The sequence below is a fragment of the Rosa chinensis genome, chromosome 1 (assembly GCF_002994745.2).
Source record: "Rosa chinensis cultivar Old Blush chromosome 1, RchiOBHm-V2, whole genome shotgun sequence".
NCBI lineage: Eukaryota > Viridiplantae > Streptophyta > Magnoliopsida > Rosales > Rosaceae > Rosa > Rosa chinensis.
In genome coordinates this window covers 57,898,778-58,182,632 of record NC_037088.1, presented here as the reverse complement: position 1 = coordinate 58,182,632, position 283,855 = coordinate 57,898,778, and the positions used below count along the sequence as shown (strand labels likewise).

The 283,855-nt window shown below is 39.6% G+C and overlaps 22 protein-coding genes, 3 long non-coding RNA genes, 3 other non-coding genes and 1 pseudogene across 76 annotated transcripts; 8 read left to right on the top strand and 21 right to left on the bottom strand.

The window, feature by feature from the left end:
- Positions 1–34,985: 34,985 nt before the first annotated feature.
- Positions 34,986–37,987, bottom strand: LOC112178565. 11 transcript variants are annotated; one of them, XR_005805128.1, is made up of 9 exons: positions 37,755–37,987; positions 37,556–37,671; positions 37,412–37,466; positions 37,219–37,297; positions 37,001–37,060; positions 36,458–36,655; positions 35,661–35,744; positions 35,511–35,575; positions 34,986–35,167 (listed from the first exon to the last, which is right to left on the bottom strand). It is a non-coding gene; the product is annotated as an uncharacterized LOC112178565 (long non-coding RNA). The 11 variants fall into 11 exon arrangements; XR_005805129.1 differs by having other exon boundaries at positions 36,926–37,041; XR_002927476.2 differs by having other exon boundaries at positions 37,001–37,041.
- A 47,852-nt stretch (positions 37,988–85,839) lies between these two features.
- LOC112182770 (actin-related protein 5) lies at positions 85,840–90,609 on the top strand. 2 transcript variants are annotated; one of them, XM_024321312.2, is made up of 12 exons: positions 85,840–86,148; positions 86,246–86,316; positions 86,556–86,680; positions 86,825–86,869; positions 87,410–87,512; positions 87,754–87,863; positions 88,114–88,223; positions 88,308–88,398; positions 88,479–88,901; positions 89,213–89,340; positions 89,554–89,893; positions 89,981–90,609. In XM_024321312.2, exons 1-12 carry the CDS (start codon positions 86,048–86,050, stop codon positions 90,485–90,487), a joined length of 2,154 nt encoding a protein of 717 aa, XP_024177080.1. In that variant the 5' UTR covers positions 85,840–86,047; the 3' UTR covers positions 90,488–90,609. The 2 variants fall into 2 exon arrangements, with proteins under 2 accessions (XP_024177080.1, XP_024177082.1); XM_024321314.2 differs by lacking the exons at positions 85,840–86,148; positions 86,246–86,316 and having other exon boundaries at positions 86,592–86,680; positions 87,405–87,512.
- A 531-nt stretch (positions 90,610–91,140) lies between these two features.
- Positions 91,141–94,332, top strand: LOC112182771 (protein FIZZY-RELATED 3). Its single transcript, XM_024321315.2, has 10 exons — positions 91,141–91,804; positions 92,246–92,368; positions 92,496–92,600; positions 92,705–92,884; positions 93,027–93,089; positions 93,200–93,394; positions 93,480–93,581; positions 93,690–93,752; positions 93,856–93,924; positions 94,030–94,332. The coding sequence occupies exons 1-10, from the start codon at positions 91,181–91,183 to the stop codon at positions 94,081–94,083; spliced, it is 1,578 nt and encodes a 525-aa protein (XP_024177083.1). The 5' UTR covers positions 91,141–91,180; the 3' UTR covers positions 94,084–94,332.
- Positions 94,333–94,560: 228 nt separating this feature from the next.
- On the bottom strand, positions 94,561–96,628 carry LOC112182774 (ribosomal RNA large subunit methyltransferase E). Of its 2 annotated transcripts, XM_024321319.2 has the most exons (6): positions 96,200–96,621; positions 96,042–96,128; positions 95,880–95,942; positions 95,679–95,780; positions 95,006–95,261; positions 94,561–94,908 (listed from the first exon to the last, which is right to left on the bottom strand). In XM_024321319.2, the coding sequence occupies exons 1-6, from the start codon at positions 96,275–96,277 to the stop codon at positions 94,784–94,786; spliced, it is 711 nt and encodes a 236-aa protein (XP_024177087.1). In that variant the 5' UTR covers positions 96,278–96,621; the 3' UTR covers positions 94,561–94,783. The 2 variants fall into 2 exon arrangements, with proteins under 2 accessions (XP_024177087.1, XP_024177089.1); XM_024321321.2 differs by lacking the exon at positions 96,042–96,128 and having other exon boundaries at positions 96,200–96,628.
- On the top strand, positions 96,626–96,742 carry LOC112183144. The gene has a single exon (XR_002929741.1). It is a non-coding gene; the product is annotated as a U5 spliceosomal RNA (small nuclear RNA).
- Positions 96,743–97,601: 859 nt separating this feature from the next.
- LOC112183142 lies at positions 97,602–97,753 on the top strand. The gene has a single exon (XR_002929739.1). It is a non-coding gene; the product is annotated as a U4 spliceosomal RNA (small nuclear RNA).
- A 1,833-nt stretch (positions 97,754–99,586) lies between these two features.
- On the bottom strand, positions 99,587–128,412 carry LOC112182776 (putative disease resistance protein RGA3). Of its 10 annotated transcripts, XM_040509367.1 has the most exons (9): positions 125,444–128,412; positions 125,200–125,266; positions 124,964–125,052; positions 124,628–124,694; positions 124,366–124,530; positions 123,704–123,927; positions 123,495–123,607; positions 123,138–123,276; positions 122,700–123,045 (listed from the first exon to the last, which is right to left on the bottom strand). In XM_040509367.1, the coding sequence occupies exon 1, from the start codon at positions 128,285–128,287 to the stop codon at positions 125,468–125,470; it is 2,820 nt and encodes a 939-aa protein (XP_040365301.1). In that variant the 5' UTR covers positions 128,288–128,412; the 3' UTR covers positions 122,700–123,045; positions 123,138–123,276; positions 123,495–123,607; positions 123,704–123,927; positions 124,366–124,530; positions 124,628–124,694; positions 124,964–125,052; positions 125,200–125,266; positions 125,444–125,467. The 10 variants fall into 10 exon arrangements, with proteins under 10 accessions (XP_024163794.1, XP_040365303.1, XP_040365301.1 ...); XM_040509352.1 differs by having other exon boundaries at positions 124,366–124,694; XM_040509343.1 differs by lacking the exon at positions 124,964–125,052 and having other exon boundaries at positions 124,366–124,694.
- Positions 100,098–105,542, bottom strand: LOC112182775 (putative disease resistance protein At3g14460). 20 transcript variants are annotated; one of them, XM_040509398.1, is made up of 12 exons: positions 104,214–105,542; positions 103,810–104,107; positions 103,658–103,736; positions 103,154–103,533; positions 102,728–102,987; positions 102,514–102,595; positions 102,269–102,354; positions 101,439–101,559; positions 101,006–101,180; positions 100,666–100,734; positions 100,343–100,409; positions 100,098–100,270 (listed from the first exon to the last, which is right to left on the bottom strand). In XM_040509398.1, the coding sequence occupies exons 1-2, from the start codon at positions 105,533–105,535 to the stop codon at positions 104,092–104,094; spliced, it is 1,338 nt and encodes a 445-aa protein (XP_040365332.1). In that variant the 5' UTR covers positions 105,536–105,542; the 3' UTR covers positions 100,098–100,270; positions 100,343–100,409; positions 100,666–100,734; positions 101,006–101,180; positions 101,439–101,559; positions 102,269–102,354; positions 102,514–102,595; positions 102,728–102,987; positions 103,154–103,533; positions 103,658–103,736; positions 103,810–104,091. The 20 variants fall into 20 exon arrangements, with proteins under 20 accessions (XP_040365332.1, XP_040365318.1, XP_040365343.1 ...); XM_040509384.1 differs by having other exon boundaries at positions 100,098–100,409; positions 103,154–103,375; positions 103,461–103,533; XM_040509409.1 differs by having other exon boundaries at positions 100,098–100,409; positions 103,277–103,375; positions 103,461–103,533.
- LOC112182773 (putative disease resistance protein RGA3) lies at positions 105,537–107,028 on the bottom strand. Its single transcript, XM_024308041.1, has 3 exons — positions 105,825–107,028; positions 105,622–105,704; positions 105,537–105,557 (listed from the first exon to the last, which is right to left on the bottom strand). The coding sequence occupies exons 1-3, from the start codon at positions 107,026–107,028 to the stop codon at positions 105,537–105,539; spliced, it is 1,308 nt and encodes a 435-aa protein (XP_024163809.1).
- LOC112170710 lies at positions 118,037–120,811 on the top strand. Its single transcript, XM_024308032.1, has 2 exons — positions 118,037–118,274; positions 120,276–120,811. The coding sequence occupies exons 1-2, from the start codon at positions 118,037–118,039 to the stop codon at positions 120,809–120,811; spliced, it is 774 nt and encodes a 257-aa protein (XP_024163800.1).
- Positions 128,413–128,830: 418 nt separating the features above from the next.
- On the bottom strand, positions 128,831–132,540 carry LOC112182769 (scarecrow-like protein 9). 3 transcript variants are annotated; one of them, XR_002929537.2, is made up of 3 exons: positions 132,286–132,540; positions 129,500–131,962; positions 128,831–129,408 (listed from the first exon to the last, which is right to left on the bottom strand). XR_002929537.2 is itself a non-coding variant. In XM_024321311.2 (2 exons), the coding sequence occupies exon 2, from the start codon at positions 131,814–131,816 to the stop codon at positions 129,615–129,617; it is 2,202 nt and encodes a 733-aa protein (XP_024177079.1). In that variant the 5' UTR covers positions 131,817–131,962; positions 132,286–132,539; the 3' UTR covers positions 128,831–129,614. The 3 variants fall into 3 exon arrangements, 1 of the variants encoding a protein (XP_024177079.1); XR_002929536.2 differs by having other exon boundaries at positions 128,831–129,399; positions 132,286–132,539; XM_024321311.2 differs by having other exon boundaries at positions 128,831–131,962; positions 132,286–132,539.
- Positions 132,541–135,768: 3,228 nt separating this feature from the next.
- Positions 135,769–141,228, bottom strand: LOC112182766 (telomere repeat-binding protein 4). Of its 2 annotated transcripts, none has more exons than XM_040509328.1 (10): positions 140,887–141,228; positions 139,585–139,732; positions 138,657–139,491; positions 138,338–138,532; positions 138,168–138,230; positions 137,997–138,076; positions 137,531–137,769; positions 136,724–137,041; positions 136,566–136,629; positions 135,769–136,262 (listed from the first exon to the last, which is right to left on the bottom strand). In XM_040509328.1, exons 2-10 carry the CDS (start codon positions 139,663–139,665, stop codon positions 136,041–136,043), a joined length of 2,097 nt encoding a protein of 698 aa, XP_040365262.1. In that variant the 5' UTR covers positions 139,666–139,732; positions 140,887–141,228; the 3' UTR covers positions 135,769–136,040. The 2 variants fall into 2 exon arrangements, with proteins under 2 accessions (XP_040365262.1, XP_024177075.1); XM_024321307.2 differs by having other exon boundaries at positions 139,585–139,734; positions 140,890–141,228.
- A 7,630-nt stretch (positions 141,229–148,858) lies between these two features.
- On the top strand, positions 148,859–150,556 carry LOC112174185 (expansin-A4). Its single transcript, XM_024311921.2, has 3 exons — positions 148,859–149,031; positions 149,347–149,662; positions 150,109–150,556. Exons 1-3 carry the CDS (start codon positions 148,881–148,883, stop codon positions 150,416–150,418), a joined length of 777 nt encoding a protein of 258 aa, XP_024167689.1. The 5' UTR covers positions 148,859–148,880; the 3' UTR covers positions 150,419–150,556.
- A 1,503-nt stretch (positions 150,557–152,059) lies between these two features.
- LOC112182765 (protein INVOLVED IN DE NOVO 2) lies at positions 152,060–157,769 on the bottom strand. Its single transcript, XM_024321306.2, has 8 exons — positions 157,490–157,769; positions 155,900–156,841; positions 155,428–155,609; positions 154,573–154,662; positions 154,186–154,473; positions 153,387–153,608; positions 152,526–152,764; positions 152,060–152,437 (listed from the first exon to the last, which is right to left on the bottom strand). The coding sequence occupies exons 2-7, from the start codon at positions 156,816–156,818 to the stop codon at positions 152,528–152,530; spliced, it is 1,938 nt and encodes a 645-aa protein (XP_024177074.1). The 5' UTR covers positions 156,819–156,841; positions 157,490–157,769; the 3' UTR covers positions 152,060–152,437; positions 152,526–152,527.
- Positions 157,770–159,111: 1,342 nt separating this feature from the next.
- On the top strand, positions 159,112–165,802 carry LOC112182762 (AP3-complex subunit beta-A). Its single transcript, XM_024321302.2, has 11 exons — positions 159,112–159,410; positions 159,507–159,583; positions 159,679–159,928; positions 160,394–161,014; positions 161,115–161,288; positions 161,943–162,069; positions 162,149–162,258; positions 162,580–162,780; positions 162,993–163,966; positions 164,727–164,996; positions 165,113–165,802. The coding sequence occupies exons 1-11, from the start codon at positions 159,195–159,197 to the stop codon at positions 165,459–165,461; spliced, it is 3,369 nt and encodes a 1,122-aa protein (XP_024177070.1). The 5' UTR covers positions 159,112–159,194; the 3' UTR covers positions 165,462–165,802.
- A 2-nt stretch (positions 165,803–165,804) lies between these two features.
- LOC112182763 lies at positions 165,805–168,460 on the bottom strand. Of its 2 annotated transcripts, none has more exons than XM_024321304.2 (9): positions 168,210–168,459; positions 167,990–168,106; positions 167,593–167,896; positions 167,078–167,498; positions 166,885–166,984; positions 166,734–166,793; positions 166,556–166,639; positions 166,366–166,473; positions 165,805–166,252 (listed from the first exon to the last, which is right to left on the bottom strand). In XM_024321304.2, the coding sequence occupies exons 1-9, from the start codon at positions 168,276–168,278 to the stop codon at positions 165,944–165,946; spliced, it is 1,572 nt and encodes a 523-aa protein (XP_024177072.1). In that variant the 5' UTR covers positions 168,279–168,459; the 3' UTR covers positions 165,805–165,943. The 2 variants fall into 2 exon arrangements, with proteins under 2 accessions (XP_024177072.1, XP_040365253.1); XM_040509319.1 differs by having other exon boundaries at positions 166,113–166,252; positions 166,366–166,424; positions 168,210–168,460.
- A 286-nt stretch (positions 168,461–168,746) lies between these two features.
- On the bottom strand, positions 168,747–168,819 carry TRNAK-UUU. The gene has a single exon. It is a non-coding gene; the product is annotated as a tRNA-Lys (tRNA).
- Positions 168,820–170,647: 1,828 nt separating this feature from the next.
- On the bottom strand, positions 170,648–173,323 carry LOC112164105 (16 kDa phloem protein 1). The gene is made up of 5 exons (XM_024300344.2): positions 172,612–173,323; positions 172,099–172,164; positions 171,403–171,541; positions 171,097–171,232; positions 170,648–171,002 (listed from the first exon to the last, which is right to left on the bottom strand). Exons 1-5 carry the CDS (start codon positions 172,676–172,678, stop codon positions 170,940–170,942), a joined length of 471 nt encoding a protein of 156 aa, XP_024156112.1. The 5' UTR covers positions 172,679–173,323; the 3' UTR covers positions 170,648–170,939.
- A 196-nt stretch (positions 173,324–173,519) lies between these two features.
- On the bottom strand, positions 173,520–176,481 carry LOC112182760 (serine/arginine-rich SC35-like splicing factor SCL30). Of its 2 annotated transcripts, none has more exons than XM_040509451.1 (8): positions 176,324–176,481; positions 175,962–176,117; positions 175,799–175,876; positions 174,732–174,896; positions 174,589–174,632; positions 174,293–174,359; positions 173,975–174,199; positions 173,520–173,804 (listed from the first exon to the last, which is right to left on the bottom strand). In XM_040509451.1, the coding sequence occupies exons 2-8, from the start codon at positions 176,105–176,107 to the stop codon at positions 173,681–173,683; spliced, it is 849 nt and encodes a 282-aa protein (XP_040365385.1). In that variant the 5' UTR covers positions 176,108–176,117; positions 176,324–176,481; the 3' UTR covers positions 173,520–173,680. The 2 variants fall into 2 exon arrangements, with proteins under 2 accessions (XP_040365385.1, XP_024177068.1); XM_024321300.2 differs by having other exon boundaries at positions 175,962–176,114; positions 176,324–176,468.
- Positions 176,482–178,741: 2,260 nt separating this feature from the next.
- On the bottom strand, positions 178,742–182,473 carry LOC112200496 (probable dual-specificity RNA methyltransferase RlmN). Its single transcript, XM_024341565.2, is given in 11 exon segments — positions 178,742–179,380; positions 179,516–179,652; positions 179,754–179,893; positions 180,569–180,672; positions 181,069–181,185; positions 181,401–181,487; positions 181,630–181,731; positions 181,906–182,003; positions 182,076–182,151; positions 182,253–182,398; positions 182,401–182,473. Coding segments are annotated over 11 exon segments (1,248 nt in total). The 5' UTR covers positions 182,459–182,473; the 3' UTR covers positions 178,742–179,197.
- Positions 182,474–183,281: 808 nt separating this feature from the next.
- On the bottom strand, positions 183,282–186,051 carry LOC112177138 (anthranilate N-methyltransferase). Of its 2 annotated transcripts, none has more exons than XM_040512022.1 (4): positions 185,562–186,051; positions 184,136–184,446; positions 183,898–183,962; positions 183,282–183,714 (listed from the first exon to the last, which is right to left on the bottom strand). In XM_040512022.1, exons 1-4 carry the CDS (start codon positions 185,999–186,001, stop codon positions 183,574–183,576), a joined length of 957 nt encoding a protein of 318 aa, XP_040367956.1. In that variant the 5' UTR covers positions 186,002–186,051; the 3' UTR covers positions 183,282–183,573. The 2 variants fall into 2 exon arrangements, with proteins under 2 accessions (XP_040367956.1, XP_024171124.1); XM_024315356.2 differs by having other exon boundaries at positions 183,282–183,773; positions 185,562–186,048.
- A 13,542-nt stretch (positions 186,052–199,593) lies between these two features.
- On the top strand, positions 199,594–200,822 carry LOC121051000. Its single transcript, XR_005804710.1, has 2 exons — positions 199,594–199,769; positions 200,523–200,822. It is a non-coding gene; the product is annotated as an uncharacterized LOC121051000 (long non-coding RNA).
- A 928-nt stretch (positions 200,823–201,750) lies between these two features.
- LOC112170693 lies at positions 201,751–207,082 on the bottom strand (annotated as a pseudogene).
- Positions 207,083–207,220: 138 nt separating this feature from the next.
- Positions 207,221–210,891, bottom strand: LOC112182752 (receptor-like cytoplasmic kinase 176). 3 transcript variants are annotated; one of them, XM_040509290.1, is made up of 8 exons: positions 210,668–210,891; positions 210,203–210,253; positions 209,868–210,014; positions 209,164–209,402; positions 208,704–208,839; positions 208,437–208,579; positions 208,218–208,341; positions 207,221–207,825 (listed from the first exon to the last, which is right to left on the bottom strand). In XM_040509290.1, the coding sequence occupies exons 3-8, from the start codon at positions 210,001–210,003 to the stop codon at positions 207,392–207,394; spliced, it is 1,212 nt and encodes a 403-aa protein (XP_040365224.1). In that variant the 5' UTR covers positions 210,004–210,014; positions 210,203–210,253; positions 210,668–210,891; the 3' UTR covers positions 207,221–207,391. The 3 variants fall into 3 exon arrangements, with proteins under 3 accessions (XP_040365224.1, XP_040365226.1, XP_040365228.1); XM_040509292.1 differs by lacking the exon at positions 210,668–210,891 and adding an exon at positions 210,422–210,440; XM_040509294.1 differs by lacking the exon at positions 210,668–210,891 and adding an exon at positions 210,376–210,393.
- Positions 210,892–211,886: 995 nt separating this feature from the next.
- LOC112182751 (probable serine/threonine-protein kinase PBL10) lies at positions 211,887–240,432 on the bottom strand. The gene is made up of 8 exons (XM_040509300.1): positions 240,161–240,432; positions 239,970–240,048; positions 218,625–218,768; positions 217,903–218,141; positions 217,471–217,606; positions 217,189–217,296; positions 212,209–212,243; positions 211,887–212,118 (listed from the first exon to the last, which is right to left on the bottom strand). Exons 3-8 carry the CDS (start codon positions 218,752–218,754, stop codon positions 211,951–211,953), a joined length of 816 nt encoding a protein of 271 aa, XP_040365234.1. The 5' UTR covers positions 218,755–218,768; positions 239,970–240,048; positions 240,161–240,432; the 3' UTR covers positions 211,887–211,950.
- Positions 213,426–214,677, bottom strand: LOC121050144. Its single transcript, XR_005802108.1, has 3 exons — positions 214,529–214,677; positions 213,812–213,897; positions 213,426–213,458 (listed from the first exon to the last, which is right to left on the bottom strand). It is a non-coding gene; the product is annotated as an uncharacterized LOC121050144 (long non-coding RNA).
- On the bottom strand, positions 215,676–215,942 carry LOC112182750. The gene is made up of 2 exons (XM_024321288.1): positions 215,822–215,942; positions 215,676–215,722 (listed from the first exon to the last, which is right to left on the bottom strand). The coding sequence occupies exons 1-2, from the start codon at positions 215,940–215,942 to the stop codon at positions 215,676–215,678; spliced, it is 168 nt and encodes a 55-aa protein (XP_024177056.1).
- Positions 240,433–242,657: 2,225 nt separating the features above from the next.
- LOC121049750 (probable serine/threonine-protein kinase PBL11) lies at positions 242,658–245,626 on the bottom strand. The gene is made up of 6 exons (XM_040507820.1): positions 245,621–245,626; positions 245,257–245,311; positions 244,531–244,787; positions 244,089–244,213; positions 243,486–243,527; positions 242,658–243,030 (listed from the first exon to the last, which is right to left on the bottom strand). Exons 2-6 carry the CDS (start codon positions 245,306–245,308, stop codon positions 242,658–242,660), a joined length of 849 nt encoding a protein of 282 aa, XP_040363754.1. The 5' UTR covers positions 245,309–245,311; positions 245,621–245,626.
- A 28,577-nt stretch (positions 245,627–274,203) lies between these two features.
- Positions 274,204–275,358, bottom strand: LOC112170674. The gene is made up of 2 exons (XM_024308006.1): positions 274,766–275,358; positions 274,204–274,708 (listed from the first exon to the last, which is right to left on the bottom strand). Exons 1-2 carry the CDS (start codon positions 275,356–275,358, stop codon positions 274,204–274,206), a joined length of 1,098 nt encoding a protein of 365 aa, XP_024163774.1.
- Positions 275,359–283,855: the final 8,497 nt, after the last annotated feature.

Genomic DNA, 283,855 nt, shown 5'->3' with positions numbered 1-283,855 from the left:
CTCACCTATAAAAGGTTCTCTCCTCTCTCCTCATTATTTACGCATTCAATACTCACCTACTGTCACTTTGTCAACATAAATACATTGACTAACTTAGGCATCGGAGAGTTGAAGACCGCCCAGCGCGGTCTCCCTCTGACGCCCGTTGTATTTTACTTGACAGGTAACGGGAACTACAATATTAGCACAAGTATCGATCCGCCCACCGGATCAGCGTTAACTAAGGTCCGGCTACCGCCAGACTTTTAGACATTAACATGCACCAAAATGGATTGTGCAAAGGTAATCTTTTATCCACAAAAGAAGTACATCTAATATTACTTTTTTTCTTTCAACTTGGGTCTTTTGAGGAGGGGCTGGCGTAGCATATATTGAAGATTGGAGGGAACTAAGAGGTTCTCGTCTCACAGATTCCTCCAAAGCTTGGACCATATTTTCAGCCGACTCAGCAAATGATGCCAGCTCTTGCTTCTGTAACCTGCATTTAAAGATGGAATTTTCATTGTCAAAATTAGCAACTTACAACATTGAAACCAACAGTAGCCAAAACAAGGAAAACCAGATCAAACAACAGGAATAAAGGTTTAATGTTTCTCTCTATATAAGATGGTCCTTGCTAGTCGGCATGTGGGTCCCACAAAATGTGCACGTGGCTTATGAGTAAATAGAACCAAACAGACTCAGGAAATGACACGTGGCGGCATACAAAAAGTCTGGCGGCAATAAATAAATTTGTTCCAACTTAATCAGCTGATATTAAGGCGGATCAATTAAATTAAATCAATTGATTCCAAGTCAAATCAAGTATTAAATTTCGTCCGCTGATTAGATGTCAATTTATTAAATTGATAACCAAGATGAAAATCAGCCATCAAATTAATTGGCTAATTCCTTAATAGTAGTGATTAAATCAATTAATTAAAGCTGATTGATTTGATTATACTATTAATGAAATACAATTAAAATCAGCCATCAAATTAATTGGATAATTCCTTAATAATCGTGATTAAATCAGTTAATTAGGGCTGATTGATTTGATTATGTTATTAAGGAAAATACAATTAATTACGTGTCATTAAGGCATTCCAAATGAAGAGAGACGCCGACACTATAAATACTCCCTCTCAACTCGAGAGAAGGACTTCAGCCAAAAATAGAGAAGAAGACACTCTCAAAATTTCTGAAGACTCCCAAGCTTGTGTGAAGAACCATCAAGCTGCCAAATAGCCAGTTCCTCACCAACCTCAAGTTAAAACGTTCGTCACATGTCAACTCTCGTGACCATTGTCCAACTCAAGATCAAGCGTCAAGCCCTTGAGTGAAATTCATCGTCGGAGATCGAATCAGAGGATTACCAAAGATTGTAACCCACACTTAAATTGATAAAATATATTATTTTTTGTACACGTGTGTATATCTTGTTTGTTTTCAGATTTTCGTGTTTACAAATTGGCACGCCTAGTGGGACCTCTTTGCCTCTCATCTCCTTCTCCGTAAGACGATTCCAAACAAATCCGTTAGAGAAATGGCTTCCAAGAACACTCAAGTCATCCCGAAGAACAAGTCCAAGACAACGACCTCAAAATCGAGCAGCAACTCATCGGGTCACATCACTCGAAGCATGGCAAAGGGTCAGCCTACAACATTTGTGGCTTTGCCTTCTAAGCCTCGCCAACCAATCATCACCGTGGAAAGTTTGGGGGCAGCGAAGCATGTCCCTCGAAGTGAAGAGAGACAAGCTCCAAATACAAAATCAAGGGAGCGATCGTTCTCACCTGCCTCTGATGACAATTCAAGCACCGGATCATACCATGGAAGTCCTGATCCTGAAGAAAATAACACTTCTGGGGTGCGATCAAACAGTGCGTCTCACCTCTCAGCAATGCAAGTCATGATGACTGGGGCAACCATGCTCGAAGAGCAGGTAGCTAATCTGATGGAGGCGGTTCAAAAACTCACTAATACCGTCGAGGAAAAAGATATGTAGATTGCTCAACTTTGGAGCAGGCTCGAGAAACAAAATGATGAGGATTCTGCTAGGATTCCATACAAGAATACAAAGAGAAACAATAAGAAACTTCAAAGACAAATGACAAAAACAGTGAAAGTCCACTTGGTCCTTTGTCCGTCCAGCAACTGCAAGACATGATCAACAACTCCATTAGAGCTCAATATAGAGGTACCTTTCGTGATTCTCTCACATATTCCAAGCCATACACAAAAAGAGTGGATAGCTTGAGGATGCCATATGGGTACCAACCGCCCAAGTTTCAACAATTCGAGGGGAAGGGTAATCCAAAACAACATATTGCTCATTTTGTCGAGGCTTGCAACAATGCAGGAACGGAAGGAGATCATCTTGTTAAGCAGTTTGTACGTTCATTAAAAGGCAACGCCTTCGAATGGTACACTGATCTAGAACCTGAGTCAATCGACAGTTGGGATCAGATGGAGCGTGAGTTCCTAAATCGTTTCTATAGCACGAGATGCACGGTGAGCATGATGGAACTTACTGGCGCCAAGAAATGGAACGATGAACGCGCAATTGATTACATCAATAGGTGGCGTTCATTGAGTCTCGATTGCAAGGATCGATTGTCAGAAGTATCTGCAGTGGAAATGTGCATCCAAGGTATGCACTTTGATTTGCTATACATTCTACAGGGAATCAAGCCCCGTACGTTTGAAGAATTGGCTATGCGAGCACACGACATGGAGTTGAGTATAGCTAGCCACAAAGGGAAGAATGAGTCAATTGTTGACCAAAGGAAAGACAAGGTCTTCGGAAGCAAGATTGATAAGGCACCGAAGAAATCTGCAAAAGAATCGATGACCGTCAACATTACCCTAGTCAAAATCTCGACACGAGATAAGGAGGTTAAGAAAGCTGAGCCAACTCGCACCTACGACTGAACAAAGCATTCGTTGAAGGAATGGCAACAAAAGACATATCCTTTCCCAGATTCTGACGTGGCAGGCATGTTGGAAGATCTACTTGAGAAGAAGGTGATAAAGCTCCCAAAATGCAAGCGGCCCGAGGAAATGCATCGTGTTAAGGATCCGAAATACTATAAGTACCATCGGCTCGTTAGTCACCCAATGGAGAAATGCTTTGTTCTGAAAGATTTAATAATGAATCTCGCCAAGCAAGGAAGGATCGAGCTGAATGTTGACGATGTTGCTGAGGTAAACTGCACTACCATCGTGTTTGGTTCATTCGAGCCTGCCCCGTTGCCTCCTCTTCCAATGAAAGCACCATACCAGCTTTCGAGAAAACCATGCAAAAATTCAAAGTTGGAGGAAGTCAAGCCAATCCAGAAAGCAAGTCTCGCACCTATTGCGACTCCTAAAGTTGACTCAGTTGTCAATAACAAGGGATGGATACTTGTCACTCGAAGGAGGGCACGCCAAAGCCCGTCGCCAAGTTTACCTATAACTCAAGCAAAGTGCAAGCAATCACAAGAAAGTCGTTGGTGTCTCGAGAAAGGAGGGACAAGATTTGTCAAAGAAAGGGGCAATCCTTGTGTTCGAAGACCCCATGGTGTGGCTTCGTCAAAAACAACCTTTCCCAAGAAAGGCAACAAACAAGAAAAGGTGAGAGCTGCTCACATGACAACAAGCAATGAATTTGGTTCGAAGGATTCTGCCAAGGGTGAGTCAAGCACGGTCAATACGAACCAAACATCAAAGGAGAACGAGGTGTTGACGCAAGACCTACCACTGCACTTTAGCATCTCTGATCTACTACAATTTCCGAAATCGACAAGATGTGCTTTGGTACAGGTGTTGATCGACATGGGCAAGAACTCCACAGACATTAACAAGGTGAAACCGAAGGAATGCGTCACGTGTGTTGCAGATTGTTATGCCATCCACTTTACGGATGAAGACCTTCAGTTAAGCTCTAAGCCGCATAATAGACCTCTCTTTGTGTCAGGGTATGTGCGAGATCAAAAGATAAACCACATGCTTATAGACGGAGGGTCCGCTGTAAACATCATGCCAAGATCAACTATGAAGCAGCTTGGCATCAACATGGAGGAGTTGTCCCGAACCCGTCTCATGATTCAAGGCTTCAACCAAGGGGGGCAAAGAGCCATCGGCATGATCAAAGTAGATATGACAATTGGAGAAATGAAGTCGAACACTTTGTTCCACGTGATCGATGCAAAGACCTCCTACAATTTGTTGTTTGGACGACCGTGGGTTCACGAAAATGGTGTCGTCCCCTCCACTATTCATCAATGCTTCAAGTTCTACGATGGCAGAGTAAAAACGGTAACAGGTGATACTAAACCATTCACTGAAGCTGAATCTTACTTTGCGGATTCCAAGTTCTACGTGGATGATGAAACAGTAAAGGAAGTTCTCCCAGTTGGAGTACCCTTTACAGGGAAAAGTGCAGAAGTGCATAATAAGGAGGTGGAATCTAGCATGGCAAGAAGTTGCAATGAGGAACCCATTGGAAACAAATGGGGCAGCTTCAAAGAACAAAGTCAATTCCTCTGCTCCAGGCCTTCATTATGTGCCAAAGTCTAGGCGAAAATAAGGGGAATCTTCTTTTGTAGAAGCAAATGAGCAAGAATGTCCGCGAAAGCTAGATGAGAAGGACGTAGAATTGCTAAAAGAAACATCAACCATACCGTTGACGAAGTTGAGCAACGCAACTCCCACCAAGCAGCCGCTAAAGGGGTTTATCAAAACGATTCAAGGCAAGACAGAGCACGGGACACTTCCTGACAAAAGGACAAAGGAAGGATTCGACCCTAACGCTTACAAGCTGCTAGCAAAGGCTGGATATGACTTTGGTTTGTCAAGTAAGGAAGGTGGCCAAGTCATCCCTGCTAAAAAGGTACATGAGCTTAATGAATCTCAAAGGAGGTTGAGAAAGCAAGGATGCACAGCTGACCCAGTTAAAGCAGGTCTTGGTTTTGTACCAGGCAAACCAGTCAAAATATCAGGAAGAAGAAAAGTTGCGAAGGCAACACGCAACACATTAGTGTTGAAGTAATAGAAGAAGAGACTCTGGAATCTAAATCTGCCTCTCGTGTTTCGGCATTTGACCTCATTCATCCTAATTCTCAAGCTTCCAAATAGCTGGTTCCTCACCAACCTCAAGTCAAAACGTTCGTCACTTGTCAACTCTCGTGATTATCGTACCGCTCAAGATCAATCGTCAAGCCCTTGAGTGAAATTCATCGTTGGAGATAGAATCAGAGGATTACCAAAGATTGTAACCCGCACTTAAATTAATAAAATTATTATTTGTTGTACACGTGTCTGCATTTTGTTTGCTTTCAGATTTCTGTATATACAATATAATCTGTAACAAAAATTAAGAAGAACAGACCATCTTATATAGAGAGAAACATTAAACCTTTATTCCTGTTATTTGATATGGTTTTCCTTGTTTTGGCTACCGTTGGTTTCAATGTTGTAAGTTGCTAATTTTGACAATGAAAACTCCATCTCTGAATACAGGTTACCGAAGCAAGAGCTGGCATCATTTGCTGAGTCGGCTGAAAATATGGTCCAAGCTTTGGAGGAGTCTGTGAGACGAGAACCTCTTAGTTCCCTCCAATCTTCAACAGATGCTACGCCAGCCCCTCCTCAAAAGACCCAAGTTGAAAGAAAAAAAGTAGTATTAGATGTACTTCTTTTGTGGATAAAAGATTACCTTTGCACAATCCATTTTGGTGCATGATGTGGATCATAACAATTTCTTCTATATATTGATCAGTTACTGTTAATTTGGTCAATTTCTTCTCATGTTTTCGGCATGTCATGTGAAAGCAAACATATCTTTTTATGTTGTACGTACACAATGTTCACAACAGCCATACAATAAAAACTGTTGTGTGAGAGTAATACAGATCACAGATGTTATCAATGTTTTAGTTGTGTGAATAACAGTCACACAATGGTTATTAGAAAAAAAATGACTTCTGAATCACAATCACACAACGGATGAGTGACGACGGCCGAGTGACGTTCACACGACAGTTAATGATGTCGACAAGCTATCGACAGCCTGTCAACAAGGATGCTAAGTTCTTCAGACGACGGTTCTCTAAATCATATTTCATCAGACGGCAGCGAGATATACGACAGTCAGCTCCGCATTAGACGACAGTTTTTAGCCGTCGTCTGATTCAATTTTTGTACTAGTGATAACAGTTATACAAAGCTATATGTAATCAAAAAGGAAAAACGAAGACATGACAAAGATTGGTATTATAATGAAAAATGAAGACAGCAGCGTCCCGTTGCACGGCGAACCTATCAGTCTATCAATCAACTTCTAGTTTTGATATGAATTAAAAGGCAAGAGGAAAAAACAAAGAATATATAACAAAACAGCAAATGTAGAATTCTTTCATCCTGTTAGTTGCTTTTCTGAACTGTATCAGTAGCATTTACAAACTACATTAGTAACTTTGAATGTACAAATCAGCTAAAACCTGCATTAGTTAACAGAGATAGCTATGAGCAATCAACTTGCACAATAGTTTCATTGTACAATCAACTTTCAACAAAAACACATGATTGATACAATGATGAAATCACAACAGCTACTCATGATTTAACAGCTAATTTAACTATAAGCTACGCATGATTTAGGTTTAGCAAAAAAAAATGAAATCACATTGATGAAATTTGAAATTCAAATCAAGCTAAACAGATTGTAGAGCGAGAAGGCTGAGATTGAATCAAAATAAAAACGAAATTACAGTGATGAAAACCGAAGTAAAAATGAAGCTAAACAGAGTGCAGAGATATGGAATTAAACCTCAATGATCGATTAGAGACTGTTGCGAACTAGAGGGAGAGCTTCATCTTCGTTTGCAAGCTAGAGAGAGATTCATGGTTTGCTACAGAGAGAAAGAATTCATGAGTGAGCTAGAGAGAGAAAGCTTCGTCTTCCTGAGCGAGATAGAGAGAGAGCGCTTCACGGTTTGCTAGAGAGAGAAAGAGTTTTAGAGAGAGAGAGAGACTGAGAGTTACTGAATCTGAAACATAAATTTAAATAATAGATATGTGAGGGTAAAATAGGTATAGCATAAAAAGGAGCTGATGGTTTTGGGCCCTAAAGTGGCCTTATGTGTACAAAACAATTTAGGTGGCCTTATGAGTCATATAAGTCTCAAAGTGACACTTCTTTGTAATTTTCTATAGAAATTAAGGTTGGGCATCACAGTCTTATGAAACAAACACAACCTGAAGGATTATTTCATGTTGCAATCCAAGCTTCAAGTTATTTTTTATGTTAGTATTACACATTTATATGGTTGTTGCCCATGTTGAACTACTTTCATATATACATTTTTTTTTTCCCGGGTAAGCGATGTAATGGCTAGATCATGCCAATCGAATGCCGAAATTTTATTTAAATAATGAAAGAGTAAAAAAGATATCTGAGAGACTAGGTTAGAACCAAACACGAGATATCCGTTTTTTTCTAAGGGTCTTTGACCCAAAGCATCAAAATAAGCCAAAGTTATCCCACTTACCCCAGCAACAAATTTTTGTTCTCATCTACCCAATTTAACACCAAATGACCATTTTGCCCTTAATCTAATTAAGAAATTACATCATCCCATTGTCTATCTCTCTCATTCCATTCGGCAGATCGATCTGTCTCCTCTCTCTCTCTCTCATTCTCATCGAGCTCGTACAGCTTCTGCGAGTCTGCAATGCGAGCCGGCAAGCTCCCCTCAAGTTGTTCTTGTAAAGATTTAGGCCTTCCAGCTCCAGCCGAGTCAACTCGTCGGGAATCAGCCCCGTCAACCGGTTCATGGACGAGTCAAGTAGCCAGAGCTGTTTCAACTTCTCTCTCTCTCTCTCTGCTGTCGCAGTACATCCTGAGCCGCCTCAGCTCCGCCGAGAAGGTCGGGGAGTTTCTCACGGACATCCGGCTCGTGTCGCCGAGTGTGGTGGTGTCCGGAGCTTGAGCGACGTCGTTCAGGAGGAACTTCGGTCCGTGCTCGAGTTCGTCGATAGCGAGGGGCTGGACGCGGTGGTGCCGGGCTCCGAGATGGTGAGGAAGATCGAGCTGTTTCTGTTGAGGCCGAAGATTAGGCCTTGTCTTCTATGTCTCTGTCTCTCTCTTCAGTGGAGTTGTTGATTTAAAAAAGTTTTTTGGTTTTTTGTTTTGTTTTGTTTTTTGTTTTGGTTTGTGTAAAATAGGGGCAGAAGGCCCAGAAAGAAAGAAAAACCAATGAAAAAAGAAAGAAAAAAAAAATTATTGGTGGGCAATACAAGGCTATTGGGGGGGGGGGGGGGGGTGCAATAGAGGTCTGTTAAATGTCTATTTGGAGGCAATGGACATCTATTTGGAGGCAATAAATGTTTTGAATTGATATAATTTTCTCTCTTTTTTACCTTAAATCAAACGTCTATTGGGGGCAATACATGGCTAATAGTCGTCTATTGGGGGGCAATAGACGTCTATTGGGGGCAAAAAAAACATTTCCGGTGAGATTTTCAGCAAATTCCGGTGGCCAATGGCCAGTGACAGGAATCCGGCAACCGGTGACTGGATTCCGGAGAAAGTTGGCAGGATTCCGGCGGCCGGTGACAGGATTCCGGCGGCCGGTGACTGGGCTTCGGCAAAGTCTCTTATGGTTTCTCTCTCTTCCATTTCTCTCTCTCTCTCTCTCTCTCTCTAAATTTCAAAGGCGTGAGGGTAAAATGGTATTAAAAAAAATTAAAAACAACAAAAAAATCTTAATGGGGTATTAGGGAAGACCTCCTTTGAGTGTTTTGGGTAAAAGGAAATTAAAAAAACTTAATGGGGTAAGTGGGAAAAAAATCTCTAAAAATGAGGTAAATAGACAAAAACCCTTTTTCTAATATTGTCTCATCTAAGTCTATCCTAAGGGCTTTAGACAAATCCATCTTCCAAGCAATTATACCACTCATCTATTTTATTTTGATCTAGCATTCGAACTCTTCCATACAAGAACTTGTTGAACAATGAAAATAATGTCCATTATGTGCTTCCCTGAAATAGAGTCAACTTGATTTGGATTCGCAAGCTTGTTCATCAAGGCACATATGCATGTCTTCATGGCCATTATGCCCAATGCACTCAGAAAAAGACCACCCTAGTACCTCGAGTTTTCAATGGGCCAATGCCAAACAGAGCATGTTTTGGTCTTTGGGCTAGATCATACCGCATGTCGTAATTTTGTTTAATAATGAAAAGAGTATAAGAGATATTTGGGAGAAGAAGTAGTGTGAATGGTAGGGACAAGTTTTAAATGTTTAAGCGAAGTTCTTCTGTAATAGTTACAGTTTTGCACGTTCAAAACCCGTCAAAATCTTAAATCAATTTACCTCATTTTGCATTACTTTTATTCATTAAAAATTACTTTCAATGGTATCAATTCTATTCATCAAAAGATATAAACCACGAACTCTAAATATTGGTATAAGTTTCTATATAATCACATCTTTCCTAGTGTACATACGTGTACATTTGCAAGCATAATTAGCTATAATGGGCCATGCTCATTGTACCGCCAAAGGTACTAATTCCAACCAAAGGAATGACATGCGAACACACTGCCAGGCGGGCTACAGCCTCGGCGTCGGACCGCCTCCAGATCGCCACCGACGCGCCGCCACGCGCCGCGCCAAGTTAAGCATCAGAAGCTTCTGAAACTAAGAACTGAAGCATATCAGTCCCACATCGAAAACAAAGACAAGATCAGTCTCTTCCTCACCTATAAAAGGTTCTCTCCTCTCTCCTCATTAAACACGCATTCAATACTTACCTACGGTTATTTTGTCAACATAAATACATTGACTAACTTAGGCATCGGAGAGTTGAAGACCGCCCAGCGCGGTCTCCCTCTGACGCCCGTTGTATTTTACTTGACAGGTAACGGGAATCACAACATAAATACAAGTATCGATCCGCCCACCGGATCAGCGTTAACTAAGGTTTGGCCACCGCTAGACTTTTAGACATTAACATTGGCGCCGTCTGTGGGAATCCTTGAACTAAAGGTCATCCCGCTACAATCATCATGACTAACGACAGCGGGGGAAACGCTGAAGAGCAGGCGGAGCTCCCCGCCATTCCCCAGCCCTCCGACCCCGCGATCGGCGTTAACCGCGCACTATTCACAACCCCGGCCAATCCCGGTGGTGAGGCAAACCCAGGCAGCAGCCGCCCGTCAGGCCAGGATCTCGTCACCATGTACGAGATAGCACTGGCGGATCTTCATAAGGCAAACAGGGAGCGTGAGGAGGAGCGTAGAGAGAAGGCCGAAGCCCAAAAACAGGTGGCTGCGCTCATGACACGTTTTGAGGAACTAAAAAACACTTTGGCGGCCACCGACCGCCCGGCACAGAGCGAACAGTCACGCAGTACCAGGCGTAGTCGACCCAGCGCCGGCACGGCAGCGCCAGGGCCAGTCATACAAACGCACGTACCGCTGAACCCACCAGGGTTGTCAGGAATGGGACCACCGCCCATACCCCAACTAATGTTAGAACAAACGGCGGAATCCCTTCCGCACGCCAACAGCTTGAATGTCAGGGCAAGGACTGAGGATGATCCGCCCATACCTAGGCGCAAGCCAACTCGGCGGGGGAGTCAGGCCGATTCCGCCGGCGATACAACCGCCCAGTTATTGGAAAGGATGCACCAACTGGAGCAGAGGTTAATCCGGGCGGAGACGGGCGTCCCGACATCAACTCGGAACCCGCTGTTCACTTCCAGACCCGGCCCCTTTTCCGCCGCGATCCTGCAGGCCGTCAGGCCAACATATGCAAAGACCCCAAAAATGTCGCCATATGGCGGAATGACCGATCCCTTTGTCCACATGGACACCTTCAAGAAGGTCACCAACAACAAGGGATTCGACGACGCCACCCTGTGCCATCTGTTCAGCGAAACATTGGACGGCGAAGCAATGAACTGGTTTTTTGAATGTCCGCCAGGATCGGTTGGCTCATTCCATGCACTGTCGCATGCTTTCCTCTCCCGCTTCATCCTATTGTCTGCCGGACATCACAACACAAGTCAGCTGTTCAGCGTCAAACAGGGGGAGGACGAGTCACTGAAGGCCTTTGTCACAAGATGGCGAGCGGCAACATCTCAGTGCCGCGACCTGGACAAAACTATGGCGTCGGCAGCCTTCAGGAAGGGACTCCTCAAGGGACCGTTCCTCTATCACCTCAATTACAACCATCCCAATGCAACGTACGACCACGTCATGAGTGAGGCGGTCATTCACGCCCAGGCGGAATTCATCACATATGGAGAAACACCACCACCAGCAACGCCAGCAAAATCAGCACAACCATCTTCCAATCACCAGGAAGCCGCTGATAAACCCCCCTCAGCTCCGCCAGTTGACAAGAAAAGAGAGTGGCAGCAGGGCGGCCACCAAACCAAGCGGCAGAAGGGACAGCATTTTTATAAGGGAAACCGCCCAACTCATGACAACAACAACAAGCAGACAGAGTCCTCACAGCGGTATGCAGTTTTCACGGTCCTAACGGCCTCATATGAAGATATCTATAATCAGTGCAAGGATCAGATCCCACCGCCACCCCCTCCAAAGTACCCAAAAACGGGCAAACCCAGGAACACCGGCAAGTGGTGCAAATACCACGCGGACAGCGGCCACAATACAAACAGCTGTAACGCCCTCAAAACAGCCATTGAGACTTTATACCGTGACGGCAAGTTGGAGCAGTTCAAGGTACGCCAACCACCGCCAGTGATTGCCAACGTAGAAACCTTGGGCCGCATCAACACCATCGATGGCGGTGCTCCAATCACCAGCATGTCTCACAGGGCAAGAAAGCGCTATGCACGCGCTAACCACCCAAAGGAGGTTTGCAACATCCGCTATGAAAGATCCGCTAAACTCCCGAAGTCAGGATGGGAACCTATCACCTTTTCAGAGGAGGAGGAGCGCGGAGTACATTTACCCCATGACGACCCATTCTTAGTCGATGCCATTCTTGGCAAATTCTCGGTGGGGAGAATCTTGGTAGATAGCGGATCCGCTGTCAACGTCATCTTCAGTGGCTGCTACGACCACCTCAAGCGGAACAAGAAACTACTCCAGGATCATGAGCCACTGCTCAGCTTCTCCGGAGACATCACACAACCACTAGGGTCGGATTACATGCGACTAGTTATTGGCACTAGTCCCTGTATGGCGGAGGTGCACACGGAATTCATTATCGTCGACTGTCCCAGTTCGTACAACGCCATCATTGGTCGACCAGCGCTTAATAAGCTCAAGTGCATCATTGCCGGATACATGCTTCTCATGAAGTTCCCCACGCCCAATGGCACAGGCTGTGTGAGGGGAAGCCAACAGCTGGCACGAGAATGCTATTCAACATCTGTAGCGCGGTCAACGCGCCGCCATGAAATCCTGGCAGTGGGTAATGACCCACCACCACCGAATATCTTTGAGGATCCTAGAGATGAAGAGAAGAAATATGTAATGAAGGAGCCGGTCAACCCGGACACGTCACTGAAGGCTGTCTGCATCTCAGACGAGCATCCTGAGAGGACAGTCCGCATAGGCTCCCAGCTAGACCCAGAAGTGGAGGCAGAACTCACTCAGTTCTTACGTGACAACGCCACCGTCTTTGCATGGTCCTATGCAGACATGCCTGGCATCTCCACTGAAATAATCACCCATAAACTGACCATCAAACCCTCTTTCTATCCTATCAAGCAGAAGCGGAGGGCCTTTGATGAGGAAAAATACCGGGCAATCGGACAGGAGGTCGCCAAACTACGGGACATTGGATTCATCCGCCAGGTCATCTACCCCCAATGGATCTCAAATCTGGTAATGGTGAAGAAGCCCAGCGGCAAGTGGCGGATGTGCGTCGACTTCAAAAACCTAAACAAGGCATGCCCAAAAGATAGTTTCCCGCTACCTCGTATCGATCAGCTGGTCGATGCAACCGCCGGACACGAACTCCTCAGCATGATGGATGCTTTCTCTGGATACAATCAGATCAAAATGCACCCCAGCGACCAAGAATGCACCACCTTCACCACCGACAAAGGCCTTTACTGCTACAATGTCATGCCTTTTGGTCTGAAGAACGCCGGTGCAACTTATCAGCGGTTGATGAACGCAATGTTCGCTGAGCATCTGGGAAAAATCATCGAGGTCTATGTGGACGACATGCTAGTCAAGAGCATAAAGGCCAGCGGACATGTGGCAAACCTCAGGATCATAGTAACCATCCTCCTGGCCTATGGTATGCGCCTCAACCCAGAAAAATGTTTCTTTGCAGTCACCGCCAGCAAATTTCTGGGTTACATCGTCAGCGAGCGAGGTATCGAGGCTAACCCAGACAAGGTACAGGCCATCCTTGACCTGTCGGACCCGAAGTATAAAGTAGACGTCCAGTGTCTCCAGGGCAAGTTAACCGCCCTTTCTCGATTCATCTCTCGACTTACTGACAAGTGCGCCCCATTCTTCAAACTCCTCAAAACAACTCACAAGAAGGTCATTGACTGGAACCCAGAATGTCAGGCGGCGTTCCAAGGTCTAAAGGAGTATTTGGCGGCAGTCCCTCTCCTTTCTGTCCCTGTCCAAGGAGAGACACTATTCATATATCTGGCGGTCTCGGCAACGGCAATAAGTTGCGCCATTGTTCGGCGGGAGGGTCAGGATGAACTCCCAGTATTCTACGCCGGCAGAGGTATGAACGGAGCAGAAACAAGGTATCCACCGTTGGAACAGCTGGCGCTTGCACTTATCGTTGCCGCCAGACGCCTTCGGCAGTATTTCCAGGCCCACACGATCCATGTGTTGACCAATCAACCGCTGAGACAGGTGATGCAAAACCCTGAACACTCAGGGCGACTCAGCAAGTGGGCGATTGAGCTCAGCGAATTTGACATCGAGTACAAGCCAAGAACCGCCATGAAGGGCCAGGCAGTAGCAGACTTCATCGCTGAACTTACTGAGCGTCAGCCAGAACCCAGTACTCAAGCACAGCCCGGAACAGAAATGGTAACCGGTACAGGGGTACTTACCCCACAGTCAGGATGGGACCTACATGTGGACGGCTCCGCCTGCGCCAAGGCCAGCGGCGCCGGGGTCATCTTAACCGGACCCGGGGGACTGAAGGCAGAATATGCGTTGAAATTCAACTTCAAAGCTTCAAACAATATGGCGGAGTACGAGGCGCTCATCGCCGGCCTACTCCTCGCCATTGACTCAGGAGCTGACAGCGTCAACATATTCAGCGACTCCCAACTAGTCGTCAACCAGGTCAACGACAGCTTCCAAGCCAAGGACCAGCAGCTAGCGGCGTATCTGGGGTACGTCAAAACGTTGCTAAAAAAGTTCAAGTTTCACACAATCACACAAATCCCCAGGGAAAAGAACGCTAAGGCTGATTCCCTGGCGAGACTGGCAACCGCCCAACCACATCAGAGTCCGGCGGACACAAGGGTGGAGTATCTTAACAAACCAAGCATCACAAAGACTCTGGCGGAAATCTTCAACATTCAGATCGACCCCAGCTGGATGGACGAGATCATCGCATACAAGCGCAGCGGAACATTGCCAGAAGATAAGGTCCAGGCAAGGCAGCTCCAACGAAGAGCAACCCGCTACAACATCCAGCACGGCAAACTCTACCGCCAGGGATTCACCCATCCAAACCTCCGCTGTCTAACCCCAGAGGAGGGAAGGGTTGTCCTGACTGAAATCCATAGCGGAGAATGCGGAAACCACTCGGGCGCCAGATCCCTGGCCAACCGCACAATGCGACAAGGGTACTTCTGGCCCACACTTGGCGATGACGCCCGGCGGATTTCGAGGTCTTGCCACAAATGCCAGCAATTCGCAGATCTCCCACACGCACCAGCAGAGCCACTGTCAATCATCGTGGGCCCATGGATTCATTCTACGTGGGGCCTTGATCTGATGGGCAAATTCCAAACTGCCAAGGGCCAGTTCAAATACATCATTGTTGCCATCGATTACAACAGCAAGTGGATAGAGGCAGAGCCACTGACGGCAATAACTACCGCCAAGGTAATTCACTTCCTTTGGAAGAATATCTATTGCCGCTACGGTGTCCCGCACACAATCATCACAGATAACGGCACACAGTTCAACAATGACGAGCTCATCTCCTTCACCATCAACTTGGGCACCAAGCTGAGGTTTGCATCTGTCGCCCACCCCCAGACCAACGGCCAGGTCGAAGCGGCAAACAAGATAATCAAAAAATTGTTAAAAAAGAAGCTCGACGACGCCAAGGGTTTATGGGCGGAGAAACTCCCAGAAGTCCTGTGGGCCATCCGAACAACTCCAACCTCCGCCACCGGAGAAACTCCTTTTTGTATGATGTTCGGCACAGAGGCTGTCTTACCCATTGAAGTTACCCAACCTACCGCTAGAGTCGAAGGCTACTGCCCAGAGACCAACAGCGCCGGCGTCAATTTGGACAGGGACCTCCTAGAAGAGAGAAGACTCGAGGCCCATTTACACAATCTGCAAAACAAGCAACGGGTATCACGTTTTTACAACGCCAGAGTCAGGGCCCGGAACCTCCAACTGGGGGACTTGGTCATGAAAGAAGTCATTCCGCCACCGACAAAACTCCGCCCAACATGGGAAGGCCCATACAAAATTGTGGAAGTCGTTAGCCCAGGCACCTTCTACTTAATGGACAAGGACGGCGTCACAACGCCCCGCCCTTGGAATACTGAACACCTTCGGTATTATTACAAATAGTCAAACCGCTACCCATGCGCATCTTGACTTAGCTAAATTTTTTTGTTCGAATGTTTAGCTAAGGGAAGCTACCCAACGGGTACTACCCCACTTTTGTACGCTGATCAGTTAGCCATCAATGAAACGAGGAATTATTCAGACCATTGGTACCAAGTCTAGCACCGAGGGCAACTGGCAACGCCAGCAATCGTCGGCGGACTCCGTCCGCTACGCGGTGCACTTGGACCAATCTTAATTCCTTTAATGTTCCATTGATCGACAAAAGAAAATATAACTCAATAGTACTACACACACATCATGGCAAACCAAGTCAGAAATGTACTTCATTTCACAAAATTCGGTACAAGCTAGTATGCCTCAGCGGCTACACAAAAAAAAAATATATAACTTCGGAGATCTCAGATAGGTTCAGCGATTGGCTTCGGCCTCTGCTGCTTCGACGGCTGGCGGCGCGACCGATCGGCTCGCTTGATCGGACCCTCGGGCTGTCGGACTGGGAGTCTCTAGGGTGCCGTCGGCTCGGGTGTGTGCCTCCAGAAACCCGGCACGTGACACCTCCGACGGGGTCTGCTGGGGGGTTTGCTGGGACCCTTCCGTCGGATGCGGGCCACTTTCCCCGCTGCCTGAATGAGTACCTGCAGCTTGGGCAGGCACGACTTCTGGCTCCGCCGGGGCACTCTGGACCAGCGGCACGTCAGGCTGTGACGCCTTTACAAAATCAATGGCACCCTTCCGCTTCAACATGTCTACGTTTGCTCGGGCGCCAGCTTTCGCCGCCTCAGTCATCGCCTTTTTATACTCCGCCGACAGCTTGTACGCTTCAACGGCGGCGGCTGCAGAGGCACTCTGTTCAGCTTTCAGGCGACCAACCTCACCATCCAGCCGCTTCATCTCATCCAGTCTGGCGGCAGACTCCCGCTGCACTATAATAAGCTTCTTGTCCTTGGCGGCTATCTTCTCCTTCAGCAGCCCAATCTCCTGCTCCAACTTGGAGACATCTTCATTCCTCTCCAGATCCCGCCGGATAGCCGCATTCAGTTTGCCACGGGCGTCCGCATAATCGCACTCCGCCTTAACCAATCCCCGCTGGATCTCCGCCACTCTCTCCTTGGCCTCCGCCAACTCCCTCTGGAGACCTTCGATTTCTCCCCTGAGCTCCGCCTCAATCCGGGGCTGCTTAGACGCCGCCACGAACATATCGTGTAACCCCGCCGATACTTGACCAAACGCAGAGCTGAAGGGCGATTGGTCAATTGCCGTCGGGCGCGATATGCCCGCCAGACCCCCGAACCCCAGCCGCTCACACAGATGGAAGAGGAACTCTCGCTCCCCTTCTGTCATGAACGGCGCGTACTCGGCAAAGGAGTCCAGATCACTGACGGGGGGCGCCTCTCCCTCCGCCACTGCAACCTTCGATGCGGTTTGTCGGGCCTTCTTTTGTTGGCGGACCCCGATAACCACCTCTTCTTCCTCTTCCTCGGCGGGGGAGTCAGGCTGCCGGCGCCTCTTCTCCAGCGCCCTTTGTGTGCCAGCAACGGTCCTCGTCACCCGCACTGGCGGCTCACCCCTGGCCTCGGCAGCAGTCTCCGTTGAAGGTACCGCCTTCTTTTGAGGACCGCGCCTGGTGGCAGGCATCCGTTCCCGCTGCCCGGTAGCAACGGTTCCCCTCTCCCCGCCATCCGCCTGAGTCCCCGCCTGCACCGTAGGCAGACCATCTTCGCCAAGGTGAGACTGGTGTGGCATTGCCATCTCCACCGGAACCTCGGAGTGACTCAACGCCAACGTCTCCGGGTTCACCACGGTCTGCTGGGCCGCCAGCCCCTCAGCATACATGGCCTCCAAAAAGTTTTCTATCTCCGCCCGATCCATCGCCTTCTCGAACGCGTCGCGACTTGATTTGTTGCCCGGCGGAGTTTCTATAAAAAAAAGAGAGAAGGGAAAGCCAGCCACCAGTCAGACACAATTCAATTATAAAACGAAACGACAGGGTAGGATCCTCACCAATAGAGCGTGTTAGTCGCAGGTCGACCAATAACTCCCAACCAGTTAGCAAGCGGAAATCAAGCAGGTTTCGGTTCCGCCAGCAACCTCTGATCCTCGCCACCCGGCACTCTTCTGCACGCGTCAGCGTATACCGGAGTCCCGCTGCACAAGACAAACACGTCGTAAGAATACAAGTTCAAGCATGTATGCACGCCAAACATTTTCAGCGGACACAGGCCACCAACCTCGAATAGGTTGGAACTCGGACTTAATCCTAAATGACGGCCCTTCCTCGTTAGACCTAGCGTGGTACTCCCAACCGTCGGTAGCGACGCAAAAGGTCCCCCGCCAATAGGACATGGAGTCCCTCAGATTCTCGATCAGCTTGGGCGCTCCCTGCCGGCGACTCAAATTTACTTGCCCGTGGCAACCTTGGCGCTTCACATATACTAACTCGTAGAAATGGAGCACTTCCGCCACGGTAGGCCCCTCGCACCCCGACAAGCGCCACAAGGAGTTCATCGCCAACATCAACCGCCACATGTTTGGACAGATCTGACCGAAGGCAAGGCCAAACTCACAAACAAGGATTTGAAGATTGGGCACTAGCGGAAATGTCACCCCTTGGCGGAATATGGCCTCGTGCACGGCCGCACACCCCGTCGGGAGAATCGACGCCTTCTCATCAGCCGTCGGTGGTCGCAGCTTCACCGACCCCGGCAAGCGGAACGCCTGCTTCAGTCGAGCGACAGCAGCACCGCTCATCCCCCCTCCCGCCTCGTCAACGGCTGTCCCATCCGGGAGGAACCACGCCGACTCAACATTTTGCTCCGCTGCCTCTTCCTCCCCGGCGGAGCCGCTAGCAGCACTATTGCTTGCCCAGCGTTCGTCGCGCCTAACCTTGGCGGCAGCGGCCTCACCCGCCCTAGAGCTCTCTGAACGCGAACCACGGGCCATAGTTGCTTCCCAGGGGATAGTCTGTAACGGCTCAACTTCTAGCGGTTCTGGCAGTGAGGATCCTGCATGGGCAGACGGACGCAACGAATCAATAAAAACCCCATCCGCCGCGCTGAGCGACACGTCAGACCCGGAATCCTCACTGCTCGAAATCTCTATAACGCTAGCCATCCCAAAACCCTAAAACCCACATCAGTTAGCACAAACATAGATCTAGCCTATTCTCGCATCAGTTATAGCCAAAATAATCAAGAACAAAACCCAGAAAACCCCAAAGTGTAAACAAACACACTCAACCCAGACTCGACTATCCAAATCCTAAAACCAATGAACGCATTGGCCAACCATCATTCAATCCCCCACAAAAAACCCCCATCTCACACCTCAGAGCACACCCAGAAAAGCAAACACTACAAAACCCAGAAACTAGCAGAAACAAATAGCAGAAGACAGAGATCCGAATACCAACCTCAGTGATGCAATCTCCGGCACGGTGGTGCACAGGTACGACCAACGTCTCTGGGAGTAGTTTATCCAAACTTCGGTAGGCTCCTTCTCCGGTTTCGAACAAGCGATGGCTAAGCTTTCAAAATTTTCACAAAGTGTCGAATCCCCCAGAATTTCCCCCCTTTTTATATAGGCCCCAACGCGTCCTCGACCGTCCGCTCCATACCAACATCCCTTGTTAGCCGTACACGTGTCGTACATCTCCACTCACTCTCCGGATTGCCCGAAGCGTCATCTCGGTTACAAAACCCACAGTTACTATCATTAAAGGCTAGAAGACGGACAGGCTTAGCAGACAAGCCTACGCACGCTAACCCGCTATGGGCGCGACACGTATTAACCACCGAAGGGGCAACTTCGAGAAATCCGCCAGCGGAACTTCTCCCTTGTCACCTTCCAAGGAGTGAAGTCTCCGCTGAGCAAATCCGCCAGCGGAACTTCTCCCTTGTCACCTTCCAAGGAGTGAAGTCTCCGCTGAGCAAATCCGCCAGCGGAACTTCTCCCTTGTCACCTTCCAAGGAGTGAAGTCTCCGCTGAGCGAAACCCCGCCAGCGGAACTTCTCCCCTGTCATCCTCCAAGCGACGAAGTCTCCGCTGAGCGAACCCCCGCCAGCGGAACTTCTCCCTTGTCATCCCCCAAGCGACGAAGTCTCCGCTGAGCGAAACCCCGCCAGCGGAACTTCTCCCTTGTCATCCTCCAAGCGACGAAGTCTCCGCTGAGCGAAACCCCGCCAGCGGAACTTCTCCCTTGTCACCTTCCAAGGAGTGAAGTCTCCGCTGAGCAAATCCGCCAGCGGAACTTCTCCCTTGTCACCTTCCAAGGAGTGAAGTCTCCGCTGAGCATATCCGCCAGCGGAACTTCTCCCTTGTCACCTTCCAAGGAGTGAAGTCTCCGCTGAGCGAAACCCCGCCAGCGGAACTTCTCCCCTGTCATCCTCCAAGCGACGAAGTCTCCGCTGAGCGAAACCCCGCCAGCGGAACTTCTCCCTTGTCATCCCCCAAGCGACGAAGTCTCCGCTGAGCGAAACCCCGCCAGCGGAACTTCTCCCTTGTCATCCTCCAAGCGACGAAGTCTCCGCTGAGCGAAACCCCGCCAGCGGAACTTCTCCCTTGTCATCCTCCAAGCGACGAAGTCTCCGCTGAGCGAAACCCCGCCAGCGGAACTTCTCCCTTGTCATCCTCCAAGCGACGAAGTCTCCGCTGAGCGAAACCCCGCCAGCGGAACTTCTCCCTTGCCATCCTGCAAGCGCGATGTCTGTCGCTACACACCTCTGGCGGAACCCCTTTTTTCATCTTGCAAAAACAACCGCCAGGCACGTCTATCAAACGCTGCTTCCTGCTGCATCCAGCGGGGGGATGTCCGTCAAACGGAAAATCCCGAGGCTACGCCTCACTGACAACGACCGCTACGCGGCGTTACCGTCAGACCGTCCCTACGGGACACGGGGACTAGTCACAGTCTACGACTGCCCTGATCAGGCAATTTGACCCCCGTCATTTGGGTGCTAAAACATTGGGCTCGCTACCCAACACCCTCTGCTCCGTGCAGCTCCCCCTCATCAAACAATTCAACGACCATCCGGAGGTCTATCTTCGCCGGGGAGTGGGGGACTCCCTGGGGGCCCAGCAGGGGCCCACCCGAAAGGGTATAAAGCGTTTGCTCAGTAAAACCAACGGTTGACAACGCACTGACGCTAATTATGCTCTTGCAAGTCTAGCGGAGGACAACGCTTCAAACCGCCGAACAACTCCCCAACCAAGATTGCCCTCCTTGACTGGGGACTTGGGGACTTGTACATACGTGTACATTTGCAAGCATAATTAGCTATAATGGGCCATGCTCATTGTACCGCCAAAGGTACTAATTCCAACCAAAGGAATGACATGCGAACACACTGCCAGGCGGGCTACAGCCTCGGCGTCGGACCGCCTCCAGATCGCCACCGACGCGCCGCCACGCGCCGCGCCAAGTTAAGCATCAGAAGCTTCTGAAACTAAGAACTGAAGCATATCAGTCCCACATCGAAAACAAAGACAAGATCAGTCTCTTCCTCACCTATAAAAGGTTCTCTCCTCTCTCCTCATTAAACACGCATTCAATACTTACCTACGGTTATTTTGTCAACATAAATACATTGACTAACTTAGGCATCGGAGAGTTGAAGACCGCCCAGCGCGGTCTCCCTCTGACGCCCGTTGTATTTTACTTGACAGGTAACGGGAATCACAACATAAATACAAGTATCGATCCGCCCACCGGATCAGCGTTAACTAAGGTTTGGCCACCGCTAGACTTTTAGACATTAACACCTAGACATCTCTCCCTAAATGCAGGCTATTTGAAGAGTTTTTGAACGACCTATTAATCGCAAGTATCTTATATGAAGAGTTATTGTTTTATAATAGATGTGACACAAATCATTGTTACACACACAAAATGTCTGTATCTATTTCTAAATATTCATAGAATTAGGGAAATTAAACCCTAATACCCAAAAATCTTTTAACATCGTCCCATATCTCATTTCACTTTTGCGTAGAATTCCAGTTCTAAACGGCTCAATTAATAGAATGTTCTTTCATCTCAATCAAACCATTCCAAATAACCCAGCACATAAACAAAGCTATCAGAAGTCACACAATGGAATGAGAAGGGTCATTTCATTTGCACCCAAGTTCTTCACACTTTGTAACTTCGTAGAGCTAGTGTTAACGTTAGAGTCTGCGGGGGTCTCTGGTTAGCTTTAGAAAAAAAGAGAGAATAAGAGAGAGAGACATACACACACACAAAAAGTACAGTGGTTTGTCTCCCGCCTTAGCGGGAAACTACGTCCACTTGAAAGCTTAACTAGTGTGTTGGGCCTTGCGACCCAAGGGGATTACATGAGATGTAATGGGATGGTGATGTAAGTGGGTGGAGGTCCCTTTTATAGGTAAAGGAACCCCTCCACATTACATTTTCTTCCATGTGGGATGCTAAACCCACTATTCTAGTCTAGAAATCCATATTGTGGAGGCATGTTGGCAAGGCCAGGAAGGTGGCTTCCCGGAGAGGTATTGGCCGTTTCCAACTACTGTGGTGTAGCTTGGACATCGGGCTACTGGATACGTGTCTCGGTTGGGCCCCACCATGGCTTGTGGGCCCCCAAAAAGGGTGTTACTTATACTTGGTGTTGTAACAAAGTAACTTGCTAATAGAGGTATCTACAAGTCCCCGAAGTCCCCAAGTAAGAGGAGCTTCTTGGTTGGGGAGTAATAAACATGATGTCATCAAGCATAAGTAACCGAGGGGCACTGAGCCCCTACAAGTCCCCGAGCTCCGTAAGCAAGAAGGGACTCGTTAACCTACATGACAAAGACAAAAGCACGCACATGGAGAATGCTTGTTGTATTGAGCAATGTATGTGAGTTGCATTGATATGCGGGCATATACGAATGTACGAGGTGCATGATACAAGTTGATGTATACATGTGAATGTCGTCGAGTATGATCGTTTATGACGTATAGGCTCGAGAACGCATATGGTTGTTTGAGCATACTAAGACTGAATATACAGATTGCATATGACAAATTGGGAATGCCGGAAGGTAAGAGCGTGAAAGCTCGGGGGTTGTCGGGAAGCTCATGGGTGCCGCAAAGGCTTGAGGGGAAGCTCGGAGGTGTCACGAAGGTGTGAGCAGGAAGCTCGGGGGTCCGCGAAGGCGTGAGCGGGAAGTTCATGAGCGGAAACTCAGAGGTACCGCGAAGGCGTGAGCGTTAGATCTCGTGGCGCGGAGCTCATGAGTGTTAGAACTCGTGAGTGTGGAGCTCGGGGTGCCGCGAAGGCGTGAGCGTTAGATCTCTTGAGCACGGAGCTCAGGGGTGCCGCGAAGGAGTGAATGTTAGAGCTCGTGGCGGGGAGCTCGTGAGCTCGGAGCTCAGGGGTGCCGCGGAGGAGGTGGCCGTTAGGTAGCGAACCTAATCTTTGATACCTAAGCGTCGAGGTTAACTACCGGATCAATGGCTTCCGTGGGCTGTGTTAACCGGTCCCTTTACTCTTTCCCGAATGAGAAAAGCTTGACTATAATGCCGCATAGCGGTCATCGTCATTATGAGGCGTTGCCTTACCGTTTGGCGGTTAGTCATAGACCATAGACTCGTGGAGTGTAGACTCGTTTAGGTCTATTTCCCTCGGGGAAAGTTTGACAAGATATGGTGGCCAAGAGGCTTAGACAAAATATTTACATAGTGTACATGTAAATCTTGCTAATTGTACGAACAACAAATAAGCGTGGCATAGTTTGTTTAACTAAGCGCTACATGTTTATTTAATTGAGTTGCAATTAAATAGAAGCATGACATGTGTATAGCATGTACTTGTAGTAAAGTTGCTAATAACATTTTGTATTTGTTGTAAGCATGCTTAAGGATCATGAAGACATGTAAATGCATATCAAGTGTGATATATTGTAGGCATGCTTAGAAGTAGTAAAAGCATGGCATTGGCATAGCAATAGTTGTAATTGCAAGAGCCTAAAAGAGAAGATTTAGTTACTTATCTTATGCTGATTTGGAGTGAGTTGGGGTTGGAATTGATATACGTACCCAAATTATGTTGGAGTTGTCCAAGCATGACGCTCCATTGCTCCGGCAAAGTTCCTTAGTAGAGGGCTAATGATCTCGTTGATTGAAACGGTGTTTGTGCCTCGTCAACATAAGATAAGGTAAATGATTAGCACTTTTGCTCATATCATTAAATTGATTAAATATGTGCAATGAAGTGAGGGTATGCTGGGATTGAAGTCTCCGTTAGGATTGCAGCTCCGCTAGGATTGCCGCTGAAATCTGTCATTAGGCTACTAGCGGGTTTTCCGCTGAAGGCTAAGGATTGTCGCTGAAGGTTCCGCTGAAATTTGTCACTGGGTAACTAGCGGGTTTGCCGCTGAAGACCAAGGATTGCTGTAACTGGAGCTGCTGAGTGGCTCGAAGGGGATGACATTTTGGCTGTTGCCCGCTAACATAGGCTAGGCCTGAGACTTAGAATCGGAAAACCTGCGGATCTGCACCGAAAAACCCGGTTCGGTTCGGTTATACAACATATGTGTTGCCAAGATTTTTGGTTCTGTTCTTGGTGATGCCTTCTCGGTTCGGTTCCGGTCCTTGTATTTAAAACTCACTTGGAACCGAAATACAGATGTCATAGTATAAGTGGATAATAGGGCCAAGCTTATTCTAGTAAAATACACCTTTTCTCATGAGATCACACCAACTTAAGGACTATGCGATCATCAATTCTCCATCTCATATCCAATTATCCATTTGACTTTCGATTAAAACCTAACATCTCCTCTCTCAAACAGTCGAACTCTCTCAGTCTCACAAACCCCATCGATCTGCAATCGATCAAAACCCCCTGAAGCCCGAGACAAACTCTCTCAGTCTCTCAAACCCCATCGATCTACAATCGATGAAAACCCCATGAAGCCCCAGACGAACTCTCTCAGTCTCTCAAATCCTATCGATCAAAACCCCATGAAGCCCCATCGATCTGCAATCGATCAAAACCCAAATTAAAGCGCCTGAAGAACTCTCTCAGTCTCTCAAATCCCATTAATCTGCAATCGATCAAAACCCCATGAAGCCCCATCGATCTGCAATCGATCAAAACCCAAATTAAAGCTCCAGTCGCTTCTCTCAAAGTCTTGAACCCAGAAACTGGTAAGCTCGCTATGCTCTCCATCTCTCATCGATCTGCAATTTCACTTTTTCAATTATAACAGGATGATTATCATTAACTCCTCTTCATTTGAACCTAGTTCAGGTGATTTCTTCCCATTTCCGACTCACAAATCTCCAGAGTCCAGCGAAATTGCGGTATGGTTTAATTTGTATGGAGGCTTTGAGCTTATTTGTGGTATGGTTTAATTTGTATGGAGCATTTGATCTTATTTGTGGTATGGTTTAATTTGTATAAATGTCGACATGGATTCAACAGTGGTTGTTGTAAATGGTGGAAGTGGAAGTGGAACTGGAAGTGAAGAATCAGGCGGGTCTCCGAAGAATGCAAAGGAAGTGCCTAGTCCTAAATCAAAGAAGACAAAGTCGGCTCACTCTACTGCAATGAAGAGGAAGAGGAAAAGTAGAGTTGTTATGACAAGAGAAAGGTCCTAGGTCTGGTAGCATTTCACCAAGGAGGATCATCCTATCATCGAAACCGTTGATGGAAAGGAAACTGTTGTCGGGAATAAAAAGAGGGCACAATGTAAGTATTGCCCTACTCTTCTTGCATGTCATTCTACTAACAATGGTACTAGCAGCCTTAGAAAGCACATTGAGCAAGTTTGCACTGGATACCTGGGTAGAACAGATTTAAGTAAGGGTCAGACTCATCTGAACTTCGATGGGTCTGATGATGTTGTTTTAAAATGGAATCAAGATAACTGTGTCATAGCTGCAACTGAAATGATTGTAATTGATGAACTCCCATTTAGTGCCATTGAAAGACCGGGATTTAGAAGGTTTTGCAAGGTAGCAGTCCCTAACTTTGACATTCCATGTAGGAAAACCATATTGAAAACCTTCTTAGGGATGTATGATGCAAAGAAGGCAGAGTTGAAGAATGAGCTAAACAACCATTGTGTGTGTTTGACAACCGATACTTGGACATCAGTTCAAAACATAAACTACGTACATGGTTATTACAGCTCATTTCATAGATAATGGATGGAGAATGCACAAGAGGGTGCTTAACTTCTGTCTAATTCCAAACCATCAGGGAAATACCATAGGTAAGATTCTTGAGTGTTCTTTGCTGCAGTGGGGAATCAAGAGGGTTTTAACCATTAGCGTAGATAATGCCTCAGCCAACAAGGTGGCGATTGATTACATTAGGAAGAAATTGTGCAACCTTGATCAGCAACAAGTATTAGGAGGGCAGTTTCTACATGTGAGGTGCTTGGCTCACATTGTGAACCTGATTGTTAAGTCGGGTTTGCATATTTTGGACAAGTCTATTACTAGCATTAGGAACGCAATTTGCTATGATAGAAGTTCACCATCTAGGCTTGATGATTTTAAGGTTTGTGTCGAGAATGAAAATCTGGACAGCAAAAAAGTTTGTATTTTAGATGTTCCAACAAGGTGGAATTCCACCTACATCATGTTGGATACTGCATTGCAGCTGAAACGGGGGTTTGATAGGACGGCTGAGGAGGAGGATTCGAAGTGGCTGTCGAACCGGAACCGTTCGTATTTATAATGGTAAATTGCAGTTTTGGATGCCTTAACAATCACCAAATTGGCTGAAATTTTGCATAGGTGATCTATACACTAGGACCTAAAAACTGAACGGTTAAGATGTAAAAATGTGGCCAGAAAGTTGTCGAAAACAGGAAATCCATACCGTCCGCTCAGTACGGACGTCCGCACCTGAGACGGACTGTATATATATATATATATATATATATATATATATATATTCGCTATACGTTGAGAAATTGAGAAACTTAATATGTTATTTAACTATACGTTAACATCAATTTGGTACAAGATTGTGTTCTCACTTTTCCTTTGTAATCTATCAATTTACGTCTCCAAATTAAGTCTTAAGTGTGGATTTCTGTTATTCTTGTTCTTTTTGGGCTTATTTGGCACGCCATGCTATCTCCAATGATTGTATTCCAAAATTAATCCTAATCAAGTATATATGATATATATTGAAGTCATGTTTGATTGATTGCTTCCAGTTAAAAGTGTTTCATAGAAGACCACGCTAGGAAAGCAAAATTTTCATTCGACTTTCTTGACCAAACCAATTAATAACGGAAGAGAACGAAGGATGATGGTAAGATAGAGCAATTAAAGCCTAAAGAACAAAACAAAGCAGATGGAAAAGACTATTTGGTGCTGTTTTGGCATTTGATTTTGCAGTAAACAAGTCAATAATGCGAGGGAAATGGTAATGCATATGACTATATTCAAGCTTTGAGTTATTTTTATGTTACCACTTTGCTTGTTGCCCAAGTCACTTTCATCTCATAAGTTGTAATGTGGGGGTTTTCCAAACAATATTGTAAGACCATTTGAAAGCTGGAGATTGTAAGTAGAATTGTCAATGGACCGGATTTTGATCCGGATATGTAGTTATTGAACAGGTTTAGATTAAAAATTTGATATATGTTATCTAGTAATGATCCAGATCAATTAATCTGTTTATTTAACAGATCAAACACGAATTTAGTTTGATCTAATCCAATAATGATTTTGTATACTTCAATTAATTTTTTTATATATAAATATAAGATTTTATTTACTTTAGGGTATTATTGTAAGGAGAATTTTGGTTATTTAATTCAACATTCGGTGATACTCTTCTTTTTATTTTAATGTTTTATTGAAGTTTGTAAAGCATCATGATAAATATATATATATATATATATATATATTATTTGAAATTTAAGAATATTCATTATAATAAAAGAATCGGTTTAGTGGACTGAGTATTCATTAATCCGCTAGATACGTATTTGGATTGAGCTATTAACGATCCACATGGTTATCGGATCAGGTTGGCTTAAATTTTTGTTGTTGCTACACATATCGGGTTCAGATCATTTCACTCCAAATTTGACCTATTTACGGGATTCGTAAAAAAAGCTTGTAATGTGCGTTCTTGTAAACAAGAAGGGCATTGGCCGGTAATGCCAACAATGTGTAATATAGTTTAGGACAAGGCTGCATGGTCATCCACCGCAACACCGTGACAATCCCAGTGTACTCGTTCTGTTAAGACTAGATATAAATGTTTTCAAATGCAATTTTGTGACAGATTTAATCAAACAATATGCCAACAATTCTTGTATATAGTATGTGGTTAGCATAGAAAATGTGTTTTCTATGTATTATATTGATTTCGATTGAAGACAAATTACAGAGATGTAAAGAGATCGAATATAGAATTTCTGCTCAAGGAGCTTCGAAATAGTTAAGATCGATGTTGTGATCATTAAATAGATCTTGATGACCTGAGTTTTTAAGAGACTGTAACTTGTCGTAACTAACTATTTTTATAAGGAATAATTGTTTGTTTCCTGTGACTAAACTTACTGCCCCTTTATCAATTGTAGATGAAGAGCTATGATCTGTATAAGAAGAACATTTACAAAATGATCGTAGGTTGGATACCCACCCCAATTCTTCAATCATTTTTATTCAAATCGTCAATGACACAGGTTGCACTTCATATGAATGAAAAAAGACGTTAACTAATTTTTTAATATTCTCCGATGCAAAATTCTAGTGTACTTGTCGGTATCTCATACCCACATTTACAAAAGTGACAACAAATTTGTTGTCAGAGTGGTAATGTTGAGTCTTATTTTGTGTAATCTTAGTTCTAATAATGGTAATTACACTTCTTACGACATTGTTACAATCTTTTGAACAAATTCGTTGTCAATGTTGTAATTTTTGTTGTAATCTTAGTTCTAATAATGGTAATTAATTACACCTCTTACGACATTGTTACAAGCTTTTGAATAAATTTGTTGTCAATGTTGTAATTTTTGTTTAACTATATGTAAATAGTGTAAATGAATATGGTAACTTTTGTTCTCAATGTTGTAATTTTGGTTCAAATAATTGTAAGTTTTTGTTTAAATAGTTGTAAATGAGTGTATGAGATGCCCACAAGTACCATAGATTGTCTCTTCTCTGATATCTCATTTCACTTATGGTTAGGATTCAGATTACCAATGTTCAGTTAAACAAAAACGTTTTTTCTGATCCGCCAAAAGTAACCTAGATTGGATTCAAGGTTTTATCTTAGGTACCAAAGGAACACAATTGGGATGAGAAGGGTCATTTGATTTGCACCCAAGTTCTTCACACTTTGTAACTTTCGTGGACTTGCAGTGGTTTATAGGTATAGCCAGCATGAATGGTCGACAATGAAGTCACTATATGCATGGTGATGTTTTAGGATTTTGGAGCCTAGTTGACATCCAAAAGCTCACTAACATTTGTAATCATAAAAAACAAAACTGAATTAATAATAAGAGTTAATTACTGTTTACTCTCTATACTTATAGGGTTTCGTCGTTTCAGTCCCTGACCTTCGAATTTCACCTAAAAAATCCATGAACTCCCAATTAGTCTTTGCCATCAACTTTCAATCAAAGACCCCGTTATTTTGCTGGCATGTCATTAATTTCAAGCTAAAATGTCTACTATACCCTTATTTACTCTTTTTTAATTAATTTTTTTCTTCTCTCCTTTTTTTTTTTCTATTTTTTTTCTTTTTACCTCTTCTTCTTCCAGCTCTCTCTCCTCTTCTTTTTATCTCCGCCATCACCCCAATCTGCCATGGCTAAGCAAGCCACCCAAGTCATTTGCATCTAACGAGCACACTTCGTGCTTGTCGCCGCCAATAGAGAATCCAGTATGTGTGTCTGATCGGGGTCGATCAATTTGACCCAATCTTAAGCCACCCAGATCCAAGAATCCTCCCCTCCACCACCATAGCCCCAGAGCCCCCGTCATTGCTCCGATTAAAAACAAATGGCGGTTTCCTCGTTCGGCTTGCTATAGCCCCAATTCCGGTCCAAGGTCAAGTCAATCAGGCTCCGCCGCGACCAAATCGTAGTTGTTCCCGATTCCATGAAACTTCCCTCCTTCTTCTTCAAATTCCTTCTCGAGATTTGAGAAATTCCAGTCGTATTGGTAAATCGACTTCAGCTGATAACGCCGCATTCCATAGATTTTGAAGGTTGTTCTGCTCTTCTACGTATTCTGGTTCCGGTTGAGGCTGCGAGGCCTTGATGCTCTTGGCGAATGTGGAAGTGGCTTTGGGTTTGGTGGCGGCCTCCTCCTTCGCCGCCGGCCGGGCCTTTCTCTTGGCTCATTTCCTCATTGTAAGGTTTGAATTTCAAACAGAGAGAGGCTATGGAGAATTTCGGGTTTGGTGAAGAAGGTGTTTGTTTTGGTTTTGGCCAGACCCGTGGTATGCTATCATGCGGTGGCGCGGCGAGCTCGTGATCTGGGTTTTCAGTTAACGCTAAAGTTCTTGGTTCGATTCAGAGCTTTGGGATATTTTATTTCAATTTATATATTTGAGATGATTGTTGCTTCATTTACTGGTTTGGTTGCGATTAAATTATAAACGTGAGTTCAACTTGTTTTTACTTCTCTTGCAGATGATGGAGGTGGTGGGTGGCGTCGGCATTGGTGAAGGAGGAGAGGAGGAGATAATGGAGAGGAGGTGGTGGTGTTGGCGTTCGTGAAAGAGAGGAGGAAGAGGTAGTGTTTGGTGTTTGGGAGGTGACTAAGGTGGTAGTGTTGCCATTGTCGTTGGTGAAGGAGGAGATGAGGAAGAGGTGGTGTTTGGTGTCTGGTGGTGTTTGGGAGGTGAGAGAGAAGGAAGAGGTGGTGGTGGCGTTGGCGTTGTCGTTGGTGAAGGAGGAGAGGAGGAAGAGGTGGTGGTGGTGCTTGGGATTGAGAGAGTGCGAGAGAATGGAAGAGGAAGTAAAGAGAAAAATAAAAATAAAACATAAATTTTTTTAACTGAGGGTAAAATAGACATTTCGGCATAAAATGGTTGCCACGTCAGCAACTTAACAGAGAAATTGACGGCATGGACGAATTAGGAGGAAATTGAGAGTTCATGGACTTTTTAGGTGAAATTCAAAGGTCGGGGACTGAAACGATGAAACCCTATAAGTATATGGAGTAAACAGTATTTAATCCTAATAATATTTTGGGAAGGGAGAATTCCACAAATGGTCACTCAACTATGACTCATCGACACTTTGGTCACTGAAGTTTCAAATATATCACTTTGGTCACTCAACTATTACACTGTCAATCACTTAAGTCACCCAAAGAGTATTTTTTATAATTTTTTTTAATGAAAAAAATTAACAAAGTGACTTAAGTGGTTAACAGTGTAATAGTTGAGTGACCAAAGTGATATATTTGAAACTTAAGTGATCAAAGTGTCGAATGAGTCATAGTTGAATGACCATTTGTGAAATTTTCCCATTTTAGAAATATATTGTCACTACTTGTCCTTGTTGAACCTATTCAATACAATATAATATTGGATTAATCACTATATAAAGCTCGAGCTGCTCTTGCTCTTATAGCGGGTTTGCTGCGAAGGACTGTTGACTAACATAGCTGATTAGCTGACATAGGCCTAACAGTCGATCAGCCCTCCGCCTCTTAGATAGTCGCATTCTTCTTATTCTATTAACCAACTCATGAACACGATAGAAGACGTATATTTTCGTCGACAACGAGTATCGTTCCAACGTGGAGTATGCACTTCAAATGACTCAGAGTCTCGGACGGAGGAGGCCGGTGCCGAAGTGGGGGCCAAACTGCTAAGGCTATCACTGCACTAATTATAATATATGTGTTAGCGCGCAGTTACAGTGTGTGTGAGGTATTCAGAGACATGTGCGCAGCTTATGAAGATATTAAGAGGGGGTGATGTTCCACAAAGATTGATATTCTGCTTTATGATGAAGATGGCCTTGATTCTTTGTAGTTAAACAACTCACCTATAGTAATTTACTTATTTTATGAAATTGTAGTGTTGATGTTGTTGGCTTGTTGCACTCAAATTATTCTAAGTAACTTCCTAGGTCCAACTTACTATTTCTAATCAAAAAGTAAAGCAGTGTAAGATTTGGAGAAGATTGTGATCTCACTTTTTGTTGTTGGATCTATCCATTTAGTGAGTTTACCTCTTCAAGTCCGGAAATTCTACCATGCTCCGAGGATGGGTTGCTCGGGCACGTCAGCTTATTATGGACCGTTGGATAGCAAGTCTGAAATCTAACGGTTGAAAATGTTGACCGGGTAACCTGTTATTCCATTCTCTTTCTTTCAACACTGTGCTATCATCAGCATCAGTATCAACATCGACACCCAGTGTAGCTGTGCGTGATTATCATCCACAGATTCACTCCCCAAATTCTGAAATTCATAACTAACAAAAACCCAGGGTCCCCAATTCCATTAGATCAAGATCGAGGGCAAGAACTTTCATTCCGGTTCATGGCCCAAATCTACCAAATAGCAGAATTCCAAATCAAAATTTGATCTCACACTATCAATCAAACCGTTTGATTCAAACCCATGCGATGCAGCTGGGACCTTAGAGTCCTCGACCTCATTGTTTAATATACCGCAAACCCAGGGCCAAACCCAACCCAATCCCCGACCACCCTCCTCCACCTCACTTTCAGCTATGACCACACGCAATCTCCACCGCTTCGAAGAGGGTCGTCGCAACCACAGGCAAACGAAGCCGCTACATGTAGTGGCAACTCTTCTATCATCCATCACCGGCAATCGTGCATCAAAACTCACCTAAACCCATCAAATCTCACCAGCACCTGTCTCTGGCAAGACCCAAAGTTGGAAACGAACCAACAAAACTTAGAATAGCTACCATGAGCAGTAAAATTAAAAACCCAACTCGGCGAAGGCCGACTCCCCCCATACACCAACTCGTCCAAAACTACAATAAAATTGAAAACCAAATTCACCAAGATGTAGAGTTCGATGAGAAAGCTAAATTTCATACCCCATGCACTGCGAAAAGTGACCCTACTCGGGTGAAACTTGGAGAAACCGTCGGAGGCTGGGTGCCACCGAAACTTTAGGATTTTGATTGTCCTCCCTCACTCAAAGATTGGACAAATCGAGACTAGAGGCATAACGCGGCGAAGAGACAAATCTAACGGCATCGGGGCGCCGCTGTGAAGTGCCCTGAAGGCGGAGCTCCAAATCAGATCGTCCAATCATGGCCAGATGAGGCCAGCCGCATCTACAGGTTACTGAGATTTGAAGATGTGAACTTGCGATTTGCGAAGAACCCAGAAAAGGAAGGTGGAAGAAGAATCTGATACTAGTTATATTTCAATTGAACCAAAGCGTTGAAATAAGTTTGGTTGGCATAGTGGTGAAGCTACGTAGCTGTTGAGCTGGCTGTGAAGGTTCGAGTCACGTAGGCTGCACCTATTCGGTATTTTTTTTTATTTACAAATTTATTGGTTTTTTTTGACAAAGGTCAAAGGGCAATTTAATTTGTTTAACTTTTTTTAGTTTTTATTTAGTTTGTTATAACAGTGTAAAAAATTATAATAAACGGATTTATTAAATTATACTAAAAGTTTTACTTTTTATAATAAGAAAAAATAAATACTCATTTTAATTTTAATGGTGGAGATAGATATTTTGGATAAAAGAAAATCTTATTTTGATTAAAATAAGTAAGCATTTTAATTTTATTAAGTAATCAATAGATTTGACACTGTCCATGTATTTACTAATGTCAAATTTATAAATTTTCAATAATTTTTTTATCACACAAAATTTTTATATGAGCATATTAGTTTTATGTGACTTTTAGGATTTAGAGTTGACTTAGTAGATCGAGACCCAAACGACAACGAAAATAGTTTAAATTTTGACCACAACCATTTATTATTATTATGATAATATCCAACGGTCAATTTTGATAAAGTCTATTTCCTCCACATTGTTGCTCATTGAAGGTATACTTTTCGAAACAGCTAATAAACTAGTTAGACTACATTAGTAGACATATAAGGATTTTGTGCAGTCCAAATAATCGAAATTAGAAATCGATAAATTTGATATTACCCATCTATTTATATCATATTAGCAGGTATTTTGTAAAAAAATTAACCCGATCTGCCATCATTTCGATATCAAATAAAGCGGTCAACCTTATGTGCACATATACTTCCCTAAGGGGAGCTAAACCACTAGGAGATAAACTTTTCAAAATTTTTACATTATTTGATATACCTCATACCCATGAGAGTATGAGAGCTGACAAATAGAAAAAATAAGTTGCGAATGAGCGGTTATGAGCATCTTAGTTTTATGTGGTATTTAGGGTTTAGGGTTGATCTAGTAGATCAAGACCTAAACAAAGACAAAAATAGCTGAAATTTTGACCATAACTATTTATTCTAATCATGACAGCATCCAACGGTCAATTTTGATAAAATTTATTTCCTCCACGTTGTTGTTCATAGAAGGTATATTTTTCAATACAACTAATAAACAAAGTTAAACCGCATTAGTGGGCATATAAGGATTTCGTGCAATCTAAACAATCGAAACTGAAAATCGATAAATTTGACATTATCCATCTATTTATAGCGTACACTACTAGGATTTTTGCCTTAGACATCGGCCAGAAACCGATGTTAAAAAAAAAACCATCCGATGTCTTAGTGGGTGATGTTAAAGATCACAAATAAAAAGACATCAGTCAAAAACCGATGTCCAGTTCAACAATAGACATCGAATAAGCTTATGGAACCGATGTAAAACCGTTATTACGATGTCATATTAGTGTGTTTAGATATCGTTAAATCTTCATATTTTGGCATTTAATGCTTAATGAAGTATAGGTCCAACATCACAACTATGCATTTTAATATCGTTTCTCAAAACACAAACGATGTCATTTAGTATTCGGCACATCAATTCTCACTATATGGCGATATCCCGTAACTCCTAGGACATCACTTATTCAATCTATATTGATGTCCATTCTTATATAAAACATCGATCTCTAGATTATAATTCAATGTACACTAGCTTTTGGGACATCGGTTCTGTCATAATATTTCATTATCCACTGACTAATGGGACATCAATTTTTTCTTTTAGAATTGATGTATTAGTTCTTATATGACTTCATTTTTTATAGTTATAAACTGACTTGTAACTGTTGCTAGGAAATCTAATGAGAATGCATATCGTAAGTAAATAAATTTTGATTAATATTGATGCTCAAAGTACATAACAACATCCCAAGTATTTCTATGCATAACATGTCGAAATGAAACAAAAATTTAAGTCTAAACGGTACATAATACTAGAAACATAAACGAAAGCAAGTTTCGCCATACTTATATCCCATTTGTTCTTCTGTTTTCACCTGCAAATGAAATGAAATGAACAATTAGCTATAACAAGAAAAATAGAAGGAAAGATTGGAAAGGAGAGGGGAAAGACAAAAAGACATTGAACTTACAAGACATTCCTATCCTAGTATCCATAACACAATCTGTTGGTTAACTTAACAATACCTTTCTGGGATATTTAAGTCCTTAATTATGATTAATCGAGTCAAAGGTCAACAATGTTGAACAAGTTACTATAAAAAAAAACTCTGCAAAGACATATTACATGCATATAATTGCTGTAATACTGTGACCAAACTGGAAAAAATATATAAATAAATAAAAGTATGATAAAGCCTAAAGCTAAAACAGACGTACCAATTGGAATGGATGAAGAGTTCTGTTCGAGCACGAGTCATTGCAACATATAGTAACTTCTTTTGCTGTCCGACAATTGAAGCAATAACGACATCATAAAGAATTTGACAAATGTAAGAGCAGGAATGAAGTTTCAACAGTAGAGTTTACCTCATGTACAAACAGTCTCCACAAAACTGTCCATGAAGCCTGTTGCATCGGCTGCATTCAGTATGATATCCTAGAGTTTTCTATCTGTAACACAGCATTTCAATTCTTGTAAATATATGAAAGTAAACCAAGAAGAAGAAAAAGAAAAACAAGAACATAGTTCCAGAGATCTCTGTCTTTGACATAGCATTTCAATCCTCGTAAATATAAGAAAATAGACCAAGAAAAACAAAAACAAGAACAGTAGCTAGTTGTATGAGAAACGTCCTAAAATGGCAAAAGCTTTTCACCAATTGATCCTAAAATGTCCAATGTACTTGGTTGGAGCAACTCACAAACACCATTGCATATGCATATCTCTATTACAATTCTAGGCAGCTCTCACAACATTGCTAATTACGAATAATCACTTTTCTAAATGTAAACATAGATCTATTTGTAAAAAAGACGTCATAAACTAGACCTCATAGCAAAATATACAAGTCTACAACTCATTTATTAATACTCAGAACCTAGGACCTAAACCTTTACCTGCCCTCCCGACCAACTACCCACAACTCACCATCAGACCCATTAAAATATCCACCAAAGCCTTGATCAACCAAAAGTACCTAAGCAACCAAAATTAATAGAATCTAGTTCAATGTTATCAAATTCAATTTCCTCTATTGAATTATAATAACCTGGTTGAAATCGCTCATCTAGAAATGTAATTATCAGGTGCAAAGTTAGAAGGCTCCGACCACATGCAAAATCACAGCCAAAGAATGTCAAATATGAATACACTGCAAACTCACCCTGCAACAAGCTGAACGAAAAGAGTTTATCTTTGATACTGTTGGATCCATGGATTGCATGTCAACTATGTATCTTATATGTAGATGACTCACTGCTGCTCTTGATTTCTCCAATGCTTCTGAGTTAGTACTACATTTCTTCAGCTTGCTCAGCGAGGCGACCTTCTTTTGGTACTCAAATTTCATGACCTCACCTGCCTACCCAATAATAGTCAATCCCAAATAAGATCGAATACACAGCTAGTTGATATATAGTAAAATAAATAACACGCTAAGCTGAAGTGTCAAACTGATATATCTAGTTCTGCAATCTGAGGTTGCTGTGTGCCTGTGTATGACATTGATTCCAGTATGACAAGAGACCGCAATCAACAATAGCAAACAATTACGAAGACAATTTGACAAGTTAGAGTCATTTAATTATATGAAAGTGCAAATGTATTCCTCTAACCAATTTGACTACCATACCTTCCAAGTTCTGCAACCAACCGATAGAAGGTAAGATAACTAAAAGAAAGTATACACCAAGAGATCTTTCCTCACCTTCTACATATGAATTCTTTGAATTCTTCTCCACAGATGTTCTGCAACCATATCACAAATCTGCATTCTAAATCTCATTCAAGCAGATATCCCCGAATCTCCACCCATTTATAATTCAATTTTCGATCAATTACCAAAAACCCTAAAATTGAAGACCGAAAATTCACATGACCCAAACAGAAAACAAAGAATTTAGTCACAGACTCACAGTGACTCACCATTAACACCATTAACTCAGAAGGAAGCCTGTTGTAAGCATATAAACCAAGATCAGAAACCTTGAAAACCAAGATCAACCTGCCCACCATTCACATGCTCTCAAATCTCAGTCTCTAAGACCCAAAATTGAAATGAATCTAATCTCTGTTGACCAATTCATAATATACAGAGAAACAAATTGAAGTTACTGACCTACTTCAAGCTACAGAAACCTTCATAGGCAGAGAACACAGAATCGAAGTCTCCTCTGCAAAACCCAAAACCTAAAACTCAACAAAAGCCCAAAACCTTCCAAATCAATCACAAAACAATGAGAAGAATCGAGAGAAAGCAAACCAGAGATGGAGAATGCCCAGAAAACTCAGAAGATGAATTGCAATTACATGGTCACAAACCCACCAAGCTCGAACTTGCCCAGAAAGCTCAATGAAGAATGCTTGTTTCTCGCAAACCTTTGGAATTAAATTAAGCAGATCGGTGAATTAAGAACTTGCAAATCCTTTGAAGCCATGAACTGAACAGATTCGTGAATTACCTATGACACAAAAGCTCACAAATCCCTCGAACTTCGATTCCCTTCACCGTCTTCAAGCAGAGGAGCTGGTTCGAGGCAGAGAAGGAAGAGAGGAGGATCGAGTTCTGGTCGGAGGCGGAGAACGAAGAGGATGAGGCTTCTGGTCGGAGGCGGAGAACGAAAGGAAAGGGAGGTTGGGTGCTAGTCAAACGGTTGGGCCTCAGAAGTTTTAGTTGTCCAAAACTCCAAATATGTCCAAGTGTGGGAAACAAATTTTCATGCCCCGCGTTTCTTGAAATTTTTTAAACTTAGCCGCTCAAAGTTTTCACAAAAATTTGAATAAAAGTTTAGTCACCGGCTATTTTAAAAATCGATGTCAGTTATATGCATACGTTTCATAATTTGAGGAATCGATGTTAATGGCATTTTTTTACATCGCGTGAATTCCTCACCGATGTAATTGTCGTGATGTCTAAGAGCAAAATTTTAGTAGTGGTATTAATAGGTATTGTGTAAAAAAATTAACCCGATCCGCCAAATAAAGCGGTCAACCACTTATACACTTCTAACTTCCTAAGGGCAGCTTAACCACAACTATATAAACTTTCTGAAATTTTTACATTAATTGATATAGGTCATAGCCACGAGAGTGTAAGAGCTGACAGATCGAAAAAAGAAGTTGCGAGTGATCGGTTATGAGCATATTAGTTTTATGTGGTATTTAGAGTTTATGGTTGACCTAGTAGATCGAGACCCACACAATTTCGAAAATTGCTGAAATTTTTATCATAATTATATCTTCTTATCATAATGACATCCAACGGTCTATTTTGATAAAGTCTATTTCCTTCATATTGTTCCTCATGGAAGTTATGTTTTTTAATACAACTAATAAACAAGTTAAACTACATTAGTAGGCATATAAGGATTTTGTGCAATCTAAACAGTCGAAACTAGAAATCAATAAATTTGACATTATCCATCTATTTATAACGTATTAATAGGTATTGTGTAAAAAAATTAACCCGATCCGCCATCATTTCGACATTAAATAAACCGGTCAACCCTTTAAACTCTTTTACTTCCCTGAGGGGAGCTGAACCATGAGGAGATAAATTTTCTAAAAAATTTATATTAGTTGATATAGCACATACCCACGAGAGTGTGAGAATTGACAGCTCGAAAATAGAAGTTGTGAATGAGTAGTTGTGTGCATATTAGTTTTAGGGTTTAGGGTTGACCACGTAGATCGAGATCCAAATGAAGACGAAAATAGTTGAAATTTTGACCATAACCATTTCTTGTTGTCATGATGACATCCAACGGTCAAATTTGATAAATTCTATTTCCTCTACCTATTTTTCCTCATAACTAATAAACAAGTTATACTACATCAGTAGGCATGTAAGGATTTTGTGCAATCTATATAATCAAAATTGAAAATTGATAAATTTGAGACCATGTGTTTATATCATATTAATAGGTATTGTGTAAAAAAAAAACCCCATTAGCCATAATTTCGACGTCGAATAAAGCGGTCAATCCTTTATACGCTTGTACTTCCCTACGGGGAATCGAACCACGAGAAAATCAAATTCTTGAAATTCTTATATTAGTTGATATAACACATATCCACGAGAGTGTGAGAGTTGACAGCTCGAAAATAGAAGTTGCGAATGACTGGTTATGTGCATATTAGTTTTAGGGTTTAAGGTTGACCACATAGATTGAGACCTAAATGATGACAAAAATAGTTGAAATTTTGACCTTAACCATTTCTTGTTGTCGTGATGACATCCAACGGTTGAATTTGATAACTTCTATTTCATCTACCTTGTTCGTGATAGAAGGTATATTTTTCCTCATAACTAATAAACAAGTTAAACCATATTAGTAGGCATGTAAGGATTTTGTGCAATCCATATAATCAAAATTGAAAATTGATAAATTTGAGACTACCCATGTGTTTATAGCATATTATTAAGTATTGTGCAAAACTAACCTGATTTGCCATTATTTTCACATCGAATAAACTGGTCAACCCTTTAAACTCTTCTACTTTCCTGAGGGGAGCTTAACCACGAGTAGATAAACTTTCTGAAAATTTTACATTACTTGATATAGGTCATAGCCACGAGAGTATGAGAGCTGACAGATCGAAAAAAGAAGTTGTGAGTGATCGGTTATGACTTATGAGCATATTAGTTTTATATGGTATTTAGGGTTTAAGGTTGACCTAGTAGATCGAGACCCAAACAACTTCGAAAATAGCTGAAATTTTGACCATAATTATATATTCTTATCATAATGACATCCAATGGTCGATTTTGATAAAGTCTATTTCCTCCATATTGTTCCTCATGGAATGTATATATTTTAATACAACTAATAAACAAGTTAAACCGCATTAGTAGACATATAAGGATTTTGTGCGATGTAAAAAATTGAAACTTGAAATCGATAATTTGACATTACCCATATATTTATAGCGTATTAATAGGTACTATGTGAAGAAATTAATCTGATCCGTCGTCGTTTCAACATCAAACAAAGTGGTCAACCCTAAGGGGAGCTGAACCATGAGGAGATAAACTTCTCAAAATTTTTATATTGGTTGATATAGCTCATACACAAGATAGTGTGAGAGCTGACAGATTGAAAAAAGAAGTTGCGAATGAGCGGTTATGAGCATATTAGTTTTAGGGCTGATCTAGTAGATCACAACCCAAATGATAATGAAAACAGCTGAAATTTTGACCATTACCATTTGTTCTTGTTATGATAACATCCAACGGTCAATTTTAATAAATTCAATTTCTTCGACCTTGTTGGTTAGAACAAAAATAATGAACATGTCAACATTTGTTTAAAAAATTAATTAACAATTCATTTTTCAAAATTTTTTATGTCATGTTCTGTTTAAAACAGTAACCAACAAATCTTTTGGGCAACCAACAAAATTTGAGGTAAAAAAAAATGGAACAAAAATTAAATAAATAAATTAACAAAAAAACAAAAGGGAACGAGAAAGCTCGAACTCTGAATAGCCCATGCCTACATTGTGCCTTGGCCACTGCACTAACATTGTCAGTTCTAAATTAGCCTACAAATTTTCCTGTAGAATTTATTGAGCTAAGTTCAAATCATTCAAGAATTATGTTACGATATAAGAAATTAATAAGATGTTCGGAAATATTTTTTGAAACTTTTCACAAGGTGGATTGGTGGAATACTCAATTTAAGGGTCCAATAGTTAAGTACACGACACGATGAGTTCGTGGAAATTTTCGGGGAATTATTTGGATCACCGAGTTATTTATTATGAATTTCCGAAATTTAGGAATTATGGAAATTTATTTTAAATAAAAAGAATTATTGCGGTGCAATCTGAGCCTTTGAAATTAACCACCGCTTCATCAGAGCCGTCAAAATCATTTAAATGAGAACTATACAAAGGCCAGATCAGATCGCACGAAGCAGAACTCTCCCGAAAATCTCAGAACACGCGATCCGTTTTGGCGACCCAAGAAGACGACCCGGCCGGAACTTCTCTGTCCAGCGATGAAACGGCGGAGAACCGGTGCCATTGGGCTCCTCTCTTCATCGTCGACCACCTGGTGGTCTTGGATCATCCATACGTCGGATGAGGAAGAAGAATCGAAGCAGGAAAGCTTCGGGTTCTCCGACGATTCTTCGGCTTTTTTTCGGCGGCTCTGGCGACATATTGAGCTGCATGAGGTAGGAAAAATACTCATCTTGTCATAGTCTACGTCGTGCTATAATTATTTTTCGAATTGGATCAAGTTTGGATCAATCGTGTTTTGGTTGATTTCGGATGCCGACGCGGCTGTTGTAGCCGACGACTTTTCTGGGTTCATATCCGATGATGATCCTCGTCCTAGAACACTAATCGGTGCTTGGTCAAGTTAATTCCACGACTTGGGCAGTGGTATACAACCTGGGCATTATCGAAGAGTAGCAGAGTTTGTTTTTTGGACAAAACAAGAATTAAACTTAATTGTTTCTACTTGGTTTGGAAATGGCAGATATGATGGTGTTTGTATAAAGTAGAATCGTATTGAAGGGGAGCAGTATACCTATAGGTTGGTTGAAGGGATGAACTAACTGGGAGCCTTGGGCCCTTGGCACTCTTGTTCGCACACGCATATGTTTCGCAAGCATTCCGACAACTTCGATTAAGGGAATGGATATCCACAGTTCCTCTCAGCCCCAGATTAACTTCTTATCATCCTTTCTCATAGAAAGTGAAACCGGGAACAGGCTGAGCCTTTCCCATTTCGTTTTCCATTTTAACTAGAGACACGTGAAACTCACGTGAGTGGGCCTAAAGAGTCCGAGCATCTCATGCTCCGAGCATGGAAGACGTTCCCCTTCAAGTCGTTTTGCTTTCCATTTGTTCTTTTAATTCAAGCTCATTAGGCACGCCATGCTAAATTCCAATAATCAGCATCCAAAATTTCCCTAATCAAGTAGATATATTTTGAAATGATGTGTGAATTTATTGCCTCTAATTAAAGTGCTCAAGAAAGACCATGCTAAGAAAGCAAACTTTTATATTTGACTGTATTTAGAGGCAGATGCATTTTGTAACTGAAATCAGTCAATTGTTTTTATAGGTTAATACTTGTTTGTGGAAAGTGATATTATTATCGTTTGATCAATGATAGATGAAGAATTATGATCCTCGATCTATAACAGTCAAAGTTAAAATAAAGGCCGCTTGTTTGAAACCTACTCAAATCAGAAAGTAGTTTCATTTTTCACAAATTTCTACTATTATATGCTCATTTGATGCTCCGCTATTACAGAATAACTTGGCTAGGTATCTGTTTGCAAACAATACATGTTCGGAAAAGTTTCTTGGAAAAAGAAAAGAAAATTGAAATATTTGTTGTACCGGCATGTGATCTGGTTTACATGTATATACACTGTCATAAAATATCAGCTCATCTACTTGATCCAAAATACAGCGTGTCATTTTTTTCCCCTCGTTATACAGAGACTTAAATCAACGTCTACATTTTCAGCAATAAAAAAAAATAAAAAAAGGATTTCTATCACACAAGTGTTCAATTGTTACTTGATGCAAGAGTGTTTGCATAACTAATGACTAGAAACTGCTCACACCAATGGGTGTGGAGAAGTAGGTGGTTACCGGTTTAAAAGTGAGTAGTTAGCTTCTGAAAATAATAAAATTTCTTATTAATTGTTTGTTTAATTTTTTACTTCTTTTTTTTTATCTCATTTGGTTATGGTAAGCAAACCCTCTTCTCTTAAACATAGTATAGATAAGCGTCTCATCTATTGTTAATATAGTAGATTTGATTTTGTGATAGAAGGAGGGATTAACGAATATTATCATCAATGATGCTATTTGTTTTTCTCAAAAAACCAGTGAAAGCAAATCATAATCGCCACAATTTTGTTAATAATATATATCCTCCAATATCTCATTTCATTTTTGGTTAGAAATTCAATTCTAAAAGCTTAGTTAAATACAACTCGTTTATGTGATTTTGTCTCAAATCAACCCTCTTCTTTTTTTTCTTTCTTTTTTTTTGAGAAAATAAGGGACCTTTATTGAACATAACCAAAGATTACATATGGGAATGACCGGTGGTGGACATGAACTCCCCACTCTCCTTCCTAAAAACCGAATCAGTTACGGGTCTGTCATCAAGAATGACTTCCATGAGCCAAAAGAGCCCAACCCCTAACTAACAATGTCGCCCAACCTCACAGGCTACAGATAATCCCAAGAATATCGATAACACCTCATAGCCAAACGCCATAAAAACCAATGCCCTCTTTAACACCGCGTCCCAATAAAGCCAGACCACGTGCAAGGATCGCTAGTCAACGTATTGACCATAAGATAAAACCGAAAATAAAACAACTCGTCCCCAGGAAAGACATTACCTCCATGACACATCAATTTGACCCAACCCTCGCTCAACAGAGGAGGGACCAACAATTGACCAAAAAAACCTAGCCAAACCTAACTAAAAACAAGGCTCTAACCAACCTAACCAAAAACAAGACTCTAAACAATAAAAGAGAAACGTTGCCGCAGTACTCCTCTTCGTTGTCATCAGGAACCCGGCCGGCAGGCCACCACCACAATTCCATATCTTCGAGCACCCCAAGTCGATGATACCATGCGGCAAGCCACACCAATTGTATCACCAAGAAATAGGTGAAAAATTACTGTACTGTGCCACCACCATGCCCACCATCTTGAGAGCCCAAATCCACCACAGCTGCCGCCTCCGTCTAGCGATACACCGTAGATCTAGAGTAGAAATTAGTGTCATACGATCCATGGCGTACCGCTGCCTTGATCTGGCCTCTAGCTCCTTCCTCCACGCTGATCGCCCACCATCAGTCTTCCCCACCAACACTGCCGCCTGATAGAAGCGAAGAGCCATACTCAACCTGAACCAGCAAATCGACTCACATAGCAAGACCCCTGCGATCACAAGATCCCGTCTGGCAACACCCACCTCTCATCGATGAGGCATAGAGCCATGGTCGACGCTGGGGCGCCGCCGGACAGACTGAAGAAATCCCTTTACTTTCTCCAAACCCTAGTTCTCCCCTGTTTTGTCGGATCTCTCTCTCCTGGCTTTGACAGCATTCAAATCAACCCTCTTCTAAATAACCTAGCTATCCAACATGCTAAGTTTTATCCTAGGTGCAAAAGGCACACAATTGTAATGAGATGGGTCATTTCATTTGTACGTACCCAAGTTCATCACGCTTTGTAATTGAAGCATGCAATGGGTCAGGTAGCATACATGGTTAACGAAGTCGTCTCCTTCTCTTCTCTTATTTCTTCTAGTTCATTGACCAAGTTATGGAAGATATCTTCGTTTACCTACAACCTGAAATCCTGAATGACTATAGTGTCGAATTGCACTGCAAATGACTTAACCGGAGAGGAGACTCCTGCTCAAGTGGCGATCAAAAGGCTAGTGCGCGTAGCCGTGTAGTGCCATCGATCACTACATGCATGGTAATTAATATTTAAGTTTTAAAATTTTGATACTTCAGATTTATGAAAATTTGGATCTATTTCAACCAATATTGAAACTTAAAAATTAATTTGAAGTACATTTTAGATACTATTAAATATCGGCAATATCAAATAATGAAAATTTGACGAAAATTTCAGTAATTTCAAATAAATTTAAACCCTTAATATGTTTATGTAAAGTTGACCGATATTAAGGTTTATAATGCAGATGACATAAAAAGCTTGGTTTCTTAGTCAAACAACTCTACATCACGTCCTATAGTTCATATATATTTTTTGTGTGGAAGTGTTGTAATGTTCATTTAGTTGCACTCAAATGATTCTAAGTAACTTTTCTGGGTCCAACTTACCATCTCTAATCATCAAAAGGTAAAGCAGTTTAAGATTCGGAGAAGATTTTCCTTGTTAAATCTATCAATTTACCTCTCCAAAGGCAAATGTGGATGTTTTTGTTTGCTTTCTTCTAATTTCGGCTCATTAGGCACGCCATGCTAAATTCCAATGATTAGCATCCAAAATTCTAATGAAGCATGATATCTTTTGAAATTATTTTTGATTGATTGCCTCTAATTAAAGTGCTCTTGAAAGACCATGCTAGGAAAGCAAATTTTATGTTTGACTATCTTGACAAATAACAGAAAAAATAAGAATAAAGGAAGGAGGTGCTACCAGAGACAGAGCTTGAAAAAAGAGTAAAGAACAAAATAAAGCAAATGAAAAAGACTTTGGTGTTGTGAACGTTGTGGGCATTTGATTTGGCACTAGACAAGTCAAAAAGCGTGAGATATTGCATGACTCATTCCTATGATTAGTACTGAGAAAAAATATTATACACTTGACGAGAAAGAATCAAAAGCATAGATACTCCATTGATACTCCTTCAAGTTTCATATTGCAATTCAGGCTTTTAGTTATCATTATGTGACATTACTTCTGAGATCTGATCATAGTTGTATTGTGGGGATTTCAATTTGAAATTGGATTTTGAGAGCTTGAGATTGGAAGAAAAGCTTGTGATAAGGGTTATCACAAATAAGATTGGTTTTTGTAGTGTTAAAATGTGTCAATACAGTTTACGACATGGTTTTGTTAGTCATATGATGGAAAAATTGAGACATGTAATACTACAATTTACTACCTTCAATTTGTGTCAAAAAAAAATGTATGCCTTTATGATTTAAAAATTCAATCATAAATATAGAGCATGCTTGTCTCACATTAAAAAAAAAAACGTAACTTTATCTCTTATTACACTGATTAACTAGATTTCTTCGATTCAGAAAATTAATATTCGGTTATACTTTATCATGCAAAGTTGCGAGTTTGACATGCATTAATGCATACCATATTGATTGGTATGAGACTATGAGGTAACGAGGGCTCGAAGCTAGTCTTTATACATGTATTATGTACACCAAAACCATGTGTAGCTCTTATGCTGCATTGTCAACCACCTTCTCAACTTGCCAATCCCAGAGTATCCATGTGTTACAGACTAAACTACACTGTTTCGAAAGTGGAATTTCATGCCAGACTTGATCAAACAATGCTTCAGATACTTAACTCGAAGCTTTACTTAATTTAGTCCACCATTTTCAGCTTTTAAAATTTCGAAACCCCCTCCGTCTTCCTCTTCCTTCTTTATTTTAACGAATGGTCAGAGAGATCCATGACGCCACCACCACCGCTGCGAAAAACCCACAGTATAAATTAGGAAGCAAAAACCAGTTGTATATATTTTTTTTTCTGAAAAGGACGAAAATGACCCCACCACATGCATGGTTATCAGGATACCCTCACATGTCCCAGAGCAGCAGTTTAGGAATCTGATGGAGAATTATACGAAAACGATGAAGCAAAGCCAGCAAGGGGAAGGTTCGAGATTGCACCTGTGCCAAGATAAGAGGTCAAAGTGGTCCTAAAATGGTCAAGGGGAGGGCAAATTGGTCAATTTTGAAACAGCGGGGTGGCCAGAAGAAGTTGGAAGCAGAGCCCCTTCCAATTTACTTCTTCTCCAGCTATATCAATAATGCATCAAACAAGGCATCTTTTTAAGCTCTGCATGCCTCTAATTCTGAAAACCCCAATTTTTTTATGTCAAAATCTCTTAACATCCATGAGGGACTCTAAATTATTCAGATTAAAGAATTGGGAAAGAGCTAATAATTATGAATTTAATAGTATGTGTGTGTCAGACAAGCTCACCCAGATCCACAATTCCATCATCTTCTATAGGTTTTGAATGGAATCTCGTCAATTTCTATGCCAAAGAGTAGCTTTGAAACTTTGAACCTTTACCAAATTACCCCAACACTTTCAATTCCATTGACAAAAGCAAGAATAGCAAGAAAAAAACAGAGCCCATTTCTCTAATTTGATTCTGTTTCATTTAACGGAGCAAATAACATCAAGAACTGATCTCATTTCTCTGAGACTCAGAGCCCAAAAGGCCCCAAAAAGAAAAGGAAAAAATTCTGTACAAGTATAAATCTTCCTCAAGAAAAAAGCTACGAGCGGAACTGGGCTTTCTGAGCCAAACCCAGACACCAAAAACTCTCTAATAGTACTAAAGCAAGGATCTTTAGAGAGAGAGAAGAAAAAAGGTCATTGCTTGCTTTCTCTCTCTCTTTCTGGATCCTCTGTTTTCATGAATCAGAGTAATCGTGCCAGCAGATGAGCATAGTGACGCAGCGTCTCACTATGTAGAACCTTGCTCTCTGTTCCTTGACCAATCTAGCACACTTCCTTGAAAACGCACACCTTCTGTTTGAAGACTTGTGGCAATTAGATGAACTAGAGCGGCTTGATCTTGAAGAAGACAAGGACAGAGATGACCCTTCTTTCTTTGACAGCTTCCATTTCTCATCGAAATAGAAATTGGGTGGTGGATGATGATGATGATGACCAGTTGATGCAGTAGCGGTGGCAGAGGTGGTACTAGCAGAAACAGAAGAAGCCATAACTGAAGAATGGTGATGCAAGAACAGTTGCAAGTGCTTTCGTTTTGGATTTTGGAGAAGCATAAAGAGAAAAATGGAATAAGAAGGGGGTTTTGCAAGTAATGAGAGACCCAGTCAGTGGAGGTTTGGTATTTATAAGGAGCTGGGTTTTGCAGATGGGTGTGGCAGTGGGTGTCACCTGGGCCTTCTCTGCCTCGAGAGGTCCACCATAAGTTTAATTTTTTCCTTCAAATTTTACAGAGAGTAAAATGTTAGTGTTAAAGTTAAAATTGTTGGTTGCTTATAATAATGGAGTTTAGTTGTTTATTCAGAAATGGAGTATTTTAAATACGGTGGGTTCCCAAAGCAAGACGTCATGGTCTACTTAGCTCAGTAACTGCAGCAAATCTCATTCTAGCTTTGTGATGACGCTGTGACTCTGTATTTCTAGGGTTTATGGAGCGTCAAAGCTATGTACAGTGATGGCCCTTTTGATAAAGGAAAAGATTTGCAGAGCAGAAGAAGATCGAGTTAGGGATGTCCCTTTTAAAAAGTTTCAAGCTTTATCTGGCAGGGACAGTAAAAAGAAAAACTTGTGGCAAAAGAGAGGCATGGTTTTTTTTACTTTTTCAGTTTTTTACCTCAGGAATAGGCAATGAGTGTTTTACGAGTGGTGAAATGATTATGTGGATCTGACTTTACATAAGACCTAGCAATGCCCTTCTTCTTGTTGGGATTGATCAATCAAAAGGGCTTAGCTTAGATCATGATTTGTATAGTGACATATCATAGATTGATTCACAAGGTGTGATCAAATCAGTAGAGACTAAAGAGTAAGAGGGTGTCCGGAGCTATCTAGAAGGGGGGACACATTACTCAATGGGGTTTGATCATGGATGTGGCAAATTGGTTTGATGGGAAAGTTCATGGGGGGTGTTTGTACCTTCTTTGCTTCAGTGCTAACTACTCTGATAAGTCATAGCGACCTGATTTAGTATCTGCATTACTCCATGTTGTCAAGTGTGATTGGAGTAGAAATGGAAAAAGGAAATTCTATTATGGTGATCTAGACTACTCACTACTCTAGACAGTGATTTTGAAATGGAATTTTGGAGTTTAGGTCTTAGACCAGTTGTCACTTGTTCTGGTTGGGGCATAGGTAAAGGCAAGAGGGTAATTCTTGTACAAAATGTCTAGTACAAAAAATTGAATTATTTGTCATCTAGGTCTCAATTATTTATGATTGTTTTCCGACCATGAAGGCAATAGAAGGGCAAGAATAATAAACTGTCACTTATCTAGTAGTTATGGAAATGAAAACCTTATAAATTTTCAGTTGCTGATTATCATTTTGATTATGTTTTTTTTTTTTTTCTGTCTAAAACTAATCTTAATCTCACCAGCACCGCCACTCTTGCTTCGCTTCAATTGACCATTTATGATCTTCTTCTTTTTTTTCTTTTCTTTTTTCTTCTTTTTACTAATCTTGATCCTGACATATCTGATACAAGTGATTTTAAAGATAATGGTTATAGATTTTCATAAACGCGCATTCTGTCTTTCTATTTCCATTGCCACCGTTGCTTGGATGTTAGAAACATTAGGATTTAGGAAAGGGCAGTGGCATTTGGTAGGGTTGATGTCCTAATCTGATGTATAACAAGTAATTTATACTTCTTCTTTTTTAGTTATATTAAAAGTAGTCGAACCTGATATATTCTAATATGAATCAAATGTATCACTCTCTTTCACCACATACTAATATTAACGTTACTTTTTCGGTTTACAAAGACATCAAAACATGATATTGTTTTAAATTACATCAAGTTTAGGTATAGTTTAATACCTAATTTGTATATACACCCCAGGCCAATATGCCCATACTCTACTAAAAAAAAGCAAAATGGAGATTATGTACTAATTTTGGGAGAAAGGATAGGGTCAGATCACATGCTGCACATGGTACAGCATCGTGAAGTGGGCCCATTCCTTTGACGGTTGATTATGAGTTAAAATGATTTTGCCTTGTCCCTTTGCACACGTGTCGGTTGCCACAACGGAGTCTTTCTGTTCCCAGTCGCTCAGACCAGAAGTCCTTACCGTGCTCTACTTTTTATTGTTCAACGGTCAACATTTTCACCTAGAGAGAATCTGCAGCGTACACGTGTATCTGTAAATCAAAAGGTAATATGGATTGGGGACTTGAAATTTTTTTTTTTTTTACTGGGATGAAAAATGAAATTTGCATAAAGCTATGCAACTTTGGATTCGAATCCTTTCACATTTTAAACCAAATTCTTGCACATTTTGGAGATTCATGTTATCCATTCCAACTAAAAAATTCTGATGCTAAATTTTTACTATATTAGTAGTCTAATGTTATCAAAATGCTTTTTGCTGACATGTGAACTTGTGCTAATTTGATACACTTCGATATTCTCTTAATTATGATCGAGTTACTAACTTAGTAATTAACTTTGTTTTGTTGAACCAGTAGTTGGTGGAATAAGTTACTTGTAAAGTTGTCTCATTAGTATGTATTACCAACTTTTGTTACGAGGAACACTTTTAATCCGAGGGTCTAGGGGAAAAAAAACAAACTAAAGTTATCATATTCAATCGGGCTAGACTTCTATTCGTACCCGATTTTAGCTGAGACAATTTTAAGATAAACATTTGCACTAGTGAACCAAAGTACCAAATATTTTAATGCTCTACTTAGCTACAAAACTCATTTTGTAACACTTTAGTTTAACATAGATGACATTATTCATCGATGCTCCCCTTGATATGGAAGAAGTGAAAACATTTAACAAGTTCTTAAGGATTTTGTCTTAGATGAATTCATGAAAATCAATGTACTAGTTAGTCACAACAAAAGCATGTTCATATTGTCTAGCCTCATTGGTTTTGTTGAATGCATGCATTTAGATGTTCAATATTTCCAATTATATAAAAGCTAGGAAACTCTATTAATAATTCTAAAGCCCCCACTAATAATTGAATTTGCATTCTTGTCTGGAAATCTCATACATCATCTTTCTCATGGATAAACATGATCAACTTCTTGCTCATTACATGTCATAGACAACCAACCATTGGGAAACAACAAAATCTTCAGCTGCTTACAATTGACTAACGCAATGAACAATTCTCCAACCTAATCACTTCATTTCCACTAAAAAATGTGCGTTTTCTCCCAAACAACATAATATTCCAGAACCTGCTAGAAATCAAACACTCGTGATATTCTCACATCCCTACACTCCTCTCAAATGGGAAGTTAATTAGAGTATATACTAATCCAAATTAAGTCCTCTCCCTTTCATGAAGAAAAAGGTCTACTTTGCTTGAAAATTAGGTACTAGTATTTCACTATGATCTTGACCTCTTTTAGTACTGGTTAGCTCTGCACAGAACCTATATGCAAGAAAAATGAGGTGCATAAATATATATATATATATATATATATATATATATATATATGTAGAGCCCTCTTTTTAACATGCAGTGTTCAAGGAATAGGGAACACTTGCTATTTTATATTTCTGGGTTTCTTTTTCTTCCATTCATCCATTGGATTCAATGGGTATCTATCTTTCTGTTGCTTTCCCATTAGCTTGACTGGTAAGAGCTATATATAGTTTTGTTAAATGCAAAATGCATGCAGCCGCTAAAAAAATATTTAGGGTTTAATAATAATGCAGTCATATATATGAGTCATCTCTACCTCATGAGTAAGAGCATCTAGAAGCTAAATGAGGCATCTAGGATCATGGGTAGTAGTCCATTTTTAGAATCAATTAAGCGTAATTAATCAAGCTTTGCTATTTAATTGCTTAGTTAGAGGTTGTTGCCCTTTCCTGTTGTTCTTTTTCAAACTTGAGGTTTAGGACCACTAAGAATAATGATTCTACTAACAGAGACATATGTATAAACATATATACATGTAGCAGCTTATCAGTTTTGCTACTTTGGCCATGGAAATTATTAGAAGAGGTGTTTGATGATATTGCTAGAGAGGTGTACTGAGAAATGAAGGATTAGAATTAGAAAGAGCCCAGAAATCAATGAGTGAAATTTTGACACAGATAACACAGAGCTCTAGCTAGCTGCTGCAAATTTAATATCATGCAGCAGCTACAAAATTATTAAAGGGGTATGTTGATGGGAGGGATGACATTAACCCTCAAAATAAAGTGGGGTCCTTATGGTTACTATTTATGCATAGCTCGTTATTAATTATTTGGGGGTGAAATTTGATGAGTACTTTATGACCGGTCAAGAAAAATTGAAGTCCAGCTGCACACTGAAGAAACAGTTCAATTATGCTAATCAGATACCACATGGAGAGCCCTAAAAGACATTTTAATTTAGAAATATGGAGGAGGAATCTGTGATTTGATTTGATTGAGGGAGTGGTAAACTGCTGCCTCAAAATTAATGCTGCAAAATCAATAAGCTGTCCAACAATATCCCTAGTGCTAGTTGTAGCCATGCAGATACTATATACCTATATTTCATGACCCTTAACCTTCAAAAATTCTATTAGAGCAAGTGCACCCGTAGTCAAGAAAATGTAAAGTCGAGAAGTCAAGAATTCGACCAGTCAAGTTACTATTCACTGCCACTGGACATGGGTTTCCACCCGTTTTTTTTCTTAACCGGTCAAGACTGTTTATTATTATATTTTTTAACTGTTCATTGAAAATAATTTTTTTGGGTGTGAGATGTTAGGAAAAATTTTAGGGGGGTCTCGAAAATCGACTTTTTATACATACATAATTTGGGAAAACTTCCTTCATGAAAGTTATAGAGATCATCGATACGAGTTCGTGCATATGTAGAATGCAAAAATCAGAGTTCGTATGAATTAGTTATAAATTTTTGAAAATTTGAAAATTTTCTATAAATAACAAAAATTTCTTGTCCTTTTTTATAAGGACAGATTTTTCTTCTTTTCTTCACTTTCACCCCTAAAACTCTCTCTTCTCTCTTCTCCGAGTCTCCTCAGACCCATCAGGTCCCGACCGACCCGACCCGAGTTTTCCGAGGCCGTCGTGCGTCCTCCGGCAGCGGACCCGGGCCATACGGGCTCGCCTCGGCCCGCTCGTCCTCCCCACAGTGGTGCCTCACCTCACCACTCAGGCCAGAAGGAGATCGAAGGCCTCCCACAGCCGTGCGACATGACCCGGCCGAAAGTCCAGTTTTCCGGCATCCTCTCGGCGACTGGGCGACAAAATCCTGCTGCAGGTCGGCCACGTGGTGCTTCTGGATTGGTTCGTGTCTTCCACCCTTGGATTTAGCCGCGTCTGTCTCTTCGCAGCTTCCTGATGTCACCCACGTTCTGTGGTTGGCCGAGCTGGCAGCTCCATGACCTTGGGCAAGAAAATAGTCATCGGCTTAAACCTTTTTTTTACCTCAGTCATGCAAAGCCAAAGTTTGGCTGGTCAAACAAAGCCCGGTGGAAGGTTCTTTCTCTCCATTCCCGGTCACCACATCATCATTCCCTCACTTTGCCCGGGCAAAGTCATACCGGTAGACTTGCTCTTAGAGCAAGTGCACCGGTCTTGCTTTGCCCGGGCAAAAGGGGAGAATGATGATGTGGTGACCAGCCATGGAGAAAAAACAACTTCCACTGGTGAAAGTTTGCCCAGCCATAAGTTGGCTTTTGATGACAGAGGGCAGAAAAAAAGGCAAGCTGCTGACTAAATTCTTGACCGGGTAGAGATGCTGCCAGAAAGCAGAACGTGGCTGCACAATAGGAGGCGTCAGATGAACAGTAAAAAGCTGGGTAACGGTCATGCAATCCCAGCCTTCCATTTCAATTAAAGATCTGATGAACAGTGAAAGATGAACAATCTTGACCGGTCAAGAAAAAAAACGCGTGTAAAACCATGTCCAGTGACAGTGAATAGTAACTTGACTGGTCAAATTCTTGACTTCTCGACTTTGACTTTTCTTGACTACAGGTGCACTTGCTCTTATGGACCAAGGTATAGGTGGACCAAAGGCAAAATGGAGGGTAAAATAAAATCCGTTTAAGAAAAGATCCTCTTTCCCAGTTTCAATATCCTGATCCCACTTGATAAAATGATTTAATGGAGGAACTGATAATTCTATTAATGAATTTCATTATTGTTGTAGTAAATAGGTAAAATGTCTATATCATGGAGTATGCACTTAAGAAGTGGAGAATGTGTGGTTTGTATGGAATGCACATTGAGAGGTAGAGAAATTGTGTAGCAAATATACTAATGTATGTAGGGCAAATTTACACTACTTTGTAACCCTATATAAACCCCCTCAATATGAGAAGAAGACTCACCAATTCACTCTTCAGTTTCTCTGAAACACGTTATCAGCACGAAATTGCTCTAGAATTAGAATCGAAATCGATTAGAGTAGTGAAAGTTCATGATCCGAACTTGGTCATTTTACCAACCTTACAAGAAACCCCCAAATCCTATCACATATCAAAGCCCTTGATCCCAGAAGCTCAGAACCGGTTTCAGAACCCCCAGAACCGGCCGGAAACCTGCCGAACCGGCTGCCGGAAGTTCTGAACCGCTGTCAGAGTGCTGCCGAGCCCCTGCCGAGTGCTGCCGAGCCCCTGCCGAAGTGCTGCCGACAGCCCCTGCCTACCCCCTGCAGACCCCCTGCGCAGCAGCTGCCGAGTATCTGCCGAGCCCCTGCCTACCCCCTGCCTACCCCCTGCGCAGCAGCTGCCGAGCATCTGCCGAGGCCCTGCGCAGCAGCTGCCGAGCACCTGCCGAGCCATCTGCCGAGCACCTGCCGAGCAGCCTGCCTAGCACCTGCGCAGCAGCTGCCGAGCTGCTGCCGAGCAGCTGTCGACACATCTGTCGAGCGACTTTCCGGACACTTTTCCGGCGACTTTCGGGACATTTTTCCGGCGACTTTCCGGACATTTTTCCGGCGACTTTTCGGACACTTTTCCGACACTTTTCCGGCGACTTTCGGGACATTTTTCCGGCGACTTTCGGACACTTTTCCGGCGACTTTCGGGACATTTTTCCGGCGACTTTCGGACACTTTTCCGGCGACTTTCCGGACACTTTTTCCGGTCAATTCTTAAGGTAAACTTTTCTAAAAGTTCCCGTTTTTGAAGTTTTTATTACTTTTCTCTTCTTTTCACGGGGACTTCCAACATCCCTTATTCTACCCCCCTTTCTTCTTCATAGGGGAGACCAAAAAAGGCCGAACTGTGGGGGTTCGTGCTCACTCCAAGCTTGGAGCTTGTAGAGTCCTCCAAACTTAGAATTTGTTGAGAAGAAAACAATCGACCACATACATCATTGTTTCGATTTAATCCAAAACCCCTCTTGGAATCAAGATTTTCTTGGAAGCGACTACGCTCAGAAAATCCCTAATTTCTTGAAAGCGATTACGCTCAGAAAGTTTATAGTTTTTCGTGGTAGCCTTTTTCGCTCCGAAACTAACCCTATTTTCTTGTTGTTCTTCAGGATGAGTAACCTGAACAAGTTGAGCTTCAACCCACTAGGGACAACAGGCGCAGGATACCACAGGTGGATCCGTGATATGCGCCAGCATCTTAAGGCTGATGGGATCCTGAGTACGATCCAAGAGCCAAGTCAGGACGTGCTTACTCCTCAACAAGCTCTTGCTTTTGAAGCAAATAGAGCAAAGAGAGAGGCTAATGAAGCAAAAGCCATCATTCTCATGACAAGGCACATGAATGACGCGCTCCAAAATGAGTACCTCAATGAGGAAGACCCAAGAAAGCTATGGGTAGAACTCGAGCAGCGTTTTGGCAACGTCCGTGATTCCCTGCTTCCCGACTTAGAAGAGAGATGGCAAAGCCTCCGCTTCTGTGATTTCAAGACAGTTCTTGACTACAATTCGGAAGCACTTCGTATCAAGTCTATGATGGAATTCTGTGGACATCAAATCACTGATACGATGTTGATCGAGAAAACTCTCTCTACCTTCCCTGTCTCTGCATTAATGATAGCTAAAAACTATCGAATTGATATCAATGCTAGACGCATCACAAGATTTCATGAACTAATTGGTGTCATGAACGTAGCTGAAAAGCACGACAACATACTTGTGAAGAACTATAACTCTAGACCCGTGGGAACCAAGTCAATTCCGGAGTCTAATTATAGTCGCACCTCCAAGGGAGGACGCAAGGAGCGAAACCCTAAAAGAAGGGATAATTATGGACGTTCAGGTCCATATTCTCGCCCTAAAGAGGAAGGAAACCGCCAAGATAGGCGTACACGGAACCGTGGAGGTAAACGTGTGAAGAGAGAGCGAGGCCAAGCCTCCTGTTATGGTGGTAACACCACCAATGGAAACAACCGTTTTCAAAGTGCTCCTAAAGCACCTCGATCAAGGGAACCTGACCATAATGATGCTTGTCTCCGATGTGGACTACCTGGACATTGGGCAAGGGCATGTAAAGCATCCCAGAATGTTGCAAACGCGTACAAAATGTATCGTGAAGCAAGGGAGGCAAATTACATGGAACAAGAAGATCAAGATGGCAATCTCGATCTAAGGGTGGAAGACGACAAAAATCAAAACCCAGAAACTGGCGATTTTGATTAAGTCTTCTCATTTTCCAAGAGATGTAGGCAATCGCCACATTATCCTATAGTAGATGCCAATGGGATTAATCTTTCTTCAAAAGTAGGCGTACTCAATGTGATTGTGATGTCTAGGAAGGTTTTGAGATAATTGGTACTTAAGCGAGCCTTTGCTCCACCAACATCTCTCTACTCACCTGGTCACCTTTGCATTGGAATTACCGAAAGAAGTTAGACAACTACCATTGCTTTGCATTAACTAAGTTTATTGGATTACGCTTTCTTTGATGAAATAAATGATGATGTAATTCCGTTTGGCTTATTAATAAAAGTTGAGTTCTTTCCTTTATGACTCCCTTTTAATTACGAGCTTTTCTCTTAAGGAATGGATGAACTACAATGTCTCGCAGATAGTGCGACTACGCACACCATTCTACGACATAGGCAATTATTCTTGGAGATGTTGCCTACATATTCCACTGTGACTACGATGGCTGGGCCATCAGGTTTAGTTCAAGGACATGGAATGGCCCAATTCCTATTGCCAAATGGCACCTTGATTAAAGTCACTGAAGCTCTCTATGCTCCTAAGGCAAATCGAACCTTATTGAGTTTTAAAGATTTAAGAGCCAACGGATTCCATGCGGAAACGCATACTGAGAACGGAAAAGAGTTCATTTGCATTACCTCTAATGATTGCGGACGAAAGCGCATCTTAGAGAAACTTATGTGTCAATCTAGTGGACTTTATGTCACTACAATTCGACCAATTGAATCCAATAATGTCATAAGAGAAGATCTCTTGGATTCTGACACATATTGGCTTTGGCATGACCGACTAGGGCACCCTGGTCGTGATATGATGCTCCGTATACTAAAGACTTCACACGGACATCCATTCTTCAGAGTGAGAAGAAGCAAGAATCGAGAATTGATTCCTGGACTTAACAAGACCGCAACAATTGCAGCATCTTGTGCTGCAGCCGTCTTGGGGCGCCATAAGGCTGCCCAAGTCCCATGTAATGACACCAACCATGAGCATAACGCCATGATTGTTCCTCCCAATGGCTACAATGCCATAGAAGGAGATGTAGTCACACATTTTGCTTCTAATAGCGCTACAGACGCTCAGGCCCAACCAAAATCCTCATTGGTTGCTTCTAAGGCCCCTCGCTCATTTTGCAAAGCCTGTTCCTTCGGGAAATTAGGACCGAGACCGTCCTACGCAAAGGATCCTAAAATACTCATTCCGTTCTTACAGAGAATCCAAGGGGATATATGTGGACCAATTCAACCATCATGCGGACCTTTCAAATACTTTATGGTATTGGTTGATGCGTCGACACGCTGGTCACATGTCGCGCTGTTGTCCACTCGAAATGCTGCTTATGCTAAACTCCTCGCCCAGATTATCCGTCTACGGGCTCACTACCCTGACCATCCAATTAAGTCAATTCGACTTGATAATGCTGGGGAGTTTACATCGAAAACATTCGATGACTATTGCATGTCACTGGGGATTGATGTAGAACATCCAGTTCCCCATGTTCATACCCAAAATGGTCTCGCAGAAGCTGCTATCAAAAGACTACAAATGATAGCACGGACATTAGTAATGCACACTAATCTTCCTGTTTCTGCTTGGGGATATGCAATATTACATGCAGCGACGCTAATTCGTCTACGACCCACTGCAACCCAATCTTACTCTGCGTTACAGCTAGTGACTGGGTACGAGCCTGATATCTCGCACTTACGCATTTTTGGGTGTACTATTTATGTGCCTATTACGCCGCCACAGCGTACTAAGATGGGTCCACAACGACGAATGAGCATTTATGTTGGATATGAATCTCCAACTATCGTCCGCTACCTTGAACCCTTGACAGGCGATCTCTTTACCGCTAGATTTGCGGATTGTCACTTTGATGAGACAGTCTTCCCATCATTAGGGGGAGATAAGAACACAAATGTTCAACAGGAACGACAGGAATTGTCGTGGTCTGTCCCCACTATGTCTCATCTCGATCCCCATACCGCACAGTCCGAACTTGAAGTGCGAAGAATAATCGAGCTCCAGAACGTAGCAGACACTCTGCCTGATGCGTTTTCTGATGTTGCTAAAGTGACGAGATCACACATACCTGCTGCAAACGTGCCTGCAAGGATTGATGTCCCGAATAATGGACATAACGCCACTCCTATAACGCCAGGAGATGGCACCATTGCTCAACATGGCAATAATGTGGCATCTATGGCTGCAGGTCCCGCAAGGAAGCGCGGTAGACCGATTGGTTCGAAGGATACTCGCCCTAGAAAAAGAGCGAATGAGGCACAAATAAATCCTTTGATCATCGATACTCAAAATCCATCCCATGAGAATGTTCCGGATTATGGTTATGTCCAAGAGACATCATTGGGGGACGCCTCAGTGTCAGAACCTATCCATGAGAACATAGAGATCTCTGTAAATTACACTAGTGTACATGGGACGTGGGAAAGAAACTCCATCATCATTGATGATGTATTCGCGTATTCAGTGGCGCGTGAGATTATTGAGACCGATGACATCGAACCACGCTCCGTTGATGAATGTCAACGTAGAGCTGATTGGCCAAAATGGAAAGATGCGATCCAGGCAGAACTTGATTCTCTAACGAAAAGAAAGGTATTTGGCAAAATTGTACCAATACCACCCAACACCAAACCAGTTGGTCACAAATGGGTATTCGTTAGAAAGCGTAATGAGAAAAACGAGATTGTAAGATACAAAGCTCGTCTCGTGGCGCAAGGCTTCTCACAACGCCCTGGAATCGACTACGAGGAGACCTACTCTCCCGTAATGGACGTTATTACGTTCCGCTACCTTGTCAGTTTGGTAGTTTCCGAAAAACTGAACATGCAGCTTATGGATGTGGTTACTGCATATCTATATGGGGATCTAGATACAGAGATATACATGAATATTCCAGATGGAATTCAACTACCCAAATCAAGTGGCTCTAATCCACGGAGCGCGTTTGCAATTAGATTGAAACGCTCACTATATGGATTAAAACAATCCGGACGGATGTGGTATAACCGTCTAAGTGACTACTTGATTGGTAAGGGATATGTCAATAACGAACTATGCCCATGTGTGTTCATAAAAAGGACAAGTTCCGGATTTTCAATAGTAGCGGTTTATGTCGATGACATGAACATAATTGGCACCCTTAAAGAGTTAAGGGAAACCGCTGAACACTTGAAATCCGAGTTTGAGATGAAAGATCTTTGGAAAACACGGTTTTGTCTCGGTTTAGAACTTGAGCACCGTAGAGATGGTATCCTGATTCATCAATCAGCTTATACCCAAAAGATGCTTAGGCGTTTCAACACTGACAAAATTAAGCCTTCAAGCACCCCAATGGTCGTCCGTAGTCTTGATCCAAAGAAGGATCCATTTCGTCCAAAAGATGACGATGAAGAAGTGCTAGAGGCAGAAGTGCCCTACCTAAGTGCAATAGGTGCATTATTGTACTTAGCACAATGCACGAGACCAGACATCTCATTCGCTGTGAACTTGCTAGCTAGATATAGCTCTGCACCAACACGACGCCATTGGACTGGTGTTAAAGATATCTTTCGATACCTAAGTAGTACGATCGATATGGGCTTGTTCTATCCCTACAGAAAGAAGATGGATTCGGACCCATCAAGTGTCAGGAACGCCACACATGGTGGATTGCGTTCCCTCTCCCCATCCCAAAACGATATAAGTGTTTTGGAAGGTTTTGCTGATGCTGGGTACCTCTCTGACCCACACAAAGGTCGCTCCCAAACTGGTTATGTTTTCACCATGGGAAAAACCGCGATATCTTGGAGGTCTACAAAGCAGACCCTAGTCGCTACCTCTTCAAATCATGCAGAGATTATTGCACTTCACGAAGCAGTTCGTGAATGTATATGGCTTCGATCCATAGTTACGCATGTTCGAAGCAATTGTGGTTTGAAGTCTACCACAGATGAGCCAACGAGCATTTATGAAGATAATGCTGCTTGCATTGAACAAATGAAGCAAGGTTACATCAAAGGCGACAACACCAAGCACATATCGCCCAAATTCTTCTACAATCAGCAACAACAGAAGCTCCTCAAGATCAAGGTGAACCAGGTTCGATCTGAGGACAATGTGGCAGACTTGTTCACTAAGTCATTGCCCAAATCCACGTTCGAGAAACATGTGGCAAGAATTGGCTTGCGGAAATTATCTGAACTCCCATGATCGTTGTCATCAGGGGAGGCACAGACATCAGGGGGAGATGTCTACATGTTCGTCTCAAAAGCGTGAAGGGTGTGTTGTGCTCTTTTCCCTTTCGACCGAGGTTATTTTTATCCCACTGGGTTTTTGTTACTCGGCAAGGTTTTTAATGAGGCAACAAGAGAAGCACCATGTTATCCAGAAACAAAATCCACACTCAACGCGCGTTGTGCTATTTTTCTCCTTCGACCAAGGTTGTTTTTCCCACAGGGTTTTATTACTTGGCAAGGTTTTTAACGAGGCAAATTAGAAGCGCACCTCCAAGACAATACTACTGACATGATATATCCAAGGGGGAGTGTTGTAGTAAATAGGTAAAATGTCTATATCATGGAGTATGCACTTAAGAAGTGGAGAATGTGTGGTTTGTATGGAATGCACATTGAGAGGTAGAGAAATTGTGTAGCAAATATACTAATGTATGTAGGGCAAATTTACACTACTTTGTAACCCTATATAAACCCCCTCAATATGAGAAGAAGACTCACCAATTCACTCTTCAGTTTCTCTGAAACAATTACATATATAATAAAAACTAATTATGTGGTTGTTACCCCCATTGGATATGGTCAAAGGTTAAGAGAAGTGTCTTCTATGGCAAGGTCCACCTGCACTAAGGCAAAAAATAAACTATTTTATCACCCAAATACCCCATTTTACCCTCCATTTTGCCTATGGTCCACCTACACCTTGGCCCATGATAGAATTTTTGCTCTTCTTGCTATCCAAGTATTGATGCACATGGATCAGCAAAAAAATTTGTGAAGGTTTTTGTTGATTGATTTTGTTGTAATGATGATTACGAAGACGATCTGTATAGAGATTCTCTATACCTCCTTGCTAAGATCAAGCATCTTCTCGAAATGGAAAATCAGACTCAATACAGATGATCACTAAGATTTGCCTCATGATCTTCAACATGTCATTAATTTTTGTTGTAAATGAGACTGGACAAAGTAATTGAGGTAACAGTAAAGAAACACCATATGTTTCATTGCATGCAGAACATGCAGAAACATATATTGAACACAAGGCTGATCAGCTTCAAGGCTCAATGCTAATTGTCTTAATTGAATGTTCTAGATCAACGACATAGACTATATATCTGTTTTAATTTCAGTCAAGTTTCAATGAAGCAGCATTTTTTCCATGCATTTCTTCTAGTTGGAAGGTTTAGTAACATGCACGCAATGCTTCCTGAAGCGTATATAACAAAACTGCACAAAACTACTTTTCATGAACCAAAAGTCAGAATCTTAAACAATTCTTAATTTGGCTCCTTTCTTCCATGCACCAGAATCAATCATTATCTCTAAATTAAAAACGAGGAGCAGCTCCGTTAAGTAATGCCCTTTCACCCAAATGAAAGGAGCATCACGTACCCCTAATAAAAGCTCTCTCATTCTAGAAGGTAAGAGTACTAATACACTATGCTATCTGAAGTGTATTGGGAGATCAAAATTCTATATGCACAGTACATCAACTTGAACAACTCAAGCAGCTAAATGAAGATTTGCATTTGAAGTGGGATCTTATTCCAGATTCACTATAATGTACTATCGGTTCTTCCGTTCTTCCACATAAACGTACTGTCGTACGTCTCTTTTATATATCATCTAGTTGAAAGATACTTTAACATGCTTCCATGTGGTTCATGTAGATGGATGATCTGATTTTGATATTTCAAACCACTAGTTTAACAGTATATGTAAGTGGTAGATAATATGGCCAAACTCACGTTAAATCACATAGCAATAGAGAGAGCAAGAGACACATTAAGAGAGTACATGATGATGCATGAAATGAGATACATTCCCCTTTCATTATCTGATTCTCCATTTCTACAAAGTTGTAGGATTATATTAGCTAAATCTTGAGATTGATTGAAACATGAATGTTGTCCTCTTCGGTCCTCTGCTATTTAGAATGATAAAACTCAGTATAATGAAGAGAAAAGTGCTTGAATATGCTTCTGGTACAGAGATTGTATTAGTATATAAAATGTGGCAAACCTTACACTTGTTTTTAGTTAAACAATTATGTATAAACTAGAGGATTAGTTTTTATATATGCTCTAAAGAGTTGATGGTCATTCAAGATTTCGACTACTGAAATCTGATACGCAAGGGCTGGTACTAGTAGCTAGATCCCTGCAAATTTATATAGCTGCTAATTGAGTTAGGATCTCACATGCTTCCATTGGAGGTATGCATGCATGTTCAAAACCCTCAGGGAATAACTACAACAGAAAAAGAGAAAACAAGAACAACCAGGAACCAAATTCATGAGTCAACTTTCTATCACCAGTTTTCAGCGGACATGAAACGTCATTCCCTATATATTTGTTCAGATCATATCTAACATTTCTTATTGATCGGCAGTTTTAAGCAAACTTGAATCAAATGAAAATGAATTATTTGAAATCTTCCCTGATGATTGAAAATAAGGTGTTAATATTTTAGTTTTGGTTCTTATTCTTGGCTGATATTCTTGAACTATTGCTTGATTATGATCATGATTACAGATTTAGAGAGAAGATCCTGTTCCCATGGGTAGTTAGTCAATTTAGAATTAGTTAAGCCCAACTGCACAAGTTTTGGATTTGATTAACGTACTAAACCACTTTTGTCCTGTTCAGTTCTTGTCCTTTCTTTCTTTCTTCTTCTTCTTATTCTTTTTTTTTTTCCTTTTTCGTATCAAGCACAAGGATCTATACCCTTCTCTTCTAAATTATGATGTGCTTACCAAGCTACCAGCCATTTGAATGGTAAAGAGGTGTCTAATTCTTGCATTGCACTACCATATATACATGACCAAATTTAAAACAAAGCTATCAATCAGCAAGCTGCAAATTTAATAATATGCAGCAGTTACAATATAAACTGCAGCCAAGCCACCCACCTTTTAGAATGGCATGTCAATGGGAGAGGGGACATGAACTATAAAAATGTTTATCAACTATTTTTTTTTAAATTTGATTATTTATTCAAGTGGAGCTTATGGAATCTATTATATGCACATGAATACCTCAGGTCCTTACCTCACTATCACCAGTCAAATCTTCTTCTCTCCAGCTGCACACAGAAACGTTTTGACAATTTAATTAAGAACATAAGGAGAGGTGGAATAATCTTTGTTTTAATTGAACCACTGCAAGTGGCCTAGTGGTTCTTGTCTAGTTGGTTGTGCTCCCCAACCTAGGTTTAAACTCTGAAGCTGTCAAAGTGGTCAGACACTGTGCTGCAATGTACAGTTGAAGCATTTCACATGCGCTGAAGGGGTTTATCTTGGGACTAGGAAGCATTTGGGTTCCCCTTGACAAAGTCAAAAAAAAAAAAAAAAATCTTTGTTTTAATTGTGGATTTGCAAGCTGTTGCCTCTTATGAAAAGCTGAAAAATCAATATCGGGTCAATAAGCTTTCTTTTTTGGTCTGAAATTCATCTATTGATAGCCAAGAGGCAAAATTTTGTGTCTTGGCTTCTTTTGTCATAGACATTGGAACTTTTGTTGTTCTATGCTTTTGGTCAATAAGCTTTCAACATTATCCCTTCTGATGTGTTTAGCCATGCAGATAATTTAAATATAAACACAGTGAATGACTTTGGGACACAGAAACAGAGAAAGTCTGCATTTTGAAGCAGCTGCAATTAGACAATCTTTTTAGGTGACTGAACAATTATTTTTCTTCTCCAAATTTGTCTATTTCTTGATTTATTTTGCTGCGAACAATGATGATCTGTATAGAGATTTTATGTAGCTTCTCGATTATGGAAATCATATGCTTAATGCAGATCAACTCCACTCAGATATGTGCCTAATGATTTTCAGCATCAATTCTAATAACTGTATTGTTGTCTGACTAAGATAGGACGAAGAAAATGAACTAATAGTAAGCAACAAAAAACTCCAATGGTTTCAGTGCAGTTTATCACTATACTAGAGAGAAAATCAGAGCAAAAAATGCAGCAAAGTGAAGTGAGCACTTTCTTTTGGGGGAACGCAACTTAGTAGGTCTCTGAATCTCTGAGCCTCAAGTGTCAAATTCTTCATCCTAATTCAATGTACTGGATCAAACAAGAACACGTTGTCTCTCTTAAGGCCACTTGCACATTGACTACTTGAATGTTTCTCAGTCTGGCTTTTCAGTGAAGCAGGAAACTTGCCTTGCTTCCCTCCAAGTGGCTATAATCCCACATGCACCTAATCCTGAACAGAGATTTCCTCCACTCATTGAATACAGAAGTACAGAGAAATTGACGATTCTCTGCATATATTGTATAAACAAACATTTATCTTCTTTTCCGGCATTGCTTTCTGCTTATTACGAACCTGCATATGTATGCATAGACGACTTTCGATGAACTAAAAGTACTTGGATTCATGTAAATCATAAACAATTAAATCTTTTGTGCACCAGAATCAATCATTAGCTCTAATTGAGAAAAGGAGGAGCAGCTCCCTTAAGTCATGCCATGTTACTTGGATGAGGGAACATCCACCCTTAATTTAAAAAACTTCATTCTATATATATGATTTTATATATGCTTGCTATCTATATTTAGGGTGTCTTTCTTTCACTTGTGATTCACGCTCATGATTAACAGGTCAAAGTTCTTATCCTACTGCAGTACAGTATCAACATGAAAAAACTCAAATAGCTTGCTAAATCAAGATTTGCATATATATTGCGGACGGATCTTATTCTACTGCAGTACAACATCAACATGAAAAAACTCTGAGTAGCTTGCTAAATCAAGATTTGCATATATATTGCGGTGGGTTCTTATTCCCAGATTCACTATGTGTTCTGTTCTTTCAGTACTGAACTGAAAGATACTATCACATGGTTCCATGTGATTTGACCACCTAGATAAATGATCTGAATAGGATTACACCAGTAAATAGCTGTATATGTACATGTTAACATGGTGAAAATCATAATTCACATAACACCAAAGTGATCACCGCTAAGAAAACATGATCATTAGATACATTCGCCATATATATCTTTAATGAAAATATTCTCTGGTTGGTTTAATTGGCAGGATTCCGAGCTAATTAGTATCAGAATCGTAATCTAATTTCCACTTCCACAAAGCAATTGTGTAACTAAATCATTTGCTTGATTGAAACATGAATGTTGTCCTATCCTATCGTTGTCCTATTAAGTTGGCTATTCAGAATAGTAGTAAAAATCAATAAGGAAAAGGTCCGTGAATGCTTCTGGTATAGGACTAATATATCTAATTTAAAAGTATAAAGAATATAATATATAAGAAAATGAAAATTGTGGTATCTAAAATAGTTTATGGTCATTCAACTTCTGCAGAGGCAAATGAGGCCAATTAGCTAGCAGAAGAAGATTTTATTCCTGATGATCAGGTCTAGTTTAATTGGTTCCATGATTAATTAATTGGCTGTTTCGTCAAGTTGAATGACTAATCAACACATGCCTCCATGTGAGCTATATACAACTTTCAAACTCCCAGGGAATAAACATAGCTCATATGACCACTACCCACATAACAATAAAAATAAGAAACAAAGGAAAACAAAACAAGAAGAACAACTACCAACCAAAAACTCAGTCAACTCTCTACCTAGCACCAGTTTTAAGGGGACATGAGACATCCTTCCCCATAATTTTGTTCAATTCTAATCAAACGAGAATAAATTAGAGCGACAGCGACAAGAAATCGTAAGATGATATTGATTGAATGTGTGCTCTAATATTTCTTAGCTAACGTATTAGAGAAGATCTAGCTAGCTTGTTCCCCTTCCCAGTTTAATCATCTTCTCCTAAGATATCATGAATATTATAGCTAGGGGTGTATAAAAGTTCTAATATTCCTCCTAATATTTGGGAATCAGATCGATCTTTGTGTTTGTGAACAGATTAAGAAGGGGATACTGCAAGATTATATGTTCACTACTTGGGTCATCATCAGAGTCCAAGGAAAAGGCCCATCTTTAAAATTCATTCATCAAAACCATGAAGCAGACTTATCTGCGTGTAGTTGTTGTTTCATGGATTGGATTTTACTTAAGGATATATGCAATTAACACAGCTGTGCTATTTAGTATTTTGATCCAATTTCTTTTCTCTTTAAGAGGTGGAATAGAATAACCTTGTCGAAGCATAATGATCATACACTGCTACTTCAGTTTAGCTCAGAAACTGAACCTTGAATTGGGTGGTTCAATTAATGTGTATACCAACTTATATATGGAACAAGTTACTGAGATCATCAACAACGAAAGTATCTTTCTCCTTTTTAGTATATAAATCAAGTATCTTCCTTTGAATCGCATGTTTATACAAGTATCCATCAGACTAAGGATGCGATTTTAAATGACCAGACTACCAAAACTAGCTAGCTAGTTTGGGGAAAAACAAAGTTTTTTTTTTTACTAAAATATTTCATTTATTTCATAAACTCGAAGCTAAAATGAGAAAGGACATAATTAAACATACAAAATAAAATAAAATACATTTTAAAACTTTATTATGTATGACCTAAAAAGAACACGATTTAAAAGCTGTTATATATGGGTGTTTGACAAACTCATTTTCTACAATAGGATAACATAAAAAAAAATATAAAAAAACTTCGTTTAGTAATAATGCTTAGGTTACTCTCTCTGAGAGGTAGGTGGAGGCCGTGGTCTTATGGCGGCGGCTCTGCAAATTGGGTTGGAGGAGATGGAATTTCCCTCTCGTCTGGTCACTGGGAGACTGAGGGTTGCGGAGTTCCTCGTAGTCGGCATCTCAAATTTAGGGGTGGTGGTGAGTTTTTGTTGCGAGGAGTTTCTCGCGGCGGATATGAGGGATATGGGTCATTCGGGATTGAGGATGGCTGGACAGGAATGGATCCGGTTAGTGGTGCTGGTTGAGAGGTCGCGCAGTGGAGAGCCGAGTGGCGATCTTCCTCGTGTGTTCGTGTTGTGCTGAGTGGCTGGGTGCTGTCAGCGAATGGTGACATAGATGATGATTGCAGCGCTGGGCTAGCAATGGCTCCACCGATCTGTGTCGGAGTAAAGATGGCTGCTGTTGGGAGCGGCGACGATGGCGGTGGGCGGTGGTGGAAGTCTTCCTCGGCTAGGGTGGCCTTAGCAAGTCTAGTTGGGCTTTGACTTCTGGGCCTAGTGCTAGGGTTTCCCTGTCTTTTGGGTCTCTGTCTGGCATATGGAGTAGTTGAGCTGCTGGGCTAGTTTATTTTAATTTTAATTACTTTTATGTAAGAATTCATTCTCCTATGGAGAATGAAGTTGTAGCTTCTCTCTAAGTTTTGTCACAAAAAATAACCAGGATGTCTTGGCCTTTTGATTCTCTAGGATGTTCGAGGTTAGATTTTGACAGGGCTTCATGATTTTTTAAAATGTTGAATTACTTAGGTAGTGACTCTTTTGACAGTCCCACAGGGATGTGTCATTATGTGTAATTTCGTTGATCAATGCAATGAGTTGACAATTCTCTAAAAAATAAAAATAAAAACAATAGGATAACATAGAGATTCTGATAAAAATAAAAAAGGAGAAATGAAATCCACACTTCCTTTTTTTTCTTTAATTGAAATCTTATAAAAAGACAAAACTAAGTTACTAAAGACAAAAATTCAAGTTACTAAAAAAGAAAACATGAAATATGATTATGAAATGGAGAATGTGAATTTCACTCTCTTATAAAAAGTTACACCCTGACAATATATAGTATCTCCAAATTGAATAAACGAAAAGTAAAAATGAAGAGGCAGATTTTCAGTTATTAAAGATTGAAGCACTGCCTCTTCAAATGCACAGGATGTATCCTGGCTCTTCATCTATCCTAGCAAACCCTTCAAATGCACAGGATGATTCAAGATACGTGCTTTAACTTGAGATTCAACAAGAGGCAATGTATTAAACATTACAACAAAAAAATAAGGAAATTCTGATCCATTCAAGCTTACATGCATGCATATATGTATGGAGAAACCAAGGAATCTATGCTCAGTTCAATCTCATAGCTACAGATCGATCTATAATGCATGGAGAAATCAAGTCCTCATGGAATGAAAGTGCAAGTAATATTCCAAAAGAGAAGTGTGAGAGATCCTTTTAAAGTTATTGGAGTAATATTCCAAAAGAGTAGTGTGAGAGATCCTTTTAAATTTATTGGAGTATATTATATATGCACATGCATATAGTAGGTTAAAATTTGCTTCTGATGCACAAGGTTTGCCTTGACATGTATTTCATTTTGGGATATATTTGCAAAATTGTTGCACATAAATACACAATCACTGCAATCAAGATCATCAATGTTTTCCAATGATATACAGCACATTAAGAGCATTAAGCTGTTGTGAAATGACACAGCTACTGATCGAAGTAGTTGTAAATCAACAGCGAGATAGACAAATCACTCGCACTATGTTACTCACAGGAGTGAATTAAGGCAAAACAGACACACATACATATAAAAACTTTGATGAAATGAAATCTAAAGCGTTTCCTTTGGATCATAATGTTAAGAAAATCATCATATATAGTGAACTGCTACATTAATTGATGTGTGGAGTTACACTAATCGAAACCCTAAAATGGTACTCAGCATCATCTATATATAAAAGCAGTAAAAATCACCCCATTTTCACAACTGCTATTATTAGATAAAAGCATTCTCTTGTGAATACAGACCCAGTAAAAAGTAAAGGGTAGATTTCAGTTTAGTACGGCCTCCTCGCCATGGAAAATACATTATTGGGGGTATGACTTGTTCCATATTCCAAACAAAATCATGTCTCAAAAGAAAAAGATTGTGACCAATCTGGCGAAAGCTAGCTGCAGGAATATAAGACATGAAATATCTTACAGGGCTCAAAATGATCGGCGAAATCAATATGGGGTACACATTTTAGCCCAGAAGACATTCCTGAAATCCCCAGTTCTGCAAACTCAGAAAAATTATTACCCAACATCCCCAGAGATATTACTCCAATAACTTAACAGAATTTCTTAGCTACAATAACCACTGAGATCAAGGATCGTCCTGGCCGGTCCCCACAACTCGGGCTATGTCTCAATATGGACAGCTAGCTAGAACCATTGTAATTGTAAAAATCGAAATGGGGCAAGTGGAATTGGAAGAAAAGCTAACCGACACAAACCCCAAACCATGTTGAGTACTTAAACAAAGCAACCGGCCAATAGAATCATAAGCATGACTGTCGAGATTGAATTTAAAGTACATGATTAAAACTAAAAGATAACAATATATGTCCTTGTTCTTGTTCTCGTATGGTTAATAAATCCTTAAGCATCACTATCCATCTCAAAAATTATAAATAAAAGAATTAAAAAATATTTACCATGATTTTGAAGTTCATCATCCTGGTAATGGATCCATGTAGAGCTAGGTCACTGCAAGTGTGTAAAATAGTCATTTATTTGCCGCTGCAGCATCATCAAGATTCCCATATCTAACTTAAGGGGCTGGCTTTATCAACAAAGTTAAGCCTAAGACGCCCCTTATAGATTGTGAATCTTGAAGATGCTCCACCCGCAAATACTGACTGGATTTTCTTTCAGATCAGATCAGATCATCTTCGTCGTTCATCGACTCATCCAAATCGGATTAGAGGGCTGCGGAGGACTGGAGGAAACCCTAATTCTCTAACCCTAGATCTGATGATATATACCAAGAATAGAAAAAGCAAAGTGGGGGGCTAGTAAGGGTTTAGGGCGACCTTATATACTGAAGGAACGAGTCGAACTACACAAATATGAAAGACCAACAAAAATAGTTAAAATAAAAGAGACCCACTTCCACTAGGTAGAAGAGAAGACTGACTCTGCTTAAATAAACCATGAAGGGAAGAAAATGGTTGAAGAGGGTTGAGGAACTGAAGAGGGCTTGGGGGTATAAATATATGAAGCTTCACCGGACCAATAGGTGAAAGGGAAGAGAGTTGGGGAAGTCATGAGAGAGAGAGAGAGAGAGAGAGAATAGGTAATTGGTTGGTGATGAGAGAGAGAGAGAGAGAGAGAGTAGCTAGGCACAAAGAGTGAACAGTTATCAATCGTAATCGTTGGTACCAAAAAATGACCAAGAGCTTTAAACCCACTCTGACCCAGTCTGTGTACCAACAGATGTCAACAGAATAATATTAATGCCTTAAGACCTCACTCTCACTCACTGACTCTGCAAAGTTGAGTAATTAAGGAAAAGACTAACACAGATGAGCAGGATTGGAAAAAATTGGAAACTCAACCACAAAAAGAAACCACAACGTTCAATTGGGGAAGGTGGCGTTTAGGTTTGGAGAAACTGTTGCGTCCTCCACAAGCATTTCTTCAAGAAAAAGGGTTTGGGGGCGGATTTGACACCCTGACCCTGACCCTGACCCTGACCCGTTCATAAATCAAGGGTCCTAAACTTGGGGTTTAAGGTTCCTTGTGTTGATCCCTCATTTCCCATTGTTGGTTTCCTTTAAGAGTAACTCTCACAAGTTAATACTCTATTAGTGGGTCTATCATCTATGTTGGGATTTCGATTTTCATATCTATTTTACCCTATTCTCTAGCTCTTATTTGCCCCTCTCTTCTTAATTCACCTATCACATCCATATACACGGTGGTCAGATCTAGTTAATTAATTGGATTTTACTGAAAGAATGCAGTCAACTTTTGGTTTAGGATTTTCAATTTTGCTCCAATAACATTTCACTTGATATGTGGAGCATTTATAACTAGTCAATTTATGGCATTTGCACATAGTAATGAGGCTCTTTCTATTTTCTTCTTCTTCTCATTCTTCTTCATCCCCACACCCTATTCCACTTCTGTAAGGTTATTGTTGAATTTTCTTTACTATAGTACTGAATGTCTGGATTGATATTAACCCCACAAGTAGTCATGTGAATTATTATTGTGACCTGTAAGCCCTTCATTATTTTGAATTGGCCATTTCCACCACTGAAAAGATCAATTTAATATGCCGGTCATTTTCTCAACTGAAAGATCATTTCCCACTATAAAGATTAACATGCATGAGCTGCCCAATCTCTCTCTTTTCTTTTTCTTTTAAATTTGGACTATTTCTCAATTTATATGCGATATTCTCTCATTTAGACGCATTTCGTACAAATTTTCATCAACTTTTACTTTGTGTTATGCTTTTGTACTATTATTTTTTGTGTCCTCCTTATGTCGGTTTTCGCATAACAACATATTGTTTGAAAGTCTAAATTTAAATTTCTTGAAAAAAAATAAAAAGAAAAAAGTAAGCTCTAGGGTTTCTTATAACCTTTTCTTTTCCAACAAAATGAGCATTTGAATTAACATAACATTATAGGTCAAATCACTTTAAATTGGATTATCCCTACAACAGTCATTACACATAAGATTATTATTGAAGTCTAAGAAAGCTGAGATGATTCCGATATCTTAAGATAAGATTACACGACTCCTTACTAAAAACAATTGTATCTAACCTTATAATTACTTGCATATATACAGGACAAGCGCAATATACCAGCAAAACGTACGATTCCTTGGAGATCGTTTCCCACCAAGAAAACAAATTCATCAGAAGCTGGGCTAGTTGATCGTAATTATGGCGTTCAAGAAAAGTCTCTTATTTGTAGCGAGAAAAAAATGGAAATTGTGAGAGAGATAGAGTGAGTTGATGAATTGATGTGACAACATCGAAGTCCCGGCGTGAAGGATGCAGATTGTACGGACGGTGGGAAAATATATGGTTAGGTGGAGATCGAGGAATCAAACATTTAGATCGAACAACGTTAGGCAAGCTTTGTAGCTCGTTAATTTACTTAACCTCCACCTCGTACGAGTACACTATGTTGGTCACTGTGCGAAAATAGTGTAATACACCCTCCAATGGTGGACCATTATAACTCATAGTGATTAATTAATAGAGCAATTAACTAGTACTTAATAACCGAAATAAGCCTATTTCAACAAAAATAACTGAAATAAGCTACGTTGAAACGCGCATAATGGTATAGTATGAGACAATTGCCGACTAATTAAAATGGGCTCCCGCGATAGCCTCCACCGTAAGAGTCACATTCACCACCCGCGGATCGATCATGATAAGTGATTGATCGGTAGCATTATAGGTGTTCGTGGATGTAATTTTATGTATTATTTCAGGAAATTCTAGTAGATTTCAGCTGTTGATATTTATAGACAATATTTTTTTTAATAAAAAAATTATTAAAAAAATATATTTAATGTTATCCAACTGTTAATTTCTAGTGGTGCAAGTGCACATCGGTGCAATGAATATTTTCCTTGCTTCAATTTTATATCGACTTGTTTGACTAAATGGAGTAGAAGCTCAATACACCTCGTGTTATATACGTTGTGGTTGATCCTTTTAGCATTTTTAAATTAAAGTCATTTATATCTTGTTAAACTTTTCTATTACTTACATAAATTAATTTAATCGTGATATAAACAAAGTTACAAAAAAAAATCATAATATTTCTCTATATTATGAAGTGAAAGGGGAATGACCAACTTAATTTTTCATCTAATTAATACTAATCGATTATGTCCGCATTATATGTAATTGATATTGATCAATATGGATTGATCGATTTTTATTCTTGTTTAGATTATGGATCTATATTCGTGTTCGTGTAAAAAAATAACCAATCCAGCTAAACTTGTTGACTTCGTGTTATGTTTGAATGGTGTTATGGTACAGTATCAAGAATTGTCGTATATTGATACTAGCTAATCAGCTAACCTATTTCTTTTTGCTTCTAAAAAGGAATCTGAGGCCGGTATTATGAGAAATTGAAAACCAGAAGTCTGCTGATTCATTGAAGATAGAGAGAGAGAGACTCATAACCTCTTGTAAATGAGGTTGATAACTTGATATGATGGATGTTCATATATATATGCATGGTGGCTCTTTTCCACTTGAACTATCAAAGTCTTAATCATATATGCATTATAGTATTATACAAATATAATTTTTCAATGTATTTCATCATCATCGTCTGAAAATGTAGATGATGAGTGACTTGGTCAATAGATACGCAAGCAATTATTATATGTATGTATGTATGGCTTCAATACACAATCACACGAGTCCTATCTGTCATGTGTCTATCATATGAAAATATTTCATTGCTTTTTGAATATTTCATAATTAAAAATAAACAAAAATTGCAAAAACCAAAAGGATCGTTGGTATGTGACTTGGATAGTTGGGTCATCGTCACATTCTTGCCACAGCTCATTGCAAGAGTGAATATCACTCACTCTCTGTCTCTCTCTCTCTCTCTCTCTCTCTCTCTCTCACGTTCAGCCAAGCTCATGAGTCATATTAAACCAGTGGGGACTATGATCTTTTCCTTGGCTTGTGCCCTCCAATCTCGATAATTGTCCTCTTTTGTGGCGAATTAAAGTTGCCATTTATACCTAGTAATAAGCACTAGACCTCCAAGGCTCCAAGCAAAGCAAGAAATATATCTTCCTTCCATTCCATTTTCCCTTCCTTTTACGACCTGTGGTCCAACAACAGGAAGGGTTAAATGTTAATGTAGTCAAGTAGTTGTTTAATTAATTAATATTAAGACCATACTAAGGAGCTAGAGCATCATTAATTTATGGCCCCATAAGTAATTATGTAGGTAAATGCAAGAGCTTATATTAATAGCTAGCACGAACACAAGATAACACTACGACAACAAAACTTTTGATAAAATATATATCCAGGTGTTCGGCTCTGGTAATAGCTAGATGAGTCTTTGTTCAAAGAAAAAAAATAAAAGCTATATGTCGTAATTTTTTTAGACATTTCGTCAAATACGTTATCATCCTCCTTTTAAGACACAATTCAAGAAAAATATATTAGGGCACATCTATTTTCAAGAGGAGGGTTGGCGATCTTCCTAGTAAGTTGTATGTAAATTAAATTACACTTTAATTATAATGAACGTGATCAATTTATTGACTAATAACGACTTCATAATAGTTTACTTTGACAATGAAGCTTGACAGAATTGACGAGTAATGCAGGAATATTTTCATCTTTTTCGTTCCAGGAACCAATAAACCCTAACCTAGCTAGCTAGCCAGCTACTATATGAATGTACTTGATTGATTATGCGGTGCACCAAAACTAGTTTGTGATCGAAATGATGAGATATGTCAAGGAAAGCCCTGAAATCTCGCTTAGAAGTACTGGGATGGAGGTGCATACTGCACTGCCATATGTACAACCCTATAGAAATTAAGTACTATAGCTTATTAGGTTACCCCAATTTGGAAACTATAATGTCCTCGCCCTGCACATTGCACACAAAGCCTAATTTCAGCTGTCCTTCTTCTTCGATATATAGAATTATAGATATCCATCTGTACACGCTAGCTATCTATCTCGTTTTCAGCTTTGGTGTATGTGTTAAAAAAAAAAAAAAAAAAAATTCAAGAAGCTTGGTTACCATGTCATGTCCCTAGATTTTAGCTACAGCAATATCAAATCTTTGTTCTTGAAGCATCCAAAAACCCTATGTACCTATTCCTTCTACCTGTGGATCATTGCTTTAAAATTTACCGAGGAATTTTTAGGTAGTCGTGTATAGAGATCGACAAAGATTTATATCACATCAAATGCACTGATCAGTTCAGAAGAAATTAAAGCTAAGGGGAATCTGAGTCATGAACTCATGATCGAGTACTACTGGACTCTCACACACAGAAGCTTACTGTGCTATGCGGGTCTCTTGCTCGTTAGGTTACGACTTTCACATTTGGGTAGGTCCTTTCTTTGACACAGTTCTTGAAGGTGCCCTTCTCGATCATACTCTCTTTCTTTCATGTTTTTAGTTTAGTGGAAAACAGAGTCGAGCAGAGTCAGCAGAGCGATGAATAGATTGATTTGAGTTCTGAGATATCAGAGGGTAAAAGTAAACACGTACGTACGTACGTAGAGAAGAGTAAAATTTCATAATGATGCCATGCAATAGGCTAAGCTAGCTTACCTAACCAGGCTTTGAGAGGACTTTATTTCTCTGGTGATTTTGCTTTTGGTTTCAAGGAGAGAGATCGACTTGATGATGATATGACGCCATAGTTGAGCTCATGGATTGCATGCAGTAGTTCACATATATCCAAGAAATTGTCTACTCTTTAGGCTTGTCGATCATGATCAGCTGGTTGAGAGTTTCTTTTTCTTGGCTGCTGCTACAACTTGCCTAGCTAGTTGGTACTAAAGTGATGGTGATGGTGATCGTGTTCTTCACTTCTTTGGGATTTTACCCACCTGTTAAAAGAGAGCAACGTACACTTATTCTTATTGATCTCCAGAGGGCAAAATTATTTCAAAGCCTCTTTTCTTGTGTCTTGAATTCAAATACCCGTTTGGGAAGTTGTTGTTATTCATCCAAGGGTCCTAAGTCCTAACTACTACTTAGGACTAACTAATATTTCTAGGTCATCTAAAAGAAACCATTAAGGCAAAATCGGAAAGGAAAAAAAAACCCTAGGAGAGCAACCCTCTCATCCCTAACGATACTCTAGATCGGCCGGCGGCTGGAACTCACCTTCCCCGGTCTTATGCAGCGATTCAAAGTTCTGGCTTGGAATTGTAGGGGCCTCAACAACACATATTGTTCGACAACAAAACCCTAGTCTTATCTTTCTCTCCGAAACATTGGCTTCTCCAGATCTGTTGACAGCAGTTCAACACCGAATAGACTTTAATGGTTTCGTTTGTGCCCCTAAGGAGGATGATTGTCGTGGCTTGGCTCTCTTCTGGCGCAATGAGCTCTCGATCCGTTTCAGAACCTCTTCAGCCAACCATATTGATGTTGAGGTTGGTGTTGTAGGTTCTGCAGGAGTCTTTCGATTCACTGGTATTTATGGAGTGGCTACTACAGCGAATAGGGACATCACATGGAATCTCCTCCGGTTGTTAGCTTCTCAGTCCCATCTGCCTTGGTTGGTTGTCGGAGATTTCAATGAGATACTATGTCATGCAGATAAGTCAGGAGGTCCTCCTAGGCCTGTAGCACAAATACACAGATTTAGACAAGCACTGGTTGATAGTGATTTGATCGATATGGGGTTTGTTGGATCATGTTTTACGTGGTCTAATCGTTTTACTAAGGAGAGACTTGATCGGGCCTGCCAAACAGTGCAATGGAGAGACCTCTATCCTTTCTCCCGAGCTATCACCCTTCCTCTCAGTCAATCTAATCACTGCCCTATCTTAATTGAGGTGAATCCTGAACCAGCCTTATCAAATCGAAACCCAAAGGCTTTTCGTTTTGAGGAGATGTTGTTGGCTCATGCAGATTGTACTAACATTGTTGAACAGGGTTGGATGCTCCCCACTATTGGGGATCCCATGCTCCAAGTTGGCAGGAAGATCAAGCACATGGGACAACTATTCATGAAATGGCATTATGGAGTCTACCAACAGAGACAAACATATATGCGATTGATTCAAGGCAAGTTAGATGACTTGATGAGGAAGAATTATGAGTCGAGTCATTTTGACCAGCAAAGAGCTCTCCAATTCAGGTTGAATGAGTTATTTACTGCTAATGAAACTTATTGGAGACAACATTCCAGGATTCAATGGTTAAAGGAAGGGGACCGTAATACTGGTTTTTTTCATCTACGGGCTTCGAATCGCAGATGCAGAAACTGTATTAAGGGTCTCACTAATGCATCGGGGCAATGGACTTCTACATCAGGAGAGGTCACGGAGATATTGCTCCGCTATTATAACTCTATATTTAGGGCAGATACCTCAGAATTGGAAGCACTTAACATTGTGTTGGATTGCTTGCAACCCAAAGTATCAGAAGAGATGAACTCTAGTCTTATAGCCCCATACTCTGATGATGAGATCAAGAAGGCTTTGTTTCAAATGCATCCCTCAAAATCACCAGGTCCTGACTGGATGTCCCCATGTTTCTTCCATAAATTTTGGAACGTGATGAGACATGACGTCTGTTGTGCAGTTAGGGAAGTGTTGACTACATGTAATATCTCCCAGGAATCAAACTTTACACATCTTACTCTTATACCGAAGATCAAGGAACCGAAACTTCCTTCTGATTTGAGACCGATTGCGTTATGTAATGTGGTGTACAAGATAGATTCCAAGGTCTTGGCCAATAGACTCAAGACAATTCTGCCTCACATTATTTCCCCATTACATAGTGTTTTTGTTCCAGGTAGATTAATTTCGGATAATACTTTGGTTGCTACGGAGATTGCTCACTTTATGAAAAAGCTTCGTAGGCAGGCTAAATGTTTTTTTTTTTTTCTCTAAAACTTGACATTTCAAAAGCATATGATCGTTTAGAATGGCAGTATCTTAAAGCTTCCCTTCTCAGGTTGGGTTTTTGTAGAAGTTGGGTATCTATTGTATTAGCCACTGTGTAATCTGTCAGTTACTCTATTTTAATAAATTGTGCTCCCACGGGTTTTATATTGCCCACCAGGGGTATCCGACAAGGAGACCCCTTATCTCCATACTTGTTTATTTTGTGCGTAGAAGGACTCTCAGCCTTGATTTCATCTTCTTTTCAGAATGACACTAATAGAGGCTTAACCATGGCCCCTAGTGCTCCCACCATTCATCATCTACTTTTTACAGATGATTGTTTTCTCTTTGAGGAAGCCTCAATCCGGGAATGTCAAGCTTTTAAAAAGATACTCTCAGTGTATGCTCGAGCCTCTGGACAACATATTAATTTGCAGAAATCTAGTGTGGTGTTTAGTGGTAATGTTAGTTTGCAAAACAGGGATAATCTTGCAGCTATTCTTGGGGTGCAGTGTGTTAAAGAACATGGTTTATACCTTGGCTTGCCTATCCATATTGGGCACAACAAGAAAGCTATCTTTGCTTATCTAAAAGAGAGACTGTCAAAGAAGCTCATTAGTTGGTGATCCAAGATTCTGAGTTCTGGAGGTAAGGAATTGTTGATTAAGGCAGTTGCTCAAAATTTGCCTAATTATGTCATGAACTGTTATGCTCTGCCTAAGTCTATGTGAGATGAGCTACAACAACTGTGTTGCCAATTCTTTTGGGGTAGTACAGAGGAGAAAAAAAGAATACATTGGAGATCATGGGAAAGAATGTGCCTACCTAAAACTCAGGGAGGCATGAGATTCAAACATCTACATGCTCATAACTTGGCCATGCTTTCAAAACAGGGTTGGAGGATGCTCTCTAAACTTGAGTCACTTGTGGCCAGAGTGTTTAAAGCAGTTTACTATCCATTTGGATCCTTTCTCACAGCAGATATGGATGAGCGCCCTTCATATTCATGGAGGAGTTTAATGGAGGCTAGACCGATTTTACAAGCAGGGTTGTCTTAGAGGGTTGGTGATGGGCAACTAGTTAACATTTGGGACGATGAGTGGATCCCAAATGTCTCTCATCATTCTTTATCTCGACCGGAAAACTGTGTTTTTGATAGAGTTTCTGATTTGATTAATGGTGATTCCTTGACTTGGGACCATGTAGCTGTCCATGCTTACTTTGAGCCTCAGGTGGTAGACCAAGTTCTTTCTATTCCATTGAGTCATCATTTTGGCAACGATCGACTGTCGTGGAAGCTTGAGAAAAGAGGGAACTTCTCTGTCAAGTCCGCTTATAGGGTTGCTTGTGATTTCTCTATTGGCAATATCTATGCTTCTACATCTACTGGGGACTCATATGGTCCCATTTGGAAAACCTTATGGGGGGGCTAAAGTCCCTAGTAAAGTGGCGATCTTTGGGTGGAGAGTTGTTCACAATCTCCTCCCAACTCGAGCTGCTTTAACCTCCAAAGGATATTCCGGTCCACTGCAGTGTGTGTTTTGCTCTAGAGGTGTGGAAACCTTAGAACATCTATTTTGTGAGTGCAGCTTTGCGGGAGAGATTGTTGGAGCTCCTCCGTTCTCTATTCCTACGTATACTCTATGTTGGAAAGAATGGCTACTAGCTCAGGTAACTTCTTTGGCACATACATCTTTTGACCAACTCTTGATCCTCCTCTGGAGTATGTGGAAGCACAGGAACGGCATATTATGGAGAGAGCATAATAGGACTAGTGCCAATCTAGTGGCCACTGCTATGGCATGGCATGATGAGTATATGCAAGCTAACCGATCTACTCTCATGGTCAGTTTATTGCTGGCTTCTCATGTAGAATGGAGTTTGTTATTAGCTCCCCGCTCCACGTCGAGTTACTTGCCTTGAAGAATGGATTGGAGTTGCTACAGGCTATGCAGATCACACGAGCTGTCGTGGAGAGTGACTGTTTGTTTGCAGTGCAGGCTATAAGCTCGCTAGTTGTGGACCTCTCTCCTTTGAGTCCTTGATTATAGACCTCAAGTCTCTACTAGCTGCAAGTACAGAGTTTAAGCTATGTTTTGTCCCCAGACAGGCTAATATTGTCGCACATAGACTCGCTAGTTTTAGTTATGAGACCAATGTCCACGTTGATTAGTTTGTTAATGCTCCAGAGTTCATCTCGGATGCCCTCATGTACGATTCTATTCGTATCTAGTAATAAAATTCCCTCCTTTCTTAAAAAAAAAAAAAAAATTTCTAGTCATCTGATATTCTTGCATCATACTGGTAATCCTGTTTAATTTTCTTAGCCGATAGTGCTTTGTGTGTCGATACTTTCTTTCTCGACCTTGGTACAAAAAGAATCGACCCTCACGAATCAACCGATACAAATTCTACTATATTGTTTGGTCACTTTGGTGTGACATGCATGCATATATATATATATATATATATGTATGTATATGTATGTATATATATATATATATATATATATATATATATATATATATATATGTCTAATGTGATGGTATGTAATGACCATCAAAAGCAATACTGTAAAACAAAAACTAATATTCCATGATGTATTAATTGAGGGTCTAAATGTGTTTGACATCCTTCCATCATAATCAAACATAAAGTCATCAATCTTCCTTAACAAGAAATGAATCGATTGCTAGATCAGTTTCAAAGGGGATACCTACAGGCCGGCCACCTAACACTTAACCTAATCGATAGTTCTCGTATGCAATACTGATGGAACCCTAAAAAATCTAAATCCACCTGAAGATGGAGTGGTATCCAATGCTGCAATGCACAATGATTCAATACCCAGCTAGGAGACACTAACAGAGAGCATTTGTACTCCAAATGCTAGTACAAATGCTCTCTTTAATGAGTGAGATGTATATGCTTCTGGGCTCTCTGGCAAATCACAATTTGATTCAATAGTACAATAATTCAATCCAGATCGACCAAAAGGGACGACCCCCTCACCTGCACCACTCCATAGTTTTCAAACCTTTTATCACTGCTTTTCAAAATTTGTCCTTCCTTTCCCTTCCATCACCATGTGAACTTCTCAACTCTATTATTTTCAAGTTTTTTTCTTTCATGTCTATATATTTAGAGCTGTCATTTGGTGTGGTTTGACAATTATCGAATCAATCGAATACCAATCAATATTTTTGCTTTAATTAATAAACTGATTTTTTGGTAACTGAAACCAATAACAAAATCGAAAATTACTGAAAAGCTGATAATTGGTGGCTAACTTCAATTTTGAAGTGTAATGCATATAACCGATTCTAGCTGAAAATGACAGTGCTAATTATATGTATACTTAAGTAAATGTTTTCTTCCACCCAAAAAAGACTAAAAAATTTAAGTACTCTTCACACAGACCTTTTTTTTGATAGAATTCACATAAAGACCTTGCAGGAGGGAACTTTCATCTAATGCATATAACCGATTCTAGCTGACCGAGTGATAGTCCTAATTATACTTAATTAAGTGTTCTCTTCCACTGGAAAAATACTCAAAAGATTAAGTACTATTGACACGAAGACCTTTTTTTGATAGAATTCACACAAAATTGATGAGGATATATGTTAATGATATATGTTAATCGGCGAAAACAAAATTGATGAGGATAATTAACCATAAAAACCAGGTGCAAGGTCAGAACAAAATTGCCTCTAATTAATCATATATTGTTATGATATATGTTAACCGGCGAAAACAAAATTGATGAGGATAATTAACTATAAATATAAAGTGATCTATATTGTATCTTTATATTGTTGGGAGATTAGGAATGAGAACAAACTAGCTAGACAGAGTAACAATCATTCATTTGAGTTAATTTCTTTTAGAAGATACTTGAGTATTGAAGAAACAACGAGTTATTGTCTTGTTTTGTGTTTAGACTGCTTTAATTTTGTTTTTTGTTTTTATATTTTGTACATGCTAGGAAATCTGTAAGTCATTCATAATAAACTATATAAATTTTCATGAATCAATAAAAGTCTGTTGCTAAAATCAATGGTTTTAAAAAATCAATATTAGTCCATCAAATTTTTAAAGAGTTTGTGAACTTTTTATAAAGTCTGTCATTTAAAAAAAGTATACATAAATCCAAATACAATACACTCCCCATTTGTTGTTTTCATGGAATTATGAGTTTTTTGAAGATCAAAACTTTCCTAAGTCTCTTAGTCTTGACCAATAGAGCAAGAGAGAAGACATGAGAGAGGATTTCAAATGAGTCGTCAGAAGACAGCTGTTGCAGTACTATTGATACGCTCTCTAATGGCAGATTGCTTCTTCTTCACATGTAAATTAGTAAATATGTCAAAAAGTTTAGGGTTTGTAATTTTTTCTTCCACAATTTGTATACAAAATCTTTTCTCAATTGTGTTTTTAATTAAATTAACAAATCCATGTTATTGAAATTCCTTAATGATATATTGATGAGCTGGTGTGTGTCACATCATTTGGTAATTGAACTTGGTATATATAAACATTTGGGATCTCTAGAATTACTCATAAATTATACATAAACATCAAATTTCCATCATGACGAGTTGACGACCATGACTAGATAATATAGCAGAAGGTTTAATGAAACACTAACGATGAAAAGAGGATGAAGAACAGAAACATGTGATATATAGTAAGAAAATTTGATCATAAGTATAGGAAACAAATATACTTAAAAAGTTAACACTTACAAAGTTAGAATGTTAGAATCGTTTCTCTTTGACTAAGAGCATACTTCCAGAAGACATTAGTCTCTTTGAGTCTCAGGCACATATGCTATACTTGGGAGTTTTGTGACGGTATTGCACACTGTTGACACCCAAAATTCCATAAATCAATTTTCTGAGCCACACAGAAGAGATGAGTCATTAAACACACAATCTTGTTGAGCCTTCAAACAAGCCTACTGAAGTCCAAAAGAAACACTCTAGTTAACTATAAATAATGCAAGCCCAAATGATCAAGCAATTAACATGCATCTTCAAGATTTCGTTACTCCAAATTACCATGAAATACACGTAGACCCAGTTATGTTTATACACTTGGGGCTTATATAAAGGGATGTGGTGTGGAAGGTAACGGATCCTGTTAGGCCTATCATTAAGATAAAGTTCGTCAATAATTTTGGACTTGGGAACCAAAATTCATGCTTGACGAACCAAAATTTTAATGTGGGCTAGTGAGAGGGATGCAAAGCAGGCCCAACAAAACCTAAAGCCTACTAGAGTCATTTCACCCAAAGTTCATTAGATTAGTCTCTAGCCCAAAGTCTATTGGAGTCATTTTCTTTCCCGAACCAGAAACATTATTCTATCAAAATTGCTGCTAGGATTGGTGTTCCACCATTTCTGGTAAGAGCCCATAATTTATGGAGAAGCCACCCAATTCATATCCTCATAATCCTGCTTCAATTTCCAAGAACCCTTAAACTCTATGATCACGATTCACAATAGTAGAAATTAGAGGATTAGAATCCTCCAAAGATCACAGCAACACGAATTATGGGAATGACTACCGTCCTAAACATATGCCACCGCCCTTCAATCTCATAGCCTGAACAAATTTCCATAGCCCCTTTCACTATTTAGTTTCATGGAGAAAACCAAGCTTGAAAGCATATGAACCATCTCCCCAAAATTGAGAATGCTCTATCAAGCTCTTCTCCTCCCACTTTCACTATAAAAAGCATGTTCATTACTGTTGGAAGGGACGCCAGAACGACCCAAAAACTTCAAGCAAGAGATCAAGCTTCATCTTTAAAAACCTTGCCATCAATACACAAATAACCTTATCCCACAACCCAAAACCATGCCACTGCTGGAATTTCCTCCTCACTAAACTCACAGGCATAAAGCTCCCACACCATATCCATTTATAAGCTCCATCTTCTGGAATCAGTCCTAATTGTTGTTGTTACCATCCAATTAGTCACAACTGTTCTTGGGTCACACTTTTGATCGATTTTGGGCTCGGTCTTCACTCTATCAAGAGGGCTAATATTGCTAATGGAAATCCAAAACACAAACTTGCCCTTATACTCACTAAACAGAAGTTCAAAACTCAATGGGCGACAATTCGACATTTTTCTTCTTTTATGGACTATTCTCTTGTTTCATGGCAAAAAATCGTCAAGACTTTCTTGTCAGTGGCAGAGGCGGGGACGTTGGTTGTGGAATCTAACTATTGACATTTTTTGGTGTCTTGTATCCATCTTCTTCTTCAGTCGTCTCGCCAACCTTGTCTTCTTCCGTATGACCAACCTGGTTGTCCATGGTATGGCTATACGTACCAATGGACTATGATTTGGTGCAACACTTTTAGTTTGATATTTCTATCTATGTTTGATGTGTGCATACATATATGCGTTCTTTGCCATGAGTGTTTGAATTGATATCAACTCAAATTGTATTTATATTTAATTTGTTTGCAAGAATCCGTCTGTAATAAGTATTTTAAAGAAACCTAACTTGATGTGAGAACGTATTATCATACATCTAAAAGAAAAAAAAAGTATTATCCCAATCTACTTAGTACATGTAGACATATGACTAACTTACATAGTGTAATTTTCACTTTCCAACTTTTTCATTCTCTCATGGAGAAACCCTAAGGTCGCGGTTTCGCCATTTTGTTAAAAAATCAGTCTCGTCCAGCGCCCCCAGGGCGTCGGGATGGCCTCCGGCCTCACTGTCGTCTTGGGATGTGCTGCCGGACGGGAGATCGATAGCTACTGCCCTTGGGACTCTGTCGGAGAGGTTTGTTATTGGCTTTGTTAGTTTTGGTTTGGCTGGGCTGGAGGCGGCAGCGTTGGGTTATGTCATTACAGGCTGGTTGTCAATCCCTGGGGAGGTCTTCTTGGACCGACGGCGCTGACGGGGTTTTCGCTCCATGGCTGTGCGGGGTTGTGAGGAACCGGATCGGGGTCTGTGTTTGCTTGGTGGTGATGCAGGTCGGCGATGTACTCGGGGCGATTTAGATTGCTGCCATGGTGGTGTGGATCGCGACGAGGTGTGTTGGCGGCAGGGATCTGACCAAACTTGGCCAGAATTTGACACATGATGAGGGATGGGAGCAGATGGAGGACTGGGCCCAAACCGGGTTGATGGGCTGTGGGTGATCTTCTTGGCAAACTACCATATTGGGCTTCAGTTTTTGTAGGGCTCGGGTTTCTACCCTAGTCCAGTAGCTTCTAATTTTGGGCTAGGGTTTAGGCCTTTGGCCCAACCCTATGTTTTTAGCTTTTTGTCTAATTACACTATGTTCCCTGTTTTTAGGAACCAAACGAGTGTTTGTTTTGGCTTGTCTATTTGCTATGTTTGTCCATAGCTTATAGGCTCGTTTTTTTGCGAGCGATAAGTTCAAATATAGTTGGTCTATCCTATGTATCACTGTGGCTCCTCCACGAAGTCTTGTCTTGCCATTGTTATGTGTCAGCGGATGGGTATGTAATGACCTTCTTAGCATGCGCTATTATCAATGGAATTCCATTATTCAAAAAAAAAAAAACTTACATAGTGTAATAATTGGATTGATCTGACTAATTAACCAATTAAGTGATATCACAAAAGAAACTGGCAATCAAAAATATCCCTTCTAACAATTGTTCATGTGGCATTGTATCACTGCCTAATTAGACCAATTTCAAAAATATGACAACTTCACTCAAGACTGACTCATACATATTCGTACAATATAACGCGAATACAGACACATAAGACTTTACTAACTTAAAACTACACTATATGTGTAATTCTTAAGTCTTTATAACTGGAACCAAACGTGTTAAGTTTATGTGATGAAATCTGATAATTTGATATATATATATATATATATGGATTAATTCCAACCAAAATTATAAATTTTCCTCAGTTTCTAAATCAAAAGGCCAAAAAAAAAAAAAAAAAAAATTAGCGGCAAATTCCATGAAAAGAGAAGAAAATCCTTTAGCGGCAACCCGGTTCGAGTTGAAGACCAGTGGGCTTAACCGGCCCACTTTCTGCTAGTCTTCTCCGTCTGCCATCGATGAACCTCAACAGAAGCTGAGAGCAAAAACCCAGGTCTTGGTTTCAGTAGCCATACACAAATCCAATGCCTTTCATATCCAAAATTCAGCGCCAGACCGATTACCGGCGCTTTCCTTCCTCCACCCCCATCGTCATCGACAATGGCGCCTCCTATTTCCGCATCGGGTATAAACCCCAATTCTCCCAAAACCCTAATTCAACCCCACGCTGCATTTCTATTTGGAATTTTTACTAATTTTACGTCATTTGGGAAAAATTTCAGATGGGCTGGAGAGCCAGAGCCTCGTGTTATCTTCCGCAACATTGTTCAGAGACCCCGCCACAAAGTCACTGGTACACACAATTACGAGCTCCTTTTTCATATTCAGTATTGAATTCAACTTGGGTTTTTGTTTTTTTAGAAAAAGATTTATCCTTTTAGAACCCCATATGGAATATATGTTATAGATTTTGCATTGTGTTGCATGGTGTTTAAAGCTTAGTTCAACTAGTCTCCAGGAGCTTATTGATGTGTAATTTGTATTACTGTTGAGTCCAGTGTGTTTGATTTTGAGAGAAATGTGTGTGCCCAGGTGAAACTGTCACCATAGTTGGTGATCATGATGTTGCTTTGTTGAGATACTTCGATTGCACGCGCTCGGGACCTCGGTCGGCTTTTGATAACAATGTGGTTTACCAGTTTGAAATAATGGAATATGTAAGCTTTTGGTCTGGTCTTCTTGTTTACTATGGATTTGATTATCTGGCTATGTGATGGGTTTTCATGGTTGAAGTATGCTGTGTATAATTCATTTATGCAGTAATCCAATTGTAGCCTCACTGGTATTTCTTGCGTCTGTAGATTCTTGACTTTGCTTTTGATCGACTGGGGGCTGATGGATCAAAGGTATGATTAAAAATGGACACCTCGTCACTTCATTTTCATTAGACTTGTTGATGCTCTGGACTTCCATTGTAAAAGTTCATTTTCTAATGTGATCTTTTAGAAATTTCGATTCTGTCATGATTTTTTATATTTTATGTTGAGGCTATTGTTTATTTGCTAGTTTGCTACCACATCTTGCACCATGCCGTCAATGGATTATGGTGTGGAGAACACTATATATTAATGTTCTGTGTTTTGGTTGGTAACTTGATAAAATCTCTGGTGTGCTTTTATGGTGTAGATCTTTAGGGGGTTCCTGTTCTCAGGTCCAAAATTAGATATCTGTGCCATTTGGACACCATATGAGAATGACATATAAGACTAGTACATGATACTCATATTAGTTTTGCATGAATGATGCAGTAATATACTATTGTCTTTCTCCATTTTCATGCATATACATAATCAAAATGCTTTGTTTCTGTTATTGAAGGTCTCAGATCAGCTTATATATTAGTAAGACCTTTTCCTTAACTTTGTGCTCATTTGATGACAGAACAGATTGATCATCCTATCCTGATTACAGAATGCGTATGCAACCCATTTCAGTCTCGTAGTAAGATGGCGGAACTACTATTTGACACATATGGAGTCCCATCGATAGGTAAAGTTTAACCTGATCCAGATAATTAAAAGGTTATTCATGTCTCCAGATAATCAACCCTGTGTGTTAAGGGTTATCATTATGGGATTGTGATTTATTTCCTCTCATCTTTTGACATTCTTTGTTGTTCCTCACCTTCAGACATGCTTCCACACTGGTTTTTGGTCATGAGTAATTTTGGCTCGCTTATTTTGTCTATTTATCCTCCTGATTATTTACTTTTCCATTTCCATGCCTACAGCATATGGTGTTGATGCTGCATTCAGCTACAAGTATAATCAACATCATGGGGTTTGTAATAAAGATGGTCTTGCTATCTGTCCTGGATTTATGACTACTCATGTTATTCCGGTATGCTTTTTTGGTCTTGGTTCCTATTATACTTAAGTAATGATATAGAGTAAATATACATCCAGGACTGAAGTCTATGTGGTAAATTGTATGTATATTAGCATGTATTACATCTTTGCAAGATTCTAAGTAATACAGTTCAATCTATATATTTTCATAATAGATAAGAACTTGATTGGATGATAAATGCATCCAAGTCCCACTCTCTTGATTGTTACATGTTGACCATGATTTTGTGCTTGGTTCCCAGTTTATTGATGGTGAGCCTGAGTATAAAGGATGCTGTCGGACTAACATTGGTGGGTACCACATCACTGACTATCTGAAGCAACTTCTTTCACTTAAATACCCCCATCACATGTGAGTAGAATTTGGTTGCTTTCTGCTTCAATTGAGTAGGGACCAGTCAGGTAAATTTTCTGATTATAAATGTTAATGACACAGGGCTAGGTTTACATGGGAGAAGGTCGAAGACTTGAAGATGGAGCACTGTTATATTGCTCTAGATTATATGTCAGAAGCTCGACTATTTCAGGTATGGTGAATTGTTGTTTCCCGTCCATTGTTCTTTCCAAGCTTGTGACTTAACAGTTGCGCGTCTTTATTTATTTGCAGAATGGAACCAAGGAAGCTGAAGATAAAACAAGGTCGTGGCAGCTCCCATGGGTTCCACCACCTACTGAGGAGCCTCCTTCTGAAGAAGAGATTGCAAGAAAGGCAGCCATAAAAGAGAAACAAGGTCAACGGTTGCGAGAAATGGCTGAAGCGAAAAGATCTTCTAGGATAAATGAACTAGAAAATGAATCGCATGGTTTGGAATTTCTGTTAAAGCAGCTTGAACAGGTGGAAGAGCATGATATACGATCTTTCTTGTCAGCGACTGGATATGTCTCCAGGAAGGAAGTAGAATCTGCCCTTTTGAAGGTAACACAATCTCTACAAAAAGCAAAGGGTGAACAAGCTGAGTTTGAGGAGAAACCAGATGCAGAAAGGTTTCATCTTTTAAATAAACCTGACCACGAGTGCACGCCAGAAGAGGTATGCTTTTATGCCAAGTATCTTTCACATTCTCCATCATTTTGGAGTTGCTGTTTCTTGCACTTGAGAAGATGTCTGTATAATCTGCACTCTCATTGTCCTGAGCACCCAGTTTATACGTCCTTAAGACTTCCTCTTGGGTCTTGGAATTGACTTTTATGCATTATTCTGATGTTTATAGCTGAGGATGTCTGATTTTTGTGTTCGAGCTTCTCTAAATATGAAACTGTCATCCAAAGATATTATTGTTAATCCTATAGCCTTTTTTCCCTAGTATTTCATATTTAAAATTTCTTACTTTCTCTTGACAGCTCAAGATGAAAAAGAGACAGGTGTTTCTAAAATCCACATCTGAAGGCCGTCAGCGAGCTAAACAGAAACGCCATGAAGAAGAACTGGAGCGAGAAAGGAGAAACCAACAAGATGAGCAGAGACGTTCGTATGTTCTTGACCCCATCGTGTTTTATGTTAATTCAATATATTGGGTTAGGTTTAAGGAGAGAAGGGTAATTCTTATAGTTGGAAATAAAGATTTTGTCATTAAAACTGAGTTGGGGTATAAGCATCTAGCATTCTATGTGAGCTTGCACATCATCAATATGGTAGTTTCCTCTTAAAGATTAATTTTCTTCTCTCTTTCTGGTTATTGTAGAAAGAACCCCGAGCTTTATAAAGAGCAGTTACTTGCTAAATATAAAGATCTTTCTGAGAAAGTGGAACAGCGAAAACGACTCAAGACAAATGGGGGTCAGACAAATGGGAATAATATTTCTGGAAATGTTGGCCGTGGCGAGAGATTAAATGCTGCACAGAGGGAAAGGATGCGCCTTTTGACCACAGCAGCTTTTGATCGCGGCAAGGGTGAGGATACTTTTGGTGCAAGAGATGAAGATTGGCAACTATACAAGCTAATGAGCAAAGATAATGACGATGACGATGAGGGACCGGATGCGGATGAAGCAGAGTTGGCACGTCTAACTTCTAGGCTTCGGGTCTGTTAATTTGGTTCACTTAAATGCTTTATGTGATTCCCGTTTCACTCTAATCCTAGTATTTAATGTGGATCATTACTGTGGCAGGAAGTAGACCCGACATTTGTTCCCAGATCAGAAAATGGAAACTCGCAATCACTTGAAACACCACGGACTCGTCCTCTTACTGAGGAAGATTTTCGGATAGATCTTGGTGTTGAAAGGTTCCGCTGCCCTGAAATTTTATTTCGTCCCAACTGGGTTGGGATCGATCAGGCAGGCTTAGATGAGATGGCTGGGGTCTCGCTAAGGAGGCTGCCATCTAAGAGCATAGAGCTGGAGGAGAGGCTAACCAGTTCGATTTTTTTAACTGGTGGGAGTAGTCTATTTCCTGGAATGAGTGAGCGCTTGGAAGCTGGAATCCGGATGATTACGCCATGTGGTTCACCTATAAGGGTCGTCAAAGCATTGAATCCAACGCTCGATGCATGGCGTGGTGCTTCTGCTTACGCTGCTTCCCCCCAGTTCCCAGCACAAACTTTCAGTAAGCAGGAATATTATGAGAAGGGTGAAGACGTAGTCCGCAGATACCAATTTCGATACCATGTCTTGTAGTATTGTTCACATATGGCATTAGATTCACGGCTTATTGCATGTCCACTGGATGGCAATCTAAAATCACAATTTTTCATAACCAACACATGGAATTATTGATACTGTTAGCATCATTGGGCTGATCTTCTTGTGTCATTCAATTTCCAAATGAAAGTAACATAGTAGAGTAATGCAAGGTGATCAACCTTTTGGTGTGCCACAATCTGTGATAACAGATGTGGCATTGTCACTGTACTAATTATGACGAATTAGAGACTTTCATTCATCTTATCATCTAATGATGTTGCATTTTCAATCTTGTCACAATCATCTAGCATTATTTTTAATTAACTCAAATACTTCCCCGTAGTCACATCCTTGTCGACTCTAATTCAACTGTGATAAATGATTAGTGAAACCGACGAATCCTTAATGATTACTAAAACCGTCTACCTATTCCTTTGATGTCAGATTCGATGGATGTTTATGTTCTGACCTCGAATATAGAAGTTAAAGATTCGTTAATCAGAACTAAAACCGAAAGATGAGATTAAAAATCAATGGCAAGATGGAACCTTTAGCAAACTAAACCTTCCCAACCCAAAAAGGAAAAAAGAACGGAATATATAGCAACTAGTGCCAGCCTTGCACGAGATCGATAAATGGAAATGACCGTTGGAGCATTAGGTACGCCCCAACACCCGGCTCCAATATATGACCGTTAGAGCACCCAAGTCTTCGTCTTCCTCCTCACTCCAAACCCCCAAAGCCCTCCTTGCTCCCACACAACGAGGCCTTTTCCGATCTTGGGTTTCTTCCTCCTCCATCAATTTTCCAAACCCAGAAATGGATTCACCGCAAACTCCCCGGAAAACCGGGCTCAACCTCCCAACCGGGATGTCCGAGTCGACTCTGCGGCTCGACTCGCTCTCCAGCTCGTTCCGGGGGATCTCGAGCCTCTCGTCGTCGTCGCCGTCGAAGACCTCGACGTGCAGCGACAGGTTCATTCCGTGCCGGTCGTCGTCGAGGCTCCACCAGTTTGGGCTGAACGACAAGGCGTCGCCGGTGAAGGACGGCGGGAACGAGGCCTACCAGAGGCTGTTGAGATCGGAGCTTTTCGGGTCTGATTTCGATTCTTTTTCTTCTCCTGCAGGTGGAGGAGGACAGGCGGCGTCGTCGCCGATTAGTCCCAGCAAGAACATGTTGCGGTTCAAGACGGAGCATTCCGGGCCAAACTCGCCGTATTCGCCGTCGATTTTGAGGCATGATAGTGGGTTTTCGAATGAGAGCTGTACTCCTCCCAAGCCTCCCAGAAAGGTCCCCAAGACCCCCCATAAGGTACTTGTTATCCCAGATCTTTTACCTTTTTACTTTCGTGTTATGAATCTGTGCATGAATTTGTGGAGATAACCCCATTAGGATTTACTGGGAATGCAATTAAGTCAACTTTTTTGTGTGTATATGATGATCAAAGCAGCTGAATCTGAGGATCAAGTTTGTTCCTTTTGCACATTTTGATGGAGGAAACCCATTGGGATTCAGTAGGAATGAAAATAGGTTATTCTGTTTGTGTCAATGTGTTGAACCAACTAGCTGGTCTAGCTGAATTTGAGGCTATAATAATGCCATTTTAGATGTAGTTCTTAGTTAATTGTTCATGACTGTGAATTAGAGCTGCTAGAATCAGTTAAAGAATTGGTTTATACTTTATATGACTCAAGAACTAGTTTAAATGGGAAATGCAATGGTTGATCTTACAAGAATAATACATGGTTGCAGGTTCTGGATGCTCCATCACTTCAAGATGACTTTTACTTGAATCTGGTGGACTGGTCCTCGCAAAATGTCCTTGCAGTTGGATTGGGAACCTCAGTTTATTTATGGAATGCATCAAACAGCAAGGTGAGTTTCATACTACTAGCCTAGGCTTAAACTTTTTCATTGCGAAAGTTGTCTCTTTGGAAGTGTGCCCTTTAATCTATACTACCAAAACAACAACTTGATGAATGTGATCTATTGGTTTTCTTAGGTGACAAGACTGTGTGACTTGGGGCCTAATGATGGCGTCTGCTCTGTTCAATGGACCAAGGAGGGTTCATATTTATCAATTGGTACAAACGGTGGCCAAGTTCAGGTAGCTAATTGTTGCTTACCCTTTGAATTTATTCTTAGACTAGTGTAGTTTTTCTTTCATGAAGATACAGTTTCAGATGATCATAATTCATGCATTTGTTATAGGTTTGGGATGGGACTCAATGCAAGAAGGTCCGAACAATGAGTGGACATCAAACAAGAACTGGTGTTTTGGCATGGAACTCAAGGATACTAGCTTCAGGAAGCCGAGACCGGAACATCCTTCAACATGATATGCGAGTCTCAAATGACTGCATCAACAAGCTTGTTGGCCACAAGTCTGAGGTGAAGATTTTAATACTTAATCCTTCTTTTGAAACTGAAACCTTACACATCCCAACTCTTTCTTATATCACCTACAATCAAATAGCATTTGCAAATAAAGCAATAATGCAATATTAACAGTTCTTAAATTTCAATTCTTCAGGTATGCGGGCTGAAATGGTCCAACGATGACAGGGAACTTGCTTCTGGTGGCAATGATAATCAGGTATCCAATACTAGCTAGTTAATTTCTTCTTTTCCGTTGTCTTGCTCTCTTCTACATTTCACTTGGCTGTATTTCTAGTCAATTGCTAACAATGTCATATTGATGACCAGCTCTTGGTGTGGAACCAGCACTCTCAGCAACCTGCGTTGAGACTAACAGAGCACACAGCTGCAGTAAAGGCCATTGCTTGGTCACCCCACCAGAGCGGCCTTCTTGCTTCTGGAGGTGGAACTGCTGACAGATGTATACGCTTCTGGAACACTGCAAATGGCCACCAGTTGAACAGCGTTGACACGGGAAGCCAGGTTATTATTTTACACCTTTTATGTGTACCAACATACTTATCGCACTCTGACCATATCTCACAAGTGTTGCTACCTTGACTTTCAGGTTTGCAATCTCGCATGGAGTAAGAATGTGAATGAGATAGTTAGCACTCATGGATACTCCCAAAACCAAATTATGGTCTGGAAGTATCCATCCATGTCAAAGGTTCAGCTTCTTAGCGTTTTTAAACTCTCTATACCCTCATTTCAGTCGACCAGAATTGTGGAGTTACTTGTATGTTTCTTTCTAACTCGTGTTGCAATACACTTATAGGTTGCCACTCTAACTGGCCATAGCATGCGAGTTCTATACCTTGCAATGTCACCAGATGGTCAGGTATTGCATCTCTCTTTTCACAGCTCCAGCATTCATTAACACTCAAATTTCATGTTACATCGAAATTATGTAATAAACTCAACTGAAATTGCTTTTACTGCAGACAATAGTCACTGGTGCTGGGGATGAAACTCTCAGATTCTGGAATGTGTTTCCTTCGGTAAAAACTCCGGTAAGTATATTACTGATCCAATTACTTTATACTTAAATTTTAAGCTGCTCAGAAATCTCTGCAACCTCTGAGATCTTAACCTAGAATTTCCTTCTTCAATTTCAGACACCATGCAAAGAAACAGGTCTTTGGTCACTGGGACGAACTCAAATCCGATGAGACTCTCTAGCATCATGCAAAGTTACAGAGCTTTTCGGTCAGTAGGATGAACTCAGATTCGAGGAGACTGTGTTGAACATATGAAGTAGTCTATAATGTAAATGTGAGGATACAGTGATACATAAGTAGCAAGAGGCATAAATTAAGTTGTTTTTTTTTTTTACTTCAGGATGTTTCTAATTTTGTAGTGTTTCCTATTCTAGAACACTTAACACTGAAGAGATTTGAATATACAAACTACATTTTCCAGTTGTGCTTCTGCCCTTCCCTTGTACAATTTCAATAAGTTATTCATGTTTCAGGAAGCATGTGCAACATGTGCTGTTGGAATATAAATCTCTTGAATAATCCTGATTCTATTCCAAAAGTGCTCAGTTCAGTAAAGATCAAAGAGAGCCGAAGTCTTTGCATAGCTAAAGGGAATAAACCTGTATATATCCAAAAAAAAAAAAAATTAAAGGGAATAAACTGGTAACCTTAGTCAAAACCATAATGGCCATGCATTCTTGAGTAACATATCTAATTTGGGTAAAAACTTTACAAGAATAGCTGAAGTTGACCAGCTTAATGAACAAACAAACCATGATTTGAGACTCAAGACTACAATTTGTGAAATAAATGATTGCAGATAACTGAAATTTCCTGCTACATCGATCTGGTTCAATCTGTTGCCACTTGCAATTGGGGTACATTCTCGCTCCTATGTTCTTGCTTGTGACTGCAGACCTTGACATATCAAATAAATCTCTCTTGATGATGATCTTGTAGCTTTAGGCCTCAACAATGATGCCTTTCTAAACAGTGGTTTGCAAATGCGGTTGAAATCTACAGAACACATGGCAAGAAAGCAGTTAACAACATATCCAAACAGAGGTGCAATGAGATACCTGTTTTTTAAAAAAGGGTTTAGGACAAGCTAAACCTTGCACATCTTCACTCTCTAAAAGCTTTATGACAAGATGACCACCCCTTTTCAATACACCATTAACATCTGAACTCGTAGTTGCTCCAACAAGACTTTCTTCCACTTGAGTGACATTGTTGGGATTAGCTAATGCTGCTTCACCTACAGCCAAATCCAGTGCTTGCATGCCTAACTCGAGGGATAAAGCTGCATCTTTACTTGCTATCCCAGAAACGAGGGGACACATATCTGAGAGTATTACAGAAAACCCCTTCTGCACAAACACAATGACAAAAACATAAATCCTTGTGTTCCTACACATAAAAAATCCTAAAAATGGTTTGCCTTAAGAAAAACTATCGTTGATTTTGAAGTTGGAATGTTTCACTGTTGAAAAATTTGCAAGCAACTGAAAGACATAACAAGTGGCAGTAGAACAAGGTTGCTGGCTAAAATAATCAGTAGAATAGCGAGCATATGGAAAAGGGTTGACATAAATCTTGGAATAACAAATTCCTGCCTAAAACTACAGGAAGGCCATGCAGCATGGTTAACCAAGTTATCGAAAAGGGTTAACACAATTCTTGGAATACCAAGTCCCTACGGAGATTGAATACCAAGTCAGGGACATGAATCACGGCAAGCATTTTGAACTCATAAACCACAACTCTTAATTCAACGAAAAAGTTACCTGTGGAGAAAGTTCCCTGACTGAGGTTTTAGGGAGCTTCATAACATCAGCACACAGAGTTTGAACCCTTGAATCACAATGCATAGCTGGAACCTTCACCTTCTGTTCTGCACATTCGCAAACCCAGTTATGTAATCAACTGTACTGAAAACCAGACACAAAAGCTCGTAAAACTAAACTAAGAGTAAAAGAGTATGAGACCTTGAGATCAATCCCAACAACAAGACCACCATTTTTGATAGGACCCAAGCTCTGACAAGCCACCTACCAATAACAAGCAAAACCCATCAATGGTATCAAATCATACAGGTATGCAGTTACAATTGTGAACATAAAGTTTACATCTTTGAAATGAAAAAGGACCTGAAGCCAAGCACCAGGAGCACAACCAAGGTCCAGAACAGAGGAGCCTGGTATTATGAGCTTGTACTGCTTCTGTATCTGAAGCAGCTGTTCAAAGACGGATGATTTAGTAAATTAAACCAACTTTTGGGTCGAATAAGTAAATTAGTCAATACTACCTTGAAGGCGGAGCGAGCTACATAACCCAGGCGCTGAGCTTCTCTGTAGAAAAAGTCCGGCTTTCCTGCCCCACTCATCTTCTTCGCAATGAACCCTAAACCCTGTGAAGTCTTTTATTTGTTTTCTGGGACTGGAACAGATTGATGGGTTAGAAGTTGTGGGTTATGTGAAAAGTGAATAAAGTTTTACGGATAGGTAGAGTTGTTGGGAAAAGAATAAGAGAGTATGAAGCTGTTAGTCTGTGCTTGGAAGAAGAGGAAGAATGGCCTCTTAATTCTTGAGGTGAAGTTTGTGCAAGTTGGACTGTTACAACTAAAACTATGAGGAATGAAAGATAACCAGCAGTCCCACATTGGAAACGAGTAGTACAGCCTATAGTTTTACTAGTATAAAAAAAAGGCTGCTTCGGCTGGATTAAAGCACGGAGCCATGCGTTGAGTACAGAGCGAACTATTCTTTCGCCTTTTACTAAAGAATACCGTGTGCGCGGCGCTTTAAATGGCATACGCCTATTTTTGGAAGGGCGCACCTCTGTGGGTGCCCCTCAAACTGAAATGTAAACTTCACCACATGGTGATAGAATTAGGAGTTTGTTTAGGGCCTGTGTCCGATTGATGCTTGCCTATGTAGTAAAATCCGGAAGTGACAAAATCTAAAACTTGGAAGCTAAAGCCTCAATGTCTCGTCCAATCATGACTTTTGAAATTGAAACCAGTCCGAGTTGGAAGTCATCGGAACCAACCACATTCGATTTGAATAGATCTCGAGTTGTTTTGAGTGAATTAAAATTGAAGTTTGAACACATTGAATGCCGGCTTTGTTTGCATCCCTCTAATATCATCCTGAATTCTTCTCAATAGTGTTGAGGCATATAATACTTACCCAATACTAGGAATTCAGTTCTTACAAGTATATATAATAGCTACTGTTTGTAGCTAGCTTCGTAGTTATCCTTTATCCCTCGAGAGAATATTTTGATTCTTTTTCCAGAGTACTGAACTACTGATGATCTACTTGTAACTGATATGGTCTAGCCTTCAACTTTGAAAGACATTATTTCCGTTCTACATTCCTCTGTTGGTCAAGTAGGGAAGCTTTGATATACATGTACTTTTATGGAGAGGAAACTCAAACCTTCGGGTGTGTGTGTTTGGTGGGGTGGTAAGGCTTTGGTCTCATATATAAGAGGTCAAGAGTTTGAGCCCCATCAAGGGTGGGAATGGGGTGGGGGTTTTAAAAAAAAAAAAAAAAAAAAAAAAAAAAAACTCAAACCTTCAACAAAGTTGAGGGATAGAGACCAAAGAGCAGTTGGGTGAGATGGTTTAGTCCCACATTGGGAATTCGAAATACGCAGAGCAGTTGGGGGAGTATAAAAACAGAGACATGGGCTCTGTATAAAGCATCTTTGCGCTTGGGGCAATGACGCAGTTAATGAGGTTCTAACCGAGACGCGTCTATTGCTGGTTGAAAACTATTTCCAAACCCCCTCCTGGGCCTGGGTTAAGCTCAGTGCCCTCGAGAATTTCTGGAAGGGCTCCCCTCGGGGTAAAGCCCTACAAATCCAAGTTCTAAAGTTGATTGGTGGAAGGGTTCAACCTAATCATCCTTGTTTGGCAAAACGTCTGGCGTGAAACCAAAATTAGTTGTATTTAAAATCCAAGCACATAATGATGATTGAGGCAGTTAATCAATGTAGATTATTGATCCGAACTTAATTCAAATCCAAGAAATCAATTCAAATCCAGTACACGCATGTATTGGGTAGATCGATTCAAAACCAATACACGCATCAAGGGCTGGATTCGGTACTAAACCGATCCATTTTTCCTCAAACCGTTGCCGAACCGACCTCCGTCGGTATCAGAATTTTCAAACCGCCGCCGAACCAACATAGTCGGTATACCGACTGTCGGCAAGCCGAATTCTCGGTTGGTATCGTTCGGTTTTGCTGCCGGAAATCAGAGGAGGACCAATTTGTCGCGGGTGTCTGAATGACGGAGTTTGTTGAGGTAGAAGCATATCACATCAAAGCAGCCATCGAAGATTCAGATCTCATCTGGAGTTTCACTTGGAAATGACTAGATGAGGACGAAGTGATGATACTGAAAATGGAGAAAAGTAGGAGATGAAGGAAATAGAGGAAGAGGAAGATGAAAGAACCAGAAGAAAACAAAAGCAATGGGACAAGAAACTTTCTGGAAGAAACTGATGGAGATTCTGGAAAAAAAAAACTGAAGAAGATGAAAGATGAGGATGAATAGGAAGAAGAAAGTGATGGATATGATGAAAGAATGAAAGATGAATGCTTTCTGATTTTTGGGATTGATGGACCCGATGAGGTCTTTTTGTTTTTTTCTTTTAATTGTATTAGATTAAGAAGGAATAAATATAATAATTGTACCACATATAATAAAAGCAACGTGTGCTCTAGTGGTTGAGAGCTGAGTTGCGGAGTGAAGGGATGAGGGTTCGACTCCTGCCTCCAACCAAATTCTTGTTATTTTGTGTTTTAATTTGATAGTAGGAACTAAGAGACAATAAATATAAAATTTGTGCTTATAGTAGTAAGAGAACGAGCTGCTCTAGTGGTTGGGAGCAAACGTGGTGTGTTAGAGGTCCAAGGTTCGAACCTTGCCTCTAATCAAAGTGTATAACCATTTTGGTGTATACATATTATTCGGTATGAGGTATTGTATACGGTCAGTACACCCCCGAGCCGAAGGGAGCCATACGGTACGGCGCAGCCGAGCCGAAAGTCGGTAAGCCGAATTTTCGGCCCAAATCGGTTCGGGCCGGTTCGAAAATCGGCTGGTTCGGTTGCTTCGGCCCATTTTGCCAGCCCTACGCATGTATGGATCCATAAGAAATGTGTCGTCGCATGTATAATATTTTCACTTCCAAACATACTCGGGCAATTTGGTTTTATAAAAAGAAGATATCAATGAACTTAGCTTCAACCAAAGGTACACTCAAATGACCAAAACTTTTGGTCATTTAAAAACTCTGTAATACTCCACCATGATGATTGTAAAGAATACGAATACTAACAAGCTGCTCTGTCTAGAAATTGGCAAATAATGATGACAAAAAGGATGTAGTCATGAAAATGTGAATCTACATCAGAAAAAACAGCCGCTCGCAGTTGCAGTTAACTCACAGTCACATGCATTCAGTTCCACTCCCATCCATGCCTTCCAACTCCAGTGCCATTCTCAATACTTCGAGCTTCAATGTCAGCTGTCCATGTATATTGAGGTGATTTTTTCTGCAATGGATACATAAAGGACTTTGACTATCTACATAAACATAAAGGTTTTGTTCTACTGCGTACCTAAAGATCTCTTCAAATTACATATCTGGAAATTTGCACACAGAATAAAGAGTACCTAAGGGTAATCATCTTGTGTTCGGGAGTCTAGATAGAAAGGTCTGTTTAAGAAGTCACAGAAGGATGTGGGTCATAACTCATAAGGATGTAATCATGCAAGAGCATCTCCTAAAGTGCAGTCTGAATAGGACAATCGCTTCATGTACAATGACATATTTTGACATTTGCCAATAGACATAGACTTTTAACAGGCTGATGAATAATGTAATGTACAAATACTTATTAATGTATTAATACTTACTAAATGCTGAATAGTAATTATGTTTAGCAGATGCATATTATCTTGCATATGAAATTGGCTTAAAAGTTCTATATGAAGGTTCTTCATATCTTCCTGTCAAAACTTCTGAAAGTAATGAACAGTTCCATGTGAAGAAGTCTTCCTGTCCATTAATTTTTTTTTTTTTTTCAATTGGAATGACACACTATCAAGAAGACATTTTTCAGTGTGACAAAGTGGGATCCAGAAGGTGCAAGATCAATGTAATGAATAAATTTGTTATTCGTACCTTCATTCCTGGAACAGTCACTGGTTCTGTGGCAGTTGATGTTCTTCACTCAAGCCAGTCAACAGTTCTTCACTCATTTCAGCTCGTACTCTTTGTTTGGCGGACAAACTACATGGAAGATTCTGTTGATGAAGGAAGATATAGTGCTTATCCTCTCTGCATAAGTAGAGAATCTATAAGGCAGGTTAGATGTTGGTGATTCGATGTTAGTCTATCACTCTGTCGCATTAATAGGGAAGTGAGACCTGTTTGGAAGTTGATCAAACTAGGATTACAATCAAATATTGGCATATCATTATTACCATCCTCCACCTAGGTACAACCAAACAACCAAAAAAAGTAAAAAAGCAATCTCTGATGCTCGATTTAGTACTCATAATCTAACAGAACAATCTTCAAAGTCAAAAATACATAGACAAAACAAATGCTCTCTAGTAATTGTATCAAATAAAAAGCAAGTAGACATTTCTCAGAAAATACAGCTGCATGCAGTTACAACTTAAGTCACAAGTAAGAGCAGTTCCATGCCGCAAGGCACCAGTTATGATATAGAGATATAATAGCTTACCAAAGTACAATTCAATCAGGCTTTCAACTCCAAGGCGATTCTAAATGCTTCTCAAGAGCACTTAGCAACCTGAATCAAAAGAAAATAATATAGATATATATTAGCTCTAAATGCTAATATGTCTGAATCAAGAGGTGATTCTAAATGATATAGATATATATCAGCTCTACATGTATCTTGGTACGATTTTTTTCTACATTAGATACAAAATCAGAGGATTTAGTAACCTGAATCAAAAGAAAATAATAAATTCTACACAACTTGCGTCAGAGGATGCAGAATATTATTAACAATATATGAAGATATAAGTTAAAATCAGCAGAACAGACAAAGGCACGACCTAGGTAGACCAAAGAAACAATCCCAAGTTGAACAATCTTCTATGATGGCTCATAGTCACACCTTACAACCATGCATAGCTTCCTAATGAAGTCGAGACACTCGAAGAGATGACTCAGCTGCTTGGCTAGGCACCATCCTTAATACATCGGATCAACCAAAAGGTTAAAAGCAATCTGTGATACCGAACCCGATAGCTAATCCGTTGAACACATAAATCTAAGTGGAACAACATTGTTGCAGCAATGGGCTAAATGCTAATCTCAGTCTTCAATACATGGCAGAAGTGAATTTTCAATAAATGGACCTCATGGTCATGTCCACTCTTGCCTTCCATACCTTGAATATCTTAAGCCAATAACACTACTATTTCATGCCATGGGATCAGTCTACTTTGTATCATAGGCTTACTTAAGATGGTTATGAAAAATTACCTAGTTTATGTAAGATAGCCTCATCCATCAGTCGAATGGGTGACACAAAATAACTTTGTAATTGCATGTTGTAATGTCGTTGCTTGACATTCTCCTGCAAGGAATGGTTGTTTGACTGCACCTACAGTATATCAATTGGATTGCGGTAAGAAACTTGTTTAAAATAATGTGAAAATGAAGACATGTCTTAAATAGTAAAAGATGATTTTGAAAGAAACAGACATGAATTAAATAAAGCTGGTTGCAAAAATTTCAAGCCAATGCCACAAACACTCAAAACTCAATAACTTCAAGTAAGTATATACAGGCATGTAGCTGTTTTGATAGTGATGTTACTTATAACAGGCTTTTGATACCGTAAATAATTAGTACTAGAAAGTCCACAAATATTTTTTGATATCAGTAAACTGTAAAAGTTTTGAGAGTCATGTTACTGTACAGATTTCTAAAGGAAGTTTCTCTGCTCATCACTGTTTTATAGTTGGAATGACAGCTTATAATGAAGAGTAATATACAGCATCATAACAATCTCGCACCCTATAATTTTCTATCAATATATTTTCCTTAAAATCAACTTATCTAAATGCAAAATAATAATAAAATCTGTTCCTCATAGCTTGATTATGCTCTCTGCACAAGTAGAGATCAGCATAAAGGAAATTGGTATCAGCAAAAAGGAATAGAGAACCGAGACTTTGGCTGGGCTCCCAATCAAGTATTGGATGCATGAGTACTTGCCCAATCCTCTGCAAAAAGGAATTAATCTCCTAGTGACGAGTGGCCGGAAACAAAAGTAAATGAAGCAAGCTTCGTGTCTACAAGCCAATTACCCTTCTTTGATCTGTCATGGCCAGCCCACAGCTTGCCAAATGTAGGTGTGATTGGTGCCTCAGATGCATTGCTTCAACAGTCCAACCTAGGTACACCCAAATAACCAAAAAATTTAAAGCAATCTGTTATCCTTAACTCAGTCTCACAGTCACACTCTTATAGAGCTAAATATGTGCCACAAACACACATGAACTGAGAACTTCACATGAACTGAGAACTTCAGGTTATGACACAGATAGCTTACCATATTAGCATCCCATTAGCTTTACAACTTTAAGGCCATTCTAAATGAAGCCTCAGTACACGTATGTTGGTGCGATTTTCTTCTGCAACAGATACATTAGTCAGACTTGACTATATCTTGAATCAAAAGAAAATATGTAAAATAAGGTTTTGTTCCTCTACCTAAAGATTTCTTTTGAATTATTCTGGAAATTTCCAAACAACATGACGAGTACCTGAGGGTAGGAGTCTGACCAGCAGAAGTTTGAAGCCTAAACTCCCAATTCCGTAGACAGAAGGGTGCTTGCAATCTTTCTGAAATTTACTTGATAGGGACTCAAGTTCCAGCATCAGAGGAAGAAGAGTATCATGACCAGCCAGGAAGGTCTTCGAACTGGCAGCCTTCAGTATCCTCATGCCTTCTTTCAATGCTTTAAGAACATGTCTCTAACTGGTGCTGTTTGTGACCTCTTAAGCTCCTGACAGTCATGATCACCTATATAACACTGAAGCATTAATCTCTCAAGAAAACCATCGGATGCGTCATGCTCATGTCGATATAATGCATCATTATTATCACTTCTTTTTCCTTGCTAATAACTGATAAACACCAAATATACTAAATCATGCAAATCTAGAATTCTATGGCAGGAGTGATGTACCTGTATAATCAATGAAGATATAAGTTAGATGAGCAGAAGGACATACACGAGATAGCACAACCTAGTTAGACCAAAGGAACAATCCCGAGTTTAACTTCTCCAATGACATCTCATTGTCACAACCTTGCATAGCTTTCCAGTAAGTATAATAAAGTCCAGACAATTGAAGAGATGTTCTTGACTAAGCTCCATCCTCGGTTTAAGTAACTAACCAAAGATTTTCTGTGACTTAGCTAATCAGTCCAACTTGAAAACCAAGACCTTCAAGTTATAATATAATCTACAAATTGGTACGAATGCAGCGTACCAAATTCTGATGCCATTCTGAACGCATGTAGCTTCAATACGAGCAGTTCCAAGTAGCCTGGTGCAATTCACACCTACAATAGAATACATAATTAGAGGACCTATATTTACAACTTAATTTACATAAGAAGATCAATAAACTACAAGCTATCAAAAGAAATCTCCCATTTGGAATGTCAGCACAAAAGAAAAACAAACCTGAGGGGGTGAGGATCATCTTGCGTTGGGAAGTCCAGCAATCGATTCAGCCATTCACATGGCCGTGAATCATCATTTTCTGTATATAAGCGACTTAGCTTCTCTAATAAGAGGTTCAAAGACTTGGCATAAAAACAGAACAGTGAAATTACCTGTATCTTGAAGAAATTCAAGCCGAAGAAGTAAAGATGGCTAAAACTGATAAGGAGTTGAGCATATGTATGAGGAAGCACATATATAAACAGCAACCATTAAGATCTTCGAGTCTTTGACCTCTTCAGCATCCTCATAGGTTTGGTCAGTGCAATAACTTTGCCAGATCATGCTCAACTAATCGCTAATGTATCTGAAGAAGACAATGCCTAATGCTTCTCGATCAGTTGATGTTTCGTTCTGCCCTCCAATAGTGACATCAATCTTGAAGACATGCGTCCCTAGAATAGACCACGCCTGGAAAAAGAAATGATTCAGTTATAAATTTGAAAATACATATATATATATAACAGTCCCATATATGTGATACCAATAATAACAGGTACGAAGATGTCAAGCTCACCGGCCGGGTTGAAAATCCGATCCGTCTTCAATCTTGATGGTTGGGATGTGAGAAATCTTGGCCCACTCCTCACCTAGTCCTTGTCTGTAAAGGTCTCGGAGAATTGGAGATCTCAAGATGTGCAATTTCTGTAGTGGTGTCTTCCACAGGAAGTCCGGCAGTGCTTTTAGCTTCCAGCAGTCCTCAATTGTCAACTGAGAGAGGCATGGCATGATTGTAATATTATTATTTTCCACTCCTACCCACTCTTTCCATGACAACATGCAGCGGAAGGTGAGTTGTTTAAGCTTGGGGAATGATATGAAAATGGAAGACGACGACGACGAGGTTTGCCCATCATCTATTCCCAAAAACTCAATTCCTACCTTTGAGACTCCCGGGAGCATCGCAATATCCAATGATTCAAGGGACGCCAGTTTCCCTAAAGGAGGCAAAAACCCACAGTTGAAGCAATTACTAAGGGTGAGCACTCTCAAGCTGTTTGAAGACGACAACCAATGGGAGAAGGCGCCGCCTCTATAGCTAGAGATGAATAAAGATTCCAAACTTGGATGCGGCTCTAAGCCATTCATAATCTCTCTATCCTTTACTTCATCACCCGTCAAGAAATATAGGTGCAATTGCAGGAGGTGAACCTTATTTGCTGCCATATTTGGATTTCCTCGAATATAAATATCAAGACTCCCTTGAAGCTGGTTCAAGTCTTTCAGATCTTCCAACTTGTTTCCTTCATCACCATCTGGGACACGAAACCAATCTAGCCTTTGCAGATCTGTTAATTTCTCAATCCCTTTAATTAGATTTAGACAAGGACAGCGTTCAACATAAAGATGCCTCAAGTTAATCAGCCCTCGCACATCTACTTTTTTGAGACTAGAGCAGCCAACAAGTCGCAAGGTTTGCAGGTTGTATAAGCTGCCCAGGGCGCTGGGTAATTCTTCCAACCCTTCATTACCGGATAAATCAAGATACCTCAAATGTATCAATCCACCTATCGTCTCGGGAATTTCTTTGAGACAATCCTCCCCCCGCCAATCACTCAAGTTTAATGTTCTAAGGCATTTCAATTGTACTACCGACTCAAATATTGGGCCAATGGAATTTTTGGATGATTCTATAGCTATCAAGGTACGTAATTTTTTATAATTAGGGAGAAAAGATTTCAAAGAATCACCCTCGGTTGCATGCACTAAGGTCAAATGATGAACTTTATCCTTTGCCACATCCCTTCTCTCACTAGCATCCAACTCAAAATCCAAAATCAAACATTCATTTTTGGTCAAATATTGTAGAAAGTCATGTACAATATCATAATTTTGCATGTCATGTTTTCATTTTCAACATCTGCATCAATATCTTGAAAGAATGATCGCATTGCCAAGTCATTAAAATAATTTTGACCAACTACTATCTTGTCTTTACTTTCTTTGGCATTCAAATAATCTTGTGACATCCACAACTCAATCAAACGATTCATATTGTACACATAATCTTTTGGAAATATAACACAATACAAAAGACAACGTTGAGTTGCTGGAGTCAAATCATGATAACTTAATAGTAGTGGTCGAAAAACATCTTGTTGAATCTCTTTCAATTCCCATGTCTTACTCTTTAAAACAGCTTGCCATTCATGAATCTTTTTCTTATGGCGCATGAGGCTTCCTAACGTCTTTGCAGCAAGAGGCAACCCATTACACCTTCTAGCAATACTTAAACCAATGCCGTGAAACTCTTTAGGCACATTATTCTCATCCATGTTTGCACCGTAATAGAACAATGACAAACAAAATGCATCACTCAATGCCTTCAAAGAGATCATTTGAGTTGTTGCTTTCATTAAATCAGCAACCTCCTCCTTTCGAGTGGTCACCAATATTCTACTACCAAGAGCACCATTACGTAAAGGTTTGATCAATTCTTCCCATTGATCAGAGTTTGGGCTCCAAACATCATCTAAAACAAGGAGGAACTGTTTACCCTCAATCAATTTATATATACATTGCGTCAGGGTTTGCAACACATTTGAGCTTTTTGAACTATTATCTTTATCTATTTCTTCAATGATAGCTTGAGCAATCTTGATCTCTTCAAAAGGGTCCGAGACACAGACCCATATTCTCTTGTCAAAATGAGATTTGACATTTTCATCATTATACACAAGTTGAGCAAGAGTTGTTTTCCCCATTCCCCCCATCCCTACAATAGGAATGATAAGAGGAACCTCATTTCCTTCACTACTCTCACTTAGCAGCTTGCTAACTATGAGTTTTTTTTCATTATCTCGACCAAATGTTTTAACATTGGGAAGAGAAGTAGTTTTTTGTCGTTGAGGTAGTTCGGGGACCCTAGCGGTGTTTTGAAAGCCAAAACTTTGTTTTCTTTCATCAATTGAAGCTAATCTTTCATTTAATTCTTCTATCTTCGCAGCAATTTCGCGACGATGAATAAACCGCCTGACCTTGCTACCAGAAACGAAAGAGGAGGCAGAGGAACGTACCTTCTTAGCAATAGCAAGAGCATGTTTTTCTTCTTTCTCCATCTGTCTCTTTCGAACTTGAGTGATCCACTCATCCAAAACGTCATCTATCTCGTAGGAAACTTCAGTCAGTTCACTCAGCCAACGTTTCACGGTTGCCTCCGTCACTTGCCTCTGCTCTGCATCCTCCAGCACAGCTTGAATAGCTTCCAGATTGCGGGAGAGGCTGTTGACTTCTTCCTCAACCCCAGAGACCAGTTTGAACTCTCCTCGAACCTTGTCATGGGCGACCGTAGCCAAACGCTCAAGGAGAACGTTAACAAGTGCTTCAGCCATGTTCTTACTTGAAGGTCTGATCGGGAACGAAAGAGGAAGAGAGGAGAAATACGGTGCAGCAACTATAGAAATGGCGTGCTATCCCAACTTCATATCACATTAATCGTCTCAGCCTAATGTCATAATGTGTGGCCTGATATTTTCATTTGGGTCGCGTGACTTGCTAGTGCAATGATTGCAATTAGCAATATCACACCACCGACAATCAATTTCTTTTATCAAAGTGTGATTCACATTTCTTATATGGGATCGTCTACAGTACATTAATGTACCGATACATCAAGTAGACTAGGTTCAATACAGAGGTAGACTAGCTCAGTACATGGGTAGACATGTATGGAGTTAGTCTACCCTTGTACCGAGCTAGTCTACATCTGTATTGAATCTAGTCTACTTGATGTATCGGTACATTAATGTACTGAAGTATTTTCTTTTTATATAACTTTCACTTTTGAACATTTCGCATCTTGTATCTATCGAAAGGAAGATCCTAGTAAAGACTAAAGACCATGTTGCTTTCGGCTTCCACATAGTGGTGAGAAAATTTGTTGTCATGCAGACTGGTAGTTGGCCCTTTGTGGCATCATCGTTTCTGTGCTGGATTAGATTTGATGTTGATTTTGCTCTGTCATGGACCAAAATGAATTATTGAAGAGAGAAAAAGAGGTCTCTACTTTTTCAATACATCCTCCGAGTGAGATGAATCATACACTGGAAACAAAAGAGAAGACGATCTTAAGCATCGATCTTTGTGGGGATAAAGGGAAAAGATTGCCTAATTGGTTTTGGCACTTTGGTCATGTCAATAGGCATAATTTAGAGTATGATTGATTGAAATGAGGAGCTAAATATGAAATGAATTAAGGGCCCGTTTGGATAGGGTGATTTGGACTTGAGGATTTGGATTTCGGAGGCCCAAATACAAATAAGCTCGTTTGACACAAATTTTTCATTAGGGATTTAGATTTGATGAAATCAGTGGGCTGATTTCATTTAACAGAAGGGGCCGATTTCAAATAACTAGGATACCCTAGTTATTTGAAATCTCTTCCTCTCTCGCTTCTGAAACGCCACGGCTCGATTTCAACACCGGCGGAGCTCGCTCTCTCTTAACTCGTGTTCTCTACGAATCGCAGAGGCTGGGCTAGAGTTGATTTGAGATTTGGTGAAGGTGGTCTCTCTTTCTTCTCTTAATTTGATTGTTCATCTCCTAATTTGATTGTTCATAGTGATACTGAAGGTTGGGCTAAATGATGCGCAGCTTGATTTCGTAGTATATGTAAAATTTAACCAAAGAATGTTTGAGGTTGATTTGTAATTTGCTTGATTGAGTTTGATTCGTAATAGAAGCTATTTGCTCAAATATCTGCAGTCTAGTAACTTTCAGCAGCTTGATTTGGTGTTTACTTGTACATATTTGTGATATATGATTCATAATCCATGATATATATATATATATATATATATTTGCTTTCTACATATTGAAGGTTGAAGGTTGGGCTAAATGATGCGCAGCTTGATTTCGTAGTATATGTAAAATTTAACCAAAGAATGTTTGAGGTTGATTTGTAATTTGCTTGATTGAGTTTGATTCGTAATAGAAGCTATTTCCTCAAATATCTGCAGTCTGGTAACTTTCAGCAGCTTGATTTGGTGTTTACTTGTACATATTTGTGATATATGATTCATAATCCATGGTGTATATATATATATATATATATATATATATATATATATATATTTCCTTTCTACATATTGAAGGTTGGGTACGTAGAACCAAATAGTGGTACACTACTAATCATAACAGCACAGCTACGTTTGGTAATTAGAAAAGGTTTGATTCAATGCTTTGAATGTTGTATTGAGTAGTGTATGGTTTTCGTAATATAACTTGATCAACTTGGTGATTGATGAAAGAGGATTCATGGAATTGGTAGTAGAGTCCAGGAATTATGGTGTAGATTATGTCACGCCCCTGATTTTTAACACAAATAAAAATCAATATATAATCTCATAATTACACATGCGTGAACGTTCAGCCATCAATACAAAATACCTAGAAACTTTTTTTCATTTTAACTCAAGTACATATTGATGCCCTGAACCCACTATGTCAATATTGACCGCTCCACAAAGTCATATATTACATAAGCTTACGAATTAAATTGTCAACAACAAAATAAAAAGTAATTGCTCCTCAGAGTTTACTACATAGCGGAAGTCATAACAATGGCAAAGCCAATCAAAATTGCTTCCTACCCGTTCTGCTGCCAACAAGCTACCTCAGCTTCAGCCACGATTACCCTGACCTGTAGGATTAACCCTTACACAGTCTGAATAGTGCACCGAGTTGTCACACAACAAACCAGGTAAGCTTTTGCAAGCCCGTATGAGTAACTCAAAACAACTCACACAAAAACCACGGGATAAACCCCGCATGTTTCAATCAAGAAGCCAAATCACGCTTTGATCCTTAAAAACACGAAATAAAGGAGAACAACTCACACTTTAATTTCCTTTCAAATCGAAATAAAAGAAAGCAACTCACACCTTGATTTCTTTTAAAACGAAACATAGAAAACAACTCACACCTTGAATTCTATCAAATGTACCATAATCGTACCATAGAAAGCAACTCACACATTGATTTATATCAATAAAACATAGAAAACAACTCACACCTTGAATTCTATCAAATGTACCATAATAGTACCATAGAAAGCAACTCACACCTTGATTTCTATCAATAAAACATAGAAAACAACTCACACCTTGAATTCTATCAAATATACCATAATCGTACCATAGAAAGCAACTCACACCTTGATTTCTATCAAATCGTTAATAAGGAAAACAACTTGCACCTTGTTACCTTAAAAACCACGTAATGTCATGAGTTATCAATAACCAGTTCCCGTTACCCCATGAATTACCTATATGGCAGACAGATTAGAGCTCTAACCGAAAACGTAACCACTCGTCCGGCCAAAGACGTGATCACCTGATATTCTGCTCAAGGTCATAGACCTTCATTCTGCACAGTCCCTTGAAGCAAAACATTAAAGGAGTCACACTGGACCCAAAATGTTACACAAATCTCAACGCTTTTGAAAATAATCGAAATCAACATTTCCATAATCATTATTTTCCGAAAAGCCATAACCCAAAACAATAAAGAGCATCAATTCATGCATATTGTTTTCATACCCAAATCTCAACGCTTTTCAAAACAAATCGAAATCAATCATTTCCACAATAATTTGTTTTCCAAAAACCACAACCCAAAACAATAAAAAGCATCATTCCATGCATATTGTTTTCATAAATCCACAAACCACCAATATATATATATATATATATATATTTCACGTAAATATATATATATATATATATGTAGTCATCAACTCAGGAATGCCTACTAATACCAACTATAGTTTGCAGTTAAATCAATAACTCTCAAAACGATAAAGGTAAGCCCGTTTGTGAATGAACTTCGTGAGATTACTCACCTCGAAACTCCCGCTGCGTCTTCTATATAGAATTGAACTAACACTCTCACCAACAACTTGTCCAATTCACCTTTTAGAAGCACCTAATCACCAATGATCTCAAATCAGTAACGATTCACAAATAAAAAATGTCTGAAACCCCTGTTTTGAACTAAAATCCCCAAAGTGACGCCAATCGAGGCGAAACCACATCCGAGACCACCCAATGTCTCCGGAATACTTCTACGATCGATATGTCCAAACCACAAGTCGATCGAATGCTCGGATCCTCACGGATCGAATAAATCAACCGGTATGAAACGGTAAAAATCATAACAAATTCATACAAACTCCAAAATTTGCATTTATATATCGAAACGCTCGTATCAACGAGTAGAACATATATAATACCAGAAACAATCCCTTACATGGCCGGAACGCCTCTATAGGCGGTGGCGCACCTCCGCCGGCCAAAACTCAATATTTCCCAAAACTCCCAACACCAAAAAGTTTCATCTAAGCATGCTTGTGAATTTCCATAACTAGCTCGAAGTCAGAAAACAAGCATAAATGATCGAAAACTACCTCACAAGCTTTAAATTTTTGCTCAATCTGAGTTGAACCTATTTTCACGTAAATCGATCCAAACAAACACCAAGGATCGATCAAGGAGGCTCCCACGAACCCAAAGATGGAAGCTTGCAGCCGTGCCGTCGCCGGAGCTAGGATTTCCGGTAGGGTCCGAAATCACCTAACTTTGTCGACTTTCAGTGCTGCCGTGGAGGAGGATCGTTGCTAGAGAACACCACAGAGACAACCAGATGGCAACGACGAACCGATCTGGAAAGTTTCATCGCAGGAATTCGTCGGAAAAGCCGGGTCGGGTCGGCCAGGTTCGGGTCGGGTCAGTCGAAAAACTTTGATACTAAAGGTGTCGACCGAGAGAGAAGAGAGAGAAAAAGGGCCTTCCGGAAATGGAAATGGAAATTATGAAAATATTTCCGGAAAACCTCTATTTATACTAAAATGGAAACTTCTTTCAATGGCCATAACTTCCTCATACGAACTCCGATTGATGCATTCCACATGTCCACGAACTCGTATCGACGCGCTCTACAACTTTCGTGAAGGAAGTTTTTGGAAAATCCCAACGAATAAAAAGTCAACATTTGGCAACCCCCCTAAAACCATATTCTTCAAATAATTATTCTCCCGAAACACTTTTGCTCCATCCACGAGCCACGAAATAGTCAAATAACCACAATTTAAATTCTGAAAAATAAATACAAATTTCCGGGGCATCACAGATTACCTGCTCTGTAAATCATGACTTGTAGATCTCACTTTTCACAGGTTAAATAATCTAGTACTCAATAGAACACAAGTACACAACCCCAAAATGTGAAATCCATATTCATTTAAACCTATATAACATGATGAAGAGCAAGGATTCAATTGAAAATACCTTCAATGGTTTCAGGGGAATCGCCGTCCTTGAACTTAATCTGGTTACAAGGATTCAATTGCCTCAGTCTGTATCGTGGACAGTCATGAAGAATCATTAAGAAAGAACCTCGCTTTTGGTTATACGTAGAGCACGCATCCTTATGTACAACTAGACCTGTAAATGGATCGGATTTTGATCCGGACCCGCTCCAAAACCGTGACTATTGGACTAGTTAGGATAAAAAAAATTGATCCGTTGATCCGAATCCGTTAACCCGTTTATTTAACGGATCAAATACGGATTTAGGTCGATCCGATCCGTCAATAATCCGGCCCGTTTTTATAATAATAAAATATTATTATTTATTAATATATTATTATTATTTTTAAATATAAAATATGAATAATTTCTAATACAAATTTTTTTGCAGAAATCTAAGGGGCAGTCCATCACTCAAGATTCTAATAAGCATTAAGAATTTTGATAATGTAATTCTACTTTTGGTGATACTTTCCATGTTGTTTTAATATTTTACCAGCTTTCCTCCACACATGTAAATGTATTTTTTTTTTCTTTAGAAAATAAAAAAGAAAAGATAATGGAAGAAAACAGTTATTGCATAGAGAAATTGGTGAGAGAGAAGAGTGGGTTGTGAGATTTATTTTGTTTATAAAAATACAATTTGTAATTGTCATAATGACCCTTGTGATTTAATTAATTTTTATAGAATTTAAATCTTTTAGGGTCATTTCTCTCAAAATTCTTTATTTTGACTAACAAAGCATGTTCTCTTAATAATAATAACAAAGCATCTTCTCTTAATAATAATATAGATTAATATCTTATGAGGTATCATGATATAAATTTAATAATACTATTTAAAATTTTAAAATATTTGAAATTATAAACGGGTCAGATTAGCGGATCGGGTATCCGTTAATCCGGCGGATACGGATTTGGATCGAGCTATCAATGATCCGCGGGTTAACGGAGCGGGTTTGGATCGAATTTTTTGTTTAAGTAAACGGATTTGGATTTAGATTTATCCGATCCAAATCCAGTCCATTTACAGGTCTATGTACAACTGGAAATAAGTTCATCATCATCCTTGGTTATTTTGCTGATGGATCCAAACATTACCCAATAGCATGGCATTATTGTAATAGCATTCTCAGAGCAATCCTCTGCTAGTACATACTCCTTCCTTCCCACTCATTCCACCACCATATGATATCGAAAGTCAGTTGTTTCAATTTCGGAAATGCTTTTTGATCTTCATCATCATCATCTGTTCTCGATATCTCAACCTCTACCTTTCCCACACCAAATTTCCTTATAACAATGATTCAAGGGAGGGCAGTTTCCCCAGAGAGACACGCACTGAATGCAACGTTCTAGCCTTCTATGGGAGCTGTGAAAGCGCAAAGGGTAACAGTGGAGGAAGATTTGAGGATTGGGCCTGGGCATCAGTTTGGCATTGGACTTGGGTTGCACCTTGAGGCCTGGTCATGGGATTGGGCCTGGTGGAAGCACCTCCTGTTTTTTTTTTCCCCGTCTTTTCCTTGTGTTTGCTTTTAGACCATCTCCAATGGAGTGGTCATTTGCCAGGTGGACAATAGAACGGTAAAAAATGACTGATGACATCTTTTCCAACCCACAAGTCAAATCCACGTGGATAACAATTCTGAAATTTTCTGTCAAATTTGACAGACCAAACTCAACCAGTCTTTTTTTTTTTTTTTATCATTATTTCTCTTTCTTCCTACTCTCTCTCTCTCTTTCTCACCCCCCCCCCCCCCCAAACAGAGGTTCTCTCTTTCTTTTTCTGGTGTTGCATCTTCTCAGGCAATAGATGGTGATCGATCTCCATCAATTGAACTGGAATATTAATGCCCTAGCAAATGGAATGATTTATCATATCCCATCTCCAAACCCAGAACTCAAGTCTAGAAAAATGTTAGATTCTCCCCTTTTTCTGTTCATTCTCTCTATTTTGTTGACCACTTGGTTTGTATTAGAGAGTAGTCAGTTGTATTTACTGTTCCAGAATACACTCTGACCTTGCTCCTTTATATTCTGTATTTGCTACCAGCTTTGGATAGAAATGAATTATGCAGTTTAATTAAGCTTTCCTTGTTATTTTCTTCTTCCCTGCCAAGTTGACTCTATCAACTGGTATCAGAGCATGGCTCGGACCGTGCAAGCTTCTGCTCCCTCCTCCACCCCAATCTCCACCACCTTTGTCCAACCACCACCCTCTCCGCCACCATTCACAAACCTCGCATCTTCCTCTTATCCACCAACTGATGCATCTGAACCTTTACAAAGAGCGGAATTTCATCATTCACTAGCTCTTCTTCAGGAAGAGTTCCATCAATCCATAGATTCCATGAACCACACTCATACAGCTTTCCAAAATCATATCACCGTACAAATGGCAGCTTTACAAAGCACCATAGTGCAAGCTCTCACCAGACAACATCAACCCATACACTCCACAGTCCCATCCACACCATCACCACCTCCATCGTTTACTATTCCACCACCACCCCTCACACCGGCCAATTTGCCACCCATCACTTTTGGGTCTATACCACCACCAGCCATCGAAGGTACTACTTTTCCTTCCCTCACTACCCAATTCGCTACACATCCAGGCTCTTCCCCACACACACCTCCAACCTACTCGTCTGAACCTCTGAATTACTCCACTATTACTTCCTTCCCTCATCACACACTTCTTCCAAACTCCAACAACCCCACAACCCAAACCCATATGACTTTACCCGAATTCCATGTTCCATTTTCGACCACCAACACCTTTCCCAGATATCAAATCCATCAACCGTACCTTGAACCCCCATTCTTCAGACCACCAAAAATTGACTTACTTCGCTTTAACGGCGAAGACCCCGTATGATGGATTGCTCTAGCAGAGCGATATTTGAGAACTCATAGGATTCCACCATCGGAACAGGTCTCTATTGCAGCTTTACACTTCGGAACCGACGCATGTGTATGGATGACTTCGTTTGAACAACGAAATCCATGTATCACTTGGGAGCAATTCGTACCAGCCTTCCTTGCTCATTTCGATGCGGGCTCGAATTACGACTTCAAGACAGCGCTCTCTCACCTGCAACAAACCTCCACAGTCGATGCCTTCATCACAGCTTTCACTAAATTAGCCTGTCGCGCACCAGAATGGACAGATGACCACCTCCTCCCCATCTTCTTGGGCGGTCTGAAACCCGCAGTCCGGCATGACTTCGTCGCTCTTAATCCTACCACCGTGACGGAGGCAAAACGCCTAGCAAGGTGTTATGAGGCCAAAGTGTCAGACAACCACTCCTACACTGAATTCCGCACAAACCAGGTTTCACGCCCAAGCAATTGGTCACAGCCATCTCGATTCCACAGTGTTCAGCCATACTCCACCACTCTTTCACTCCCTTACCATCCCCACAACAACTCCGATCCCCACCAACCAACCACACACAAACCACTCCACCACAAAACCCTCAACCAATCCGAAACACTAACCACCGCCCCACTCGCATTCTGACAACATCAGAACAACGTGAACGCAGGTCCAAGGGACTGTGCTTCAACTGTGATGAACAATACACCCCCACCCACATTTGTAAACGCCCATTCTTAGCCATCCTCGAAGCTTCCCCACCCACTCCCAATGATGAGACCTCGGACACCCCCGAGTTCCATGACTGCAACCCCATCTTAGAGGACCCACAACCACTCACAGAAGAACCATACCCATTACATGCCATTACCACAAGCACTGTTGGAGAAGTCATGAAAATTGAAGGTACCATTAACACTGTACCTATTACGGTATTCATAGATTGCGGTGCAGCTTCAAATTTCTTAAGTCCCCAAATGGCTTAGTCTTTGGGTCTTTCCACCGAAGCACCGACCGGACTCCAATTCACTTCGGCCTCCAGCGAGTCTCTCTCTCCATCAGGCACAGCCCCGAATGTCACTGTCTGGATTCAAGGATATTCTTTCACCAGCCCTTTCCTCCTTCTTCCGGTAGCAGGATGCGACATGGTGTTGGGAGCACCATGGCTTAATACTCTTGGCTTGATCGGGTGGCAGTTCTAGGAGAAGATCATGGCCTTTTTCACTGATGGCCGATATCACATTCTCAAAGGGAAAACCAATCGCACCCATCCTCCTGGTCAACCCGACTTATTGGCTTTACTTACAACTGATCAGTGGGCTCCTTTAGCCCAATCCCCCTAGCCCAATAACCACACAACCCGTAGTCCACCACCCACTCATTCAAACCCTTTTGTCCACATATCAACCCATTTTTGCTCCACCAGTCGACTTACCACCTCCAAGGCCCATTGATCACAAAATTCCACTGCTACCCAATACAAGTCTCGTCAATGTAAGGCCCTATCGATACCCACACTCCCAAAAAGCCGAGTTAAAGGCTCAAGTTGCAGATATGTTATCTCAAGGGTTGATCTGTCCTAGTTGTAGCCCGTTTTCATCACTCGTCCTATTAGTGAAGAAAAAGGAGGGTACATGGCGTTTTTGCGTTGACTACCGCTCTTTGAATGAAGCAACGGTCAAGGATCGCTTTCCCATCCCGGTTGTGGATGAGTTATTGGATGAACTTCATGGTGCCACTTATTTTTCCAAATTGGACTTGCGATCGGGATATCATCAAATTCACATGAATGAAGAAGATATTGCCAAAACGGCTTTTAGGACCCATGAAGGCCATTTTGAATTCGTCGTCATGCCCTTTGGCCTCACCAATGCTCCTTCCACCTTTCAAGCTCTAATGAACCAAGTGTTCAAACCATTGTTACGAAAGAGTGTTTTGGTATTCTTCGATGACATCTTGGTCTATAGCCGTGACTTAACTTCACAAATTCTTCATCTTGAAGAGGTGTTCAAGATATTGTGGGCCAATCACTTACACGTCAAATTGTCCAAGTGCTCATTTGGTCAAGACAAGGTAGATTACTTGGGCCATGTCATATCTGCTGCAGGTGTATCAGTGGACATAACAAAGATTCAAGCTATAGTTGACTGGCCCAAACCCACAAACACCAAAGCCTTACGTGGCTTTCTCGGACTCACTGGCTACTACCGTCGTTTTATACTACACTATGGCATCAAGGCAAAGCCTCTCACCGAACTCCTCAAAATTGACGGCTTCCAATGGAACCCAGCAGCCGAGCAAGCTTTCATGGAGCTGAAAGTCGCCCTCACCTCAGCCCCAGTATTGCAATTGCCGGATTTCACCCAACCCTTCATGGTGGAGACCGACACCTGTGGTATAGGTATCGGCGCAGTTCTCTCTCAGCACCGGCATCCAATCGCCTTCCTCAGCAAGCCCTTATCTCCTCGCAACCAACTGCTTTCGGTTTACGACAAGGAGATGCTTGCAATCCTTGATGCCGTGGAAAAATGGAGGCCATATCTTCTGGGCAATCAGTTCACCATCCTTACCGATCATCAAATCCTCAAGCACATGCCTAATCAACGGATATCTACTCCTTCGCAGCAAAAATGGCTTGCTAAATTGATGGGTTACAACTACACCATCAAATACCGTCCGGGCTCCATGAACAAGGTACCAGATTTGCTGTCCCGCAAACACGAAATGTGCACCCTTCAGGCACTATCGACTCCGGTGTTCGACTCCCTTCATCAAATCGATCAGGTTTGTCTAAAGGACCCTAAAGCTCAGTCCATTATTGCTAATTTACAACAGGGCATTGAATCCAAGAAGGGTTTTAGTTGGGTCAACAATCGTCTGATGTATAAAGTTAGAGTCTTTGTTCCGGCCTCTTCTGATTGGCGTACAAGGGTACTCCACGAATTCCATTCTTCATTGCAAGCTGGTCACTCCGGGTACTTGCATTCCTATTTACGCCTCTCTCGCAATTTTGCGTGGCCGAGAATGCGCAAGGATCTCAAATCCTTCATTGCTGACTGTGACCAATGTCAAAGGTAGACTTCTGAGACTATTCGACCGCCGAGATTGCTTCAGCCACTTCTGATCCCGGACAATATCTGGTTCGATATTTCGATGGATTTTATGGATGGATTGCCCCCTTCGGATGGAAAAAATGCTATCTTGGTTGTGGTAGATAGACTCTCCAAGTATGGTCACTTCATTCCCATTTCCCATCCCTACACTGCCACTCATATTGCTGAAGTGTTTATGAAGGAGGTATTCCGCCTCCATGGCATGCCAAAGTCCATTTTCAGTGACCGTGACCCAGTATTCCTCAGCCATTTCTGGACGGCATTCTTCAAACTGCAAGGTACTAATCTCTGCCATAGCTCCGCTTATCATCCTCAATCGGATGGACAAACGGAGGTGGTTAACCGCTCTTTGGAACATTATCTGCGATGTTTTGTGCTTGACAAACCGGCATCATGGTCTGACTTAATCCACTAGGCCGAATGGTGGTATAACTCTACTTACCATTCCACCATTCGCATGACACCATTTCAAGTGGTATATGGCACACCACCTCCCTCTATTTCCATGTATGTGATGTGCCTGAAAGCAAGCGCATAATTTAACCCTGAAATATCGTTAGTAGTATAAGCAAATAGGGATCGTTCTATCCGGGGATTGAGGGTACACTTGTAATTGTGAAACAAATAAAGAAAAGTATTATTTACAAAAATAAAATAAAGAATATAAATATATACAATTGTATAAACAAATAAAGAATTAAAATAATAAAGTATTATTTACAAAAATAAAATAAAGAATAGAAATATATACAAGTAACAAAATAAAAAGGGGGGTTTAAGAATTATAGAATTGAAAATTAAGATAAATAAAATAAAGAAAATGTAAAAACATATATACAAGGGTGGAACGCAAGGAACAAAGATCAAAATCAATTCCATGTAATCAAATTCGATTCAAACCCTATAATTGTTCTTCCAAGTCATGAGAGAGGAGTTGATCATGTGAAACATTCGAAAGCAAATGATTTCCCATATTTTACTTTTCAATGCTAATTAACCTAAGCGAAAGCACCTAGATTAATCCTATCAAACATGCAATCAAGCCCTAGAAAGCTAGTCAATCATGACATGTTCAACGCATTAGACATAGAGAAAGGCTATCAACTCAAGTGTACAACTTAGTTATGGAAAAGTCCACCTAATTGCAATCCTCTTCAATTAAATTCGATTCTTGTCCAGAACCTTTACTACTTTTGATTCAAGTTACACAAAATGAAAAGTCGATTTCATGTTCTTAAACCTAGCACCAATTACATGCAAATCCTATAAGTGTCGACCTAAATAAGATAAACATATAAAAGTTTTCTGTAAAGCAAATTTAATCGAACAAACTCACATAAGCAACTTAGAATCACAATTATGGAATTCGAAAACTTTATTTAAACATAGAAGTTGGGTTTAAACTTTACTCTAAACATTATTGTTAACTAGAAACAAGTTCATATGAATTCAAACAAGGAAAACAAAAGATCATTACAAGGAAAAAGAATGAATTACACCGTGAGGGGAGATGGAGATGGAGAGCTTGAACGTTGGAATCTTGAATCTTGGAAGCAAGTCTTCAAGGTGGATGATGGAGGCTATGTCCTCACGGCTTCTTCTTCTTCTCTTTACTTGAAAATGCAAAACTAAGAACTAGAGAATGGAAAAGGAAAATGGAAAGGAAATGGAGAGACAAAGAAGATGAGATGGATGAAGGAATTCGTGTGGGAAAATGGAAAGGAAATGGAGAGACAAGGAGATGAAATGGATGAAGGAATTGGTATTTTGAGAGTGAGAGGAGAAGTGTATTTATAGCCCAAAAAATGATGAATGGAGGGTGGAGATGAACATAAATGAAGGGCTAGATATGTTAGACAAATTTGTAAAAAATATCTTCCCACTTGTTTATCACTTGTTCAACTTGAATTGATTTTCCTCCTCAAGATTTTCCACTTGGTTGCAACTTTGATTTTCCTCCTCAAGATTTTCCACTTGCTTGCAACTTTGATTTTCCTCCTCAAGATTTTCCACTTGCTTGGAGGTCCTAAAAATAGAAACTAATAAGAAAAATAGAAACTTTCCTAAAATGAAAAATGGCAACTTACTAAAAATGATAAATAGAAACTACAAAAATATAAACTTTCTACAAATAGGAACTTTCCCAATCAAAGAATGGAAACTTTCCTAAACAGGATTTTAATAAGGAAATAACGTAAGAAATGTAGGGAAATGCAGTTAAAACGTCGCATTAAAATGCTCCTATCAGTATGTACCTGGTTCTACTTCGGTACAAGCAGCGGACCATGCTCTTCAAGATCGTAATGTCCTGCTCCAACTACTCAAGGATCACATGGTGGCTGCCCAAAATAGGATGAAGACCCAGGCTGATCTTCACAGGACAGAAAGGGAATTCAATGTTGGTGATTGGGTTTTTCTCAAGTTACAACCATATCGTCAGCGTTCCCTAGTTAAGCGACCCTACCACAAGCTCTCTCCTCGATATTACAGTCCTTTCTTGATCAAGAGTCGGATTGGTAAGGTAGCATACACACTTGACCTGCCAGCTCCCTGCCGCATTCATCCAATCTTTCATGTCTCGCTCCTCAAAAAGCGTATAGGTGATGGCACGCCACTCACTACTTCATTGCCAGACTTTGATGATCAAGGGGAATTGTTATGGCATCCGGACCGGATCCTCGACATGGCTATAGTGCGCAAAAAGAAGAGGAATGTCACACACTGGCTTGTCCAATGGGCTGGTCTTCCTGCTGAGGATGCCACTTGGGAGGAAGCTCATACCATCAAGCAACGTTTTCCTTCCTTTTGTGCCTGAGGACAGCCCACATCTCAAGGGGGAGGGACTTGTTAGGTTCTCCCCTTTTTCTGTTCATTCTCTCTATTTTGTTGACCACTTGGTTTGTATTAGAGAGTAGTCAGTTGTATTTACTGTTCCAGAATACACTCTGACCTTGCTCCTTTATATTCTGTATTTGCTACCAGCTTTGGATAGAAATGAATTATGCAGTTTAATTAAGCTTTCCTTGTTATTTTCTTCTTCCCTGCCAAGTTGACTCTATCAAAAAACTGAGCTAAAAACCTCCCACCCAATTGAGATCAAGCACAATGAACTAAACCCAAGTCTCAATTCCCACAAAACGAAATCCCTCATATATGTGGAATAGTCATAGCATGTGTTGATTTGGCTTCTGCCTTTAGATGAACAGAATAGATGACTATGAGTCTACGATGAGTGAAGAACTTGAAGATCTCCAATTCCAACTCTAGCCCCCAAATCTGAATTACTGAACAATAAATAAGCAGATAGTCCATAAAATTCGCAACAGATCCACAATTCCAACAACATCCTCTTCCTAATTTTTTGGTTTTCCAAGAACAACAAGAAAAACAGTTCTGAACAAGATTGAAGACAACTGAACCACGAACAAGAAGAGAGAAAAGAAGAGAAGTAGAAAGAGAATAGCTCTTTTTTTTTTTTTGTTATAAAATATTCTGAAAAATATTAAAATAATGTTCAAATTTAACATATCCACTGGAGTGGAAATTTGTCAAAAATAACAATTAACACATTAGCCTTCAAATTTGAATTTGACACAAGCATTTTGCATACTCCATTGGAGATGCTCTTATGTTTCCTCGGTGATAAGTTCCTGTCAATCTCGGTAATCATTTTAGTAAGCTTCAATATAAAAACACCGCTGATGAGTGATGTTTGAGTTCCTCTAAAACGTATTCACTCAGCAGTAGGCAGAGTTGAGTCGAGCACATGTACATCCTTCACGGATTCAAAGTCATTGCCGACGCTATTCTACTGACAGAGACATTTTCAAATTTAGAGTCTCCATGGTGGGCACGACCTTTTTTCGAGTCTCATGGTGTATAGGGCATATCTCTTCATTTTAGAGTTGAAAACGTTGGGCTGTGGGGGCATCTATATATATGATGGATCATCTATATGTGCTAGTATAATTATGCTTATAGGAGTTATAGCAAAGAGTCAGTGGGTATATAAGCCCCCGGTTGTCCTTAATTGGGTCCGCCAACGGGTGTACTGGCGAGTACGTTACTTCTTTATTATCCTTCCAGACATTAGGAATATAGGATCAGGTCCAATAGTCTAGCATTATGAGTAAATCCATCAGTGACTCCTAATTATATTGTTCATTATAATTGTAACATTTTCTTCAGCAGCTTCGTATGAATGAATTCCCCTTATTTGATTAAAAAAAAAAATCTGCTTAAGATCTTTCATGGACAGAAAAAAAAAAAACCTTTTATTTTGTGCTTTTGGAATGCAAAATCTTTTAAATGAATTAATGGAGAGAAAGAAGGGTCGACTCTGCTCTTTTAATACTGTTTTTTGAGTACCTGACCTGTACCATACACCAGAAAAGAAAGGAGATGACAAGGGGAAAAATTCCCGGAAAATGCCAGGGAATTATGGATATGGACAAATCAGATCAGGTAAGAAATTATTAATCTATGGAAATGAATAAAATGACTTGTATTACTGTTGTAATGGCTTCCACATTATGATTAATAACCTCATAAGTACCGTCAAGGCTTCCACATACTATAATGAGATGAGTGAAAACGAGATCAACAAGTGGCAGAACTCATTTATAAGTAGAATAAATAGTATAATGATACCGTAGGCACCTGAAAAGAGAGATCGAATGCGAGCTTGCATAAAAAGACAGTTCTTCGTATTTGATTAAAAGGATTTCATTAACACTTGAAAACACAATTCCACATGTAAATGAGTGCTAATGAGTGGCCTCATTAAAACCTTGTCCGGTTAAAACCCAGTGGGACAAAAATCCCGGACGAAGGGGAAAAGAGTACCACACACCCCTACTGAAGTAGAGAAAAAAAAACAAAAGATGGCAGATGATAGCTATAGTTCTTGTGATTGTAAAAATTAAATAACACTCAGATCCCAAACCAGAAAACTTATTAACGCTAATGCTGGAGCTGCTGGTCTTCTTTCCGGAGAGATTTAAGGTTTTTCATCAGCTTTGCCAGGTTTTCCAGAACTATCAGCATCACCTTTGACATGATTCCAAAAAATGAATGAGGAAATAACCAAAAACGAAAAAAAATGAGGAGGAAGCAGCAAGAGAAATAGCAGATGAGCATACCTCTAGCAGATGAAATTGTCTTGAAATTTCTATACTAAGGTTCCTCATATCTCCACCATTGTTGAAAAATCTGAAATGCAAAGGAATTTCCTAGTTGTGCATCGTGTTGAGGGGCATCTTGGAGATGTGAGGTTCCTCCCTGTAAAAATTATTAATGTCATTGCAAAACAAAGATGGCATAATAAATATCTGTGATAGATTCCTAGTGAATTCCATCACTCTTTCTCAACTAGAATCACAGCACAAGAAGTGAAATCATGTAAGACAACACTCTTGTGATTCAATAGCACTACAACAATTAATTATTCAAAAGAACTTATTTTTATGCAATATAATGAATACATTTGTTCTTCGCACCTTTATTACTGGAAGAAACCCAGATTCTGTGCCAGTGAGCATTTAACTTTGATAATCTCTACAAAAGGGAACCTCCTACTGGACGAATGGAAAGAAAACTATCCTTCTTTGATCTGCAAGTCATGATCAGACCAAGAATGTCAGGATGTGGGTGTACTTAATAAGGAGTCGAGTTCAAGCATCAGAGGAAAGAGAATATCACAATTAACCAGGAAGATCTTCGATCCTGCTTCAAGAACATGTCTCTGCCTGGTGCTGTTTGTGACCTCCAATGATAGACTTGATATTAATCTTTTAAGAAAATCATCTCATGCAATGCATCATAATGGTTGTATGCAGTCCAAAGCAGCAAATGACCTCGATGTGGCGTATCCTCTGCAGTAGATACATGGTGTGCTTGATGAAACAAATACTGCCCTAGATAGAGAAAGGTCTGTTGAAGAAGTCACAGAAGGAAGTAGGTCATAAGGATGGAATTGTGCAAGAGCATCTCCTAAAAGTGCAGTCTGAATAGGACAATCGATTCATGTACAATAACAGTTTTTGACATTTGCCAATAAACTTTTAACAGGCTGATGAATAATGTAATGTATAAGTACTTATTATGTCTAAATGCTGACTAGTAATTATGTATAGCAGATGCATATCATCTTGCATATGAAGTTGTCTTAAAAGTTCTATATGAAGATTCTTCATATCTTCCTGTCAAGACTTCTGAAAGTAATCAACAGTTCCATGAAGTTTCCCTGCCGTCCGTCATTATTCTTTTTTCAATTAAAATGACACACTATTAAGAAGACATTTTTCAGTGTGACAAAGTTCGATCCAGAAGGTGCAAGATCAATGTAATGAATATATTTGTTATTCGTACCTTCATTCCTGGAATAGTAACTGGTTCCGTGACAGTTAATGTATCTGTCTTCGACAACAAGCCAGTCAACAGTTATTCACACATTTCAGCTCGTGCTGTCTTTGTTTGGCGGACAAATTACAAGGAAGATTCTGTTGATGAAGGAAGATGTAGTGCTTATCCTCTCTGCATAAGTAGAGAATCGATCTCTAAGGTAGGTTCACAGATGTTGGTGATTCGATGTTTAGCCTATCACTCTGTCACATTAATGGGGAAGTGAGACCTGTTTGGAAGTTGATCGAGCTGGGATTACAATCAAATATTGGCAGATCATTATTCCCATCCTCCACCTAGGTCAACCAAACAACCAATAAAAGTTAAAAGCAATCTCTGATGCTCGATTTAGTGCGCTACTCATAATCTAACAGAACAATGTTCAAAGTCAATAATACATAGACAAAACAAATGCTCTCTAGTAATTGAATACAAATAAAAAGAGAGTAGACATTTCTCAGAAAATACAGCTGCATGAAGTTGCAACTTAGGTCACAAGTAACAGCAGTTCCACTACATCCATGCCGCAAGGCACCAGTTATGATATAGAGGTATATTAGCTTACTAATGTAAAATTCGATCAGGCTTTCAACTCCAAGGCGATTCTAAATCCGATATATATTAGCTCTACATGTATCTTGGTATGATTTTCTTCTACATTAGATACAAAATCAGAGGACTTAGTAACCTGAATAAAAAGAAAATAATAAATTTTACACAGCTTGCGTCAGAGGAAGCAGATCATTATTAACAATATATGAAGATATAAGTTAAATTCAGCAGAAAAGATACAGGCACAACCTAGGTAGAACCAAAGAAACAATCCCAAGTTGAACAATCTTCTATGATGGCTCATAGTCCGGCAGTGCTATGAAATGTCCAATAAAATTAATTAAGCATGAGCTGAAATATCCAATAAAATTAATGAAGCAAGGAAATCCATCATTATATGGAATATCCAAAAAATTATGAAGCAACAATGACTATGAAATGTTTAAGTAAACATACATTTTCAATCACAAGGCGCGAGGAAGCTGTAGGTTACCTGGCAATGCAAGTCACCACCAATTCATCCTAATTTGATGTTTGGGATGTGAGAAATCTCGGCCCTTTTTTTTCTTCTTCTGTAAAGTTCTTGGAGGATTGGAGATGCCTTGATGTGCAATTTCTGTAGTGGTGTCTTCCACAGGAAGTCTGGCAGTGCTTTTATGTTCCAGCACAAAGAAATTGTCAACTGAGAGAGGCATGGCATAATTGTAATATTATTATTCTCAGAATTCTCCTCTTCCCGCCTCCAACCCTCCACTCCTTCCCACACTTTCCATAACAGCATGTCTTCGATGGTGAGTTTTTTCAGCTTCGGGAAAGATATGAAAATGGAGGACGAGGTTTGCCCATCTATTCCCAAAAACTTAGCTCCTACCTTCTCAACTCCATCGAGTCTCTCAATATGCAATGATTCAAGAGACGCCATTTTCCCTAAAGGAGGCAAAGACCGACAATTGTTGCACTCCTTGAGGGTGAGGACTCTCAAGCTGTGTAAAGACAACAACCAACGGGAGAAGGCGCCGCCTTCATAATAAGAGATCGATAAAGATTCCAAACGTGGATGCAGCTCTAAGCCATTCATAATTTCTCTTTGCCGCTCTGCATAATAACTCAATTGGAAGTCTAGTTTCAATTGCAGGAGGTGAGCCTTATTCACCATAATTGCTTTCTCCGCCATATTTGGATTTCCCTTAGTCTCAATAGTAAGACCCCCTTGAAGCTGGTTTAAGTCTTTCAGATCTTCGAACTTGTTTTCTTCATCACAATCTCCGACACGAAACCTATCTAGCCTTTGCAGATCTGTTAATTTCTCAATTCCTTGTATTATGCTTAGGGAACCACAGCCATCAACATAAAGATGCCTCAAGTTAATCAGCCTTCGCACATCTACTTTTCGGAGACTGTCACAACCAACAAGTCGCAAGGTTTGCAAGTTGTATAAGCTACCCATGGCGCTGGGCAATTCTTTTAACTTTTCATTACCAGATAAATCAAGATACCTCAAATGTATCAATTCACCTATCATTTCGGGAATTTCTACAAGACCATTGTTCCTAGGATGCAAGATTACTGTCCTAAGGCATTTCAATTGTACTGTCAACTCAAATATTGGGTTAGTGGAATTATTGGATGAATCTATAGCTGTCAAGGTACGTAACTTTTTATAACTAAGGAGAAAAGATACCAAAGAATCACTCTCGGTTGCATGCAATAAGGTCAAATGATGAACTTTATCATTTGGCACCTCCGTTCTTTCACTAGCACCCAACTCAAAATCTTGAATCAAACATTCATTCTTGTTGGTCAAATATTGTAGAAAGTCATGTACAATATCATGAATTTTGCACGTTATGTTTTCATTCTTAGCATCTACCACAACATCTTGAAAGAATGACCGCATTACTAAGTCATCAAAATGATTTTGACCAATAGTTATCTTTTCTTTACTTCCTTTGGCATCCAGATAATCTTGTGACATCCACAACTCAATCAAATTATTTTTATTATATACATAATTTTTGGGAAATATAACACAGTACAAAAGACAACGTTTGGTTGCGGGAGTCAAATCATGATAACTTAGTAATAGTGGTCGAAAAACATCTTGTTGAATCTCTTTCAACTCCCATGTCTTACTTCTTAAAATAGCTTGCCATTCATGAATCTTTTTCTTATTGCGCATGAGGCTTCCTAATGTCTTTGCAGCAAGAGGCAACCCATTGCACCTTTTCACAATCTCTAACCCAATATCTTGTAACTCTTTAGACACACTACTCTCATTCATGTCTGCATTGTAATAGAACAATGACAAACAAAATGTTTGAGCCAACTCCTCCAAAAGGATCAATTGAGTAGTTGCTTTCATTAAAGTAGCAACCTCCTTCTTTCGAGTGGTCACCAATACTCTACTGCCAATAGCACCATTACATAAAGATTTAATCAATTCTTCCCATTGAGTAAGTTTTGGGCTCCACACATCGTCTAAGACAAGGATAAATTTTTTACCCTCAAGCAATTCATATATGCATTCCACAAGAATTTGCAACTGATTTGAATTTTTTGAGGTATTATCTCTATCTAGACATTCAATGATAGCTTGAGCAATCTTGATCTCTTCAAAAGGGTCCGAGACACAAACCCATATTCTCTTGTCAAAATAAGATTTCACATTTTCATCATTGTAAACAAGTTGAGCAAGAGTTGTTTTCCCCATTCCTCCCATCCCTACAATAGGAATGATAAGAGGAGACTCATTTCCTTCACTACTCTCACTTAGCAGCTTGCTAACTATGAGGTTTTTTTCATTATCTCGACCAAATGTTTTAACATTGGGAAGAGAAGTAGTTTTTTGCCGCACAAGTAGTTCAGGGTCTCTTGTGGTGTTTTGAAAATTAAAACTTTGTTTTTCCTTATCAATCAAAGCTAATCTTTCATTTAGCTCTTTAATCCTCCCAGCCATTTCGCGACGATGAATAAACCGCCTGACCTTGCTACCAGAAACGAAAGAGGAGGCAGAGGAACGTACCTTCTTAGCAATAGCAAGAGCATGTTTTTCTTCTTTCTCCATCTGTCTCTTTCGAACTTGAGTGACCCACTCATCCAAAACGTCATCTATCTCGTAAGAAACTTCAGTCAGTTCACTCAGCCAACGTCTCACGGTTGCCTCCGTCACTTGCCTCTGCTCTGCATCCTCCAGCACAGCTTGAATAGCTTCCAGATTGCGGGAGAGGCTGTTGACTTCTTCCTCAACCCCAGAGACCAATTTGAACTCTCCTCGAACCTTGTCAAGGGCGACCGTAGCCAAACGCTCAAGGAGAACGTTAACAAGTGCTTCAGCCATGTTCTTACTTGAAGGTCAGATCGGGAACGAAAGTGGAAAAGAGGAGAAATACGGAGTAGCAACTATAGAAATGGCGTGCTATCCCAACTTTATGTGTGGCGACGACTTTTTTTAGCAATCAGTATCCTAACTTGTCACGGCATTGTTAGCTTCACTTGCGTGGAAGAGTAGTTGGAAATCAACACTCATTTTCTATTGTAGATTATGGCATGACATGTATAGGTATAGGCGATAGCATATTCAATTTTATATAAAGTAATATGAAGTTCACATCTAAAATTAATTGACAATAAATAAAGTGACTCAAACCCTTATAACTCCATAAGAAATGTTATATTTTTCTAATGTGGGAGTTATATTTTTCACATTCTCAACAGATCAAACCCAAACAAAAAATGGACAAGAGAATCTCAACTGATTATGTCAGAGGACAAGCATAAAGACAATGGGGACGCTCGATCTCCAGTCTCCACTACAATTTAATCTAGTATGCTCTTGTTAATGTATGAAATTGAAATAAAACATATATCACAAATCTGAATCTGAGGTCAATATAAACCATGCATTCAAATACCGAGTAAAAAGTTTGTTTACTTGGAAGAAAAACTGTAAGCATATAGAGTAGTGGCGAAAACCTTGAATTCCCACATCAAAGAACCTAAATATAACAATGCTCAAGTCTTTTACAGATGAAAAGTTGGTACAAAATAGATTAAAGGTTGATTGGTCATCTTCGCGACTTCACTAAGGTCATGGCCTGTGTGGGGTACGGCTTTGAAGTACTATGAATTCTCCCATATTGTAGACACCAAAATCATAGGGTCATTCAGGTCCCAGAGATAAACTTGTATAATCTCAGTCATGGTTGTAGCATATGCAATCTGGCTTTTTCGATCGAGCTTTTTCTTGTCGGTCTGGATTTCAGTCATGGATTGCAGCGGTCCTGTTCCATTGTTGTGTCAAAGCCTCACAGAATCTTGCCCTTGGCCCAAGTCCATCAACGGAAAGAAAATCATCATTTGGGAGCCCTTTTTCTACTGAACCGGTAGGAAATACTAGAGTCCCAAGTTCAAAGAGAAATAATGCCCACCAAAATTCTGATTCCATTTTACCTGGCGCAGCTAAATAGTGTATAATTGGCAAGTATGATAACCCACATATAGTTAAATGACAGTGAGGTAATCTTGAATTTTGATCAAAACAGTTAAATACCTTAGCTTCATATATCAAAAGGCCATGACATAGTCATGTGGTTCAAGCTACACAAGAAGCCCTCCAACAAGCCATAACACAAACATGCTGCTTTCTGATGAAATAGGACAATCTACTAAGCAGCCCTCCAAGAAGAGAGCGCATAGACAATGCGTCCTTTCCATCCCTGCAAGAGCCACCGGCCATCTTCATCAATTACAAAATCCTTGTGGTAGTAAGCATGCAATCTGTCCTTTGCTATGCTCATGATCTCCTGGTTCAAAGGAAGTTGTGTAAGACCAGCCCTCCGATTCCTCACCTGCCACTGCTTGTATGTTTCTGGTCTTTCAATCCTCTCTGAACCCTCACACGCAATGACATTCATTGCCTCCCGGCCAAATATCTCCCTCTCAATCAACATCCGCTCTGGAATATCACGGGGCACACACATGTCAAGCATGTCAAACAATGTAGAGAAGTGGAAGAGAGCCTCACGAAATCTTGAAAGAAAGAAAGGGGCACTGTAGGCTCCATTTACAACTCCAAGTATGTAGACATCTGGATTCATCTTCCTTATCAGGTTCAGGACAATATCTCTTGGACTCTCTACCACCACAGTCTCATCAAGTAGGTTTCTAAGTCTGTAAATAGAATTCACAACAAGCACCTCATCACGATCGAGTTTAAGATCCTCAATTTGAATGGTGTCCCACTTTTGTGCTATGGCGTTGAACTCAAATGGAACTTTAAAAGTTTCTGCATAGTTTGCTAAGCGTCGTCCTGTCTCCTCAACCCTTTCCGCTGGTCGGAAACCTGGATTTGGAAAATCGATCCCAGTAATTCGGAGCTTTGGAGGGCCACCAGGCCTAGATGAGAGACGTTGTATGAGGCAAGGCCATTGAAAACCATACATAATACCGAAATCAATAATGTGGAGCCTTGTTGCTTTCTCGGATACATTCATTATTGTCTTATTTGAGAAGAAATTTGAGAGCTTCTTGAATGGACAAGCGGCGAGAAATAGATGGTAAGCCTTCAAGACATCTGCAGCTGATGTTGGCTTGGTTATAAGGGCTCTGTAAATCTGAGTACCAGATCCAGCCAATCGTGCCTCAAGACCATCAGCAAAACAGCAAGCCATTCTTTGCATCCCATCTCCCACCGGAGAAGCATGCTGTCTGATCCGCTTAAGTAAGTCGTTGCCAGTTCTCTCATCACCAGCTGCAATAGCTTGTGCACAGACCGTCAAAAGAGTTCTCAAATCCACCACGTCCTTTTTACCTCCCTGCTTCTTCCCACGGGATTTTCCACCACTCAGCCCCTTTGACTGACCATTTTGTGGTTTGTTCTTTTTTGTTCCATTCTGCAAAGCTTCGCGAAGAGCAGATTCACCCTGTCCACAGTTTAGCAAAACCATGTCAAACATTTCCGGACTCACAGCTGATTCGGTAGAAACTGATGATTGCTTGTTACTCCTTTCCCCTTCTAAAAGCACATCGTCATGATAAGAATGCTTCTTTCTCCTTGACCCAGCAGAAGAGTACTCACTGTCATTCTTCTGGTCTACCTTCACTAGCATATCTGTTGCGTCTGCCTTCAGCTCTTTAAGCAACAGTGTGTTACTCTCCAAATCAACAATTAGACTATTACCATTTGGAAGAAACTTACTCGCTTCCTCGAACCCTTTCTTAAACTGCATAATTGAATCAGTCTCATTGAAAAAGTCAGGAACCCTAAGAGTGCTCACAGGAGAATCCACAAACCCATCTACAATGTTACTGGTTCCATGTGATGAAGCATGGGATGACTGAGAAGCAACATTGAGAGACTTAAACTCACGCAAATCACAATCCCTAATGCTACTACTAGTACTGGTAGAGGTAGTGCTACAACAGCTGGAATGTAAAGAATGACTTTCATCTGGGCTTTCATGGTTCTGATCAGCAGCCAGAGTCAAATCACGCGGCAGAGGATGCTTCTCCCCAATAAGCTCATAAAAAGATTGCTCTGCAGCATGAAGTGCTGCAGACTCCTGATACATGCAAGTTTTTTCTTCCATATCTTCTTCCATAAGCATCTGGCTAATGTACTTGAGAACCACATCACTAAAATCACAATCTTCCTGTGAATCCCCATCTGAATTCATGCTCAAATGCGGCGCTAAATCACTAGGAATTTGAGTAGGAGGCACTCGGACCGTAGTAGCATACTTATGTCCAAGTACCTTACTTGAACCACTACCGTTCCCGATTCCACTATCTAGTTTCTTATACATCGAGTCCGAAAGAGCTTGATCCCTGAATTCCAACAACTCACTCAAGGCTTGATCCATGACCATTGAGCCCGCAACTACAACTCCCAACACCAAAACCCAAAAGCTTCTGAGCAATATGCTTCAATATTATCTATACCTCCAACTTTCTCCAGATTAATACCTTTACAGCATCACCCTTCTTCAAGCATCAAAACCCAGAAAAATTAAACCTATACCACATGAATACACACAAGATTCAACCTTTAAACTCAGTAATCAAAAGGGTACCATAAAGTTTATATCTTTCAGAGATTAAAAGCATCAGAACATATCAGGGAATAACCAAATGAATCAAAAACCCACTATCCTCACCAAACAATACCACAATCCAATCAAAGCTACAACTTTTCTTATTTATTCTTTATATTATATAAAATACATACATATAAGAAAAATAAACCACAATCCAATTCTTTCTTGCACAAATGATTAGAAAATTCAAAGAGATCAATAATAAGAATCTTAAGTAACTGGGGAGAAAAAAAGTAGATACCTTTCAGCTGTCCAGGTTTTCAGGACTCCACTGTGAAAAAAAAGGAGTGCTTGGCATGAAAAGGGCTAGGCTAGCCTTGAAGGGTGAAGGTGATGAGGATTTGGATTTATGCCCTTTATGGTAGGGACGTGAAATCTCAGCCGTTAAATCTCGTCTGCTACGCAGAGTCCGTATATTCCGGCGCGAATCTTTTACAGTGGTCTATGCTTCTTTTTGAACCCACACCGATCGAGGAGGAGGGTATGAAAAGAAATTGGCTTTAGTACTTTTCATAGTTTTGGTATAGTACGAGAACTACCGTATAAATGTCAGCGTAGTCATATAGTACAAATTACCATATATAGATGTCAACATAATCAACGGTGCACATCAAGTTTGTAAAATTTTAGAATTAATATCACAAATGGTAATTGAATTTTGTCGAGAGGTATTAAAGTGATGCGTAAAATTTGAAATTGATCAATGGAATATATAAAGTATTGAAAAAGAATTACAGCTTCATTATGTATTTTTCTTTAGATTATTCGTACATATGTTTGACTGTTTGACGAATATGGTGATGAAAATTATTGTATTGGATCTTTTTAAGAGAATAGATCCCAAATATTAGCTATCATTTGAACAAAGATCATTTTGGGAAGTATACCTATCAAATTCATTGCATGACTTCAAATGTCAGAATAATTTAGGATCCACAATTAGTGAAACATTAATGAGAAGGTAACTAATAAATTGCTCATCTCACCAATTATGGTAAACTGAAATTTGTTGCCGAAACATGAAGGGATCTCCATAAATAAGAGAAATAAAGAGAGAAAATACCAATTAATACCAAAACCATGAGAGGGTTTCCAATTGTTCATAATCTCAGGCCCCGTTTGGTTAGCAAGAATGTCGAAATATGAAAATGATTTTTTTTTTTTTCCAAACCGATACGGAATGGAAAATCATGTGGATTTACTGGAAATTAAATTATGGAATTAATTTTCCATTCCTATTGTAGTGTTTGGTAAGTCATCAATCAGGTTTACTCGTTTTCAGCATTTTAGCATCACTTTATAGAATTGGACAAAAGCAATGGCCACAATTAGGATATTGTATGCGGACCAATATATGAATAATATTGTATAATTGGGTGTGTTTTTGTCGCTTAATTGCTTTTTTAGTGAGGCTTATCTAATACTTCCATAAACTCCCAAGCTGAAGTCACAACAATAATGTCTAAATTTAACCTTAAACACTGATCACTCATTCTCAAAATGTCATATTCATCCATGGTCCATTAAGCATCTTCAAGTGTTCTAGAAGTTTATGAAAAGGTCACATTATCACATTCATAACTTTTTCCTCATTAAAATTTGCAGTCCTCCCAATTAATTATTGAAATGGAACACTAACCTCTTGGCACATGTGATTACAGTTGGCCAAATTAGATATAAGAGTTTTAAAAATACGTCGGAGAGTTTGAGCGAACATTTTATGGTGTTATGAAGTATTGAAATTTCAAAACCGAAATATGAGCACTTAATGAGTTATTTCAAAGACTCCAAAATACTATATAGAACATCCCAGAGATGAGATGGGGTGATCATTTATTATTGATCAATAGGATGAGAGGCGGTAATCATCTAGGGTGTATAGGCTCAGCCCCATTGACATTAATCACATTATTGTGCACATGCACAGATAGTTGACTGCTTAACTACTTGTGCAGTTGTGCTATATCATTCACTATCATTGGGGTCGTCATATATAGAATTGAGTACTTAAGTTTATTGACATGATAGCTACATGACCTTAGGGCCCAAAGCCTCAAAAAAAACCATTGACCCTAAAAATATTTCTATAACTCATCAAACGCTCCATTTTTTTTTTTTGAATCGAGCCGATGGGGCGAATATATATTCATCAAAAATCAGAATATGTCATTACATACCCTTTCGCTGCCATCTATAGACAGACAAGAAGATAGTGGTAGTACCTACAATGGTACATAGAAAATAAACCAACTCATTGTACAATCAATACGTAGACTAGTGGAAATCCCCTTTTGGTACTACACCGGAGGCGTTAGAAATATCCGGCCCTCCCAACCTAACTCTTTAACCAATAAACCTAGCTGCCTAGATATCTCAATTGGTGTACACCTAGATCCACTGAGAATTAAGTTGACAGGACCAGACCAAATGCACAAAGGTGCCTAGACTGTCCCTGAAAATGGAACCTTATTGTAAATAGACAAAACAAAAAAATAGAAAAGGCTTAGGGCTAAAACAACCCTAGCCTAAATAAAAGCCCAATGGGCAGCCCAACAGAGAAGGGCCCAACTCAAGGTCCAGCAAGCCAGGTTGACCCAAGCCCAGTCACCCTTCCACCACTCCTGCAGCCTCCTCTGCAACCCGCCACGAGCCAACCTTGCCACGATCCCCGCCGTGAACCAGCCCCGCCATGAGCCGCTCCGTCAAGCTCCGTTACAAGCCAACACCGCCTCGAGCGCCAAGCCATTACAGATCCAGCACCCAGCCCTGATCGCCTCAAGCAGCGCCGTCGCTGGATCGCCATCCCTACACAGAAGAACTACCACAAAAGCCCAAAAAGTGTGCCCACGTTTGCTGTCAAAACCAGGCCGCCAAACCACAAGCCATAGCCACCTCCTCTCCCGACCTCAGACCAGGGCATTGAAGTGCCCGTCAGGCAGCCAGCAAACGACGATGTGGTCGAAGCTGGCGCCATCGACGGCCGCTGCCGGACAGGGAACAATCTAGTGGGTTTGGTGCTCTCTCGCGGTGCTAGAGAGAGAGTTCTCGAGTTTTAGCACGATCAAATACGCTCCACTAAATGGTCAAATTGTGTAAATAGTCAATATCCCTTAATTCTATTAAATATTATCTCAAACTCTCAAAGCGCTATGGGTAGTTTAAAAGCAATGCCGGGAAAGACCATAAACCTTAGTTAAGCCTAAGAGTATGGAATCCTTAAAGGAAGTTGTATCGGAATCATTTGAAAATGGATTCAACTCATACTTACCCCGGACCAGTCTGGTTTCAGAGTATGCCCTTTCGGGGGTGTTGTTAAAGACAACTTTAGACATTAGCTTCCTTGTGATGCTTATCAATACAAAATACGTATGTTATTGGATAAAAGAAGTTGAGTAATACACCACGAACTGTAGATTACTCAACTGAATTTATTTGTTGGCCATTTATATATCTATGGTGGATCTTAATATACTCTCTCCAACAGAAAGGTGTATCGCATAAAAAAAAAAAAAAAAGAGAAGAAAGGTGTATACCGTACGTAACCAATACTGCAGCCATCTTTGAAACAAAGCCTTTGACTGACTTCGAATGCAAGTTACTCCTGTCACGTGCTACATGTAGTAAAGAAATGCTTCACCAACACGCCTCGAATTGACCCAGAATAAAGCTTTAATATAACTAGTAGATAATATCAACAAGGATAAGCAAGATCTGAGCAACAAAGGAAAACAACTGAAGAACTTTATTTCCTGCTGATGTTCATTCACATTTCTACAACATTTATGATGAAATTAAATCAATTGAATTCAAATGACTGTAGCTGTTAGACTGACTGATCTTATTTCGAGGGGACATTTACATATGCCAACATCTTCAGACAGAGATGTCAGCAAATAAATCATAGTATGGGGTGTGAGAATAATACACAAATTTAGGAGGGTCATTTGTACATTTGTCTTCTTTCTCTGTTTCTGTCAACTTTTGCTGTTTTCTACATCATACAATGGCTGAGTACCTTTCAGCTCCATGTCTATCAGTCGAGCTAGTGTCTGTGATCCTCGGGACGCAAACCTGGTGCTTGCCATGTTGCTTAGCCTGGTGTTGGCACCAGTAAGAATGGGCAGCCAATACTCTGTCCAAAAGCTCCTGGGGAACAGGCTCTCCCCTTCTTTGCTGAGGAGAGATTTGTGCTGTGTGAACCAAGGTTTTCCATTTGTCCTGCAGACAATGCGAAAACTATAATGTAACTTATGCATTTCCAGAAAAGTACTCCATGAGCGACAATGTAAAGCTGTCCTCTACTAACTCATATGAATCATAAGTACTAAAATGAATTGTCTAACAATATATGTGAGTAAATGTAAGACATAATTGGTCGATTCAAACTCATGGTAAGTTTTTCATTTGGATCAAATAAAATATAGGTATATGGGGAACAGTAGTTACGTAAAATTCTCTCAGATATGTATTCAAAACTTGTGATAAACATTTTACTAATATGATATCAAAATATATTATTACCTTCAAGTCCACATAAGTTCGATGATCTGCATTCTCAAATGCACACAATTTAACATCACGCCACCTGCAGAATGAGAAATGTGGTTAAATCCCTATATATCCTTCAACCCTTGTATAACCTTCAAGTTACGCAGTTTAGACAGTAAAGAGTATCGCACCTTCCAGTCCCAAGCTCCTCAACAGCCTGCACCAATGCTTCTACTTCTGACACTGAGAATGGCCTCCTGGTTCGACGCTGTACAAGCTCAGATCGCTTAGATTTCTGGTTCACAGGAACCGCAGCTAGTGGCTCCATGTTCACGTCAGGAAGAGCAACTATTGCCTGGCATTCTGGCATGGCTTTGTTTGTTAATGGATCAATAAGAGAGGAAACCGATTCATGGTTACTTTCAGCAAGACTGCCTGAATTGGTCAGAGGAGGGGGATCAGATATCGCATCAGAAATCCCTGAATCCAGTAAAGGTGTGCTTGGGGACCTGAAACAGCACAGAGATATTAGCTACAGAACTGACAGTGCACACTTGAATAGTCGTACGATGAATAGAGAAAACCATAATCCAAAATCTAGTCACATCCATTGTAACTAAAGTTTGAACATCATTTTCACACCATATCAGTCATAAAATAATGACCACAGAATCAATTCAAAATTAGGAGAGATCAGCAAAATTGAATCAGGCTTTGGTATTAGAAACAAATAAGGCCTATAAATTCTAATCTCTGGGAGAAAGACATCCACCATTTATCACTAAGCAAACCATACAATTTTTGGTACAAGTGATTATAGACTCGAAAAAATACCTAAAAGAAAAAAGTCATATATTTCATTTACAAAAACACCATTTCCGCATCCCTTCTACTTGTCAGTGATTGTGAAAGAAAACAAAGTTGACCTTTTTGGGATCCAAAAATAGTAAAACAGCCTATCAAAGTATAGAAACTTCACACAGCGCATCAAAATTTACCTGGGCAACGGTACCGATGCCTCGCATGACAATGGAGGAAGATCAACAGGACACAAAGATGGAGGAGCTTGCACAGGACTAGGCTCCAATGTAAAACCCAGAGAATCCAGATTGTCTTTACAAGAAATTCCAGTCTGCAGCAGAGTTCTGTTGTCATCTCTAACCTTTTTACCTTGAACAAGCACCCCAACACTTAAGCCACCATTAAGTATGGCATTTACTGCCTCCATGACTGTCCTCTGCAACACATCATAACACAAACATATATTCAGTACTAGAAGTGACAAAAGTCAGCATCAACCTACCAAAATAGAACCCATTCTGAGACTAATAAACAAGCATGTTCCCAAGTCACTAAAGAAAATGTACTTCATGAGAACAAAAAGACTCAGGCTACTAAGAAGAACCCGAGTTTTTGGCTACAGCAAGTGTGAAAAGAATTAAAGAAATAGTGGCTCAGTTATACCTTCAAGGAACCGACAGTTTCAGTTTCTGGCACCTCAATAAAAAGCTCCGGTACCCTAAAGGATTTTATTCTGAATTTCACTGTACAAAAAGATATCCACCATGATAACCTGTTAAACACAATCCAACATAGTGTCTTTGCAAACCAAACCCCATCAGAAGCTTTAATTACCATGAGATTCCTTGGAGTGGAGAGAAGCTTGAGGGCCTATGACTGAAGAAGACACCCCATTTGCTGCAGAGAAGAAAAACTCTTAAGCAATTTATTGGTACAAGCCTTAAATTTACAAAGGTAAAGGAACAATGATAATGTAAATAGATAACTAAACCGATGCAACATACCAGCTGGAACACTTTTGTCTCCATTCATGCCCTTCTCAGGTGAATAAGAAACACTTTCACCGCTGAACCCTCCATCAGAAGTCACTACTGAGCTTCGTTCAACCATTTTCCTCCTCTTACAAAGAGTGTCACGTTGAGATCGTTCGCGATTGTAAAAGATTTTCCTCTTGTGATAAGTAGGTTTTACTCCTCCATCTAGAGAAATTAAAAGCATAAAACACTATAAAGATTATTCACATAAATTTATGACTCATAGATAAGCACATTTGGGAAAAAAAAATAGGGCTGAAATAGTGAAAAGCAATAATGAGCTGCTTACCATATCTGAGGTTATCACATTCACTCAGTTTTGGAGCCACCTTCCAATACTTGGATGTCAGTAACTTCCTTAATCTTCGGTCTCCAATACGTGATGGAGGCCTAAAGACCTTTACCTTAGTGCTGAGTTTATTGCACCTAGAAAAGTTTTCGTCATCATCTCTAATACCTAATTCAGTATCATTCCTATGCCTGGAAAAAGAAGCATTAGGAATAAGATCCCTGTACAATGACAATTTGTCATTATTGTCTCCATTGACAGTTGCAGGATACTCTGCATGCAATTCCATTGGATCCTTGGAACTGCATGTGTTAGCCCTATTACAACCTCCAGTTTCTAATCCCTCACTGTCTTTTGGAATTCCTAAATTACCATAAGAGGACTCCCCAATACCTGGGGAACCTCTCCCTAATTTACCAGAATAATTGTGAAGTGTGGGCTTGCTACTGCGAATTACAGACTTCGTCTGACAAGCAACTTTATCTGAGCTGCCGGAATTTGTAATAATTGAAGCATGTTCCAAAGCCGTATCACTCTCAGCATGCAGAAATTCTTTTGGAGTACACTTCTGATCAATGCTTTTTGAGGTCAGCTCTAGAGAAACACTCTCTTCAGAGCAGCCATGATCTAGACATTCATCTTTAGGAGGTTTGTGTTCATCTTGTATTTCCTGCTTAACATCTTTACCAAAGGCAGGCTGAGAATTTCCTGGAGAAGCATGACTAGAGGCGGATGAACTTTCACTCTCCTGCAATAGCTTGCCAGCTATAGAAGCCAGTAATTCAAACGCACAGATTTGTCCATCCTCAACTAACTTCTTTTGTGGGCCCCTCCTCTGGAACGAGTAGCCAAGATTCGTGGAGTCAATACATTGCAAGTCATCAAAAAAGGCAACTAAATAAAAGAGAGAATTTAAGTGAATGCTTACTCTAGCTGATCTGGGAGCTCTAGGTATGGTGGGGACCTGGAATCCATTAAATCCAAAATCTAGCCTCTTCTTCAACACCATATCTCAGGCATACATGGCAATAAGAACTCATCAAACAGAAAGAAGCATCACCTCCACATTCTGCTCACTGTCCTCAGAAAAGGAAATGAAACACACGTGTCAGATTCAACTTAACCGAAAATTGTGGTTCCATACTGATTAATGCAATCTAATTGATCATGTAACAGTCAATAAGAATCAATGCACAACAATTCTGACGTTTGTCACACACAATTATGATAAAAATCCAGAAAGCCAGTAAAATATGTTAAGCGTTACTTTTTTCTGAACTACCTATGTTAACCGAAATAAGAGCATATAGTACGAATTCCTACACTGCCTAAATGATCAATAACGTGAAACAACCATGAGTGGCCACCAACCCTCTGTATGCAAATACCTATTCTTTCCAAAATTTCTTAGAAATCCAACAGATCACAGATATTGATTGAGGAGTTATGCTACATTCCAGAATGGTAGTGTTTATAACCCTCGATCGAATTTATCCCAAATTAAAAATTTCAAAACAAAAGCAGAGTAAAAAGAAAACGAAAACTGTTTCAACAACCGCAATTATTATATCAATGTCCAGAACTCCAGATCTTAAAACCCTGATCAGAGCTCTTTGGAAATAAAAATCCAGGTAATAAGACAAAGACTAGATCAACCATAAATCGGAACCAAATTTGGAAGTCAAGGCCTCAATCACATCCCAACTAAGTTGCTACAGATAGCAAAAAGTGCAAAAAACATTAAAGAAATGTAAATTGCAATTAAGTTCATAAACCCAAAACCCAGAAAACCGAATCCAATGGTGATCATATTCAATACGCCATTCCAAGAATACCCAAATCAAAGCAAAAGAAACACAATTCCGATCATTCCTTGTACAAATATGGCTTTTTACGTAGCGATGAACTCAAAGCTAACAACTAAAATCTCATAAACCTCAGATCAACCAAAAAAGTACGCCATGCAAAAACAAAACCAATAATTCTGATCATCCACAAAAGTCTCAATCAAATCCAATTCAGCAAGACCCATGATCAGATCCCGATCTCAATCAGAATTCAAAGCTTGCATGCAGGTATCGGAAACCCAATTGCTCAAAAATTCAAAACGAACCAAAACCCATCAATCATTGATCCAAAACGAAGCGGAATTCCCAAACAATTCAAACCCAAATTGCATCACAACACAGAAACAAAAACCCATAATTCTTTTAAGTGCAAAACCACTCACCCCCCGGCGCAATGATCTTCTTCTTGTGGGCTTGAACTAAAAACCAATCAATCTATCTACAATTTTTCACAATTGGGGAGAATGTGCAAAGAGATCTGCGAGAATTAGAATTCAGAATAATAATTCACACTCTGTTTTTTTTTTTTTTTTTTTGAAGAATATGATCTTGAAGAAGAAGAAGAAAAACCCAGTTTTGTGAGAATGAATTGAATTGATGTATATACACAAAAACAAAAACCATGCAAAACAGTGGCTTAAACCCCTTCTTATAAATTTATGGTTTTCTGACCACAAAACCGGGCCAGCCAGTAAAAGGGCATTGTTGTCCGGAAATACAATTTGCACTTTTGCCCAAAACCTCTTCTCTCTCTCTCTCTCTCTCTCTCTCTCTCTCTCTCTCCTTCTGGGTTGGACTTGGACCAGTTCTTCGCTTCTACTACTTCTCTTCTCTTTTTGATCCCTGCCACGTGGATCTCCCTCTCCTTATACGAAACCATTTCGGACTTTTTTTTCTTTTTATGGATAAGGAAAATGAATTTTAGAAATTGTTTTGTAATTAATATTGGAGGGGAAGAGGACGAAAGAGTTTGAGGATAAACGATTGTGCTGGTTTGATTGGTCCAGTTGGGAAATGGGTTTAATGGAAATTTGTTTAAGCAATGCACGACCTCCATTATGGGACCCATGAACTGAAAAATGGGATATTCTTTTTTCTTATAGGGAATATATTATTCTTTCTTCATTTCTTTTTTGAGTATTTTCTACCCATCCATATATCCATAATCAAGCCAAATTGAACAAAACCTCTTCATCTTTGAGCTTAGTTTTTGAATTTAACTAAACTATAAATCGATTCTTTTACGATTCTAAGTTTAGGAAAAGAAAAAAAAACAACAACAACAGAACGGTATATATCACCTGAGGTGAATTTGTCAATCATTTGTATTGAGAAGTATTGTAATATGCTATTCCAACACCAATCAGCTAAAGAGTTGTATTGGATTGAAACAATGAGATTTAATTGATATGTGATGAAACATGCTATTGTTGATGAGTATCGAATCAAATCAGTATCTGGGTGTTGTTTCTCAATTTGTTATTATGAAAAATTGTATATCATCCAAGAGATTGGGAAAAAAATCTAAATTAACATAAATTATTACAAGTGACAGTGTTATATTTGTTATTCAATAGTTTAGCCCATGTTTTTGCATTCATGACGATCATTCCATAATTTAAGTCATATCTCACTTTTGAAACACCTCGTTTCACCTCTTTTATTGGAAATCCGTTCAGATCAATTACATCGCATCACAATAATTAATGTTAAAAACAACGGCCAAAAGAACCAAATAGACTTTTTATTGCCAAAATTATAATTATTTCATAACATTTTAGATTGAAACTCATTCAATTTGATATCGATCCCTGGTATAAGTCTCTTAACACCATTTCAATACTCTCTGATTCCTTTACTGCGGATGACTCACACCATAAGTCGATCAGTCTTCGATTCTAAATTCATATTTTCAAATTTCATCATCTCTTGCAACAATATAACTTGATTTGATAAACACAATATATTTTTTGATAATATTATTGACATTGTCATAAAGGCTGTAAGACTACGTCATGTTTTTTGGGAAAGGGATGAAAAGAATCTATGTTGACACACTCGTGATTGATCTAAGCAGAAATATTATGAAATCAAAATGCCACAATATTAGGATATTCAAAGGAAAGAAGCATGTGATCAGAAAGAAAGTGAGTATAAGCTTAAAATATCACATGGAATCACTCCAATAATGGTGTAGTTTTCTAATCCAACTAATAAAAGTAAATAACCAAATTACGAAAATGCACGTTGAAGTGTTGTTGAAACAATGAAGATCCATTAATTCATATAAATAGTCGTTAATCAAAGCATATAAAAACAGATCCAACCGATCATGGGGTCTCCATTGTGATACAGTAATCTTGCTTACCCTACATCTTTCTTAAACAATATCTTAATGGTCTGAACTTTATTTACTACGTACTAAAGGATGTGAGTTTTATATTATTTTGTTAGAGTTTAATCGTGTACTTAAAAGTGATAAACAGTGTCTAAACTTTCATATAATTAAGAAGAGTAATGCTTATAGTGAACAATATTTTTGGATATTCCCTACATCTTATATTATGTGGCAAATGAAGTAGCGTAAACTCAATTTATCGAAATATTTCATTAATGATGTGGTTTTGCTAAATTAATTGCTACATAAGGTGAGATGCATGTGATATTTAAAAGGTCATTTGATCACGTGGCATTATTCAATTCGAAAAAAGATTACCATGCACTCGAGTGTAAGTGAGCTGAATATAATGTCGTATATTCAGAATCCAGTTATGTTCATTTACTCAATAGATTTTATACTCACTTATGCTCTACTACTGTTCTACCATTTGATCTATATCCAACGATGAAGAATAATGAGATGGTTAGAATTGCTTTATTCGTCTCATTATTATTTACATTTGGATTTAGATCCAACAACAATGAAATACAGCTGATTATGAGTGAATTGAGTAGGTGAACATGACTTGTTTAAAACTTATACCATAACGAACACTGAGAGAGTCTTTAATGATGTATTTATCATGACATTCAAATCAACTGCTGAATAAATGTTTCAAATTTAGAATTCAAAATACGTTATGGAACCTTTAGTTTTAGAGTCGTTATCGGCTCCTAACCTCATTAGACCAACCTAGCTTAAGCTTTTAAGCTTGTGGGTAAATTGAGTTTTTCACTTTTGGGTAATTGGTATGCGTGTGGTGGCAAATAATGGCCTAGAAGATACCGAAACGGGTGGCCAAATCCCTTTTTGCGGTTATCCCCGTCGAAAACTCTCTCAGCATTATCGTCGCTCCTTTATCTACTCTGTGTGTCTTACACGCTTTCGACCACCAAATGTCAGGTACCCGGTCACCCGCTTCCTTTTTGAACACGTGTCAGTTGTCAGCTTGGGGTTTGGTGGCTGCGACTGGATTGGGTTTTGTTTAACTAGAATTGTTTGGGCTTCACCGCCCACCTACTTCATTTCTCGGGCTTCACCTACTTACTTCAACGTTCCCTGTGACGTAATCCAGTCCCATCAACTTGCTGTTCATCAATCATAATTGTACTTCATTATCTTTAATGACTTGTTGAAGATAATCCTGTTCAACTTACACCGGTTAACTTGCGGACTTTAGTTTACTTTGCATTGTAAAAAAAAAAAAACAAATTACTAGTATTAGTAATTACCAATAGAGAAAACCAATTGAGATGATAACATAATAAGAAAATGAAACTAATTAAAAATGAATGTCATGCATAATTTGGTCGAACAATGAAAGTTGAAAACTCCTACGTGAATGCAACGTTTGCCAAAGCCAACTGGGGTTGTTTACACTTTACAATTAGGTGACATGTGAAGAAATTAAAAGAATGAATATTTCTGTAACAAAAACCATATAATTAAAAATTGAATGTGCATGACAATTAATTAAGAATATGGAAGCATGTGATTGCTTGTGATCAAACAGAAGAGCATTGTGTATTGTCTATGTTACCACCGCCAACCTACCTACCTAGCTGTCCCATGATAGTTGTATATTATCCTAGTCCACCATTATTCATTTATTCTAGGAGGGAAACAAAATGTAGAGCAAAACTGCAAAAGATTAATAAGGGGGTATTATGTATGATGTATAGGGATCAAACATACTTAACTACCATTTGTGAAGCAACTCAAGGAGCTAATCGATGCTGCATTTTCTGGTCCTGGTTAAAATGGTGTAAACACAATCGAAAGATTTAACAAAATATTTTTGATCATTAGAGCTACATACAGATTATCTCATCATAAGTCATTCAGAGCATTAACATTTTGGGACGTCCCAACCTCTTTGATGGAAGGCCAATCATCCAGCTTCTTCCAACTTCCATAAATAAGCTTGTCCACAGCATCAGATCGATGGAAGGCCAATCATCTGGAATGTCCTCCCCACGTACGTTAGCTAGTTTTGTGAGAAGTTTCAACGAGCGCATGATCGGAACAAGAAGGATTCATTCGTCAGCTGCAAAGAGCCCAAGAATGTTGAGTCCGTTTCGGCTTAAATCAAAGCCCACTTGGCTTGGATTGGCTATCAGAAACCAATAGGTCCTTTACTGAGATCCACTTGACCAATCCAGGGATTGTATTTGCATGTGGCCCACTGCATTATCCAATCATGGTTTATTTGTATAACTCTATTACTGATTCACTCAAACGGCCTTGGAATTCAATTTAATTACCAACAATGGAGGCTGGGAAATCAAGGCCAGGAGGCAGGAGTCCAGGACAGTAAATGTAATGTTAACCTGTTAGGATGACAGTGGCTCTTCTTCCATGGAAGCATTGGTCATAGCTAGTTGGGAGGCTTAGTGTGTTGGTCTAGTAGTGCAAGTTATTGTAGGCATTGTTACCTGTATAAACGCCCCATCCTCCTTTTCGTAGATGTCGACAGCTTCTCCATTGTAGAGAAACGTCCCACCGATTATAAGAAAACGGAACGTCGCAAAACCCCTTTGTTGCCACCAAGCTCACCGTCACAGAAGAGTTCGGCGGCACAACAATGGTGTGCGTCAGTACGTGGTATCAACTTTGGTTTTGGCTGTGCGAGTCTCCCCCTACTTGTAATCTCCGGCGAACTCATGAGAAGCCATTACCTAGCCGGCTAATCCGATTTTCGGGATGCCAAAGATGAAGCCGGCGTGGTGCTCAGTGCTCACCGTCAATGCAGGACTGGCACGCAGCCCGTTTGCTGCTTTGGCTCTCTTTGTATAAGAAAACCTAATCTCTACGGTGCTCGATCTCTTCTAAGCCTCTGTTGACGCTGTTTGCGGTGGCGAAAGTGATTGGGGTGTGACCCTAGACGATGGCTTGATCAAGGTCGAAATCAAACGGCGTCTTAAGTATTTCTTAAGACAGCAAGCCCTTCCCAACACCTGAGGTGAAGGTTGAGCAGGCTGCGCGTTGAGACAGATCTTCAGCCCATCGTTGCGGTCTAGTCTGAAAGATGATTGTTCAAATGCATGTTCTCGTAAAATTGATCCTTACTCTTCAAATAAAACAATTCGTGTTTATCATGTTTGAATTTTGTGCTCAAATTGTGTAAGGGTGGTCTAGAATTTGGGGCGTTCATTTCAAACTCCTTGATTTAATTCCTTCGTGTCTGTCAATTTAACGTAGTCGACAGTATCTAGCTAGATCAACTGAACGTAGAATGCAAATAGGGAATAAGGATGTACTCAAGTATACCCAATAGAAATTAGATCTATACTGTTTAGTGGTTACTCAAGAAACTATATATAATATATATACACACTAATAATTCGATCATTTCTCCTTAAGCCAGAAGCTATAAGTATATATCCAATGACACTGATATCCTTCCTGCTTGAAGTGAAGGATTAATTCTCTCTGGGCCTTCGGCAGTCCTATATGCATATAGTATTATATTAATATTAATTTTGAAGGAATTACATGAATGGTTATGTATTCCTGATGAAGCTCCATCGTACTAAATAGATGCATTATGTTCCACCAGTGCATTATATATGGAGTATTAATGTCCATCCCATCCTATTCTTTAATGGTTTAATATACTGGAATAGATTTCACTTGAAATTTCTTTTGTATATTGATAGTTACGTAAGGCCTTGCGTAAAACTCAATAGCCTAAATAACCATCGATGAGGCAAGTCCAAACAATGCATGATGACGTAAGTAATAATAAGCACTGTAAATTTACAACCACCACATCATGTTCGTTGCTCTAGCTATAGCCTTTGCTCAAAGCTCAAGTCAGGTAAGCAATAATGTTGCCTCATAGATATGTCAACTATACATCAGCTTTGCTTAAAGCCAAAAGTCAGAGGTCTTCCTTGACTTGACTAGGAGAGAAAGCTAGTTAGCACGAGTGAAAGAGCTAGCTAGCTATAGCTAACAAGAACAAATGTGTTCGTGTTAGTCTTGTACAGAAAGAAGTTGAATAATTGGGGTTGTGTCTAATACTTTAATTTGGGGTGGCAATTTCACATGTTGGTAGTGAGATGCTACTCTATAACTCTAATCTTCATGCAACTATGGAAGTGAATGTGAATTCAAAGGGCGATGAGGTTTGGTGTGGTGTTGTAGTTGAACAACATAGCTCCAATAATATGGGATACTCGATGACGTGGTGGATCTCATAGATTTTGTTGATGAGTGAATTAATGAAACTCTCGTCAAACCTTGATGCAAAGGCATAAAGCGTATACCTTCCTAACCGTCCTTGTGTCTTTTTTTCTTCCATCTACCCCTTTCTTAATTTGCTACATCCTTCTTCCTCATGAGGTTTATAGTTCAAATGGACAAGAGTACCCACTTGAGTTTGAAATTTGACTTTCGCATTTTTAAACTATTAGTGTGACTTGTGCAACAACTAACCAAAAAGACTAAGAATGTTAACAACGTCATTCTCCTTTTCCTAGTACGTACATGTAAAAAAATCTATAGCAAGTCCACGTAATTAAATGCCAATATAGTACCCTTCTATTGGGTAAAAATACAGATTGTAATGTTTCTCATATTACACTTTACTGCTTCATAGGACTCAAAGTATCATGAGAATGATATATTTAATTTAGTAACCAATTGTATTATACTACATATATATGTATGTCACGTCTGAGAAAAATAAGCTATGCCTATCATATAATTAAAACTCTGCTTTCACATTTACAATCTACTCTCTATAGTGTTTATTTTCTTGGGTTTTGCAGCAAAATGAAACGATAATTTTGTGAAAATTCAGTCTCATGTGTACTACTACTACCTTATCTGTTGCATCATTGGTATGCTGTTTGTAACTACAATGTAATGCGGATTGATATAGATAACGTTTCATATTTGTAAATGGGAATTGGGATGAACAATCAATGATCAAATATATCAGCTAAGAACTGAAACGGGTATTCTCATATTTGGTTTTGGATCAGGTTGGTGACAGAGTGACGTAGGCCACACTCTATCCATTCATATGCCATCCGTACGACATTTACATGCACGGCGTAATAGTAGGACCGAAGAATGCGGAGGCCCCGTTCATGACGAACCCCAATCTTCTACCGTTGAAGTTTGACATTTTTTGGCATGTGATTTCTTAGCGACGTTAAGGATATCGGAGTTTTAATCTTTGTTATCCCTTAATTGGGTATCTCCATAAATCTCAATTTTCTCTATCAAATCTCAATTGGAGGGCTTTAATCGCCTCATTTTCGTTTTACACTCCCGCATTATTTTTATGAACACATGAATTTTGTATTTAACAATAGAATGTATTATATATCGAGTAAACAATAATTACTTGTGATTGTTATAATTCTGCGCTTCACTTATATCTTTAATTATATTTGAATTGTATATCTTCTGATCATGCCTTGATTTTCCCATTAACCTCAATTTTCTCTATCAAATCTCCGTCGGTTTACACTTGATTAGTTTTTCTTTTTTTTCCTTCTTTTTTCCTTTTCCGGTCAATTAAGAACAAACCAACAAAAGTTCCTCAACAATTTTATCCGTACCATTTCGTACTCATAAGCGAGTCCTCCCTCCATTCGAGTCCACCATAGACTGTCCAGAAAGTCAAAAAAATGAAAACTAGGGAAACAAACTCCATATCTGGAGGGTTAAATGGCACAGCTAGCTTGCAGATGAAGCAAACCGGTTCTTTCATATGATCACATCAGCCCCCAAAGGGTAGAAGAAAATAAGAAGCTATCTAGAATGGCATTACCGCCAAAAAAGAGGCCATTAATTATGGCTGATTATTGACAATTGCTTCTTCCGTTTCTCTAGCTCCTCAGCTTCCTCCTTAAATAGCTATCCACCCTCTGCCTTCTTCTCACACCCAAACCCTCTGTTTCTTCAGTCTTCCACACAGTCATGGCTTTCATGTCTGTGCTCTGCATTGTTTCCCTCATTGCATTCTCAACAGTTTTCGTTGACGCATATGTTCCCGGTGTTTACTCCGGCGGACAATGGAAGAAGGCCCATGCTACTTTCTATGGTGGCGGTGATGCCGCCGGAACCATGCGTAGGTCTTATTGCAGAAAATCTAGGAGTTGATACTAAGATTACTAGATTAGAGACGTAAAATTCATTCGTTTTCTGGATTTTGTACCTCCCATAACTACATTTTTATATCAAATTCAGAAGCTCTGTCATTTTTTGCATCACTAATGTATAAGGTTCTTCCTTTTTAAGGTTTTTGGACTACCCAAATCCCGTTTTTCCCACCAATTTCAAAAACCACGTCCAAGCTTCAATTATTTAAGTTTTAGTGTTTTACAGCGGAAAAAGAACAAACTTGTATATACTTTCACTAATTTATGTTGGCTCTGTTTTACAGAAGGGGCATGTGGGTACGGAAATCTGTACAGCGACGGCTACGGCATCAACACTGCGGCGCTGAGCACTGCCCTCTTCAACAACGGTTTGACCTGTGGAGCTTGTTTTGAAATTAAGTGTGTAAACACCAAATGGTGTCACTCTGGTCGTCCCTCGATCTTTGTCACCGCCACCAATTTTTGCCCCCCAAATTGGGCTCTGGCCAATGACAATGGCGGCTGGTGCAACCCTCCTCGCACTCATTTCGATCTCTCTCAGCCCATCTTTCTCAAGATCGCCGAGTACCGCGCCGGCATTGTCCCTGTTGCATATCGCCGGTTAGCCTCTGACTCACTCTGTTTTCTCCTTTTCTTTTGGGTTAATTCACAAAAATATACCTGTAGCCCCCTAAATGTTTCTTCTAAAACAATTACATTCCAAAAGAAAAATGTCACGTAGAATTGAAGGTACATCCGTCCATGTTTTGTTAAGAGTGGACATGTAACATGCACATAAACCCCACTCGGTGAGTTAAATCCAAATCATATATCATTATGCTTGATCAAAATGTTACCTAAAAACTATTTTCCCCCTCCAAAATGGTACATTAGATAAAAAGTTATTGTGCATCGGCTGTTTAACTTTGTCGGAAGGTAACGATAGGTAACAATATGTACACCGGCAGACCATTTTTATTTTTGATTCACTGTAGTACTAATATCAATTTGGAGAATCTTTTTGTTTGTTTCGGAAGATGACTTGACTGCCTTGTTTGTTTGTGTAGGGTGCCATGCCGGAAGCGAGGTGGGATCAGGTTCAAGATCAATGGCAACCCCCACTTCAACTTGGTTCTGATCACCAACGTCGCCGGTGCTGGAGACGTTGTGGGGGTGAGCATCAAAGGGTCCAAAACCGGATGGATGCCAATGACCCGTAACTGGGGGCAGAACTGGCAGTCAGGCACCGTCTTAGTCGGACAGTCGCTCTCCTTCAGTGTCAAAACCAGTGACGGTCGCTACACTACTTCTTGGAACGTTGTCCCTTCCAATTGGCAGTTTGGTCAATCTTTCTCCGGAAAAAACTTCAGAGTCTGATCATGGATTGGTTGAAGAACATTTGATTATTATTTATATTTCATATTTATTTTTGTTTATGGTATAAGAGAGGTACAGTATTTTGGATAAGAGAGGTATAGTATTTAAGGGTCATTCGCGCAGAGGCCTGAACAGATATATGCTGTTATGAATTAAAGTTCTTTCATCTGCTGTGTATATTTTCATGTCCCATTTAGCAGAAATTCAGGGTTCAGGGTTTAAGGCTAATACTCCGAATCATTGTGCTCTGCTCATACATGAACATCAATCACTAACAATGGGAAAAGATAGATAAACCCCATAACATTTTAACATGCCAACAAAAAATTAAAAAACAGAATTTAAGAGTAAGAAAAATCACTAAAAGTTTCTGTACCCCAAAAAAAAAAAAATCAGTGAAATTTAAGAAATGTGAGATGGAACCAGTAGACAAAACGGGACAAATAACCCGTCGTCTGTGGATGCCCATCTCTACGGTTGTCTGGCCGCTGCCCAATTCACACCGAATCAACGGTGTAAATCAGACGTTCAATGTAAGCACTGTTAGTCCAAATGAGAAAGCGAATCGAAAATCGCTTCCTCTAAAAACCCAACGAGTGCATAAACCCAAAATCAAATCGAACTAACAAAAAGGGGCTCATATCAAGTGTATAGAATAGAAAGACCTCTCATTGTGGGCCCAAAAACCCTAATTCGAATTGAAAGAAAAAGAAGACAAAGATTCTCCCCAGGCGCCGAGAGCCAGCCTTGAAGAAAGGGGCGGCGAATCTTCTGGGGTTTCTTTGCCGTCTTTCTTCTTCCAGTCGAATTAGGGTTTTCCAAAATCGTGGAGCAGTCCCACTCAAGCCTCTCTCTTTATAATCACAGCCCCAATTTTACAGATGGGAGATTGCTCTAGGTAGGCGGAGGAAGAACAGAGATCTAAGATTATGAAGAATTTGGGTAGAAGAACGCCATTATATATAGCCTAGGGTTACAAGGAAACTTCTTAAACGCGGTCGTTTTCGGGAGCCTCCCAATTAGTCTCAACGGCGTCGTTTTGCGACTTCTATTGTTTTCTAATTTGCCGTGGAAAATTTGGAAAAAAAAAATGGAGCAATCGGAACAGTTTGACAAAATCTTCAAATGCATTGTTTTCGGTATATTAATGTATTAATATTTTTAACGATAAATGATGGTAGACCAATTTCTTATACTATTAGATTATAGAGAGTTGGTCTACTACCGCTACCATTTGCAACGGTAACTGATATACTGGGGTACGTCAGGTACTTGAGAATTTTTATTCTTGCCAAACATTGATAATTTTTGTAATTTTAAAAGTTTAAACAGATTACTTGATTACCGTGAAGCAAATGGTGTAACAGATAGACTGGCTCATCTTGCTAGTAATTGTGCTCTTGATGATGTTTGGTTAGGGGAGACTCCTGTTATTATTCAGGATATTCTCTACGAAGATTGTCCCCCCCCCCCGTTGCAAAATTCTACTTTTAATATAATAAATGAAACCGGGCGTGGGGCTGAGTCTCCCAGCTAGGCTAGGTTCCAAACCCTAACTGCAGAGCTGACAAGAAGGCCTTAACAGATATTCCAGATTCTGATATAATCATGAGATGTAGTAACAGATAGGAAACTGCGAAAGCTTGCAAAACAATTATTCATTAGCACACATACTGATACTGATACAAGCGAAATCAAATGTGAATAACTCAGAAACCAAACTTTATACATGTGAAAATGAATGGTTTCCAATTCCACGGAGACAAAGTTTGAATTAGAGGTTGGGAACCACTATACTGCTCATATGGACGCGGCACTCTAATTCCCAAATTCTATTAAAAGTACAGATACGTTCATCAACTAAACAAATGAATACATCTTATTGAAAAAGAAAGACCACAGCTGAAGATCAACGATTGATACAAGGAGACCCCAGGAGTCCAGGACTGTGCATAAGGCCGGAAGAGTTTATTCAAATCATATGCGTCAGAAAAATCCATCTTGCTCATCATATTCAGCCTGCAGAAAAGGAAATAAATACTTAAATCAAGGGCATGTCACGCCTGCCTACTACGTATTTTGAATATGCTACAGTTTGAATACCAACCTTTAGTCAATATCCAATCGCTGTTTCTTTTGTTTCAATTCCTTCAGAATAAATGCAGCTCCCTCTTTCAGCGTAGCCTTTCGTCCCACACCATAGTGCCACAATTCTGAAGTTATATACCTCCCGCTAGGGTTGTATTGATTTATCTCCATTAAAGCTGATGTTACAGCATTATACGCTTCATCACCCAATTCCTTCTTCAAACGTTTTAGTTTCTCATCATCTTCATTTATAACTTCCTGAGCCAGTTGCATTGATAATACGTAAACCATACAAATCAAAAAGTAAGAATATAAGGGGCAACTGCCAAGAATCTCACAAGAAAAAGCACAGAGAGAAATTTTAAATTTAGTATGATTAAAACTTAAAAAATAAATGCTTCAACTACATCACATTACTTACAAAAAAAAAAAAAAAAAGAGAGGAAGAAGCAAGAGAAAAACTTAAAAGTTCATTTTTTAATCGTATGTGTATTTGCTGTTGAAGCACATTAACCGATCAAAGTAATATCTGGACATATGATATATTTGGCATTTAGACCATGTGCATTTCTAACCAGGAACAATGAAGGACAGTAGATCACAACCAAACAAGCATCCGAGTGAGGGCATCAGATGCGGCAGTAGGAAAGGACTTTGCCATCAGAATTACAATTATATAAGCAATTTAATAGCTCATAACTCACAAGGGTAACCAAACTATTCCAACCGAAGATTTAACAGAACATGCAGCTCATGGAAAAATATTAGAGCTTTTTCCCACATATCTGATCTCTTCTTTTTATCAGATGCTTTCTACTGCTAGTGATAACAGATAATAAAACCAAATTTAACGAGATATTGAGATTGACAGAAAGTATACCTTATGGCCCTCTTTTACCGGAACAACATTGAAAGGATGCCAGTCTGGATCCTTCAAGTACTCCTCCCATAGAGAGCACAACTCGGAGGCCTTCTCTTCAGCTTCTTCCACATTATACTTATACTTTCTCCTCATTGCTTCTTGGAATGGCTTATTGTCAAGCTCTCCCATTCTTTTAATACCAATTTGAGCACGACTGGACATTTCCATGTCTTTCAAGCCCTGCAGAATAAGTATATTAGCATTTTATGACACAGTAGAGGAATTTCTTAAGAGCAGAAAAAACTTATGGAACAAAGGCACATTGCAGTATTGAAGTGCACAAATTGAATGTCCACCTCACAATTTACCAGTCAGGTATCAATCAAAATCTGATATGAAAAACACTGCTACATTATCTTATGAGGCACTTGATCACCTCAAAACATTTTTTTTTTTCCAGAAAATCACGTTAAAAGATCCTATGCTCAACTACCCGACAAATAATATATTGTTAAAAATCGTAATTCACCATCATCTACACCATGTTCTGCTAACTATAATAATAAAAAAATATTGTAAACCATTCCATTCAAAATCTCTCAATTAGTTTTCATTATCAATCGTTATAGGAATGGTTTGGCACAAGCAGAAGACTGTAACATAAACCAAGAATCACAGCCCTAAACTACAAACATAACTCGTAATGTTACTTTCCAACTCTTGTAGAACCACCTGAAGCCAGATGCCTGCCTTTTATTAAAAAGAAGCTACCAATCAGGCAGAACATAAGTCGAAAAATAAAATATAAACTACTTACATTAATCAGTTCCTTACGAGCTTCCTGCAGCTCATCATTGCTCTTTCGCTCCTTTACAATTAGAGTTTGATTTAAAGCTTCTAGATCTTCAAGTTCATTTTCCTTTTCACTCAAACCTTTCAGCATTCCTTCCACCTTTTCCAGCACTTCAGCATCACCGTCATCTCCCATGCGCCTTACAACATTTAAGTTTCCTTTTAGTTGCTCAATTTGTAATTCAAGAGCTTGCTTTTCATCAAAGTCCTTCTCCAGTTTAATTATTTTATTATGGAGCTCCTCCTTCTCCCTCTGGATGAAATTGGTGACAACATGCATCAATGATCTTATCTGAAATCTATAAAATAATGTTCTGTTCATTTTTAAGTACTTAAAAAAGAACCAACAAACCTTCTGATCTTCTGCCAGTTTCAATAACTTTTCATTAGCTCTCACTTGCTCTGCAGCAGCCATTTGGAGAGAACTATTTTTCACGGAATTCTATAAGAACAGAATAAGCATTAATGAAGTCTTCATAAACACAGAGCTTGGTATGAAAATCTCATATTTCTGGTATGTGGGATAGCGGTGCTTTTGACTCATGCAACACATTCAAAATACAGGAAGGATATCACTGAATCTGAGCCATGCTTATTAATGAAGTCTTCATAAACACAGAGCTTGGTAAGAAAATCTCATATTTCTGGTATGTGGGATAGCGGTGCTTTTGCCTCATGCAACACATTCAAAATACAGGAAGGATATCACTGAATCTGAGCCATAATTTTCACTTCATCTGAACACACACACACACACACATCAGGATACAGAATCTACTTAGTTGCATATCAGATGTCATCCAATCAGTTAACATAAGGATATCACTGAATCTGACACATAATTTTCATTTCAAGTGAATGTTCACAGAACAGCAAATGAACCAAGGAAGATAAAGGTAAAGTCCATGTAGCAAATTGCAGTCTACAGCTATCAGTTGTCATATTCAGTATTCCTTTTCATGTTAAGTTTGCAATCAGTGTGAATGCGAGAAGAATCAGTTTTTATTTTTTTAGCGATTTTCTTTCAGTAAGAATTTTGAAAGTAAAATACACATGACATGACTTGGGTGAGACTCAAACAGCATGCTTGTGTTCTGTAACCTTTTGAACAATTGGTTTTCACCAGTCAGCATTCATATATTGTCACAGGTATGTTAATAATAAAATCAAAGACGAACGTGCAACAATGAAGCACAAAGTAGCATACCTTTTCAATCTCCTCAGCAAGCTTTCTACTTTCACTTTCGTTATCCAGAGCACGCTTCTCCATTTCTTCTATATGCGACTCAAGCTCTTTCTTTTGGGACTCCAACTGCTCCTTGAGTTTTTCGTGGTCACTAAAAATCCTCTTAAAGTGATCCTGTGCACTTACTTGTATCTTTTTTATCTCTGTCACCCCAAACAAGCATGCCATGAGTGAATGTCTCTTCAGCATTGTAATACTAGAAAACGATAATGAAATATACCAAACCAGAATGGTAAGAATAAATGTCTTTACCAAACTAAGGTACCGTACAGCTGCAGAAAGGAAATATGCATGAAGCTCTTTAACAACAAAATGTAAGAGCAAAGACACAGTTCTGGTTAAAGGATCAGAGAAACTGGCCAAAGAAGAAATTCAATGTTGCTTTTGATAGTAGCATTCTTCCATTTCTTCATTAAGTAGAACCGAAACATACCTTCATTGTAAGCCTGTACGAGCTTATCTTTCTCTGTGATTACGTTCTTAATGGCGTTTGTAGTTTCATTACATTTCAGCTCCATCTCTTCCAAATCCTTGTTCTTGACCTCAATAATACTTGTCAGATTAGATACTAGGCTATTCTGCTTCCTGGCTTCTTCCTCCATAATTTCAGAGATAGATTTAAGGTCCCCAATCTTACGGAGGTGTTCTCCAACAATATTGTTTGCTTTATAGTCGTCAGTGCGGGCAACCCAAGCATAAAGACCAGATTTTTGGTCACCATCAGCAAACCAATCCTTTTTTCCATGACGATCTGCCTCATAAGCCCTCTCAAAAGCCATAGCATTAACATAGCCAGGCCAATCTTTCTTAAATTCCACAACAGCACTTCCTGAGTGACCCCTATAATTCCACAGAGGATGAACTCTAGAGGGATTGAACCCTTGTCTTATATACTCATCTCTCAGCTTGGATCCACTTTCTCCTACGAATCGCCCATCATTTGCTCGTCTGGTTGGGATATTAGCCACTACCCCTATCCAAGGCCACACAAATTTTTCATCATGGTCACAATCGACTGGGGGTTCTTCCTCAGCCACAGGTTTTGATGAACCACCTTCAGCTACATTTTCCAAATATTTTGTCAAAGCCATGTGTTTCACCTTCTCTTCCATGCTTCTCTTGTCTGAATTACTCTTTCCCACCCCAGAGGCATGTTGGAGCAGGTCCTTTAAATTAAAATCCCGCTTTCTCTTCTTCTGACAGAAGGGGCACATAAATACCCCATCCGCACCTTTCACCTTGTGTTTTCCATTCTTCAGCTCTTCGAGATATTGTTCTACCTCCTCATCCAATTCTGAGTCACTCAGATCTGTATCCTCGTCAGAGCTATGATCCATTTCCAAACTCCCCATTTCCACTGTAGTTAAAAAGGGACCTGAGCATCAAAATTTCCAAAATCACTTGTCAAATTGCTGTTGAAATCAATGATGTCGAATAGCTCATTACGAAGTTCAACATTTGTAAGCACATTCAAAGCAAGCAGAAATTAGACTCGACTCACTTGAGTGAGTCTGCATAACAGTATCAGGTGTCCAAACACTGTAAATCTAATTTTTCACAATTTGACAAACATGGGTCTGTTTCTTCTTTTTATTTTTATTTTTACTTTCTATTTTCTCCCTGAAAATTAGATGATAAATTCAACCCAGAAAAATGAAGAAGAGAAACAAAACAAGGCTTCACATTTCACAAATTCAGCTCATGTACATCAGCAAACTAGCTCAACAAGTCTATATATACTTACTCAGTTCATCTTCAACATAATTCCTTCATTTCTCTCTTCTGTGAAGTCAAACACTACCCAATTCCAACAACAAAGAACTACACTTCACAAAAATACCCATGCAACCCCACTCACAAAATCCAAAATTCACAAAAATTACAACTCTAATCACAAAAAATCACACTCAAGCTCCAAACTTGAAGTCTCGGACAAATTCAAAACCCTAAAACGGCAATGCATGCCGTGCAAAATGTACATGCAAGCAGCGAATCGGAAATTAGAGAGCGCGAGTGACGTCACCTGAGAGAGAATCGGAGCTCCAGAGGCCGCTGAGAGAGACGGAGAAGAAGAAGAGGGAGTCAGAGTCACTCTCTGACTTGGAGACAAGGACCACTGGGTTTTAACCAGGGGAGAATTTGGGTTTGGTTGGTTTGGTGGTCAGTGAAATCCCACAAGGCATTTATATGGGGGCATTTGGTAATACCGTGCAGTGTGAAGGAAGGCGACAATTGTGTAGCAATTCGAGAGCTTCAACGGTTGTGAGGACCGATTAGGGAAATTTAATAAGGGAAGTTGAAAGTTGCCTCCAAAATCTGGTCATTCTGGAAAATCCAATATAGGGAAATTTTTGTTTCCAATATTTGGGGTGTACCTAGTTGGTCTTGTATTCCATCTAGGGTATTGAACATGCAACGTATGATGGGTTTCATTGATGTAACAAGTTACGTTCTTGAGATGTATGTGTTACAGGTTTAGAATGTATGTGTTACGGTTTAAGGATAGAGTTTATTGATCTCGTGAGTTACGTTTTTAGGATGTATGTGTTTTTGTAGTCGTGTTTCTGCCTTTGAACACCGTTTATTTGAATATTACTTTTTAAAGTGTTTAGTGGTTTAAGAAGTTATGTCTTGTAGGATATATGTGGTTTTATAATCGTGTTTCCGCCTTAAACAATTTATTTTGGATCTTCTTATTTCAAATGATCAATGATTTAAAAAGTTACGTCTTTAAAATGTGTGCGTTTTTTATAATTGTGTTTCAACTTTTGAACAATGTTTACTTTTATTTGAATTTTTCTATTTGAAATGTGTGAGATGGATTAGCATGCAGTAATTACTAGGGGAGTTACTGGCATTTTCAGTATCGAGGCGAGACTCATCATGCTTAGCTAGAGTGATACACGTTGGATGAGAAGAAAACTCACACGGATGGCATGCAAGCGCTCTAGGGTGTCAGTTGACATTTGGAGTTATGAGCTGAGTCCACTGATGAATCATTCATGCATATTTAATGATAAACGTATGGTAAGAAAGAAATTTCACATGAAGCGCGTAGTGATATAAGATTAAATTAAATGAGCGTCCACAAAAATATGACTCCTAAAATCGAGAGTCCAAAAGGACCAAAACATTTGCCTCACTTTTATTTCGTTAAGGAAGAAGACTAATCTTAATACAGTACCAAGCACAAGTTTTTTGTTGTAGCAAAGGGGGGTTGAATCCATCAATGGATTATTTCATGATTTGTTTCCCAAATTCTCCAATCCTGTAATAGAAAATCTATTTTAATTTCTCATACCTATAAAAAAAATTAAAGAAATTAATTTTCATTTCGCAAACCCAACGATACCTTAATGTCACGACGCCAACTTAAATTGATTATTTTCGGCAACCAAATGACACCATATTTCCATATTTCCATTTTTCCAACCACATACCACTTACCTCCTGCCAGGATATAATGACGCAAATTTGGACAAATAAATTCCGACATTGATTGGCAAATACCCAAACACATAAATTTGGATTCGCATTCGGATTCGCATTCAACCAAATCCGACCCGAATTGGATCCGGTGACAAGTCCGCTCCTTATCCACGTCCAATTTCGCTTGGGCCTGTTTAGGCCCAAACACCCAGTCATCTCCTACCTCCAGTCCCTCCCACTCTATCAAACAGACAGAACCAGCTTTCAGAGTCGTCAAAACCAAAACCACCATCGGAAAGATGTTCCCTCAATTCGGGGCAACCGCCGATACTCTAAGCAAGGCGTCGACAATGGTGTTCCGGATCGGCACCGACGCCCACCTCTACGACGACCCCGAAGACGTCAGCATCGCTCCTCTCCTCGACAGCAAGTTCGACTCCGAGAAGTGCGAAGCTCTCAAACGCCTCCTCGCTCTCATCGCCCAGGGCTTCGACGTCTCCAATTTCTTCCCTCAGGTTCGAAAAATCTAATCCCTAAGGCTCTGTTTGGCTGCAAATTTTGATCTGAGCAAATCGTATATATTAGCTGAAGCTCCTGAATCGGAATTGTAGGTTGTTAAGAACGTAGCGACTCAGTCACTGGAAGTGAAGAAGCTAGTTTACTTGTACCTGCTGCATTATGCTCAGAAGTATGTTAATCTGAATCACTGACTACTTGATAAGCTTTTCGGATTCGTTTGTGAGCTGGAATTTGAATTATTGTGTGTGAAATTTCATGTTGCAGGCGTCCGAATGAGGCTTTGCTATCGATTAATTGCTTCCAGAAGGATCTAGGGGATCCGAACCCGTTGGTGAGGGCGTGGGCGCTGCGAGCCATGGCTGGGATCCGGCTGCATGTTATTGCACCTTTGGTTGTGGTTGCTGTGGGGAAATGTGCTAGAGATCCGTCTGTGTATGTTCGAAAATGTGCTGCCAATGCACTTCCTAAGCTGAATGATTTGCGCCTTGATGAGTATACTGCCGGTATTGAAGAGGTCTGATTCATTTATATGTTCAATAGTTGTAGACTTGTAGATGTTGTTCTTTTCGTTAAGATCTTGATCTTATTTGGTGGAGAAATGGAGGAAACAGTCTGTATTCACTACAGCGGTATCATATCATTGTCATGTTGCTTGTGCACTAGACATATAGCTGCTGTTGATTCTGTCGTATAAGCTAGATGCCTAGTTCAATCAAACTGGTTTATTTGTGTTATGAATTATCTCCTACGTGCATGAAAGTGTTCAAACAATCTATTACTAGACATGTTTCCAAAATCTACATGCCTTGGGTGAAGTTTATATTATGTACTGAAAGTTTTGTGATGTGCGTGTGGTTCATCACAGCCCTTTGTAGATGCAATGCTGTATTTGTATATGTGGGATATCTCATATCATTACACAACCTGAAAGGATGATACCAATGTTCTTAACATCCATATGATATTCTACACTATGCAGATTATTGGAATTCTGTTGAATGACAATTCCCCTTGTGTTGTTGGAGCTGCTGCTGCTGCCTTCTCTTCAATTTGTCCAACTAATTTGTCTCTGATTGGAAGAAACTATAGAAGGTTATGCGAGATTCTTCCTGACATTGAAGAATGGGGTCAAATAGTTTTGATTGGGATCCTTTTGCGCTATGTAATTGCAAGGCATGGGTTTGTGCAGGAATCCATTATGGCTTCTTTGCATCATACAGAGAATTCTAAATCTCAGAACGATTTCTGCGACACCAATTCCGTATTAGAAGACAGCAGTGACATGAGTGGTCTTCATGAGTCTGAATTAGCAAATGCTGTCTTTCGATGTTATATAGAAGGGCCAGATGAATATTTATCACGAGTGGGTTTTATGAATAAAGATTTCTCTGAATTCAATCCACATTTTACATCTGGAAACAATAATGAGGATGTGAAGTTCCTGCTGCGATGTACCTCACCATTGTTATGGAGTAATAATAGTGCAGTTGTACTAGCAGCTGCTGGTGTACACTGGATTATGTCACCAATGGAGGAAGTAAAAAGAATTGTTAAACCACTCTTGTTTGTCCAAAGATCATCTACTGCCTCAAAATATGTGGTAGTTAACATTTCCTTGTGATTGAATCCTTGTGTACTTAATAATGATTCGTTTACAGTTGGTAAAATGGTGAGGATTGTTTTCTTATTGACCAGTGCAGGTTTTGTGCAACATTCAACTGTTTGCTAAAGCAATTCCTTCGCTCTTCTCTCCATATTTTGAAGACTTCTTCATATGCTCATCAGATTCATATCAAATTAAAGCCTTGAAACTTGATATACTGGCTCACATAGCTACAGATTCATCAATTCCATTTGTTCTCAAAGAGTTTCAGGTATTTTGTCTTCCTTTTAAATTTGGTTGGACCTTTCCTTTCAAGGCCGATAGGCGCCTCACTTTTGCTAGGAAGTTTTATATTGGATACCTTTATGCAAACATTAACATATGATAAGACAAAATATATATATATATATATATATATATATATATATATATATATATATATATACAGTCCGTCTTAGGTGCGGACGTCCGTACCGAGCGGACGGTGCGGATTTCCTGTTTTTGACCACTTTCCGGCCACATTTTTACATCTTAACCGTTCAGTTTTTAGGTCCTAGTGTATAGATCACCGCTGCAAAATTTCAGCCAATTTGGTGATCGTTAAGGTATCCAAAACTGCAATTTACCATTATAAATACGAACGGTTCCGGTTCGACAGATTCGGTCCGTTCGTGTAAAATGCAGTTTTGGATGCCTTAACGATCACCAAATTGGCTGAAATTTTGTAGAGGTGATCTATACACTAGGACCTAAAACCTGAACGGTTGAGATGTAAAAATGTGGCCGGAAAGTGGTCGAAAACAGGAAATCCGTACCGAAAATTCAGTTTCGGTACGGACGTCCGCACCTGAGAAAATTCCTATATATATATATATATATCATCAAAGACATTTATCCTTTGCTTATTGCTCTCATGTGTTTCTAGGATTATATTAGAGATCCAGACAGGAGGTTTGCTGCTGATACTGTTGCTGCAATTGGTATCTGTGCGCAACGACTTCCAAAAATGGCAAACACATGCTTGGAATTTCTATTGGCTTTGACCAGACAGCGTCAGTGACCATCTACTTCTATTGTTGTAGATCGTAAAAAAGTTTTGTGTGTTTTCTGAAGTACTGTCTATTCTTGCAGAAGTTATGACTGGGGAATTTGGGTCTGTGGAGGGAGAAGCAAATATTTTGATTCAAGCAATAATGTCTATTAAATCAATCGTTCAGCGAGATCCACCCAGTCATGAAAAGGTAGTCTTAGTTTTTCTGCTTAGCCGTTGGCATGTATATTTTCCTTTTCTACCCTGCTAGTAACTTTGATACTAATTCCAAGTCTTCAGATAAGATGTAAATGAAGGAAGATTTGATTGTGCATTAAGTCTTTTGGAGGAAAATTTTCTGCTCCTTACATGCTTCATTTAGATAACAAATTTGGGTTCATTTGCCTCATTATTGGGTTGGGGTTTGTAGATGATTTTACTAGTACAATGTGGTACTTTTAGACCTTTTATATCTTCTCTATGTGGTTTTTCTTTTCGGGCCTTTGCTAACTAAATTTGATACATTTTGAAGGTTATTATTCAGTTGGTTCGTAGTTTAAATTCGGTAAAGGTGCCTGCAGCTCGTGCAATAATTGTTTGGATGGTGGGGGAGTATAACTCTTTAGGCGATATAATTCCAAGGATGTTAACAACAGTACTCAAGTATCTTGCGAGGTGCTTTACTTCAGAAGAGTTGGAGACAAAGCTTCAAATTTGTAATACTACAGTTAAGGTACTATGGGAAACCATTGTTTGTTGTATAATGTCTTCTATTGTCTGCATGTCTTTATAAGGAAGTTGTTTTAAATTCCTCTAGCACCTGTATATTTTTATATAAAAATATACAGGAACCAATTTCTATTTGTACTTCTGATGAAGTTTCTTCTCCAAGTAAATATGTCAATGGACCTCTGTGTCTAAATGTTGGAGCGATCTGTTTTCTAGGTTTTATTGCGTGCTGAAGGAAATGATCGGTCAACAATCCAGAAAGTTTTGAGCTATGTGCTGGAACTGGCCAAATGTGACTTAAGCTATGATGTTCGTGACCGTGCTTATTTCCTAAAGAATCTTTTGTCATCTTATCTGGATTCTCAAGGTCTGAAGGAGGAAAACATTATTCTGTCACAAAATAAAGATATTCCATGTGTCCTTGCAAAATACTTGTTTGGAGGAAAAACAAAATCAAATTCATCTGAGCCCATTGATCACAGGTTTTATCTTCCTGGCTCTTTATCACAGATAGTACTTCATGCTGCTCCAGGGTATGAACCTCTTCCGAAGCCCTGTACTATGCTCTCTGATGGCCTCGAAATAAATGGATTTGGGGAGGGAGTCACTAACAGTGACACATATGTTACAGATGATCAAAATTCAGTCTCTGAGTCTTTGGATGAGGAGAATTCTTCTAGTTATAGTTCACAACATTCTAATGGCAGTGGCAGTGAAGGGGATGGTTCAGCAAGTGAAGATGATGACAATTCTAACCCGTTGATTCAATTAACTGATGTTGGCAATGCCCATGAAGTGAAAAATGGAGCTTCTCAATCTGCTTCGGATTTCGGGGAATTGTTGTCAAATAGAGCTTTGGAATCATGGTTGGACGAACAGCCTGGTTTTTCGAGCTCGCATAATCCAGAACAAAGTCAAGTCCATAGATCTTCAGCAAGAATCTCCATTGGGGATTTTGGAGGGCAAGTTAAACCTAAAATCTATGCACTTTTGGACCCTGTGAATGGAAATGGCTTAAAGGTTGACTACTCATTTTCATCTGAGATTTCAGACATCTCTCCTCTTTTTATATGTATAGAAGTTTCCTTCAAGAATTGTTCAAATGAGATCATGTGTGATATATATTTGGTTGACGAGGAATCTGACAAAGGCACAGATTCTGGAGACCAGACTTCGGTTACGCATGAAAGGTAATTTAGATATATTTGTCTGATACAGTTCTAATCTAAGAAAATGTTAATTAGACTACTTAAATATGCATTTTGTTCAGAAAATAAAGATGCTCCTCTTCCTTGTGTTTTGATAACGGCAGTTATCATATACATCAGTCTGTGACATTAACTTATGATCCAAGTGCTTATTTAGTGGACAGTTAATTATTGTGCCTGAGAAATACAGAAATTGGCTATCTCTATTTCCTGGGATAGCCTTAGTTATCATGAAAAAAAAAGAAAAGAAAAAAAGAAATCAAGAAAAAAGAAGAAGAAACCATCTGTATTGCACTTGAGCTTTAGTAAACCAAGTTGAGTTGTTCTTATGCTGGATTTGTAAAAAGGATGAGGTCAAACATATTTTCCTGGAGCTTTTACATATTTCTTAAAGTTTGCCCCCCTTGTAATGTAGGGTCTATTATCAACTTTTCTTACCATTGTTAATTTTGTTCCCTTTTTTACATAAATGGTCTTTGTTTTGGTGGGTATCAATTGTAAAATGAAGTATAAACTTTTATGGTTGTTTTTTCCCTCAATGGTTGAGATAGATGCATATAGTTTAGTTGGTGTTTGACAGACTCTGGTCCGCGCTTAGATGCTTTGGAGAACTACTGTTCAGCACGATCCTTTTTGTTCTTAGGCTAGCCATACAGTATTAGGATTATGCTTATTTCTCCTCCTGGCATCTTTTATTTTCATGAGGGCTAATCTTTTGTCATGATTTATCTTAATACTGCAGCTCCATGATATCTCAAAATAATGCGTCAAATCTAGCTTCTGTAGAAGAGATCGCTTCTCTGGAATCTGGTCAAACTGTGACAAGAATCATCCAAGTTCGCTTCCATCACCACCTCTTGCCTCTCAAACTCACCTTATATTGTAATGGCAAGAAGCTTCCTGTTAAGTTGAGGCCTGACATTGGATACTTTGTAAGAGCTCTTCCTTTGGATGTTGATGCCTTCACAATTAAGGAGTCTCATCTGCGAGGAATGTTTGAATGCACAAGAAGGTAGAGTGATTCATTTTTCTGAAGTCATATAAAATTGTTAATTATGGATTTCAAAATCTTCTTCTAGTTAGGTCTTTGTTGGCAATGTAGATTGAATGTCATGTTTTGTAAAACAGGTGCAATTTCATTGATCACATTGAGGATCTAGACAAGAACAAGGGAGACAAGTCTTTGGTTGAAGACAAATTTCTTGTAATCTGCCGAAGTCTTGCGTTGAAGATGCTTAGCAATGCGAATCTGTATCTTGTGTCTGTTGACATGCCGGTAGCAGCAAAACTTGACGATGCAACAGGTTTGTGCTTACGTTTCAGCAGCAAGCTCTTGAGCACCTCAGTCCCCTGCTTAATTACCATTACTGTAGAAGGTAGATGTTCTGAACCACTGGAACTGACGGTCAAAGTGAACTGTGAAGAAACTGTCTTCGGGTTAAATCTGTTGAACAGAATTGTGAATTTTCTTGGTTGAGCCCTCTCAGGCCCATGTATGATTGGTAGGGATGCCGAAAACGAATATTCAGAATTCAAGAGAAAATAGGAAATACACTGTGTACTACAGTTTTCTAAACGTGTTGTATCTGTTTGTGCAGTTTTTGTACAGTAGGCAAAAGCATTGCGATCATACCTTTTTAGGAAAATGACTCGACTCTCGAGTATGTTCATTCTTTTCGCTAGAAAGTGGGGTTTTTTTTAATTCCTGATTGTATCAGCTGCTTCTTGGTTGTTGTACAGTGGTTATACTTCGGATGCATACAAGTTTGTCAGTTTTCTGAATAGGGCTGGAGCTCGTTCAGAAATGCTTTAACTCGATGGAACACAAATGTTTACGTAGTAACATGCTTTATAATGTTGAACTTGTGGTACAATGAATAATTAACTACACATATCGAAATCCTTTACATGCTGAGCAGTGTTATACAGGACAGTTGCATTTTGATTCTCGTCATTTGCTCACAATGGCAGTAGATAGCGGAACTCAGATTCATGAGGTTGGACTTCTACCATTTTGTTTATCGGTGACTTTGTTTCACCATTCAAGCACTCCATTATCAATCTTTTCAGCGACCCAGATCGTGGCAATTGGCTATAAATCCATTCTAGCAGTGAGTCCATATCATCTGCAAAATCGCGCATATGCCATTGTAGAAGCTTTGGCACCACAATTCTCTTCTTGCTAGTAACTCCCACCGAAGCTTCCAAGTACTCTACTTTGGCTCTCTCTAACTCATTTACAATCTCCTCTGAGGTATAGACCCTTAACTGCACAACAGATCGGGTGTACGTTTAAATTATGGAGGTTGGAGAAATACAATACGGAATAGATGGAGAAAATGCCTTTCTGAAATGATATAGGAGAGCAATGATACACTTACTGCTGGTGAGGACCAACTTCCTCTGCAAAGAGCAAAGGTCACATTTGGTTCAGGGTATCCTAAACCATAGGCATGTCTTAGTAGCATTTCTTTCTCATAAGCAGGTCCCTACTAATTGAGATGTAAATTGATCAGATAAAATAGAGGAAGGTTCAACAAGTATTATTTGGGTGGATATGGTTTCACTTACTTGTTTTGTTTCTGATGGATGTCGGAGTATGAAATGCTCAATAGCTAGAGCATTGAGCACTATGCCGCCAACATTCAGTGCAGCCTAGTTGAAAATGGCACTGTTTATCAATTGAATTTCTAGAGTGATTTATGTGATGAATACTTTAGAATTGAGAATCAATCAGGCACTGGTGTACCTTGTTCATAAGTAAAAGTAGCTTTTCTTGTGTGGAAGGCAACCCATGATCGAGAAATGCCTGAAAATTGATAAGAACAGAAGCTCACATCAGATATCTCACTTGATCTTTCTGTCTTTCTTGTTTTGTTACTTAAGATGTCTTACAGTACATGCATGATGCAGGCATTGTAGATATTGATCCAAAATGCTAGCTTCTGCTTGTATGTCAAGCAAGTCAAGTCCACATCACACAATTGACGCATCAATTTCCTGAACAGAATAGAAGACTTCATTGAAATAATAGTTTGGAATATGTCACAAATTAAAAATGATATATCATTGCTGACGAGACCTGCAAGTCACCTCAATTTTTCAATTCCATTTGAACAATCTGATAAGCGTCTGATGTCTAACGAGCTTCTTGTGATTTGGATGAAGTTCTTATATGGGCCAACGTCCCGGACAGCACCATCTATATCTGGCAAAATGCAATAAGGGTCAACATGTGATGTATTGTAGTTGAAGAGCGCTGATGATTTGCAGTTGAATGAGGTTTTCGGCATGAACCCTTTTGAGTTCATACAAGAGAGAGTAAGCTTTGGCACAACAGATGATGACCCCTCTTTTTCCAATGAGGTCTGTTTTAGTTCAAGAAATATGCCTATAAGGCACTTGAGCAACTGTTCCGAGAGTTCATTTGGTTTCTGAATGCCACTTTCATTGTTCATAATGCTTTGAATTCTGCTTCTTCTGCTTAGTCTCCTTGACATTTCAGCAATCTCTCCTGCCAAAGAAACACAAGAAACAAAACAAACACTATGAGTTTAATGCCGAAAGTGCAACCTCGTTGCTCACTTACATATTAGCAAGCAGTTTACCATCAGTTTTTGTGAAATTCCACCTTTGCATATCAGAAGCAGAACCAACAGAGGCTCTTCTATCCCTTACTCTCCTTTTTTCTTTTCTCAATGCTTCGTAGTTCTGCGATCTCGATCCCTCAATCAGTGACTGATTTCCAGCTCTGAAGAATGACTGATTCTGTTCCCACTGCCTCCTATGCATTTCCCACTCTCTTGTTTGAGCTCTCTCTTTGTACAACATCAGTTTCAGCTCTTCGACTTTTCTTTCAAGCCCACTGATCTCGTCTTCCACCATTTCCAGCTCTGAAAATAGTTCCTGAACCTGCACAGTGTAAAACCCTCTTCTTAAAATTCAGTTCCACTTAAAGTAGATGTATATTTAAGTAGCTAGCCCTACATACAATGATATATTTACCTGAGGTGGAAGCAATGAGAGAAGACATGGATGTGATAGAGCAGGTCCATGAAGTGCGCAGTGAAGAACCCTATTAAGTGTTTGCTCCCCATCCAACTCTTCTTGCAATTTCAGAACCTGTAGAAGAACAAAACACACGTATTTGGTTACTGTCAACTACTTTTAAGTAACAAAATTATTAATATAACATGCTACCAAATTTCATGTAGGGTTTTGTCACCTCTTCCTCAAGAACAAGTCTCTTCTGCTTGTCCTCGCTTCGTTGCATTAGAAAGTCTTCGAGTTTCATTCTTTACACAGACAAAAACCAGTTGAGATTCCGAGAACATTGAGTTCCGGGAGCAGAAGAAGTAATGGAAGTTATTGAGGCGTGATGCAAAGAGAGATTATTGAGGTGCCATGTCGTGGGTGCCATTAAGGTAAAAGTAGGTAAGAAAACAAGAGGGGGATGACATAGGAGAAGAGGGAAGTAATGAACAGATTGGGAAAACTGAAATGCATGAACGAGAAGGTGCGGTGGGAGAATCTGTGTGTGTGAGATTGGGAAGTTGGTGTGTTATTTTTTTTTCTTTTTTGAAATATAAGTTGGTATGTTATTATTGCTATAGGTGTGTAGTACATGACCATCCCATGAAGCTAACTCTCTCTTTTTGGTCCAAGTTGCTTATTCCTTATGGCATTGAATTTAATTTCAACAGTAAGAGTGGTGAGGACGTGAACCCCATGACAAAACTGCAAAAAAAAAAAAAACAAGCTTCGCCGTCTGTGGGAATCGAACCCACGACCACACGGTTAAAAGCCGTGCGCTCTACCGGCTGAGCTAAGACGGCAGATGCAAAGAAATACTATCAGCAACTTAAACTATCTAACTTTTGCCATTTTGAGTTTTTGACACTAACGTACGTACTTATGTCTCAATTTTACTTTGTTCATTCCATTTATTTATTTTCTACTTGAAAATTTTCACATGATTGAAGAAAATCATTACTCATTGCATAATATTATTAACTAATTATTGTCACCGGCCTCTTCAAAGTTTCAGAAAGTGATGGAACAAGCTTTCCTTGCAAATGGAATAACCCTTGAGCTTTTCTTACAAATTATCAAAATTAGAAGGCGGCTGGAATAGCCCTCAAGGTAGACCAAGAAATTCACTGTTCTTCTTGCCTTCTTAATTTTTACCTGATCGATTTATCATCAAGTACATATATGCTCATTTTCTTTGTCGTTAACAGCGACCTCAAATTTTATTATTTGTAATTTCTCTTATATAGCTTCTGTGTATTGCATCACTTCAAAGGTCAAACTCTTTTATATAAGCCTAATACAGGGTCCAAGAAGGAACAAAGGCACTAGACCTGGTAAAGTAAAAGTGGGTTTGGTCTAACATTCAGTTGTTGCAGTTGTTTGCACCTGTTGAGAGCCGGCCTTGATTTCTATACAGAAAGGCAGCTGACGATATATATATATATATATATATATATATATATATATATATATATATATAGGCACAAAATGAGGAACCCGATATAAAATATGGTTGAATTAACATGATTAATTCGAATCGGGCAACGATGTTTGCTGGTCACACTGAAAACCACTTGGAAATGAAATGAAAAAGCAGCATACATGAATGAAGAAAATACAATGATTCAATGATGGCCATACATATTGAATCGTCTAGACTCTAGCCACCATCTTTCAGCTAGTTGGCTGATGAACATGGAATGGCAATAGCTTTAAGAAAACCTAAGGTCAAGGGGGTCATTTGACCCTCCTCGATCCTGAATAGCTACACCCTTGCTTAAAGTAGTAACAAGTGCATGTCACATAATCAAATTTAATGATGAAGATGATAGAAGTACTAAAAGGTCAAACAGAGCAGTATGTCAGGTACCAAATGATCATCATCTTTTGTAAACCAAGTATCAAATTGTCTATTTAGCCATACCTCAGGTATCATAGAAGAAATTTACCCCAATGAATATAGATAATAAAGAGGTTTCGTTGATTGTTTGTTGTTGCACGTATAGGGCATAACTTAAGCAATTATTTCGCTCATAAATATTGTAATTTTGAGTATTTTGCGATTCAGATTCTAAGAAATTTTTTTTATCTTAAGATTTAAACATTTGAGAGTATGAATATAAATGGTTACACGCCTGCCAAAGTTACAAGTAAGTGTTCAAAACATGTGTCTCTCCACCCAAACACAATGCATGAAGCCTTTCATTCCATTGCAAATAAATATATAAGTCGGATAATCACACAATTTCTTATAAGATTAAGCTTTGCATGAATGACATAGATATTTTTAGGAACAAATGCTACACTAGGGTTTAAGAAATAGACTATCCGATACTGAGATTGCCTTGTAATATAAAACTAAAGTGATGTAAAAAAGGTAGGAAAAAAAAAATTTAACAGGCTAAAATCTATCTATCTATTTATTTGTCGATACCATATTATAAAGTCAAGTGAAAAACTTCCCCAAAAAATCATTTAAAATAGTTATCATGGTAAAAAAACAGACAAAATATGAAAATCTGAAGAAATTAGTGAAAAAGTAACTTCCACGTTTTTTTTCCCCCATCAATGGCACGTGCATTGCATGGGTACGAGACTAATTCATATAAATCATGAGGGGCTTGAGTTACATTTTGAAAATTTAATATGGAACATCATTTTATGTACACTAGTTGATCACATAATTCAGGTTTTAAAGGAGGGAGGGAGGGAATCGATCACATCATTTCGTTTCGCCATCTGAATTTCAAATGTTAAAAGGTAAACAATTAAGATAATTAAGATAGAAAAGATTAACCAACTACATTGAGGTTCAATGCCCAGCAGGTCCCAACGTAACTACAACAAAACATTGGCCTAGCAATAGCAGCCCATTTCTCTTAATAGCCCAGATTCAAGCCCATCCGCAGTAGTGTTTCTTTCCCTATGAATATGATTCACTATGCTTCCATCCTCCAAATTCTTGTCCTCCATATTCCTGTTCTGCCTATAAAATGCAGCAACAACCGTACATCAATCAAACAAGACTACAAGTTTGGTATCAAGTCAAAATGGAAGTAAAAAAGAGAAAAATTGAATACCTTCTTGGTGAAAGTTACACCAACTTGAATTTCTCCACGGAAACTTTTATCTGCAGCAACCACACTATATTTCTTAGGATGTAATTCAGCTGATCCATTCTCCACACCCAGTTCCAATAACTCCTTAACATAGATCCTGCACGTTAATTAACGGCCAATTATGAGTCAGGACTTGGGCAAGTAAGGAATACATATCATTATATCTATGCCAGATGAACATTAGTTAAGAAATGAGGCATAGATTATCTGACAGGACAGAACACTGTTCATTTTCCTCACATTATATATTTATATGGAACTACTTACGTTGCTTCGCCTATGGTGTCATCAGCAGTGAAGGTGTCCTTATCCATTATTTTAAGGGTGAGCTTATACTGCTCGCCGGACCCTGGATACTCTACCCTGAATATTAATCTCTCATTCCACACCGGATTGCCACCTTGTCCTGCACAGGCATTTCGAATTAGTACATGTAGTCCTGTATAGTTTACCAGATAAACTAAGACAGCAGATAATAAAGAATTAGTAATAATGTGACTGATTTTTATATCATAACTAGGACTCTAATAATATGGTCTCATTTGATTATTTCCTATTGTATGAAGGCCTTTTCTTGGCCATGACTTTTAAGTACTTCAACTTCTACAAGGCAATTAACTTCGATACACCGTTTTAGTACAAATTTAAAGGAAGGAAGCATCATATTAACAAACTATGCCCACTTGCTTAAGCTGCTGTCAATAGAAGAATGCATAGCATAGAAGGGTCACCATCCAATGCCAATTTATTCACAACTATTGCTAGGAAAAGTTTACCATAGTTCCACACATTACAAAAGATATCAATTGATGTTTGCTAATGGTTAATGATCCTACTAAATGTGCTTGTAATATACCAATGGACTGTTCTCATTTCATTCTTCTGCTTTGTCAAAGCTCAAAATGGACATTTTAATCGAAGCATTTTCTTCAAGTAATTGATACAACCAAGGTTAAAACTCACCTCTGGCCACGCTGGTCCTGCGCTCTTGGCTTTTGTATTTCACCGCAACATAAGGATCCATACGACCTAATCAAATCATACATTATATGGGTAAAGAAATAACTAGAATCAATTTATGTCCAAACCAGACTCAAAAACAGATGTAAATCTCTAAATGGGACACCAAAACCACCCCTTGGGCTAAACAAGGACCTGTAAATTAAGTCTAATCCAGTAAAAGTGCTGGCTTTCTTCAAAGAAAACCAGAGAAACTTTAGTAGCAAAGTACTGGCAAGCTGAAGTTTATATGAACATGGAGAGGAACACAGTTGACTAAGTTTGAAGGCAGAAAACAAAGAAAGCATCAAAATTTGAAGAAACCCATCAACCAGTTTGGACTTTGGAGGATCATGGATCCTTTCAAGCTCAAACTTGCTTTACACCATTATCAATGAACTATAATTACAAAAAACCACAAAGACATACACATACGAACTCCAAGAAACAAAGGAAACAAAGATAAATTATACATACCAACGAAATCTGTGTCCCCAAGTCCTCTTGCATTCACAAGCAGCACTTCCATCAACCCAACTGCCATCTTCTCTTTCTCTCTGTCTCTCTCTGGAAAATTTCAATTTCTAAAAGAAGATTCTAATGGTTTTATAAAGGTGTAATGTAATGACCTTGAGGTTAGCTTGGTTTATAACGAAAATGGGTACTTGATCAAATGACGGGAGGTCAAATTCAGAAGTGAACAACGGGTTGTTACAGCCACCTCAGCCTGTATCAGGTCTTTGCCGTCTTGGTCTTCTTAAGTTAACCATAGCGAGTGGTACACGTTTTATGGGGAGGATAACAAAATATCTATGTACGTATTAAAGCCACCAGAGAAGAAAACAGAGGACTGGTCATTGGTTAGACTCAGTTCCCAATGGAACAGTTGACTTTAACAAAAACTCTACAAATATTTAGTTCGACGTGCAAAGGCGAAGGTGGGGTAATGTTGTCTTAGGGGTCATCGTCATAAAGATCCATATTCCTGTGATTTTCTTTCCTAACCTACAGAAGCAAAAAAGAACCCGAGCGATACCTTTGTCCATGATATCCAAAGGGATTTCAGGCAGCTTGAGCGGAAGAGCAAATAGGAGATACGCATTTTGCCGATCGTTTTCCAAAACTTTTAAGCCAAAAAGGGGCAATTCGATGCTGACTTACAAACTGAATGAGAGAGGAGATTTCAGATCCAGAAATGAGTAAAAGACATGGTGCCTCACAAAATACGTCCTAGGTAAGAACTGTGCATTTTGTAAACAAAGGATATCCTGCTTGGATCTCCAATATAAGAATTTAAGGTAGTATAAAAATGTGGGACTTTCTTCTTTTCTTTGAGGCAGACGAAATGAAACCATACTAGCATAGTACTTTCATTGGTCCAAAAGCAAGCAAACCAGGGTCTAATTGTTCATTGGTCCAAACGCAAGCAAACAACGGTCTAATTGTTCCAAATGTTTGAGACAAAACGCAACTCCGGCTTAAATTACTAATATTACACCATGAAGATTAAAAAATCTTCCAAATATGACTTCAGATTGCCTTGTCCTTATCTGCTGCGCCTAGGTGATAACTCAGCAGATCTGGACCTAGAACCAGATGGTGATCTTGATGCTTTATCAGGAGATCTCCAATTGCCTCGTGGTTCAATCTCCTCATCATACCTCGATTTCCTACAACATATTGGAAGGATCAGGATGACACCCTTATATATCAGACACAAGCAAACAACGCTAATTGTACAGTTTATCTCATTAAATTCAGCTAAATGCTCATGAATCAACCACTTCATCTAAATTATAGCTAGAAAAGTACTAAGAAACATATAGAGCCTTCAACTTACTTGTCATACCCTTCTCCATTTTCAGCTTGCCCAGCACCATTGTCATAACCTGGAGAATATGGCCTTCGATCATGATCACCACCTCTCTCAAGGGGAGAATCCCTTGATGACCTTGGGTGGTCAAGTGGTGAACGTGGATGGTCACGAGGTGACCTTGGGTGGTCACCACGCCTTCTAACTGGCGAAACAGATTCACCTCGTCGTCTTGGAGCAGGAGAATAAGACCTGGGAAAGAAGTTAATTTGTCAAATGTGTTCACTTGCTTTGCTAGCCATTAGATAAAAGATTATGGCAACATGTAAAACCTTCAAAACATACCTTGAGCGGTACCGACTTCTTGAACCTGATGGATAGTGTGGAGAGCGTGAACGAGAACGAGAACGTCCTGTGGCAATATCAGTTATAGAATAAAGATTAGTGTAATAGGTATCACTTCACATATTACATATAAGTGATATAACAAAATACATCTCATCATTCACTTCAGCAGTAGATGAGAAATATGAATATCCCACAGGTATCACTTTACATATTACAGAGTCAATATAATCCACATTGAGGGTCACACTGTAATATCAGAATTGATATAGTATAAAAGGAAAAACAAGGTATACCATAATGAGATGATCTTCTGTCCCCATAGCCTGATGATGGCCCTCTGCAGAGATTAAAATAGACAATTGTTATTTCAAACATACAAAGTCACGTCAATAAGTTTTGTTTTTGAGAGATAGAGAGGCTGCGTAGCAGAACCTACCTGACCCTAGTTCTTTGGCGCATCTCCTCTGGTCTTTTCCTTGTCTCTGCAGCAAGAACCACAGATATCTCCCTCCCAGCAAAAATTTTCCCATTCATATGATACTGAGCCTCTGCAGCTTCATAAGAATCCACAAATTGCACGAATGCAAATCCCCGAGGTTCCCTACACCAAAGATCAGAAAAACTTATGACAAGATCTGAAACATTAAGTGTGAATGAAACCGACTGAAAATTCCTAGAAGGACAATGACTTAAAAAAATTATCTTAGTACATTACCACCAAAGAATTACTCATTCTAACTCCCTTTACAAATCTAACACATCACCTCTGGAGCACTTCCACCTAAGTGGATGCTGAATTCACGTAAAGCAGGTAAAAATCGAAGCTTAGTGGCTAACCTTCGCTTCATAGTCAAGTATGAAAGGCAACTTCAAAACATGCAAGTAACTTGGAAATTCTTCACATTCTTTATAAGCACTTGAAATCAACGTTGCCCCAAATTCTTCAAATTCTTGTGACATTATAAGCACTTGAAATCAACGGTGTCTTCACCCAACTTCTATACATTGGTGTAATTATATAATTTCTCTTCAAACATTACTCTTAACACGATCGGAATACCACTATGTTAGGCAATGATAAACAGTAGGCCTTCATCAAAAGTGGGGCTTGGTCTTGTTTTAACTTCAAAGTTCAAACCAACACACCCCCTGACAAACCAGTTCAAAAATTCACTATGAAAATGAAAAATAAAACCTCCAAAAATAGTTCACGAATCCAAACACATGTATTTTAAGCCCTACTCACATACTCTAACGAATGATGCCAACAACGTGGGTAGCATGGGATCTGAAACAACTAGATATTCACATGATATTCTTATTGATCTATTCATTCGCATTAACTAACTATAAGCACGATAAACAAAAGACACATGCACCTTTTTTAAAACACCGCCTGAGGATTACATACATTGTTAAGCTGTCAAACTTATCCATTAGTCCATTACAGCAAGTTTCGACTAATTCTCAAGCAACATCACCACTAGCAAAAGTAAAGCTCACCCAGTATAGTAATCCTTGGGGATGTAGACATCCCGAACAAGCCCAAATCTCTCAAAGGGAACCCTCAGCTCTTCCGGCCTGCAAAATCACACAAATTCAGATCAAATATCCTAAACAAACACAAAAAGCCGAAAACCGAAACTCGATTCAAAGAATTGAGGACCTGCAATCCAGAGGAATGTTCCGGACCAAAAGGCTTCCGTTATTCTGCTCCCTGCGCTTCCTCGGCGGGCTTCTTCCCCGGCCACCACCGCCGCCGCCGTAGCCTCTCCTCGGAGGACTGTAGTACTCTGGGCTGTACCTCCTCATATTCACACTGCTACAAAAAAAAAAAAAAAAAAAAAACTATCAAAGATTGAATCGTAAAAAAATAGAAAGATCGCAAAAATAGAAAATCAAAGCTGTGATTATATGAAACCAAACAAACAAAGCCTGCTTTGAGATTAGGGTTTCAGGATTCAAAATCGACTGGTATATTGAAGAGTGAAGAGAAGCGAAGATGTGGTGTAGGTGGATTAGATTTACCTTGATTCTGCGGATTGCGAACCCTAAAGACGAGAGCTCCGGAAAGGTTTTAACTCTCAGATCTGAATTTGTGAAAGACTGGGGGAAACAACACCAATGGAATATGGAACCCTGGATTTTAAAGAAGCTTTGTACCAGTTCGGTTCAAGTCAAGTCTTCTTTCGGGTGGGCCCGTTTGTTTTACTGGATTTTTTCTGTGTAACTTCTATTTTTCTTTATTATTATTTAGGGGCTGTGACCACTTACCCAATTTTTGGCTAAAAATTGCCCACTTACTCCACCAAGAGTTTTTTAACCCCATTTACCCAATCTAACAATGTTTGACAGTATTACCCTTATTTTAATTAACAAATTAAATTTATATCTCTCTCTCCTCACACTTATCGATTTCACTCTCTCTCTTCCTCTCTCTTTCTCTAACCTCGTCTCAGGCTCTCTTTCTCTCTCTCTCTCTCTCTGAGCCACCACGCCCACCACTCCACCGTCGATGTCGACCTCCACCATCGCCGCTCCGTCCCACCGTCGGACCACCAGAGGATGACGCCATCTAACTCCACGATCCCAACCCCTCTGGGCTTCGTCGGTTTTGTTCGTCAGATGTCCGGGAAGCTCTCCACGCCGGAATCGGGTCTGGGCTTCCCTTGCAGGTCTCAGACGACGTCAAAACTGTGGTCTATTGGGGGGTAATAGACAGATTATTGCCCCCCACTAATTTCTTAACTGTGGTTAATTAATCACAGAAATTAGAGTTTTGATAAGTCTTATGTTGTTTTGAGTTTATTAAAGTACAATAATCTGTCAATGATAGTTAAGTGAAGGGTTCTGACTTAAAACGAAGACATTATTTGGGGGCAGTAATGTGTCTACTGCCCCCCACTAAACCATTAAAACTTGCACCAGTTAAGTGAAGGGTTCTGACTTCGTATGAAGACATTATTTGGGGGCAGTAATGTGTCTACTGCCCCCCACTAAACCATTAAAACTTGCACCAGATTCAAGGATTCACAGTGTATTGCACTTTATCACAAACAAATCAACAAGAGATGATTACTGTCTCCTAAGAAAGACATTATTGGGTGGCACTAATGTGTCTACTGCCCCCCAATAGACCATCAAACATTACACCGCTTCCTATGTTTCACAGATTATAGAAGTTATTCACACTCAAAACAACAGATAATGTCTAAAAACCCACATTTTGAGGGTCAATATTATGTCTACTGCCCCCCACTAGACTGACACAAACCAAACAACTTTTTTCATTTATCGACTACTGCAATTTAACACTACATTTACTTTGGAATAGCAGTTTTCAGTCCGTCAATAAATACAGCAGTCATCATTGGTCCCTAATACAAAGTCTACTGGGGGGCACTAATGTAACAAATTTTATGGTTATGACTGCACAATAGCATATAGCAGTTTTCAGTCCCATATAACAGACTTCAGTCCGTCGTTGATTCCTTCAGAAGGCCAACCCCGGCCTCGCCGAGCTTCTAAGCGACGAGGACCGTTGGCTTGGCGTCGAGCCTGGCCGCGGAGAGCACGACGACGAGTTTCGGCGCCGCGATGGCGAGAGCAGGCGTCGTGGGCGATCTGCTGGAGGGATGGAGGGAGGGAGAGAGAAATCCGACGTCGTCTGGAGAGAGAGAGAGAGAGAGAGAGAGAGAGATCGGTGAAGGGGGAGGAGAGAGAAATCAGTGAGGGGGGAGAGGGCAAAAAAGTCCCCAAAATAAATAAAAAGAAGAAAAAAAGAATTAATTGGGTAAAGGGAAAATAATCCCTTAGAGTGTTTTGGGTAAACGGGGTTAAAAAACAGTTAGTGGAGCAAGTGGGCAAATTTTAAGCTAAAATTGGGTAAATGAGCATTTTCCCTATTATTTATTTATAAAAGAGAATTTTTCCAATAAGAAAAAAAAAGATTTTATTTTTTATTTATTTTTTGTTACAAGATTTTTGAATATTTACATGTACAATAATTAGGTTCAAATTAAAAACAAATTTTGGGTGGATTTTTGTTTCTAAGACATTTGAAACATGTTTGTTTTTTTTAGCTATAAGAAAAGAAAAAACTACAATAAAAAATTACGAACACAATTCCCACCACTAAATGAAATGTTGGAAATACATAGACATTTGAAACATGTTCCATACCGCTAAAGTACTAGTTTTAACTTTTAAGCTACAAGACTCCCAAAACAGCAGAAACTAGTCATATTAGGCAAACCAATTCATACTTTAGCGGGAATAAAAATAAATACATTATATATGTTTTAAAAAAAAATTGCTTCTCGGGAAAAATTATTGTGATTTTCAGACAAAACCCTCGAAAACCCTCCTTAATTTTAAGCGGTTTGTAGGGAATCACTCAACTAATGAAAATTTCATCTCACACCTGTGTTGATCTAGACAAATAAGTAGTTTACAAAGGCCTCTAGAAGTCTTAAAATTAGACTACAGTGTAGTTAACAACAAAGGATGACCCATTCTAAGAACTAGTATAATTGTTTTCCATCTTTACTAGTAGAGAAATTCTTAGGTACGGGTTTCCTACCACGTGGCTTTAGGGCAAGCCAATCAGAAGAAATAAACCTAGTAAACTCATGATGAGAAGTTTCTCTTGTGTCTTCCAAGCCATCGATAATCAGCACTCTCCCAAAACTCGATCATGTACTGGAGAAACTAACTTTCTGCAGCCAACACAATATCATATATACTGCAAATATCACTCCTAGATGGTGCTAGTCATCTTCAACTTTAAACACCACTTCCATTGAGCTTCTTACTGCTGAAAGGTACAAGAACATGGAAACTTGTGGTGTACAACTGTGTGTAGGCCTGTAGGGGAGCAAGGACCCCAGAAGAACTGTGCCACTAACATGCAACTGCAACATCTGCTTCAGGTTCAGGTTGCAAGTTGTCAGACTCGGAGACCAAAGGACTCTTCTGGAACTTGTTTCTTAGCTGGCCACAAGCTGCATCTGCATCAAGGCCCCTTGTTTGACGTGTGCTAACAGTTATTTTACCGGACTCCAGAGCAGCAGCAAATGCCTGGACCTGTTAAATGAATTTTCCAAATGAAAAACAGCAACTAAAGAAGTAAACAAAAGCATAAATAAATAAACAGCAAGTAATGCGGTGCCTTAGATTAAAAATCAAAGGGAAAGTGGAACAACACAAATAAGTACGTACAGCTCTCTTGGATGGACGCTTATACTCAGAACCTTCTATTGGATTAAAAGGTATCAAGTTCACATGATAACCTCGTCCCCACTGATGAAGTAGCTCTGCAAGTTCACGTGCGTGCTCTACTGCATCATTGACTCCAGCTGCTCAAAAAAATATCAGAGATGACATAACATCAATTCAGGTGTTAAAGCATACAATGGATGTGAAAGGGAACAAACAAAAATATAATAACTTTCAGTACCTAAAAGCGCATACTCAAAGGAAACGCGCCTATTTGTTTCATTGAAATAGTCGCTGCAATCCTTCATAAGTGCACTTAGAGGATATGCTTTCGCACTTGGTACAATTGTTTCCCTAAGTTTCTGGTTAGGAGCATGCAGGCTGATGCAACAAGAAGATGAGAACTGTATTAGGGAAAATCATACAGACTTGCTCAAACTGAAGTGAAAAGTATGAAACTTCTTCTCTACTTTACATTTGACAAAAATTAAATGATAAACCAAAAGTAAATCCATAGGGATTGCAGAAAGGAGGAAGCAGACTAAGAGAGGTGATACTTGATGGCCAGTGCTCATCACTCATAACATTCTCCTTTTATATATTTCCAAAGAATAGAAGGGATATCCATTTTCTTATGATTTAATAAACTGAGATCTACTTTGCTAATTAATTCATGTCAAAAGGACAACATGACTGATGCACAAGAAAATCCCGCATATTAATAATCGATTATCGAATGAAACTAATGGTTTTGGGGTTGCCAAATTCCATCATATGAGGTAAGGTTGTGGTACTGGTACTGGTCTGAAACTAGAGATTCAGGATTGCACAATGTCTTTAAAAAGTTGGCAAAAGAAGGCAATGCTTACATGCTTCTCACTCCTGACACGAAAGCTTTATTATTGCAGCATCAAGATAAAATCAAACAAAGGAAATGGGTTTAAAACACCTATAGTGATTGTGGCCATAAGTATTTAATGTTGAGCTGAATTCAATAACTAACACCCGAGCAGTTCAATAACTACTTTTCCATCTTTCTTATTGAAATTAATATACCTGACAGCCAATGTTGACTGAAGCTTGTGAGATGCCAGCCTTTTAATTGTATTTGGAACCCCCACAGTAGAAATTGTCATCATTCTTTGCCCAATTTGCACATCCTTAACAATCAAAACAAACCATACATGAGTTTTCACTTAGACTGCCATACTAACATCGTTACAACACGATAAACATTATAGGTCAATCATACTAAAGAGCCCTCCAGCATAAATTAGTTTCATATGACTTAGGGTCACAATCAGATAAGCCTATTGGAAGGTTATTTGAGAACTTTTGGAATTGAAATAAAGCACAAAACAAAATTTATTTCCTGAAAGCTTCTATTCATATCTAATTCATCCAAATTGAACCATTGTCCCAATCTGTTGCTCGGTAAACATATGGGGATTGGTTGGAGCTTAATGCTATGAAGTGCTGTGTTTACTTCCATGATTCTATGACACATATATAGAGAAGCAGCTAGTCTTTTATTGCCCAAAGTAGTTGGAATGCACCTTATTCAAGCACTGGTGTGCTTCAAGTACAGACTTGAGGTTCATCATTGGTTCACCCATTCCCATGAACACTACATTAGTCACCCTATGCTGGAATATCTCCTCAATAGCCAAAACCTGTGAATATAAATGTATTACAATCACATTTATGCTAAACAAAGTCAAGCTAGTTTATGTGACCGGATAAAACAGCAACAACTGTACTTGTAAAGACGTCTTTTAAGAAAATTTCAACTCATGCAAGTTCACATATTAGGTAAACAAGGGAACAGACAAACAGCTCCCACTCAATATGGATTTTGAAGAGGAAGAATGGAAAAGACAACTGATACCTGCTCAACAATTTCATGCCTCTTAAGGTTCCTTGAAAACCCTCCTTTTCCTGTTGCGCAAAAAGAGCAACGCAGAGGGCATCCCACCTGTTCACCATTTCACCCATTCAAGTAAGCCAAACATGAAAATACTATCGTGCACCGTACAGTGGACCTCCAAGGGTAACATTAAATATAATATATAGTGCGGAAAATTTATTAATGACTGAATCCTATCCTGGAAAATCACCTGTGATGAGACACATGCTGTAAGGCGCATCAAACCCTTCTCGTCTTGAACCGGTATGCCAACAGTTTCAATCAATCGGTTATCCTCCAACTTTATCAATAACTGCAAGATTAATTAACCAACAGAAGCTAACAATCATCACTTTGCTGAATTCTGAGCATCAAAGTTATATAAAGAAAGTGCCATATTCTCAATTCAACATCAGTTCGGCGCCTAAATTGCTCGGGAAAAAAAAAAAAGAAACAAATATATGTATGAGCAAGAAATCTAAATTACCTTAACAGTGCCATCAGCAGCAGTAACAGTATTGTAAATAGGTGACCTCCCAACCTTCCATCCAGCTTCCTCAAGCTCATTCCTGAATGCCAGAGGCACTGCAACATAAACAACACTAATATACCATAATCCACCCAAAAAAAAAAAAAAATTAAAAAAAAATTGCTTACCTTGACTGAAATCCTGAATGTCTTTAATCTTTCTTTTGTAAATGAGATGATGAAGCTGCTTGCCTCTGTAGCCTTGCTACACACACATTGTAAAACACAGAGAGATAAGCCCATGGAATTTGAAGAAATGGTTTCGATTTTGAGCAAGTAAAATAGAGGCATTGAAGACTTCTTTACCTGACTGAAGTCAAGGGCGAGCTGCTGGAGTTCCGGTTCGGACAAGCCGAGCAGGACGCGCGAGTCGGCCGGGGTGGCGCGTGGAGTGGGAGTGGTGGAGAGGTTCATGGTGGTGGTGTTGGTGGCCAAGGCGCGAGTACGGACGGCACGCGCGAGGGGACGGAGCACACGCGCTGGATTAGCGCCGTTGATGTCGCTGTCATCATTATGGGGAGTGGTTTTTGCTTTTGCTCTGGCCAAGTGAAGAAGCGAAGATGATGGAGTAGGAGGAGGAGGAGGAGGAGCAAGACGATAGTGCTAAAACCTCAGTTTGTGGTTTTGTGGTGTTGGGCTGTAATGGGCTATAGGCCCAAGTAGGCTAAAGCCCCTACTGTGCGAAGTGGCGAAGATATCGGGTAACCCATATAACAAGCTAAAAAACCAAAGGCCCAGCATATATCGATGGTGGCGACCCTCACAAGGCGGTAGATATCACTGGTTAAAGGCTCCTTCTCTTGTGACTTTGCAACTTCGAGTCGTTGGTTAAATTGCTTATATAGGATCTCACAAATGAATTTCAAATCTTCACACATATTTATAGAATGAAATAAGGTAGCAGATGCTCTAGCAGTCTAGCTAATCATAAAACATCTTTGTCAGAGCAAGTATGGTGGGATATGCCTCCTCCATTTCTCTTGTCGTTCTATGAGAGTGATATTTTGGGTCTTCCACAGTTTTGATTTCGTTGACTTGTTTGTTTTACTTGTTTATTCTGGAGGTTTTGGTTAGGCCCCCCTCCATTGTCATTCGTATTTTTTTTGGCTTAATAAATTGGAGTGTTAGAGAGATTGTTCCTCTCCTATCACTCATTGCTAAAAAAAAAAAAAAAAAAAAAAATTTACCTTGTTAGACACTCATCAATAAGTCAATACTAAACTTATAACTTATATAACACCGCTTAAGACATAGCTAACTTGCAGTTAAGTTAGCACTTCGCAGACTATATACTCTTGCGTTTTGTTACCAAATCAACGTTGTAATCAGCAATCATGACCAACAAGACCGATCAATTCATAAGTTTATTCATATTTGTGCACCATGTTGTTTCACTTGTATCAGTTGTATGTGTTCGATACATAAAAAGAAAAGACTTGGATGAGCCATAACAGGACGGAGCTAAAAAGCGGAATCTTAGATGAGGCTTGAGTATCTTTGTTATTCATCAGAGCTTCTAAGCTTGCCTATCTACTTAAAGAACTCCATAACCCAAAAATTACAGACAAAACATTCATATCTGATGCCGCGAAACCCAGCAGCAATTGCCAAGGCTAGGAATTCTTGTTCACTTCGCTCTTTCCCTCTCGGGCAATGTGTCATCATAAGCACATCCATTTGCGAGGTGCTCTTCACACCAGTGCTGGTCTCTGGCACAACTGGAAGAAGTTCTTCCACAACAATTACTTTTCCATTGTCTGGTATAGCACTGTAACAATTTTTCAGGATCGTCAAGCAGCGCTCATCACTCCAGTTATGAAGTATCCACTACAATTTAGCAAAACATGGCAACATCAAATTGCCCATTCTTTACAAAACGAATTCTAAATGGATAAGCTTCACAAGTTCACAAAACAAAAACACAATGGTTAAGAAATTGAAAAATAATCACCTTCATAAAAATGGCATCCCCACTTGGAACACTTGCGAACATGTCTCCTCCTACATGGTCCACTCCTACAAAGTAATTTAACCCCCAAATTAGACAAAAGAAAGTGATGACTGTGAACGGGCAGTTTCAAACATACTATAATATCTATAACCACTAAACCAGCCTGGAGAAATTAAGTTGTTAAAAAAAAAAAGACCAATAATGTATACATTACAGTACAATACTTGGTCATATATACCAGTGTAAGAAGGGGCATCTTTGATGACATGAGGCAAGTCAAAGTTGATGCCCTTAATATCAGGATATCTAGAAGTGATTAGGCTAAGAGTCACTCCAAGGCCACCCCCAACATCAACAAGTTGCTTAAGGTGCTCAAAACCCTTGTAGAGATCAAGAATTTTCTTGATAACAATAGTGGTGTGGTCGAACATTGCTGTGTTGAACAATTGGTTAAACCTGGCGTCCAAACCTGGATACTCAAAGAGATGTGTGCCATAGACCCTGTTAAATGGGATTCCTCCTTCCATAACAGCACCTTTCAACTGGAACCTATATTTCAATGTGTTCCAAATTAGAGTTAGGAACTGAAATCAAATGTGCAAGTTTAAAGATCTTAATGTTTTTTGTTTTCTGGACTCGTGAAATAATGATGCCCTTTCTTTAATTATTGATCAATTATTTCTGGTACGTACTTGTGTACTGAAATGGAGATATTGAGTGATTTCTCCACTCACTCCGCTAATATACAGAAAAGAAGACAATTAAGTTATACTACATACCTTGTTCTCGTGCGAGTTAATCTATACTATGATTTAAGAAAATGAACTTTATTAATATCCATATTTCATCTATAGTTTATACTAATTAAACTTGAAATTCTTTAGGCCTCGTTTGGTCACGGAAAGGAAAGTAATTCTTTTGACTTTCTCAAGAACTTTCTATTCGGATGTTTGGTAACATTAGGAAAGTTATTGAAAAGTTTATAATTAATAGAATAAAATAATGTGTTGTGAGTAATAAATGCAAGGAAAGAAGGAATGAGGGAAGTGATTCATTTGGTGTTTGGAATGAACCACTTTCCCTCTTATTTTCCTTTCCTTTCCTTTTGTATCCCAAATGCAAGAAAGGAACAAGGTGTTACACTCCTTAGTTTACAATCTACATTATTTTTTTTTTCTCTTTTTGGTTGAAGTTTTTATAAAAAGATAAAACTCAAGTCACTTAAAAAAAACTAGAACAAAACACACCCGATGGGTGTGGATAATTATTAATTAAATAGATGTGGAAAAGCTTTTTTCAAAATAAGTGGGGAGTTATTACAAATAGTGGGAAGTATTGTCTTACATGAAATGCACATAGTGGGTAAGTGGGAAGTTATCTGCAGATAAGTAAATTATTGTTTTCTTATTTTTTTTCAATTTTGATTTTGTTATTTACCTTCTTATCCCTTAATTATTAAATATAATTTCAAATTAATATATGATGTAAGGATTCATATGTAATTTCATATGCATTTTGGCTAACAAAACCTCTTTTCTTAATAATAGTATAGATATATATACTAAAAAATGAAACTTGGAGTGTGAATTGTAAAATGTGAATTTCACTTCCATTCTTTTAAAAGAAACAAGGAAAAGAGAACTAATTAACAAGTAAATACAAACCAGCTGTCCAAGAAGACCTTGTCTTGATTCAAAGCCATCAGGGCGCCTAGAGAAACACCATTTTCATCACTCTTCACAAAGTACTTGGACACATGAGCAAGACTATAAACCCTATGAAAATTAGGCCTATCACTATGATCATCATCATTAGTATTAATCACAGTGCAATTGAGCACAGAGTGGCTTGCTAGTAGCCTGAGGATCCGATCCAACATCATGGGTGCCTCGGGGTTCTCGGTGCCTATCTGAGCTGCAATCTGGGATGAGGAGAGACCAACACCCCCACCAGCTTTGGCTATGATGTCGAAAACTCCAAGCTCAACTGCTAATTTCATGGACATGGATAACACAACTGAAGTCACCAGCTGCATCGCATAGCAGAAGTTTTCTTCTTCTTCTTTTGTGGACGCCATTACAGGCATAGAACTGTCTATGCTCATTCTGAACTCAAAGGAAACCCGTTTTATTTATAGGGTGCAAAGCATACAATATAACAGTTACTTGGTGAATGATTTTCTTTATTAGGCAATGAATTATTGAAGTGATGAAGGGAGAGGGAATTATTGAAGTGGAGGACCCAATGTCATTAATTCATCATAAAAGACATGTTTCATATATGTGTATTAATTGAAGTGATGAAGGGAGAGGGAATTATTGATTTATTGTAGTGGAGGACCCAATGCTTTACAGAGTGAAACGTGTGGCCGGCAGAACCAGAATTTAAACATTGGGGGGTTGAGACATAAATTAAAAAAAAAATCTATTCTGAAAAGAAATAAAAAATTATATTCAATATATTCCATAAGTAAACACAGTTCCGCCATGTCCGATCAAGGATAAGTCAAAGCACAAAAATATTTTTATGTATCCATATATCTATCTATTATCACTAACATGGCTTTTATCACCAGCTGGTCCATCCTTTGCCAACCCAAAATCAGAGAGTTTGGCATTATAGGTCTGGTTATTTTGAATGAAAAAAGAATGAAGCCTCAGTAAGTCTACCAGAAATCTTCGAAAAGCAATAAGATTCAACAGTTAAATGTTTCACTTACTGAATCCAGCAGGATATTAGAGGTTTTAACGTCCCGATGGATCACGTTTCCCTCAGTACCGTGAAGAAATGCTAGAACCTTAGCAGCACCAAGGGCAATCTTCATCCGCAGGGTCCACGAAAGTGGCTGAAGGTAAGAAATAAGAATCCCCTGTTCCCACAACATTTCAGTTCAGATACTATATTTCGTATCAGAAATGTTTGATCCCCTTTTTAAGTATATTGCTTCATTTAAAGAGTGAATATAGTACTTCATAACTCACTTCCATATAGATGAATCTCCAACCTTCTACGAGGCATAAATTCATAAACCAGAAGCCGGTGGTCATCCTCAAAGCAATAACCCAACAATTTCACATATTTGGATGACGCAGCCTTCCTAGGTAGTCAATTTCTGTCTACAGTTCAAGAGACACTAATAAATATCAGCGCAAACATTACATGTAAATTTTTTTTATCTATAACAACTATTAGGGAAGATTCATTGAGATTGTTTCATGAAACCGAACAATGTCCACTTTGACAGCTGGTAATTAACCATTTTAATCTCCTCTTTTAGCATTGGACATCAATTATTCTCCAATGTGCACCACTATGCCATACATCTTATATAATTAAGCCAATTCTTGAAGGAATGGTTAAATTTTTGAACTATCATATATGCCCTCACATAATATAGATATTAATATATAAATTATTTATATGTGAGGATAAGTCCGATAAGATAGTCAATTGACTATATCATATTTCAAAATATTGCAAATACCTCCCATGAAAAATAGAGAAACTTCCTCAAAATCAGGAGAGAAACTGTTGTAACTTTTTTTAATTTAAAAAAATAAAGATAAAAACCAATTGACATGTGCTCCGCTAGTAAGTAGTAACTAATAATATTAAAATACACTAGGTCCAAGACACCAACAACCAAAAACGAATCAACAAGACATTGTGAAAGTGCATGCAAACAGATGAAGGATATAAGTGAAACAAGTGAAATTTGTTGAGTGTATAGATCTCACATGGAAAAAAAAGGACCTTACATATCAATTGAATTGAAGCCCTTATAATAAGGACCACTAAAATGAGGACTAGTTTAGAACTTTGTATTAAACCTATTTTTCGATCACATTTCCACTAAAAAAAGGATATGTCTCATGATATGAAGACATAGCTAACATATAAGTTAGCATTCAGCAGCAAGGTTTTAAATATCTGTATCTTCATATGTATCGGTACTTTGAAAAAAGGAGATATCAGAAATATCGGAGATATATCAGGGATACAGGGTAACAAAATGTCGTTTTTGAAAAAAGTCAATTTATTAGAAATTTAGAACTACATATAAATACATATGAATGTCAACTTCATCTACATCCAAAAAGAGATTCTAGGAGGTTGAAAAGCCGCTCGCTGGTTTACGAAAATGCAATAATCAGACCAAGACATATGACCCATATATGGCTTTATTTGCAATGTCATCCATATATGGTTCCTTGACTTCCTTCTGCAATGTCATTTGGCCTCATTTGAATAATTGAACCTTTATGGCTTTATCTTTTTTCTATTATTCAACTACAGAGTTACAAACTACATACAGAGTTACAGACATAGTCGCAGACTACATAGTACCAAATCTGCATTTAGACTTTTAGAGAATTACTTCTCACCCAAAATCAAGGATTCAATTTCGGTTTCGGTACTTCAAATTTAAGGAAATTTCGGAGAAAGTTTCGATTTCGGTGGAAATTTCAGTTAAAATAAAGAAATCACATTAATTGCATTTATAAAATGATATTTTTGAATGAAACTTTTACATAGACTAAACTAATCTATAATAAACCTATTTACAATGTAACCTCTGTAAAATTATACATTAATTATAATAATATTGTAATATTTAGTATGGACGAATAATTAACTAGTATTGTAGTATGTTGCTAAACTAGTGTTTTTATCTATGTGTAAGTATAAAAGTGTTGTATATTGATAATGTGAATGTGATTTTTTATTTTTATTTTTTTTTTATGGTTGGAATCTACTCAATCTAGTGAGAGGCATGGTTATCAAAACTACTACAATGTGATTCAATTTAGCTGGTTGAACTGTTTCCATTTAGTATCATTCAATAATGCTCCCAAATTTGGACTTGATTTTTCTTTAAGTCTCAGGATCTAACTTAATTGTTCAAAAAATTATTTATTTTCTTTTTTATTTAATATTTTATTTTACTATTTACCATACTGCCACTCAATTATTAAAAATTAACATAAGATCTAAGACTTTTACTATCTTTTCACAATCAAAGTGGGTTCTCTTAAATATAAATATAGAGATATAGATAAGTATTGGTTGGTTCACTAGGTTGGTTGTTGTTACGTCTAAATTAAAAATGAGTATGATGTTTTAATCAACTAGTCAAAATGGGTTCTCTTAAATATAATATAGATGAGTGTTGGTTTGTTGTTGTTACATCTACATTAAATCGGAGTATGATGTTTTAATCATAGTTAATAATTTTTCATATTATACGCGAATAAAACATGTTTTTATGTTTTTTTTTATAATATTAAGTAATTCAGCGAACTAATTGATAAAATATCTTAATAATACAAGTACGTATTTTTCGTATACTATAAACTTCTTGTTTATTACTAACTATGGTTTTAATCAACCATATCATGTATCTAATCGAAAAACTATATCATGTATATAATTGAAAAAATCATATTAGTAATGTATTCAAATATCTTAATCTGTAGACTATTTCAAAGAAAATGAGTGAAGCCTATTATTTTTAAGGAAGTCCATTGAAAGAAAATTCCCACACAATAGTCCACCATCTTAATTTGGACGTAAATAATTGGGGCAATTGTAGAACAAATCCTCCACAAGATATTGATTAATTCATGGTTAGAAAATGCTGATTGAGACACTTGGCAATAATACAATTTTTATTTTTACAATTAAGCTTCTTAACACACTCTCGTTCCACCATTTTTTCTGCATACCTTCCTCAGCAAGTGGGTGATGTCACTTTTGGGAAGCGACCAATTTAACCCTGAAATATCGTTAGTAGTATAAGCAAATAGGGATCGTTCTATTCCGGGGATTGAGGGTACACCTGTCATTATCAAACAATTAAACAATTAAAATTAAAACAAAGTATAATATTTACAAAAATATAACAAAATATATACATATTTACGAAAAGGGGGGATTTTTGTTTTTGGTTTTCTATTTTCGAAAATAAAAGCTAAGCTAACAAAATAATTAAAATGCAAAAACATAAAAATACAAATGGAATGCAAGAACAAAGATCAAACCGAAATATATGATTAAAATCAATTCAAGTTCATCATTGTTCATCATAGTCATGCAAGAGGAGTTGATCATGTGAAACGTTCAAAAGCAAACAATTTCCCATATTTTACTTTTCAATGCTAATTAACCTAAGCGAAAGCACCTAGATTAATCCTATCAAACATGCAATCAAACCCTAGAAAGCTAGTCAATCATGTCATGTTTAACGCATTAAGCACCTAGAAAGGCTATCAACTCAAATGTGCAACTTAGTATGAAAAAGTCCACCTAATTGCAATCTTCTTTGATTAAATTCGGTTTTTGCACAAAACCTTTACCACTTATTGATTTAAGAACACAAAACCAAAAAGTTGATTCATGTTCTCAAATTCATAGCAACATTCATATAAAAACCCTAAATGTTTCGAACCATCCAAGATTATCATACAAAAGATTTCTATCATGCAAATTTAATCAAACACTCACACAAAAGCAACCATAAATTGCAATATATGAATCTGAAAATTAACAATTAATCATAAAATTCCAGAATTTAACAATTGTTCAAACATATGTGTCAACTAAAGCAAAACCAACGAAAATACAAAGCAAAGGTTACAAGGAGAATCGGATTACACCGTGGATGAAGATGAGATGAATGAAGTGATGAAGTGGTCTCTTGAATTTCGAAAGCAATCTTCAAGGATGGTGATGGATGATGTGCACGGCTTGTCCTCTTCTTCCTTGGCCTTGCTTGCACTTCGTGGTTGCCCTAGAGGATGGAGAAGAGCACGGCTAGGCTAGAGGTTTTTCTGATTTTTTTCAAAGTGTAAACGTAAAGGAGGGGGGATCCAAAACGTTGAGAAGAGGGGAGATTATATAGGGGACGGCCCCTAGGTTTCCAAGCCGTGTAAACCTCATGGAATTAATCTGAAAATTCCACATAATTTCCTCCAATAATATCTTGCCAAATAAGCCCTATGAGGTGGTTCAACCAATCACAAAATTCCATTTAATTCCCTAATAATCTTGGCCGAAATTCCCTTGATAATATTCTGATTTTATACTTTAAATTCGGCCAAAATTCCTTTAGGGAATATAGGAATGTATCTAGACTTCTTTTGAGCTTTTCTTGGTCTCCACCTTTTTCTCTTTCCTTTTATTTCTCCCTTGAATTTCTCTTGGCGTCAATCACCCTAGGGTTTCTTGATTTTCACGTTGATTACCTCTTTATCTCTCTCCCTTTGCACGGCAAACACATAAAATTACTCCTCCAAGAATATTTTCTTTCCATAAAAATAGCCCTAGAAAATCTCCACCGAAATCTTCTTTTAATTTCTGATTTTCACGCCAACTTCCTTGTTTATCTCTTAGGATTTTACAGCAACAACTCCCTAGGGTTTACTCTTTGCGTCACAAACCCTAATTCCATGGGCTTTTATGGACCTTTAATCCAATTGCCGAAAATCCACTTCATTCTTGAGAGTTTTTGGGCCTCCATGCGCTACCTTTATGCCATGTCATCATCTAGGGTCTTCAAGAAGCTTCTCTCATGCCATGTCACTTCATTAATTCGATCTCCATTCTTGGTTGGCTTAAGAGTCTTGTTTTGGCAAGCTTTCCTTTTCTGGACAGGGTTTCCTAGTTGGACCAGGAAAGCTTCATTTCTTCATTTCTGCTTATTTGTGCTTCCTTTTGTACTTCATCTTGTCTCCCTCCAACGTTGGCTAGCTTCTCTCTCCATTTGTGAGCTCATTTTAGCTTATTTATGACAAGGACCTGAAAATAGAAACTAGTAAGAAAAATAGAAACTTTCCTAAAATGAAAAATGACAACTTTCCTAAACTGAAAATGGGAAACTTTCTAAAAATGAAAAATAGAAACTACAAAAAAATGGAAACTTCTACAAATAGGAACTTTCCCAATCAAAGAATGGAAACTTTCCTAAACAGGGTTTTATCAAGGAAATAGCGCAGAAAATGTAGGGAAATGCAGTTAAAATGTCGCATTAAAATGCTCCTATCAAATTCCCCCACACTTAGCTTTTGCTAGTCCCTTAGCAAAATCACACTAAGACTCAACAGAAATGAAAGACTCTTCAAAAACAATGACTCTATTGCCCTTTAACTTTTTGTCTTAGCAATCTCTTACTTTCACAACACCAAGATTAGCACTTCACCAAGAATAAATGTTTAGGCATTCGAGAGTTAATTGAAACACATAATTTACACATACACAAGTAGGACTTGGTTGTAACAATGGTGGTGGGTTCTGTTAAACATGTTTTAGACAAGTATGATTCATATCCTCACAAGGTATATCCACTCTTTCTTCTCTCAGAAATCAAGGCAATGCTTAAAAGCTTATAATCACTCATGTATATGTGAGAGAACATATTTAAAGGCATTCAAATAGCTCACATATATAAGAAACGAAAAGCACTTTGTGAATATAATTTTTTCAAAAGATCTCATGAATGATACTAACTACTTGCACAGATGGACCCAAGCCATAGGTTCAACTCTTGTAACTCATCTCCACATCAAGGGCTGTCCCATCTTAAGGATCAAGAAGGTCTTCTCAAGGGTTGTAATGGGGCCATGGCTCAAGGTTTAAAGAAACGAAGGGTAAGGATTTATCAAAGTGTCCTAAAAACCTAGTAGAGCTCATGTAGATGTAGAAACCTCAAGAAATCCACCAAGGCATTGCAAAAACGTCACTTTCCCTAGAGGTAACATAAAAGGGGCCTAATGTCTTCATGTTGGGCCCAATCTTCATTGTAAATTTCCCTTGAACTATAGTGGAATGGACAAAGGCCAAATTTTTCGGTAGTGGGCCTTCAGTTCAAAGTAAACTCCAAAATCACTAAGTATGGGGGACTAAAATCCATAAACTTTTCTTTTCTTTTCTAGCCGTACATATTTTCTTTTCTTTCATTTTTTCACGGCTTTCACATATATTTTTTTTCTTTATGGATAAGTCTACCCCCACACTTGAACTTTCACCTCTTCTCAATTTTTATCCTTAGCACCAAACCCATGTAGTATGTCTCAAAATATAGCTCCACTAAGTTCTTAGAACAAAGGGTAAGGTTGTAACTATACTAAGCTTCATGGTTAAGGGTTTTAAGGGTGATGAATGAAAAGGCTTAATGTAGGCTCAAAGGGGCTTATCTAGAGGGGTCCCACGACGGGCACAAATAGGGACACAAGTTTATATGGCTATGGTGGTAGTTCCTAGGTTGCCTCTATCCCTTCCAGAATCAGGGCCATGTATTGATATAACGTCTCAACAAGCACAAGAGTGAATTCTAGCATTCTCTAGTCCATCAAACTTAATCTATGGCAAGCAATCAATCAAAATGAAAGAATAATGAGATCATCAAAACATCGCCAAGAAATTAAGAATATATTTTTCAATTATCACTCCAAGAAAAAGGGACATGGCTCAAATATCTCACATGGGTTTACATGAATCAAAACTCATCTTAACATGCTCATATTCTGTACCAAGGTCACGAAATCCATATCCACTACACATGCATACATTTTCATATATCTCAATTAACCAAACAATACCATTTTAAAAATCATCTCAATCTTGTGATCCTCTTTTAGCCATAATTTCAGAGATATAGAATCATCCTAGACAGTTGAAAGGGCATCCTAAGACTCAAAACAAAAACAAAAACAACGAAAATTTTTAAATTTTTGACATTTTTCAATTTTTTTGTATTTTTCAATATATATGACTCAAGACAAAAGTATAAATCCCTTCCCCCACACTTAAATATTGCATTGTCCTCAATGTAATCAATCATAAGCATGGAATGAAACAAGTAAGCATACAGGGTAGAAATTTACGAAAAGACCAAATAAATTCAAAAAGAAAACATGAACATAAAGAGAAATAGGGAAGGAGAAATCAAATCTGCATGTGTAGACTCCTTCACAGCTACTTCTGAATTGGGTTGCCTCCCAAGCAGCGCTTGAATTTAACGTCTTTCAGCCAGACGGACCTCCACTAAATAAAGTTAGTGACTATACAATAAAAGAAATACAAATTAATGATCTCTACAAAAACGTCACTATTCACTATTCACTTTTTTTTTTTTTAAATTTTTTTTTTAATTTTAGACAAGTATAATGTACATAATTTTGCACAGAGACACAAGTACAAAATGTCACTACTCACGATTACTATTCACGAATTTACAAGTATAAAGAGAAGTATAAATTACAAAATATCTACATTCTTCACAAATAAACCACGTAAGAAGTTTATACAAGTATAAAATGTACAAAACAACACAATTTACAAGTGGAGGTTATGTTCAAGTGTATTATTATCTTTACAAATATAGTTAATATCTCAATTGATTACAAGTTGTAAGTCGAGCCCAATAGAAACCACTACTATTGGTGAGATACGATCTAGGGATAGTCGCCTAGACATAAGTCGCTTTCCTTTGTTTCAGAAGGCTAGATGGCCAGATTAAGAGGTAAGTGAGAGGGAGGACTCATTTTGGTGACACTACGGAGGCTACTCCCTCATTGAGGTTTAGGCCCCTATTGGCTACTCCCACATTGTGGTTTACGCACGGTCTATAGTATCTCTGAGATCCAATTGAACCCATCACCCAGGGTCTCAACCTAAGACACCACCTATATGCCCCTTACTCAGCTTGGAAAGAACCCATGTGTTAGACAGTTCTCCAAATGCTAATAAAAGCCGCCCTCAACCTCATAAGACCTTAGAAAGGCACTAATGAAGGGTTAAGGCCAATATTAACAAAAGGGCCCTTATCTACTCATACGATTTTACACACTTATAACAATCAAGAATTTAACGATATTCACAATTAATTCTTTTCTTTTCTTTTGTTTAACAAGATTAGACACATTTTATACAAAATCTTTCAAACAATACTATAAACAAAAACATCACATTTTGTATACAATTTTTTTTTTTTTATTTACGAAAATACTTACAAATATTTCTATTCTTTCCTTTTCTGTACAATTATTTTCAACACTTAGGTACGGGAACAGGGAGTCTCGATGTGCAAAAATAGGGGGGATTTTGTTTTTGGTTTTCTATTTTCGAAAATAAAAGCTAAGCTAACAAAATAATTAAAATGCAAAAACATAAAAATTCAAATGGAATGCAAGAACAAAGATCAAACCGAAATATATGATTAAAATCAATTCAAGTTCATCATTGTTCATCATAGTCATGCAAGAGGAGTTGATCATGTGAAACGTTCAAAAGCAAACAATTTCCCATATTTTACTTTTCAATGCTAATTAACCTAAGCGAAAGCACCTAGATTAATCCTATCAAACATGCAATCAAACCCTAGAAAGCTAGTCAATCATGTCATGTTTAACGCATTAAGCACCTAGAAAGGCTATCAACTCAAATGTGCAACTTAGTATGAAAAAGTCCACCTAATTGCAATCTTCTTTGATTAAATTCGGTTTTTGCACAAAACCTTTACCACTTATTGATTTAAGAACACAAAACCAAAAAGTTGATTCATGTTCTCAAATTCATAGCAACATTCATATAAAAACCCTAAATGTTTCGAACCATCCAAGATTATCATACAAAAGATTTCTATCATGCAAATTTAATCAAACACTCACACAAAAGCAACCATAAATTGCAATATATGAATCTGAAAATTAACAATTAATCATAAAATTCCAGAATTTAACAATTGTTCAAACATATGTGTCAACTAAAGCAAAACCAACGAAAATACAAAGCAAAGGTTACAAGGAGAATCGGATTACACCGTGGATGAAGATGAGATGAATGAAGTGATGAAGTGGTCTCTTGAATTTCGAAAGCAATCTTCAAGGATGGTGATGGATGATGTGCACGGCTTGTCCTCTTCTTCCTTGGCCTTGCTTGCACTTCGTGGTTGCCCTAGAGGATGGAGAAGAGCACGGCTAGGCTAGAGGTTTTTCTGATTTTTTTCAAAGTGTAAACGTAAAGGAGGGGGGATCCAAAACGTTGAGAAGAGGGGAGATTATATAGGGGACGGCCCCTAGGTTTCCAAGCCGTGTAAACCTCATGGAATTAATCTGAAAATTCCACATAATTTCCTCCAATAATATCTTGCCAAATAAGCCCTATGAGGTGGTTCAACCAATCACAAAATTCCATTTAATTCCCTAATAATCTTGGCCGAAATTCCCTTGATAATATTCTGATTTTATACTTTAAATTCGGCCAAAATTCCTTTAGGGAATATAGGAATGTATCTAGACTTCTTTTGAGCTTTTCTTGGTCTCCACCTTTTTCTCTTTCCTTTTATTTCTCCCTTGAATTTCTCTTGGCGTCAATCACCCTAGGGTTTCTTGATTTTCACGTTGATTACCTCTTTATCTCTCTCCCTTTGCACGGCAAACACATAAAATTACTCCTCCAAGAATATTTTCTTTCCATAAAAATAGCCCTAGAAAATCTCCACCGAAATCTTCTTTTAATTTCTGATTTTCACGCCAACTTCCTTGTTTATCTCTTAGGATTTTACAGCAACAACTCCCTAGGGTTTACTCTTTGCGTCACAAACCCTAATTCCATGGGCTTTTATGGACCTTTAATCCAATTGCCGAAAATCCACTTCATTCTTGAGAGTTTTTGGGCCTCCATGCGCTACCTTTATGCCATGTCATCATCTAGGGTCTTCAAGAAGCTTCTCTCATGCCATGTCACTTCATTAATTCGATCTCCATTCTTGGTTGGCTTAAGAGTCTTGTTTTGGCAAGCTTTCCTTTTCTGGACAGGGTTTCCTAGTTGGACCAGGAAAGCTTCATTTCTTCATTTCTGCTTATTTGTGCTTCCTTTTGTACTTCATCTTGTCTCCCTCCAACGTTGGCTAGCTTCTCTCTCCATTTGTGAGCTCATTTTAGCTTATTTATGACAAGGACCTGAAAATAGAAACTAGTAAGAAAAATAGAAACTTTCCTAAAATGAAAAATGACAACTTTCCTAAACTGAAAATGGGAAACTTTCTAAAAATGAAAAATAGAAACTACAAAAAAATGGAAACTTCTACAAATAGGAACTTTCCCAATCAAAGAATGGAAACTTTCCTAAACAGGGTTTTATCAAGGAAATAGCGCAGAAAATGTAGGGAAATGCAGTTAAAATGTCGCATTAAAATGCTCCTATCAGTGGGGGACCGTTTTGGCTCTTATAAATGCAGCCGAGAGGCTTTATAGTCTTCACAAGCATTTCAAGTTCTTTCATTATTCTCAACTGTGCTGAAAGGTGAGTACTCCAATTTTCTCCAAATTTGGTTGGAGATAAATGATATAGATAAGTGTTGGTTGGTTGCTGTTATGTCTACATTAAACAGGAGTATGACGTAATACCAAAACCCCATAAACGAAAATGAACAAGTACAACAAAAAGAATGTCATAAAAAAAAAGTACAACAAAAAGAACGTAAAAGCTAGTACAATGTGGTTCGATTTAGCTGGTTGAACTGTTTCTATTTAGTATCATACAATACTGCCCCCAAATACATGAATTTTGAAAATGATTTTAGTACTTCATCACATGGGTATTGTATGTATATTGATCTCTTTCCACATGCAATCCATATATCGGATATTGTGAAATTATTCAATATGGTGTTTCATTTTATGAAGCATACGACATTTGAGACAAAGCAAAAAAAGGAATTATGTTGTTGTTGAAGCATTCAACTTTGTAGCAGATAAAAGCAAAAAGGTGTTTTTGTTATAATCAATTTTTTTTTTGTACGTTTTGTATTCAACTTGATTGCAAAAAAAAAAAAAAAAATCAAAATCAAAATTTCATATTTCTTCATGAAAGTATGAAGTAAAAAAAATCATTGTTGGTGATATACAAATTTCACAAAAATTTAAGAGAAATTTTGACAAATTTTAAGTGTAAATTTTTAAATATATTTTTTATGTGTAGATATTTTGGAAATTAAGAATTTAGAGGAAATGTACGGAGAATTTCAGAAAATTTCGGAAAACTCTTAACGGAAATGATATAGCATATAGATTTCATTTCGGTACTTCAAAATTACGGAAATTTCGATGGAAATTTTGATAGTTTCGGAGAAATTTGAAACCTTGCCCAAAATCGCCTTGAGGATATTTCTCCTAAGCTAGATTCGCCTTGAGGGGATTTTTTTCCTCACCTAGATTTGCCTTGAGGGGATTTTCTACTCACCTAGATTCACCTTGAGGGGATTTCTCCTCACTCAGATTTGTCTTTAGGAGATCTCTCTTCACACAGATTTTCATTTAGAGAATTACTGAGTTTTTTTTTAAATATTTTTACCTCAAATTTTACAGATATTTCTTCACTTTATCGGAGATATATCGCAAATATCTAATATATCGGAGATATTTGACGATGTCGGAGAAATTTCTTAGAAATGGTAAAAGATAAGATATTTACCCCCTAGATATATCGGTCCGTCGAAAAAAGGAGATATCAGGGGAGATATCGCAGACATTTAAAACCTTGCTCAGCAGGTTACACACTCTTGCACTTTGCTTTGTAATCTGCAATCATGACCACAAGACCGCTCAATCCACATACTATGAAATCTTTAATTCATTGTGCCTAATTATGCACCATCCTTCTCAGACTAAACAGAGTGGAAGGATGATTCTGAGAGGGTAAAACTAAAACCCTCTTCTCTGCGTTGTCTCTCCGTGCGAGGCCGCAGGTTTAAAGGCTGGCTTACAGAACAAGCAGAATGATTGAGCTGCTTAAATAGTAGTGGCTACATGTTACAAAATTTGAAGTAATCCAAGAAATACACACAAGATATATGGGAGAAGAAGATGTACGGTGTATGCACACTAAGCTTAGGCATCCATGAATGCCTCAAGAACCAACTGCCTCTGCCATATTTAACAAATTTTTTCTTGAACCGGAAAGGCGCTCTCTGCAGAAACGTAGGCACACTACTACAAATTTCCCCATTAGCACCCTTTTTTTAGCCACTAAAAAGTCATCAGTCCCAAAATGAATAGTTTAACACTGATATAAAAGATTGGTGAGTATTTTTTCCCTCTTACTGATCATTAGTGTGTATTATGAACAGTATATCAAACATATTAATTGTTTACTCTGAATGACACTGTTAACAGTGTCAACAGAAATGGAATAGTTTTATTTTGTGATTTTGGGAGCAACCAATCAAAAGATCAGTGTGAATTTGTTTCATCACACTGATGATCAGTGCCCAGGGATAATTGAGGTTGGGCCAAGAGACTGTATCGGTGCCCAAGGTTAACAGGTGTCCATCAACTTGGGGGTTTCTCTGTTTTTGATATTCAGTGGTAACCGTTGGATCAGTGGAGGTCTTAACGAACGGGAGATACAAAATGCCCCCTATCTCCCGATCAGATCTCTTTCAAAGTTCTTCTAGATCTACATCTGCTCTCACACTTCTCACTAACACTCTCTCTCTTTCTTTTCCTCTCGACCCCTTCTCTCTCCTCACTCAGTTCGAATCTCAGATCTCTCCATCTCTATTGCACCACGATCTCTAGCAGCTCTCTCAATCCTTAGTATCTCAGTTAGCCATAGCTCGCTCTCTCTCTCTCTCTCTCTCAAAAACCCAGACCCAAAGGTTTAGAGCATCTAGAGCATCCAAAGCACACCGAACACTCAAATCGAAAATCCTCATCTAGAGCAGATCTCTCCTTACTACTCCTTTTGTCTCACACCTTCAAATACCCCCTCCAACTTTTCTTCAACATATACCCAGAAACCCTAATCCCAAAATTTGCCCTATTCGCTGTAGAAAATTGAGAATTCGTTTCAAAGCCGAAGGATATAAATGGGTAAGTTTCTGTACAAAAATAGGTAAGTCGCTCTCCGAATTGATTTGCTCTGATTCTCAATCACCCATCGCGCATCACTGACTTCGATCTATAGCTTTTCTTCCTTGAATAGCCTTCTTCTGTTGTTCTCAAGTGCTTATGAAAAATAGGCTGCTTCTTATTCGATTATGCTTATATATCTCTACTCTAAAGGTACCAACTTTGCTATTTTTTTCTCAAATAATTTCTTCGAGTTTGTTTGTAGGATGTTTATTTTTGACATTTATATTGATGATTCTGAAGTGGGTATTTTAAATTCATAGTTTATTTCATATTTCTTGAGCTCAATTTTGAAATGGGTTTCTGTGCTTCGCTTCTGAATTAGAGTAATCATGTTAAAGATTAGATTTTGTCAAAATTGGTTTGTCTTCTCTGTTCTTCCCAGCAAGTCTTAGACTTTAATTTATGTAATTGTTTATGTCTGCCATGTATACCTGGAAGCAACTTGAATAAGGTGTGTTTACTTGATTTCCCTGACTGCATAACCTTAGTAATATGAAGTTCTTAGTTGATTTACACACAAATACGGTTTCTTAGTTGATTTACACACAAATACGGTTTCTTAGATATATATATATAATACAAAGTGTGTCATTGAATACACTTCCTTACTATTATGTTTGGTTTATTTTATGTTTCCCCCTGTAATACTTGGTGGTTTTAATTTTAAGTTGGTCAATTTTAACTTATTATATGTTCAATGGAGGGTCGCAGAAATAATCAAGAGAAGTAGTACATGGTGGAGAGATGGGTTCAGCCTTGGTAACAGAGGGATCAAATGAATATAATTCAAGGTAAGAAGGCAGTGAGTGATGGAAGTCTCAGTCATGCATCATTTTATGAATATTGTTTTTGAGCACAAGGTTCTTAGAATTGCAATTAGTAAATGCATTGTCATTTATGCAACTCATTTGGAGTTCGACTTTAATTTAAATAGAGTAAGGATCTTTGTCATTCAATTTGAGGACAGTTGTAACCAATCTCATCTCTCAATATTGCATTAAGTTTAGGGGCTGAGTTGTTAGTTTGTTGCATTAGTGTAGTATAATTCTTTCTATTATTAGTTTCTTATTTCCCCAATTTTCTTGTTTCTTCTCGTGCAACTTGTAAGTTGGGACTTTGGTCCTTGTAGTCTTTTGTTGATGGTTGGTTAGTCCATTTTAGATGTTAATGCTTAATATTAATTAATTTTTTTGTGTTGGCATGTGATTTTGATATAGATCAGCTATTGCTTCCAATGATGAAGTGAAATCATAGGAAAGGTACTTAAGTTCACTATTATTCAATTTTTCTTTTCTTTTCTAGTTCTGTTTGAGAGTGTTCACTCATCTGATATCATTTTTTTTTCTGTTTTTTTCTAGTTATGGATGAGGTATTTTTCTACACATTATTTTGTAAATGTCATGTTTGGATTTCTTACAGAATTGAATGCATAGGTTGCTACTTGCTAGATAATACTTCACAGTGCAAAATTTAATTCTTCTTTTCTAGAACTTCAGGTACTGTGAGCATGTTGCCATTTGCTTTGAAAGAGTTTGTCCATATCAAAGAAGGGTTGCAGTTTTGGAGAAGAAATTTTGTTGTCTCTGGATGTAATGAATTATTTTTAGTTTGCGAATTTGTTGTATGATGCATTTTTTAATATAGTATACGGTACATGAAATGTAGAGGTGCCAAATACTAGTATTTGCTAGTATTTGGCACCTATTTTTTTGTTCCAGTTTAATGATTTTGCCAATGATATCAGTGGAATTCCGAAACCATTGATATTTGGATCAGTTGCTTTGGAACTGATTTGGATGCAATTTTGCTTTGGTTAAATGCATCACACTGATAATTTAACAGTGTGCTTAGTCCCATTAGCACTTTCAATAGAGGGGACTGATTTCCCATTAGTGGCTGCATAGTGGCTAATGGCATTAGCCACCCTTATCAGTATGCTTTGTCCCAATAGGGACTAATTCAAATCAGTGGGGTTTGGGGAAATTTGTAGTAGTGGCATCGCTGTTGCAGTCCGATACTCCGATGGACGCGAGGAAGTCCCCCTCTTCGGTAATTCATTTGGATAAAGCCGCGGAATTGGAGGCTGAGGAACAGAGCAGATGCCTTGAAGCATTTGGACAACCTTGGTCATTGGTGGCCTCAAAGTCACGTCTAACTGTATACACCACAATGCTACCATAACCGCAGTAGAAACCCTCTCGTCAACGTCATCTATCCTCATCTTGGGGTCGAAGATGTCCTGGAGTTTCCCTTCTTCAAACATTTTGGAGGCATACGATGGAAGATAACGTTCATCATCTAGGTCCAAGTTCTTTCTTCCGCTAATGATCTCCAGCAGCAGTATTATATTCCATAGCTGTACACATCAATTTTCTCCGAAATACCACCGTTTGTGAACCACTATGGGGCAATGTACCCACTAGTTCCTCGAATTACTGTAAAGACACTGCTCTGCTCCCTGGCCATCAGCACTGCCAAACCAAAATCTGAGACTTTGGCATGGTAATTGTCGTCAAGGAGCACATTATGAGGCTTTATGTCACAGTGAATAATGTTCAAATCACAATCTTCATGGAGATAAGCTAGTCCTTTGGCAATACCCACTGCTATGGTGAATCTTGTCTCCGAATCCAATACGAACTCTTCATTTTTTTTCCTGAAAATCCATTTGTCCAGGGATCCATTTGCCATGTACTCATAGGCAAGAAGTCGATTGCTTCCCTTTGCACAGAAGCCCCGGAGCCTGGCCAAGTGCAGATGATGGATACTGCCACTGATGGTAACTTCAGCTTGAAACTCCTTTTTCCAATCAATATTGGCTTCCGTCTTCTTCACAGCAAGTCGAGTTCCATCTGGGAGAACCCCTAAGTAAACTGAGCCAAAACCTCCTTGCCCAATCTTATTTGAGAAGTTCTTAGTTGCAGTTTTAAGATCCTTGTAACTGTAACGGATTGGCATCCCAATTAGCTTTTCCAGGAAATTATTATCTTCTGAAGTATCTTCAGGAGATTGTGGTGCATTTCTCTTCCTCTGGTAGTGTCGGTATCCTGCAAATAGTAGGCCACAGATGATAACTATTGTCAAAACAGCAATGATCACAATATAAGGGAAGTGATTCTTGCTTCCGCTGCCCCCACTACCTCCATCACTCAATAATTGTGCTACTTATTATAGTAACTCTGTTGTACTGCTATTTTTGGTTCTTTACATGAAGAAGAATAACCAAGCTAGTTGATATACCCTCTATGGTGTGGTGGTAGTTACAATTAAAGGGTGCAATGAAGACCGACTTTTTAATGAAAATCCAAATTAGGGTCAATAATTCATCTAAACGGCTGTGGTTTAAAAAGCTCGTAAAATTTTTATATCCCCACATATATATGTATCAACAGAGAAAGAAGCAACTTCAGCATCTACGAACTTTGAACATAATGCAACAGAAAATAATGGATGAACTGCCAAAGTACCTTGGTGAGGCGGACTCTCAGCGCTTCGAGTTCCATGTGAAGCCAAGTTCTGCAGGTCCATGAACACAATTAATTACGAGAAGATTAAAGTTCTGCTGCAAATTTCAAGACTTGCATACACAAGTGATATACTGAAAGCTCTTTAACTAAAAATTGGAGAACAACACCTCAGTGATCGAAACAATTGCCAAGTTGGAATATTATAGGAAGTCTCTTTATGAAGTATACTATAGGATGCAGATGTAAACACACTTCCAAAAGAAACTTCTTTGTATTCTCCTCCAAAGCTATGAAAGGGTATAACCTTTTGAGTTGACCTTGTGGACATATTTCTTGCCTAATAGATCTGCGAAATCAACTAAATTTTGTATCCTTTTATCTTGCAGAAAAGAAGCAGGGAAAAAAGAGAGAGAGAGAGAGAGAGAGAGACGCTGAGAGTTCTGCAGAACCTCCCGGATGGAATGAAGGTATACAGGATGCACTGTTACGTATAACAGCCAATTTTGGCAAGTACGTTGCGTTGAAAGCTCTCAAACTAATTAACTAATTGTCTGAAATTGTAGTTCAATATTAGCACAATGTTTGAGGAAGCTGTCCATTAAGTGAAGTTTTCTTACAGCTCCAAATTTTGGTAATGGCACAAGGGATCCTATCCTCGTACACAATTTATTTTGGAGCCAGAATTCAGTATATGATTGAATTTGACTACAACGAGAACCAATTGCTTCTTAATTAAGCATCAACCATGTTGGTCGAGCTGCCTAGTCTGGAACCCCCAGGTCTAGAGTTCGAATCCCAGCTCCATCCCATGGCCAGCAGATTTGAGGGACCTGGGTTAGTTAAAACACCCAATGGTTCGTGCGTCTGCGGTGCAGTGATTAGTCTGGCTATGCTGGGATACACTGCATGGGTGTGTGTGTTGGTTCTATTGATGTCTTCCACTCAAAAAAAAAAAAAACACATCAACCACGTTGTTTATTACTTGTTCCTATCTAATAAACCTATCTGATAATAGATTTACTGACAGGGGAAATGGTCATTTACCCAATTTTACGCACCAAATTGCGCACTTGCTCCACTAACATTTTTTTAACTCAATTTACCCAAAACACTCTAAGGGATTATTTCTCTAATACCCAATTAATTCTTTTTTTTTATTTTTATTTTTTGGGACTTTTTTCCCTCTCCTTCTTTCTCACTTAGAGAGAGAAGCTCCAGACGACGTCGGATCTCTCTCTCCCTCCCTCCATCCCTCTAGCAGGTCACCCACGACGCCGGCTCTCGCCATCTCCGAGCTGAAACTCGTCGTTGTGCTCTCCGCGGCCAGGCTTGACGCCAAGCCGACGGTCCTCGTCTCTGAGAAGCTCGGCGAGGCCGGGTTGGACCTTCTGAAGGAATCAATGACCGCCAGTAGAATTGGGTACGTCTTTGATTTGCTTCTGTCTCTCTCGTCGGCGACTGATCATCACGGAAATCACAACTTGATTGTATCTCTGGTCCCGGGCTGCAAACGGAGTCGTTGCAATCGGAGTCAAATCAGTGTGAAGGCAAATGGTCAACCAGAATTGTTGCAAAACGACTGGAATTGTGGGCAAAATCGTCAACCGGAGTCGAGATTATTGGGGGGCAATAATCTTCCTATTGGGGGCAATAATGTGTCTTAATTGTTATAAAGTCTCTATAATTGTGTTCAGTGATATTTTCCTTTGTGTTAAAGACTGCTTCTAATGTGTTTTGGTATTTCTGATATATTATTGGGCGGCAATAATCTGTTTATTGCGGGGCAATAAAATATTTGTTTTGTTATTTTTTGCATGAATATGAGTGATCCTTTTGTTGTTAGGTGCATTTATTTTTGTTAAGAGGCCACCTGGGAGGCCTAGGGTGAAGCGGTTCAAGTGAAGTGGAGAGTGTGAAAAAAAGCCAATTCGTTGTGGACTTAAATTCACCAAGTATTGAATTTGAATAGCTGTACTTTTGTAAACTAATTTAAAACCAAACTGAGTTACTTCTGACCATCTATAAAAAAATTATTGGGGGGCAATAAACTTTTTATGACCCCCCAATAAACCTAATTATGTTGGTTAATGAATCTAGCAGCATTTTGTTGAAATGACCTGTAATAAATGAACCACAGTTAAGACATTATTGCAGGGCAATAATCTGTCTATTGCCTCCCAATAGACCCACCCCAAAAATCACCAGTTTCTATCATTGACAGATTATTGTACTTTAATAAACTCAAAACAACATAAGAATTATCAAAACTCTAATTTCAGTGATTAATTAACCACAGTTAAGAAATTATTGGGGGGCAATAATCTGTCTATTGCCCCCTAATAGACCACAGTTTTAATGTCGTCCGAGACCTGCAAGCGAAGCCCAGACTCGATTCCGGCTTGGAGCTTCGGAGCTTTCGGGACATTTGACAAACAAAACTGGCGAAGCCCAGACTTGATTCCGGCGTGGAGAGTTTCCCGGACATCTGACGAACAAAACTGGCAAAGCCCAGAGGGGTTGGGATCGTGGAGTTGGACGGCGTCATCCTCTGGTGGTTCGAAGGTGGGACAGAGCGGTGGCCGTGGAGGCCGACATCAACGGTGGAGTGGTGGGCGTGGTGGCTTAGAGAGAGAGAGAGAGAGAGAGAAAGAGAGTCTGAGATGTGGTTACAGAAAGAGAGAGAGAGAGAGAGAGAGAGAGAGAGAGGGAGAGGGAGAAATCGATGAGGGGGAGGAGAGAGAGATATGAGTGTAATTTGTTAATTAAAATGAGGGCAATACTGTCAAACACTGTTAGATTAGGTAAATGAGGTTCAAAAACTCTTGGTGGAGTAAGTGGGCAATTTTTGGGCTAAAATTGGGTAAGTGGTCACGGCCCCTTCAGCAGACTCATTCACTGTTACTGACTTTCAATCTGTTTTGGCTTGCCTGCTCTCTTGTCATTAATCTACTACAAAATCAAGGATAGCTGGAACATGGCATAGACATACATGTAAAATGGATAAAACTGATTTGATTTGAGTACCCTGCAGTAGAGCTCCTGGGAAGCAAGGAATGTTACCATCACAGATACTGAGACCATATTTAGTTGAATCCATTGTCGTCTCCTCAACTGGATCTTGGGCCGTGGTGACATTGCTGTTGATGGTCACATTTTCTTGCACTGGGGCTCATTGAGCATTAAGGTACCCCTTCACGCTTGTGCGAATTCCCCCACTCATAGTCTTAGCTAAGAAACAATATCATTAACCACCAAACCAAATCCATCAGAAAATTGAAGTAATGACAGTACCCAGTAGGCAATAAACAGTATTAGAAGATTGTAATAAAGGCTACATAGAGCTGTTAACCAACTAAATCTCAGGACTCATCTACTTCAAAAACTATGCACTCAATTCAATCATACCCCCATAAACCCATTAAATTTGACCCAGTGTTACCATCTAAATTACCGGGGCATACGTACCACGAGAAGAGAATTTACCAAGTTACTACTTCTGATCTGAGCAACCAGCTTAATACTGAAGCTCCAATTCTTCAAGTAACCTGGAAATGAAGACAAAAAAGAATTCTGCAGTTAGGGAGATTAAATCAAGGATGAGATGATATAATAAATTAAACGTAAAGGGAGTAAAAGTCTGATGAGTGGAAAGAAGTCTCACAAAGGATGATTCCTATGTAGGATATTCACAACTCACAAGAAGTAAACTATAAAGCCACAAAAGAGAGAGCTGGTGAGCGAAGGACAAAGAGGTGAAGACTTTGACCAAAGAAATGTCACAAGTATTTCTACTAAATGTTAAAGACTAAAAGCTGGGAGCCTGGGATAGCTGTACAAGCACGACCAAGTCTTCAATATGTGACATCTGATGACTAATTTGTAATTAGAATTGTCTGAAACTCCATATTTTATGTTCTTCAGGCTCAAGTAAACGCTTCAGACTCAAGTAACACAACTTCTCTGTAGTAATCAACTGTCTCAGAACATATTACAACATACAGTTTTGAAGAATGATATATCTCCCTTGCTTACAGTTTTTTCCCTCCCCCTGAATCCCATTTTCCTTTAAATCAATGAAATTAATGATAAAGCATGCATGATCATCCTATATTCTTATGTATAGCTGCGGGAAGCACATGGCCTGAAGCTGATCCAGCTTGTGCTTCTCCTGCGAATGCTTGAATTGGCACAAGGAGTTTGGCGAGGCTCATTTTGGGAGACTCCCGAACCCTCCATGTCACCAGATTCCTGAAGCTGCTCTGATGCTGTGACCACCTCATTCATGTTTGGCCTAAACTCGGGTTCTGCTGATATGCATCGATTTGCAAGGTTAGCTGCTTTAAGAGCTCCTGCCAGAGAGTACTGGCCTTCAGTACGAGCATCAAAAATTTTGAGAGCTCTGCTTTTGCTGGCAAGGTAAGGTTTGGCCCATTCAACTAAATTGTGTTCCCTGGGTGGACGGTTATTATCTAGAACTCGTCTTCCAGACAACATTTCAAGCATAACTACTCCAAAACCATATACATCACTCTTGCAGGATAAATGACCTTCAACATATAAAAAAATAATAAAAAAGTTTAAAAAATGAAACAATAATCAGAAGGAAGCAGGCATAATAATTTGTTTCTACATTCTAGTAAACCAAGTCAGTAGCAGTTTGCATGTAGTAGGAAATTACTATACTTTGTTTTTACTTGAATATAAACTGTGTACAATGACTTGAAAAAGACAAAATGGAACAAAAATGACTGGGAAATATATGATTTTTCCAGAACATATTTTATCACCTAGACATTGGAAGTGAAGTTAGAATGCTAAATTTATTCCAATTTCAGGAATAAAAATTATAGCATAAAAATTCACATGATGTCAGGAACAAGAATATGGTAAACAGCCAGGTCTGGGATAAAAGCAAAGGATTAAAAAAAAAAAAAGAAACCTGCAGAAATATACTCAGGAGCTCCATACCCATGTGTCCCCACCACCCTTGTTAAGACATGGCTTTCATCACCAGCTGGTACATCCTTCGCCAAACCAAAATCAGAGAGTTTGGCATTGTAGGTCTAATTATTTTGAATGAGAAAAGAATGAAGCCTCAGTAAGTTTACCAGAAATTTTCTAAAAGCAATAAGGTTCAACAGTTAAATGATTCACTTACTGAATCGAGCAGAATATTAGAAGTTTTAACGTCCCGATGGATCACTTTTCCCTCAGTACCATGAAGAAATGCAAGAACCTTGGCAACACCAAGGGCAATCTTCATACGCAGGGTCCATGAAAGTGGTTCAAGGTAAGAATCCCCTGTTCCAAAAACATTTCAGTCCAGATCCTATATTTCATATAGAAATGTTTGATCTCCTTGTTAAGGATATTGCTTCAGCTAAAAGGTCAAATTGCTAAAGAATGAATATAGTTCAGAACTCACTTCCATATAGATGAATCTCCAAGCTTCCATGAGGCATAAATTCATAAACCAGGAGCCGGTGGTTGTCCTCAAAGCAATAACCCAATAACTTCACAAGATTTGGATGTCGCAACCTTCCTAGATAGTAAATTTCTGTCTATATTTCAAGAGACACTACGGAGTGAATAATTTCTGTGAAAAACATTACAAGTGAAATCATTTTATCTATAACAACTATTAGGGACTGAGATCCATTAAGATTGTTTCATAAAGTGATAAAACTGAACAATGTCCTTTTTGACAGCTGTAATTAAACATTTCAATCTCCTCTTTAGCATTGGACACCAATGTGTATTAGATTCTCCAATTTGTGCCATACATAACTAATATGAACAACCGCTAGGTTCAAGATACCAAAAATAAATTAATAAGATATTGTGAAGGTGCAGGTAAGCAGATCAAGGATACAAGTAAAACTCACCAACCATTCCTCTTGGCCCTGGAAACCTTCTTGGTCAATCGTCTTCACAGCAATTAACATGCCACTACCAGTCTTGGCAGCTGTTGATGAATTACCATCAACCCACCCCTTAAAAACATAACCAAAACCACCTACACCCACCATATTATCAGGATGAAAGTTCCAGGTTGCTATTTTCAGTTCATTGAAGAGAAATCTTTTCAACAAGATTTCACCCTCTGTCTGAGGAGTTGAAGGCACTGCGACAGATGACAACTTTGCTATTAGAATTCCATCCTAGACATGCAAAGAAAATTCTTTAAACCTTGTAATAGTGGGCAACACCTAAAATCGAAATGTAGCAACTTACAGATTGAACCTTCAATTAAACAACAAATGGAGTTTAATTAAGATAATTTGTAATAAATCAATGCAGGAAGATTATGTTTGTTTCATGCTGTTTCATACTTCATACATAATAAGTAAAAGTTCGATCATTTTGATATTAATTGACTTGCAAGGACTAACAAACTAACGAGTCCAGTAGGTAAGAAACATAAAGATCCTTTGAGCCAATAGTATTTGTTTATCAGAGTCTCAGAATCGCATAAAGTATATCATTGCGTTCCAATAGATAGAGGCTGTAATTCAAAAAGGTTTGGTTATCTCGGTAGGACAAAGATTGAAACATAACAACACATAAAACAGTATGAATCGCAACGTACCATTGTGAGCTTGGAGTGCAGTGAAATTTGTATTGATGATCTCATTCATCTCATGCACTGTATCTATCTCCCCAGTCAGACTGAGACGTTTCGCAATAAGGTACCCCTTCACGCTTGTTCGAATCCCACCACTCATAGTAACAGTCCCTAAGATATTATTACATGGTTAACAATTGAAACCAACCCATCAGATTGAAGCTCATGTAATTAGTATCAGTAAAAAATAGACTCATCAACCCCAAAACCATCCAAGTACGAATTAATTCCTTAAATTTGACCTGATGTTTGAATCTAAATGACCAGGGTATATGTACCAAAAAAGGAAAGACAATTACCAAGTTACTGCTTCTGATCGCAACTGAGAGCACTGTAGCTCATTCAGTAAGCTGGAAATGAAGAAAACAGCCAATACATCCGCTAGGGAACTTTGTAAAGTAAAGGATTAAAGACTAGAGATTTATTTATATGATATATAAGCAAGCTCAGAAGCGTTGTTTCAGACGTCAACCAAAGAGAGGCAAGAGCTCTTGTAAAGCAGAGGAGAAAGAGCAAACCCATTTTGACCAAATCAAGATCGACGCTTTGATTAAAAGAATGACAATTACGTCTGATAAAGCTAGCATAGAGTCACAACCAATTCTGAACACACACAAAAAAAAAAAAAATTGGGTGTACTGAAAAACTGGGTGTCTCAATGGATTGGTTGTGATAAAGATATGATCAAATTTGATTGGAGGCACACATACATATTTCAAATTTGAGCAGACAAAAGCAGAGCAACTAAAGTTAGTTTCTTTTACCTAACTATAGTCGGGGGCGAACTGCTGCAAGTTCCGGTTTGTACGACGTGAGTGGTGGAAAGGTTCATGGTTGGAGCGATAATGGTGTTGGCTGCCACGCGCGAGAGAGCACACGCGCCGAATTAGCGTCGATATTTTGGCCGTCATCATCGTCATGGTGATTGGTTTTGGCGCCTCTTCAAATGAAGAATTGAAGAAGAAGAAGAAGAGCAGCGAGGGAATGGCTGCAACGTCGACATGTGGAATTGTAATGTTGGACTTTATGGGCCTAGGCCCCAATTCTCTCAAGCCGATAACAGATTGTGAGATATGTTGGTTAAATTGTGGCAGAAAAGAAAGAAAGAAAAATGCAGCACTACAGAAAGCCAAATACAGTAAGTTTTGTTATTAAATTGTAATCTCCTCAAAATGGCTGGAACTCTTTTTAGTACAGCATGATCGAAACAAGAATAATTCCTGTGAACTAAACGACGTACTATCTTATGTAGCTGCGAGAAGCAGATGACCTGAAGCTGATCCAACTTCTCCCGCTTGATTTGACGCTGCTTGAATTGGAATAAGGAGATTGGCAAGGCTCGTTATGAGAGATTCCTGCGCCCTCAATGTCACCTGATTCCTGGAGCTGCATGCTCTAATTCTTTTACCACCTCATTCATTTTTGGCCTCAACTCGGGTTCTGCTGATAAGCATTGATTTGCAAGGTTAGCCGCTTTACGAGCTGCAGCCACAGAATACTGGCCTTTAATACGAGCATCAAAAATTTTAAGAACTCCACGTTTGCTGGCAAGGTATGGTTTGGCCCATTCAACTAGATCTTGTTCCCTGGTTGGCCGGCTAGTGTCAAGAACTGGTTTTCCTGTCAACAATTCGAGCATAACAACTCCAAAACCATACACATCATTTTGCTGGTTAAATGACCTTCAAAACACAGAAAAAATGAAAATGAAAGAATTATCAAAAGGGAGCATAATGATTTGTGACTTTCTGGTACAGAAATCAAACAGCATTTTACATGGTTAAGCAAATAGTTGGGAAGTTTATAGGTTCTTAGAGAGTTGGTTCAAAATATTGGAAGGGGGCTTACTTGTACATAACGTATCCAAATAGCAGGTTTGAGAGACATATTAGAGAATTTAGCTTATTGTATTAAGAGGCCAAATTGGATTAAACTGAAGAATGATAGATGAACATTATGATGAAAGATAAAATTCTTCTGCTAGAAATAGACAAAAAGTGGTATTCAATAGACACATATTCTTCCTTTGCCAGGATCTCTTGCTTGTTTATGTGGAAAAGTAAAGAAAAAAATCCTGTAAAATTAATTCACCTGTAGCAACATACTCTGGAGCTGCATATCCATATGTCCCCATCACCCTTGTCGAGACATGGCTACTACCACCTGCTGGTCCGTCCTCAGCAAAACCAAAATCAGCGAGTTTGGCATTGTAGTTCTGTCATTTTGAATGAAAAATATGAAGTATGAGCAAGTTAACAGCATTCTTCTAGAAGCCATAAGATTCACTAATGAATGTTTCACTTACTGAATCCAGTAGGATATTAGAACTTTTGAAGTCCCCACTACTACAAAAACTGCATCACACAACGGTGGAAATCTGTTGTGTGATGTGGACCATGTCTGTCGTCTATCTCGATGTTGTGTGATGAGCACAATCACACAACGGTGAAACACCGTTATGTAAATATCATAGACACAACGCACTGCTTATAACCGTTGCACCAATTCTGCGCATGCCAATGCCAGAAATTGGATGTGCCGCATTTTCGATGGTGATCAGACAACATAAGTAAGACACGCTGTTGTTGGTTAACTTCTCACACAACAGAAAAATAACACTCAGACAACAGAAGCAAGTGCACGCTGTTGTTGGTTATATTATCATACAACAGAAAAATATGGCGACTGTTGTTGGTTGTTCCTTCACACAACAGGTATCATAAGTAACCGTTGTATGTGTGAGGCTCAGTGTTGAATTCTTCACAAGTCATACAACATCTTATTTCTATACCGTTGTGTGATTTAACATTGGACAACTGATATGTATTCGTTCTGTTGTGTGAGTTTTAATGAGACAACTAAATTTAGTTGGTACCGTTGTGTGATTAAAATGATTTGTTGTGTGATTAACGTAATGTAATTCACTATTGTATGTTTATTATCAATGTTTTACCTGAAATATTTGCACAAATATAATATTCAAAATATATTATGTACTGAAGTTCTCTAATTCAAGCATTTAATGTACCAAAAGAGCTAGCATTTGTCAATCATCCATACATTCAAGTATCTATACAATGAAACAAAAAAAGAAGAAAGCAGCTTGATGACTGCTGCATTTTAACTAACAATGATAAACAACAAAAGTAGATACAATACAATAGATACTTGTTCCAAAAATATGCACATATGCAGCTGCTACATATATGGCTCCTACATAAATCAGTCACTGCTTTCCAATTGCTCAGTCCACTCCTACATATATGGCTCCTGCACGGAAACAAGAGCAAGCTCTTCAATTAAATGACCTGCCTCGTTTACTTCTCATAATCTTGTGCAGTGACATGAAAGACAAACTCAAAACATACTCTATTGTGCTTTCAATAAAATGTTAATGTAGGAGTATAAATGCTAAATCAATTACTTTTCCCTGTTTCAAAAATCTACCTCATCCATCTTGTACTAAAATCCCATCCAATCTCGGCAGTTGAAGCCATTTTGCGGTAAAATGTTGTTTCTCGGAACACTCTCGATCATAGAAGCAAGTTCCTTGTCCTAACAAGCATAATATGTTAACAAGATTAGTCAGTCACTCTGTTTCCCCAACCATTGATTGATTGAAAAAAAAAAAAAAGTAATGATCATTAAGCTGCAGAGGACACACAGTGGTTGAAGAATCAGGCCTGGGTTGGTTTCACATTGCATAATATCTACTTAAAGTGTGATTACAAATCCTGAATAACTATCATATGAGTAACTACATAACATAACAACGGCGGAAACTAGCAACATTCAAAACCAAATACAGATAATAAACTAAAGCAGGATAGATATGCATTACTGTAAACACCAAATGAATGAAAACAAGAGAATGTGAAACTTCCAAAGTATAAAGTTTCTGTCAATACCTGAATTCCAGAATTCGTGTTCTTTGATCATACAGGCAGAGCTTTTCTAGCGAACTCCAAATCTCCTATCATACATTTTTTACTTCCTAGCAATCCCCAGCAACATAAAATTAAAGAGCCAGTTCATATATTTTTGTACAAGGAACAAAATCCCTTCAATTCCTAAATTCTGAGCATTAATTCCTAGTATTGCCTATCCCCTACCCAGCCAGAAGAGACAAAAACCACCATGCATATGTAGATTGAATCATTATACGGTAAGCCACAACTTAAATACATATGAGAATCCTAAAAATGAAAACCTAACAAAACTGCAATTTATTATTAAATAAAGTGATTGACTGTAATTGGAAACTAAAGGTTTATTCCTCAAGCACTATGCCACTACACAAGATAAATAATAATCAATAGCCTAACTAAATGGGAATTCTGGGAATTCCAAACCTAAGTTAACAAACTTGTGAAAACCCAATATCATCGCTAACGAGAATATCATATTGCAAAAACTTGCACAATTTATTGAAATGATAATTGAAAGTGTAGAGATAGAGACATGAAACTACAACAGAATGACTACTTGACTATACAAGGGAAAATCTATCCTCAATTCAATTTTTATTTCTTCAATAGAAGGCTGTTTACATTGTCCCCATCTATGGAATAACATTTGTATAGGACATTAAACAGTAAAACTCCCCCTCCGGCAGTAGTATGTACCTGCTTATTGTCAAAAATAAGGAGAACTGCAACTTTAAACTCTTTCTCCTGCCAAAGGGTCAAGAACAGTAAGTTCAACAACACATAAATTTGCATAGATAAAACAAACAAAATAAAGATGTAAAATCTCAAGTACATGAAAGACAACAAATCGGGAATGCATGTAATGTTAAATAAAAGCAAAAGCATAAGGACATGAAAAGAGGTCAACTCAACCTTTAAGCTTAAAGAATATTCAATTTGGAAAACAAGATGCTGTAAAAAATGTGAGTTGAGAGAGAGAGAGAGAGAGAGAGAGAATCCAATCAAGAATGTGATCGACAACAACTCATATTACAAAGAATTTATTATCACGATTATCCGAAGTCCCAATAGACCTATTTCTCTCTCCAACATAATATCCCTCGCATCAAATTTCATTAAGAATGTTGCAGGCAACATCTCATATTACAATGTTGCAGGCTAGATATATATCAGTCAGATGCAAACCACAATAACAAATACAGATTTGTTACCATAGGGTTATAATAAGAAAGCTATTAAAAATTCATGGTCATAACGCAATATAAGGATGTCTCAAAACTACGTAAAGTGTTGTGGACACTACTTATCCACAGGAAATACAAACAAATAATGAAAGAACAGTAAGGATTCAACTTCAAGATTGTCATTTCCTCACATGGGATTGGCATGTTACCTAAAACATGATGGAAAACAATGAATTCGCAATGGATAGCAGGGACAATTTATGAACAAAGAATGAAAGAACAGTAAGGTTCCAAGCATGATTACAATGCCCCATTCTTTTCTTACTTCCTCTGGAATTAAAAACTTTATAGATAGATATCTTGCATTACCTTATATAGAGCAAACCGTGATTTATCCTCATTTAGGTATATGTGAGAGAGTCTTGTCACCAGGCCCATGAGTCTGAAGCCATTCTGCTGCAATTACATCGTTTCCTAGAGCATCTTTGGCAACTTGACCACTACTTCCTACACCAGAGCTATAATTGTTCTCCAATTAAGGGTAAAATAAATATGTCAAAGAGATAATGATTTCTAATTCGCTTCCGTCTAAGTATAATTTTAGCCAAAGGACTTGTTGTATGCAAAAATTTATAATAGATTGGGGTTGTTTGAGAGACCTACTTCTTGTGCCTCTGTACAAAAGGCGAGTTCTTCGCATCCTCCTTTGCAAAATTAGAACCCCGAAACAAATCAAATCAAAACCCTGGCTCACTGAAAGGGACTCATATTCACAGAATGAGAAAGAGAAATGGAGTGGAGTACCCAGTGAGACAGAGAGAGAACTTGGTGATGAGAATCCCGGTGATAGCGAAGCCGACGAGGAAAGGCCAATTCCAATTCCACTCACGCTTGAAGAACACAAGCCAAGCATTGAACTTTCTCATCTTCGATGACTTCTTCTTCTTCCTTTCTTACCAACCATCTCAAAAAGAGGAAGTCTCAGCTAAGAGAATGACTTGAAATTGGGGCCAAGGTAAAAAAAGATGGGCGAATTTGGAGGATAAGAGAGTGAAACCTTACCAGAGAACCTTGCCGCAGTTATGGCGCCGGAGGGGTCGAGATTGGCCTTCTGGTTGGTATCGAACAGGAGAGATCTAACCCAGCATTGGTGGACAACGTAGCCACTGGCGGAGGAGGCTAGGTTTTGGGCCACGAAATCGGAAAACCCTAGGGTGACGCAGATCCCCACAAGAGAAAATTGAAATAGGAAGGTGAAGATTTGGTGCTGTGCGGTCTCAGAGACAAAGAAAGACGACCTAGAAAAGGCTAACAGCAGCCAAGGAATGCCATTTTGGTTGCAAAATACGGTGAACTGGAGATGGTAGAGTTGAATTGAAGTTTGGGATTCAAATCGGGGAAGCAATTGAATGAGATGAAGATAAGGAGATTTGGAATTTGAGGGTTTTGGATGAGGTGATTAAGAGATAGCTCTGAGCTTTTGGCTCAGAGGAGAGAGGTTTCGTGTTTTGTGAGAAAAGAGAGAGATAATAGGTTTTGTGAGGATGAAGGTTTCGACACATTCAACAAGGGCTGGCAAGTTTTTTTTTTTTTTTTTTTTTTTAAGTCTGACACACAACAGATAGATAAAATTATGTTGTATGAATGTATACATACAAAAATTATAGGGAGGGAGTTTTTGCCGCCTGACTAGGTCTGGTGGGAGAGGTCAAATAAATTTGAGCCAAAATGAAAATTTTGCCGCCTATGCTCCTCGTTCAGACAACAGAATGATTACAATCTGTTGTACAATTTCTGCAGCATGCACTAGGTGTATCAAGTAGAAGACATTCAAGCGAGCTTCCTCAAAATCTGGCACCCAGTTTTTAATCATACAACGGAAATAGCTAAACCGTTGTACCTAGTAACCAAAATTTTAGTGTTTCAAGAGGCAACCAAGACTCAAGAGTGGAGGGAAATCTGCCGCTAAATTTTTTAAGACTCAGACAACGGACATTGCTTAATTGTGTTGTGCAATGTAGTTCTGAGAAAAAAGTTATCACTTTATTGACATTCACACAACAGAACATCACTAATACTGTTGTACAATAGAGTTCACTTAAACACACAACAGTCAATTTCTGTTCCGTTATCTGATTGGTGTTGTGTGATTAACTTTTTGTAGTAGTGCCCGATGGATCACTTTTCCCTCGCTATTATGAATAAATGCTAGAGACTTGGCAGCACCAAGGGCAATCTTCATACGCAGGATCCACGAAAGTGGTTGAAGGGAAGAAAACCCTATTTCAACTACATTTAAGTACCAAAGTTATGTTACAAATAGAAATATTTCATCACCTTGTGAACAGATGAATATAGCCTCTATTCAAATCACCTGTTCAAAAGGTGATCAACAGGGTATTGTTTAATTTAAAAGGTCAAATGGCTAAATATAGTTCATAATTCATAACTCACATCTAAATAGATGAAACTCCAAGCTTCCTTTAGCCATGAATTCATAAACCAGAAGCCGGTGGTCATCCTCGAAGCAATAACCCAACAATTTCACAACATTTGGATGATGCAGCCTTCCTAGGTAGTAAATTTCTGTCTATAGTTCAAGGGCACTAGTAAGTTTCGCTGAAGACATTACATATGTAATTGCTTATCTACCAAGATCCATTAATGTTTCATGAAACCAAACAATGTCCTCTTGGACAACTGGTAATTAACCACTTTAATCTCCTCTTTCAGGAATTGAACATCAATGTGTATTAGATTCTCAACTGTGAGCCGTACTCAACTGATTTGAACAGAGGCTAGGTTCAGGATACCAAAAATAAATCAGCAAGACAGATTGAAACTTTGAAAGTGTATGTAAGCAGACAAAGTATGAGTTACACTTACCAACCATTCCTTGTTACCCTGTAAACCTCCTCGGTTAATTGTCTTCACAGCAATTACCATGCCAGTACCAGGCTTGGCAGCTGTTGATGTATTGTCATCAACCCACCCCTTAAAAACAGGACCAAAACTACCTTCACCCAGCTTATTATGAGGATGAAAGTTCCAGGTCGCTGTTTTCAGTTCATTATAGAAGAATCTTCTTGGCAAGATCTCATTCTGTGTCCGAGGAATTGAAGGCACTGTGACAGAGTGCAACTTTGCTATTAGAATTCAATCCTAGACATGAGTCGCATGACACGAAAATCTGTAAGAGCAAAAGGAGTTTAACTAACAAATGGAGTTCAAAAGATTTGTAAGAAAAAGAAGTTGAAGGCACTGTGACAGATGACAACCTTGCTATTAGAATTCAATCCTAGACATGAGTCACATGACAGGAAAATCTGTAAGAGCAAAAACAGTTTAACTAACACATGGAGTTCAAAAGATTTGTTAGAAAAAGAAGTTGAAGGCACTTAGACAGATGTCAACTGTACACATTGAACCTTCAATTACACAACAAAAGGAGTTTGAATAAGCAAGTTGTAACATCTTGGTGCGCATGAGACTATGTTTAAATTGGTTATACATATTAAAAAAATATATATATAAAAATATAAAAATAAAAAATAAAAAAACAATGCCTAAACAAAGCTTTGGGGCAGAGCTGAACAGTGGAAAGCTACCATCATAGATACTGAGGCCATATGAAGTTGAAGCAATGCTCTTCTCTTGTGCTTTCTTCTCATCCACAGAATCAGCAGCAGCTTGGAGTACGTGCACTGAAATTGCGAGTGATGGTCTCATTCGTCTCATGCACTGTATCTATTCACTATGCCAGAAAAGCAATCAGACGACAGAGGAGATCTGTCGTCTGATTAAAAAAATTTCTGTTGTCTAGTACGGTGCCGTCTCTTGGGGCATCAGACGACAGATTTCCTCTGTCGTCTTATTTATCAGACGACAGAAATTTGTTAGGTCTTCTGTTGTCTGATGAAATCGAGACATGAGGCTAGTGAATTCAAACGACAGATAAATGTGGTGTGAACTAGAAACAAATAACAGTTCCTTATAATTTCTGTGGTCTGAATGGACTTATAATAACAGTTAAGTGTTGTTTTATTCCAGTTCAATAACAGTTAACTGTCATTCGTATTCAGTTTAGAATACAATTATCTATCGTCTTTAGTCACCTAAGATAACACTTGTATGTTGTTTTATATGCATTATAGTCACAGATAAGTGTACATTGAACTTAGTTAATACTATATTTATTTACCGTTTGAGTTTAGTCACAGATGACAGTTAAATGACGTTTAAAGGGAATACAAATAACAGTTGTCTGTGGTTTTTATTAACTTATAGTAATAGTTATCTGTTGTGGCATATAACTTGGAATTACAATTAAGTGTGGTTTAAAAGTTGTTAAGGTTACATTTATCTATTGTTGTGGTTTATACTGTACAACAGTTAAATAAAGGTTGAAGAGCACATACAGGACAATTATTTGTTGCTTGAAGCTAATTTGAGCAACAGTTAAATGTTGTTTCATTTTGTTTAAGTGTCCAAATATGAACACATTTTTTCTTGTTTCTGTTGTTCTTTGATGCGTCCAACAACATCATTTTGTTGTTGCTTTCTATTCCAGATGTTATACACGTATCCCTGTTGTGCCATAATCATGTAAATCTGGGAACAACACAATGCATTCATCAAATATGAAATCCATTCACAAAAATACCAATATTTGATCAATCTGTTCCTGCAGCTATATATACATACATCCATCATGGAGCTAAACTTAATAAACATCAGTTCAATAACTCATAGCAGTTGGCATGATCAACAAATGTAACCCAAAAACCACTGATATCTCATACTAGCTACTGATCATAATTAAACTGTACTTGCAGACCAAAAATAGATACTTAGACCAACTGCATAACTAGTTAATATGGGTTATAGATGATGCATGTCCAAAATTAGAATCTTCTCGACACACTAGCTTTGTTGAAATTGGCTGACATACTTTGCCCACTCGGCCCGGACCTGATCAATGTCTTTTTGTGTGTAGAAGTGATTTGCTTTCATTTCCCACTGCAAGTATAAAAAAAAATACAAGTTAATGTGAATGGATATGTTTCACAACATTAATCAGAATTGGAAGGAGTTGATATATATATATATATATATATATATATATATATATATATACCTACCTTAGCACTCCACTGTTGATTTTTGTCCACCCACTATAGGAGAAAATGAATCAGACAACGGGCTAAAGCCTGTTGTCTGATTGAAAATGAGAATGTTGTCTAGTAGCCTGTCGTCTGATTGCATTCAATCAGACGACAGGCTTTTTATGTCGTCTGCTTACTCATTCATACAACACGTATATGTAAATATGTGTTGTCTGAATTTTCGCAATTTTTATTATTTTGGTTAAACTGTTGTAGAGTATAGAATCACACAACAGTTTATTACTCAAGTGTTGTGTGAAATTATTTTAGCACAACAATGTTTCCTTGGGTCTGTTGTCTGTGATTAATCTCCAACAACAAGTGTTAGGTGCATGTGTTGTCTTGAATGAACCTCATACTACACTTACTATTTCTTCATGTTGTCTGAATTGCATTTAAGATAACAATTCAGTGGATGTATATGTTGTCTGAATTGCATTTAAGACAACAATTTACTGGATATATATGTTGTCTGAAATGCATTTAAGATGACAAGTGATGGATGCAGGTGTTGTTTTGAATGAACCTCATACCACACTTGCTATTTCTTTCTGTTGTCTGAATTGCATTTAAGACAACAATTTGCTGGATATATATGTTGTCTGAAATGCATTTAAGATGACAAGTGATGGATGCAGGTGTTGTTTTGAATGAACCTCATACCACACTTGCTATTTATTTCTGTTGTCTGAATTGCATTTAAGATAACAATTTACTTTTCCTATATGTTGTCTGAATTGAATTGACACAATTGCTTTTTGGAAATAGGCAAATATGAAAAATGTTGATACAAATAAGTTCTAAATGTCAATTAGTAGCACATCATTCCCGTAGATTGCCAAAACATAAAAAAAAAAACTACAAAGAGGTCTCCTACTACAATGTACTGCTTACATATCAGTTCAAAGTACAATTCATGTCCAACCAAATTTTAACCACAAGAGTGAGCAATATTGTGCCGAGACCCCAGTTGTTAGCCATTTTTTGGTTGAGAATCCCAGTAACTCCATAAACAACAACACTGCAGCAACCACACTGCAGAATAAACAGCTTGCCAGCAACATTGAAACTCATCTGCCCAAGCAAAAAACAACTACTGTCTAAAAAGAAATAATTACATGGTTATAGTAATTACATAACAAACAGATAGTAACTAACTAACTATAACAAATAGGCTGACTTCATTAAAATCATGAATCACTGTGCTAACCTTGGGGCAAAATCCTTAAAACTCTCAAACCCTTGCCTGTAGGAGTTTAAAAACCTGGACTTTCCAACTTCTTGAATATATGCAACTTTGAAGCACCAACCACAGAAAGAACAACAAATCAAATCAAAAGACGAAATCAGCAACACATCCCAAAAATAAACAAAAAAAAAAGCAGCAACAGAGTAGTACCTACTCTGAGATTCTAACAACTTTTGCCAGACTGAAACTCCTTTACCTGTATTGGACACTATATAGTATATATGAGGGATGTAAATAAATAATAAAATCAGTAAGTGCAGAAAGCAGTAGGTTATACAAACCAAACAACACGAAGAAGAGGATGGAACACTTTTAGGTGCCAGGAAAAAAGATTTCCAATGATCATAATCGAACAATTCATACCATGAACAGAGCAGAAAAGGATAAGAGGTAATAAGTTTCACATAACATACAGAAAAGGAAGAACAAAACTCAATATTTTTGTAAGAGAAAATGGAAGTGAAGCTTCACGAAAATGTAAGAACAAAACCCCAATGACGACCTTCTTGGCCCTGGCGATCTTGCCTTCTCTGCAACCGCAGCTGTTAGTGCCGGCTCTCGCTGCTTTAATTGTTAACAAGAGAAGCATTTCGTGAATCTCCCTCCATTGTGTCTCTATAAAACATCCAAATATCAGAAAAGTCACGAATATATAGATCAACACAATGATGCTAACTACATAGTACATAGTTGGAGTGGAATTACTCCCTTTCAGCCTTGTTAATTGCTAGATTGGAAAGCTGCAGAGACATACATAAGGAGATTATACCCCCAAAACAAGAGAAGAAGGATGAGACGAAACAAAAGGAGAAGAGTTCCTCAAAACCCCCAGAGAAAAAGGAGGAAAAGAAAGAGAAGGAGAAGGAGAGTGGTAAATCAACTGAAATAGATACCAAGGTTGTAGACGTTAAGGAAGAGATAAAGGTGGTGGAGGTTAAGACAAAAGAGGGGAGTGCTCCTTATTTCATTCACTATGTCTATGCTCCACAAATATTTAGTGATGAAAATCCAAATGCTTGCTCTATAATGTAACTATCAGAATCTGTAAGCAGGTATATTATGCTTTTGAGGTTCAGTTTGGGGTTAGTTTTTTTTTTTTTTTTCCTTCATATTTGAATCCTTCAAATAAAGTAATGTAGTACTATTATAAGCTATATTTTTGTTGGACAACACTATTATACTCTAGCTAATTAAGTAATTCACACTAACTATAGCTAGGGTATATATTCAGGCGTAGATTGAGGAATTCCTCTCTATATGGGAACAAGACTATGACCTAAGAGGCCGAGTGCATCGAAACGTAGTTGCATTTATAATAGCAGCACTTAATTTTTGTCCATTCTGTAGCCTCTAGCTTTGAGACTTTTCCACAAACCCTTTACCGTTGTAACCTTGATGAACACATATAGCTATTTCATGGGCTCTGGTGAAACTAATGGTGAATACAGCAAGGTTACAAGGGTAAAGGTTTTTTGAATGCATATAGCAACACTTAATTTTTACCCTTACACATATAGCTATAACCCTTGTAACCTTGCTGTATTCACCATTGGTTTAACTTGGTAAGGAAAATTTTCACACTCACCACCTGATCGATCGTCCTATTGCAATCTGATTTTTAAAATACAAGTGTAAATTCTAACACAATTGAACCATCACATGATCATGAGGATGATAAAGAACTAATACTACTCTTTTTAGTACGATCGATTGAGTTGCTATTATCATCCACTTGACTGTATTATCTTCTAAATAAAAGCTGTTTATGATATGGAATCAAGAGGATTCTCTCCTCGTATTCTAATTTGGTCTTGACATTGTACTTACCAATTGAGCGACCTGTACTCAATGATCTGGTGTACCAAGACTATGCTAACAGCCTAAGACCCAGTCTTCTCTTATCTGTCAGGCATAATAGTATTTTATGAAGAAGACCAAAGGATTTAGGCACTTATTCCTACCCCCACCCCCAACAAAAACTAATATAAAGACCTCTCATAATAGGATTTGGAGCTGCTAGATAGTAGGGGAAGTATGTCCAATTTAACAGAGGAGAGGTCATCCTTAATTCTAATTATTATATAATTTCATTTACTTTCGTTTTTTCATTTTTCTGGGAGTAGAGATCGATCTAATGAGAAACTGATACTCATATATATCCCAGGTACTTAAAAACTAAGCTAGAAAGAAGCCATATATGACATAGATTAATGAGTCAAAGTAATAATAAATAATCTGAGACGACACTTAGAACTAATCCAGGGTACTTTGTGCCAAATAGCAAAACCAAACCTAGCTAGGCTACTAGCGGTATTGATGATTATATAATAGAGATATATGTCATACATATCATGTTTCTAAGATCTATCTGCATATACAGAGTAACAGAGAGGAGGGGAGAGAGAGAGAGAGAGACCGACCTGGATGGGAAGCATTAGGTGATTTGAAGAGCTGTGTCCTGCAGGGATGGACAATAAAACGGGTTCAATGGATTTCCAGTGGGACAAGCCCAAAAGGTTGATCATTTCTATGTCAACGAATCCAATAGGTACTAACTTGTACCAGTAACCAATCTCAACTACATTGGACTTCCGACAATACGCAGATATACTCTTTGGTAAGCATGAAATCGATTGAAAAGTAATCCTTTTCAATGATACACAACCGTCGGTAAACAGTTCTCTGCTCACTCTTGGTAACCCTACAAGTGATTTGAGATATACACACCGCGAAAATCCAAGGTAATCTAGCCCTCCAAGGCCTCTGATACAATCAGGTAAGCTACAAATTGGATTCTCACATAGATACAGTTTCTTCAGTGAGGATAAGTTACCAAAATCCCTAGGAAAAGCATCAACAGAAAGTTTGCAGTCTGCAAGTGTTGAAACCGAAAAAAAAAATTCAAGAGCCCATAGAAAAATTTCCGTAAAGGAAAAAGTGTAAAAGAAGCACGTTGCTTCTAGAAGTTTATTTTAACTTTATCTACTATTGGGTTACTCTAGCTCTGTTCAAATTCTACAAAGGAGAGAAAGTAGAGCAATACAACAATTAATGAAGTTGAAGGGTACACGTTCAGCAGATAAAGGTAGAGTTATTGAAGCCAAATTAATCACAAACTCTCAGCCTTGATATGTTTGAGTCCAACTCCATCACTATCACGTCATCTTGGCAAACCCAAGTTGCCTATATATAAAGAGCGACTCTACAGCCAAAAAAAAGGAGGAACGGGAGGAGAAAAGCAGCGTGAGGAGGAGCGTGAAGAGGCAGAGTTACAGCAGCCAAGGAGAGGAAGAAAGCAAGAAAGAGGAGGTGAGCCTTTCACCAATCTGCACCTTTTCCTTTGCTGTCCTCAAATGATGCAGGCCTCCAACGAAGTGATACCGTAGGGTATCAATATCATGCTCCGACACGGCGTGCCTTAGGGTGCCGATATTGTCGTCGAGCTCCAGCACGGCGTGCCTTCGGGTGGCGTATCATCCTCAAGCTCCGACATGGTGTGCCTTTGGGTGCCGATATTGTCGTCGAGCTCCATCACGGCGTGCCTTAGGGTGCCGTATCATCCTCAAGCTTCGACATGGTGTACATTAGGATGCCGTATTGTCGTCAAACCCCGACGATATCGCTGGGCACCATTTTTGCCCTCAAAATCCGGGTGACGGCCGTTGGTTCGTAAAATCCCAGCAGCAGCCCCCTGGCTCTCCCATGTTCCAGTAGCAAGCGCTGCTCTCAAGTTCCAGCGGTGCCACAAAGCATTGATTGAAACCTGCAACAATCTGCAAGCAGGAATGTCAAAAGAAGAAGAAAAGAAAGAGATGAACTCATCACTTTTATCCTCACTGACATCAGAAAAAAAGCAAGCAAAAAGCTTCCCTGTCAGACTATCTTAACAAAAACATCTGAGCAAGGAGAGTCCTTGAAACTCCGGCTCTTCTGCTCTTAAAACCAAAGTGAGCTCGGTGGTTTCTCTAAAAAAAAAGTCAAAGAAGAAACCCAGAAGAGTTACAAGAATGCAGTTCATAAAAAAATAATAAATAGAAAATGGGATGTGTGGCCTATCGTTCTCCATCAGTGAATATGGCAGAGCCACCTCTTGGAAAGTCACTTAGTGGAGCATATAATCACATGGTCAAGTTTTCTCCAACACACCAAGGACAAAACCCAAATATAGATAAGAGCAAAGTTTGACGGTGGTCTTCCATAATCAAGAGGAATGCTTATTTAAACATGTCTTCTTGTTATACAAAGCTGGAACATGATGGCACCACCATGAAGTAAGGACAAAAGAAGCAAACCTAATTAAAGCAAGTTTTGTTTCTTTGCAAATAAAAAACAAGCTTCCAAAGACCAGTTCGTAAGCACCAAATTGAAAACCATACTGGAGTTCCAAGGCAATGATTAACAGGCCATGATAGGAGGTGCAAGTAAGACATGTTCTTCTTCAAATTAAAGCCTGCAATAAAGCTAACATGCATGAAGCTACAAAGAAGGATAATTGATTTTGCTGCTGAAGATTGATACCACAAAGCACTTGTTCGATAAAATGCAGAAGTCAAATCGAACATCAAAAGGTGAAGAAGCAAACTCCTGAGTGGTGGATACCCTGTCAAAATGTCAGCACCTGAGTCTTTGAATTACAAAGCTAGAAGCAAAAAAAAAACAAAATGGAGAGGGCCCTCACCCAATTTTTCTCACTAAGAAGCGATAAAGCCAATTGCAAGCTTCCATGGTTGAGAAATTCTGTTTTGACAAAGACCCAGGCTCGTCTCCATCTCCAAGTCATGTTGCGTCTCCAAATCCATCTCAAAGTCCTTCATCGATTGGCAAAGGTATGCCTTGTTTGAGGTCGTCTGGGTTTGGCTAAGAGAAGAAAGAAAGAAAGGGAGCAAAAAAATGGAACAGCATCTTCCTTGTTGGCGTGAAGTCCTAGCAGCTGGGCCTCCGTTTCACTTTGGGCCTCCAAGAAGCTTCCAGTAGCTGCCCATAATAAATCTGGGTGTCCCAAAGAAATACATTTGACGGGTTCAAAAAATATACACACATCCGTTGGATAAAAGTTGGTACAAAACCGAAATACCGATTCCTGATGAACTACAGTGGTTTGATCCCTTCACAGGGTATGTAGGCAGTCTAGCGACCCACTAGATACAACCGCAACTCCAAACAGAATCTCTGACTCCACCAGTCAAATTCAACCAATCCCAAATGAATCACTGACTCCAGTCAAATTCTCCTAACACCACAAAAATCAAATCCATTCCAAATGACACAAATAAAGTCCAAACCAAATTCAAGGGCTTGAAACCCTTCCCCAAACACAAATTCAAAATAAATGGGTCATCTACCCATTTAAATCTCAAAAGCTGGAACTACATGTGGTTTGATCCCGCAAAGGGTATGTAGGCAATCTAGAACCAAATTTATCTAGATGCAACCGCGTCCTAAACACCAAATCGAATCCCTGGTCCACTCAAACCAAATTCGTCCCAAACACTACTCTCATTCCAAAATCAAAGCCCTCCAATGAGTCATTCACTCATTAGAACTCTTGAACTACGAGTGGCTTGATCCCTTCCCGGGTACGTAGGCAACCCATTCCAAAATTCGGGTGCAGCCGCAAAAACAAACAAACACACACTGGTTTCTTTATAAATGGAATCAAAGGGTGTTCTCTTGTAACAAGAGATTGTAATTAAGAGACACATTCTGTCTTGAATGGGTCGAACCCGAAATAATTAAAACTCTATTCTGTTAATGAATATGAGTGAAATTACGTTGGGTGACATTTTCACTTTGTGCAATTTTTAACTCAACATAATTTTTGGCACGCCCGGTGGGATCCATTTTCCTTTTCATCTCCATTCAGTAAGAGACTAATCGATTTTGTTACTTGTTTGTCTCAGGAAATAAAATGGTACCACAAGTAACAATCCACTTCCATGAGCTCAAGGGTACTCAATCAAAGGATGGATGTGCAAGACAAGCTGGTCATCGCAAATCATTCATCCTTGATCAAGCTTCAATTTCAAGCAATTTATCGAAGCCCAACCATGATGTCAAAGTGTACAAGACTTCTTTGACGATTGACAAGACCCAATTGAAGAAAGCACCTTCAAAGAATGCCCTCAGAAATGCAAGGAAGAGGGTTGCAAGAGCTCTAAGGAGAAACGCCACTAAGGCCCAATCAGAGGAAGCTATTGAAGCAGTCCAATCAACAGTAGCTACTCAAAATACATCAACAACTTTGGAAGTCATACAGGCTTCAACAGTTGAGACATATCATGCCCCCGTCATCACTCAAATTATGATTGGCACAATTCCAATCAATTTGATCACTACAACATCAACATATGTGGCTACTCAAATCAACACATTTGCCACAGAAAATGCAATGGTGGAATCCACCAAGAAAGAAGATGAGGTTCTAACAAGGCCCGAAGCCCAAAGCCTCAAGTCCTCACAACAAGCATCAACAGTCAATACAACTTCCAAACGATCACAAACTGTTAAGTTCATTTTGACCTCTGACAGTTTGTCCAAAGGAAGAAATGTCGCAATGCCACAAAGAGCATGCCAAGCTCGAAAAATGGTGGGGGCATTTCAAGCTAATATATCACAGGGGGCATTTTCCGAGTTCCAAGTCAAAATAAGACCTCATACTCGATCAACAGAGACCTCTAAATGGTCCAAGAAAAATACAGACACAAAGTCTGAGACTGTGTCAGTTATGATGACTAATGCAACAACACTTGAGGAGCAAATGCAACAATTGCAATCAGGACTAGCTCAAGTTGAAGCAGAGGTAGCTCAAAGGCAAGCTGACAAAGAAGTGGAAGCCAAGAAGTGTGCTGAAGTTGAGGCTGAAATAGTCAAACAACTAGCCGCTAAAGATGCTGAAATTGCTGACCTAGTGGCAAAGTGTTCTCTCCTTATGAATGAAAAGGACAAAAAGAAAAAGAACCACGAGAAGTCTGGTCATTCTGATTCAAATGTGTTCACGCTACAAGATGTCAAGACTATGATAGCTGAAGGGATCAGAGAATTCCAGTTGTCTCTAAATCCCCCAGTTTCTGGGTATCTGAAACCATATCCTGCCCATTATGATGCATTACCATTTCCCAAAGGGTATCAGAGGCCAACTTTCGACAAGTTCGACGGAGTAAATAGTTCTCCTCATGAACATTTGGCTCATTTCTACTCAGCTTGTGGGGAAACATCACAGGTTGATGCATTATTAATCAGGCAATTTGTCCAATCTCTTAAAGGAGCAGCTTTCACCTGGTACACTCAACTACAACCTGGTTCTATAGTCACATGGGATGACATGCAAAAAGCCTTCCTAGCACAATTTGTCTCCTCAGGGAAGAAAGTCTCAATAATTGATTTAGCTTATACTAAACAAAGGCCTGATGAAGGCGTCAATGCGTTCATTTCTAGATGGAGGAGCGTAAATCTCCAATGTCCGGAGAAACTGACAGAACAATCTGCAGTACAAATGTGTTCAAACAATCTCCTCCCAGAAATAGCAACTTTTGTTAGCACCGCAGAGCCTCAAACATTCGATGCACTTGTCTCAAAGGCTAGTAATGTCGAAAGACAGATTGCTCGTAAGAAAACTGACAATACAAGGGACTCACTAGCTACCTTTGTCAAAAATGACGAAAAGTCAAATGCGTGCAAAGGAAAAGAAAAGTCAAGAAAACTCACTCTCAGTGAAAGAAAAGAAGTCAAATACTCTTTTGACGATGATGACGTCGAACAAATATTCAGTGAGCTCTACAAAGCAAAAGCAATTGAGCTTCCTGAACCAAAACGACCGAGTGATGTCAACAAGATCAAGAATCGCGAATTTTGTCGATACCATCGTATTGTCAGTCATCCAACAAGCAATTGTTTCATTTTGAAGAACATAATTCAGGAAATGATCAACAACAAAGAAATAGAGGTGGAGACATCGTCACCAAAGTGAAGCTCAAATTGCGGGCGATGAACTCAAACGGTGCTACAAAAAAAAAAAAAAAAAAATTAGAGCAAAAAAAAAATGATGAAATGAATGAAAAATGAAAAAGCCTGTTGAACGAAAAACCCACAAAGGGTAGTTCAAGCAAAAGTTAAGGCTTTAAAAAAAAAAAAAAAAAAAAAAAAAAAAAAAAAGCACCCAGAACTACGGCGGCTTGATCCCTCAAAAGGGGTACGTAGGCAGTCTAGTGTTAAAACTAGATGCAGCCACCCAAAAAAAAAATTTCCTGAATCAATCAGGTGAACTACGTTTGGCTTGATTCCTTCACAGGATACGTAGGCAGTCTAGCAAATAAACTAGATTCAGCCATATTTTCAAAGCAATCTCTTTGTTTCCTAACATATTTCATATGAGATTAAACAGGGAAGCAGAGATTGATTTATCAAGTTGCTGCTACATGAGCATCATCAGTTAATCGTTGGAATCTTCTTTAAAATATGAATCAAACTCCGACAACCAGCAGGGAGCATTTGGTTTATCAAAACATGAGAAGAATCATACAACTGGTAATTGCAAGATAGCTCAAGAGTTTCCCAAATCCATAATCATGAGGATGCAGCTTGTCATCAAAGCTCTTGGAAGGAATACAAGTCAAGGAAACTCTTCGAGAAGAAATCTTCTCGAGGGAGATCGAGTAAGAAGAAATCTTCTCCAGGTTGATCCAAGTGAGGGGAAATCTTCTTGAGGAAAATCTCCTCGAAACAAATCTAAGTGAGGAGAAATCTTCTCGAGAAAGGTCTCCTCGAAATAAATCCAAGTGAGGAGAAATCTTCTCGAGGTTGATTTAAGTAAGAAGGAATCTCCTCAATGAAGGTCCAGGTGAGTGGAGATCTCCTGGAGCTTGATCCCCACGAGCTTGATGTAAGTAAGGAGGAAGCTCTTCGAGAAAGATTCGAGTGAGAGGAAACTTCCTCAAGGAAAATCCTGGTGAGGTGTAATCTCTTCAAGGCTGATCCAGGTGGAAAGGAAAAATCTCTTCCAAAACACATTTACTCACCGACGGATTGTGATCAAGTGCTACAAAGCTACACAATTCTCAAGAACTCCTAGCATGTATGAGTATAAACTACAAAGCACAAATGTTGTCAAGCCTCGCACGCACAAAGCTGTTCCACGCACGACGCTTGAGGGGGCAACTGTTGAAACCGAAAAAAAAAATTCAAGAGCCCATAGAAAAATTTCCGTAAAGGAAAAAGTGTAAAAGAAGCACGTTGCTTCTAGAAGTTTATTTTAACTTTATCTACTATTGGGTTACTCTAGCTCTGTTCAAATTCTACAAAGGAGAGAAAGTAGAGCAATACAACAATTAATGAAGTTGAAGGGTACACGTTCAGCAGATAAAGGTAGAGTTATTGAAGCCAAATTAATCACAAACTCTCAGCCTTGATATGTTTGAGTCCAACTCCATCACTATCACGTCATCTTGGCAAACCCAAGTTGCCTATATATAAAGAGCGACTCTACAGCCAAAAAAAAGGAGGAACGGGAGGAGAAAAGCAGCGTGAGGAGGAGCGTGAAGAGGCAGAGTTACAGCAGCCAAGGAGAGGAAGAAAGCAAGAAAGAGGAGGTGAGCCTTTCACCAATCTGCACCTTTTCCTTTGCTGTCCTCAAATGATGCAGGCCTCCAACGAAGTGATACCGTAGGGTATCAATATCATGCTCCGACACGGCGTGCCTTAGGGTGCCGATATTGTCGTCGAGCTCCAGCACGGCGTGCCTTCGGGTGGCGTATCATCCTCAAGCTCCGACATGGTGTGCCTTTGGGTGCCGATATTGTCGTCGAGCTCCATCACGGCGTGCCTTAGGGTGCCGTATCATCCTCAAGCTTCGACATGGTGTACATTAGGATGCCGTATTGTCGTCAAACCCCGACGATATCGCTGGGCACCATTTTTGCCCTCAAAATCCGGGTGACGGCCGTTGGTTCGTAAAATCCCAGCAGCAGCCCCCTGGCTCTCCCATGTTCCAGTAGCAAGCGCTGCTCTCAAGTTCCAGCGGTGCCACAAAGCATTGATTGAAACCTGCAACAATCTGCAAGCAGGAATGTCAAAAGAAGAAGAAAAGAAAGAGATGAACTCATCACTTTTATCCTCACTGACATCAGAAAAAAAAGCAAGCAAAAAGCTTCCCTGTCAGACTATCTTAACAAAAACATCTGAGCAAGGAGAGTCCTTGAAACTCCGGCTCTTCTGCTCTTAAAACCAAAGTGAGCTCGGTGGTTTCTCTAAAAAAAAAGTCAAAGAAGAAACCCAGAAGAGTTACAAGAATGCAGTTCATAAAAAAATAATAAATAGAAAATGGGATGTGTGGCCTATCGTTCTCCATCAGTGAATATGGCAGAGCCACCTCTTGGAAAGTCACTTAGTGGAGCATATAATCACATGGTCAAGTTTTCTCCAACACACCAAGGACAAAACCCAAATATAGATAAGAGCAAAGTTTGACGGTGGTCTTCCATAATCAAGAGGAATGCTTATTTAAACATGTCTTCTTGTTATACAAAGCTGGAACATGATGGCACCACCATGAAGTAAGGACAAAAGAAGCAAACCTAATTAAAGCAAGTTTTGTTTCTTTGCAAATAAAAAACAAGCTTCCAAAGACCAGTTCGTAAGCACCAAATTGAAAACCATACTGGAGTTCCAAGGCAATGATTAACAGGCCATGATAGGAGGTGCAAGTAAGACATGTTCTTCTTCAAATTAAAGCCTGCAATAAAGCTAACATGCATGAAGCTACAAAGAAGGATAATTGATTTTGCTGCTGAAGATTGATACCACAAAGCACTTGTTCGATAAAATGCAGAAGTCAAATCGAACATCAAAAGGTGAAGAAGCAAACTCCTGAGTGGTGGATACCCTGTCAAAATGTCAGCACCTGAGTCTTTGAATTACAAAGCTAGAAGCAAAAAAAAAACAAAATGGAGAGGGCCCTCACCCAATTTTTCTCACTAAGAAGCGATAAAGCCAATTGCAAGCTTCCATGGTTGAGAAATTCTGTTTTGACAAAGACCCAGGCTCGTCTCCATCTCCAAGTCATGTTGCGTCTCCAAATCCATCTCAAAGTCCTTCATCGATTGGCAAAGGTATGCCTTGTTTGAGGTCGTCTGGGTTTGGCTAAGAGAAGAAAGAAAGAAAGGGAGCAAAAAAATGGAACAGCATCTTCCTTGTTGGCGTGAAGTCCTAGCAGCTGGGCCTCCGTTTCACTTTGGGCCTCCAAGAAGCTTCCAGTAGCTGCCCATAATAAATCTGGGTGTCCCAAAGAAATACATTTGACGGGTTCAAAAAATATACACACATCCGTTGGATAAAAGTTGGTACAAAACCGAAATACCGATTCCTGATGAACTACAGTGGTTTGATCCCTTCACAGGGTATGTAGGCAGTCTAGCGACCCACTAGATACAACCGCAACTCCAAACAGAATCTCTGACTCCACCAGTCAAATTCAACCAATCCCAAATGAATCACTGACTCCAGTCAAATTCTCCTAACACCACAAAAATCAAATCCATTCCAAATGACACAAATAAAGTCCAAACCAAATTCAAGGGCTTGAAACCCTTCCCCAAACACAAATTCAAAATAAATGGGTCATCTACCCATTTAAATCTCAAAAGCTGGAACTACATGTGGTTTGATCCCGCAAAGGGTATGTAGGCAATCTAGAACCAAATTTATCTAGATGCAACCGCGTCCTAAACACCAAATCGAATCCCTGGTCCACTCAAACCAAATTCGTCCCAAACACTACTCTCATTCCAAAATCAAAGCCCTCCAATGAGTCATTCACTCATTAGAACTCTTGAACTACGAGTGGCTTGATCCCTTCCCGGGTACGTAGGCAACCCATTCCAAAATTCGGGTGCAGCCGCAAAAACAAACAAACACACACTGGTTTCTTTATAAATGGAATCAAAGGGTGTTCTCTTGTAACAAGAGATTGTAATTAAGAGACACATTCTGTCTTGAATGGGTCGAACCCGAAATAATTAAAACTCTATTCTGTTAATGAATATGAGTGAAATTACGTTGGGTGACATTTTCACTTTGTGCAATTTTTAACTCAACAGCAAGACTTAACTCAACTAAAGTGCAGGGAAAAGAAGCCCAAAAATTATCAATACGTTTATCTATTGGTGGCCATGACTTGAGCTCCCCAGCGAGTATTCGATTTATTGGAACTTCATCGGCTTCAAGAACTTTCAGAGATATCATATTCCTCATTTCCATTGGAAACTCATAAAGATTTGAGCAACCGGACAAAGTAAGTGTTTCAAGTGATTTCAAATTAGCAACATTAAATGGAAATCAAATTATCAAACCATTTCTAACTACCCAATCAGTATCATTACCTTAATTAAAATCAACATCAAGTGATCAAGATCGAAAATTCAAAAGGAAATTGAACCCATTTGAAATTGAACCCGTTTCTAACTACCCAATCACTCAATCAGTATCATTACCTTAATTAAAATCAAGATCAAGATCAAAAGATAATCAAAGCCATTTGAAATTGAACCCATCAGAAACTTAGAAGAGAAGAAGAGGAGGACTGGAGGAGGCGAGGAGCCGAGGAGAAGAAGAAGATGGAGAGGGAGAGAGAGATAGTGAGATACCTGGAGGCGGAGCTCGGAGACCGGACAGGAGGAGACGGGTTGCTGGTTGCTGGTTATAGCCTTGCTCGTTGTGTTCCGTGTTCGGGACTCGGGAGTGCTCCAAGTCTTCAACCCCGAGTTCGGCAGTGGCCGGTGGGGCTTGAAAGGCTGGAGGCGGAGCTCGGAGACCGGAGATGGGTTGCTGGTTACAGCCTAGCAGGTTGCTGTGTTCTGTCTGTTAAATGGACCGGAGATGGATTAAATCGAAAATGGAGAGAGAGAGAGAAAGAGGGTTGCGGTAAAGAACAAAGAATGAGGGAATTGGGTTAGGAGATGGAGAGAGAGAGATGGAGGCTGAAGAGTGAAGAGAGTCACCACTGAGGGAGAGAGAGAGAGAGAGAGAGAGAGAGAGGGAGGGAGGCGGTAATCGACCGAAGAGAAGCGGGTGAGAGAGGCTGAGTCAAACACGCAGGGGAAGAAAAGGGCCAATTTTTTTTAGCGAAGGGAGGGAACCCTAAACTAGATAGATTTCGAGGTTTTTTTTTTTTTTTTTTGATACAAAAAGTTTTCCAGGATTTTCAACCCACCAAATTAATTAAATTTTTCTTTTTTGGGTTTCTCAGACAACATATGTCATTGCAAGTGTTGTCCCAAATTTGCAAATTTCAGTTTATGACTGTGTGTTGGCTGAGGGGAAGAGAAACGACAAGATTAACACATATGTCGTCTGACGTACTCAGACGACATATAAATTCAATATGTCGTCTGTTATGTGTCGTCTGATTCACTTTCTCCTATAGTGACCGTCAACATCCAATGACAACTAACATTAAAATGTTCAACTCAATACCCAAATTAATGAAGATAACATGCATTTATACTGTAGATATTAGGAGGTAATGATCATCATCATCATATATGTCTCTATTTCTCTTCTTCACAATTTTACGCTTTACTCCTTCCTATATTTATAAACAATAATATGCATCATTATTAGATAAAAATCACTACTACAAAAACATGATTTAAGGACATTGAAACCATGTCCTTAAATACATACAAGGACTCTTAAAAAAAGAGTCCTCTATCCGGGAGTCATCATAAGTCCGAAACAAGGATATTGGAAATGTGTCCTCTTTTCTATATGAGGACACAGTTTGTGTGTCCTTAAGGCTCTAAAAATGGTGTCCTTGAATCCATAAGAGGACACCAAGAAAGTCTGTTCAATTACACAAACACAAAAGCTTTAACCCTTTCAGCAGATGCAACCAAAGCCAAGAACTCAAACCTTAATCAAAACAATAGCAACCGTTACCAACTTCAATCCCAAAAAAAGACAAATGAAATCAGAATGCATGCCAACAAAAGATTAAAAAGTCACAAATTGTAAGATACTCAAAAGATTAACAGCTATGAATCTGGAGGAAAAAAAAAAAAAGAGAACTGCAATCCAAATTTCAAATACGTACCCATATCACTCTAAATGAAAGCTTTATCCTATAAGTTAAATTTCTTGAAAATTGTTGAAGTAGAACTGAAATTTTTGCTGAGATCGGAAGGCGTGTCTCAAAATTCAATATGATTAGATCAATTACTGACAAAAAGTGTTAATCAGATGTCATCAAAGATTGGACCTTGTTGTCTTAGATCCCAATTATGATTCTCAATTAGTTTAATAACATTGATTACACCACTGTCAACTTCAAGCTTCCTGAAGCTTTCCCCAACTTTAGAACAAAGTTCTATTAACTGTGTTAAGGGCTTAGCTGCCTGTGTTTTACTCCAACAGAATCTACACTTAACGAATCTAAATGCAACAATCTGTCTATTTAAAAACATCATGTAACTATTTTTGCAAAGAATATATAACAAAGAAGAAAAGAACGAATGATTCAGACAAATAATAAGAAGATTTGAAAGTTGAATCTCAATTCGATTACTGCTATGATTGTTGCTGCATTCTTAATATATTATCAAAGGGTAAAATTCAATAAAGACAACTGAAACAATTTCGTTATGAAACCCAAAGCATTATATCATATAGTTATAAATTCTAACTTGAACTGAAAAACTGACAGAAATCTAAAGATCAATTTGTGGTAACAGATTTCGGAGACCCTGCAAATCATGTTCCTACATACTGCTATCAGTCAATCAAAAGAAATAAAAAAAACTTAGAAAAACATCAAAATCGCATCCAAAATTAGTTAACCATTAATTCAATTGAAAACTGCAAACCAGAATTGATCTAGAAAAATCACAAATCAAGCAATGTTCTTACCTGTTTTCAAATTATAATTTGCTTATCCCAAACCTGCATTAGAAAAAAAAATCATCCCTTAGTAAATAATAACAAACATAAATTAGATTAAAAACCAGATCTTTTTTTATTTCCTTCAGTTTGCTTTTTGTATCTAACAGTACGAAAAGAGTTTGGTTGTTCGAACTATTCAAAAAGTAGACCAAAGGCTACAAAATCAGAGTAAACTTCATATATAAACGATTGAATAATATGATAATTGAATCCCCTCCTGTATTTGATTCGATTTTGTTCTTACCCTAAACTTTTAATTAAGGAAAGAAAGAGACAACAGAAGCTTTGTTTTTAGACATAGTAAGAGCTCGGAAATTAAGTTCTATCAAGGCAAGGACATTCAATTTGTTATAATCAATGTTATCAATCAAACTCGTAATATCTAACTTTTCCAAAAGAAACAAAGATTGATTTGTCCTGTTGTCTTCTGTATCTTAGTGCTTGCCTGCTTGGACTTTTACAAACCTAGAAAACGAACAACATGAATTTGGGATCAATCGCTGTCAAGAAGATAATAATATAGCTAAAGTTAAACGAAATCCCTTTGGGTATATGAGCAAAAGATGGATAACAATGATATTGACGTTGATCTTACTTAGCTGGAAGCTTACCAAATTCTCACTGTTGCAAGGACCACAGCTGCACTCCAAGATCAAACGAAGGAATGAGAAATCAAGAGCAACTAATCTTAATATATTAAGATATACCAAAAAGCATGAGCTGGGTGGGAAACTAAAATAAATTTAGTCGTTATAGCAAGCTTTTTCTTTGGCTCTCCTAATATTCTTTGACCTGAATGATGTACATTTCTATTTTCGTTATCTTTCTCCATGTCTGCATCATAATCCTTATACGATAAAACTACGTAATAGAATAACTATCAAACTGAAATAAAGGGAATTTTCCTAAACAGACTGTGACACTGAGAGAAGCTCCCAACAGAAAAGCAGAACCAAAAGTTGCAATTTATCTTACTGTCACAATTTGGCAAACAGACTATGAATGAAACTAATCAGTTTCCCAAACGCAATGAATCAGAATTTATGCAATTCATAAAATGAAAAAGTCTATGAATTTAAATGATCGAGTGAATGTTCTTTGTAATAATTGAAATAAGGCAAATAGCTTGCAAGGACTTGCCTTAGAAATGAATTTGGAATAGGCTATCTACAGTGGTTTAATGTTACTCTAACTAAAAATATGATTTCATAGGTTACCGCAATTGATCACACAAACCCCAAAGCTGGTGAGTGTGCATCTGTTTGGTTTTTTCTCTTATGCAACCTGTTTCACGTCTTTGTTGAACCTTGCTTTAGTCCATAGATTTGCCCATTTTTTCATTGGAAATCAATTGATTACCTTCGTTATACTTAAACATCATTAAACAAATTGATGAAAGATTTGATATTGTGAGAAATAAGAAGCATACCTTGAAACTGTTGCAGTTGGCTACCCAGATGTCAAAGTAGAAAACAAAGGGATCTGCGCAACATAAAAAGTAATATCAGTTGACAATTAAGAACAACTAATAATGGAATAGAAATTATCGTACATAAAAAGTTGAAAGAATAGCAGCAAAAAGAAATTTTCATTAAACATTAAACTTGTTTTGTTCTCTCAGATTGGTAATAGAAGCTGAGCTTCCGAGCTGTTGAAAAGTAAAAACATGTATTATCATTGAGAACGAAACCAAGAACAGGCAAATACTCACAGATCTTCTGCTTTCGTCTCTTCTATTCCTCTTTTCTCTCTGCTCTTTTCTTTCGCTTTTGTTGATCTTGATGGTCTTTTCTTTCTTCTCTCTTCTTTCCACGGCTCACATATCTTCCCCTTTCGTCCCTTCTATTTCTCTTCTCTCTCTGCTCCCTTCTTTCAGTTTTGCTGATCTTGATGGAAGCCACTCAATCCCAACTCCCGATCATTATCCCTATCCAACACAGACCAGCTTGATAAATGAAATAAATGATCTGACTGATATGGTAGCCAATGGTATATACTACAAAATAACTATTATAAATTAAACTTGCACTTCTTTTCAGTCACCTGGAACTTTCATCAAATAGGTGGTGTGCATGTAAGGCCAAACACATCTATGATGTTCTCAACCATTTTAACTTCACCAAGGAGATCATTTGCCTCACATTTCAAACAATGCCTATCAATTCAAATCTCAGAAGTAACAAATGTTTGAAAGACAATGCGAGGTTAATGACTTCCTTGGCTTGATAATGAAAATGAATTTCTTTGAAAGAGGTAAAAATTGATAACCTGGATTGTTAGACAATAACCACTACATCTCTTTTAGTAGCTCAGACAAGGGAACCAAATGATTAAAGGCAAAAATTGATAACCTGGACTATTCAAAAGAAAAAAATGAGAACTTGATGTTGATAAAGGAATGTATTGGGTGAAGCTATATCGATAGGAATTCTATACCTTTGGCTTGAACATGACGTGCTCGTTCGAGACCCAGATCTATCCTCCAGCTATAGGAGGATTCAAAGAAGCAATTATCTGTTAAAACCAAGAGTACCCCATGAAAAATAAACAGTGTAATCCCCAACCATGAACCTATAAATCTGAGTACCCACCAACAATTAGGGAGATAATAGTACCTGAAAGTCTGCATCTTCTATAGTCCTGATTTTGGAGTTATTGACTCCTCAACCTTCTATCTGGGTTGATAGAACGAAATTAGGTCAGGAGAGCATAACACTGATAGAATATCAGGAAACCAATTTGTTTTTCTTCTGTTGCGAAGAGCAAAGCAAAGTATTGAACACTGAAGGACCCTTCGGCCGTCACAGAGGAGGAGAAGAAAACGGAGAGGGAGAGAGATGGTTAGATACCTGGAGGCGGAGCCGCGGAGATGGGTTGCTGGTGGGGATTGAAAGACTGGAGTCGGTGGCCAGTGGGGCTTGAAAGGCTGGAGGCCCAGATCGGAGGCCGGAGATGGGTTGCTGGTTCTAGCCTTGCACTCTTGCAGGTTGCCGAGTCGGGAGAACTCCAAGTCTCTAATCGAGTTGGCGAGGTCAGCGATGGGGGAGCAGAGATGTATCGCTGCCCGTCATCGATTCGTCAAGGAGAATAGGAGAGAAATCTGGGTGAGAGAGGACTGGGTTTCAGAAATTAGATTTGATTTGAGAGATGGCCGATTTTTGAGAGGTATAGAGTTTCTGTTGGTAAGAGAGTTTAGACAGAGAGGTAAAACGAAGCTGCTAGATTTTGTGTTATGTACAAACAGACTTCAAATAAAAAAATTCAAACTCACCTTATTCAAACAACAGAATTTCTTAGCTCTGTTGTCTGAATAGTTTTACATTCACTGGTCATCGATAGGGTTTGGGAATTTAGGAGGGAAAAGACTTATTCTTGTTGGAGGGAAATCTAAACGTTTTGCTAAGAAAATTTTCATTTTATCAGACGACACTTAAGTGTCGTCTGAGTCTGACCATATCTTCAAAATGAAACAAGTATGGTTTCTCATTGTATTCAGACAACACATTTAATTTATGTGTCGTCTGAGTTTAGTCTGAAACACTCAGACGACAGAAAATGACTATTCTGTCGTCTGAACTCTGTTGTCTGATAGCTTTTTTGGCATAATGATTTCTGCAGACAAAGCCAGGCGTTTTGCATTAAGGAACCCCTTCACGCTTGTACGAATCCCACCACTCATAGCACCTCTCCCTGAGAAATTGTACAGTGAACAATTTTAATTCATAAGGTTGTAATAATTGATATAAAAACTGTTAACCAAGAAAGAAAGAAAAAAGTGAAAAGTATGAAGCTCAAGACTCATCTATTTGAAAGCCAGGAACCTAAATTGAATCACGCAACATCTGACCTATCTTTCCATCTAACTAAACAGTTAAATTGTCCAAAACAGCAAGAAAATTACCGAGGACCGCTTTTGATCAAGAGAGCTGATTCAGTTCTTGAAGTAATTAAGCTGGAAATGAAGAAAACAGCAAATTCATCAATCATGGAACTTTTCATCCAACCTGAGATGAAATAACAAATAAAAAAGAACCTTGAATGAATTTAGCAAATCTCAGTTCTCCTAAAAAAAAATAAAAAATAAAAGGCTGATTATAACTAAATAATATATGAACAAGAGCACTGATTATGAAGTCTACCAATAATTTAGAGAGAGAGAGAGAGAGAGAGCGATAGAGACAATTACCAAATTAGCACGCTTTGTTCATTATAACTACATAGTCAAAGCTCTGTTCACTCAGTTACTCAGTTCGTTGAAAATTCTCCAGAATATGTGACGTCTGATAACAACAATTCTGTAGTAAAAAACTGAGAGAGTAGAAGATGAAGAGACACGAGTCCCCCCAATAGACAGCAATTGATAGCTACACATATACTTTTCAACCACAAAAGCAGAGCAACTAAAGATGATTACTTTACATAACTAAAGTCGGCGGCCAACTGCCGGAGTTATGGTTCGGACGGCGGTAGAAGCCGGTGGTTGGAGTCATAACGGTGTTGGCTGCCATGAATAAGCGTCGTTAATTTGGCTTTTCTCCAAATGAAGAACGAAGAAGAGGCAGTAATGGTATGGGCTTTTCTCCAGCTTGTGGATTTGTAATGTTAGACTGTGATGGGCCTAGGCCCAAGATCGCTCAAGCATATTGTTGTGAGTCAAGTCCAAATCACTCTCAACACTATTACAAACTCTGCTACTCTGAATTGTGTCAAAAAGGAAAGAAAGAATGCAGCATTATATCTAGATTATAGCCAAATACAATAGGTTTTGTTTTGTTTTTGAGAGAATTGTCAACTCATTGCATTGATCAGCGAAATTACACATAATGATCCATCCATGCGGGACTATCAAAAAAGTCACTACCTAAGTAATTCAACATTTTTAAAGATCATGAAGCTCAGCCAAAATCTACCCTAAAATGTCCTAGAAAATCAAAAGGCCAAGAAATTCCGAGTATTTTTGGCTACAAATCTCAGAGAGAACCTACGAATTCATTTCCCAGAGGAGAATAAATTCTTACATAAAAATAATTAAAAGTAAAACAATCCAACCAAGCAGCCCAGCTGTCCCATATGCCAATCAGAAGCCCAAACGAATGGGAAACCCTAGCACTAGGCCCAGAAGGGTTCCAAGCCCAACTGGACCGGCTAAGGCCACCCAAACTCATGGGCACCCCAAACAAGTACGGCAGCACACCAGATCGCCTCCAGTAGACGACGCTGGTCGGAAAGTCCATCCCCCGCTGGACATCATCATCGTCGCCTCTCCTAACAGCAGCCAACCCCGCTCCAACACGGATCAGCGCTGCATCAGTTGGCCCGGCCGCGCAAACCTTCTTGTACGACGACCAGTCTCCCGCCACCTTCACCACCCAGCCGCCTGGCACAGAACGAAATCCCAAGGAGGTAGACCTCCCCCCGGCGCTCCACTCCGCTCCCTGACGAGCCAAACCTTCCCAAACATCCCGGGCCAAGAAAGACCCGAAACCATTGCAGCTGCCTTGAAAAGCCACCCAAAGCAGAAGCTCTTCAGTAGCCCCAATTTTGAAAATCCGACGACGGGGAACCCCACCATCCTCAATCCCCCAGCGACTAGACGAGAAGGAAACCCCATCTCCTCCAGCCCAATTTGCAGATCCGCCGCCAGGAGGCCACGACCTCCACCTACCTCTCAGAGAGAGTAACCTAAACATAGTTCGAAAACATGTTTGCGCATGCACGAGGCCAAACTGCAAACCTAATTTTTTATGTAGTATTATTTCTACAATAGGTTTTGTTGGTATAATGTATTCGAATCTCTTCGTATTGGCTGGAACTCCATATCTTGCTTGTTCTAAAACAAAAATCAGATGTGCAGAATTGTAACAAATAAGGTATTGATATGAACTCGTTAAGTAGCAAACAATGGTAAATAAAGCAAGTAAGCAACCTATAAAGTATAAACAAACCAGGAAGAACAACAAGATTTATAATGGTTCACTCGATCGATATGATTAAGCTACGTCCAGTTTCGGAACCGGCAAGATATTCCACTATGATCAATTTGGAGAAACATATAACTAGAGTTATGAACAACTCTCTCTACCCAAAACCCTTACACACCTATTAACTCTCTCCTTGATTTAAATAGAGAAGAAGAAAAATTACTTACTTCTCATATACAATACACAATAGCACCAACACATAAGCTCAAGAAGCTTCTACTATAGAGCAACAAGCTTCTACTATAGAGCAACCAAGTGGCCAAGAAAGAGAGAGGAAGGCACAAAGAGTACTCTGGGAAGGTTTCCTGCATTACTATCTTATGTATAGCTGCGGGAAGCAGATGGCATGAAGCTGATCCAACTTGTGCTTCTCCTGCGATTGTTTGAATTGGCACGAAGACTCTGGCAAGGCTCATTTTGAGGAATCTTCAAACCCTTCATGTCTTCAGGTTCCTGAAGCTGCTCCAATGCTTTTACCATCTCAGTCATGTTTGGCCTAAACTCAGGTTCTTCTGATAAGCATTGTTTTGCAAGATTAGCTGCTTTAAGAGCTCCAGCCACAGAGTACTGGCCTTTTAAACGAGGATCAAAAACTTTGAGAACTCTGCGTTTGCTGGCGAGGTAAGGTTTGGCCAAGTCAACTAAATTCTGTTGCACAGTCGAAAGGCTTTTGTCCAGGGATCCGGCTCCTCTAAAGTGAGCAAGTCATGAAGTTAGTGAATTTCATAAAATCTCTAACCTCCATTTAATCTAATGGCTCAAACATATCCACGTTAAGAAATACTAACTGTTTGGATTATTTATTTATTTAAATAAGTCATGTGTTTCTCTATCAACAGAAGAAAAAAATAATAATAAATAAATGTTGCCTATCTTCATGAAACTAGGATCAAGCGAATTTTCATATCTGAATTCATAAGTTTAAACTTTTTTTTTTATCAAATAGGAACTTCATTAACAATGAATGAATTACAATGAGTTGTGGAGCAAAAGTCCGCGAGAGCACCAACTTGGTTACTATCGCAGGACAATCGACCCAACTAGACTTCACACTGGAAATCCATACTGACAGACTGATGGAGCCAAATAGGCCCCGACTCCAAACAAAGGAACGGTTGACTAATTTTTAAAGCCTCTTTTGCTAACCGGTGAGCAACCTTGTTCCCCTCCCGTTTCACAAAATGGCAACTACAAAAATGAAAAGACTGAATTAAAGACTTAACTTCATCAATTAAATGACCTTCAAAACTCAAATCCTCCGAACTATCATGTAGGCTATTGATAAGTTTAAACTTGATGTTAATTTTCTTAGGATTGTTTTCGGCTCCGAATAGCAAACCTTTAATTGTTTCTTCACTATATATCAAATTAACAATTCCAAAGAGATTTTGCTGTTTCCTCTGCCATTAATTTGTGGGCTTTGTAATTTAGATCCTATATTGATTACTGGAGATGATGGGTTTCCAACCGGTTATGTGTATGCGTCGATCCCCAAAATTTTTCTAGCTTGTGGTTTATAAATTCGTTGGATTAAACCCCAATTGTTCATGAACTTCAATAATCTTGTCTATGTGCAGTATGAAGGACTGAAGCACTCATGCATATATCACATGAATCTCCACAACTTTGCTTTTCTGAGAGATCCATGGAAGACCGGGTTCTTAGAAGCAAAGAATAAAGAAAAAAAATATATATACATAGTATTAACATTAATGTGGAAAAGAAATTTCTAAAATTTTGTTAATTGACGTGGATATGTTTGAGCCACGAGACATAAATTCAAACACCAGAAGCCGATGATCATCTTCAAAGCAATAACCCAACAATTTCACAAGATTTGGATGACGCAGCCTTCCTAGGTAGTAAATTTCTGTCTACAGTTCAAGGGATACAACTGAGTTAATAATTTCTGTGATAATATTACATGTAACATCATTTATCTGTAGAATCCATTAAAAGGTGCAAGATCCCATCAAGATTGTTTCATGAATTTGAACAATGTCCTCTTTGACAGCTGGTAAATCACCATTTTACCTCTTCTTTTAGGAATTGAACATAAATTAGATTAATCTCATATGTGAACCACTGTCAACTAATATCCACAAAGGCTACGTTTAGGGTACTGAAAAACAAATGAACAACACATTGTGAAAGTGCATGTAAGCAAACAATGGATACAAGTGAAACTCACCAACCATAGCTCGTGACCCAAGAAACCTTCTTTGTTAATCCTCTTCACAGCAATCAACATGCCCTTACCAGGGTTGGCAGCTGTTGATGAGTCATCAACCCACCCCTTGAAAACAGAACCAAAACCACCTTCGCCCACCATATTATCAGGATGGAAGTTCCAGGTCGCCATTTTAAGTTCATTCAAGAAGAATCTCCTTAGCAAAATCTCCCCTTCTGTCCGAGGACAAGAAGACACTGCTGCAGATGACACCTTTACTATTTGAATACAATCTCAGACAGGTAACAAACATGCTATATAACTTAAATTAATAGGTAATTTCTAAAATGGAATTAGAAACTTACAGAGTGACTATTTGAAAAAAAAGGTGTACAACTAGAAAAATTCTAACATCGCACTGCAGGAAGACTATGTTTCCTGTTGTTCATACTTCAAAGTATATGAAGTAAAACTTCGATCAGTTTTGTGAATTGCAAGGATAAACAGTTTAAAACTAATTAATTAGGTGAGAAAGAGTGAGATCAATTGAGCTAATAGTGTTTGGGTTTTCTTTGTTCTTCTTCCCCTAGACTCTGAGTCAAAAGCTTCTATCATTGAATTGCAAATTTTAGTCCTGTATTTCTTTTGTTTTCTTCATGAAGCAGGACAACTAGTAATTGTTCATATACCCTCTTGTACGAACATTTAACATGATAAGACAGAAAGAAGCATGAATCGAAAACGTACCATCATGGGGCAGACTCATAGCTCTACAGATTCTATTCCAATTTGAATCCATGCTCTGCAGTTCGATTTCCATAGTGTAAGTGCGGGCAAAAGATTAAAATCTAATGTTGTCCAGTTAAAGACACACAGAAACACGTAAATGAAAACCTGACAAACACTTATAAGAAAAAATTTGAGAACAATACTACTCTCGGCTTCTTTGTAATAGATTAGTTAAATGAACGCAAACCATTAGAATCATTACTGAGTTTTGCTGTCCTCCCTTATACTCATTCACTTATATACTACCATATGTCTATGGCTGGGACATTAAAACATCCATATGATCAGTGAATAAACACATGTGCCACTTTGATTTAGGTACCTTTGCTGCATAGCTCTACATTGGCAAGCGAAGAATGCTATCATCACCTATACTGAGCCCCCATATGAAGTTGAAGCACTGGGCGTCCCTGGATGATCTTGTGGTTTCTTATCTACGAAATCATCAGAAGCTTGCGGCCCAGTCAAATCGCTATTGATGGTCTCATTCAATGAATCCAGAAGATGAAGCTGAGGAAGATGGGGCAAACATTGATCTTGACTCACAAAGAAAGGGCAAGTGTGTTGTTTTGAAAACATCTACTCGTCAGGTAAAGCCTGCTGATTAATGTTTTGTTCATATTTTTGTACATTACTAGTAAAAGCAAAGAGTGCAGTTAGTCGTATTGTGGCTCTTGCATTATCCTTCATTTTAAAACAGTCATTCATCAACATTTGGAAAACGAGTTCTTAATCTGTCTACTTGAACTTCTTTAGAGTTTGTTGAATTCGGAGGTAACCTCAGCATGTACGTAGCTGTCCCATGATTTTCTTCAAATTTGAGAGTTGATTTTGGACCCAATTCTTTTTTGTACCATATTAGACCCACTTGTATAATTAGGATGTATTGGTTTTTATTGATTGCAGACAATCTTTCTGCTTGTTGTTGGGCTTGTTGACCCTGATAAATTAAAGCCTGGAGATCTTGTTGGTGTAAACAAAGATAGTTACCTGATCTTGGATACTCTGCCATCCGAGTATGATTCCCAAGTGAAGGCTATGGAGGTTGATGAGCACTGTGAAGATTTAATGCACATTTGTGATCTCGCTTTTCATTTTCATATTGTCCGGTCTGGTATGGTGAACCAGTAAGCATTTTTACCTTTGGGTGAGATTTTGGTTTCTCTTTAATATGATTTTTAACTCCTCTGACAGATTCAATTTGTTAATGGACGTGTACCACAATCTATATAAAAAATACGAGGGTATTTGGAGAATAATTTGTTACAAATAATTGAAATATGAGTTGCAATTCAGCTCTTAATACTTTCTGTTGTTTTATTGTCTAAGGTTGGTGTGCAAGGACATAACTGGGGATCTAGAGGATATTGCCATTCCAGCTAGCAATTTGGTCGATGATCCGCCTGTTGCTCCTACAAGCAAGTTGATCATGTTCATGGAGTAATACTTGTTACTTAGATAAAAAAATGTTTATAGGCAAGTTGGAATTCAAATTTCATCCAGTTGTCTTGTTGATTTGAGTCATTCTTCCTTATCAAATTACTTTGCCCTCTTCAGTTGCAATGGTGGAACTTTGTCATGGATCTTTTTATATCCCTCAATTTCAGGTTACACGTATTAATATGCTTTGTTGTGTTAATATCCACTGATTTGCTATTGTTGTGTTATGCTTTGTTGTTGAACTAGAGCAGACGAATAATTTGCAGTGGACGCTCGCATCTATACCGTTAATTAAAGCCTTGCATCTGTACTATCTATCTGGGCTGCAGTGAATTATTCTTGTTGTAGATCGATCCTTCAGTTTGTGTTCTGTGGTGTTGAAAGTTGAAGAGAGATCGATTGATATGGGAATGAAAATGGGTGGTTTGGTAGAGAAGGGCAGAGAGATCCATAAGTCCCTTATTTTCTGAAGTCCTTGCTATGTTTGTCACACTGGTTATGTCTTTACATTGTTTTTGAGTCTTTGGTTTGTTTCAGTACGTTAAGTTCCAGCTCTTCTATTTAGGATGCATTGGTTAAAACTCAAGTTAGAAAAGAGGTCCTGCAAATGTTTCTGACCCAGTTGAACTTTTACTAAAAACTGTACAGTTTAGTTGGGAATTTGAAGTTATTATTGTAAGAAAATTTATGGACTTATCACATGTTTATTAGAGTAAACAACAATTGATAAATGATTTAGACTAAATAATATGAATATGGAAACAGAACTCAATTCTAGTAACCTAATCGATGTGTATATCTATTGATAAGGGATAGAAATCTATTTACTGGATTATTAACTTAATTACAAAGATATGATATCATAAGGATTCTTAAGAGTGAAGTTTGAGTCCTATTGAACTTCCTTTATGGGAGGGGTTCAAGGCTAAACCTAACTCATATATAAGGATGTATAAGTCCCTGCAACCTCTACGACTTAGAGCATAAGTTCTTGCCCCATTCATAAGAAGCTCAAACTTAGAGAATTGCAGAAGACTTGTGCTTGTGGCTGCTTCAATCACTTCAATCGATCATGCAGGTACATGTCTCAATTTTAATTTATTTATCCTAGATGTATATACAATTGTGTCTATATTCGTGTGAATGATCTTGTGACAACTTAATGTGTATTCTCACAAGTGGTATCAGAGCCACCTTCACAAAAAGATAGATCGTTGTATGTATATAATCTATATCATGGCTATGAACAAAGAAGAAAACTTTTGGGGCAAAACCCAGAAAAGACTGCGGGTCAGATCCAAGCTATCTGGGTCAACCCGCTTTTATTTTCACTTCTGGTTTTTGTTTTTGATCATGCAGAACGTGAAAACAACAAGAGCATGTCCTCCCCACTATACAGCACAACAAACCAATGGAGAAAAAAAAAAAATAGAAAAGTGGGCATGGCTCGCTACCTCCCGAGAATCAACGAACCAATAGCAATGGCATTCGATTGCAGAAATTTGGAATACCAGACATGACGACTTGAAAGGGATGGTTTTTGCCTTCTTGGCGTTGTTACTTCCAACCCCGCGCGGCAAATCAAGGAAGAGAAAGTTTAATGGCTTTGGACGGTTTCCCTTCAGACCTACTTAAGCGGGATTGAATAATTCCAGATGAGAAATTTTCTATTGATCTTCTTTTGAAATTTAGTTTTCTGCTACTTGATTACTGATTGCAGTCATGTTTCGTAAGAATCTAATATTTTTCCTTGATAGTCCCATGTCATGAAAAGTTTGTGACCAGGTTTTAGGCATGAGCCTTGGACAACATTAATGCAGCCATTTGATCTCGTTGATTTCTCATTGTAAGAGCAATCAGTTAACAATAAACATAAGTTGTTGTGATTCCATTTGATTTTGGAAAAAGCATTGGAATCTCCAGGTATGATTGCAGCATTGTGGGCAGAGAAATAGTGATAATAATATCATTCTCTTCCTATCTAGAAACATGTGTAGATGCATGTAATATGCTGATTTTGGTTGAATTCAGATTACTGAGATTACATGCATTATACTTGTTTAGACTTTTTTGTCATGGTCGGATACATTTGGGTTTCATGAAAACATGATCAAATTGCATAATTAAGAATTGAATGAAATGCTCTGTTTTGTTATTGGCTTAGATCACTTGTTTTCAGTAAATTAGTTTAATTGGTTTGAACTATTAGACCAATCCTTGTACAAATAGAGCAAAATTTTATTCAGTATCTGTTTTAATACAGCTCATAGAATCGTCAATCTTGAATGACCATAGTCTTATGCATATACATATAGCATGTATATTTACTTGCAAGAATATGCCATTGTCATTTAGAAAAATTTGACCATCACAAAGACGTTATCATGGCTTGTGGACCTTTCTCTATTGTTTTCTTTTTAGTCTGCCAATTGCATCTGCAGGTTTTCACTTTAATGGCTCCCATATACATATATCTATTATGTGTATTGGTTTTGCTTTAGCTTCAGGGTTACTCTTTGACTAATGAGTAATCTAGCAGATAGTTTCACATGGTGGAGGGAAGATAAGGCTTTCAAAAAGAACTTGAACATGTGCCAAATAAGTGCTTAATTGTTTGTACTATAAATGTGATTGTCTATTATTGTGCATATAGAATCGTAGTCCAAATATATGGCCGTAGTAGGCAAGCGGCAAGCCTCCAATTTGTGGAATATCAGGATGTAGAAATAGAAACAACTTCCGAAACGAGGGGGACTGATTTGGCATCAACAACACTAGCTTATTTTGATACAAACAAGTTCTTTTTGGTGGGATAATTCTTTTAATTGTTCTTTTCCCGCGTTGGTGATTGTAATTTTGTGCTCGCCTCTGCTGCATACTTGATGGTTGTTTGGATGCTTTTAAAATTGGCCTTCATATATGTATAATTATTCATAAAGATATAGCCTTGATACGTACGTTTTAAAGGTGATGCATCTAGTGTTGATAATTGTAATGTGTGCGTATATACATACATGGACATGTCGTTCATTACTGGTCAAGAGAAGGTAAATTGTTTTAGCTTTGATCAAGCTGTGTGGCATGCATAGCCACTATACTTTACATGATTGCTGGCTACCATTAAAGTTTTGTTTTGTATCTCTTCTGGTATAGACTATTGAGTGCACATCAGGTTTGGATTGGTTATTTCTAAGGTTGTTTTACTAATTGGTGTTACTACCATATAAAGACTTGTCTTTTTGGAATGAGCATTGACGTTGCTTTTAAGTAGAAATATATATTTTCTCCTTCTTCTATAATGAATTTTGAGCTATAGAACAGCAAAACAGGTTAAAAACTAACCAATTTGGTTTAAGTGCATCTCATTGTTATGAAAAGTGGTTAGGAATACACTGAAGCTATATTTGCTTTTAATGTATTGAAATGCAGAAAACTATATTAAGGTCATTATAGTTCTGTTTTGCTAGTGTATCTTCATATGGTTGTTGTTTAGATATCTATATTTGTTTATAGATAGTTTTCAGCTGCATAATTATATAAAAAGCTTATGCATATGTTATTTATGCCACTTACTTTAATATGTGTTAGTCTGTATCAGATTGATATGCACACAGTGATGAAAAATTGCTGGATATGCATCTGTTAGAATAGACTTGCAGTAATTCTTAGCAAATATTGGCTATCAACATGCGGTCTAACGTGAGTTGGAAAATGAAGCTAATTTTCTAGCTGGTAGCTAGTTATTGTTTTGACCAATGTAAATACGTACCACTTTATCTAGTTTTGGTATAACTTAATATTGTTCCTTCATGATCATTATTCTTATTTTGATTTTGGGTAGTGGAACATGTCATATGCTCTTACAAATATATGTGGAAGGTTTTGTTTTGAGCTATTTGCATTTTAATGACAAATATATCTACATGCCAATTTGCTCACCTAGTTTAATATGTAATTGAGCTTTATGAGTATGTGTGATTGTATGGACAATCAAGTAAAGAATTAAGAGCTAGCTACTTTTGTGATATATATATATATATATATATATATATATATGCTATTATATACTGAAACACAAAAGAGATATGGATAGAGGTATGTACTTTTTCATTTCCGCTGTGCTATATATCAAATCATATGTAAGAATATGGTAATTGTATACGGTTCCATTTGTCTTCCTTTATTTAGCCAAGTGGTTCTCTAATTCTTTACTTAACTGAGCCTACAAGAAATACATTAAAGGATGTTAAAGAACACAAATGGAGAAAAGTTATTACTCATACTAAGGAAGATGTATGCAAGAAGGCATATGTTTTTAGGTCAGCTAAAGGTATGTTCTTTATAATCAGAACTGATTTCAATTTCAATTTTGAAGCATGGTGGAAAGTATATGTGATTCTTGCCAAAGCTATGTAGTCATATATTGTTGTTCAAATATTGTCATTGAAGTGGTTCAACTATATATGACTGCTCTGTGATTATTGGAATTGAAATTGAAAATGCATATACATAAGATGTATATGATAAAGTTAAAATATACCTGTGTTTCTGCAATGAGATATAAGGAAATTATCGATCTCCCAAATAATTAATCTTATTGAAGAATTAACAGGTACAAGAGTTTTGTTTTCTTATAAGGGTTCTCATACCTGGTTAGAAATAAAGTATTGAACTCATGTGGTTTGTGGTTTGAGGTTCTTTGCAAATGTAAATGGACATATTGCACAAAGCAATCTCCATTGACTTTTGTAAAAGATCATTGAGATAAAACAAACCTGAAAATTGTATTTTTCTTTTTAAAACTATACTTATATTGTCTTCCAAAGAAGTGTTCCTGTGTAGTTTTAGAATCAAAAATAGCATTACACACATTCACTGGATTCATATCAAGATACTTAGAAACCTTTCTTCTGTCCAAAGATGTTGATTGTTTCTCTGGATAACTTGAATTCTTTAGATGTGGTGTATTGATTAAGAAACTTACGAATACCTTGTCTTCTGCCACAAGGGTGTTGCTTGGTATTGTGATTACAGATTACAGAATGGGGTTGATTAATTGTATTTCGCTGCTCAGTGTTTATGTTATCTTCAGTGTTGATTTTGTTTCCACAAAATATACAGGAAAATAAACTCAATGAAATTTTGGTTCTTGTAGCCAAGTCAGTAAAAACAATTTTGGCTTGACATATGACTAAAGGTATCAATCTAGTCTAGAATTATTTTTGATGTGCTAGTCTTGTAGTCATAATTGTTATGCTACATTAAGTTACTTGTAATACACATTCTGGAGAATAATGTAATAGACTAAAATGTCTTCTTTTTATTTCATTATTTTGAAATCAAGTTATTATTACAATGTTTTCACCTTGATTTTCAGATTCTTGATACATGTGATTTTTGGCTGCGTATATACAAGTATGATATAGCTCTATGATAAATATTTCTTAAAGAAACATACACTTGATGTATGGTTTTGCGTGCATTCACACATCTTTTAGAGTTTTATTGATAGTATCTATATTTCAATTATATATCAAGTTCTATACAAAATTTCCTTCAAAAACCTTGATTGCAGATTTTTGCATTGACTAAAGAGAATATAGATTATATTATCTTTATGCATATGAAAACCGTTTTTTTGACTGTTGGCTTCTATATATTAATTACCCTTATTACATGTATATAAATAATAAAAATGGGGGGAAGGATTATGTATTTTTTATTATTAAGGCCCTTTTCTTTTGGACCTTGATATTGATCATTACAACTGTAAATTATTTGTGTCTTCTGAAAATCTGCAATTCCGTGTTTTTGGTTTTTTTTATTTTTCACTGTTATATGGATTCTTTTATTTTCTGATTTAATCAGAAACGGTTAAGAGTAAGAGACAGTGGGAGTAAAAGATTTTACTTATCTTTTATATTCTGATAATCTTCTGTTTGCCTGATAGAAAGGGAATTCCGGATATCTTCTTGTTTGTGCAAGAATAAGAAAATTTTATTCCTGACATTATGTTTGCAGCAATAAAGTTTTTACATGTATCTTGAACAATTGATTTCGTTTTGGCTCACTATTTAAGTTTTATTTTCAGTTCCTAATTGACAATGATATTTCTTATGAATAGGTGATGTGTGATTTCTAATTAATATAAGGTCTGAACAACCTTTTCAAGTTTTATTGTATATGCACTTGTCTGATGGAAGTTACATAAACCTTTTATGTTTTGGGGTTAGTGGGAGTAACTTTCTGGTAAAAACCTTTAGAAACTTTGGAGTTTACCTTTTGTCAAGTTGCTGACGTTTCTTCTGGAAGTGCATTTGAATTCAGTTTTTCATGAGTTTAAGTTGAATTGTATGCCAACATATTATTTGGATGTTATCTGCAGATTAAGTCATGCCGAATAATTATTTTGTTTTGGCTTATGTATGCTGTCATTAAGTTTGAAGACAGTGTTAAGGTTTAAAGTCTCATAAATGACTTTTGTTAGCTTCAGTTTGGTAGCTAATGTTTTTAGTTATAAATCCTTGGTATAAAGTTTGGAATTTGATTGCTGCAATGGAATTGTCATTGTGGTTATCATTAAATAGCTATTTGTTGTCATGTGGATTGAGTTGTGCCTTGCACAATGCTTCAGTTAAGTAACAAACACATTCAGTTTAGGATCCACTGGTGTTGAAGTTATGTTTGTGGTTTTGATATTCAAAGCCATACAGTTGGACTATAAGCATATGTTTTATAGGTTGATATACATTACATATGCTTGTTGATATCATATTAGTTTTGAGGCTTATGTGAAGTGCAGGAGTTGGTGTTAGTGGTTTTGAAGTGGTACGCTTTGCTAAAGTGTATTCGTTTTCTTAACTCTGCATCAGTAACTGCATTTTGACCAAGTCCGAATAGATTATGAGATTTTCATATTCTGGTGTGCACACTTAAGTTGTTATTTGGTCGATGTCTTTTGGTTCAATTGTTGTATAAACTGTGATAGTCCAAGTGGGAGAATGTAAGAAAATTTATGGACTTATCACATGTTTATTAGAGTAAACAACAATTGATAAATGATTTAGACTAAATAATATGAATATGGAAACAAAACTCAATTCTAGTAACCTAATCAATGTGTATATCTATTGATAAGGGATAGAAATCTATTTACTGGATTATTAACTTAATTACAAAGATATGATATCATAAGGATTCTTAAGAGTGAAGTTTGAGTCCTATTGAACTTCCTTTATGGGAGGGGTTCAAGGCTAAACCTAACTCATATATAAGGATGTATAAGTCCCTGCAACCTCTACGACTTAGAGCATAAGTTCTTGCCCCATTCATAAGAAGCTCAAACTTAGAGAATTGCAGAAGACTTGTGCTTGTGGCTGCTTCAATCACTTCAATCGATCATGCAGGTACATGTCTCAATTTTAATTTATTTATCCTAGATGTATATACAATTGTGTCTATATTCGTGTGAATGATCTTGTGACAACTTAATGTGTATTCTCACAAGTGGTATTCTTACAAATTGCAGTAGACATCCTAAGGATTGTTTCAGAATTGGAATCTCCTAAAAACGATTTTTCTAGAATTACTTGTGATTTTTCAAAGTTGCAGGTCTGCTGCAGGAATTTCTGAACACAGCAACTTCTGGATCCTCTTTTGATCAAAGGCTCAAAGCATCTCTAGTTGTTATGCAATACTGCCAGCCTGTAACTGAAGGTATTTCCATTTTGAAGTCATTTTGCATATAATCTAAAAGTGAAGAACGACCTTAAGGGCCAACTTGTCTACTATCTCAGGAGCAATAAAGTCATTGGCAATAACTTCAGAGTTATGTGGGGAAAATAGATGGCATATGGCTAACAGTATTGCACCTTCATATGGACCCGTGAGAATCTTAATTTCCAGTTTCCAGGTCATCAGTTGCATATATTTACTTCTAATTATGGATGTAGGTTATGGAGAGCACCTGTAGATTCACTTACTCCTACAATCGTAGACATGCTCAGTGAATAAGCTAAAGTAAATCAAAGCAGGTCCTGAGCCTTTGTTCTCTGTTAATTATATGCAGCATCTCAGCAAGGAAAATTTCTATTCTAAGTCAACTTTAGGCTGTTGTTGATGCAGCTTCTGCTGGCATCCTCATTATCACCACAAAGTGTTCTTCAAGACTTGGTTTCAATTCACTAAATGTTGTTAGAAAACTAGTTCCGTTGATGTAATGACTTTGTTGGATATATGGATGAATGTATCGGATTTTTACATGAATGAATGTGTTTTGGATGTGATGTCATTTTGAATGTATATCGGACCATTCAATCTAGCTAAAAACTATTGTGCAATAATTGATCATCACATAATTCCTAACAAAAACTGTTGTATGAGCCATCTAACTATAATACTATAAAGACTATAAGTACGAGAAAGTTATTGTCCAGCAAAACAACAAACAACAGTTTTTTTAAGAAATCTATAGTATCAATAATGGATAGACAATGAGATTTGCAAGTACATATTGTCTAAACAAGCCTTCAGACAACAGCAAGCATATAAGCCCCTGTTGCCTGGCACAGCCTTCAGACAACAGTAAGTATATAAGCCGCTGTTGTTCTTCGTGGTATTTAGACAACAGACAGTATAGTAGTCGTTGTTGTAGTAAACTTTATCAGACGACAGTTTTTTGGTATTGTCTGATCCATGTATCAGACGACATTGAGATAGACAACAGCAAACTCTATACTCAGACGACAGTGAAAAACTTTCGTCTGATTGAAAATTGGTGTAGTGTACTTTCCAAGGAGTTTACCTCCTGATCTATTTGAGTTGACAGTTTCTCTCAAAAAAAAAAAAAACATTATGCGGTTAAGTTTTTAGTACAAGAAAGTTAAAACTGTTGTTGGAACTACTATTGTTCGATCATACTCTGTGCATTTGTGAACTGATCTACAAATGCTAATAACCAAACAATATACTTTCATGTGCAAAATGCAACAGTTATGTTCACACACTCAAAAAATGTCCTGGTAAGTTGAATTGGAAGATCACAGGTCTGCCTTTCACTCACTTGAATCTCCCGTCCAAATAAATTGCATATCATTTTAATCCCTTCATAGTGTGTTTAAGACTTTAGGCAATCCAGACCTTAACTCAAGATACTAAACCCATACCAACAAATTAAGGTGGGGAGGGGAGGTCAATTCACCCATTAGAGACCCCAACCTCAAACAGTTTTACAATTGGACGCATTGGTGTTAATATCTTGGTAGATAATGATTTGGATGAGGATTCCAGCAATGATGAAGATGCACTGGATCCTGAAAATGTGCAGTGGTTTGTGGATGAAGAATATGTCCAGAGTGATGAAGATATGATCAAGGCAGTTCACGACTTGTGTTGTAGATGAAATTGAAGTTGATCGGCATGTGGAACCTAGAGAGGAGTCTGATGACTGATCTATGGACAACGATGATCTTGAGAGCTTTAATGAGAGTTCAAGTGATGAAGAGGTTGATGAGCCTGTAAAACAACCAAAGTTCAAGCAGTGTATAAGAGATACTGACTTAAGGGATCCACACTTCAAACTGGGTCTAGAGTTTCCAACTATGACACAATGTAGGGAGGCCATAAGAGAATTGTCCGTTGAATATGGAAGGCCACACCAATTTTCCCCAATATCCAGTCAAGACTTGTGGCCTAAAATTGGTGGCATGCTAATTCTTCCACCATTCTATCACAAACAACCAGGCTGACCCAAAAAGAGAAGGATTTTAGAACCAAATGAGATTCCCAAGGGTGCAAAAAAGCTACAGCGATATCATGCCCCATGCATTTGAGTGCACATTTTTGTGAAAACGATGGTCATAATAAGAGGACATGTCCTCAGTTATGTATTTTAAGCTTCATTTGTAGTATTGTACTATAATTTCAATATTAGATAAATTTTCCATGTATCTTGTTCAACCTTAAATTCCTTATGTTCTTAGAGAGGACAAGCACTAGAGTGTAAGTTTAAAAATCTCTTTGTTTAGTTCCAAGTACTGATTTTGCTGAATGATTTGAGAAATTGTGGTACCCTTAAGGGCATCTCCAACAGACTAGTTAAATTCAAATTGTAGCTATATATAACTATTTTTAAAGCAAAATTCAACTCCAACAGACTAGCTATAGCTAAGTTAAACTTAGCTTTAGCTAAATTGGCTAGCTATATTTAGATAGAGAATCATGCATAGCTAAAACAAAAGTTATATTTCTCTCTCCTCTTTTGTCCACATGTCAATTTATGATTCGATAAAATATAGTATATTATTTATAAATAGCTACTATGGCTGGAGCAACATTGTTAAATCAATAGCTATATTTCACAATTTTAGCTAAATTTAACTAAAAAATAATTCCTACTGTTGGAGATGTTTTTTTTTTTTTTGAAAGAGGGCCAGTACGGCTGCCCTTAAGCCTTGATCATTAATGAAACTGCAGAATACATGGGGGTGACATGAAACCTGAACCCCAAATTACAATGAGCATAGAGAGAATATCCCGAGATAATAACAAGAGTCTCAATGAAAACTATGTATTCTAACATGCATCAATTAGCGAAGAGTGCACAACTGGCTACTCTATTCGCTTTACAAAGATGGTGACATACCGGAAAGTGAAAGCTTACTCGAAGCCATAATTTACTAATAAAATCAACTTTCCCACTATGTTGCCACCGGAAAACGCATCCAGTGACACTTAGCTTCATCCTTCCACTAGGAGGTTGCGACCATTTGGCAAAGCAAGGAACTAGCCGCCTTCCTAGGTCACACAAGGTGTGCAGTCCGGGACAGAGCCCATGTCGCCCTACCACCATAGGGTAGGGACTTATTACTGACATAAAGCCACGTCTAATTAACATAACTAAATAAATTAAATAGAACTTATAAAACTTATTACTTAAATAAAATAGAAAAGCAACCCACCAGATTAGGCCCAGTAGCCTAAGGCAGGCCCAAAAGTCCAAAAAACAAGCAAGAGTGCATGGGTCGGGTTTGGCCCGCATGTGTTGCCGGACCAACATTGCAGCTTCGATAGGATCTGGTCGCCGCACCAAATTGTAGCCATCAACTGATATCGCCGGCCAGATCGCCATGGATCTTGATTCCAAAACGAAATCAGATCCAAACCCAATATAGGATCGATCCCCATAGCCTCTATCAGCCTTGTTCAACCCCAAAAAAGGGAAAGCAACAACGTTAATCCACCTCTACCGATCACCAGCATCCTCCCGCCGCACACCAGAAACCATCCGCCACGCCACCCTTGCTCGAAACCTCCGCCGCACAGATCCGAAAAGATCAAGAAGGAGCCCCTGGGCTTGCTGTTCCCTCTCCGAAAGCAACACAGGCGTTTCCAAACCACAGCTCCATCCCCAGAACCACTGTCCATCACCGGTGGACTCACATAACCAGTTCACTCGTCCGACGACGACATCCCATAGACGCGCCGCCGGATAGGGCATTGAAAATTTTTCTAGGGTTTTCACATTGCTCCGACTTTCTTGGAACTATTTAATATGATTTGCTTCGTTGGAGATGCTCTTTACAGAGCACAAATAGAGGAAGAGGTATTAGAAATTCAATTATGATGGAAGAAGGGCAATCTGGATTCTGGACAAGGGACAAGAGGAAGAGATAGTCAACCAAGTCTATATATTAACATCCTTAACTTAAGTTTATTTGTTTAATTTTTTTTCTTTTCTAATTTTCACTTTTGAATTAGAAGACATGGTGTTCCTGCTATTCCATATGTTAAAGAGTTGGGGGGACCCGGGGAGGAAGAGGCCAATTTGTTGCTCCAACAAGAAAAATTGGCATTAGTATCTGAGCACATAATAGTTGAATTGGCATCTGGTATTGAATTAACTTGATTAAGGCTGAGTTGGTAACATAGCATGTTATAAATAATTATGGTGATGTGATCCGGAAAGGAAGCTAAATGGGTATGGTGAACTTGTTTGACATTAGGCAATGATCATCGACATATTTGGTATATAATCTGTTGTGGAGACTATTTAAGTTATTTTGGAATTGTTAAAGGTATGGCATGGAATGAAGGTAACCATGGATAACTGTTTATCTATCATAAAGTTCCTGGGCCGGGGGGACCTGCCTCCCCTCTCCCAAATACTCTTTGCCAAAAAAAGTTGGTGCAGATATGACAAAATGATTAATTGAACAATTTAAATGGATGTAAAAACAAAAAATGTTGAAGGATGTCGACATAATGTGTGCCTCTACAAACTAAGGTTTAGAGTTATAATAGGAGAAGGTTCTAGGTATTCAATGTATTCGGATTCTATTACCTTTTATGTACTTTGTAACTCCTTATATAAGGGCTCCTATTATCAATAATAAACACACGATTACAATTCTCTACAACACGTTATCAACACGATACTCTAACCTAAGCCGAAAAAAAAAAAAAACCTAAAAACCCTAAACAACAAATCTGCCGCAGTTTTCCAAACCCTAGCCGCAGCCTCCCTGCTCCTCCTGCCACAAGCCTGTAGCCCCTGTTGCCTTCCTGCTGCTCCTACCGCAAGCCTGCTGCCTCCCTGCTGCTTGCTGCCGCATCTGCTGCTGCCCGCTGCTGCTCACTACTGCCACAGATTGCTGCTGCCGCACAAAACCGTTGCAGCTGCCATCTCTAGTTCCTGCTGCTGCTGCCCCAAAACACGCCTGCTCCAACACGTGCGTGTTCTCAAGCCCTAAATCATCACGTAAGTTTTTGTAATTAAAGTTGCTGCTTTCTTGTATTTTAAATTCATCTTATTTTCTGCAGAATTTTGGAAATATATGAACATGATTTTGAGTATTTAACAAAGTGGAATTGTGGGGATTCACGCTTAACGAACTAAGAGTGTTCCTAATTAAACGAACTAAGAGCGTTCGTATGAATTAAGAGTGTTCATAATGCTTGGACTAAGAGCGTCCGTAAGCATCAAATTGTGACCATATTAAAACATCATTGTTTGGTCTAATCCAAAAGAGATTCTTGGAAATTGATTTCTTGGTAGCATAGCTTGAAAATCTTATTATTTTAGTTTTCGTGGAAGTTTAGCTTCGAAACTAATATATCTTCTCCTCTTATTTTCAGGATGTCGAATGAACCTAGACTCGACTTTCCCATGCTTGACTCAACAGGCTCGGATTACCATAGCTGGGTAACTGATGTTGAGAACCATCTCACTTCAAAGGGAATATTACCCATAATCTAGGCACCTAACCCGGATCTTGTGTTCGTCCGAACACCTACAAAGCATGCTCAAGCAGTCATCTTGATGCGACGTCATATGGACAAAGCACTCATATTGGAGTATATGTCGATCAAGGATGCAAGAGAGCTATGGGTAACGCTAGAAGAGCGCTTTGGCAATGTCCAAGATTTCCTCCTTCCTAACTTGAAGGTTCAATGGAACAATCTGCTCTTCGCCGACTTCAAGTCTGTTGCTGAATACAATTCAGAAGCTCTTCACTTACAATCCATGTTGAGATTTTGTGGACAACCTGTCACAGAGCAAGAGCTAATTGAGAAAACTCTCTCCACCTTCCCCGTCTCAGCCATTGTGCTATCAAAGCAATATCGCACTGAAGTCAATGCTGGACGGATCACGAGGTTCCATCAGCTTATCAATATCATTTCTGTAGCTGAGAAACATGATAACATACTCGTGAGGAATTATAATTCAAGACCCATTGGAATTAAGAGCGTTCATGAGGTGAGTTATAATGCACCCAGAGGAGGGCACAAGGAGCGGAACCCTAATAAGGGATATGAGGGACGTATGGGCCCATATAACTGCCCTAACAAGGAAGGAAACCGCAAGTTTGGTACGGATACACATGGTGGCAATGCCACACGTGGGAGAGGTGGTCGTGGTATCCCTGGCCGTGGTGGTGGCGCCATGGCTCGTGGTGGTGGCGTCAACCCTCCTAGGGAACGCCCACAACGTGCACCTCAATTAAAGGGAGGCAACCACAATGACATGTGTCATCGATGTGGATCAAGTGAGCATTAGTTCAAGCAATGCAAGGCAAGTGAGCAACTAGCTGCAAGATACAGGGCATACAGGCACCTGAAAGAGCAAGAAGTGTACCTTGCAGAAGAAGAAGAAGATGGTGGAGATGTCAATCTCACCATAGAGGACTTCAAAGCTGAAGATGAAGTGCACAAGGATGCTGCAGACTTTGATTAGAATAGTCCTTTTTATTTTCCAAGAATTTTTTAATGGCAATATGCCTTATTCAATAAGTGACAATTGTATTAACTCTTTCTCATGTGGCGCACCCAATAAAATATGATGTCTAGGAAAGTCATTGAGATCATTGGTACTTAAGAGAGTCTCGCTTCACCAACATCTCTCTCTACTTTCCTAGTCATATTTGATTGGAGTTACCAAACGGACTGAGTGACTACAATTTGTCCAAGTTGTTAAAGTAAAAATGACAGTTGGAATTGGTCTACTCATTTCATTTCATAATCCCTTTATATAGGGAGAGGATTACAACGGAAATATGAATTACATTAAATACATTGAATGCCGATTGATCTTTAATCGTGCTGATTGATGATAATTATTGATTCCTTGATTCCCTCTCCATCAGTTGCTTTGACGAAGGCACATAATCTGTTTTTCCTTTAACACTCCCCCTTGTGCCAAGTCAAAGACGAAATGGTACATGAGTTGTTGCCTCACTAAAAACCTTGCCAAGTAACAAAAAACCATGTGGGACAAAAAATACACCTTGGTCGAAGGAAAAGAGCACAACGCAGCTTTTACATTTGAGGATGACATGTGTGTGTTAGACTCCCCCTGACGTCTACACCTCCCCCCTGATCTTTACATTAATCAAGGAAGCTTGGAAAGTCTTCGCATTCCTATGCTTTTCACATGTTTCTCAAATGTGGCCTTAGGCAGTGATTTGGTGAACAAATCTGCCACATTCTCCTCAGACCTTACTTGATTCACTTGAATCTTGAGGAGGGTCTGTTGTTGCTGATTGTAGAAAAACTTTGGCGATATGTGTTTGGTGTTATCACCCTTGATATAACCTAGCTTCATCTGTTCGATGCAAGCTGCATTATCTTCATAAATGCAAGTAGGCTCTTCAGTGGTAGAACTCAAACCACTAGTCCCTCGAATATGTGTAGTGATAGCTCTTAACCATACACACTCACAAACTGCCTCATGTAGAGCAATGATCTCTGAGTGGTTCGAGGAGGTAGCCACAAGGGTTTGTTTGGTTGATCTCCAAGATATCGCCGTGTTCCAAATGGTAAATACATAACCAGTTTGGGAACGACCTTTATGTGGGTCAAAGAGGTACCCAGCATCAGCAAAACCAACCAAAACGTCATTTGGCGTTTCGGTGTAGTGAGTGGCGCTTTTGCCATCAATATTTCCTTTAGGGATTGCAGTTCCATCTGCGGTCCCTCTTGTCTCTCTGTAGGGAAAGAACAGTCCCAAGTCAATGATTCCTTTTAGGTATCGAAAATGTTCTTGATACCATTCCAGTGATGCTGCGTTGGCGCTGAGCTAAATCTAACAAGTTCATTGAGAATGCAATGTCTGGTCGAGTACATTGGGCTAAGTACAATAATGCGCCTATTGCACTTAGTGTTTCTGGCGGCTTTCCCTGGGTACCTCACACAAAATGCTATACCGTCTGGGGCATCGATCGGCTCCTAAATCCTGTATCAAGGACACAACGTTAGAGGGATAAACCGTACCGGACGGTTTATACCTCTCCGATGCATGAGTGAGAAACTAATAGTTGTGTAGAATAAATTGTGGATAAAGGAGTTATTACCTGTCAAAGGTGGTTGTGCTATAATCTTTATATTCAAGCATGGGAAGGGAGTCTCCCCTATCCTCGATGTGGGACACAGGTTCTTCTGATGCCATATCAGTCATGTATTTGTAAAATAGATGGGCTGTGCTGGCCTTGCCCCGGGCCCTGGGTGCCCGGGGTGGCACCTTATGTGAAGCCCGCCATGGTGGGGTGTGAACCCGGCCCATGGGGTAGTACCTGGGAGTACCGATGGGGCTCAGGGGCTAGTGCTAAACCTAGTTGAGACTCCATAGTCTGTACAAGTCCCCCAAGTTCCCGTTTGTTAACGTTAGAATTCGGGCGGACTCTAGTTAGCTATAAATAAAGAAAGAGAGAGAGAGAGAGAGATTGACACAAGATGTATAGTGGTTCGCCTCCGCATGAGCGGGAGACTACGTCCACTTGAAAGCTATACTAGTGTGTCGAGCCTTGCGGCCTAACAAGATTACAAGAGATGTAATGGAGTGCATGAATGAATGTTTGAGTGGGAGGAGAGTTCCTTTTATAAGTCAAGGAAGCCATCTCCTCTACTTATTCTTCGATGTGGGACAAGTTTCCACATATTTCTAGTCTATTAAGCCTAGAAGCATGTAGAAAGCTATGTTGTAGTGGCATCTTGGCAAGGGCGGAAAGGTGGCTTCCCGACGTCGGATTTGCGACTTCCGGATACCGTGGCGTAGCTTGAACATAGGGCTACACGATGCATGTCTCGGTTGGGCCTTGCCATGGTTCGTGGATGTCCCAAAGTGGGTGTTACTTATGCTTGGTGATGGAGAGAACTAGCTTGCTAGTGTAGGTATAAACAAGTCCCCGAAGTCCCCGAGTAAGAGTAACTTCTTGGTTGGGGAGTTCAAATCATGAAGTCATCAAGCATAAGTAATATCCGAGAGGCGCACGGCCCCTACAAGTCCCCGAGCTCCGCAAGCAAGAAGGGACTGGCCATCCTGCATCACAAAAGACCAAAAAAATCGCATATGTAGTTACATCGGGGGTGCACAACCATAGATTCGTGGAGCCCGGAGGCTAGACCACATGTGAGAAAACGTGAAACAGTGTGGTGCCCGGAGGCTAGACCATAGATAAGAAAATGTGAACAAGTGTAGTGCCCGGAGGCTAGACCACATGTAAGAAGCATTGAGAACCAAGAGCGTAATTAAAGCATGTTGGATAAGTGTAGCGAGTTAGGTGTTCGAGCAAGTTAGGTGTAGGCGCTATATGAGCGTGCGGGGCGTAGCCCAAGCGAGTCGCGGCCATGCTTTGATACCTAAGCGAGTCATAACCGTTTCGCAAGCATTTATCCGAGCATGTTTAATTGAGCTATAAGTGTCACAAGGTTCTAGATGAATGTCACATGAAAGTGAAATTGAAGCATGTATGTGTGCAGCATGAACTTGTAGGAAAGTTGCTAATAACATATTGTAGACATGCTTAAAGGTATAGAGACATGTATAGTCATAGCATCGGTGGTAGCTCAAAGTGCAAGAGCGTAAGAGATAAGAAAATGCGACTTATCTGGCGGATGCGGTGTTTTCAAGCATGCAGCAACTCGTAATGGAGGTGGAATGATTGAAGAAAAGAGCTCAAGGTTCGGTGCTGACCAAAGTCCACAGTCAACATTGACCAAAGTCAACAGGAAGCATTGACCAGGTCAACGCCAACCATATATTCAGAACGAGCGCAGCGAGCTAGCGGAGGATTGTAGCGAGCTAGCAGAGAGGCCAAGCGGAGCTGCCTTTGCTCGGCGGAGTCTTGGTGGGCGGAGGTTTGCCGCTGGTGCTCAAGAGTGGCGAAGTCGGGCGGAACGGATCCTCTGGCCATGGCTGCTGGCATAGCGAAGGTGAAGCGCAGCGGGGGAATCTGGTCCAGTGGGCGGTGGTGTGCCGCCGGTGATTTCCAGCGGGGGAGCCTGGTCCAGTGGGAGGCGGTGTGCCGCCGCTGGGCATAGCTAGCGGTGGTGTTCCGCTTATGAAGATTGGTGGAGGTGGAGCTACAGGCTCAAGGTTCGGCGGCGCTGCTGGATGTAGAAGGGCGAAGGTGATGCTACCATGACCGGAGTCGCCGCGGAGCGTCGCCGGACTTGAGGTGATGCCAGCGGAGGTAGCGCAGGTGGGCGGAACGTCGAGGTGGGCGGAACCCGAAGCTCAGCGGGTATTCGCAGCAGGCCTGAGTGCAGCGGGGAATGGGCTCTGTCGCTGACGGAGTTCGGCGGAACTCGGAGCTGGCGAAGGATCCGATCTCGGCGGAGGATCCGAGCGCGGCGGAGCCTGGAGCTGGCGGAGGTGGTTTGGCCAGGAAGTAGCTGCCAGGGAGAAGGGCCGCTGAAGAAGTGTGGCGGTGGAGCCTTGCCGGTGGTGAATTGGGCGGAAGAAGCCTTGTCCGGCGGTGATATGCAGATATGCAGAGCTGCAGAGGGAGACTAGCAGGGGTAAGCTAGCGGAGCTGCAGGGGCTGGGTGCTTGACTGGCGGAGCAGAGGATGCAGCAAAGAAGGAGAGCTGGCGGAGCAATTGTCTGGCGGGAAATTTAAGAACTGGATGGGTGCCCAGAGAAGCTTTCTGGGTGTCCAGAGCAAATTTGCCGCCACTCTTTTTTTTTTTTTTTTTTTTGTTGGCTGGCGTTGACTAACCTTGGTCAGCGTTGACCAAAAGTTGACCAAGCCTTGTTCGGCGTTGACTTGCCATGTTGGGCGTTGACCGACCCCGCCGGGCGTTGACCGACTCCGCCGGGCGTTGACCGACTCCGCCGGGCGTTGACCAAGCTCTAACTTGATGTTTACCGAAGTTCATGGTACGTGACGAAGCCATTGTGTTGGCTTCCCACAGACGGCGCCAATGTTAACGTTAGAATCCGGGCGGACTCTAGTTAGCTATAAATAAAGAAAGAGAGAGAGAGAGAGAGATTGACACAAGATGTATAGTGGTTCGCCTCCGCATGAGCGGGAGACTACGTCCACTTGAAAGCTATACTAGTGTGTCGAGCCTTGCGGCCTAACAAGATTACAAGAGATGTAATGGAGTGCATGAATGAATGTTTGAGTGGGAGGAGAGTTCCTTTTATAAGTCAAGGAAGCCATCTCCTCTACTTATTCTTCGATGTGGGACAAGTTTCCACATATTTCTAGTCTATTAAGCCTAGAAGCATGTAGAAAGCTATGTTGTAGTGGCATCTTGGCAAGGGCGGAAAGGTGGCTTCCCGACGTCGGATTTGTGACTTCCGGATACCGTGGCGTAGCTTGAACATAGGGCTACACGATGCATGTCTCGGTTGGGCCTTGCCATGGTTCGTGGATGTCCCAAAGTGAGTGTTACTTATGCTTGGTGATGGAGAGAACTAGCTTGCTAGTGTAGGTATAAACACCGTTCAAGATGTTTCTTGGGTGGGGACTTATTATTTTTTAGTCTCAAGGTTTGGCACTAGTGTGCCTATAGGTAGTCCCCCAAGTTCCCTCAGAAGAGAAATCTTGAGCGGGCTACGCTGTAAGTAAGCCACTTTTTTGGGACAATGAAGTTGTCCCTGGGACTGGATGGGATGGAGAATTTGAGCCTCCGGCACCCTATGGGGTAGAAATTTTGAGCTTCCGGTACCCAATGGGGTAAAGAGAGAGCTTGGCTCCGATACCCGATGGGGTAGAAAATTTGAGCCTCCGGTACCCAATGGGGTAAAGAGAGAGCTTGGCTCCGATACCCGATGGGGTAGAAAATTTGAGCATTTGGTACCCAATGGGGTAAAGAGAGAGCTTGGCTCCGATACCCGATGGGGTAGAAAATTTGAGCCTCCGGTACCCAATGGGGTAAAGAGAGGGCTTGGCTCTGATACTCGATGGGGTAGAAAATTTGAGCCTCCAGTACCCAATGGGGTAAAGAGAGGGCTTGGCTCCGATACCCGATGGGGTAGAAAATTTGAGCCTCCGGTACCCAATGGGGTAAAGAGAGGGCTTGGCTCCGATACCCGATGGGGTAGAAAATTTGAGCCTCCGGTACCCAATGGGGTAAAGAGAGGGCTTGGCTCCGATACCCGATGGGGTAGAAAATTTGAGCATTTGGTACCCAATGGGGTAAAAAGAGAGCTTGGCTCCGATACCCGATGGGGTAGAAAATTTGAGCCTCCGGTACCCAATGGGATAAAGAGAGAGCCTGGCTCCGATACCCGATGGGGTAGAAAATTTGAGCCTTTGGTACCCAATGGGGTAAAGAGAGAGTTTGGCTCCGATACCCGATGGGGTAGAAAATTTGAGCCTCCGGTACCCAATGGGGTAAAGAGAGAGCTTGGCTCCGATACCCGATGGGGTAGAAAATTTGAGCCTCCGGTACCCAATGGGGTAAAGAGAGGGCTTGGCTCCGATACCCGATGGGGTAGAAAATTTGAGCCTTTGGTACCCAATGGGGTAAAGAGAGAGCTTGGCTCCGATACCCGATGGGGTAGAAAATTTGAGCCTCCAGTACCCAATGGGATAAAGAGAGAGCTTGGCTGGGGTAAGAGAGAGCTTGGCTCCGATACCCGATGGGGTAGAAAATTTGAGCCTCCGGTACCCAATGGGGTAAAGAGAGAGCTTGGCTCCGATACCCGATGGGGTAGAAAATTTGAGCCTCCGGTACCCAATGGGGTAGGCATTGCATGTCGGCCACGTGGGGCAGACTGGGTTGTGCAATAAATGCCCGTCCCTTCTTCTGCCGAGGCTTCGAGAAATGGGAGACTGCGTGGGACACGTGTAGCGATCCTACGGTTGAGGGCGTTTCGGTTTCGACGGTCCTGATGCACTGGAGATTGAATTTAAGAGGGAAACTGACTGTTTTCCCTCACTTTTCGCGAAAAAGAAGCTCGAGAGATTTGGAAGGTTCGCAGCGAAGAGAAAGGGAGAACCAAGGGAGAATTGTGAGTGCCTGTGGAGTGAGATCGATCGTCTGCCGAAGAAAAGGTTAGATCTCACTCTCTGCCTGTGGATTTTACCTATTTACTTGTTAGGTCTGCTTCTGTTACTGCCAAGGCAGTTTTCTGTTCGTGTTTGTGTTTGTGTTTGTGTTGCTCTTGTTTGCATAAATACAGAAACGAACAATGCCAGTGTCGTTGTCTTTTTGTTTTAGATTTTTGGGTTTGTTTCATTTTGTGGGTTTTGGCTTGAATTTCTGGGATTTGGGATGAATTTCTGGGTTTTCCTTTGGATTTCTGGGTTTTGGGATGAATTTTTGGGTTTTGGGATGAATTTCTGGGTTTTCCTTTGGATTTCTGGGTTTTGGATAGGCTAACCCTTGTGCTTCTGGTTCCAGATATATCAAGATTTGAGGTCCCCGGTACCGTAGTTAGGATGGAATCAGAAGCCAGGGGTGGGGATACTGGATCGTCGTACCAGTCTTCTGCCAGGCAAGCTGAAGTGGATATCGACCGGTACGTAGGCCGGGTAGACCAATTAGCGGAGAACACGGGGTCCTCGACTGGGGTGTTCTCGGAGAGTAGTGAGGAGTCTGACGAGGGTGAGAGCGAGGGTGGATCCGCGGAGGCCCCGGTAGTCACAGTGGACATTCCCGAGGGCATTCGGAAGCCGAGGTACACACTTGCGGACGGGACCGTATGCGACGAACATGGGAGAAGCATGACGATGAAGGAGATCGTAGACATACGACTGAAGTGGGGGATACCGGACGCAGTGGAGCTTAGACCTCTTAGGGATGGGGAGATGGCCGCAAATCCTGCCCCGGGGTGGGTGGCGCTGCACGAGAATCAGCTCCACCAAGGGTTATCGCTACCCCTGCCCCGGTGCCTACAGTACCTGCTGCGGATGCTGAACCTGTCACCGGGGCAGCTGACCCCGAATGCCGTTCGCCAAATGTATAGTATGATGGCCATGTGGGACTTGTGCCAGCAAGGGTGGCCTTCCATAAATGAGTTCCGCGTGGTACACCGGGTACTGTACTCTAGGAAGCAGTCTTGTGCGGGTACGGTGACCTTTGCCGCTAGGGATTATGAGCCGCTAGTTACCGATTTGCCTACCTCGATGAGCAAAAGGTGGAGGAACAAAGTGTTCCTAGCTGGGGGGCAGTGGCAGATAAAAAATAAGAAGTGGCAGCTGACCGGTACCTTCCAAGCTATCGGGGACCAGTCCTATACTATCCGAAGTAGAAAGGAAGAGGATAGCCCGGGTATATGCCGTGTGGTCAGAGAAAGAGAGGAGCTCTTATAGGTTCATCCGGCACTCTATACTTTATAGGCTAGGGTTAGGGTGGCTCCCCGGTAAGGGACTTATTATACTATACGTATATGTATTTTTTGTGTGTATTTTTGTTGTGTCACTCGTCCTTTTTTCTTTCGACTAATCTTTGAACTGATTGCAGTGAAACCCCCGAAGAGGAAACCCCGGAAAGGCAAGGAGGAGGACAGGATGGATGATGCCCAACTGATGGACATGCTGATGGGCCAGGGAGAAGATGCCCTGCACATCGACGTCGACCTAGGGTCGAAAGGAACGAGTCGGTCTATTGAAGAGACCCTTTTGGAGATCACCGATGAGGGATACGGTGAACCTGACCCCGACGCTCCTATGACCCACGCCGTGCAGCCCTCCATGGATGATGTCATCACGATAGATGACACCGGAATGGGAAAAGTACCGGCCTCAGTGCCTATTTCCTCTCGTTCCACTGGGAGCGATGAGGCGTTACTCGCCGGTGAGAAGAAGAGATCCCACAGGCACCGGCACCGAACTGATAAGGAGGTGACGTACACTGGCCGGGATGTCCAGGGTACTGGTGCGAAGAGGCAGAAGAAAGATCACCCGGGATCAGGGCCGTCGCCTTCTCTTGGCCTGTTATCTCCCGCCGTTCCGGTAATCCCCAAGAAGCCCATCAAATAGCTGCTGCATGAATACGGGGTTGCCGATGAAAAGTTCGTGCGGTCCATGCTTGGGGATCTGAAGGATATTGACCTCGACCGGGTTCGAGCCAAAGATAATACTCCCCAGGAGAATCGCCGTCTCGCCTGGGAATCAATGATGCGGGTATGTCTTGTTTTATTTTCTTTGTATACATTTTTGTTATACGTTTTAATCGGTGTATCTGCAGGCACTCTTCAATGTGTACGCCATCGACGCCAGCGAGGAAGATACTCATCTGAAGGAGGAGGTTAGCAATCTCTCCGGGCAGGTGAAGTATCTTCATGGCGAGAAGGCCAAGCAGGAGAAGGAGCGGGACTCATTGAGGGCAGAGATGGCCGCCTCTAAGCAGCGGATTGCGGAGCTTGAGGGTGAGGTTGCTGAGGCGCGGGAGGAGGTAAAGAACGCCCGGGACTCCGAGAGAAAGGCTGCAGAGTCTGCCGTCTCATGGAAGGAGAAAGCAGACCATCTGGAGGATCGCCTTCCCGCGGAGAGGCACGAGGCCGTGGAGGAGTACAAGTCCTCGGATGAGCTGATCTCTATGTTGGCTGCTGCCCAAGATAAGGCTGTCATCATGAAGTTTAAGGAGTGGGTGGCGGCCGGGTACTTAGATGAAGCCAAATTCAGGCGGGGTCTCCTGGAGAAAAAGAAGAAGGATCGGGAGGCGGCAGCCAAGTCCGGTGCGGGTGGGTCTCAGAGTACCGATGGTGATCGGTTGTAAATTTTTTTTTTTTTTTGAACTATTGTCTAATTTTGTCTGGTGGTCCAGGCTTTTTGTGAATGGGAACATCCTTGATTTGAATGGGAATTAGAAAGGAATTAAAATTTCTAGGAATTTCGTACCTTTGAGTATTTGTTTGCATTACTTATTACCGGAATAAAGTAACTGACAATAGCTATGTCCGGGAATGTCCGGGGTAGGTAAAAAAAAATGCTAGAAATGGTCTGAATAATTCATTTTTCCATTGAAATACCACACGGTGGCTAAATACAGAATGAGTACCCGATGGGTAGCTTGCCATAGCTGTATGTCCAAAAAGCAAAAGCTAGGACAAGATGCTCCCGGAGCTACTTGTAATAGTACCGCAGGCGCTGGGTATTCCATGGATGTCTGGAAACGACCCCGTTCATATCCCGGATGAAAAAGGTTGCGGGACCTACTTCTTCAATGATCTCGTAAGGCCCTGTCCAGGATGGATCCAGTCCCCGGGGCTCTGGGTAGACTTGCTTCATGACCCAGTCCCCCAATTTTAATGTCCGGGACTGTACCTTGGCATCGTAGTAACGAGCTATCCTCCGCTTGTTTGCCAAGTTATGCATATGTGCCACTTCTCTTCGTTCCTCGAGTAAATCAGCATCGAGGTGTAGGCCATCTGAGTTGGTACCCGCATCGAAGTATTCGATCCGGGGACTCTGGATTTGTGTTTCAATAGGGAGTACTGCTTCTGATCCAAAAGCCATGCAGAAAGGAGTCTCGCCCGTGGCCTCCGTTGCCGTGGTTCTGATGGCCCACAACACTTCCGGGAGTTTAGCGGCCCAAAGACCCTTGGCTTCGTCAAGCTTCTTTTTCAGTATTTTCTTGATTATCTTGTTGACAGCTTCGACTTGACCGTTTGTCTGGGGGTGAGCCGGGGAAGCATAGAGGATCTTGGTGCCGAGGTTCTGTGTGTAAGCCCTCAACTCATCATTGTCAAACTGGGTACCATTATCCGTGACTATGGTATCCGGGACTCCAAACCTGCAGTAGATGTTCTTCCATAGGAAGTTCTTGACTTTTTCCTTGGTGATGGCGACGAGAGGTTCTGCCTCTACCCACTTTGTTTGGTAGTCCACGGCAACAATGGCGTATTTGAACTGTCCCACTGCTGTGGGAAGTTTACCAATCAAGTCCAAACCCCACTGACAGAACGGCCATGGTGCAAGGAGGATGGAAAGGGCGATGGGCGGTGCTCGTGGGATATTTGCGTACATTTGGCATTTGTGGCAAGAACTGGATATAGTTTGAGCCAGGGCCGACATGGTTGGCCAGAAATATCCTGCCCTTAGGGTCTTGTGTGCAAGAGATCGAGCTCCGGCATGGTTACCACATACACCAGCGTGAATGTCCGTCATTATTTTGTGACCTTCCTCCGGTGTCACACACTTCAGGTTGGGAAAGCAATGTCCTCTTCTGTAGAGTTTGCCATTCATGATCGTATATCGAGCTGACCTTAGCTGCAGTCTTCTGGCCTCGACCTTATCATCCGGTACTAGGCCATCAACCATGTATTTCAAAATTGGGTCCATCCATGAAGCTGTGTGATCCACCGAAAATATTTCTGACACCGTTTTGGAAGTGCTAGGTCCCGCGAGTATTTCGACTTTAGTGGTCCCATAGGTAGGGTTTGGAGAAGTTGATGCGAGCTTAGCAAGGGCGTCTGCCTTGTCGTTTTCTGCCCTCGGTATTTGGGTAAGAATGTAGGAGGTGAACCTCTGAACTAAAGCCCGGGCCAAGGCTTGGTAGCAGGACATGTGGGGCTCCTTTGCCTCGAAGTTACCGCTGACCTGGTTTACGACCAACTGGGAATCACTGAAGATATGGAGGTGTTGGACCCCTAGTTCCCGGGCGATCTGTAGACCGGCTATGAGTGCCTCGTATTCTGCGGTATTATTGGATGCTTTGAAGGCAAATTTGAGGGCGTACTCGTAGACTTGCTCATCCGGGCTGATTAGTAGGATGCCAGCTCCGCTAGTTTTCTTGTTGGATGATCAGTCCACGTATAATCGCCAAGTGCTTGGCGGAGGTGGATCCGCGGCTAGCGGTTCAGGTGGTTCCTTGTTTGGGTCATGGGAAAGGATTGATTCGGAAATAAAATCGGCCGCTGCCTGGCCTTTGATGGCTGTCCGGGGCTGGTACTTGATATCGAATTCCCCAAGCTCGATGGCCCATTTAATTAACCTGCCCGATGTCTCTGGTTTCTGCAAAACCTGCCTCAATGGGTGATTAGTGAAAACGGTGATAGAATGTGCTTGGAAGTAATGTCTGAGCTTCCGGGCTGATACCAGGAGAGCCAGTGCTACTCTTTCAATGTCCGGGTACTTGGACTCTGCACCAGTGTAACCTTTCCCAGCGTAGTACACTGGGTACTCGCAATCGGAGTCCTTCCTAATCAGGACTGAGCTCACAGCGGTTGCCGATGCTGCCAGATATAAGTAGAGCATTTCTCCGGGCACAGGTTTGTAGAGTAGAGGTACCTGTGACAAGTACGATTTCAAGCCAAGGAAAGCAGCCTCGTGCTCCGTTGTCCAGGCTATCACCTCGACGTGTTGGGTTTTTAGCAGTTTGAAGAAATGAGTACACTTGTCCGTCAGCCTGGAGATGAATCTTGATAGGGCGGCCACCTTGCCTATAAGAGATTGGACCTCATTCCGGTAGGTTGGTGATACCATGTCTATTATAGCCTGCACTTTCTCTGGATTGGCCTCAATTCCCCTGTGGCTAATGATGTACCCGAGAAACTTTCCTGCCTCGACCCCGAAGATGCACTTCTGTGGGTTAAGCCGCATCCCGTTGCGCAATATGATGGTGAAGACGATTGACAAGTTGGCTACATGATCCTCCGGAGTTAAACTTTTTACCAGCATGTCGTCCACGTATACCTCCATGATAGTACCGATAACTTCCTCAAACATGGAGTTGACAAGTCGCTGATAGATGGCACCTGCATTCTTTAACCCGAAAGGCATGACCTGGTAGCAATAGAGACCTTTGTCTGTAGTGAAGGCAGTGTGCTCCTCGTCTGCCGGGTTCATTCGAATCTGGTTGTACCCGCTAAACGCATCCATGAAGCTGAGTAACTGGTACCCGGCGGTGGAGTCGATCAATTGATCAATTCGCGGGAGCGGGAAGCTATCTTTAGGGCATGCCCTATTGAGGTGAGGTTTGTGTAGTCGACACACATGCGCCATGTTCCCGGAGATTTCTTTGGTACCATTACCACGTTGGCTAACCACCGGGGGTATGTTACTTCCCTGACAAAGTTGATGGAGATCAACTTCTTTACCTCAACCTGGATAGCCCGGTACTTATCGTGTGTGAAGGCCCTTCGCTTTTGTCTTACCGGTGTTGAGTAAGGAACGATACTAAGACTGTGCGTGGCTACTTCTGGCGGTATCCCGGGCATGTCCTCATAGGACCAAGCGAACGCGGATGTGTTAGAGCGGAGAAACGAGATTAATCCTTCCCTGACAACCGGAGACAGCCTTGTACCAATCCTAACAGTTCTGTCCGGGAACTGCTCTGACAGCACCACCTCTTCAATGTCTTCTACGGCACCGGCCCGTTCTTCGTCCAGGTCGGTATCGGCCCTGGGATCCTCGTATATGTCCAACTGAGGGTTAGTAGCTACGTGCAACATTTCAGACTTTCCCTTACCGCGGGATACAGTTAGAGAATAGCATTTCCTTGCAGCGGCCTGATCACCTCGGATCGTAGCCGTGCCGGCTGGGGTCGGTACTTTCATCATCAACATGTGACCTGCTATGAAGGTTTTCAGACCCCAAAATGCCGGACGGCCCAGGATAGCATTATAGGACGAGACGCAGTCCACTATGATGAACTCTGTTTTGATGGTTGAACAATTTGGACTTTCACCTATCGTGATCGATAGGTAATCTGATCCGAGTGGTTAGATGATGTCTCCTGAAAAACTAATGAGGGGCTCATTATCCTGTGACAGTTTGGCTCTTCCTCTGTTCAAAGCTTTGTATGCATCACGAAATAATACGCTAACCGAGGCCCAGTGTCTACGAGCACCCTGGACATTATGTAGTGGTCCATTTGGAGTGTGATTAGGAAGGGATCATCATGGGGCATCCTCAGATCGGCTTCCTCCTCCTGCAGGAATGTCACCGATGTCCACTTGGTGCCACTGTTTTGCTGCGGGGCTTTGTGGAAGTTGAAAACTTCCGGACGGCCGAAACTAGAATTTCGTTTCTTCCCCTGGGCGGGCGACTCTTTCGGACCCCCACCGTGGATCGTGAATATCTGGCCGTACACGTCGACCGCTCCTATCTCTTTAGCAGGTAGGTATCGTTGAAGCTTGCCCCTCTGGATGAGGGACTCGATGGTATTTTTTAAAGCAACACACAGATTGGTATTGTGTCCGGCATCCTCGTGGTAGGTGCAGAATTTTCCGGTATCCTGCTGGGTAAGTTTGCTCTTTGGGAACTTCCTTGGGGGTGGTCCCGGTATCTCATCCCTGTTTTCGTTCCAGACAGTCTCGTATTAAGCGTTCAGGATTGTGAACACCTCATACCGAGGTGGTGGTGGTGTCCTTGGGCCCTGCTGTGCCCTTGGCTCCCGGTTAGGGTGGGTGTTCCCGTAACTGTTCGACCTGGACGAGGATTCTTTGCTTCTTTTGTTCGAGGTATGGGGTGACCTATCATGACTGTGGACCCACTCCCTTTTTTGTGGCTCATCCCTAATCGTCGAAGTCGGTGTGGAAAATCTTAGCTCTGGTCTGGGGGTGTCCCCGTATGTTTCGAATTCGGCCTGAGCGTGTCTGATGGTAGTGGCCATCAGTTCGTCGTAGCTAGCTGGAGGATTATGGTTGATCCCATACAGAAATTCTCCTCGCCTTAGGCCCCTCCTGAACGCCAGCTCAGCCAGTTCCTTATTGAGGTCCCGACACTTAGCGGTAGCCGCTTGCCATCGATTTACAAAAGACTTCAGGGTTTCATCTTCTCCCTGCTGGACCTTCAGTAGGCCCTTCGGTGTGTGTATCCCATCAGTGCGTAAGATGAATCGAGCGACAAATTTGTCAGCCAACTCCTTAAAATTCCCTACAGAACCGACCGGCAGTTCGTAGAACCAACTTAAAACCTCCCCTGACAGGGTTTCCTGGAACATGTTACAACACACTTCGTCCGTATATCCCTTGGCGTTTGTTTGCGATCAGAAAGCCTGTAAATGTTGGTAGGGATCTCCAACTCCCGTATAGTCAATTTTTAGTGGTTTCGATGTATTCGCTCGAATGGCTCCCCTAACCTGTTGGGTGAAAGGCCCCGGGCGGTCCTCGTAACTGTTCATAGCTCTCCAGGTGTCTCTATTTTCTGTGGCCTGTACCCTTGCCTGCAGGGCATGCAAGGAGTTGCTCATTTGTACGAGTAATGCCGTGTTTGCGTCGGGTACCGGCGTGATACTGTGAACTGGCTGTGGTAACGGTGGTGGTGGTAGATGCCTCAAGCTTTCCGGGAATAAGTCTACCGGTACCTGGATTAACCTCTGGCTGCCCTTCGTAGGAAGTGCTGGTGCGGTGTTGGTGTTTCCTATTATCGGGGCAGCGTTCAAGTCTGCTAGCTGGGATGCTCTAGCCAGGGCCTGAGTAAGTGCCTCGTTGTGCTGGTGCCTCCTGTCTAGTGCTCGGGCCAAGGCCGTGTTTTCATCTTCCAAATCCTGCATTCTCTGTTGCGTGAGGCGGGTTGTTTCCCTATCGGTACTCCGTTGTTCCCGATCGATCCTGGACTGCTCCCTGAAGGCTGCGATCTCAGCTCGCATAGACTCTAACTCCGATACCGGAGTCACCTGATCCGGGACTATAGGGTCCAAGGATCCGAGACCATGGATTTCCTCCTGAACAGCTGGCGCCTCTGCTGATGAAGTTCCCGGAGAGAATATAAGTGCCCGGGCAACACTTCTCCTCTCTCCTGTCACTTCTGGCTCACTCATATCCGGTAAGTCCCCTATCTGGCGCGCCAATGTTTCTGGCGGCTTTCCCTGGGTACCTCACACAGAATGCTATACCGTCTGGGGCACCGATTGGCTCCTAAATCATGTATCAAGGACACAACGTTAGAGGGATAAACCGTATCGGACGGTTTATACCTTTCCGATGCCTGAGTGAGAAACTAATAGTTGTGTAGAATAAATTGTGGATAAAGGAGTTATTACCTGTCAAAGGTGGTTGTGCTATAATCTTTATATTCAAGCGTGGGAAGGGAGTCTCCCCTATCCTCGATGTGGGACACAGGTTCTTCTGATGCCATATCAGTTTTGTATTTGTAAAGTAGATGGGCTGTGCTGGCCTTGCCCCGGGCCCTGGGTGCCCGGGGTGGCACCTTATGTGAAGCCCGCCATGGTGGGGTGTGAACCCGGCCCATGGCGTAGTACCTGGGAGTACCGATGGGGCTCAGGGGCTAGTGCTAAACCTAGTTGAGACTCCATAGTATGTACACTTAGATAGCGAATTTCAGCTCCCAACATCTCTTCGTCATCTTCCTTTGGACGAAATGGATCTTTCCTTGCATCCAAACTTTGACCGATCATGGGAGTGCTAGCAGGATGCGCTTTGTCCATGTTAAATTGCCCGACTTTTGGACATATGCAGACTGGTGGATTAGTATTCCACAAACTCGGTGTTCTAGTTCAAAGGCTAGACAGAATCAAGTTTTCCCAAGATCCTTCATCTTAAATTCGGATTTCGAGTAGCCCGCGGTTTCTCTTATTTCATCAAGAGTACCTATTATGTTCATATCATCGACATATGCTGCTACAATTGCAAATCCGGAACTTGTTTTCTTTATGAATACGCAGGGGCATATTTCATCGTTCTTATATCCCTTCTGTAAACACGAAAAATCCTGCAACAAATGAAAGAAGGACACGTGTACAAAATAATAATTTTATTAATTTAAATGCGGGTTACAATCTCTGTAGATGCTCTTTCACAAAATTCTCCTCTGATTCGATCTCTGACGTTGATTTGATCCAAGGGTGGCGAGCACTTGATCTTGAATCGAACGGTTGTAGTGTGAGCTTCTTGCTATGTTGACGATTTGAGGAAGACGATTGACCAAGGGCTGTAGAAGCTTGATCCTGATCGGATTTAGGCCACTAGTTGTGTCACGTGATGAGTGTTCTTCGGCTTTGGTAGGGGATGAACCAGCACGTGCGTTTGGTGCTTGTTGATTCTCCACGAGCTTGATGAAGAACTTGTAGAGGATTTACTTTGTTGAAGACAACTTGAAGACGACGGATGATCAAGGGCTGTAGAGGCTTGAACTTGATCAGATTTGAACCACGAGCGGTGTCACGTGGCGAGTATGGCTTTTGATGGTGGATGAATCAGCACGTGTGTTTGGTGCTTGTTGATCATCCGCGTGTTTGACGACTTCCGAGCTTGTAGGTGATTTCCCGTGCTTGTCTGAAGTCGGCAAGGTGAAGAGACCGGCTATTTGGCAGCTTGATGGTTCTTCACGAGCTTGGGAGACTTCTGAGCTTTGGAGAGGTTTCTTCCATCTGCTTGCGTCCCTCTGTCTGTCGTCGTCCTCGATGGTATACTTGGCTCAAGGGCGATTGACGCTTGATCTTGAGTCGTATGATGGCCACGAGGGTTGGCACGTGACGAGTGCTTTGACTTGAGGTTGGTGATGAACCGGCTATTTGGCAGCTTGAAGGCTCTTCACGCGCTTGAAGACTTATGAACTTTAGGAGTGATTTTTCTCTCCGGCCGAAGTCCTTCTCTTGATTTGAGAAGGGGTATTTATAGTGTCGGCGTCTCTCTCAATTTGGAATGCCTTGATGACACGTAATTAATTGTATTTTCCTTAATTACGTAATCAAATCTAATCAGATCAATCAGTCTTAATTAACTGATTTAATCACGACTATTAAGGAATTAACCAATTAATTTGATGGCTGATTTTAATTGTATTTCGTTAATATCACAATTAAATCAATCCGTTTTGGCTAACCGATTTAATTATGATTATTAAGAAATTTAGCCAATTAATTGGATGACTGATTGTCGTCTTGATCAATTTAAATAAATTGACATCTAATCAGCAGACGAGATTTAATACTTGATTTGACTCGGAATCAATTGATTTAATTTGATTGATCCGCTTTAATATCAGTTGATTTAGCCGGAGCAAATTCATTTATTGCCGTCGGGCCTTTCATGTGTTGCCAAGTGTCATTCTCTGAGTCTGCGTGATTTTGCTGACTCACAAGCCACGTGAACATTTTGTGGGACCCACATGCCGACTAAATTTGTTCGGTCATAATTTTGAGTGTTGACCGAATTATTTAATGAATTTATTTTCATTAAATTTTTGGTGTCTACACCTTCCCAATCAAGTAGTCACTTAGACGGGTATACCACATCCGCCCGGATTGTTTCAATCCGTAAAGTGAGCGTTTCAACCTAATTGCAAATGCACTCCGTGGTTTAGAGTCACTTGACTTGGGTAATGTAAGGCCATCAGGCACTTTCATATATATATATATATATATATATATATATATATATATATATATATGAATCTAGATCCCCATAGAGATATGCAGTAACCACATCTATGAGCTGCATTTCCAATCCTTTGGAAACTACTAAGCTAACTAAGTAGCGGAACGTTATAACGTCCATTTTGGGAGAGAATGTCTCCTCGTAGTCAATTCCAGGGCGTTGTGAGAAACCTTGCGCCACAAGGCGAGCCTTGTACCTTAGGACTTTATTCTTCTCATTACGCTTTCTAACAAAGGCCCATTTATGTCCTACAGGCTTTACACTTGGTGGGGTTAGCACTACCGGACCAAATACCTGTCTCTTTGTCAGAGAATCTAATTCTGCCTGGATTGTTTCATTCCATTTAGGCCAATCTGCTCTTTGTTGAGATTTTGCAACAGAGCGTGGTTCGATATCATCGTGCTCTATGATTCCTTGAGCAACAGTATATATCATCAATGTGTATGGAAGATCTTTCTATCAACTCATACGCACTCTCATAATCCTCTGAGATTTCTTTGTTCTCTGGAATCATTTTTACATCGGAACGTCCTCCAGTATTGATTCATGGACATAACTATAATCAGAGACAATCTCATGAGAGGGATTCTATACATTGATGATTGGTTTGTGCCTTACTCACCCTCTTCTTCCTTGGGTGAGTGTCAATCTAACCAAGTGACCTCCCCCTCTTCCTTGGGGAGCCACGGCCTCAACCACACCTCCACTAAGTGCGGTTGCAGTGCCTCTATCTGCGGCACTGTGCCCCTTGTTGGGGACTTCTAACCTTGCAGGCACATTTGCAGCTAGTATATGTGATCTCGTCACTTTTGCGATATCAGTAAACGCATCAGGCATCGAATCTGCTACGTTCTGAAGGTTGATTATTCTTTTCACTTCACTTTCACTTTGTGAAGTGCGGTGATCAAAATGAGATAGAGTGGGGACAAACCACAACAATTCCTGTCGTTCCCTTGAAAAATCCTTTTTCCTATCTCCCCCTAACGACGGGAAGACTGTCTCATCAAAGTGACAATCCTCAAATCTAGCGGTAGAGAGATTGCCTGTCAAGAGTTCCAAATAGCGGATAATTGTTGGGGATTCGTATCCAACATAAATACTTAATCGTCTTTGAGGACCCATTTTGATGCGCTGTGGGGGCGCAATAGGCACATATACTGCTCAACCAAATATGCGTAAGTCAGGCTCATATCCAGTTACCAACTGGTACGCAGAAAATGGTTGGCTAGCAATGGGTCTGAAATGAATAAGTAAAGCTGCGTGCAATATTGCATAACCCCAGGTAGATATAGGCAGGTTGGTGCGCATAACCAATGCCCTAGCCACCATATGTAGCCTTTTGATGGTGGCTTCTGCGAGACCGTTTTGTGTATGCACATGGGGTACATGATGCTCTACATCAATCCCAATAGGCATGCAATATTCATCAAATGCTTTTGATGTAAACTCTCCAGCGTTATCAAGCCTTATAGACTTGATAGGGTTATCAGGGTGGTGAGCCCTTAAACGTATAATCTGTGCTAGGAGTTTTGCAGCATTTCTTGTGGATAATAAAGCGACATGTGACCAATGTGTCGAAGTATCCACCAGAACCATAAAGTACTTAAAATGGTCCACATTCTGGATGGATATGTCCACAGATATCTCCTTGTATCCTTTGTAAGAATGGAATGTTTTATTTTATATCTTTAGCATAGGAAGGTCTCGATCCTGTTTTTGCTAAAGAGCAGGCTTTGCAAAACGAGTGATGTGCCTTTGAAATAGTCAATGAGGCATAATGGGAGAGTGGCAGTGCTTCTGGTACTTCAGAAGACAATGACTGCATTTGAGCAGTACTAGAACCGACACCATGCAGTGTGAAGGATTTTTGTCACATTGTATTTTTCACTCGAAAGAAGGGATGTCCATATGAGTTCGTTAAAATACGGATCATCATGTCACGACCGAGGTGCCCTAGGCGGTCATGCCAAAGCCTGTATGAGTCAGTGTCCCACATTTCACTGTTGGTGACAGTATAGGATTCAATGATCCGAATCGTAGTGAGATACAGTCCACTAGATTGACTCATAAGTTTCTCTAAAATGTGTTTCCTTCTACATTCATTAGAGGTAATATAAATGTATTCAGTTCCATTCTCACAGTGTGTTTTTACATGATAACCATTGGCACGAATATCATTGAAACTTAACAAGGTTCGATTAGCTCTTGGTGCATACAGAGCGTCTTTGACTTTAAATATATCTAAGATTCTTTAGAGTATTTCTATTTTAGTAGAATGATAATCTTTTCATTCTAATAATAATTTTTCTCTAGATGTATTGCTTGACATCTTTATATTGCAATTTCGAACCATGTAAATATGTGTAGTAAATAAATTTGAATTAATTCAGTGCTTGAGAATAAAATTCAAAATTTATTAATGAGCCAACGATAATCAAATCAAGGTCTTGTTCTAATTCATCAAACCATTATTGAAATAAACTTTAAGACCAAGTAATAGTCTAATTAAAAATGAGGCATTATGCCTTCACAACTGTTTTTGGAAAATAAAGTAAATAAAGCAGATCAGTCAAAATCTGGGGCATCGGTTGACTGAGCAAGTTCCTTGTTGCCATTAAAGTCTGCAATTGTGAGGTTGACGTCTGGGTCATGGCCTCCTTCTTCCATATAGTGAGCCTCTTGTTCTTTAGACTCCCTATACCTCTTGTAATGGGCTGCTACTCTGTTGCTTGCTTGGCAGTTCTTGTACCAATGCCCAATGACTCCACACCTATAGCATGGTTCATTGCCAACTCTATTCTGTTTGACTGAAGGGTTCTTAGGTGCCCTTTGCACCTTGTTTCCGTGACCACTAGGGCCAGCACCACCATCTCTGCGCCATACATTGGGAGGGCCTCCACGACCCATATCATGACCCCCATGTCCCTTGCCACGTGGGTAGGGATCAACATGTCCAACCCCCTTTGCATTGGGGTTCTGTCCACCTTTCACTTTGCCATAATTAGCCTCAGGAATTTTCTTTGTCCCAACAGGCCTGGCATTGTTGTTCAAAAGAACCTCATTATGCCTCTCAGCCACTTGCAGTAGGTTGATCAGCTTGTTGAAGGTTGTGATTATTTTGTCATCATACTCCAGCCTATACTGGTTCGCTAGTATAATTGCTGAAGTAGGAAAAGTGGAAAGAGTCTTCTGGATCATATCATCTTCTGTGAGTTCATTTCCACAGAAATTTAGACGTGCTTTCAGGCGCAACATATCCTTGTTGAAGTCATTTACCCTTTTATAGTCAAACAAGCGGATTTCATTCCACTGAACGGTCAGTTATGGGAGCAATGTGTCATGAATGTTCCCAAAACGTCCCTTAAGTGCATCCCACAGTTCTTTGGGTGTCTTCAACTGAAGGTATTCCCAGCGGAGGCTAAGATTAATATGTCGCCTCAGAAACATTAAGGCATTTGCTTTCACCTTGTCAGACGGTCCATTGTCTTTGGGGTCGATAATGGTGGCAGTGTAATCTCTTGCCACAAAGGCAGTTTCTACATCGGAAACCCAACGGTGGTACTCAAGTCCGTCTGAGTCCAAAATGTCAAATTCAGGTCGAGATGGATCAGCCATCTACATAAACAAGAGAGAAGAAATAAATTACGCAGTCATAAAGACATCCACGTGAATTATTTTCCAAACGTATGAATTAGATTTCAAGACCAAGATTCGTAATGGTCACATTTTTTTTCTATGCTATGTGAAAATACTTTATCACAGTAAGTGTGTGTGTATAATGCGCATGAATTTTCATTATCATGGCAAAATGCAATTTTTGTATATTGCATTCTAAAAATAGCCATAGCATATTTAATAATAAATCATAGCAAATAAAGGCATGCATAGGAAAATTATATAAGCGTAAATAAAATAAAGGGCTAAATACTAGTTAGTACCCTGTGGTTTAGGTACAAAATTAATTCAGTCCCTGGACTTCTAATTTCATCAAAAACACCCTGCACTTTCAATTTTGATCTAATAGGTCCAATTCATTAATATTATGTTATGGGTTCAAGTTATAGTTGGATTACTTGTTGAAAAACTATTTATTTTTAATAGTAGGACTCACTCCTAAATTGACTATGCAGACGACCTCGACACCACATCATAAAACATAGGCCATATATGAGCCACATTAACAAGTTAAATAACTCAATTGTCGGAAAACTAACAAATTGGACTTATTAGATCAAAATTGAAAGTGCAGGGGTGTTTTTGATGAAATTAGAAGTTTAGGGACTGAATTGATTTTGGACCTAAACCACAGGGTAGTAATTTGTATTTAGCCCTAAAATAAAACATGCTAAAATGTCATAAATCACAAAATATATATGGCAAGCTAAAAAAAAATATAAGCAATAACATAATGAAAATGCATGTGTACGCATAATTATAAAGCGTAAATGAAATTCACAGAACATGCTTGAAATTTTACTAAACAGTAAAAATATATAAATCATGCTTAAAGATAATCATATAAAACATAAATGACAAAGTATGCTTAAAATGATTAATATAATCTAACTAAACATGCTCGAAAAATTTATAATAAAAGTATAAACAATAAAATATATAACATGCTCAAGAAAATAAATAATGAGAATCTACCATAGTATGAAATTAAATAAATCAAAGAGAACATACTTGGTTTCGAAAAAAAATAAAACAATCCTAGCGCATGCGCGTGTTGATGCAGGTGTGCGTAGCGATGTTTTTGGGCTGAAACTAGGCCGCTTCCTCTCCCTTTTCAGCAGTGGGCTTTGATTTTTTTTTTTTTTTTTTTTTTCGGGGCCTTCTCTTTTCTTTTTATGTTTTTTTTTTTTCGTTTCTGGGCCTGCAAGGCCTGCTTCCTCTTTTTTTTTTTTTGAGCCGGGTGTGTACTTTGGCCCTTCTCTTTCTTTTTTTTTTTTTTTTTTTTTTTCTCTCTTTTTCTCTCTTCCTCCTCTGCCTCTTCTTTCTTCTGGTTTTCTGGTGTGGAGGCAGTGATGCGCTGGGCAAGAGGCCGGTCTGTTGCAAGGGCGCGGGGCACGGGGGCTGGGTTGCAACGTCGGTGCAGTG

What these genes read in the sequence shown, in the direction of transcription:
- LOC112182770 (XM_024321312.2), top strand. Translation starts at nt 86,048, where the DNA reads ATGCCTTTCATATCCAAAATTCAGCGCCAGACCGATTACCGGCGCTTT. An exon ending in TGACTACTCATGTTATTCCG is followed by an intron (nt 87,864 to 88,113) that starts GTATGCTTTTTT and finishes CTTGGTTCCCAG; the next exon opens with TTTATTGATGGTGAGCCTGA. An exon ending in CAAGATGAGCAGAGACGTTC is followed by an intron (nt 89,341 to 89,553) that starts GTATGTTCTTGA and finishes TGGTTATTGTAG; the next exon opens with AAAGAACCCCGAGCTTTATA.
- LOC112182771 (XM_024321315.2), top strand. Translation starts at nt 91,181, where the DNA reads ATGACCGTTAGAGCACCCAAGTCTTCGTCTTCCTCCTCACTCCAAACC. An exon ending in TCCCCAAGACCCCCCATAAG is followed by an intron (nt 91,805 to 92,245) that starts GTACTTGTTATC and finishes ACATGGTTGCAG; the next exon opens with GTTCTGGATGCTCCATCACT. An exon ending in CAAACGGTGGCCAAGTTCAG is followed by an intron (nt 92,601 to 92,704) that starts GTAGCTAATTGT and finishes CATTTGTTATAG; the next exon opens with GTTTGGGATGGGACTCAATG.
- LOC112182774 (XM_024321319.2), bottom strand. Translation starts at nt 96,277, where the DNA reads ATGAGTGGGGCAGGAAAGCCGGACTTTTTCTACAGAGAAGCTCAGCGC. An exon ending in TAGCTCGCTCCGCCTTCAAG is followed by an intron (nt 96,129 to 96,199) that starts GTAGTATTGACT and finishes GTCTTTGAACAG; the next exon opens with CTGCTTCAGATACAGAAGCA. An exon ending in TTGTTGGGATTGATCTCAAG is followed by an intron (nt 95,781 to 95,879) that starts GTCTCATACTCT and finishes TGTGCAGAACAG; the next exon opens with AAGGTGAAGGTTCCAGCTAT.
- LOC112182775 (XM_040509376.1), bottom strand. Translation starts at nt 105,535, where the DNA reads ATGCAAAATTATGATATTGTACATGACTTTCTACAATATTTGACCAAA.
- LOC112182773 (XM_024308041.1), bottom strand. Translation starts at nt 107,028, where the DNA reads ATGGCTGAAGCACTTGTTAACGTTCTCCTTGAGCGTTTGGCTACGGTC. An exon ending in ATGGCAAGCTGTTTTAAAGA is followed by an intron (nt 105,705 to 105,824) that starts GTAAGACATGGG and finishes TATTTCCAAAAG; the next exon opens with ATTATGTGTACAATATGAAT. An exon ending in AAGAAAGTAAAGACAAGATA is followed by an intron (nt 105,558 to 105,621) that starts GTAGTTGGTCAA and finishes ATATTGATGCAG; the next exon opens with ATGTTGAAAATGAAAACATG.
- LOC112170710 (XM_024308032.1), top strand. Translation starts at nt 118,037, where the DNA reads ATGGATTTTATGGATGGATTGCCCCCTTCGGATGGAAAAAATGCTATC. An exon ending in GGCATTCTTCAAACTGCAAG is followed by an intron (nt 118,275 to 120,275) that starts GTACTAATCTCT and finishes CGGTACAAGCAG; the next exon opens with CGGACCATGCTCTTCAAGAT.
- LOC112182776 (XM_024308026.2), bottom strand. Translation starts at nt 128,287, where the DNA reads ATGGCTGAAGCACTTGTTAACGTTCTCCTTGAGCGTTTGGCTACGGTC.
- LOC112182769 (XM_024321311.2), bottom strand. Translation starts at nt 131,816, where the DNA reads ATGGTCATGGATCAAGCCTTGAGTGAGTTGTTGGAATTCAGGGATCAA.
- LOC112182766 (XM_040509328.1), bottom strand. Translation starts at nt 139,665, where the DNA reads ATGGTGTTGAAGAAGAGGCTAGATTTTGGATTTAATGGATTCCAGGTC. An exon ending in GAGCTCCCAGATCAGCTAGA is followed by an intron (nt 139,492 to 139,584) that starts GTAAGCATTCAC and finishes TACTCGTTCCAG; the next exon opens with AGGAGGGGCCCACAAAAGAA. An exon ending in AGACAAAAGTGTTCCAGCTG is followed by an intron (nt 138,231 to 138,337) that starts GTATGTTGCATC and finishes TCTTCTCTGCAG; the next exon opens with CAAATGGGGTGTCTTCTTCA.
- LOC112174185 (XM_024311921.2), top strand. Translation starts at nt 148,881, where the DNA reads ATGGCTTTCATGTCTGTGCTCTGCATTGTTTCCCTCATTGCATTCTCA. An exon ending in TGATGCCGCCGGAACCATGC is followed by an intron (nt 149,032 to 149,346) that starts GTAGGTCTTATT and finishes TCTGTTTTACAG; the next exon opens with AAGGGGCATGTGGGTACGGA. An exon ending in GTCCCTGTTGCATATCGCCG is followed by an intron (nt 149,663 to 150,108) that starts GTTAGCCTCTGA and finishes TTGTTTGTGTAG; the next exon opens with GGTGCCATGCCGGAAGCGAG.
- LOC112182765 (XM_024321306.2), bottom strand. Translation starts at nt 156,818, where the DNA reads ATGGGGAGTTTGGAAATGGATCATAGCTCTGACGAGGATACAGATCTG. An exon ending in TTGCTGAGGAGATTGAAAAG is followed by an intron (nt 154,663 to 155,427) that starts GTATGCTACTTT and finishes CTGTTCTTATAG; the next exon opens with AATTCCGTGAAAAATAGTTC. An exon ending in AACTGGCAGAAGATCAGAAG is followed by an intron (nt 154,474 to 154,572) that starts GTTTGTTGGTTC and finishes AATTTCATCCAG; the next exon opens with AGGGAGAAGGAGGAGCTCCA.
- LOC112182762 (XM_024321302.2), top strand. Translation starts at nt 159,195, where the DNA reads ATGTTCCCTCAATTCGGGGCAACCGCCGATACTCTAAGCAAGGCGTCG. An exon ending in TTGTTCTCAAAGAGTTTCAG is followed by an intron (nt 161,289 to 161,942) that starts GTATTTTGTCTT and finishes ATGTGTTTCTAG; the next exon opens with GATTATATTAGAGATCCAGA. An exon ending in ACTTCGGTTACGCATGAAAG is followed by an intron (nt 163,967 to 164,726) that starts GTAATTTAGATA and finishes TTAATACTGCAG; the next exon opens with CTCCATGATATCTCAAAATA.
- LOC112182763 (XM_024321304.2), bottom strand. Translation starts at nt 168,278, where the DNA reads ATGAAACTCGAAGACTTTCTAATGCAACGAAGCGAGGACAAGCAGAAG. An exon ending in ATCCATCAGAAACAAAACAA is followed by an intron (nt 166,474 to 166,555) that starts GTAAGTGAAACC and finishes CTCAATTAGTAG; the next exon opens with GGACCTGCTTATGAGAAAGA. An exon ending in GAAGTTGGTCCTCACCAGCA is followed by an intron (nt 166,253 to 166,365) that starts GTAAGTGTATCA and finishes TCTGTTGTGCAG; the next exon opens with TTAAGGGTCTATACCTCAGA.
- LOC112164105 (XM_024300344.2), bottom strand. Translation starts at nt 172,678, where the DNA reads ATGGCAGTTGGGTTGATGGAAGTGCTGCTTGTGAATGCAAGAGGACTT. An exon ending in CAGGACCAGCGTGGCCAGAG is followed by an intron (nt 171,542 to 172,098) that starts GTGAGTTTTAAC and finishes ATGCCTGTGCAG; the next exon opens with GACAAGGTGGCAATCCGGTG. An exon ending in GACACCATAGGCGAAGCAAC is followed by an intron (nt 171,233 to 171,402) that starts GTAAGTAGTTCC and finishes ATTAACGTGCAG; the next exon opens with GATCTATGTTAAGGAGTTAT.
- LOC112182760 (XM_040509451.1), bottom strand. Translation starts at nt 176,107, where the DNA reads ATGAGGAGGTACAGCCCAGAGTACTACAGTCCTCCGAGGAGAGGCTAC. An exon ending in CAGAAGATCATCTCATTATG is followed by an intron (nt 174,360 to 174,588) that starts GTATACCTTGTT and finishes ATATTGCCACAG; the next exon opens with GACGTTCTCGTTCTCGTTCA. An exon ending in AGAAGTCGGTACCGCTCAAG is followed by an intron (nt 174,200 to 174,292) that starts GTATGTTTTGAA and finishes CTTCTTTCCCAG; the next exon opens with GTCTTATTCTCCTGCTCCAA.
- LOC112177138 (XM_024315356.2), bottom strand. Translation starts at nt 186,001, where the DNA reads ATGAGCATAGACAGTTCTATGCCTGTAATGGCGTCCACAAAAGAAGAA. An exon ending in AAGGTCTTCTTGGACAGCTG is followed by an intron (nt 184,447 to 185,561) that starts GTTTGTATTTAC and finishes ATTGAAATATAG; the next exon opens with GTTCCAGTTGAAAGGTGCTG. An exon ending in AGATGCCCCTTCTTACACTG is followed by an intron (nt 183,963 to 184,135) that starts GTATATATGACC and finishes ATTACTTTGTAG; the next exon opens with GAGTGGACCATGTAGGAGGA.
- LOC112182752 (XM_040509290.1), bottom strand. Translation starts at nt 210,003, where the DNA reads ATGAGTGGTGGGATTCGAACAAGCGTGAAGGGGTACCTTATTGCGAAA. An exon ending in AGGGCCAAGAGGAATGGTTG is followed by an intron (nt 208,840 to 209,163) that starts GTGAGTTTTACT and finishes CTTGAAATATAG; the next exon opens with ACAGAAATTTACTATCTAGG. An exon ending in CTAATATTCTGCTCGATTCA is followed by an intron (nt 208,342 to 208,436) that starts GTAAGTGAATCA and finishes CAAAATAATTAG; the next exon opens with ACCTACAATGCCAAACTCTC.
- LOC112182750 (XM_024321288.1), bottom strand. Translation starts at nt 215,942, where the DNA reads ATGAGAAAGTTCAATGCTTGGCTTGTGTTCTTCAAGCGTGAGTGGAAT. An exon ending in GTTCTCTCTCTGTCTCACTG is followed by an intron (nt 215,723 to 215,821) that starts GGTACTCCACTC and finishes CTAATTTTGCAA; the next exon opens with AGGAGGATGCGAAGAACTCG.
- LOC112182751 (XM_040509300.1), bottom strand. Translation starts at nt 218,754, where the DNA reads ATGAGACGAATGAGACCATCACTCGCAATTTCAGTGCACGTACTCCAA. An exon ending in TGGCCTCAGTATCTATGATG is followed by an intron (nt 218,142 to 218,624) that starts GTAGCTTTCCAC and finishes ACTCTGTCACAG; the next exon opens with TGCCTTCAATTCCTCGGACA. An exon ending in CGAGGGAAAAGTGATCCATC is followed by an intron (nt 212,244 to 217,188) that starts GGGCACTACTAC and finishes TTTGTAGTAGTG; the next exon opens with GGGACTTCAAAAGTTCTAAT.
- LOC121049750 (XM_040507820.1), bottom strand. Translation starts at nt 245,308, where the DNA reads ATGGATTCAAATTGGAATAGAATCTGTAGAGCTATGAGTCTGCCCCAT. An exon ending in CGTGGCTCAAACATATCCAC is followed by an intron (nt 243,528 to 244,088) that starts GTCAATTAACAA and finishes TCATTTTTGTAG; the next exon opens with TTGCCATTTTGTGAAACGGG. An exon ending in GGGAACAAGGTTGCTCACCG is followed by an intron (nt 243,031 to 243,485) that starts GTTAGCAAAAGA and finishes TGCTCACTTTAG; the next exon opens with AGGAGCCGGATCCCTGGACA.
- LOC112170674 (XM_024308006.1), bottom strand. Translation starts at nt 275,358, where the DNA reads ATGTTCCAGGAAACCCTGTCAGGGGAGGTTTTAAGTTGGTTCTACGAA. An exon ending in AGGACACCACCACCACCTCG is followed by an intron (nt 274,709 to 274,765) that starts GTATGAGGTGTT and finishes GAACGAAAACAG; the next exon opens with GGATGAGATACCGGGACCAC.